The 221,527-nt window shown below is 42.1% G+C and overlaps 3 protein-coding genes and 1 pseudogene across 3 annotated transcripts; all 4 read left to right on the forward strand.

Moving 5' to 3' along the window:
• The first annotated feature begins 34,043 nt into the window (after positions 1-34,043).
• Positions 34,044-34,623, forward strand: LOC117346167 (annotated as a pseudogene).
• A 690-nt stretch (positions 34,624-35,313) lies between these two features.
• LOC117346168 (vomeronasal type-2 receptor 26-like) lies at positions 35,314-124,462 on the forward strand. The gene is made up of 6 exons (XM_033915572.1): positions 35,314-35,441; positions 54,627-54,918; positions 67,294-67,812; positions 96,830-97,057; positions 118,670-118,796; positions 123,558-124,462. The coding sequence occupies exons 1-6, from the start codon at positions 35,314-35,316 to the stop codon at positions 124,460-124,462; spliced, it is 2,199 nt and encodes a 732-aa protein (XP_033771463.1).
• An 8,826-nt stretch (positions 124,463-133,288) lies between these two features.
• Positions 133,289-172,276, forward strand: LOC117346169 (vomeronasal type-2 receptor 26-like). Its single transcript, XM_033915573.1, has 7 exons — positions 133,289-133,306; positions 135,441-135,523; positions 142,879-143,170; positions 147,858-148,664; positions 160,546-160,773; positions 168,340-168,466; positions 171,357-172,276. Exons 1-7 carry the CDS (start codon positions 133,289-133,291, stop codon positions 172,274-172,276), a joined length of 2,475 nt encoding a protein of 824 aa, XP_033771464.1.
• An 11,134-nt stretch (positions 172,277-183,410) lies between these two features.
• LOC117346391 (extracellular calcium-sensing receptor-like) lies at positions 183,411-218,917 on the forward strand. The gene is made up of 3 exons (XM_033915876.1): positions 183,411-183,523; positions 187,038-187,165; positions 218,335-218,917. Exons 2-3 carry the CDS (start codon positions 187,040-187,042, stop codon positions 218,575-218,577), a joined length of 369 nt encoding a protein of 122 aa, XP_033771767.1. The 5' UTR covers positions 183,411-183,523; positions 187,038-187,039; the 3' UTR covers positions 218,578-218,917.
• The last annotated feature ends 2,610 nt before the right edge of the window (positions 218,918-221,527 follow it).

Raw genomic sequence — 221,527 nt, forward strand, 5'->3', positions numbered from 1 at the left:
TATTGTCAGGAATAAAGGTGCAACAAGATAAAGTACTGGGGAGAATATTACAGACACCCCCCAATGTGAGTCAGTAACACATATGTACATGTCTTTAGTTTTAGGAATATCACAGAACCAGTCACACTGCCATGCGGCATCAATTGTTGAGCAGTCCCTAATGTCACAGTAGTCAAAGGAGAAGGTGGCCACGTGCACCCTGCTGGAATTACACCAAAAGGTAGTACGCTGTCTATCTTTCTGGATTCCAATTGAGGGGCAGACCCCTCTTTGGGAGGAAAAGTTCCAACTTGACGTCGCGTTCACAAAAAGATGCCTGGGGTGTCGTATACAGATGGGTAGGGGCAGAAAGTTTCTGTACCCAGGACACATCATCTCTGTAGACAAAGTTGGAGATGATCCATACAGGAAGAAAAACTAGCAGCAACAAGCGACTTGCGTGGATCCAAACAGCAAATTCTTCAGTGAGTACAGTGGTCCTGGTTGCTGCGATCACAGAGGTGGGAGGTCCAAAGGGGAAGTCCATCTGTTTCCTATCCTTGGAAAGCTTCTGGACGATGACCATGTCGCCAGGCTGGAAGGAGTGGGTAGGAATTTGTGGAAACAAAGGAGAGGTGCAAGACACGTTTCTTTCAACATGCCCTAATGTTCCTATGAGCTTTCGGATGTATTCTTCCTATATCAAGAGGAGATCACTACTCTCAACTATTAAGGGGTTATCTACCCATGGGGCGGGGAAAGGTCGTCCTATGAGAATCTCAAAGGGAGAGTAACCAGTGGTGCAGTGCGACTGCATCCTAATTTCAGCTAGAAGAATAGGGAGGAATTTCTTCCAATTTACAAACAAGCCAGCTGTGGCTTTCCTAATTTTGTTCTTGATAGTGCAGTAGCTAAGACTTTGCATACTCTGGCAGTGAAAGCAGGACCATTATCTGAGGTAATATGTGTGGGGCGAGATGCGAAGTAGGATATTCACCACAGTCTGAGCTGTTTCATTTGTGGTGGGAAAAACTTCAAGCCATTGGGAGAAAACATGTCAACAATAACAAGGGCATTATCCTATCAGGTCCTGGTGGCATGAGGGATATGAGCAAAGTCAATCTGTAAGTGTGCAAAAAGGAGAAGTGGGGCAAGTAAGGTTGGCGCTTTATGGGGTATGTTGGGATTAGCGCGGAGCATGTATGTCTGTATCAGGGAATGAAAGTCAAGAATGAAAAAAATCACTGGCAAGAAGTTGAAATGTAAAGGAGAGCTAGCGACTGGTATACAGGGATTCTCCCCTCTTTGCACCAAAGTCCGTCCGAAGGGTGGCTATGGGCACTCGCCAGGTTCCAGGCATCAAGTTCAGAAGGGGAAACAAAGGATTGAAGTTGGGAAAAAATAGAGGAAGGGGGAAAAGCAGGAGGGGAAAGAAGAGGAAGGAGAACAGGGGAGGGAGGGGAGTCCAAAGACCAAGGGTCAGAGGAATGGCCATCTCTACCATCATAGCACATGCAGCCATAGCTCTCAAGCAGGCAGGCATTCCTTGTACTTAAACAGGAGTGACTATTAGAAAAAAAGGCAACAGGGTGTAAATTATCACCATGATTTTGTGCCAGGACTCCCGCCATGGTTTTACAATTGTCTCAAGCAAATAGGTGAAACATTTGATTATAATCAGGAAAACCCCAGCCTGGGCTAAAAACCAAAGCACATTTCAAATATCCAAAAGTATCCAACATTTCTTTAGTCCATCTGATAAGATCAGTCATTTCAGGACCCAGGGTCTGTCTCAGAATCTGATCATAGAAGGAACAATCAGGGATCCATTGGCAGCAGTAACCAATCACACCAAGAAAAGTAAGCAAGTCTTTCTTGGTAGCTGGGCAGGGCAGACCCAGGACAGCAGCAATGCGAGAAGTGCTAATTTTCCTCTGACCATGAGACAGGACAAAACCCAGGTATTCCACCTCAGATTTACATCATTGCAGTTTATTTCATGACACCTTGTGACCACACACAGACAACCATTGTAAAAAGTCCAAACTATCAGCCTGATAGGTCTCCTGAGTTATGGAACATAGAAGGAGGTCATCCACATACTGGATGAGGACAGAACCATGAGGGGTGGTCCATGAGGGGCGGTCGGGCTACTAAGTCTTGCTTACCTTATAAGCAATGGAGAACACCACAGGGGAGTCAACGTAGCCCTGGGGCATTCTATACCAAGTATACTGCTGTTGCGGGAAGATGAAGGCAAAAAGGGGCTGAGTAGCCTCATCAACAGGGACAGAAAAAGAACAAAAACATTCTTGAATGACAGAGAAATAGGTGAAAAATGGTGGCTGCAGGTGGAATGGAGGAGAGGAGGGAATGGGTGCAATGGGAATTCAGCAGAAGCCCAGATCGGGGAGTCTAAGGGGAGGGGCAAAGGCAGGGACGGTGGACAAATGGACATAAGTGACGGGGGAAAAGAAAAAATACATGCAAGCCTCCGGTATCATCTCTGACAGGGCAATGAGGAATTTAGGAGAAAAGAGTGCTGGAATAAAGTAGAGCCTATATCTGGATGGGCTACAGACAGGGGTGTAGTATGATCAGATTTAGTCAGAATCCCATTAATTCCCATAGAAGGTTCCCCAATAGTGTAAGTAAGTTCTAACAGCTGCTGGTTTGACAATCAAAAGTGCTTGTGCTCTATCTAATTCAGACTGCAAACCAGAGGAATGTTGCTTTAAGTCAGAAAGAGTAAACCAAAATCACATTCCTTGAGGTCAGTGACTAGAGTGTCCAGAAAAGCACAGAGAGAATTTACAACTTGCAAATCTTTCTAGCAGACAGCCAGATGGTCAGTGAGAAAAACATTAGCCTTGCTCTGCACAAGAAAGAAAGCCTGTAAAATGGAAGTTTTATTTATATGAGCCAGCACAGCACAAGAAGCAACAAAAGTTTCCTTCAAAGCAGAGGGTAGCAGCCGAAAGAGGGACTCAAAATATGAATCAGGGTCAGACTATTTCACGTTTGAGATGGAGCCAAGAAACAATTCTGTTTACAAGCTACGGTAAGAGGAAAGGAAGATTTAGACTGAAAACAGCTATCGAACTCTGCCAGCAATGCATGCCACATTACAGTATTCACTCCCTCTGTGTTAAGCGCATACGGAGGAGGACTAGTGACACAGAGAGATGTGAGCTGAAGGGAGAGTCACACACATGGGCAACATAAGCTTTACAAGACTCATCTTTCTAGGAGGGGGAGTATCTTTACTACCTGTCTGACCCATTACAAAACACAAAATGGCAATGCACAAGGCTCGCTTATCTTACCTTATAAGCAAGACAGAATAATATACAATACAATACAAACTTATACTCTATAAACCTTATCTCCTACGCAATAGAAAGCAGAAAAAAATTCATGCGCAAAGCTGTTTGTTCCCCACAGAGTAGGACAGGCGTGTCTATGAATAATTTTATTCTTCCCAAAAGAACGTGTGGCCACTCAAAAGTACTTCAGGAGTTCCCATAACTTGCCAAAGGTCTCAATAATCAAATAAGGGATTGGAAGAGGGCAGAGACCCCAGTGAGCATTGAAATTCATACTCACTAGAGTCTTGGCAACGATCCATCCCGGACGAGCCCCCAAATGAAAAAGGTTCTGGTCCCAATACTGCCTCACACACATACTCTGTCATCTCTGGTACAGATGCATCTGGGGGCACCTCCCTAGAAAGAACAGACCACGTCATGTTCCAGGAGATGTCCGTTTATTATGAGTACTTCATTCATTTATATAGCATTATACATGGGTTAGTTTCTTTTAGCATATGACCGTAGGAAAAACCATATTTGGTAACAGGATACATAAAAGTAATACAACTGTAGGAAAGACCATATGTGATAACAGGATACATTAGAAAGAGGTAGCAAACATAAGGGGGGGTTTTAGTGGGAAGTTTACATCTAAGGTCTAGCAATGTTTCTTATCTCTCAAAAGCACAAGATGTAAGACACAGAGAGAAAATGGCCTTATAATTTCTTGGCACATACAACCTGTTTTCAGCAGTTCAATCAGGAACAGAAAACTTCTACAAGGAATATATGCAAGGATTATATGTGCCCCTTCACTTAAGAGCAGTGATTCTGTAAGAAGGTGCTTAATATGTAGCCACGCCCATATCTAACATGCATAGTGCCTATTTCTTTAAAGGCCGCCTAAATTTTTAGAGGTGCCTTGTTACAGAATTGTGCTTTCTTGATAGGCACCTATGTTTCAATCAGTGCTGATTAAAAAGCTTAATTTAGCTTGTTATTCAATTTAGATAGGTATATATCTAGTTGGGCACCCCCAAAATAGGTGCCTAATTTTAGGCACTGGTTACAGAATTTGGAGCTTAGTTTATTTATTAGACATCTGTGTGGAACACTATCAAAGGCTTTGCTAAAATCTAAATACCTAGTGTACAATATCTATCCAATTCTCTGGTTACCCAGTCAAAGAACTTAATCAGATTTGTCTGACAAGACCTACCTCTAGTGAATCCATGTTGTCTCTGGTCCTGTTATCCATAGGATTCCAGAAACTTGACCATTCTCTGTTTTAAAAGTGTTTCCATTAATTTGCTTACCATAGAAGTCAGACTTACCGGCCTCTAATTCCCTACTTCTTCCTTACACTTTGGTGGAGAGGGACCATATCTGCCCTTCTCTAGTCCTCTGGTACCACTCTATAGACTCATTGAAAAGGTCAGTCAGTGGAGCTACCAGAATGTCCCTAAGTTCATTCAACACCCTCAGATGTACACAATCCTGGTGGGATCACAATCTGTCTAATGTACCTGGTGCAATTGAGGATTAAGTGACTTGCCCAGGGTCACAATGAGCAGCACCAGTATCCCCTTCTGTAAAAGTCAACACATGCCACTGGAAGCTAGGGTTCCTCAGCTTGGAAGAGAGATGGTTCAGGGGGGAGATATGATAGAGTTCTATAAAATACTGAGACATGTGGAATGGGTTGACATGAATCATTTGTTTATTCTTTCTAAAAATACTAAGACTAGGAGGCATGCAATGAAGCTACTACCGTATTTTCGCGGATATAACGCGCGCGTTATACGTGTTTTTACGTACCGCGCATACCCCTCGCGCGTTATATGCCTGAGCGCGGTATACAAAAGTTTTAAAACATAGTTCCCACCCCGCCCGACGCCCGATTCACCCCCCCAGCAGGACCGCTCGCACCCCCACCCCGAACGACCGCTCGCACGCGCTCCCACCCGCACCCGCATCCACGATCGGAGCAAGAGGGAGCCCAAGCCCTCTTGCCCGGCCGACTCCCCGACGTCCGATACATCCCCCCCCCCCGGCAGGACCACTCGCACCCCCACCCCGAAGGACCGCCGACTTCCCGACAATATCGGGCCAGAAGGGAGCCCAAACCCTCCTGGCCACGGCGACCCCCTAACCCCACCCCGCACTACATTACGGGCAGGAGGGATCCCAGGCCCTCCTGCCCTCGACGCAAACCCCCCTCCCCCCCAACGACCGCCCCCCCCCAAGAACCTCCGACCGCCCCCCAGCCGACCCGCGATCCCCCTGGCGACCCCCACGACCCCCCCCACCCCCATTCCCCGTACCTTTGGTAGTTGGCCGGACAGACGGGAGCCAAACCCGCCTGTCCGGCAGGCAGCCAACGAAGGAATGAGGCCGGATTGGCCCATCCGTCCTAAAGCTCCGCCTACTGGTGGGGCCTAAGGCGCGTGGGCCAATCAGAATAGGCCCTGGAGCCTTAGGTCCCACCTGGGGGCGCGGCCTGAGGCACATGGGCCCAACCCGACCATGTGCCTCAGGCCGCGCCCCCAGGTGGGACCTAAGGCTCCAGGGCCTATTCTGATTGGCCCACGCGCCTTAGGCCCCACCAGTAGGCGGAGCTTTAGGATGGATGGGCCAATCCGGCCTCATTCCTTCGTTGGCTGCCTGCCGGACAGGCGGGTTCGGCTCCCATCTGTCCGGCCAACTATCAAAGGTACGGGGAAGGGGGGTGGGGGGGTCGTGGGTGTCGCCAGGGGGGTCGCGGGTCGGCTGGGGGGGCGGTCGGAGGTTCTTGGGGGGGGCGGTCGTTGGGGGGGAGGGGGGTTTGCGTCGAGGGCAGGAGGGCCTGGGATCCCTCCTGCCCGTAATGTAGTGCGGGGTGGGGTTAGGGGGTCACCGTGGCCAGGAGGGTTTGGGCTCCCTTCTGGCCCAACTACCAAAGGTACGGGGTGGGGGGGTCGTGGGGGTCGCCAGGGGGGTCACGGGTCGGCTGGGGGGGCGGTCGGAGGTTCTTGGGGGGGCGGTCGTTGGGGGGAGGGGGGTTTGCGTCGAGGGCAGGAGGGCCTGGGATCCCTCCTGCCCGTAATGTAGTGCGGGGTGGGGTTAGGGGGTCGCCGTGGCCAGGAGGATTTGGGCTCCCTCCTGGCCCGATATTGTTGGGGAGTCGGCGGTCCTTCGGGGGGAGGGATGTATCGGACGTCGGGGGGGGGCATCAGGCTTTCAGGATGGGGACAGACCTTCAAGGGGGGACAGTGCACGGAAGTCAGGGGGGGTAAACGGAGAGTCGGGACAGCGCACAGAAAGTCAGGGCGGGCGAAAGGAGCGTCGGGCAGCATGCGCGGTATACCCGTGAGCGCGGTATACCAAAGTTTTTGTACATATCATCGTGATTTCTGCGCGCTATACCCGTGTGCGCGTTTTACACGGGTGCGCGTTATATCCGCGAAAATACGGTAAATAGTAAATTAAAAACAAACTGAGCAGGAGTGGAAATAAACCATTCCTCCCCATTCCTCTAGAGTGCTAAAGATTACCTTTGCATAACTCCTAAGGTGGGTAGCAGAACTGAGATATAGAGATGGACTGGGGAATCAGAATTGGGGGTCAGGGAAGGGATTTGGGGTAGGATATAGGAAGAGATCAGACCAAAGGGGAGATTTGAGGGAGGATAAGATCCAGGGAGTGATTAAATGTAATTAAAAATCTGCACTGTCTATCCAGTCTACCAGTCTCAGCAGATTGAACACTGTCACCACAACCAGGGATGCTGGCAATTTGTTACCATACCTATCACATATAGGCAGTTCTAGATAGTTCACAATATCACATTACCAGATCAGCAGACAAACATAACATCCACACTTGGGTTGTCCAGGAAAACCTAAAGTGTGAATTGAAGCCTGCAATGGTGTTCAACTCCTTGCAATTAGGCATCACGCTGTACTGGATCTGCAATCAGTTTAACACCTTGTTCATCTGTATCATTAACCACCTTCACTGTGTTGGCAAACTATTCAGACATATGAAAATTTGGATCTTTAGACCACCTGCCTACTGACTTTGCCAAACATTCATTTGTAATGCCAAGAATGTGAAACAGGAAATGTGATTCAGGTCCAACCAAGTCTCACAGTGACACGCTTTGGTTTGCTTTCTTGAAAAATGGCTTGTCCCAATGAAACTGTTGGTAGATGACAACACACCAAAGTGCATTTGTTTAGCTATTAGTGAAGTACGTTAAATTTATCTTATTTTGCACAATAAAGTACAGATATTGAAGTTTCATTTAATAAAATAGTGACAGATTTTTTGCATAAAATGTATTTTTAGCAATTGTATCATTGCTGAGTATAAAAAAATGAGATACAGCAATGATACCAAATAATTTGCTCCATTAAGCAAAAATAATAGCATATTATAAGAAAAACAAAGCTCTATGTAATCAGTGATTTTGAGCAACCCCAAGATGGACTTTTAAAAAAATATTTTCTGATCAAGCACTATCAAATTCATGTAAAAACTTCAATTCACACAGTTTTTTTCCAACTTTAGGTTTTTCTGGACAACCCTACACCCACTCTTATAATGGATGATATCAATGTCATATAAAATATGCATATTTAATCTTGACCTGTCTTTGCCAATTTTGGAACAGCATGGCAAGTTCCTGGAGGAAAAGTCCTAACCCTACCCATGTGCCTAAGGCCCCACCCACAGGAGGAGCCTAAGACTCCCAGGCCTATTCTGGTTGGCCCATGCACCTTAGGCCCTACCTGTGGGCGGGGTTTCAGACACCTGGGCCAATCTGGCCCCATTCTGCAGCCGGCTGGCCTGCCGGACAGGCGGGTTTGGCACCTGTCTGTCTAGCCAACATTTTACAGGTATGGAGGGTGGGATTGGGGGTGGGGGAGTCATGGGTCAGCAGGGGGCCGATCGGGGGTTGGTGGGGGGTGGTCGTTGGGTTGTGTCAAGGGAAGGAGGGCCTGGGATCCCTCCTGCCCATATTGTAGTGGGGGGTGAGGGGTAGAGGGTCTGCCTGGGCAGGAGGGGTTGGGCTTCCTCCTGCCCGATTGTGTAGGGGGGTGGGGGGGCGAGATGCCAGGAGGGCTTGGGCTCCCTCCTGGCCTGATCCTAATCGGGGTACCATGGGTGCCACTGGGCAAGAGGGCTTGGGCTCCCTCTTGCCCCAATGCTGTCGGGGAGTTGGCGGGGCAAGAGGGTTTGGGCTCCCTTTTGCCCCGATGCTGTCGTGGAGTCGGGGAGTCAACGGGGCTTGGGCTCCCTCTTACCCCGATGTTGTTGTGGGGGGGTGATGTATCGCGGCAGGAGAGTTGCCTCATCTCCCCTACCATGATGCCATCACTCCTCTACCCGAACTGCTGTGACCCGCAGCAGGAGAGATAGGGCATCTCTCCTGCCACGGGTCACAGCAGTTCAGGTAGAGGAGTGATGGCATCGCGGTAGGGAATATGAGGCATTCTCCTGCCACAATCATTGCTGTAGGGGGTAGGCAGGTTGCTGGGGCCGCTGAGCTGATTGCAGCAGCCACCATCAGCTCAGCGGCCCCTTTTTCAGCACTTAGACCTGTTTTGACTTCATCTAAGTCAAAAACGTATAAGTGCCGACTAGGAAACCTGCCTAAGGTTTTGGTTATACCTGCTGCACGCCTAGGTGTAGGTCAGCCCACCTCCCGCCACCGCCCGCCCGTTCCCCTCCTCTAAACACGCTTCTTTTCTTTCTGTGCGTTTAGTGGCAGGGGAAAGGCCTAATCTGGTTTAGATACGTCTAAAACCAGCTTTGATTATGGGTACTTGGACGATCAGGCTTTTTGATCATCCAAGTAGCCATTTAGGACAGTTTTTAGACTTTTTTTAAAATTATGAACCCCATAGTGTGGAAAGCATCATCCAAGTACATATTTCCTATGGGTTCTGCTCTATAGGACTTGGGTGCACACCCATTGTTATAAAACAGCTCATTGCAAGATGTGGATGAAAATTAAAATTGGTGTAAATCAGTGCCAGTTAGCATCCAATTATAAGCACTAATTTGCTTGTTAGCTGATTTATTTTGGTGCATATTTTAGATCGACACTATACATGTGGAGGGGCATAATCAATAGGTCGTATAAAAGTTCAATGTGTCGGCGGCGTAAGACGTCCAGGGAAGTGTGTCGATAATGGAAAGATGTCCAAGTCATTCGATTATCGGCACGAAATATGTCCTACAGAAACATGTCCACATGCGCTATACTGAAACATGCAAGTTTACCTACTAAAATGTCAATCGTCCAAACAAGACGTACAACTATTTTTGCCGTGATCCGCTGGACGACTTGCTAGTCGTATAGTGCTCTTTATCTATTAGTTGTCCTGGCACATGTCCTACTGATATCACACTGTCCCCAATAATGTCCTGCTTGCCCATATATAAACCACCACGTGGAAGTGCAACCCTTGTGGGTGTAGTAGGCGTTGTGTGAGGCGTTAGGAGATAGTTAGGAGTTAGTTGGTGGAGAGGTTAGATAGATTGATTACTGAGTGGGATTGAGTGTTTGGAGAATGATTCTGTGAGTGTGTATGTGAGAGCAAGTGAGAGAGAGTGTAAGGGTGACAGACAGGAGAGACAGTGTGAGTGATTGTGGGAGTGAGAGATCGTATAGTGAGGAAGGGCATGCTAGAAAGAGTGTGTGGCCACCAGGGTGAGGGTGTGTGAGTGTGTGTGTGAGAGCTTGTGTGGGAGCTTGCGGGTATGATGATGGAAAGAAGGGAACCTAATTACTCCCTAGGGGAGACGGAGTCCCTGGTGAAGCGATGCCTCCAGTATGAGGCCAGGGTGTTTGGCCACAATGGCAGAAGACCACCCCACAATGTTTCCATGAGGGCCTGGTCACGAATATGTGACACCCTGCATAGGTGAGAACCCCCCAGTACCTATCACTATGTAGCCAGTGTGTCCTAGTCTCTAAACCTGTCACCTATTGCTCCCACCCCTATCTTTCAAGGAACAGTTTGCTTATTGTGTGTTCTAAAAAAAAAAAAAAAAAAAAAAAAAAAATATATATATATATATATATATATATATATATATAGGAAGGATAGATAGATAGATAGATAGATAGATAGATAGATAGATAGATAGATAGATAGATAGATAGATAGAGAAGGATAACAACATCTTGGCAGGCAGAAATTTCATTTCCCTCATCAGAATATACATAACAGATGTGCTCAGTGCCCTCATAACTCTGCATATGTTTGAAAAGGGGGATGCAAAGGACCTGACCCTATTCTCCACCATATCTTTTTTGCAGGCATTATGGTGTGTACCGGCACCTCGAGTCCGTGAGGTGCAGGTAGCGCAGGGTCCACCGGGACAATCCAGCTCTCATCTGGCGTACCAGACACTGCCTCAGAGCTGGACATAAGTGGCAGTCTCCCCCAACACAGTCAGTAGCACAGGTATGGCAGCTGCCATGTAAGACATACCAGAAACCCTGAAACGTGTAGGTGACTATCAGATGCTAAAAAGCTATAATGGAGGAACGGGAGTTAATTGTCACATCAATGAATATCTCTGCAATTGATATCAGCGCTGGTAGCATACTGAGTGCTCATTCTCTGAACCCCTTCTCTGCAATGAACTGCATTGTTAAGGAGGCATAACTGAACAAGGGATATATGCCTCAGAAGCTGCCGGCCACATGCTGGAGGTCACCTTCATAGCTCCAGACCAATGTCAGGCCTGCTGTTGTGGAGGCATATATCCCTTGTTCAGTTATGCTTTCTTGACAATGCAGTTCATTGCAGAGCAGGGGTACAGAAAGACACTATCCGATTCTAAGCATAATGTGTGATTCATAGTTGCACCTGTCACCCTCTATCCTATGTCATATCATGTCTGCTACCTCTCAAAGCTCACCTTTTTGTGAATGTGCTCTTCCTTGGCAGTTGTTCTGATATGCAACCTATTGCCACCCAAAATGTGGGTGATGAGATACTGGTCAGTCCACTGTGTCAACAAATACATCAAGGCCATTCAGTGTAACCCGCATATGCCGGCCACCTTTTGTTTAGATGTATACCGGTGTAACTGTACACAGAAAGTAGTTTACATAAGTGTTCACACACTGGCCTGACCTATCTCCCACTCAGTCTCACTGGGTTGGGTGGGGGGGTTGATAGGTAATTGTGTATGTAGTATGCAACCAATGCATGCTATGGTAACCCTAACTTCATATTCTTACAGGTCGCGCACAGCATGCTGCTGAGGGCATAGCCCAGGAGGTGGTGCAGGACATGTGCCTACAGGCAGCCAGGGAGGCAGTGGCAGAGGCAGAACAAGAGGTGGAAGGCTACTCTGCCTACGAGGAAAGTCTGCCACCTGAAGATGTCGTGGAGGTGTCAGATGTGGAGGACGAGGCCCAGGTGGTAGAGGCAGAGGTGGAGGCACAGGTGGTGGCGGAGGTGGACCAGCAGCATGTGGTTGAGGAGCAGGGAGCATGGGAGGTCCCTGATCTCTATGAAGACATGCCCCCTCTTGAAGGGGATGAGGAGGTGGTGATGGAGGCATCAGCCCCGACCCCACGCCATGATGTGCAGCCAGCAGCCCTAATAGTTGTCCCCCCTCCTGAGGCATATGGAGAGCAGCTGAACATTGTGGGCCAAATGCGCAGTGAACTGCAGGAGGGGAGGCGCAAAACAATGCAGACCCTGCAGGAGATTGTCAGCCTTCTGCGGCAGCTGGTTGGCATATTTCAGGAGTCAGTATAGGGGGTGATGGGGCTAAACTGAAGGCCAAGCTGCCAATGGGCCATTGAGGTCCCAATCATGTTACCAATAGTGTCCCTGACAGCTCACAAGTAGCTGCCAGAAAGCCAATGACTGAAAGGACATCACACGGCCTCTCCATCACATATTCAGGAGACTTTACCTACTGTATCTCATTGAGACATACTTGGATGTTAACTTACTTGATGTTACTGTCATGTACAATGCTGTCAACATATTCTCTGCCAATGATTGCAAGTGTTGAGATGTGATGTACAGATGCAAACTGTACAGTGATGGTTAAGGTGTGCAATAGTTGCACTAAAGGTGTGATCCAATCCCGTGACTAGGCTAGGAAGACATGTATATGCTGGGACATTGTTATGCGCAATAAAGGGTACCTTCCCCATATCAGTAGAAAAGAGGTATGCAGTGAAATGAAAAGACCCTACTATCAGATGGATGTGGTGAGGAGGCCATAAAGATTGACACTGCAAAAGTGGGAATGCTAGGCTGCATTTCTGAGGTCACAAATAGCTTCTATAATCTATGGGCCAATGGATGATGATGTAACCAGGCCAGGGGTACAGGGAGCATCATTGAGATTAGAAGCCACAACCTCTGGAGACAGAGGCTGCTGCAGCAGGACAGCCCTCACAGATATTTACTGACCCTTACAAATGAAAATGTATGTGAGGCTCAGAACTGCTCGCTTACTTTGCACAGGTCGGAACAGTGTTAGGCATGTTGGGGCAATTGGACAGGTATGTGCCTTATTGTTACCATAAGTATGATATTATATGTTCTCATAATGCATACATATTTGTATGGCGATTGTTCTATGACAGTCTTTTGTGTCCAGGTGTTTTACCATTCATGTCTACCTCAGCAAAGGTGTATGCATTTATATTTGAATCCTGAGTACAAAAACAGACCAAAATAAATACCAAATATCTACCTCTAAACTGGGTGTCATGTGTGATCCCTTGATATCATATCACTGACCTGCACCTAACAAAAGGGCAGGCAGGCAGCCAACTGAAAGTGGGAATATGGTCATCTTGAAAGTAAGATCTGGATGAGACCAGGACCATGTCACATGCAGGACCTGAGACAGAGGTTGTGTTAGTAACAGTTCAAGAAAAAGGGGAGAGATGTAGACTTGGGATTTCCATGATTTGTAATGGATGTAACACCTGACTGTCTGAATAGCTCTCCCCTCTTTCTAGAGGCCTCTGCTAACCCTAGACTGAAGGGACATATTATGCTTGAGGACTCATGTAAAAGAGAGCTGGTGACTGCTGTGCAATGCTGCCGGTCATATGCAATCAGTTAGATCCCATAAGAGCTACACATGTGCGAAGTGAGGCACTAGGAAGCAGACCAGTGTCAACTGAGAGGGTATTTCCCCCCCTCCCAATGACACCAAAAAGCTGTAACAGCTGAGCCACCAACAAGGCCACACATACACCTGTGGCCAGGATCAAGGGTGTGTAAGGAACGAATCCCAGGGGAGGGGGAGGGGAGGTAAGGTGAAGCAATCATTGGAGGAAGGAGGTGGCACTGTGGGATAAGGAGTTCCCCCCTAGGCAGGGATGGAGGATGGGGAGAGTGAAGAGGTGTGTTCCAAAAAGCTCACCCAGTCTTTGTCCTTACCCTGTTATGGCCCCTATACAGATTGCTCCCTCCCTGTTCTTCTAAACGCTGTTTCAAGCAGGCTTTCTAGAGGGTAACCAGCAACGTGAGGCTCAGACATTCCTATAAGCACGTAAAACATCATAGATGAAGCAGGAATACTTGCTTACCTGAATACAGCCACAGGCTTGAAAAGGCAAACCATGTAATCTGTAACATCCAGCAAATGAGTTAGGATTGCATCAGTGGATAGGAAGGTGTCTCGAAACAGATAGGAGACAGACGTTCGTGCTGATGTAGACGTGTCCCGGTCCCCTGGATTTAAATGTTCCAATAAACTTGGTCTTTCGGATTTGTCCATAACCGACCAGATGAATGTATTACGTAAAGTCTTCCAACTGACGGCTTGTTGGACGTACTTAATTGTCAATAAATACGTCTAACCTCATATTATCAAAAGTGTGGGTACTTTGACACCATGCCTCCCAAACCAGTCAAAGCTCTGTCCCGAAAGCCTAACTTCTCCCAGGCTGAGGCCGAAATGCTGGTGCAGGAGGTGCACACACACTACCAGCAGCTCTTCTCACCCCAAGGAGAAAGACTCGATGCATACTCAAAGAGCAAAGTCTGGACAGCAATAGCTCAGTGCCTGAATGCAGTCCACCGCCATAAGCGAAATGTGGAAGACTGCAAGAAAAAATGGAGAGCCATCAAAAGGGAGGTCCGAGCTAAGGTGGGCAACCAGCCTCCAGATGCTGACATGGCAGACCTCAGCCCCATGGACCTTTGTGTCAGCAACCTCTACCTATGGTGTGGGCACACAGGACACATCAGCTGCCCCACCTGCACAGCATTCTGGTATGTACTTGTATTTCCTGCCTGTTGGTGATTGGCCCTTTTGATGTGTGACGTCACTGATGCCGGTTTTTTAGCACGGCTTGTGCCCCGCTCCTTTAGCTCCTCCCTATCCAGCTGACTTGTATCATGCCATTGATTTTCTGAATGAGGGGTTCCTGGGGAAGGGACGTGTTCCCGAAACCAGGCTGGTTGGACCTGGTATTCTGTGTCGTTTCATCTCCCTTGCCCTTTGTACACCTGGATGACAGATGAAGATTTACTGAAGCTAAGTCTCCTTTTTCATTTTTCATTCAAGGACTGGGAGTGAGGAGTGTGTGGCGCAGTGGTTGGAGCTACAGCCTCAGCACCCTGGGGTTGTGGGTTCAAACCCTTCACTGCTCCTTGTGACCCTGGGCAAGTCACTCAGTCCTCCTTAGCCGCAGGTATGTTAGATAGATTGGGAGCCCACCGGGACAGAGAGGGAAAATGCTTGAGTACCTGATTGTAAAACTGCTTAGATAACCTTGATAGGCGGTATATAAAAACCTAATAAACTTGAAACTTGAGTTAGCTGGGGGGGTTCCCAGAGTGGTAGCTGTGATTGAATTCACTTGTGTTCACTGTTCACGGTTGTGTTATTTTGATTTAAAGCACACTTAGGTACCTGATGATGGTGTGCAGGTGGGGGCTTGGTTGCCTCTACCTTGTTGTGTGAAGCGTTGGAGGATTGCTCCCGTCACACTGAGGGTACCTTACTTCACTAAATTTATAAAGCAATTTACTAATGTTACTATCACAGAGTTGTCTTCGTCACTGCTAAACAACTCTGGGAACCCTTGGACCATTTTTGCCTTATTGTTGAAGCTTCTATATCTACAACATCACCAAAATTTGCCCCTTCCTCCCTTAGCACACTATCCAGACTCTTGTCCACACTCTCATCACCTAACACTTTACTGCAATCTACTTCTTTCTGGTCTCCTGTAGTGCACCTCTCCCCCTGCAAACTGTGTACAACTTTGCTGCAAAACTCAACTTCTACCAACCTCACTACACTCATGTCACCCCTCCTTAAATCACTTCATTGGCTCCCTATCTGCCTTCACATACAGTTCAATCTGGATGTATAATTGAAAAGACAATGCTTGTGGATATACACAATCTTCTATTCTTTGCTCTATAATTCAGTATACTGTACATTCACTTGATAGCTATAACAACCACAAAAAAGTAGAGTAGAGCAGTGGGTAATAGTCACAAAGGGAAATTATCCACATATACTTACTGCAATGTGTGCCACTATCTGTAGAGTAGCTGACAGGTGGATTCAATTGGAACAGGTAGATCTGCAGTAGAATGGCTGGCTTAAGCTTTAAGCAGATTTTTTTTTCTAAAGAGAGCATAGAGAGAGCCATCATGAGGTCTGAAAAGAGAGAGGTATGCACCTGGTGAATTTCTTTAATAAGTCAGTAATAAATAAATATGTGCATACATTCCAGTACTCTAGCAATTTCTGTACTTATATGATACTCAAATATAGTCACTTTCTTTATAAAACTATTTAATTTGTTTACTGATATTTAATATTCCAGTATTTCTAGATGCATCAGGGTGATGTTCCAAACTAGGTGATTGTCAGACATGTAATAATTATATATCATTGACTACTTAACTAAAACAATGTGGTATAGATAAAATCATAAGAAAGGATTAGCATAGTACAGGAAAAAAAATACATTATACATTTTAATTAACTGTACACATCAGATAATTACAAGGAGGGAACAGAGAGTATAAGGCAAAACCCTGCTGATGTATATTGAGAAAAGGAACTAACAAGTGGAGCTATTGGTAAAACTTTTTTTTATAACTGTTTATTAGTTTTATACAAACAATTTATACAAAATGCAAACAAAACAAAAAGCAAATTTATACTGTATGTGTTGAGGAGCTATGCTTATATCTGTTAAATTTAAATCAGTATAATTAACTCTTATGTTAAGGAAAAAAGAGTTACAAATCAGGTTTCTCTCCTTTTTCTCTCCATGTCTTTAGTATTTTCTTTCTTCTCCTCATAAATATTGGCCTGAGTACTACTGCTGCACACCTCGTATACCACCAGGGTCATTATATGCACATTACTCCTTTTCTAAGGTTGAATCACTAGCTCCCTGTCCGTCTCCACATACGATTCAAACTCCTCTTACTGATGTTCAAGTGTACTTGCTCTGCAACTCCTCAGTATCTCTCCTTTCTTATTTCCTATTTTCCCACCGGGACCTCTGTTCAGCAGACAAGTCACTCCTGTTAATACCCTTCTCTACTGCCAACTCCAATCTCTGTTCCTTCTATCTTGCTATGCCGCATGCCTGGAACGACCTGCCTGGCTTATTATGTTAGGCTCCATCTCTGTTGGTATTCAAATCCAGACTGAAAGCCCACTTATTTGAAGCTGCGTTTAAATTCTAACCCTACCAACATATCTGTCTTTCATCCCCTAAATGGTCCCTCACCACCTCTTCATTCTCCTCCAATTCCTTTCTTGAGCACTAAGTTCAGACTCCCCTTTGTCCTATGTGATTCCACCTCATCAACTCCCCTCTAATTCCCTACATGAGCTCTTGCTCTGACTCCCTTTTTTTCTGTGTGTCTGTCATAATTAGATTGTAAACTGTTCTGAGCAGGGACCATCTCTTACATGTACAAAGTGCAGCACTGTGTGTGCCTGGTAGCACTATAAAATAATAAATTGTTGTACAGGCTCTTTTCCCTGGAGAAGCGGAGGCTTAGAGGGGATATGATAGAGATGTACAAGATCATGAAGGGCACAGAGAAAGTAGAGAGGGACAGATTCTTCAAACTCTCGATAACTGCAAGAATGAGAGGGCATTCAGAAAAATTGAGAGGGGACAGATTTAGAATCAATGCTAGGAAGTACTTCTTCACCCAAAGGGTGGTGGACACCTGGAATGCTCTTCCAGAGGGTGTGATAGGACAGAGTATGCTACTGGGTTTCAAGAAGGGATTAGATGATTCCCTGAAGGAAAAGGGGATTGAAGGGTATAGATAGAGAATTACTATACAGGTCCTGGACCTGATGGGCCGCTGCATGAGCGGATTGCTGGGCATGATGGACTGCTTATGTTCTTATGTTAAAACATCTTAAGAAAATCAACAAACAGCACTTAATACTACAGTATAATCTCGTTATAATGGACTCGCTTATAATGGAACCTCATCTATAGTGGACATAGTCCACTGTTTCCAGCCATGCGCCTTTATAAACATGCAGAAAATCATCATATATAGCGGACTCACATATATCAGACTTTCAGATATGACTGACAACCAATTTGGTCTCCAGAGCTGTAGTTTTGCTCAGCTATAACAGATATGCAGGCTCTACCTATAAGGCGCATGGCGTGCCAGTGATATAGTATCAAAATATAGCCCAGAAGAAAATGACAGATTATCTTTCTTTCCAGTACAGTACAACATAATGCCCATTCCTCAAGCCTGATTATATCACATTGCAGATCTTCACAATTCCCCTGCGTATTCACTACGCTGAATAACTTTGTATCATCTTTGTATCAATTTAATCACCTCGCTCATCGTACCTATGTCCAAATCATTTATAAAGATGTTAAAGAGCACGGGTCCAAGCACCAAGCCCTGCGGCATCCCACTGGTGATGCTCTTCCAGTCCAAGTATTGTCCATTTACCCCCACATCATTGATCACCTTGACAGACACAACCTGATGAGGACCAATCAGCATGGCTTCAGGAAAGATGATCTTGCTTGATGAACTGCCTGCACTTCTTCGAGGGAGTAAACAGGCAGAAAAACAAGGGTGACCCGGTCAGCATTGTATATCTGGATTTTCAGAAGGCATTCGACAAGGTTCCGCATGAACGACTACTTCGGAAAATTGAGAGCCATGGAATAGAGGGTGAAATACTCGTGTGGATTAAAAACTAATGAACGACTACTTTAGAAAATTGAGAGCCATGGAATAGAGGGTGAAATACTCATATGGATTAAAAACTGGCTAGCGGATAGGAAACAGAGAGTGGGAGTAAATGGACAATACTTAGTGAGGTGCCGCCGGGCTCAGTGTTTGGACCCGTGCTCTTCAACATATTCTTAAATGATCTGGAAATGGGTACAACGAGTGAGGTGATCATATTTGCAGATGATACAAAGATATTTAGAATAGTGAAGACGCAGGGGGATTGTGAAGATCTGCAACGTGACATAACCACACTCGAGAAATTGGCAACGACATGACAAATGAGGTTCAACATGGATAAGTGTAAGGTAATGCATGTCAGTATCAAAAATTCCATACACGTATACAAGATGTCCGGGGCGGTACTTGGAGAGACCCCCCTAGGAAAGAGACTTGGGAGTATTGGTCGACAAGTTAATGATGCAATCTGCGCAGTGCGTGGCAGTGGTGAAAAGGGTGTACAGAATGCTAGGAATGATTAAGAAGGAGATCACAAACAGATCGGAGAAGGTTATCATGCCACTGTACTGGGCCATGATACGCCCTCACCTGGAATACTGCGTCCAGCATTGGTCGCCGTACATGAAGAAGGACACGGTACTACTTGAAAGGGTCCAGAGAAGAGCGACTAAAATGGTTAAAGGTTTGGAGGAGTTGCTGTACAGTGAGAGATTAGAGAAGCTGGGCCTATTCTCCCTTGAAAAGAAGAGACTGAGAGGGGACATGATTGAAACATTCAAGATAATGAAGGGAATAGACTTAGTAGATAAAGACAGGTTGTTCACCCTCTCCAAGGTAGAGAGAATGAGAGGGCACTCTCTAAAGTTAAAAGGGGATAGATTCTGTACAAACATAAGGAAGTTCTTCTTCACCCAGAGAGTGGTAGAGAACTGGAATGCTCTTCTGGAGTTTGTTATAAGGGAAAACACCCTCCAGGAATTCAAGACAAGGTTGGACGAGTTCCTGCTGAACCAGAATGAATGCAGGTAGGGAAGATCTGTTAGGACACTGGTTTTTGACCTGGGGGCTGCCACATGAGTGGACTGCTGGGCACGATGGACCACTGTCTGACCCAGCAGTGGCAATTCTTATGTTCTTCTGAATTTTTTAACTTTAAATGGTTTCTGTTAAGATGAATACTTCTCCATTTGATTTTCATGCTCCAAAAGATGTTGTTGATATACATCGTCTGCTTCTTTATACCTCATTTGCTCCAGCTTACTTTGTACTTCATTTTGAGTTTCTTGAATAATGGGATCCAAGGCATCAATGGTTAGTAGCATTAAATCCAGTGAATATTTAGTAAGCGTTTCATTCCAGTTCCATATGTATGTGTTATTATCTAAAAATCTTAGTTCTTTTCTGATCCTTACACCATGAGGCACACACCGTATGTGTCAATATTCAACCACAAAAGCTGAATGTATTTGAGCCTTAATTAGTGCTTTATGTAATGATTCAATTTCTTCTCATGTATCGGCAGATAAATAGTGGAAGTGTGTTCCAGAGTTTTGGTTTCTTAACAGTGAAAATCATGTGTCAAATGTGTTCAAGGATAAATCCTCAATGGGTGAGAATAGTAAGTTGATTTTAACTCCTAGATTATGAGACTGGGAAGGTGTGATTCAATAGAAATAAAGGTAACCAGTGTGCTTTTTTCTAAAACAGGGTAATGTGATCAAACTTCTTTGCATTATGAATCAAGAGAATGGCTGTGTTTTGTAATAATTGTAAAACTGCTCTTTACTGCAAGGTATAATCATATCTGGTAAAGTCTGATCATACAAATGATTATAGACAGCACAAATGAAACTGATGATTAGTATTATTACATCTATCACCAAGCATCAATAAAAATAATATTTGTCCATTTAATGAAGGCAGGGCATCTGAAAGGTTTTATTTTTTATTATTATTTAAAATGACCTATATTTAATATTACATAAACAGACCAGAAATATGTATCCCTTTGAGTACCAGAAATCTATAAGGACCACATGTCCCTTAAGTATTATTTGTGTTTATGCAGAAATCTATTATCCCATAACTGAAAGATATAAAAGAGTGTGTTCACCAAAAACTGTTCACGAGTAGTTGAAGAGCAAGTATTTCATAGGATAAGCTATTTTAGGTCTTGAAAGATGGGAGATTACCTGGTTCCAATTGTTTTGATGCTTTTAAGTATTCCATGGAAGACTGTTAACTGTAAATGTCCATTTGACCAATGGTACTGCAAAGATGGGGACATCATAATTGGAGGAATCATAACTTTTGAGAGTTTCCAATTAAAAAAACCTCTGTCCTTTACATCTGTTTCTAAATTGGATGCTAGGTATAGGTAAGTAGCTCAGCTCATATTCAAGACATAATTGTGAATTTAATTTTCAATGGTTACAAATTAGAAAAACATGTATAAGATGACTCCCTGAAAAGGATCTGTATATGACATTTAAAGAGATTTGAAGGTATGGTAGGTGAATTCTGAACACTTTTCTTCATAGAGTTTATTAATTAGAAAGCTTATACTTTTTGGATCAAAGAAACATACCCCCTCTTTTACTAAGGTGCGTTATGTTTTTTTTTAGCATGCGCTAAATATTAGCGTGTGATAAGCATGTGCTAAATGCTAACATGTGCATGTTATCCTATGGACATGTTAGCGGTTAGTGCACATGTTGATTTAGTGCTCACTAAACATGCGCTAAAATGCTTAGCACACCTTAATAAAAGAGGACCATAGTTTATATTGGCAGATAAAGAACATTAACCCCCTATTTTACTAAGGTGCGCTATGCTTTTTAGAATGCTAAATATTAGCATGTGCTAATCATGCTCTAAATGCTAACGCATGCATGTTATCTACGTTAGCAGTTAGTGCATGTGTTGATTTAGCACGTGCTAAAATGCTTTGTAAAAAAGGGCCTAAGTTCATTCATATCTGTTTTTAGTGTAATTAGGGGTCATAGTCTTCCCAACTCTCTGAAATTAAAGTCATGTTGAACTTATTTAAAATATGTCTGAATTCTGCAGTATTTTAATTCTTATAACTTAGGGGTCTATCCCAAGGGGAAAAAAAAACATTTTATGTATCTTTAGTGTCTCCACCTTTCTTCTTCATCTCATAAATCCTTTACTGTCTCATTTTCATACTATGGAAATGCTATTTGGGTCATGTTGAAACTTGCTGCATAATTGAAAGTTGTATCAAATTATCCTTTTAATGTTCTTTCTTCTTGAAAGTTCAGTCCTTATTAAGATGTTTCATAGTGTGTGTTGTACTGACATTGGTAGTAGCATATTTATAAAATGATATACCCACTGCCAGATGTTAAAATAGTCTTATAAAGGAAAGATATTACCGTATTTGCCGGCGTATAAGACGACTTTTCAGTACCTTAAAATCCTCCCCAAAGTCGGGGGTCGTCTTATACGCCGGGTACTGTTTACATGCCCTTACTTTACATGCCCTAACACACAGTTCTTCAACCGCCGGTCTGCAGAAATTTCTGCCGGTCCACGCAGGACCGGCGAGATCAAGTCGGCAGTTAAATTTCTTGCCGACTGCGGTTCCTGTTGATTAATGTTCCTCCCAGCCTCAGGCGATCAAGATAGGCTGCCAACGTCGGGGCCTTCCCTCTCTGAGTCTCGCCTGTTCGGAAACAGGAAGTTGAAACAAGTTGCTGAAGAGGGCCGCGGGGAAGTTGCGATTAGACCGGAGAGAGCTGCAGATTCAGGTGCAGGTGGAGGGAGATGGTCAGCGTGTGCGAACAAGATCCTGGGGAGCCTTCACAGTGGCTGTCTCCCCTCCCACCAGCTCTCCAATTTGCCAGGGCAGTGATTTACCGGCAACTTCCTGCAGGCAAGTACGGAGAGCTGCTGGAAGGGGAGGAAGCCACTGTAGGAGGCAGGGAAGGTGCTGGAAAAGGGAGATCTGTTACTGGACTTGAAGGGAGTTAGAAGGAGAGGTGTGCGGAAGAAGGGGTAGTCTTATACGGCGAGTTATAACAAACTCTATATTTTAACTGTAAAAGTTGGGGGGTCGTCTTATACGCCCAGTCGTCTTATACGCCGGCAAATACGGTAATTCCCTGCAAACAACCAATAAGACTACATTCTTGCCTACCGATCTCTTTCCTGTAGGCTAATGCATGATCTTTCTCTAATAAGAGATCTAATTGAACTTCATCAATCAGATTTTATTGTTATAACCGAATCCTGTTTTTTAATTCATGAAGATTTAGTTATTAGACATTTATATTGCATGGGTTACACAATTTTGTATTTTCCTTGGTTAGATGCAGAAGTTTGGCAATTATATTTTTAATTGCTTTTTTAAAATTAAACATTTAGAATTCATAAATAGCAATGTCTTTCTATGGTCACTGATGATACCTTGGAAGACCTCTATTGTTTGTTACTTTTATTTTATTACTTATATACCAAGCATTTTTCCTTCTGGTGGGCTCACATTCTATCCAATGTTAACTGGGGAAATGGGGGATTAAGTGGCTTGCCCAGGGTCACAAGAAGCAGAAAGGGATTGGAACCAGCAACCTCAGGGTGATGAGGCTATAGCTCTAACTACTATGCCACACATCTAAAATGTAATCTGAAGCCAAGGGGATCTTCTATGCAATGACATTGAAATATATTTGGGCATTATTATCTTATTGGGGATATAAGTTTACTTCTGGATGATTCTTTCAATCAGAATGTATAAGATATTTTGGATTACATGGGGTCCTTAGAATTAATTTGGACCAAGTTTTCCTCTTCTCATGAAAAAGGACATCATCAAGACTTACCCCCCCCCCCCCCTCTTTTACTAAGGTGTGCTATGCTTTTTACTGTGCACTAAACACGTACTAAATGCTAATGCGTGCAAGTTATCCTATGGATGCATTAGCGGTTAGTACACATGTTGATTTAGCGTGCACTAAACGCACGCTAAAACACTTATCGCATCTTGGTGAAAGAGGGCCTTAATGATGTTAGGAGTGGCCTAGTGGTAGAGCTGCTGGCTCAACACCTTGAGGTTGTGGGATCAATCTCATTGTTGTTCCTTGTGACCATGGGCAAGTCACTTCATCATCCAATGCCCACTACTTTGAATGTGAGACCACAAAAAGGTATACAAGTCCCATCCCCTTTCCCTTCTTGGCATTTTCGGGTTCAAGAGGTGAGAATAGTATTATGGTATCTCATTGAATCTGTTAGTCTGGTTTTATATTTTACCATCAATTGGAAAGAAAAGTAAAATAAGAAACCACTGAATACTTCACAGATGAGTACTAGAGGTAAAATTGAACATTTAGCATTTTGGTCTATGATAGAACAGATGGATGGGTTAGGTAATTTTGATGATATTATTGAGAAATGGGATGTTTTATCTGAAGAATCAAGTACTAAAGCATCTAAAAAGGTGAGACAGTTTAGGAAAAATATATATAATTCATGATTTGATACTGAATTAGACACATGTTTAAAAGGTCCTGAAATGAATGTTTTGCTAAACCTTACAGACACTGAACAGAAGTATTAATCAATCCCTTCAGTTCAGATGTTAGTTGATTATTTTAGGAGCAAAATAAATAGATTAAGCATTATACAAATATATAGAATGTAATAAACCACAAAGCTAGGTTTTAGGATTGATATTTAAAAAACAATTATTCGGCTCCTATTGACAGATATTGGCTGGACTTTAAATCAATTTTTGATGAAGACATCCTGTCCATGCTTAACTACTAGCCCCCCTCTCTTACTAAGGCCCTCTTTTACAAAGGCGCACTAAGCATTTTAGCGTGGATTTAGCGCACACTAAATAAATACATGCACTAACCGCTAACATGTCCATAGGATAACATGCACAAGTTAGCATTTAGCCAGTGTTTAGTGCACCTTTATAAAAGAGGAGGTAAGGTACGATAACCTATTAGCGTGCTCTAAATGCTAATGCACGTGTTGGCATTTATCACATGCTAAATCGATAAGTGCGTGCTAATTGGTTAGCACACCTTAGTAATAGAAGGCCTTAGTTAATTAACAAATACAGTAGTTCAAAACAAAAAGATGAGAAAGGCAAAAACTATCCCATTCTCAGCTAGTTGTACCATGAACATAGTCTACATTCTGAGAGAAGAACCAAACTCAGTCAAGGAAAGTTGAAATTAAGAATTATACAACTAAGAAATACAGAGATCTTTTAAATTAATTAATTAGCCTGATTAGCAGGTGTCATGGGTGATTCTGGAGTTCTTATGGCTGGCTTGCCCTCCAGAAAATATTGTAATTGATCTGGTTCATAGAAAATGTATCTATTTGCCTGATAAGTAATGCAACATTTGCAAGGAAAATGGAGCTGGAAGGTAGCTCCCAAACTTAAAACTGATTGATGATAAGTCAGAAATTTCTTCCGCCTTGACTGCATCCACTTTGAGACATCAGGAAAAATGGCAATCTTGTGACCATGAAATTCAACATTCTCGGTACTAAAAAGATGAAGAATAGCTTCTTTGTCTTGCATGAAGACAAAAGTCACTAACAAAGTAGCCCTTGAGGAAATTTCAATTTGCAAAGATTCTAACATCCCAGTAAAATCCAAGTCTTTGGAATATGGTGCTAATTTATCTTTTTCTTCTTTTAATGAATTCAGGTAATATAATTTCTGTAATGGAGGCATGTTGGACTCAGAATACCTTAAAACCAAATAAAGACTGAAAAAGTTCCTTAGGAGATTGCATTCTGGAAACTGGAAAATTAAGCAATCTTAAATTCAAATTTCTGTTTGCATTCCTAATCAATAAATTTTTTATCTTTTAGTTGAGAATTAGAAGAAACTTTTAAATCTGAGACCAAACTTTCAACATCTCTAATCTAGTACAGTGTTCTTCAACCACTGGTCTGTGAACTGGTGCCGGTCCACAGGATTCACTTCAGTGGCCTTGGGGCTTTTGCTGAGTCACGGCCCACCTCTGATGATGCAACTTCCTCTTTCCTCAGAGGCCAGCGTGACCCATCAAAGGCTTCTATTTTGTGATTAGAATATATCAGATTTAGAAAGCGCTCGTCTTGGGGGTTACTATGGAGATGCATTCCTATGTCTCCAAGAAGAAGGTTTGGGGTTTTTTTTTCAGTTCAATCATTTTTATTGATATTTCCATATTTATAACAAACAACCAGTAACTGACCAGTAAGCTAACAATTGTATAATAAACAGTGTTACATATTGTTAATTACTACAACTAAGTGTAACTTAAGTAGGAAACATCCTACTTAAAATTTAACTAAAAGAAGAACTGTACAGACGTGTAAAATAAAATAAAAGAGAAATTGAGAATAGCGTTTTCATGTTACATCACAAATTGTTGGGATACATAGAAAATCTAAAGGGCGATCTTTGCTTGTATTGATATTTTCATGTAGATCATAGATTAATGTAACATATAACATCAAGCTGATTCACAGGAGTCTGCAGTAGTACATGTCAATTTAATATCAATTAGTAATGGTGCCCACATTCTTTCATATCTGTTAAGTGAACCATTTCATTCAGCTACAATTCTTTCATATTTAGCAAAAAAGGCAAACTGTATTCCACCATTCATTATGCGAAACATTAGTGAAATCTTTCCAGTTTGCAAGGATAATGTGCAAAGCCACCAATATTAATAATTGGATCAGTGGCACATACTCTGGAAGTAGTGATACATGTGATGTGGTTAAACTAACAAGTAATAGAGCATAAAATAGTGGAATGGAAAGATCTAGTAAGGATTGCATGTGGTTCCATATACTCGTCCAATAATGTTGCAATAAAGGACATTCGTATATCATATGTTTCAATGTACCTGGTGACAGTTTGCAGGACCAACATAAATCATTATGGTGATCTTTCTGTAATTTTGAAAGTTTACTAGGGGTCCAGTAGACTCTATGTACCAGAAAGAAAAAGGATTGATAAAGCGTAGCAGAATTAGTGATTTTATATAATAATGACCACATATGTCTCCATAAAGGAGTATCCAAGGGGATGCCCATATCCTCTTGTCATTTGTTCATCACATTAAAATGAGGAGAATTTTTTAGTGATTGAAAAGTTTTATACCAATTAGAAGCCTCTTTTTTTTAAAGCAAATGTATGGCATAGACTCAGTAGATCAGGTTCTTCCCACTTTCCTATTTTCCTATGTACAAAGTCATGGAATGCATGTTTGAGTTGTAACCATTGGAAGAATGCCAAGGGAGGTAGATGATATAATGACCTGATCTTATCATATGGTATCCAATTACTGCCATCATATAACTGGTTTAGTTTCCAGATACCCAAAGCTTTCTATTTCTTCCAGTTAACAGTGTGATGTTGAATTTTTATCTCCAGATTGCACCTTAATGATACATGTAGTGAAGTATTCCATTTAGCAGCTAATAGTTTATCAATTTCTTTAACTGTAATTATTGCATTATCTAGTATATGATCCTTGTGATTTAAGAACCATGAAGAGGATACAAATGGAAGAAGGTCTAGCGTTATCCATCCATATTTTTCCTGATCTGATTTTATCCATGAGGAAATATGATCTGCACAATTTCTATATAATATACATCGAGAGCACTGTCTGAGTATAAAGGCATAATGATGTTCTAGAAAGTTTGGGAAAGTTAAGGCCACCATTCTGTCTAGATTGTTTCAATTTTTGTAGAGCTATTTTAGGAACCTTATTATTCCATAAATACTTGGTTAGGATTTGAACCACTTTTTTATAGAAGGTATTTGATAACACAGGTAACATACTAAGGGGATATAGGATCTTCGGAGCAATTACCATCTTGATAGATTCCAATCTACTCCACCAAGTTAAGTTTAAGAGATTCCAACTCTTACTAATTGTGGTAATCATTTGAATTATGTTCAATGTTGCAAAATTCACTGTATTTTCTATCGCAGGTCCAAAATGAATGCCTAAATACTTTAGTTTGCCATGTGACCAGTGGAAGCTATAATCCGTTAAGGAATGCTTCATAAGAACATAAGAACATAAGAAATGGCTTCGCCGGATCAGACCCTAGGTCCATCCAGTCCGGCGACCCGCACCCGCGAGGCCAAGCCAGGTGTTCCCTGTTGAGAAACCTTGTTTACTCGTATCCCTCAATGTGATTTGTGAGAAGGTGTGCATCCAACTTGCCCTTGAATCCCGGAATGGTGGTCTCAATCACGACCTCCTCTGGGAGTGCGTTCCAAGTGTCCACCACTCGTTGTGCGAAGCATAATTTCCTGATATTTGTCCTGGGCCTGGTGCCCCTCAGCTTCAACCTCTTGTCTGAGTCACATTGGACAATGTGAATAACGATGTTTCTTGCTCTATTTTGTCGAATCATAAGCACATAAGCATTGCCTCTGCTGAGTCAGACCATAGGTCCATCACGCCCAGCAGTCCGCTCCCGCGGTGGCCCCCCAGGTCAATGACCTGTAGTGATATTACTCTACTATTCTATTACTTTACAGTCTTTTGTACTGTATATTAACCCTCTAATTGTACCCATGGATCCCCTTTTCCTTCATGAATTCGTCCAATCCCCTTTTGAACCCCAAAGTCGTACTCTGCTCTACCACCTCCTATGGAAGCGTATTCCAGGTGTTCACCACCCTCTGCGTGAAGAAGAACTTCCTAGCATTTGTTCTGAACCTATCTCCCTTCAATTTTTTTGAGTGCCCTCTAGTTTTTGCTGCCCCTGCTAGTCTGAAGAATCTGTCCCTCTCTACCTTCACTATACCCTTCATGATCTTATGAGTTTCTATCATATCCCCTCTAAGTCTCTATCATGTCCCCTCGCAGTCTTCTCTTCTCGAGGGTGAACAATCCCAGTTTTCCGAGGCGTTCTTTGTAGCTCAAGTTCTTGATACCTGTAACTAGCTTCGTGGCTCGTCTTTGCACCCTCTCCAACAGGGTTATATCCTTCTTTAGGTAGGGAGACCAGTGTTGGACACAGTATTCCAAGTGTGGTCTGACTATTGCTCTGTAAAGCGGCATTATGATGTCCTCCGATCTACTCATAACATGTTCATTAAGTGCCATTAGTTCGGTTTTGGATGTAAGTTTATATCCAGAAAATTGAGAATATATGTTAATGAGTGCTAATAATTGAGGAAGAGAATGTGGATTTGTATAAATCAAAACATCATCTGCATATGCAGACATTTTGATTTCCATTGATCCACAAGTGATCCCAGCAATCTAAGGGCACTGTCTAATGTACAGTAATAAAGATTCAAGGGCTATATTAAACAGTAAAGGCAATAAGGACAACCTTGTCTTGGGCCCCGAGTGGGTTGGAAAGTTTCTCAAGTTATATCATTAAGTTTGATTGATGTGGTCGGCATAGTATGTAATACCTTAAGCATTGATATAAAACTATCCGGAAAGCCAAACCAGGCCATGGACTGAAACATAAACTGCCATTCCACCCGATCAAATGCTTTTTCAGCATCTAGAGTGAGAGACAAGAATGGTTGAGTAGACTGTTGTGCTATTTGTATGAGAGATGTAAATACTCTAGTATTATCACTGGTTAACCTCCCCACCATAAAGCCATTTTGTTCTGGTCCAATCAGTTTGGGGAGTACTTTTTGTATTCTTTTGGCTAGTATGTTGGCATATATTTTTGCATCTACATTGATGAGAGACAGGTCTGTAATTTTGAATTTTTAGTGGATCTTTACCTGGTTTGGGTAAAAAACTATGATACTTGTCTCTGTAAAAGTTCCTGTTACTTTTCCAGTTAAGATAAAGTGATTATAAAGCTGGAGCAATTGAGGCACAAGAGTATCCTGGAAGGCAGTATAAAATTCAATTGTAGTCATAAGAATAAGGGGATACCAATCAAATTAATGTTTGTAGTAGTTGAAAAGGTCAGCTTCATCCACAAACATACGCAGGAGCGGTGCATTTTTCTTTCCTGTGAGATAGACAATTCGCACCAAGCAACAAGTGGCACCGAACGGCCTATTCAGCCAAATCTTCATCGGAGCTAATCAGAGATCAATCAAAATAATGTCCATAGTAGATGAGAAGATCTGTTTCATCTACAGACATATGCAGGAGCGGATCATTCTTCTCTCCTGTGAGACAGACAATTCGCACCATGTACCACGTGGCACCGAACGGCCTAGTCAGCCAAATCTCCATAAGATCTAACCAGAGATCTTGATTGTAATGGCAAGTAGGGATAAAAGTCAAATGAAATATGTAATGATCCTTTTCTGTAGTGATGTGCCGATTAACTTCAGAAGTAATAATATGAAATAGATAAATTGGACACCCGCTGAAGACTGTGAAAAAGGCAATACTGTTTTTCCAGATTGAAAGTAATACAGCGTAGATAATCTAGTTTCCTCTCGTGTTTCCATTTATTCCATGTAGTATGCTGTCGATATAAAACACCAGAAACTATTGATGTTGTAACTGTGCACTAAGTATATCTCTTCTCTGTGAGCCAGGTACTTGTAAGAATAAGAGTGACACATTGGATAAGCTATACAGTGGAATCAATTTCTGATCAGGATATAAAACCAAGAAATTTAAACTTCATCTATGTTGGACAGTCACATATCGTCGATGTAGTCAGCTAATGCAGCCAGATTGGTTAAATCTTTAGTACTGTTGTTGAAAGTCACACGCATTCTTGCTGGGTACAACATGCCATACTTAGCATTAAGCTCCTTTAATTTTGGTCGTTAAGCTAACATTTGTTTTCAGAGTTGCGCCATGCATTTACTCAAATCCGGTACAAAAAGGATATTAAATCTATCAGATTTTAAGGGGGACCTAGCTTTTGCTCTGGCCATAATCTCCAGTATTTGGCTTAATCGGAGCAGTCTGAGCACTATTGGTCATGGATAGCGGACATTTGCAATCATGTGAGATGAAACTCTGTGTGCTCTATCTATCTCTAATGCTTTATTTAATTGCATATCTAAGATCTTGGGAATAAAGGACTCCATGAATTTGACCATATCCGATCCTTCCCTCCCTTCTGGTACCCCCAGAACTCATATTATTTTGATGAGACCTTAAATTAGCCTCTTCCAACTCGCGTTCAAGCTGACTTATTTTCTTTACTTGCGCTTGCAAGGATTTAATGTTTTCTTGATGTGTGATCTTTTTCTCCTCTACTGCTTCCATCTGGTGTTGAAATTGGGTAATACCTTCCCTCATATCAGCCAGTTCCGATTTGATTTCGGTCATGTCTACTTTTAGAGAATGACACGGTGGCGGTTTACCCGTGGCTACTGCGTTTAGCCGCAGGTAACCTGCCAAAAACGGGGAATGAAAATTAGCAGCCTCTGCGGGGACGGGGACAAGGCCATCACCGCCCCATGGAGTGGTGAATGGTCTTGTCACTGCAGTGAGGCATAAAGGATCGTGCCCCCACCCGCCCACCCACACGCCGGCTCGATCGTTTAACCAGCTTCCTCTCTCCACCTCACCTTAGTTTGCCGGCTTTCTTTTTCGGCGACCGGAACGCTTTCAAAAGAGCCGCGCACGTGCGGCTGCTCAGTATTCAATCTTCTGCTCTGACCCAACCGGAAACAGGAAATTGCAGCAGAGCACAAGATTGAACTTTGAGCAGCTGCGCATGCGCGGCTCTTTGAAAGCGTGCCAGTCGCCGAAAAAGAAAACCGGCAAACTAAGGAGAGCTGGAGAGCTGGAGAGCAGTAGCGTACCAAGGGGGGGGCGGGAGAGGAGAAAAAGGTAATGGCGCCAGGCCTTAGAGCACCGAGGCAGACCGCTTCTCCCCCCTCCCAGCCGAACCCCTGCTGACCCTCCTATCTCTCCCCCCCCAGTGAACCTTTCCGACACTCCCAGCGAAAGCAGCAAACCTCCCTCCAGTAGCGTCGGCTTTCTCCTCCCTTTGCCGCATCACTGATGACGTCATCAGTGACGCGGCAGAGGGAGGAGAAAGCCGCGAAGGAGGTTTGCTGCTCTCGCTGGGAGGATCGGAAAGGTTCAGGGGGGGAGATAGGAGGGTCAACAGGGGTTCGGCTGGGAGGGGGGAGAAGCGGTCTGCCTCGGTGCTCCATTACCTTCTTCGGGCAGCAGCAGCGTTTACAATTCGCTGCTGTTGCCGGCTTCAGGCCTTGTTCTCTGCCGGGTCCTGCCTACTTCTTGTTTTCATGAAGACAGGACCCAACAGAGAGGAAGGCCTGAAGCGGGCAACAGCAGTGAATTGTGAATGCTGCTGCTGCCCGATGAAGTTCAGGACATCAGGACATCGGGGAAGGAGCAGGGAGAAATCGGCTGCTGGCTTGGGGGTGAGGGTAGGGAAAGAATCGTGGAAGTGGAGAAATTTGCACGATGGCTTTGTGGGGGCTAGGGGGAGAGAGAAAGAAAGGCAGAAATAAAGAGGGGTCAGGGGGAGAGAGAAAGAAAGGCAGAAAGAAAGAGGAGGACCAAGGGGAGAGAGAAAGAAAGGCAGAAATAAAGAGGGGGGCCAGAGAGAGAGAGAGAAAGAAAGGCAGAAATAAAGAGGGGGGTCAAGGGGGAGAGAAAGAAAGGCAGAAAGAAAGAGGAGGGCCTGGGGGAGAGAGAAATAAAGAAGGAGGCCAGGGGAAGAGAGAAAGAAAGGCAGAAATAAAGAGGGGGGCCAGGGGGAGAGAGAAAGAAAGGCAGAAATAAAGAGGGGAGCCAGGAGGAGAGAAAAAGAAAGAGAGGGGAGGCAGGAGAAGAAAGAAGGATCAGAAGAAGGACCAGAGACTCATGAAATCACCAGACAAAAAGGTAGGAAAAATGATTTTATTTTCAACTTAGTGATCAAAATGTGTCCGTTTTGAGAATTTATATCTGCTGTCTATATTTTGAACTATGGCCCCTGTTACTAAAATGCAATAGCGGTTTTTAGCGCAGGGAGCCTATGAGCGTCGAGAGCAGCGTGGAACATTCAGGGCAGCTCCCTGTGCTAAAAACCGCTATCGCAGTTTAGTAAAAAGGGAGGGGGAATATTTGTCTATTTTTGTATAGTTGTTACTGAGGTGACATTGCATAAAGTCATCTGCCTTGACCTCTTTGAAAACCCACAGAATATAAATGATAATTAACATTTTATCTGCGTACAGCGTGCTTTGTGTTTTTAAAATTTTATTGTTGGTAGATCATTTTGACTTGGCCACAAAGGTAAGGGGGAGGGAGGGAGGGGAGCTGCTGAAAGACATCTAGTAATCCTTGCAGGCTTGACTGTGCAGGGAATTATTTTTGTAAAATCATGTTTTGTTATGTGACTGGCATTATCTAGACTTTAATTTCTATGAATGAATAGAATGAAAATGATATAAAATTACTTGCTTGCGGGGACCGCGTGTTCCGGCTCACACAAGGAAGGAGGGAGTGAAAGGGAAAAAGTTTCTCTTCCTTGGAAATAGATTCTGAAGTGACCTCATCAAAGAAGACCAGCACCAAATGTACAAGAAATCCCTTAAACAATGTCAAAAGAGCCCAAAATAGAAAACTGCTACTGCCTTGAGACTCCATTATTGAAGGAATCAACTTGAAATCACAGAAGAGACAGGAAAAGGTTAAATGCCTCATGGAATCCTCAGGTACAAAACACAAACCAAATTGTGAATGAAATCAGAGCAGACAGTAAGAATTATAAAATTGATGTCATTATCCATCTGGAAAAAAAGGCGTACTAGAATAATGCCTCAGCAATACAATTTTCAGAAGTTCTATTTGCTCATGGTAAGGGAGAAGAGAGACTGCTAGTGATGGTGGGGGGACTGATAGAAGATATGAAAGAAGGGTGGTAAAAAGGAACAGATGGTAAAGGAGGGAGGGAAGGATGGTGGTGGAAAGGAATAGAACAGACATTGAAAGAGGGTAGAGAGGAACAGACCCTGAAAGGAAATGTGGAAGGCAGAGTGGGGAGAAGATGCTGGAAGGGAAGAAGACAGATGCCAGACTATGGGGGAGCGGAGGGAAGAAGATGGGTGCTAGACGGGGACTGTGACAGGGCGGTGAATGGGATGGCAGTGGCGGTGACAGAGCGGTGAAAGGGATGGTGGTGACGGTGACGGGGCGGTGAAGGGAATGGGGGGCGGTGCAGAGGATGGTGGGCCGGGGACGGTGCAGTGAAGGGGACAGTTTTTTTCCCCGTGTCATTCTCTATCTACTTTCATATCAGTTAGAATGGAGTGGAGGGCCCGAAGTTCAGCCTTGATGTTTTGAGGACTGTTGTTGTCTTTGGATTCATCTGTAGCTTTTTTTCGGGGAAGGTGGGTCTGTTTTATGTCTTTTACCAACTTTTGTTATTGCCATGATCTTATAGATGATGTTGGTATCCTTTTTAAAGTTGAAAAATGAGTTTGAACGGTGATTTTATTGATTATTCTAATAAGCCTGCTGGAGCTGTGCAGTTATGCTGCTATTTCTTATCCTGCTCATTAGTGCTTCCCCCTCCCCCCACCCCACCCCAAGGTTTGGGGTTTTAATTTAGAGGATTTGAGATGGAAGAACTTGATGCTCTGGAACAAGAACTAGAGGCTGCTCTGGATGCTGATGAGAAGTACCAAAGAGAAAATGATGCCAAATTCCATGCAGTCCACCAAAAGGTGGCATCCTATAAGGAATTCAGGGATATTGTATTGGCATCACACATGAAACCTTTGAAAAATAAGTACAAGCTAGGGGGAAGAGGAATCAGACATAAAATTCCTGTGTTACACCTGATAGTTATCAACAGGTTTGGAAATAGCACAGAGTTCTTCTCCAGAAACCTAAGCAGAATTTAACAGAGGCTGGTGTAGATATATGAGGAATGGTACAGAAAAATATGAGTTCTTGCTGCAGCTTGGGGGTGAGAACCTGCATAGAATCTTTCAGGTGGATATTGGTTTTGGACTTCATGGTGAATTCATTCTTGTACTTGCTGAGAATTTTCAGAGCAAACATTATGACACTGTGCTTCAGATCTTACAGAACTTTTCTCAGACTTGTCGTTTCAGCCTAAACTTGGATTTGCTTAGTAAGGCTGAGAAGGAGAGCTGCAGAGATTTGTTTAAAAAAAACTACAGAATACAGATATAGCTCATTGCACGAGTGACCTTTCGAGCATGAGGATGCAGTAGAGACAGTTACAGAACTGGAAAACATATGAGAAGAGAGATTTTCTTTTCTTTTCTTTTTTTTTAATTTACTTTTACTTTTTACTTTATTATCTTTATTCATTTTTATACTCTCAACAAGACAGGAAAGGATAAAGAAGCTGCAGGCTCCCGGGACAAGAAAGAGGCCCAAGGGAGGATAACAGACCCACCAAGACAAAAAACAGCAGAAGAAGTAGACAGGAAAGAGCCAAGCACAGGAGAGAGCACAGCGCCCGCCCACATAAAGACATAAGACAGGGGAGAGACCATCTAGTGGACTACGAAGAAAGAGAAATGAAAGCAGCAGGAACCCGGAGGAGCTTCCCAGTGTACTGCACGGAGTCTCATATGTATGACTACCTTCCCTCAGGAAGGCAGGCATATGTATGCGGTCGGTGTCAGGAACTGGAAAGTCTGAAGAAGGAAGTTGGTCGACTGCAGTGCAGGGTTCAAGAGCTGGAGGGGCTCCACATCTCGGAAGCACCATTCAAGACAACTGAAGACCCCACAAGAGAGAGCCACATCGAGGAGCAAGTAAGGGAGCTCGAGAGATTCATCGAGGAGGCCTACGGGCAGGTAGAAGAGCAGAATCATCAGTAGCGCTGGAGTGAGGAAGCTACATCTACACAAGATGGAGGACAGGGGCCAACAGATGGAAGACAGGAACCAACAGACATCAAGGATGAAGACAGGATGGAAGACAGGAACCAACAGACATCATGAAAGATTCGAGCAAGCAGAGAGGGCAAAGACTGCCTGGTACCCCGAAAGAGATGTACTGAACCACACCGAGGATACAGACTTGAGACCAGCGAGAAAGCTGAAGAAGGGGAAATCTGCAGTCGTCGTGGGAGACTCAATCCTGAGAGAAGTGGACAGTCACGTAGCAGGAGGGAGAGAAGATTGGCTAGTGACCTGTCTCCCAGGAGCAAGAATGAAGGACATCACCGACAGAATCGAGAGGATCCTGGACAGTGCAGAAACAGAAGAGACAGTAGTGATAATCCACGTGGGAACAAATGATGTCAACAGGAGAAATTACAGCAGGACTATGCTAACTGAACAGTTCAAGATCCTAGGAAGCTGAGGACACAGAAGATAGCATTCTCAGAGATTCTGCCAGTACCGAGGGCAGAAGTGAAGAGGCAGACTGAGCTAGAAGCAATAAACGCATGGTTGAGGAGATGGTGCGAAGAAGAAGGATTCCTTTTTGTGAGGAACTGGATAACTTTTTTGGGGAAGAACAAGCTCTTCAGGAGGGACGGACTACACCTGAGCACAGCAGGAATGAGAGGAATTGAGCAGGTTTTAAACTGAGAAGAAGGGGAAAGCCGACAGTTGACCTGATGTCGACGTTTCGGACAAGAGTATCCAAAGAAGATACTGAGTGGGAAAAATGCTGGGAACAAGCAAGAGACGAACAACAAAAACTGTTGACCAACAAGAGGAGCAAACAGATAAAATTAGAGGAACAGGAGAAATCGGAAAATCAGGTTGCGGATGAAAAAGATGCACCAAAAAATGAGGAAGAAAGGAGCAGAAATCAGGGACTGGCAGTCCAAATAAGGGATGGCAAGAGGAGCAAAACACATGAAAAACCAGCAGGGAAAAGAAAAGACCGGGAATTAAATTGCTTGTACGCAAATGCAAGGAGCCTAAAGACCAAAATGGGAGAATTAGAAGTCAAAACCAAAAAAGGGGACCTAGACATCATTGGAATCACGGAAACATGGTGGAATGAGGATAACCAATGGGACGTAGTGCTGCCAGGGTACAAACTCTATAGAAGAGACAGGACCCACAAAAAGAGTGGAGGTATAGCACAATACATAAAAGACACCATTCCCTCATCCAGAGTGGATATAGAAGCAAAGGCGGAAGGATTGGAGTCAATATGGGTTAAATTACCGGGAAAAAATAGCTTTGGCATAAGATTGGGTCTGTACTATCGTCCGCCTGGACAAACGGAAGCAAACGACAAAGATCTGGCAGCAAAATTGAGGCGGGAAGGCAACAACAGAAATGTGACAGTAATGGGAGATTTTAATTACCCCAGGATAAACTGGAGTATTGGAAACTCGAACTGTGTGAGGGAAACAGAATTCTTAAAGGCTGTGAGGGACTGCTTTATGGATCAGCTTGTCAAGGAACCAACGAGAGGGAATGCCACTCTTGACCTAATCCTCAACGGACTAGGGTGACCTGCAAAAGAAGTGGAAGTAGTAGGACCACTAGGAAACAGCGATCACAACATGATCTAGTACAAATTAGAAGTAGGTATAGCAAAAGGGAAGAGAACCACAGTGACAAAGTTCAACTTCAAGAAAGGGAACTATGATGCTATGAGAGCAATGGTAAGGAAAAAACTCAGAAACAGCTCAAGGAAAACAGAAACTGTAGAGCAAGCCTGGTCTCTATTCAAGGGCACAGTGCAAGAAGCACAACATATGTACATCCCCAGATTTAGAAAAGGGTGCAAAAAAAACCGAACCAAAGACCCCGCATGGATAAACAATGAAGTGAAGAAAGCGATAGGAGACAAGAAAAAATCATTCCGGAAATGGAAAAAGGACCAAACTGGGGAGAACTGGAAGGAATACAGGAAACGCCAAAGAGAATGTCATCAAGTTGTTAGGAGAACGAAAAGGGAATACGAAGAGAGGCTAGCCAGGGAGGCAAAAAACTTCAAATTGTTCTTCAGATATGTTAAAGGGAAGCAACCGGCGAGGGAGGAAGTAGGACCGTTGGATGATGGAGACAGAAAGGGAGTGATAAAGGAGGAAAAAGAGGTAGCTGACAGGTTAAAAAAATTCTTCTCGTCAGTCTTCACAAGCGAGGACACATCCAGTGTACCAGAACCCGACGTGATCTTCCATGGAGACCAGGAAGAAAAACTGTCAACAATAGAGGTGAGCCATGATGATGTCCTCCAACATATAGATAGATTGAAAAGCGACAAATCACCAGGCCCGGACGGAATCCACCCTAGGATACTAAAATAATTAAGAAATGAGATAGTGGGAATACTCCAGCTAGTTTGCAACCTATCCTTGAAAACTGGAGAGATCCCGGAGGACTGGAAGATAGCAAATGTTACACCTATCTTTAAAAAGGGGTCAAGAGGAGACCCGGGAAACTACAGGCCGGTAAGTTTGACATCGGTTCCGGGCACGATGGTGGAAGCACTGATAAAGGACAGCATCTGTGAGCACATCGAAAAAAATGGGCTGATGAAAGCGAGCCAACATGGCTTCTGCAAGGGAAGATCGTGCCAAACAAACTTACTGCACTTCTTTGAGGGGCTAAACAGCCAGTTAGACAAAGGGGAACCTGTAGACATCATTTACTTCGACTTCCAAAAGGCCTTTGACAAGGTACCCCATGAGCGGTTACTTAGGAAACTGTGGAACCATGGGGTGGAAGGGGATGTACACAGATGGGTCAAACACTGGTTGGCAGACAGAAGGCAGAGGGTTAGTTTGAAGGGTCACTACTCGGGCTGGAGGAGTGTCATGAGTGGAGTTCCGCAGGGGTCGGTACTCGGACCGCTGCTGTTCAATATATTTATTAATGACCTGGAAATGGGGACGAAGTGTGAAGTTATAAAATTTGCGGATGACACTAAACTCTGTAGAAGGGTTAGAACTGTGGAAGAGTGTGAGGACCTACAAAGGGACCTAAACAAACTGGAGGAGTGGGCAAATAAATGGCAGATGAACTTCAATGTAGGGAAATGCAAAGTTATGTATATAGGGGAAAAGAACCCAATGTTCAGCTACCAAATGGGGGGATTAGTATTAGAGGGAAGTAACCTTGAAAGAGATTTTGGTGTACTGGTGGACACAACAACGAAGTCAACAGCACAATGTGCAGCAGCCACGAAGAAGGCAAACAGAATGTTGGATATTATTAAGAAGGGTATTACGACCAGAACGAAAGAAGTCATCCTGCCGTTGTATAGGGAAATGGTGCACCCGCACCTGGAGTACTGTGTTCAGTATTGGTCACCGTACCTTAAGAAGGATATGGCAATACTTGAGAGGGTCCAGAGGAGAGCAACACGAATGATTAAGGGCATGGAAAACCTTTCATACACTGAAAGATTGGAGAGACTGGGGCTCTTCTCCCTGGAAAAGCGGAGACTCAGAGGAGACATGATAGAAACCTACAAGTTCATGAAGGGCATAGAGAGAGTAGAGAGGGACAGATTCTTCAAACTTTCAAAACATAAAAAAACATGAGGGCATTCGGAAAAGTTGAAAGGGGACAGATTCAAAATGAATGCTAGGAAGTTTTTCTTTACCCAGCATGTGGTGGACACCTGGAATGCGCTTCCAGAAGGCGTAATAGGACAGAGTACTGTACTGTCTATCTGTACGATAATATAAACATTAGTGTAGTGGATTGCTAAGAAAGCATTCATATCACCAAGAGAACGTAGCAACGGGAATTCAGATCTTGACCTCAGAGTTTAAAGTGCTCATTCGGTCTGTCATTCGTCATTAATCCCTGCTAATATTCTCATATTCTTATATACTTTTTATATTCTTATATACTTTTTATAATCTTTTTGTTGTATAATTTATCATTTGAGTTATCAATAAACTAGTATTATCAATAATATGTTTTGATCACTTAGCTTCTTTTGCGTATATGCATTCTGTGATCTACTGGTTCACCAGTGCTGTCCCAGCATTAGATTAAATATTCCCCCATGCCAACGCGTTTCGCTTAGCTTTGTCAAGGCTGGGGATTCATAGTTTTAACTTTCATACTACCGGCGTGTTAGTATGAAAGTTAAAACTATGACTCCCCAGCCTTGACAAAGCTAAGCGAAACGCGTTGGCATGGGGGAATATTTAATCTAATGCTGGGACAGCACTGGTGAACCAGTAGATCACAGAATGCATATACGCAAAAGAAGCTAAGTGATCAAAACATATTATTGATAATACTAGTTTATTGATAACTCAAATGATAAATTATACAACAAAAAGATTATAAAAAGTATATAAGAATATGAGAATATTAACAGGGATTAATGACGAATGACAGACCGAATGAGCACTTTAAACTCTGAGGTCAAGATCTGAATTCCCGTTGCTACGTTCTCTTGGTGATATGAATGCTTTCTTAGCAACCCACTACACTAATGTTTATATTGATGTTTAAAACTATCTGTACGATAGACAGATGCTGCAAAATGCAGTCCCAAATCAACAAGACAACCCAGAAAGCTTTTCTAACTATGAGAAATCTACGTAAAATCAGAAAATTTTTCAATCCAGCACAATTCAGACTAATTGCCCAATCCCTAGTCTTAGGTTTGCTGGACTATTGCAACTCCCTCTATTTACCTTGTCCTGCCATGATGATAAAACAACTTCAGACCATACAAAACACCGCCCTCAGACTGATCTACTCCCTGAGAAAATATGATCACATTACAACTGCCTTCTTAGACTGTCACTGGCTACCCATACAAGCACAAATTCAACTCAAATTCTACTGCCTATTATTCAAAGCGTTAAATTGCTCTTCCCCCTCCTACCTAAACAACCACTTAAACCAGATCTTCACCTCAAGACATAGAAGAACCCCGAACCCTTTTGCCTTCCCCCCACTCAAAGGCACACAGCGCAAGAAAATGTTTGACAACCTTCTGGCAACACAAGCAGCAAAACTCAACCATTCCATCTCCAACCTGCTGATGACAACGGGCGACCTCAAAACATTCCGAAAAGAAATCAAAACCCTGCTTTTCAAAAAATTCATCCAAATATCTTAACCCCTCTTCACCTACCTCCAGATAATTCTCCCCTATAAAATCCTCCCCAAATCACCTACCAAGTAAACAGATCCCTGAAATGTATTGTAATCTTACCTACTCTAAATGTAATCTATTATTTATATCACACAGTTCTACACTGTCAATTTGCTATCCAACTTGTAAATCCCCTCGGAATCTTTCCAGCTATATCTCCTCTGTTGTAAAAAAAAATAATTGTATTTTCACTGGAAAATGTCCAGTCAAATCTTTTGTAATCCGCCTTGAACTGCAAGGTATAGGCGGAATAGAAATCCGTAATGTAATGTAATGTACTGGGGTTCAAGAAAGGATTGGATAATTTCCTGCTTGAAAAAGGGATAGAGGGCTATAGATAGAGAATTACTGCACAGGTCCTGGACCTGTAGGGCCATCATGTGAGCGGACTGCTGGGCACGATGGACCTCAGGTCTGACCTAGTGGAGGCATTGCTTATATTCTTTATGTTCTAACCTTCATTCTAACCGCTGTGCTAGACAATGAGCCATAAAATAATAGCAATTCAGATTTTATTATACTGTTCCATATAGGCATCTTTATGGCTATAGCTACGGTGTGCTTGAGGCTCCATAGCAAAGCACCCAAAGCATGCCAAAATGGCTGCAGTTAAGCTTATCTTAAGCTATCTGGGTAGGAAACTTCTCCCCTAACTGAAAGAAGCCATTTCTGGCTCACCAAGTTAAGGCACCTTGTTGCACCTTGTTCATCCTCTCCAGCTCTCATATAATGCCATTTTCTCAAATATTATGCTGTTTGCAGGCTATGAGGCAGGAGGCATGCCAGCCCATGCCCCCCCTGAAACATAGCACAGCTACCCTGTTTGCCACACTCCAAGGGCCACCCCACTTCTCTCCTTTGCAGGCTGGGCCTCATGGAACACTAGATAAGATAAAGATCAATATGACGAAGTAGCTGAAGTGGTGCTTATTAAGGAAACACTAATGCCCAGTTGCTACTCAGTGTATCTGAATGGGCCCTGTCTTTCCTATTGTAAATAAGCACAAGGCCAAAAATGGTTTGATTTTTATTGTTGAACATCTAGAATCATTGCACAGTCCAGGTATGCAGAATAAGCCACGCCTAGGTTCAACTGTGGTTGAATTGTTAAGGTCTAAACAAACAGAAAAACCCTGAGAGAAAAAATATATAAATCATATAGATTCACAACTAATCAAGTACATTAAAACAAGAGAATCCATTGTTCAAAATTACAATATAAATTAATTTAAATAATCCAATAATATAATATTTTAATTTAATAATAACAAAACAAAAACATTAAAATATATTCCAGAACTCAGAGGAAGGAATATGAATTATCATCACATTTGCATATCTCCAGAAAGGACAATAGTGGACATAGACAATGAACGATACAAACATATACTGAAATAGCTCACTTAACTTGAATTCATTCAGACTCAAACTAAAGTCCAAGGAGACATCAATAGGCCAATGGATATTCTTAACCATCCGAGGAAAGTCAATGTTCACAATCCATAATTCATAAGTCCATGTGCAATCAAATCCCTAAGTGTGTCATCAAAGATAAAGTGCAGGTGCAGCAATCATGTAATTGTGTCATCAGATCATGTTCAAAAATATCAGTGATAAAGCTATCCAATAAAATGCATTGGATGTTGAATACAAAAACATTTCAACTGATATGAGACAAATTAAGATTATATTGGTGACTTTTAGGCTCTCTTTTACAAAGGTGCGCTAAATCAACGTATGTGTTAACCGCTAACTCATCCATAGGATAACATGCATGTATTAACATTTAGCACACACTAACAGCACCCTAAATGGCACTGCTTTAAGTGTGTGGTAAATCTTAATTTGTGCATGTTATCATATAGATGTGTTAGTGTGGCATGCATTGATTTAGCACACCCTTGTAAAAGAGAGCCTAAAACTCACCAATTTACTGTTCTCTCAGAAAATCATCAAGAAGTACACCCCTGTGAAGTAAAAAAAGTGTGAAACATGTTAGCATTGTGAAACTGTATTTAATTCATCACAAGGGCTATTCAGGGAAGAGGTATATTTATTACAGTGCAGATAATAAGCAAACTTTGCAGTCAAGTAAAGGATATCTAATGTAAGCAAAGGTTGTAATACATCATTCTCACCTATTCTTTCTGTTTTGGTATTTGAGCTGCTGGAAATAACTCTGTCCAGGTGCAAGCTGGAGTGCTAACCCCAGTTTTAACAGACTTGCTCTGGCATCTGGGAAACACAAGGGGAGTCATTAGGCACTCTGGGGACCTGAAATCAGGAGAAAAGAGGGAAAATGTTAGAAAGACATCTGTGGCAAAAGTAAAAAAGCAGAAGTTGTGGGAAAATATGTCACAGTCTCAAAATAACACCTGTGGAATGGAGAGTTGTGGCAGATATCAGGGGGACAAAAAGTTAAAGGAGAATCACCATAAGTAATAACACAGAATGGGAGACCAAAAGAAGAAATAAGTTCTGCCTGAGCTTTTTTGTAATAAAGACACCTAAATAGCTAGCAATATATCATTCTCACCTGGATTTGGTATCTGAGCTGCTAGCAAGGAGTTCCTTGCATAGGTGCAGCAGATTCACCTGGAAAGATGAAAAATGTTATAAAGACATCAATTGCAAATTACTATAGCTGCTAATGGTCCTGTGGAATGGAGAGAGTTGTGGCAGATAGAGGAAAGAAAAAGTTAAAAGATAATCAGAAAAAGTAAGGTCTCAGAAATCAGCTTAAGCAATAACAAAGAATGGGAGTCCTAAAAGAGAAAACTCTGCTCTGATTGACCTTCTTATACTAAGCACGCCTAAGTGGCATCTGACATCATAGGCAGTTAGGACTTCTCACCAGAAAATGTTCAAACTGATTGGGCGTGCTTTGGGTATTGTTTGGCAAAACAAATCTGTACTGACTTTTAATAATTTCCTTCACTTCTCAAAGCTTTGACAAGAAGCCATTCATCATCTGCTTAGTCTGTAGATGCTCCTGTTACCAAATTACCAAATTCTAAAAGCAATTCCCTCTATAGTTCTATGTTTCACAGCACTGCTTTTGTCTTCCAAACATAATGGGTTCAAGTTTTGAGTGCAGTTAGCAAATATTTTATATTCATTTTCTACCAGAAAACCATCAAACTCTCTGGCCATTCCTTTGCTTAAACATATTTGGGTTCAGCTTTAAAATGATCTGCAGCAATTCTCAGATGTCTAAATCAGATGTTCTCTCATTCTAAACCCTCTCCCCCACTCCAACACACACTCTTTAGATATGAAACCACACCCACAATTCTAAATCCAAGCTGAATTTACCAATAGTAATGTCTCTAGGATACATCTCAAAACATGTACCTTCCTTCAACACCTGTCCAAGACCTCTGAAGTTTTAGTAAACTTATACCTGTTGCCCTGGGCGCATATTGCATAAAAAGTAATACATTCCTACCACAATGGCTTGTAGTTGAGAGCAAATGAATGTTTCTGTTGCACAATGTTGACCTCATTGTAAGATCATCAAGATGCACCTAGATGGTAGATTGTCAACAAGAACTTGAACATGTTTAGGGGTATCCAAACATTTGGATTTGACTTTCAGAGGATGAGAAAGGTGCCATTAACTGTTGAGCCACAGACACTTCCTTTGAGTTAGGGGTTTCTTACCATGAGAGCTTATGATATCCTAGCCATGGCAAGATCAAAATAAGTGTGCCTGAAAACTATACAATGCTGATGAAAAACAGCAAAGCCAACCATGTATACTCCTATGAGAACTAATAGCAAGTTGTTAGGAAGCTGTTAAAATGAGTGAAGGTCAGAGTGGGATTTGAACCGGTGAGCTTGAGAAAATGGACAAGGTGCAACAAGGTGCCTTAACTTGGTGAGCCACAAAAGGCTTTTTTCTGTCAGGGGAGAAGTTTCCTTCCATGACAACTTAGGATGTCCTAGCCATGTGAAGGTGAAAATAAGTTTGCCTGCAAAAGGAAATGTGCTGATGAAAAATGACAAAGTCCACCATCTAGACCAGGGTGGGCAACTCCGGTCATTGAGTGCTGGAATCCAGTCAGGTTTTCAGGATTTCTGCAATGAATATGCATGAAATCTATTTGCATGAACTTCTTCAATGCATATTCATTGGGGAAATCCAGAAAATCAGACTGGATTCTGGCCCTTTAGGACCATAGTTGCTCACCCCTGATCTGGGCTCTCTTATGAGAGCTAATAGGAAGCTGTTAGGAAGTTGTTAAAATGAGTGAAGGTGATATTTGAACCAGTGAGCTGGAGAGAATAGGGGAGGTGTATAAACTTGGTGAGCTAGAAATGTTTTCTTTGTGACAACTGTGATATCATTCCTAAGCAGATGATACATAGGCAGGCCAGTAAGCTATGACATGACAAGGCAGTGAGATCCACCTGGTTAAAAGTCTTGTGCTGATCTTGCAGAGCTTGTGAGTTCAACACCCAGCACATCTTTTAGGGCTCTTTTTATGAAGGCACGTTAGGTCCTTAACGCACGGAATAGTGTGTGCTAGTCACTACTGCCTCCTCTTGAGCAGGCGGTAGTTTTCTGGCTAGCGCACGCTAATCCAGTGCATGCGCTAAAAATGCTAGCCTACCTTCATAAAAGGAGCCCTTAATTGTGGCATTGTATCTTGCAGGTGCACCTTGATGATCTCACAATGAGGTCAGCATTGTGCAGCTGCACACATCCATTTTCAATGAAGAAAAATGCATTTTAAGGTCTGTATCTGGTTTTTCTATTTTTAAGCTTTGAGAAATGAAGTAATGTGTGCAATATTTATATATTTTTCATGTTCTTTCTTTGCTCTCCAGAAAGAGCTGATTGCAGCACTGTTTGGTGAGAAAAAATGGGTTCATTTTAAGCAGGAAATCCAAAGGTGCTTTAATTAGTAAATCATATTGCTGTTTGGGCAGAAAAGTACTATGTTTGCATGCAATATGTTTGTATTGATGTGCCCTATTGATATGGTGGCTTATTAAATCTATTAGGAGGGGAAAAAAGAGGAAAAACATATTCCTGAACTCTATGTAGAAAATATCATTTCAGAAGCCCAAAGCATGCCTATGTTTCACCCATAGAAAGTCACATTCAGCCCAAGCAGAATCCACACTTAGACCAGCTTTTCATTTGCCTACAATTTCTGTGGTTTAGATGTGGCCTGCCACCCAAGTGGCATCTATCTGGAGTCTAAACCTAACCACGTCCATGTTACGCCCCATGTACATAGTTAGGTGTGAGTTTTCTTGAGAATGCCTACAAATATGGAGATACATCTGAAAACTTGCATCTACCTCGTGTCTATATTCTAAGGATGCTTAGCTAGCACCTATCTCCATCTAAGTCCCAATTAATGCTTGTTAAGATCCTTAAATCATTCAATCACTTAAATCGGATGCTTAAATGGCGGGTGCCACTTAGGCACCGTTAGGCGCACTTTGCAGAATTGGGGCATTAGTGCGCACTAAATCAATGTGTGCACTAACCGCTAACACATCCATAGGATAACATGGATGCATTAGCGTGTAGCGTGTGATCAGTGTACGCTAAAAAGCATAGCACACCTTAATAAAAGAGGGGGTAAGATTTTATTATCAGTTACAAAAATAAATTATGGAATGCTAATATTCCACATGTTGCTCAGTTCCCTTTCATTGGAATCCCAATTATGTGTTTTGATTAGGAAATTATTACCTTTGAAGAAAGTTTTATGGAAAATTTGATTGCGCAAAGCATGCTTCTTTCCACTTTTGATTATTATAATATCAAATATGGAGGTTACCTAAAGAATCTTTTAAAGAAGATTCAAATAATCCATAATACTGCAGTCAGATTGATTTTTTTTTCATCTGATAGGGTTGATAGTTGTTACAGTCCTTGACATCACCTTTCATCAGAACAGGATCTTCTCCAATCAGTTGACCATGTTTTCTCCTTCCAAATCTGTTGATACAGTTGAGTGAGGGCCATTATAGCACCTTCTGAGTCTTTAATTAATTCAATTGGAGCATTGTCGATAGCAGGAGACTTGATTTTCAATAAAGCTTTAATCGCTGCTATGATTTCTTTTAAAATATATGGTTCTTCTTTGGCTTCAGTTTGTATAATTTTTCCATATATTTTTTCCATCACTTTTTAATGTTTCTGAATCATTCAATATTAATCCATTGACATCTATAAGTATCCCTAGTCGAGGTTGGAATTTCTGTCACAATCTCTTAATCTGTTGAAAAGCTAAGATGGTTTTTTCCATTTACAAGTTCTGATTCAATTTTCTGACAAATATTCTTAAGATATTCTTTTTTAAAAATCTTTATTAAATTTCCAAACTACAATTATGCATACAAATAATTCATGTACATATAATATTACAACTTATAGCTATTAATAAGCAATTATTTTTCCCCACCCTCCCACCTAGTAATCAAGAAAATAAATATCCACAAGAAATTACCTAAAAAAATCCCCGAATCAATTCCAATGCAAACCCCTCACCTTCCCTCCCATCCTGGATGTGTATGTTTAAAGATCAGTAAAATAAAATTAGTAATCATTCCTTACAAAATTTAGCCAATGGCTCCCAAACATCCAGAAATTTCCTATAACTTCCCTGCTGTATAGCCATTAAACGTTCCATTTAAAAAGTATAACAGATTCCCACCAGAAAGTATAATTTAACCTATCCCAGTTCTTCCAATTCTTCAATATAAGTTGTATGGCAACCCCTGTCATTATAAAGAGAAGTTTGTTATTCCTAGCAGATATTTGGCTTTTAGCTCTCATTAATGTACCAAATGGGATGGTATCTTATGTCAATGCCACTGGATTTTCAGAAAATGCATATTCATGATTGACGATTTGTTTTGCCAGCTTCATTTCTTTCTCCTATGCCATGCTTTCCAACCACTGCATCTTCAGATGCACTTTCTACTTGCTGGAAATAATAAAATGGAAGCTGCAATCATACATTGAGCAAGAACTACCTGAAGTTCAGGCTGGTTTCAGAAAAGGTCAAGGAACAAGATACATTATTGCCAATATTAGATGGATATTGGAGAAGAACAAAGAATACCAAAAGACCCTATATTTTTGCTTCATTGACTAAAGCAAAGCTTTGGACTGTGTAGCTCATAATAAACTATGGAGAACTCTAGTGCAAATGGGAATACACAAACATATAATTCAGTTGATAGAGAGCCTATATGAAAATCAAGAAGCTGCAGAGAGAATTGAATACAGCAACACTGGCTTCCAAATAAACATGATGTCAGGCAAGGATGCATCTTGTCACCTTACCTGTTCAATCTGTACAGTGAAACCATCTTCAAAAAAGCAAATTTGGAAGAAGAGAGTGTTGGTTTAAAAGTTAGTAGCTGAAATATAACCAAACTGTGCTATGCAGATTATACAATTCTCATCACCAGCAGCAAAGAAGACATGCAGTATCTACTGAGAAAAGTGAAAGCCAAAAAACATGGGATTAGAACTAAACACAACCAAAATGAATATCATAAACACTGAAAATGATGAAGATTTAGAGTTGAAGGCAATAGAGTAGAAGTTGTAAAGGATTCAATCTCCTGGGCTCTTTTGTAAATAAAGAAGCAACTAGCAGGGAGGAAACACTCTGCAGAATAGCACTTGTACACTCTTTAGTGCATGCTAATCTGTGCAAAAACACTTAGGGCTCCTTTTATCAAGGTGCACTACGAGGGTTAGTGCGTCAGAAATTTTATCACGTGCTAACCTCCGCGGCAAGCCAAAATACTAACGCCTCATCAATGGAGGCATTAGCGGCTAGCGCGGCAGGTGGTTTAACACCCATAGTGCACCTTTGTAAAAGATGTCCTAAGTCATCCTGCAGCGATAATCAAAACTTTGATGAAACTTCCAGGATGGAACTTATACATTGTGGCCCAAATTCTATAAAGTGTATCCCAATTGTCGGCGGCCAACTGCTGCCTAACCGGGATGCACATTTTGTAAAAAAAATTAAAAAAAGCTCCCCAGGCAGGCAGCCTACATTGTAGGCACCTCCGGGAGCCTAAGAAGGCACATTGGCTTGCCTAAGCTTGCCTAAAGGTAGGTGTGGGCATGCCTTGACACAGAAGTAGCCTTAGGTGAGCTTTGGATGCCCTACATGCCTCCCTAGCCTGCGGTAGATGTCTGCAAAATGCTGACCTACATTTTAAGCAGACACAGCCATTGAGCTTATCGCGACAAGGGATCTCCCTGCCGCAATAAGTTTAGCGGCCATGGCCACCCATCCCCCCATTTATTGCCGGCAGGAAGAATGCTCAATCCCTCCTACCAGAACCCCTCACCCCTGAATGATCACAGCAGGAGTGATGCCTTGTCCCTCCTGCCTGGCACCCCCAAACTATTCTGGAATGCACTGAGAGGAGAAGGCCTGATAGGAATGGGAATGGCCTAAGTGATCTAGCCAAATTGAATCTTAGGCCACTCCCAGTGCATCCCAGAATGTACTAGGAGATGGGCATAAGATTCCGGTGGCTCAGGCACCTAAGGCCCCTCCTACAGGGGCAGTGGAGAATTGTTTCTTTTTCAGGGTCACAAGAGAGTGCAGGGTTTGAACCCATAAACTAAGAATGTTATAATGCCTCTGTATCAATCAATGGTGTGACCTCACCATGAGTTTTGCATTCAATTCTGGTCTCCTTATCTCAAAAAAGATATTGTGACACTAGACAAGGTTCAAAGAAGAGCAATCAAGATGATAAAGGGAATGGAACTCCTCTCATATGAGGAAATACTAAAGAGTATAGGGCTCTTCAGCTTGGATAAGAGATGGCTGAGGGGAGATATGATTGATGTCTACAAAATCCTGAGTGGTGTAGAATTGGTATAAGTGGATCAATTTTTTACTGCTTCAAGATTTACAAAGACTAGGGGATACTCTATGAAGTTACAGAGTAATGCTTTTAAAACCAATAGGAGGAAACATTGTTTCACTCAGAGAATAGTTAAGAGCAGATAATATAGCTGGTTTCAAAAAAAATGTTTGGACAGACATTGGGAAGCCACTGCTTGCCCTGGATCAGTGGCATGGAGTTCTGTTACTATATGGGTTTTTGTAAGGTACTTGTGATTTAGACTGGCCTTCATGAAAATAAGATACTGGGCAAGATGGACCATTGGTCTGACTCAGTAAGTATGTTCTTATGTAGCTCAAAGCAAAATTATCTAATTTCACTGATAATGGTAAATATATCTAAGATTACTAGACACACTCTTTCTATCCACTATTTTCTAAGTGACATAAGATCAGCAGTGTGGGCCACTCTGAGTGGCTCTCTGCACTAAAACTGCTAGCACAGTTTAATAGAAGAGGGGGGTTTATTGAATTGACCAAGATCACAAGAAGTAGCAATAAGATTTGAAGCAGTCTTCTCTAGTTTTCATCCCAGACTTCCAACCACTAGTCTACACCTCTACTCCATATACTTGTTGAACACCAACTTGGAAAAAAATCTATTTTTAAAGGTAGACAATAAACCCCAGTAAATAACTAACCCACATTGTACTAAGCCACAGAAAAGGTTTCTACCAAAGCCCAGATTTCTAAATGCTCTGACGCTGCCTCAATGCTAATGAAATGCCTATTCATGTAAGAGCAGCATCAGAACATTTAACACCCCAGGGTGCAGTAGAAACCTCTACCACAGCTTAGTAAAAGGGGGAGTAAATATGACTTATAGTTTAGGCTATTTATCTCATTGGGGATCCTCCTTAAACTGTTTCCACCTTTCCAATGGCCATTTAGATGTTGTCTCCAGGAGGACATGACAGATTCAGTAAAGTATCTCACAAGAGAAAGGCATACATTGTACTGTTCCTGATTTTAAGGTGCTTCTTCTTTTTTGGTCAGTGGAGCTACTTTCACACATCTTTTTACTAGAAGCATTTTAGTGTGCTCTAAACTGATTTATGGTATTTTCTCACAATAAAAATTATAAATCGTAAAAAAATAATACACAAATCTTGCAATAACTGTTACCAGCCAGAGGTGGGCTGGCCCTAGGAGGTATGCATTAACCATTAAATATGGAGAACAGCCTCAAATACCAATATATATCAACAGAAGTCCAACATGATTTCAAGCTGCCACTTTGCTTGTCATGACCCACTTAAGAATGCTTGATATAGTCAGCATTCATTCTGCTCCTTATTATATATATCCCAGATCCTCAGCAGGACCACCACATACTCAAATATATCTCATAGTATGTGTCTTTATGCTCCAACTCGTCACTGGATCAATTTAATGTTGCTTATTAACTATTTACTTATTTATTTAATGCTTATGTACTAAAAAGTACTTAGCTGTATGGTCTCACCTCACACAGGGATAGATACACTGACATGTTTCACCCATTGAGTTTTACATAGATTTTTTCAAGGCTACTATTCCCTACAACAGAAAAGATAAAATACTCTCAATCTCTAAGCTTCCCATGACCCAGCTACTTAATAAATACTGAGCATGGGGCATTGACGCCATTTGTGAAAGCTTCAGGTTTGAAAATAATTCTACATGCAAAATGACACCAGCGCAAGGTTTTAAAATTATAACCAGGATTTATTGAATTATTGGTTCTATTTTCCCATTATTAGATCAAAAGAACAGCATAATTGCTTACGTTGCGCTCATGGGAGATCATCATCGTGGCCAAAGACCTGGCCTTCTCACAATGGTCTCTCTTTTCTATCTCATTACAGTCTATTATATAACTTTTGGTTTAGTGACATCATCAAGTTTGACGACCAATAACATTTCTATGGGTGGTCTCAAAGTTTAGACAAAGAAACATTCCTCCATGTTTAAAAGTTATACAAAGTTTTCAGAAAATTACTTTTGATTTTTGAATTAACATTATAACATTCAAGAGAATCTATAATTATTAACATGGTGCTGATAAATTCTCAGCCCTTCCATGCTGACAAATTCTGAGTCTTAAAGGAAAAAAACTCCTAAGCTGACAGATTCAAATTGCACAGCCTTACACAGAAATCTTACTCAGGAGAAAAAGGGGGGGTTAAATCCCCCTCTCCTCTTCCTGAAGCGTGGGCTTCCAATGCCCCCCTTCTCCCTATTCTTGAGACTGACTCTAATCACTTCCAGATGTTGTGCTCAAGATTTTTTCTTAGTGTTTCTGCTTATAAACCATTTATATTACCACATATCACATCCATGGGCCCCAAACATTCATAATTTCATTCATATCTTGGCCATTCATACTTCATACATTTTATATTTCAGTTTGGAATATGGAATCTAATATGCTTTTCCTACTGGCCTGAGCACATCTGTTAACAATTAGAACCACGAGGCTAAAGGCGGGAAGCTGAACAAAGAACAGAAACTATTCACTGGCACAAGATGCTGACCTAAGACAGGACAGTTATAGCACATACAAAAGAACCTAAACTGGACTCCATGTAATCATGTAATCATGATTTCCACCATGATTTAGCTCAACAGCAAAGTACACAAGAAAACACCATTCTTTTCCTTATATTAATCTTTAGTGTGTTTTTTCTTCTGGCCTTAGCTACATTATATTTAAATGTTTTATTCACCTATTTTTCGTACGCTTCTATTTGGGCGCGGTCCTTAACTAACACAGATGTTTGTCTAACTAGAATTACCCAGAATCATACGAAAAACTGGCGCTACAAAAATACTGCACTATCATGCTTCTGACATCCATTTCATCGTACCATAAACACGAGCCACGAGTCAATACCTAAATAACATTTGAAATCAATCGTAAAAGTTCTAACCCACCATTCTTCTTACCTCTATAACTTTAAGCTATTCAAATAGACCATGGCGTCTAGTGAGAATGGAGGCCATTTCTTTCTCTTGCATATTTAAGCACGCCCTAAACCCATCAGCTGACGTTTATGTCAAAGCTTCAAGCGCCAGTGTCAGATGTCCGGGCTAGCATCCAATGCAGGATCTCTTTTACTGGCCTTATTTACCAGATGAAATATCAAAGGACACTCCCTCAGAAGAGTCTCCCCTAGATATGAGTGGCCCATTACAACTCATTGTTTAATCCATTAGGGGTAACAGTATTTAATCAGTAAATCCACCGCTGTTCTATATAATTTAATCTCTCTTCCCAGTTTCCTTCCACCCTCCCTTCATCCAGACAGTCTATAACCCTCCATCATAATTGTTCCACTGTGTGGTGCTTTTGAAGCCAATGCTGCACTATAGGGGCTTGAATTGACTCTGTAACAATGCAGGACTTATGTTTATTAAGGCATACCTGAATCAAATGTTTTGTACATCCTACATAAACTAAATTACAGGGACACATTATTTTGTATATAACCCTAGTGGATCTACAATTGGCTTTCCCATGTGCCCTAATGGTATACCCCGTTTGTGGATCTTGCCACTTCTGGCCCTCTATAGTGCTATCACACCATTGACAGTGATGGCAACTCTCATGTACCCCCACATCAGGTTCATTGCCCTTCTCCCCATCTGGGTGCTGCAAAATTGCCCTTTTGTTTTGCCTCTTAAAAAGGCAAACATGGGAAGTTCTTCAAAACCTTTATGGAGATGTAAGATATGCCAGTATTTTTTAATAAGTGAAATCACTATCTTCGTGGCTGCTGAATATGGCAACACACAAATTAATTTCCTATCTTCAGATGTCATGGATTCCTCCTTTAGTAGTAAATTCCTCTGGGCATATATGACCCTCAGATAGGCTTGACGGACAAACTTTTTAGGGTATCCTTTCCTAAGGAACCGTTCCTCTAGATCTTTAGCCACCACTTTATATTCCTGTACAATGGAGCAGATTATTCTTACTCATACGAATTGGCTGATAGGGAGGTTATATTTTAGACGGTAGGGGTAGAAGCTACCAAAATATAGCAAAGTATTTCGAGCCACTAGTTTCCTATAGAGTGTAGTTGTTAACTGAGATTCCTCCTTCCCAATTAACATATCCTAAAATTCTATCCGATTTTTACTATATGTTGCTATAAACTGTAAATTCGGATTTCTCATGTTAATCCACTGGATAAATTCTTCCACCTCTTGCTCAGTCCCTTCCCATAGGAAAAATATAATATCCAAAAAATGTTTTCATAGGGGTATCTTGCTAAGTAGCCTGAGGGGTAGCTCTCATCTATCTCAAATCTCCCAACATATAGGGCTCGCTTAGTACACGCTACACACTAACGCTTCCATAAAGCTGGGGTTAGTATTTTTTGTATACCGTGGGGTTAGCAAACGTTAATCTTTAGCATGCGCTAAAACCACTAGCGCAGCTTAGTAAAAGGTGTCCATAATGTTGTATACATGTTGGACATTTATAAATAAAAATAAATAATAAATGAGAAGATATGAAAAAAATATGAAGGAAACAGTCTCAGATATATGTTTGAGCACTGATTTGTAAATTTCAAAGGGAATTTTTTTTGTAATTCTTTATTCTTTTTATAACTTACATCAAGTACATCAATATTGATATTAACATTGTAACATAGATAATTTACTTGAGATTTTACAATTGATCTTTATCAAATTAAATTTATTTCCCACCCTCCCTTCATTTTATATTTCATAAAATCATTTTCTTCAATAATAAAATCCCCCCTCCCCCCACCCTATTTTCCATTTGTACTAAACAGGGAAGAAAAATATATACTTATTCTTTACAATATTCTGATAATGGCCTCCACACATCCTGAAATTTATTAAAATTCCCTTTTTGAGTGGCTATTGTTCTTTCCATTTTATAAATATGGCATGCTGAATTCCACCAAAAACTAAAGTTCAGTCTATTCCAACTTTTCCAATTATGTGTTATTTGTTGTATGGCAACTCCTGTCAAAATGAGCAATAGTTTATTATTATTAGAGGATATTTGGTTCTTGGCCCTCATCGTCAAGCCAAATAATACTGTGTCATATTTTAATGCCATATGTCATATGTCAAAGGGAAATTAACATGTCTTGAGCTGGATGTCTCAATCCTAGTAAAAAAGGTGAGAACAAAATCTAAAATAATATTAATAATAATAATAAAATTAACTCTTTGATGTCTTTACAGTGTTTATCTAACAAACTACTATGACTTCTTGGCATTTGTGTCTACAGTGGAAGAAATTAACAATAGTTCAGAGCTCTTACCCAATCTCACTCTGGGCTTTCACATTTATGACTCTTACAACAATCCCTTAATTGTATTTAAAGCTGCCATTAGTATTTTTTCAAGACTAGATGCCTTGCTCCCTAATTACAGATGCCAAACTTCTGGTACCCTTGCTGCTATAATTGAAGGTCTCCAAGCTGAGGAATCAATTCATCTATCCAATGTTTTCAGGATATACCACTACCCACAGGTAAGGGGATTCTCTATTTTACTTTCTGCTTTACCACCTTATTAATCCCTGCAGAAAATAGTTTAAATTTGAGAGCAAATTATCCAATGACATTGAAAATTAAGAAACTGTGGAACCCAAAGTATTGGGGGTTTTTTTTCCCCAATAATGTGAACTAATGGATATAGCACCTAGAAAAATGTTGGCAAGCATGAAATTCTGTGAAGAACCTAATTTTAAAATGAGATTAGTTGGGTTTGATCACACTATTAAAAAAACATGAAATAAAATTATAATTAAAATTATTTTTTTAGTTAGGCCTGGGTAGCATCTACCCATGGTTGGCAGTACCTATTTAAAAAGTAGGTATGATTATGGGTGGAATGAAGGTGTGGAAAAGCTTAAACACCACTAGGCACCTATATTGAGCATCCAAAGATGCCTAAAATTCAGGCCGGCATCTATAATGATTGCACCTACCGGTATGTGCAATTTTACAAACAGTATCTACATTTGATTAACATGTGATAGACACTAAGGCCTGGATTCTGTATAGGACACCTAACCCTTCTCTAGCCGATATCCATGTTACAGGCACTGATTAGAAAATCAGGTTACTGCTGAGCTTATCATAGGAAGGAATCTCTCTGCCACGATAAGTTTTGTGGCAACCTATTTCCACTCCCCATGAATACTACCAGCAGGAGAGATACCCAATCCTTCCTGCTGGAGTTCATTTAATAAACCAGATTGGGAAGATTTTAGAAAATTGTATATGAAGTATGCAAAGTTATTTTGTATTTTGTGTTCCTGCCCTCCAACAATCATGAAAGTAGCTCCAACAAATTTCCAGCAAGTTTTACTAGACTGTTTGATTGGTATATTAGAATCAGGTATATTTCCTCTAACAGAAGGACATATTATAATTACCCCTATACCTAAAAACTCTAAAGAATCCATAACAACAGTTACAAATTATAGACCAATTGTATCCATTCCTTTTTTTTCGTAAAGATGCTGGAAGGTCTCATTACTACCAGTTACTGGAATTTTTGGAGCATCACTCTCTTTTGCATGAAATGCAATCAGGTTTTAGGCCTTTACATAGCACTGCTATTCTAGATAATTTGCACAAAGTGTGTAGTAAGGGTATTAATGCCCTCATAATGCAGTTTGATCTGAGCTCCACTTTTGATTTAATTGATCATAAAAAACTATTGGAGTGTTTGGAGGTGATAGGCATTTGTTACAACATTTTGGAATGGTTTTGTGGTTTTTTTATATTGCGTTCTTATCAGGATCATATTAAGGAAGTTTATTCCAGTATCTGGCATTTTACAAGGTTCTCTGTTCTCCCCTTTACTTGTTAATGTTGACTTGGCCTCACTGGATAATAGATTATCACATATAGGGCTTAAGATGTTTAGCTTTGCTGATGATATAACCATTTTGAGTCCCACTTTGAGTGTCTTAGATCACTTATTTGGTTGCTGAAGTATCCTTAATTATTGAACAGTGGATGAATGAATTTAATTTGAAACTCAATTTGAAAAAAAAAAAATTTTTCTTTGCATCCCCATGCCAAAATTGTTCTGAAACATCATTGTTTCTAAATTTAATAATTTATCCAATCTAACAGTCATTAAGATCTTAGGAAATTTTTGGATCACACTTTAACTATGAAGAACTAAGTGGATGCTCTGGTATGAAAAGGTTTTAATACATTATGAAAACTTCATACTATTAGAGTGTATTTCAATGCCTCCTCATTTAGACTGTTAGTTCAATCTTTAGTTTTAACTCATATGGATTACTGTAATATTGTCTACTTGACTTGCACACACACAAAAAAACTGCAGATTATGTATTGTTCAGAACATAACATATCTTTGTATGGGACCTGACTCAGGGACTTCAAGGTAAAACTGCATTATTTGCCGATGACGCTAAACTGTGCAACGTAGTGGGCAAAGGCACTGTGCCCGACGCTATGATGCAGGACCTACTTTTACTGGAATAATGGTCCACAATTTGGCAACTGAGTTTTTGCCCTTCTTATCTGTATACTAATTTTTTCTCTCTTTTTCTTGGTTGTTTATATACATTAACTGAGTTTTAATGCCCAAAAGTGTAAGATTATGTACCTTGGCAGTGGAAACCCATGCAAAACTTACACCCTAAATGGTGAGACCTTAAAAAGAACTGTGGCAGAATGGGACCTAGGAGTAATCATTAGTGAAGATATGAAGACTGCCAATCAGGTGGAGAAAGCTTCATCCAAGGCTAGACAAATGCTGGGTTGCATCCGAAGAAGTTTTGTCAGCTGAAAGCCTGAAGTTGTGATGCCGTTATACAGGTCCATGGTGAGACCTCATTTGGAATATTGTGTTCAGTTTTGGAGGCCACATTATCAAAAGGATAAGCTGAGAATAGAGTCAGTTCAGAGAATGGCCACTAGGATGGTCTCAGGGCTCAAGGATCTCTCCTATGAAGAAAGTCTAGGTAAGTTGCAGCTATACTCTCTCAAGGAACGCAGAAAGAGGGGAGACATAATAGAGACGTTCAAATATGTTACTGGCCGTATTGAGGTGGAAGAAGACATCGTTTTCCTTACAGGACCTATGGTAACAAGAGGGAATCCATTAAAAATCAAGGGTGGGAGATTTCATGGTGATATTAGGAAGTATTTCTTCACTGAAAGGATGGTTGATCATTGGAATGATCTTCCACTTCAGGTAGAAAAGACCAGCAATGTCACTTCGAGGACGTGCTTAAGGGAGAAGGTTCTTGAGTGGACAGATTTGTTAGGCCGACGGCCCTTTTCTGCCATCATATTCTATGTTTCTATGTCCGCCTTCTTTTCAATTTAAAAAAGTATGATCATGTTATTCCTTTTTTCCATTAACTCTACTGGTTGCCAATAGAGTCTTGGGTCAGATTTAAGTTTGGCTGTATTTGTTATAAGGTTTTAATTGGTCTGATACCCAACTACCTTATAGACTCATTTATAAATGTACCTGTTCACTAGTTACTTAGGTAATTAAAATTTCCTATTCATCTGTAATATTAATCTTTTGTAAATCACAATGAACTTAATGGCAATTGCGATATAAAAGTAAATTTTTGCTATGTTGTGTTATGTTATATTGAGTCATCTAAAACAAATTAAAAAGTCATTACAAAGATGGCACTCATAGGTGTCTACAAAAATGGATGTCATACTTGCATCTACAGAGGTGCCTAATAGCGCCTACATTCAAAGTAGGTGTGGTTTATATTAGAAATGTCCGTAGGCTCTTGGTACTCCTGTAGATGTAATTCCTATCCAATAGAGGCACCAATAATGTAGGCTGAGAATGACACATGAGCAAATTTGTTCCCATTCCCACAGGAACTCTTATTTCCCTGTTCTGCCCCTATGAGTTTTTTTCCTGACTCTATCCTTGACCCATCCATGAAAGCTCTGCCTTAACCACACAAGCCTCAATCACTTGGAGGGGCATAATCAAAAGGGACATCTTAGTCCGTTTGCGTCTAAGCCGCAAGTCGTCCAAAGTAAAAAACAGCCTAGGACACATTTTCGAAAATTACGTCCAAAATTTTTTTTGTTTCAAAAATCGTCTAATTATACGTCCTGCCGATCTAATCATCCAAGCTGCTAAATCGTCCATCTTTATACCAAGTTTCCATCCAACTTTTCGCCAAGTCAAAAATGCCTAGAACAAGCCCTGTTGGACATGGGAGGGGTCTATAAAGTGATGGACTGAACACCCAGACATGCCACCTAAATAGTGGGGTACCTTACAGAGCACTGCTGTGAACTTCACAAAAAGGGTGCCATGGCTTCTCCTCACTACAGCTCCCTTATAGGTCATGGTGAGCCCCCCAAACCACCTCCAGAATCTCCTAGACCCACTTATATAATAATAATAATAATAATAATTTTATTTCTTATATACTGCTGTACCGTGAGGTTCTAAGCGGTTTACAGTAGAAACAGAAGAAATCAATAAGTAAGATTAATTAAGATGAAGAGAAAGTACTTAGAGTTCCCTGACTGTCCCAAAGGCTCACATTCTTGCTAAAGTACTTGAGAAAAATAAATTAGTTAGGTTATAAACATAGAGTAGAAGAAGGTAGGAAAACAGTTCATAGGAAAATTAATTTCAAATACATTATACATTATATATTGTTCAAGGCGGAATACAAATTATAGGAATTACCAAAAGAATTGTGTAATAAAGATTATCTAGATAAATTACATAACAGTGATTCGTGTACATTACATGGTGTGGTAGAGGATTCAATTTTGAGAAATACATATCAAGGGAATCAAGTGATAACAGAATATAGTGGAGATTATCAGTATATACGGTTTACAGATTGGAAGTTACCTAATAATGAAGTAAGAAATTTATTGGATAGTGTGGAAAATGTTTATATAGGAATCAGAGTATGTATGATAGGAAAGGTTCTAAGAATTGAATTAATGTGTTATTCTATCGAGGGAGAGCTTGTGCATAAAGGGAGGATATTAGTTGGTAATGACGTGTTTTCTGAATAGAAATGTTTTGATTTCTTTTCGAAACACTTTGATGTCTGTTGTATTGATCATTAGTTTGGTGATTGTGGGGTCAATTTTTGCTGCCTGTGTCGCTAGAAGGCTGTCGTATAGTTTCTTAAGACGGATTCCATTATTAGGTGGGAAGGTGAATAGGTTTTGAGTTCTTCTTGATCTGGATGAGCGGTAATGGTTTAGGCGGTTGTTTAGGTAACAGGGGGCAGTTCCATGGGTTATCTTAAACAGCAGACAATAGAACTTGTATACCACCCCAATAGTCCTTATGGCTGCAGGAGCCACTTATATGCCAGTAAAAAAGGGTTGGGGAGTGTATAGGGCAGTGCACATGTTTCAATATCAATGCAGTGATTACAGGGGCTTATGGGCATGGGTCCTCCTCTCTAACCCATTCCCAAGATGACTTAAGCTGCCTCTGTGCTGGACAACTAGGCTTTCCTATGTCAGGTGGCCAGGTGATGATGGTCTGGAGACTGAATTTTAAAGGTGTGTTAATACTTTTATGGGGGTGGGGTGGGCTGGTGATCACTGGGGTAGTGTGTGGGGGGTCTGTGTTATGTGTTTTCAGTTCTTATCTGGTGACTTTAGGTGGATTTTTGTGACTTAGACCATGTTTTACATGGTCTAAGTCATAACGTCCAAGTTCCGTCAATCGTGGGCTGTATAACTTTTTGGTTATACATGCTGTACAACTAAGTCTAAGCCAGCCCACCTCCCACCCAACTCCCGCCCTCGACATTCCTCCCGAAATGCCTCATTTAGCTTTGGTCATTCAGCGGCACTATGAAGGCCTAGATCATTTAGAAATACGTCCAAAACCTGTTTTTATTATTGGCACTTGGACGTATTTGGGAAATGTTCATCCAAGTGCTGACAGGCCAGTTTTGGGATGTTTTTTTCTTTCAATTATGAGCACCTTAAGATTTTAAAATGCTTGAGGCTTGTGCAGATGAAGACAGAGCTTGCAGGATCTTGCAAGGATGGGATGAAAAATTGAGTTGCCACAGGGATGGGGAAAAATTTGCCCCCATGTCATTTGGTGGTGGCATGCCTATGTGTGATTGACAAGTAATCAGCACGATTTTTGGAGGAGCCTGCCAATGTAGGCACTGTTTTGTCCCATTTCATGCGTGCAATTTCTTATATAAAACAGGTATATTGATTGTTTGTTCTAAGACTCAATCTCCCAGAGTGCTCAGCTATTCCAAGAGAGTGTGACTGCAGTTTTTACTGGAGCTCTTCTTCTTCTATCTGTGAAAAAAACAGTATCCATTTTGTGATGCCAAATGGTTGCATTGAAACGTGGATCTAACATTGTCCTCTCATCAGGTTTTCATCTTTTATTTCTGCTAGCCTAATAAAGCTTTGGCTCAGTATCCAAGTCTGGAACACAGTGCTATTCCCCACAAGATGTGTGGATATACTCTCAGCTTCTGCTTGGATAGGACTTGATGGTTGAGTAAGAAAGTTATGTAAACAAAGTTGAACTGCCTTGAAATCATCAAACTGTAATTGTTTATTATTTACTTCAGGTTATTTAAAGAAAGCTTTTCAAAGAACTACAGAATCTGGTGACATAGTAACATAGTAGATAACGGCAGATAAAAACCCTTATGGACCATCCAGTCTGCCCAACCTGATTCAATTTAAATTTTTTAAATTTTTTCTTCTTAGCTATTTCTGGGAAAGAATCCAAAGCTCTACCCAGTACTGTGCTTGGGTTAGTTCTAAGGATACAGAAGTAGGGGTTAACTGAATTGTAGCATCAGTCAAATGCCAACCTAACTCAATGAGTTTAGCAATGCCTGTGCATTTTGAGGAGTCCCAGCTTTACAATGAAAATCTATAGAAGTTTCAATGACAGTCTGTGGCAAAGACTTTTAAGGCTCCATTACTAAAATCAAGCCCTCAATAACAGCACAATAATAACTGCATAATAAGTAAATAAATAAAGTAAATAAAACATGCTTAAGTGCTGGAGATACCCCCAAAACAAACAAAACATCACACAGTGCCATATTGATTCCAGTGTCTCTGAGAGGTATAGATCCAGTAAAGCTCTGCGATCAGTGGGTAGTATGAAGTTAATATTTCAATCAACTAGAATTTAGAAAATGTTTGAAAACTAACTTATTCTCTAGAATTTTGGGTAATTAACTCCCTCTTTTACAAAGGTACGCTAGCTGATTTAGTGTGCGCTAATTGATTTAGCACGCTAAACGCTAATGTGTGCTAATATTTAGCATGCTCTAAATTAGCACGCACTGAATCAGCTAGCATACCTTAGTAAAAGAACCCCTAGATTCCATGATGATTGCTCGGTTGTAAGTAGATGTAATCTTTTTAAACCACCTAGATCTGCAAGATTATGTTGTCTAAAAGTCGATTTTTATGTTATGTTATATTATATGCTTCTACAAAAATGAAAATGTTTACGATTGCTGGAATGTTTTTGTGGAATAACTTATCTGGTCAAATTGTGAAACATTCTATTTTTAAAAAATCTTTAATCATATTTATTAATTTTCAAATGTAAATACTGCATCAATACATCTTTGTTTCATTACTATATAATCATTTTATAACTGCTAAAATAAATAAATAAATAATTATCTATCTATCAAAACACGACTTCTTACTGTAGGAGATAATGTGTTTAAAAAGGGCTGCAAAATCGTGAGCAATTCATTTTTTTAAGAACTGATTAAAACTAAGCTATTCATTCTTATCTATGATTCAGCACAATAATTATTCTTCTGAATTAGTCTACTTTTCCTTCACTGTAGTTGATGAGTAATCGTTGAAAGTATTTTAAGGGTATTTATCTTATGTTAGCTATATATATGATGGTTTTGGATTACTGTGTTGCAGTGTATGTGCATCTTAGAAGAACACCAGATTCATCTGGGGTACAGATAAGGATTAAGGATAGGGGTAGGAGTAGGAGTAGAGTAGGTTATAAAAATAGTCAAGGACCACTGCTCAGGCAGTGGGCCTGATGGGCCACCGCGGGAGCGGACCGCTGGGCGCGATGAACCTCTGGTCTGACTCAGCGGAGGCAACTTCTTATGTTCTTATAACATTAACTGAGCTGATGACACCTGCTGGTAATATTTATTGGATGGTGGTGTGTATGAAATGGGGGGGGGGGAGGCAGAGGGTGAGGGGAATATATGAGGTGATGTCAAGGGTCTGTAGAATAAGAATTGACAATTTTATAAGAGGAGGTAAGAAAGGATTAATAGAGCTTGTAAGAAAGAAAAAGGATTAGGGAGGTTTCTATGGTGATGGCAGTGGAGCAGTCATGGGATTGGTTGGATGTTGTGGCAGGTAGGAGTGAGTTCTGTGAGGAAAGGGGGAAGAGTAGAGTAGTCTCTTTAGGAAAAAAAAATATCCCTCTCTCCCTCCCATGTGTGCTGGTGTTGTTTTGTGTCAGTGTTGGGAGATGGGGGTTATAGATTATATGTGGATTTGGGTGGGTTTGGTTAAGCTTATGGGGGGTTGGGGGAGGTGGTCACAGATTTGGTTGGGACAGAAAATGGAGTTTGGCCCAGTTGGAACTGGGGGATGAGTAGTTAATAAATAAATAAATGAAACACTTATAGGTGACACTGCTGCGAGGGGAAGCATAGCCTGGCATCACTGTGGGTCATGTTTGAGGAGAGGGGAAGCATTGCCTGGCATTCTACCTGGGTCATGTTTGGGGGGATGTTATATGTTTAAAGACTTAACGGAAGCTAGTTTCAACACCAAATAGCTCCCTGGGGGTGGGTGAAATATGCATTGGGGGTTTGTTGGTTTTTGACATGGATTGTATTGTAAGTAGAGATAATATTCAGATAGATAATAAAAGCTTTGGCCAAATATTTATTCCAATAAAATTGAGTTGTGTGATTATTGATTGATGGTGATTAGCTTTCAGTTGCAGGTGACCGGGAATGCTACTGTTATATGTTTTATGCATGTTATTTTGGAAACCGCTGAGATGTTTGGTGGTATAATTTTTTAAAGAAAATAAATAAAATACAAAACAAAAAACAGCAAGCCAAATGCAAGATCCAATATGGAAGATTAACAGAAAGCAAGTCAGTGAGAAGGTTAAAAGTAGACTTTATTCATATGTCCTGATGGCCATGTTTCACACAGAGTGACTTCAAGGGCTTAAAATCCAGTTTAACCAACCAGTAAAATCTGCTTATTCCACAGAATTGTTTCAAATGAGCACTGGAGCAGGACATGTGAATAAAGTCTACCATTACTCTTCTCGCTGTCTTGGTTTCTGTTTGTCTGCAATAAGTGTTGGAGATATGCATATATCTTACACAGACTTGTAGTTTATCACTCCAAGATACTGCAGAATTTCATCCAATTATTTTTATTTTTTTTTTCTCAAATGCATCAAAAGCCTCAGATATACTACCCCACTGCCCATATATATTTTTCTTAATGGGGAGATTATTTTGTGTTAGTTCCTCAAAGGCCTGGGCATTTTTCATAATTATATTTTTGAATAAATAGCTTAATTTAAATAATTTATATAGTTTTTGAAAATGTTTTTTTTTTTTACTTATCTGAATCATGTAGTTCAAGCAGCTGGACCCGACAAGTTTCATAATAGTTTTGTCAGGGATAAGCTCACTGCTGCTGTCATCTGACTCTCATATACAAGTTTTGAGGCAAAATGGCAACGATAGTGAGCGGATCCCTGGTGAAGCTATTGCGAAACATGTCGAGGCCAGTCGCTTGAACTGCATAAATTTATTATAAGATCTACAATGATTCAGATAAGTAAAAAAAATGTTTTAAAAAATCTATATAAAATTACTTAAATTAAGTTATTTATTAAAAAATTAATTATGAAAAAATGCCCAGGCCTATGAGGAACTAACACCAAAAATTTCCCCATAAGTGCTCCTTTTACAAAGATGCGTTAGGGCCTTAATGTGCGGAATAGCACGTGCTAAAATGCCGCATGCGCTAGCCGCTACTGCCTCCTCTTGAGCAGGTAGTAGTTTTTCAACTAGCGTGTCCTATAGACAGTTCTTCAACCGCCGGTCCACGGACTGGTGTCGGTCCGCAGAAAATTCCTGCCAGTCCGCACAGGATCGGCGAGATGGACGCCGTTAAATTTCCTGCCCCGGTGGTGTTCGCGGAAATCTTCTGTTCTTCCCAGCCTCGGGCGATCAAGACAGGCTGCCGATGTCGGCCATTCCCTCTGTGAGTCTTGCCTATGCGGAAACAGGAAGTTGAAACAACATAGACGAGACTCAGAGAGGGAAGGTCCCGACTTTGGCAGCCTGTCTTGATCGCTGCCCCTGCTGAGTCGCCGAAGAGGGCCGCGGGTAAAGTGCAGGCAGAGAGGAGATGGTCAGCGTGCGCGGGGAGGTCAGTGTGTCGATTGGGGCCATCAGCAGCGTTTGTGCTGAGAGTCTGCCCATGTGCAGGATGCGGCAGGTAGGGGCCTCCAGCTCGTCTTTGGCGGCAGGGCCTGCGGTGCAAAGCTGGTTTTGCCGGCTTGGGGGGGGGGGTCGCGAATGTGCAGGGCACAGCAGGAGTAAGATCATGGGGAGCCTTCAACAGTGGCTGTCTCCTCTCCTAGCAGCTCTGTACTTACCAGGGCAGTGATTCACTTTGGCAACTTCCACGTTCCTCAGAGGCGCAACGGACCCAAGGCTGCCTAAGTAAATCACTGCTGCAGGCAAGTACTGAGAGCTGCTGGAAGGAGAGGAAGCCACTGTTGGAGGCTGGGAAGCTGATGGATAAAGGGAGAGCTGCTACTGCACCTGGAGAGAGGTAGAAAGAGAGATTCTGCTGGGAGGGGAAGAGGGAAAGGGATGGGAAGAGAGCTACTGTTGGATAGGGGGAAGGAGGGAAGGGAGAAGGAAAAAAGGAAGGAAACAGCTGGCAGGGAGATTAGAGGAGGGAAAGGAGAGAGACAGGAATGAGAAAGTAGAGAGAGATTGATGCTGGAAAGGGGGTCAGCAGAGAAATGAGAGAGGGATAAAGATGCTAGATCTGGTGTAGGAGAGATAAAAATGAAGAAAGCAGTGAAGCTGGAATGAATGATGTAAAAAGGAGAGAGGAGGCACAGGCTGGATGGAAAGGGGAGAGGGGCATAGAAAGAAGTCAGATACATATGGAAGGGTGAGAGGCCAGACAGTGAATGGAACGGGCAGACGCTGGAAGGAAGAGTGGAAAGAAGATGAAAGCAGAGACCACAAAAGGTAGAAAAAAATCATTTTATTTCTATTTTGTCATTACAATATATCAGATTTGAAATATATATCCTGCTAGAGACATAACTGGGGACTGCAAAGCCTAACACTATTCCTATCATATGTGACTGCAGTATGCTGTTAGCATGATATTTCTGTGTAGCATTCTGTAATAATTTGACTTGTTCAGTTTTCTTGATAGTAGAGGGGATATATGTGAAGGGGAGGGGAGACAGGGGTTTTGTTGGTCCTTGCTCTGAATATTTATATTTATAAAATGACAATTGTACAGAATATTGTTTCTTTTTATACTTTAATAAAATATGTTCAATATAAAATCATAACTGAGGCTTGTGCAGATGGGATCAGATGGTTGTGGAGACCGAGCTTGTGGAGACGGGACGAAAATGTGTTTTTTTATTTTGGTCTTAGTAGTTTGCCGGTCCACAAAATAATTATTTTATTTCTGCCGGTCCACAGGTGTAAAAAGGTTGAAGAACACTGCTATAGAGCATGCTAATCTGGTGCATGCGTTAAAAACACTAGCACACCTTTGTATAAGGAGCCCTATGAAAAATATATACTGGGCGGTAGAGTGGTGTATCTGAGGCTTTTGATGCATTTGAGAAAAAAAGAAAAAAGAATTGGATGAAATTTTGCAGTATCTTAGAGTAAAAATCTACAAGACTAAAATCATTGCTCTAAGTATAAAGAGTAATTGTGACCATTTGTGATAATAACTATATCTTACACAGGGGCATGTTGAAAAGGTGTTCAAAGCAGATTTGGGAAGTCCTGCTCATAACACCTAAAAAACTGATCCCCTGGAGCTTGATTTCAATTATACCACACACCCTTTTGTCTTTTCTCTCCCCATTAATGTTTTTATTTTAAGAAACAATGTAACCCCGACCATTTTCCTTTTGTATCTATGATCTCCCTTACTGTTTCTATCAAATTTAAATTATGTCATACCCCCTGTTTTACATCGCTTTTAACTTTGTATTATGTAAACCACCTGGGATGTTTTTAAGCAGCATATCAAGCCTAAATAAACTTGAATCTATTTTCTAACAAGAAAATAAGATTGGAATTTCCTACTTAAAAATACATGAAAATTACATTCTTGCAGTGAAAACATTCAAAATGAACAGCCATTTTCCACCAAAAAGGCAGACATAAAAATATATCTCTAGCATCATTTGTACAAAAATAGCCACACAGATGCCCCTGCAGAGCTGAGGGACAGCTTAGTGGTCACTACAGTGGACTTCACCAGTTTTGCATTAGCCAACTTTGGAATCCTGGAAATTCAATGCCGGTGCCTGGACATGGTCTGGTTTTGAATGTCCAGTTTTATTTCCTGTAGTGGTCAGCTGATTGATGATTAATGCTGGCTGAATATAGGGCCCTTAAAAACATAATATGGACATAAATAGCAACAGTCCATTTGACATTTATGCTTCATTTTGGACATTTTTCTTTTTTTGAAAATGAGCCCCTCAGTCTACTAAAGTTCTGGTTAAAATTTCATTTTGCATATGTACAGTAATATATTTATTTAAAACAGCAGAAATGGTAATGAAACTATTTTCTCCACAGCTCAGTTACAAATCACAGAGTCTTTTCATGAGTGATGCTCATAAGTTTCCTTACTTCTATCGGACTGTTCCCAGTGAGCTCCACCTCTGTGCTGGGATCCTTAGCTTACTTAAGCATTTCAACTGGACATGGGTTGGTATTGTTGCATCCGATGATGACAGCACTGTAAGGGCTGTCCAGATTCTGAAAGAAGGTATTGAACAGAACAATGGTTGCATTGAATTCATAGAAACCTACCCTCATGAAGGTGTTACACCACCAGACGAGATGAATAAAATTAATGATAGCATTCATTCATCATCAGCTAGTGTGATAATTTTATATTCCAAAAAAGAATATTTCCAGAATATATATAAAATCATTGCAAGTATGAGGCAGATACCTGGCAAAATATTAATCACCACAGTTGAATGGGATTTTCGTTCAACCTATTCATTGGATTTTAGCTTAAAAAACAATATATTGGCATTCACAGCAGTAAAGAGGAATATTCCAAGCACTTTAAAATTTATTCAGGAGGTAAATACTACCCTGTTTCCAAGTGATTATACAACCCGACTATTTTGGAGGCAACTGTGTGGCAGCCTATGCCCCCAAAGTATCAGAAGATCCTGCAACTTTAAGGAAGCACCAGACTCAAAAGCACACTGTACCTTCAAATATTTTAGTAGCAGTTATAGCGTTTACAATGCTGTGTATGCTGTGGCACATGCTTTGCATGGTCTGGTCATGTCAGACTCTGGAAAAAAAATCACATGGAGTAAAGAAAGTCAGGAAGTTTCAGATTATTTGCCATGGAAGGTAAAATAATTTTACAGAGATTATAAACTTAATTTGGAACAAAATATTTGGAGAAAAATTTGAAGTGTCTATTAATTAATAATGTATGCAATATTACTGTATGTATAGTGAGTGCTATTGAACTCACAGGGATAACCATATATGCAGGTCCAAATATTCAGTGATTTAAGTAGCACAGAATAGTTTTTGGATGTTTAATTTGCTTGTTTGGGGGTAACCATAAATATTCAGCTGCACTTAAGTGGTTAATGATGCTGACGTTCCACAGTTAGAGCTTTTGTTTCAACCAGCTATTCTAGGGCAGAATCAGCAGTTAAGCAATATCCAGCCCTTAATTGTATAAACTGGGCCTCCTAAAAAGCAGTCTTATCATTTTACATTTACAGGCTAAATATTGCATTTAGCCTCTTACAATTTATCTGACCATAATCAAAAGACATAGACCTCCAAAATGCATCCTAAATCAGCATTTGGATGTCATAATCACCAGGATGTCCAGGTTCTAATAATCAAAACCATATTTCTGTATGTCTAGTGAGATGTTCCAGCCTCTGAATGTTCAAGGCAAAAGATAGGCATTGTACAAGCATGTTATGGGTAGGCTTTGGGTAGTCTCAAGGATGGGTTAGACATGGATATCTTACTGTGAAAAACGTTTTGCAAGACATCCTGGACAGAACTTATACTTTTGGAACTACACATTTTTTGAAGAGTCTAAGGCCCTCTTTACAAAGACGCACTAAGCGTAGTGCAGATTTAGCACATGCTAAATCAACATGTGCGCTAACTGCTAATACATCCATAGGATAACATGCATACATTAGTTTCAAGTTTCAAGTTTTATTCAATATTTGATTAATCGCTTATCGTAACTACTAAGCGATTTACATTTACAGAAAATACATAATAAAAATTAACAATAATATAATAAAATCTAAAAATCAATTTAAAAACAAACTAGACAAATTTGGACAGGAAACATTGGGAAAGAGGGGAAAGAAATACAATTTGTAATAGGAAAGGAGGGATAAATAAGGGTCAATACACAGAATGGATGGGAAAACAAAATTATATATATATATATATATATATAGCTGACTGAAGTGAAAGGGAGTTGTAAAGAGTAATTGGCAATTCAATTAAGGATTAAAAGCGTCTATAAAAAGAAAGCTCTTGAGTTGGCTTTTAAATTTGTCGAGGTTTTTCTCCTCCCTTAAATAAAGTGGTAGAGAATTCCATGTTTGCGGTGCTGTGACTGAGAAAATATACTGTCTTCTGGTATTTATGATTTTGAGAGAGTGGATAACTAATAAACGTTGCTGATTGGATCGTAAAGTTTTTTGAGAAGTGTATGGAATTAGAACTTTATAAATGAATGATGGATTTTTGGATGATAAAGATTTAAAGGTGAGTAAAGATAGCTTGTATAAAATTCGATGTCCCACTGGGAGCCAATGTGCTTTTTGTAATAAAGGGGTTACATGGTCAAATTTTTTGGCCCCAGTAATTAATTTAATAGATGTATTTTGTATGATCTGTAGTCTTCTGATTTCTTTTTGGGCCATTCCTTTGAATAAAGCATTACAATAATCGATTTTTGCAATAATTAATGAATGAATTAATATGTTTAAAGATTTGGCACAGAGAAATTTCGAAATAGAACGAATTTGACGTAATCTGTAAAAAGAGGCTTTGACTACATAACTAATGTGGTCATGATAAGTTAGGTTTTCGTCAAGGATGACACCTAAGATCCGAATTTTGTTAATTTGTTTAAGCGTTACTCCTTGGATTTTAATAGGAACAGATATTTTATGATTTTCTTTCCAAGGAAAAAGTAACGTGTTGGTTTTATTAATGTTTAGGGACAGTCTATTGTTGTCCAACCATAAATGAATCTGTTTGAGTTTGTCATTAATATTGACGATTTCGGATTGATTATTGGGGTCGATGGGATGTAAAAGCTGGACATCGTCAGCATATGCGAATACTGTAAAACCGATAGATTGACAAAGAGTCAAAAGGGGTGAGAGAAAAATATTGAAGAGAAGAGGGGATAAAATTGAACCTTGGGGAATACCGTAAGGATTAGAAAAACTTAGTGTGTGCTAATATTTAGTGCACTTTTGTAATAGAGGGGGTAAGTGCCACAAAGGTGCCCATACTGATTAGATGACCACTGCATGCATCAAGGACCCCCTCATATCCACAAAGACTAGAATATAAATGTGCACACTTGTCTCCAGAACATCAGAACCTGGTATAGGATAGCCTAGTAGAGCGCCACACAGATGTCTGAAGTAGCCTAGTGGGTGGGCTAGTGAACCAAAGAGAGGAGTAGCAAGTCCCATAAGCTACTCTATCCACTACATACATGATAGAAAATGTGAGCCTACAAAAAATACACACCTTATTTTACTGCCATATTGATGCCATTTGCAGGTATAAGGTCTATAGGGGTTATAGTCAGATAGATATAAGGGGTTTGGGGGCTCAATATAACCTATAAGAGAGTTCTGGCAACTTTTATTTGTAGTTCACAGCATTGTACTCTAAGGTGCATCACTGCTCTGTTGCCATGTCTGGGTGGCCAGTCCATTACATGACTGGTACCTCCCACATCCAAATGTTGGTCAAAAATATAGTATAAAGATATATATCCTGGCAGTCTGGGCATCCCAATTGCCTGGACATCTAGATAGATGAATTTAAATATATATATATATATATATATATATATATACATATATTTTTTTTCCTAGTAGGTATGGTAGTTTACCTTTCAAATATACCTTTCAAAAATAGGTATATTTTTACTGCCAAATTTAGATGTCTAGTGTCATATGTCCAAATCAGACTTAGAAATATGTTTTGAAAATGTCCCTCCATGAGTTAACTTATTCAAACATTCTTTATAGTTCACCACAGAGGGTTTCTGAAACAGAATGCTGTGAGGTTTATTTAATCTAATTTCAATTCACTGGATTTAAGAAATGCAACTAGGGCAACAACTCCCTGGTCAGAGAGAGCCTTAAGCCAGATGGAAGCTAAAGAAGCGCAGCCTGAGCTATGCAGTCCCCAGTTATGTCTAACACTAGTTCTAGTAGGATATATATTTCAAATCTGATATAGTCTAATCAAAAAATGGAAAATAAAATTATTTTTCTACCTTTTATTATCTCATTGTTTTATTCTTCAAATCATGTGGGTCTCAGGTGCTTCATCTCTGTTTTCTTTTGTTTTCTCTTAACTCACTTGCCAGGGTCTCCTGACCATTTGACTAGTCTTGTTTCTCCATGCGGTGACCATTCAGGCTCCATGCCTGCTTTGATCCTCTTAAAAAACCCCAAGAATGGCAGTGCTGGAGTTAGGAAAAACATCCCAAAAGTCCAGGTTATACTCTTCTTCTGATTTACGCATGCTCTTTTTGTTTACCCTTCAGTTAAGGGATGTAGATTTAAAAAATATCATGAATGCACATTGTCCTATCGGGCTGCCCTCTGTGATGAAGACTTTAAACAACTATTTTTTCTATCTACATCTTATCCAGACTTTAGAAAACAAGTGAAGACTTACTTATTCTTCAGATTTTGGCTAATTCCCTCAGATTCTTATTGTGACCTAGATTAATTTTTTTAAATCGCATAGATCTTCACGGATATGCGGTCTATAAATTTATTTTTATGTTATGTTATTTTGCTGCCTATCCTGAGTAAGACCTTTCTGAGAATCAACCCTGTCAGGATGTATTCAGCAACAGTGATATGGAAATCCTGCCCAGTGGAAAAACAATGGTATGCAAGTCAGAACGTTTAAGCATGGCACTGTATTTAGGAAACTTAGCAGCCTATTTACAGAGCAGGCACACCCAGATTTGGTCAGGGATCTCAGAGAGAAAAGCAGGCACCTTTCTTTCCATGAGAGCAGAAGACAGGAAAGAGAGAGAATCCAGAGAGTGTAGCAAGGTAATGACCAGGAGATAATGGAAGCTGAAGAAGCTTTTCCACATTCAGGGGGGGAAGCTACAATCCTGGAGCCCATGGAATTTGCTGAACAGGTGGTTACAGCATCTGAAGCTATGGAAGTAAGTTAGTGGGACATACTGAGCCCGCAAAAGGTATGCTTTTAAAAGCTTTAAAATTAACATATGTTTTTCTGCTCTTTTTATGCCTGGAAAGTTTTTACTGAGTTGTGAGAGATTTTATTTTTGCCTTCACTGAGAGTAGGACATTTGACTTGCAGAAAGAGAGAAACATTTACCTCAGTGTTTGCTACCCTTAGTAGGGAAAGGGCACCTTCTATTGCTGAAGTAATGGACTGTTTGCAATACTAAAAGGCTTAGTTTATTTTGTTTTTGATTTTTGGTTTTAGACTCATTTAGGAGGAACTCATTTGGTAGGAGTTTTCTAATTCTTCATGGGTACATAAAAACATAAGAACATAAGAATTGCCACTGCTGGGTCAGACCAGTGGTCCATCATGCCTAGAAGAACGCTCACGCAGCAGCCCCCAGATCAAAGACCAGTGCTCTAAATGAGTCCAGCCTCACCTACGTTCATTCCATTTTAGCAGGAATTGTCCAGCTTTGTCTTGAATCCCTGAAGGGTGTTTTCCCCTTTAACAGACTCCGGAAGAGTGCTCCAGTTTTCTACCACTCTCTGGTACTGGAACCCTCTGGAATTCTCGATTCCATGGCTCACAATTATCCAAAGTAGTCGTTCATGTGGAACCTTGTTGAATGCCTTTGTAAATCCAGATATATAATGTCGATCAGGTTGCCCTTGTCTATCTGCCTGTTTACTCCCTCAAAGAAGTGCAGCAATTTCGTCAAAGAAGCTCTGCCTTTGCTGAAACTGTGCTGGCTGGTCCTCATCACACCGTGTCCATCAAGGTGATCAATGATGCAGTCCTTTATCAGTGCCTCTACCATCTTTCCCAGTACTGAGGTCAGACTCACCAGTCTGTAGTTTCCCTGATCTCCCCTCAAACCTTTTTTGAAGATTGGCCTAACTTTCACCACCTTCCAGTCTTCTGGAATCTTTCCCGATTTGATTGACAGATTAGCTATTAGTTGAAGCAGTTCAGCTATAGTCCCTTTTAGTTCCTTGATGACCCTCAGATGGATGCCATCTGGTCTCTGGGATTTATCGCTCTTAAGCCTATCAATCTGCCTGCATACCTCTTCTAGACTGACCATGAACCCTGTCAGTTTCCCGTCTTCATTTCCAGCAAATAGCCTGATGGGTTCCGGTATGCTGTGCATATCCTCTTCGGTAAATACAGACGGAAAAAATGTGTTCAGTTTGTCTGTGATTGCTTTGTCCTCTTTTAGCACTCCCTTTATTCCATGGTCATCCAACGGTCCCACCGCTTCCTTTGCGGGTCATTTCCCTTTAATATATCGAAAGAACAGCTTGAATTTTTTTCATCTCCTTGGCTATTTTTTCCTCATAGTGTCTTTTGGCCCCTTTTACTGCCTTATGGCACCTGTGTTGATGTTGTTTGTGCTTATTCCAATTTTCATCCGTTCTTGACCTTTTCCGTTCCTTAAACAAAGTTTTCTTGTCTCTGATTGCTTCCTTCACCTCTACAGTGAGCCACGCCAGTTTCTTGTTCTTTTTCCTCTTGGATCCCTTGTTGATATGCAGTATATATAGATTTTGCACTTCGATGACTGTGTCCTTAAAAAGGGTCCAAGCTTGCTCTAGCGTTTTTACAGTGCTTATCCTCTTCTTAATCTTCTTCCCCACCATGAGTCTCATCTCTTCGTAATTCCCTTTTCAGAAGTTCAGTGCCGTGGCCATTGTTCTGGACTGATGTTTTGCCCCTGCATCCAGGTCGAAGCAGATCATATTGTGATCGCTGTTTCCCAGCATCCCTTCTACTTCTACATCTTGTGCTGGTCCTTGGAGTCCATTTAGAATTAAGTCCAGAATTGCTTTTCCTCTTGTATTTTCCTTGACAAGTTGTTTCAGGAAACAATTGCCTACAGTATCCAGGAACTTGGTCTCCCTAGCACATCCGGAGGTGCCTAGGTTCTAGTCTATCCCTGGATAGTTGAAGTCACCCATAATAACTGGGTAGGGATTGTGAAAGCTGTGTGTAGCCATAAAGTAAAGCAAACTCAACAATCTACCTGGCCTAGCTCTGGAGAGCTAGAGGATCCTTTTGTTTAATATCAGAGCTAGCTGTATGAATGTTGTGGGATAAGATCAGTGAACTTTGTTGCTAAAACTGTTGTGCATTGCAAGGTGTAAACCAGGACATGTCTATTGTTTTGTTGGAAAATACCAGGCCTAGGAGTAAGCTGGGGTGTGCCTTGCATCTGAATACTTTGTCTTGGAGGATTGCTATACCAATTAATTTTTTTTTTTTTGCCTTACTGCAGTGCCATTAATGCCTATTTGTTTGGTAAGATAAAACATTATTGTATTTGAACTGCAAGGCTGTTTAATTGTGGAATAATCTTTTTCTTTGTCTGGGTTTAATTTTGGCATTTGATAAAGCTACATGTAGAGCTTTGTACCTTTTAGAAAGTGTACCAGTCTTCTGTTTTGCCATCAGTCAAGGTCCCTGCCACACAGTCTTTGGCCTCCTGCAGTGTAATTGCTCACCATACATCTTCTTATCTCTGTGTATGTATTGTTCTCCAAGTTCAGCATCTCCCTTCTCTATGTCTCCTATGCATCTATTTCTCCTATGCATCTATGTCTCCTATGCATCTCCCTGCCTTCATCATCTTTGCATTCTATGAGTATCACTCTTCTATATATGTCCTGTCCAGTATATTCCTTCTGCATTCTTAATTCCACCCATATCTAGCCATCTTCTTTCTGTGCTCATTTACCCTCCCATGTCTAGCATTACCCCTCTGTGTCCATACACCACCCTCATGCAGCATTCCCTTTTTTGTGTTTGTTCCAAAACTCCCATCCATGTCCACCATCTCCCACTTTTTGTATATCCCCCTGTGTCTAGGTTCTCCCCTTACAGCAATGTGTTCCTCACTCTCTCTTTCATCCATCCCTCCACTATGTTCAATATTTAACTCACTCATCCTTTATCCTCTTGGTTCAGCTTTTCTCTTCCTCCCTGCAGGTTCTGTATCTCTCTCCATTTCCTCTAGTCTCCTTTCTATCCATCACCTCTATATCACCTCCCTTAAGCATCCAGGTATGGGTCTGGCACATCTCCCTTCTCTCCAGCTCCACTCCACCCACCACATGGGCCCAGCACTTGTTTCCCTTCTCTCCCAATCCCCAGATCAGATCCAGTAACTGTCTCCCTTCAGCTCCATGTGGTCCCCTCCCTCCTTCATAGGTGCAGGAACATCTCTCCCTTTGTGAGTCCATCAGTCTTTGCACCCTCCCTGGCTCCTGAGCACAAGCAGCAAATAAAAACAACAAGTCAACAAACCTGTGTCAGACCCTTTGTACCCTGGGGTAGGCCTATCAGCCAGTTGGAAACTTCCTGAATGTAGCGCTGCTCTGGGAAACTTCTTTTCACCAAGTCCCTCCTTCCAATGTAACTTCTGGCTCAGAGCAAGTGGACATGTTTGAGCCACAGTCATTGTGTGTCTATTAAACAGCTGTTTATGTGTGTATGATCTGATACATTGTATGTTGTCACAAATTTCTTAGGTCAGGGTGTGTTCCCCGGGAATTGAGGTAACTATTCATGTGGGTACAAGCTAGGAAATGGCCTAGTGCTACTGAGCAAAGTGATGTAGTTCATACAAATGACTCCAAAGAAAAATAACATTCAAGTAGCAGTTAATAGTTTTATTTCTACCTTCAACTGGTCAGAGTTCAGGATAATCAATCTTCATAAAGCAAAACAAAACAAAACACAAACACTTCCTTCCTGATTGTTTACAGCAAAAAGGAAAATATATAAACTATTTCACCAGTGCCTGGACTTTTAGACTCAGTAGCATAAGTCCTCTTTACCAAGGCTCAGTCTCAGGTGTTTCTTAGTTCATAAACACAAAAAAGTATCCACAAGATAAAGCCAAAAGCAAAACTCTCCCTGCTTTGGGTATGTGTGTCAACTGCAGGTGGTTGTGAGCTCCACTGAGCTCCTAGATGGAGAAATCCCCAGAACCTGTCCAATATCTTTTGATTAGAAAGCAAAACCTTCAAAGATATAACTCCCACTCTGTGTCACATAATACAGGGTATTTCCCCAAAAGGAAAACTCCAAACTAAGGCAGATATGCCACTTTCACAGGTGTGGAAACCCCCCTCCCTGTTCAGACTCAATAGAGAAAAATAAACCCCAAACTGTATTAAAACAATGTCCCAAATGCTGCCAACAACAGCCAAGCTTTTCCAACCCAGCACTCCTGGGTGGTTCCCTGATGACCAGTTCCCAACACTGCTTGATAACAGCAAGCAATAAGTAAAAAGAAAAAAATTCCAAACACAGCTCATGCCTTCCTTATGAAGCTGTTAGTTAAACTGGACCACATTTCAGAAAAGCAATGTAGTTCTTCAGAGGGGGGGAAACCCTTAAAAGTAATCCTCTAACATTGGCTTAATTAGGTCAACTGCCCTTTCCAGCTCAGCAAAAATAAATAAAACTTCTTCACACAAACAATCAAGGTAAATGCTTTCATATAATCATGGTCCCATCTCCATGAACTGTTGTGGTACTGCTGGTTTCACTGGCAGCTCTGGTGCATCCATGGATTCACATATTTCACACATTTTGGGACTTTCAGAGACTTGTAGAAACTCCTGTTCCTCTTCCTCAGACATCTCTATCTCCTTGCACCACTGTGGCTCAGGAGATATGTTCCACTTCTTATGTGCTTGTCTGATTTCCTCATCTGAGCTCGCTCCTACTTATTCAAGCCATGCCTCCTAAGCAGGGGATGGGACTCCATTAAAGGAGCAGGATTCCTTTTGGCAAGTTTCAAGTTTATTAAAATATTTAATATACCGCCTAGGCACAGTTCAAGGCAGTGTACAATTAAAGTAAAAATATATAAAAATATGACAAATGAATACATAATCCATGAAAACACACAAATAAATATATTACCCATAAAAGTAATAATTAGGGTAGGCAAGGATAAAGTTACAATAATATTAAACAAAACAGGGGAAGTAGGAAAAACAAGAGGGAAGGGGGAACAAAAGGGGTCATAGTCCATAAGCCTCTTTGAACAAGAAAGATTTAAGCTGGGACTTAAAAGTGTCTTGAGATATGATTTCAGAAAGTTTGGAATGGAATTTCATAACAGTGGAGCAATCACTGAGAAAATGTTCAAACGGTGAGTATTGATGTGCTTTAAGACGGGAACGAAAAGCAGATGTTAGGAAAGTAAATGAAGGGATCGCTGGGAAGTGTATGGAATTAAAAGCCTATTGATAAATTCTGGCTGACCAGAGGCTCTAGTTTTAAAGATCCGATACTTCACTGGTAACCAATGAGCATTAATCAGCAGGAGAGTAATGTGATCAAATTTTCTTGTGTTAGTCATAATTTTTATTTCTGGGTTTTGCATGATTTGAAACCTTCTAATTTATTTTTTTGTGTATTCCTTTATATGAGGCATTGCAATAGTCAAGGGAAGAAATCATGACAGAGTGAATGAGAATATTTAGTGAAGAAGCATCTAGAATTTTAGCAATTAAGCTTTATAACAGCTTTATTCTAATACCTAGCTTCATAGCTTTGTTCCTATGCCAGTCCCTATCCTGCTATATCTTAAATCTGAGAGGTAGTCAGCTGTCTCAAGGACTTTGGCACTAATCTGATCAGCTGTTGTGATCAGGGACCTGGTGTTTTTTCTATCTCTGGGACAAAGCCAGGTTTAGCAGTGGGTTTGTCACAATGTGCCTTACCTTGATTTCCACTCATCTAGTTGGCTTGTGTGCTTTTTCTGGGTTATTTGTAACTTCTAGTGCACTATTGGCTGGAACTAGGACCATGCAGTGGCATACCAAGGAGGGAACGGGGGGGGGCACTCTGCCCCGGGAGCATACCCCAAGGGGGTACATAGCTGGCCAGGGCCAGATTAAAGGGTAGTCCCTGTAGGCACGTGCCTCGGGCCCAAGGAGTTCAGGGGGACCCAATGCGTAGGGGTTACCATATGTCCGGATGACTCAGGACGTCAGAGCAGATTTTGAATTTGTCCTCAGGTCTCATTTGTCTGGGTTTTAGCATTGTGGGGGAGCAGCAGGAGAGCAAAAATTAAAAATCAGCACTGTTCTGCTCTGGAGGACCCAGCTATAGCAGTCATTGTGCAGACACACAGCCTTGTCAGTACATGCCGGCTGGTCACCTGATGCTGCGCTGGAACCTCCTCTCTCCTCTTCGCCCTCTCACTATGCGTACACAGTGCAGTGCATGCCGGACAGCCAAAGACAGAAGTTCTGAGATCGGTGAAGATTCTCTTCCCCTCCTCCCTTCCGGGCCAGCATTAGGGGAAGGCAAACTGGACAGCTTTCCTGGGCCCTCCATTTTTCTCTCCTTTTTCCTCTTGAGCGAGATGCTAATTTCATGCCTTTCAATCTCAGTAGTTGTGCTTTATTCTCTTGGTGCAGCTGTTTCCCCCAGGAACGGACAAAACAGGCTGAGGGTTCGGCCTTACCACCGGGTTCTTCAGAGCAAAAGTAAGGGGTGGCAGGCAAGAGAGGTGAGGCAAAGAAAACAAATAAAAGGAATGGGAAAAGCAAGATGGAGAATTAAGTACAGTTTTATCAGACAGTCCAGTTTTATTGCCCACGAAGTCAGTGTAAGCACAGGTTTGAGCTACCCGTGATGGGGTAGTTTCACAGTGGTAAGCAGAAATTTTTGTTTCCTGTAATTACTGCTACTCCTGCTCTCCAATTTTTTTACTGATGGGAGTTGACATCAACGCAGGTGCATATTTACATTCTAATGTATAAAACAATACCAATTCACTTCCCCAGTGGATGAAGAGAGGAGGAGAAATGGGTTGGGCTGTGGAGGTAAGGGGGAGAGGGAAATTAAGGTAGCAAGCTAGGAAGGAAGAATTGGAGAGCAAACTTCTAATGGGAAGATACATAAATAGAATAAAGAGAATACAGTATAAACAGATAAGAGGAAAAAATTAAGAGGTAGAGTTGAAAGTCTGAGAAAAATAACTTCTATTTGGGCTTATAACTGGTACTTGTGACCTGGATTGGCCACTGTGGAGGCAGGATACTGGGCTAGATGGACCATTGGTCTGACCCTGTATGTCTATTCTTATGTACAGATCCAGGGGGCTCCATAGTCTGAACTTCTTTCCTCTTCTCTCTATCTCTCTCACTTCCCGATCTGTTACTTTTCACTGGGGCCCAGACATGGCAGCCATCTCTCGCAAGATGCCAGTGGCTGCCCTGAAGCTTTCCCTCTGCGGTGATCTGCCCTGATGGAAATGGGAAGTTGCAGCAGAGGGAAAACTTTGGGGCAGCTGAAAAGTAACATTTGGACAGTGGCATACTGGGGGGATGGGAGAAAGAGGAAGAGAAGTAGTCTGCCTCGGGTGCTCCAAGGCCTGGTGTCATTAACTTCTTCCAGCAGCAACAGCGTTTAAAGTTCGCTGCTGTTGCCGGCTTCGGGCCTTCCTCTCTGCTGGGTCCTGCCTACTTTCTGTTTCCATGAAAGCAGGACACAACAGAGAGGAAGGCCTGAAGCCAGCAACAGCAGTGAATTGTGAATGCTGCTGCTGCCCAAGAAAGTTCATGACGTCAGGCCTTGGAGCACCTGCTTAGGTGCTGCACTGCTGACTGGGGATGGGGTGACAGAAAAAGGAAAGGGAGTAGAGGGGCAGAGAATTTCTGCACCCAACTGGAGGGAGAGAGAGAGAAGGAGAAAGAAGATGAGGAAGGAATAAAAGGAGGGAAAGGAAGGATTGAAACGATATGCCAGTACATGGAGGGGAGGGAGGAAGAGATGCCAGGGCATGGAGGGAAAGAGGAAGGTATGTCAGACCAAGGGAAAAGGAAGGAGAAGAGATGCCAGAGCAGGGGTGAAAGGGAGGAGACCGATACCAGACCTGGGAGGAGTAAAGTGGTTCTCAAACTTCCTTCGCTCTCGCTACTACACTGTCAACACAAATGGCACCATGTCCGTACCTTGGACACCATCTTGCGGTGTCTCTCAGGGAACACCCCTATCTCCTATTCTCTTTAACATCTACATGTCCTCCCTGAAGCTCCTCCAACTTTCCCCCCTTGAAACAATCTACACATATGCTAATGACATCCTTGTACTCCTTGAAACAGACCAAAACCTCACCAACCTCCATGAGAACATTACATCTTGCATAATGAGACTCCACTCCTGGTCCCTCTTGGTACAATGAAACTAAATGAATCAAAAAAAAAAAATGACTCTGGCTCGGCCCAATATTAGAACACCTGCCCACCATCTTCGCACTATCCACAGGCACTGCTCTGCACCTTTAGTTCTCAAGCAAGGTCCTTGGCATCACTATTGATTCTTCTCTCTCCCTCAACGACCACCTCAACTCCTTGGCAAAATCATGCTTTTTCAGCCTCCACATGCTAAGGAAAGTAAGATCCTACTTTTGCCAAAAACATTTCACCGTCCTTGTCCAATCCTCTCCAATTTACTTATACCTAAAAAAAAAGTCTTCAAAGACTCCAGCTTATCCAGAATACTGCAGCCAAGTTGATCTTTGCAAAACGCAAATCTGACCATGTCTCCCTACTCCTGTCCAATCTTCACTGGCTCCCAGTGATTTTCAGAATCCATTTCAAATGCTCCTGCCTGGCTTTTAAGATCATTCACAGCATCCTTCCTCCCCTAATCCCACTATCCTTTAACTCCTTGAGTCCTGACTCCACCAGACCCGCCCAAAGATATAAACTATCCTTCCCCTCTCTACGCAGTATTCTCTATGCAGGTAAACTGGGAAAATCTCTTCTCTTCAAAATCACAGGTCTCTGGAATGACCTTACTATCCCATTGCAGAACCTGGGCTCTCTCCAACTATTCCACAAGCAACTGAAAACTTGGCTTTTCTCTAACATGTAATTCTATTTTCCCCCTTACTCTTCCATTCTATATATAAGCTCATGTAAACCTTTTCCTTTCTCTTCTTTACTTTAAATTCTTGTAAACCGTGCCAAGCTCCACTTCCGTGGAGAAGATGTGGTATATAAACTTAAGATTTAGTTTAGTTTAAAGGAGGAAGGAGACAGATATCAGATCTGAGGGGAGGGGAGGAAAGGAAGAGAGAGAAAGAGATGCTAAAATCTGCTAGGAGAGATGGAAGGGAGAGGCAGACAATTTCTGGAAGAAGCATAGAAAGAGAGCAGAGGCCATATGGAAGAGGCAGAGAGAGAGAGAGCAGACAGTGGATGGAAGGAAGAGAATGATAAGAAGATGAGGAAAGCAGAAACCAGACAACCAAGGTAGAAAAAAATGTATATTTGTTTTATTTATTTATTTTTGCTTTAGGATAAAGTATTATTGTAGCTGTGTTGATAATCGTTTATTAATAGAAAATGGAAATAAGGTGATCCTGTTTATTGAACTAATTTTAATACATTTTATTACTAATTCAGAGATCATAATTCCTTTCCTCAGGTCACGACAGGGATACTCTAACAGCAGTATAGTTTACTGACCTGAAGAAAGAGGTTTTAACCTCTGAAAGCTAAGTGAGAAATGTATTAGTCCAATAAAATGGTATTTTCTTATTTCTCATTATTTGTTTTATTTTTATTTGTTAATTTGTAAAGTGGTGATTGTTATGTATCAGTTTTTTCACATTTACATCTACTGTCTTTATATTTTGCACAGTATTAGAGGACATGTGTTACTGTTTTTGTGCTGTTGTGGTGTTGCATTGTATGCAGAGTCTGGTTTCTTGGCAGTTCAGTTTTACTTTTGTCTACATATTTCTATTTTTAGTTTGTGATTGTTCCATAATGGGTGAGTGTGTATCTCTGTTCTGTGTCTATGAAAAGAACATAGTTTTCAGTTGGCATTAACTGCAGGATCAATTGACTGTGCGGGACCTGGCTTGTTTAGTTTTACTATGTATGTGTTGGTGTTCTAGTGCTCACTGCAGTGTTTAAGATGCTGCCTTTTCCTAGGTACACTCTTGTGCGATATGTGGATTGTTAGTAAATATTTTTCATATAGATGGGGGTGTCAAAAAATGATGGGCTCCGGGTATCACATATGCTAGGTACGCCACTGGGACCATGGAAGAGAAAAAATAGGAATGGAAGAGAGAAAGAGAATGAGAAGTAAGGAAGAAATAGACAATTTCAGGCCAGTAAGTCTTACTTCTGTGGTTAGCAAATTAATAGAAATACTTTTAAAATAGAGAATGGTGAAGTTTCTGGAATCTGGTAGATTACAGGACCAGAGGCAACATGGAGGGTAGTGATCAATGGAGATCACTCTGAGGAAAGGTATGTTACCAGTGGTGTGCCTCAAGGTTCTGTTCTTGGGTCTGTTCTTTTTAACATTTTTATAAATGATATTGCTGAAGGGTTGTTGGGTAAGGCTTGCCTCTTTGCAGATGATACTAAAATCTGCAATGGAGTAGACATGCCGAATGGTGTGAATAACATGAAGAAAGACCTAGCAAAGCTTGAAGAATGGTCTGAAATTTGGCAGCTAAAATTTAATGCTAAGAAATGCAAGGTCATGCATTTGGGCTACAAAAACTCGAGGGAAGGGTACAGTTTAGGGGTGAAGAATGACAGAAGAGCAGGACTTGGGTGTGATTGTATGTGATGATCATAAGGTGGTCAAACAGGTTGAAAATGTAACAGTGAAAGCTAGAAGGATGCTAGGGTACATAGGAAGAGGTATGGCCAGTAGGAAAAAGGAGGTATTGATGCCTCTGTATAAGACTCTAGTGATACCTCATTTAGAATATTGTGTACAATTCTGGAGACCACACCTTCAAAAAGATATAAAAAAGATAGTGTTGATCCAGAGGAAGGCTACTAACATGGTGTACTAAAATGGCTACTAAAATCATTAAAAGTCATATGGGGACAGACATAAGGATCTTAATATGTATACTTTAGAGGAAATGCAGGAAAGGGGAGATATGATAGAGATGTTTAAATCCCAAACGATTCCAAAAAATGTCACTCACCAGCAGTGGGTTACCTCTCTAAGATCCAACATTGAAATTCAAAAACAGGTGGAGAAAAAGCCTCAAAAACATTTTAAATATGCAGCAATAATTGATGATTCACAGTTGGCATTCTTTTCTTATCATAGGCAAAAAACTTGCACCCGCAGCACAATGTAAAAAAATCTGAAAGGGATAAAAACCCACTACTGTGCACAGTATATATTTAAAAAAACTTTTAAAACTTTTTATAATTTTTAGACTTTTTATGAATAAATATATGAAATATAAAGTTCTAAATGCATTGCTGCATATTTAAAATGTTTTTGAGGCTTTTTCTCCACCTGTTTTTTAATTTCAACATTGGATCTTAGAGAGGTAGCCCACTGCTGGTGAGTGACATTTTTTGGAATCGTTTGGGTTTTACTGTCACTACTCTTTTTGATCTTGAGGGATGTTTAAATACCTATGTGGCATAAATGTGCATGAGTTGAGGACATAGGATGAAGTTAAGAGGTGATAGGCTCAGGAGTAATCTAAAGAAATACTTTTTTTAAAGAAATGGTGGTATATGCATGGAATAGTCTCTCAGAAGAAGTGGTGGAGACAGAGACTGTGTCTAAATTGAAGAAGGCATGGGATAGGCATGTAGGATCTCTTAGAGAGAGAGAGAAATAGATAATGGTTACTGTAAGTGGGCAGACTACATGTGCCATTTGGCCTTTATCTGCCATCATGTTTCTATGTTTGTATGAAATATGACCAGACAACAAGAGGTAGAAAACTTACAGTATGTCAGATTTGAAATACAGTATGTATCCTGCCAGAGCTGTTGTTAGCGAGCTTGACCTAGGACCTAACAGTGTTTTTTTGTTTTGTTTATACCACAGTACCGGCGTGGGTTCAGAGAGAACAAAAGGGGCTGGATACATGAAGATGCTACAAAAATAAACCTGGCAGGCCATTTAAAAATCAAACAAACCATAAATTGGGCAGGAAAAGTGATCTGAATCAAATTGAAAAATCAATTCAACAGGCTAAATCGCATCAAAAATGTTTTCCCTGAATCAGGCCACACTAAAGGGAATTGAACTGTCATAATCAGCTGATGGCAAGCCCTCAATATTTTGTTTCCCTATCTTTGGATGGTAGGAGGAGGATGGTGACCACTGGGGAGTAAAGGGCGATCATTCCTTAAACCCTCCTGTTGTCATCTGGTCAGTCTGGGCAGCTTTTGGGCACTTAGACACAAATAAAAGAGGTCTAACTGCTGGCATCAAAGTTTCCTCTAGAAAAATTTTGATTATCACTGCAATACAGCTAAGTTTAAGCCTGCTCAGTTCCTGCCAGTAACACACCTCTCAACATGCCTCTTTGAGCTCTTCATGGACAGCAGCTTAGTAGTGCTACTGCACATCCAGAAAGTTGGCTTTGATTATTGGCACTTGAACATCCCTACTATTAGGATATCCAAGTGCTGACTTAGGCTGGTTTTTGTACATTTCAAACGTTCGATTATGTCCCTTTATGTGTTTGTTTTATTTATAACATGCCTTTCCCAAGGCGGCTCACAATATAAACATACATAATAAGAAAACATAAAATACATATACAAAAAACAAAGTAAGCGACCAGCGTTTTTATAAAATACAAATTTCTTAATGCTCATATTTCATCTTTTAAAATAAATGCCTCTTCAGTAATTTCTTAAACGCCTCGAGATTGCTTTGCTGTTTAATGTGCACACACAATATTATTTTGCAGTACTGCTCAAGCATCAGAGCTGAATTCTTTGGATGGAGATCTGCAAGGGAAAGCAGGAAGAAAGTCTGCGACTCTGAAGTAGAGAATGACACGGTGGTTGTTACCCGCGGCTAGCTGTGAGTAGCCACGGGTAACCCGCCGAAATGGGGAAAGAAAAATAGTAGTCGCTGCGGGAACAGGGACAAGGCCATTCACCGCCCCATGGAGCGGTGAATGGTCTTGTCCCTCCAGTGAGGCAATCAAGGTTTGTGCGGTCCAGCAGCCCACACCCGCCCGATCGCAGCATTCAGCCAGCTCCCTCCCTCCACCTCACCTTATATGCAGTTTGACGGCTTTCTTTTTCGCCCAGTTTCCTATTTTGCCGCTGCCCGCGGTCGCCATGAGCTGAAGCAAGGACAGGCGTTTCAGGTTCATTTCACATGGGAGTGAGGTAAAGGGAAATGCCTAATTTGGGGTGGGGGCCGCCGCCTCCGGCAAAGCTCCTGGGCCTGGTCTCATGAGATCAGCGCTGACCTCTGCGGCTTAATCAGCTGTGGTGAAGTGGCTCAGTCCGGGCCTCCGACCTTTGGCCATGTGGGACTTCTTTGCAGATGTGAATGTCATGTTGGGGCAGCAAATTAAAGTTTTTGAGATTTAAACGTGGCTTTTGAATAAATGATTTCCACCCCCACCCACAGTTATAGTCAAGGTTACAGATTTTCCACTCACCTATGGTTTGTTTTTTGTTTTTTTCCTTTTTGTTTTCTGAAGCTTTGTGAATGTTTCTTTGTTGTTTAAAGGTGTTTTCATTACCTGTAGACACTGTGAAAAATATATTGTCAGTTTAAATGGGGCTGATTATGTATTTTTAATTTTGGATTTGATGCTTGTTGATTGCTTTGCTGACTATCTATGGCTGACTTGAATTGCATTTTATTTAGGGGCCTTTTTTACTAAGGTGTGCTAACAGATTTCGCTTACGCTAAATCTGTTAGCACACCTTAGTAAAAAGGCCCCTAAATAAAATGCAATTCAAGTCAGCCATAGATAGTCAACAAGCATCAAATCCTCCTTATACTTATGGGCTTCTCAGCATTTAGCGCAGGGGTGTCAAAGTCCCTCCTCGAGGGCTGCAGTCCAGTCGGGTTTGCAGGATTTCCCCAATGAATGTGCATGAGATCTATTAGCATATTCATTGGAGAAATCCTGAAAACCCAAATGGATTGCGGCCCTCGAGGAGGGACTTTGACACCCCTGCGCTAAATGCTGAGAAGCCCACAAGTATAAAATGGGCTTCTTAGCATTTAGCGTGCAAAGGCCCCAATGAAGCAATATTGAAAATTTTTGGAAAAAGAAACGATCCAGTGACGATTCAGAGCATAAAGCCACACACTATGAAAATTAATTGAGTACGTGGTGGCCCTGATGAGGATCTATTTATTTAATAATGAGGAGCGGAACGAATGCAGACTACATCTAGCATTCTTTAGAACTACTATATTGTATTGCCCTTGTTTGATAAGTCAATTTTAAACTAGTGCCTAGAGAATGACACGGTGGTTGTTACCTGCGGCTATCCACGAGTAGCCATGGGTAACCTGCTGAAATGGGGAAAGAAAAATAGTAGTCGCTGCGGGGACGGGGACAAGGCCATTCATAGCCCCATGGAGCGGTGAATGGTCTTGTCCCCACAGTGAGGCAATCAAGGATTGCGCAGTCCAGCAGCCCCCACCCGCCCGATCGCAGCGTTCAGCCAGCTCCCTCCTTCCACCTCACCTTATATGCAGAGTTTGCCAGCTTTCAAAAAGCCGCGCACACGCGGCTGCTCGAGTTGTTCAATCTTCTCCCCTGCTGCAACTTCCTGTTTCCGGTTGCGTCAGAGCAGAAGACTGAACAACTGAGCAGCCGCGCATGGGCGGCTTTTTGAATGCGTGCGGCTGGGTGAAAAAGAAAGCCGGCAAACTGGAGGGAGGGAGCTGACGAAACGCTGCAGTCGGGCAGGAGAGGACTGCTGAACCGGTCGTGCAAGTTCCCTGCTCACACTAGGAAGGAGGGAATGAAAGGGAAAGAGATTCTGGGCAAAGGGGATGAAGAGGGAGAGAAAGAAACCCACAGCAGGAAAGAAAGGGGAGGATAGGCAGGTGAGCCAGATGCTGGAAACAGGGGGGGAAGAAAGAGGGAAAGAAGCTAGATGGGGTTGAAGAGAAGAGACACATTGGTGTGGAAGAGGAAGATAGGGGAAATCTGGACACAGGAAGGTAACAAAAAGAGAGGAAATTATGTGCATGGGACATAGGGACAGAGACATAAAGGGGACATGCCATGGGGATGGTATATGGACATGGGGGGAGGCAATGTCAGATACATAGGGGAGATAGAAATGGGGAAAATAGGAACACAGAAGTGAGATTGTTTGGGGACTGAGCGCGCAGGCTCCAGCAGCTTGCACAAATTACATTTTAAAGTGCCACGAAAATAAGAGGGAGGGAGGTAGATAGATAGGCCATGCGAGAGGATCTGAAGGGTGGTAGAAAGGAACAAATGGTAAAGGAGGGAGGGAAGTGTGGTGGTGAAAAGGAATAGAACAGACATTGAAGGAGGGTAGAGAGGAACAGACCCTGAAGGGAAATGTGGAAGACAGAGTGGGGAGAAGACACTGGAAGGGAAGAAGACAGATGCCAGACTATAGGGGAGCGGAGGGAAGAAGATGGGTGCTAGACCAATTGGGGGGGTGAAGGGAGAGGCACAGTAACAGCAAATGGAAGACGCAGAGAGAAGACACACAGTGGATAGAAGGAATTGAATGAGAAGATGAGGAAAGCAGAAACCAGACAACAAAGGTAGAAAAAAAATTATATTTATTTATTTTTTTTTGCTTTAGGATAAAGTAGTATATTAGTTGTGTTGATAAAAATTTATAAACAAAGCCCTGCTAGCTGAACATCTCTTTCTCTAGTTCAGCAGCCAGAACTTTGATTTATAAGGAAGGAATATGCTAAATATTGCAGTACTGAGGCTTATATGGATGCTGCGGGGACGGTGACGGGGCAGTGAATGGGATGGCAGTGACGGTGACGGTGCAGTGAAGGGGATGGTGGTGATGGTGATGGGGCGGTGAAGGGAATGGTGGTGACGGGACGGTGAAGGGGACGGTGGGACGGGGACGGGGCAGTGACAGGGACATATTTTTTCCCTGTGTCATTCTCTACTCTGAAGCTATTGCTTCCACCTTCCTCTTCAGCCTACTAGTAAGATCTTCTTTAGTCAGCCAATAAGCTGCAAAGGAGGCAGGACTAGTGACTTAAGAAACAGTATTAGTCAGACAATCCTTAGCCAGCTAATAGGCTGTAGTGGAAAGTTGATGTCTTATAAGCTATTGGTCCTGCCTCTCCATGAAGCCTGTTAATTAGCTAAGGAATGTCTGAGCAATGGGTTAATCAGTGGCTTACCTAGGGTATGTGGCACCCGGGGCCCATCATTTTTTGACACCCCCCCCCCACATGTAAAAAAATATTTTTTGTAATGACCATGAAACGGAATAAATAGTCAGAATAGAAACAGGCAGTGAAAATTTTCTTATATTCCAAACATAACATAAATTATGTCTGAATTGTCATGACATCAGAAGTACATATGGAGTAGTTGCAGGTGATGCTTGGGACAGTTCAGTTTTATGTGTTTTTTGAATAGAAGGGTTATTATTTCTTTCTGAAGGTTTTGCAGTCTGTGGTCGATGTCAATTGGTTGTAGAGTTGGGGGGTCGAGTGTTGCAGCTCGAAAGGCTAGGAGGTTGTCGAACAGTTTTTTTCTTTTGACGTTTTTGTTTGGAGGGTGTGTGAATGGTGCGTGAGTTCTCCTATGTCCTTTTGAAGTGGATTGAATTATTTAGCTGAAGAAATTAGTTACCCCCTCATCCCACACACATTAATTCTCTTCCATTTTTGTTCCCATTATAAAAAACACTGATAAGTTCTCAGAAAAAAAATACATTAAAATAAGAAGTGAAAACAAAGGCCCCTACAGATGAGAACATAACATAAGAATAGCCTAACTGGGTCAGACCAATGGTCCATCATGCCCAGTAGCTCAATTCTCATGGTAGCCAATCCAGGACACTAATACCTGGTCAAAACCCAAAGAGTAGCAACATTCCATGCTACTGATCCAGGGCAAGCAGACACTTCCCCCATGTCTTAATAACAGATTATGGACTTTTCCTCCAGGAATTTGTCCAAATCTTTCTTAAAACCAGCTACACTATCTGCTTTTACCATAACTTCTGGCCACTTCATTTTTAAGTTTAGATCTTTCCTTTCAAACAGAGACCTTGCTAGATGTCAAATACAGCACAAGGTAACTTCACATGGACTTAGCTGTGCAGGAAATGTGAATCTCCTCATACACCCACCATATAGTGCAAAAATGTGCAAAGGTCTGGTTTTTTCTTTCGATCACTACATAGCCTAATGCCACACAAGCAGCGCTGTTACAAACATATTCTGTAGGTCAATGCTAAGGATAACAAAGTTTCCTTCCTTGGACCAGAAGAAGATCCTGATAAACCACTGGAAGAGATCCCAAAACAACACCCAAAGACCCACTCAGTGTGTGAACCAGTTGAGTGGAGTGGACTAACTGGGGGGTGGAAATGGGCCCGGAGTTTGCTCAGCAGAATTTCCCAGACCACCTCTTCCTCTCAACACATTGACACGCTGCCACCATCACCACTAGGAACACCTCTCTAGGTAGGCCAGCTATGCTATAAACTTTATAAAACACATTATTATATTTTCTTATAAAGCACATATTTTAACTGAACCCTCTGACATCCTCAGCCTTTCCATTCACAAAAATAGAAGGAAGAAAAGTTCCCATTTCCTGCTGTCTCATGTCCCCGGCCTATACAATATTTTTTTTCTGCAGACCCTTCAAAAGTCTGACCAAATCCTCGTTTCACTTGCATTATAAAGTACTGAGGATGCCATCTCTCCCCAATACCAGGTCCTAAAGTCTAAGACAGTAGCGCAAACTAATGCTGCCAGATTCAGGAAAAAAAAAATTCAATTCGATTCAGCCTATTGAATTGGTTTTTCAATTCGATTTTCCTGCCCAGTTGGGTGATTTTTTTCAAAACTCCTGGTGGGTTTTATAGCTTTTTCACCCCCTTTGGCTTCTCCTAACTACACTGGCGCTGTGGTGTAAATAAAATAAAGAACAAAAAGGACTTTTCCTCTCTCTGTTAAATCCTAGCTCACGTTTGCAGTCCAACACCAGCTCTGGCAGGATACACATTTCAAATCTGACATAATCACAAAACAGAAAATAAAATTAATTTTTCTACCTTTTGTTGTCTGGTTATATTTCAAATATTGTTGGTCCAAAGCTCTGGTTTTCTTCTGATAACTTGCTTGCCAGGGTCTCCTTCTTTCTGCATGCTAACCATCCATCTGCCAACTCTGTCCTCCCTTTCCATTTCCCTTCCCTTCCCAGGAAGTCTGGTATCTTTCCTTTTTTTCATCTCCCTCCACAGATCCAACTTTTCTTAACTACCCTTTCATCCGGCATCTCTCCCTCCTTCCCCACCACCCCAGAGTCCACCATCTCTCCCTTTCTTTTCCTATTTACCCTCCTATCCAGTATCTCTATCTCTCCTCCACACCATCCCTTGTGTCCAATTTCTCTCCCTTTCTGTTCCTTCCCTCCCTAAATCCCATGGTCCATCATCTCTCTCCCTCTCCTCTATTTTCAGACCCATTATTTCTTCCCCTCCCCCCAAAGTTTGGCATATGCACGTCTCTTTGAACACCCCCGTCCCTCCGTGTACTTCTAAACCAGGGTCCCCCCCAAAGGCCTGTCCCCTCTTAAAGGTCTGCCTGTCCCCCCTTGAAGGCCTGTCCCCCCCTTGTTGGCCTGTCCCCCCCTTTAAGGCCTGCCTGACTGTCCCCCCTTGAAGGCCTGAACCCCCCGAAGGCCTGCACCCCCCCGAAGGCCTGTCTCCCCTTGAATGCCTGTCCCACCCCCTTGTAGCTTGTCCCCCCCTTGTAGGCCTCTCCCCCCTTGAAGGCCTGCCTGCCTGTCCCCCCTTGAAGGCTGGTCCCTGCCTTGAAGGCCTGCACCCCCCGAAGGCCTGCACCCCCCCGAAGGCCTGCACCCCCCTTGAAGGCCTGCACCCCCTTGAAGGTCTGCACCCCCCCGAAGGCCTGCACCCCCCGAAGGCCTGTCCCCCCCTTGAAGGCCTGTCCCACCCCCTTGTAGGCCTGTCCCCCTCTTGAAGGCCTGTCCCCCCCTTGAAGGCCTACCCCCCCCCGAATGCCTGCCCCCCCCGGAAGGCCTGCACCCCCCTGAAGGCCTTTCCCCCCCCTTGAAGGCCTGTCCCACCCCCTTGTAGGCCTGAGCCACCCCCTTGTAGGCCTGTCCCCCCCTTGAAGGCCTGCCTGCCCCCCCTTGAAGGCCTGTCCCTCCCCCTTGAAGGCCTGCACCCCTTGAAGGTCTGCACCCCCCCGAAGGCCTGCACCCCCCGAAGGCCTGTCCCCCCCTTGAAGGCCTGTCCCACCCCCTTGTAGGCCTGTCCCCCCCTTGAAGGCCTGTCCCCCCCTTGAAGGCCTACACCCCCCCGAATGCCTGCACCCCCCGGAAGGCCTGCACCCCCCTGAAGGCCTTTCCCCCCCCTTGAAGGCCTGTCCCACCCCCTTGTAGGCCTGAGCCACCCCCTTGTAGGCCTGTTCCCCCCTTGAAGGCCTGCCTGCCCCCCCTTGAAGGCCTGTCCCTCCCCCTTGAAGGCCTGCACCCCTTGAAGGTCTGCACACCCCCCCTGAAGGCCTGTCCCCCCCTGAAATCCTGTCCCCCCTTGAGAGCCTGCCTGCCTGCCTGTCACCCCCCTCCCCCTTGAAAGCCTGCCTGCCTGCCCGCCCACCCCACCCTGATGCCCCGACCCACCCGAAGGACCGCTTGCCCCCCTGGCCTCCCCGCACCACCTATGAAGCAGCCGCAGCAGGATTGTGACGTCAGCGATCCCTGTGCTGCTTAGGCGCTGCTTCCTGCGCCACGGTCCCGCCCCTCCTCTGACGTCAGAGGAGGGGCGGGACCGTGGCGCAGGAAGCAGCGCCCAAGCAGCTCAGGAATCGCTGACGTTGCGATCCTGCTGCGGGCTGCTTCACAGGTGGTGCAGGAAGCTAAGTTTAAGCCTGGTCAGTGGGGCGAGCGGTCCTTCGGGGGTGGGGGGGGACTGAACGGCAAGGCCGGGAGCACCCCCTCAGGGCTGGCACCCGGGGCGCACCGCCCCCCCGCCCCCCCTTGGTACGCCACTGGGGTTAATAGCAGGGAGCTGAAAGGATCAGCATTATAGGTCAGACCAATTCACTGTCCTTGATCTACTCTGGAAAGGAGGAAGTGCTGAGGGAGGCACTGGGAAAGGAATGAGGAGTTGACAGACAAATAGAGAAAGAAAAGAGTTGTACAGTCACTGAAAGGTTGTGAGAGAAAAAATGTTGAAGGAAGAGATATACGTAGACTGTAAAAGGGGGAGCAGAGCTGGATTAAATGTAAACTAGGGAAGGGGCATGAGTTGTGATAGGAGAAGTAGATAAGGCAGGGGTACAAAGTCCCTTCTCAAGGGCTGCAATCCAGAATACTTGAATACCTACTAAAAATACCCTGAAATACAATGAAAGCAGTGCATGCAAATAGATCTCATGCATATTCATTGGGGAAATCCTGAAAACCTGACTGGATTGCGGCCCTCAAGGAGGGACTTTGACACCCCTGGGATAAGGGATGGACTGTAGAAATAGAAACAGAGATGATGATTGGAAGAGGAACTGTGTGGAATCCAGAGATGATGATTGGAAGAGGAACTGTGTGGAATCCAAAGAGGAAGGGCTGATGGGGAGAAGGGCTGAGAAAATGGTTCTGAGAAGATAGAAGGTCAGATTGGAGGGAAGAAGTACTAAGGGGTAAAGAAAGGTATGGAAGTGGTGAACGGGGTGAGACTAGGTAGAAAAAGCAACAAAAATATATTTTTTTAGTTTTTGTGTTCACGGTTCAAATTTATAAGCTACATGGACTGAACTGTGGGTGAATGGAGAACAGCACTGTTCCCATTCCTCACAAAAATTAAAAAAATATAATTCCCCATTACATGCCACAAGAGATAGAAATTGTGAGGATACTGGGTTATGTGAGCCTAAAGAACTAGTACAGTAGCTGCAACAGGGAGAGTTGCAGTAGAACATTGGCAGTATTGAGGATGGGGAGAAGGGGCATGCTGTCTCACACACTGTATGTTTCCTGTTTTGACATCATGGCCCTCTTCTTGCTTAATTGCTGAATCCTTGATTCCCTCTTTTCTGTTGGCAAAATTATTCAACCACATCCCAGGTCTCAACTTGTCTCTTTGGGATGGATGCTTGTTCCTTGGCTACTAGAGTAAAATCCTGCAGGCATCCCAGAATAAAGTGGCTTAGTATGAATGCATGCTCATATACCCTCAATGAATTTGTATATGAGGCTTGAGTGTGAAAGTGTTTTATAGAAGACCATATACTGCAACACCGTTAGGGGTATGGTGTAATATAAACCTCCCCTACATATCCTCTATATTACAAGTGCTTATATGCTGGATTTTCCAGGCCCTCAGAGGTGCCACCAGAAGTTCAATATACTTTCATAGCAACTGGCTTTATGCCCCCAATCGTCATCGGGACACTGGTATATTTTATATAAGATGTACTATGCTTATCTTAATAAATTTTTATGTTTTCAATAAATAGTAATAAATAGTAATAAATATAGTAATAAATAGTAATAAATATATATATATATATATATATATATATATATATAAATATATATATATATAAATATATATATAAATATAGTAATAAATAGTAATAAATATAGTGCTTAACTTAACGTGGGTGGTTTAGCCAAGAGGGACAGAGTACGCCAACATGTTTCACCCTGTTCAGGTTTCCTCAGGGCACAATCCCTACAACAAGACATTAGCTTTAATATTTGATATTATATGAAATCGCATAACATCAACCTGCATTGACACACATCAATAGCTTACCTCAGACTGTAATACTCTTCGCGACGTGATCTAAGATGGCCGCAGCGTGTACTGTAGCTCATTAAATATTCTAAATCCCAGCTGAGACTTTTAAGGGTATCCTGAAGCAACAGTTCACGATGGGCATAGCGTGCCCGGAGATACACCTTGTGGATGGCCTTTTCTGGGTAGCCCCGTGCTCGAGCATGGGGCTACCCAGAAAAGGCCATCCACAAGGCGTATCTCCGGGCACGCTATGCCCATCGTGAACTGTTGCTTCAGGATACTCTTAAAAACAGGGCTCAGGTTACAGAAGCCAATAGACTGGTGTGTGTGCTTCCTTTCTCAGATGCAGTTAAGAGTGTAGTAGGATCTATTAGATTACACTGGCCTATCCTTAGGGCCCTTAGGGGTTTGGAAGAATTCCCCTTGATAGCGTACACTAAGGGCACCACGATAGGACAGTTGTTAAATCGCAAAGTACATCCATTTGTAGATCAGGCAGCTCACTCTAAATGCTCCCATTGCCAGTGGTGTGATACAACCTTGGATGGCTGCACTTGGCAAGATCCTCACACTAGACGTACCATCCAAGCTAGAATACACACCACTTGCAAATCTAGTTGGGTGGTGTACATAATCATTTGCCCGTGCCCTCTGGCCTATGTGGGACGTACCAAACGGACAGATCATTTAAGATTAAATGAACACAAGTCCCGGATATCTACAGGGACTCTATCAGCACCTTTAGTACCACACTGGCTGGCCAAGAAGCACACCACCGATCAAATCAGGTGGCGCATTATAGACACTATTGACAGCCAGGAAGCTGAGGGTAATTTGGAAGCGGTTAAATTTCCTAGAACAGAGGTGGATTTATCAACTTAATACAGTAGTGCCTCACGGGCTCAACTTGGAACTCAAATGGCAATCTCTCTGGTGAGGTCTCACTGTATCCCCATGTCTTTAATACACTGTTTTAAACCATCAAGATCTATAGGAGTGTTTATACTAACATAAAGTCCTTCCAGCTCGGTGCTTTCTCGGGACTGCGGTTATTCCCGCACTTCCGGGTTGGCCCGATGACATCAGTCTCAGCTGGGATTTAGAATATTTAATGAGCTACAGTACACGCCGCGGCCATCTTATATCACATTTCGGGTGGCCACGTCGCGAAGAGTATTACAGTCTGAGGTAAGCTATTGACGTGTGTCAATGCAGGTTGATGTTATGCGATTTCATATAATATCAAATATTAAAGCTAATGTCTTGTTGTAGGGATTGTGCCCTGAGGAAACCTGAACAGGGTGAAACATGTTGGCGTACTCTGTCCCTCTTGGCTTAACCACCCACGTTAAGTTAAGCACTATATTTATTACTATTTAAAATTATTTATTGAAAACATAAAAATTTATTAAGATAAGCATAGTACATCTTATATAAAATATACCAGTGTCCCGATGACGATTGGGGGCATAAAGCCAGTTGCTATGAAAGTATATTGAGCATCTGGTGGCACCTCTGAGGGCCTGGAAAATCCAGCATATAAGCACTTGTAATATAGACGATACGTAGGGGAGGTTTATACTATACCATACCCCTAACAGTGTTGCTCATATACCTTCAGCATATAATATTTGAGGTTTCAACCTATGTTCCTAGCTTGACTTCTAAAGCTTAGAGTGAGCTAATGAAGGTAGAAAGGTGGCCATTGGTCTGGAATCTGTGAGTGCCAGGGTATATGCTTCAGTGTAAAAGGGGATGAGGAACCAGTCCCAGAAATCAAGTGTGCCTGGAGCCAGGAAGAGCAGAGCAAGGAAATAATCCAAGCCTGAGGTCAATGGGAAGTCATAAACTGAAGATGAGTTAAATCTACAAACAAAAGGAAGTCTCACCTATAGAAGAGAGTGAAAATTAGGAATCATTAAAGGGATGGGTGAGCCAAACATACACGTCATGGCAAATAGCTAGGGAAAAGTGCATTGGACCTTGCTGGTGTGTGTAGGGGAAATAGAATGTGAAAAGGAAAGAAGATTTAGGGAGTAGAGCAAACTAAGAGCAATTAATTACCTGCACTAAAATAAAAAAAATCAAATTATGCCAATTCTGAAGGAGTAAAATTAAAAAGTAGAGAGGGAGTATGGTGTGGGAGATGAAATTATGGAAAATAAAAACAAAATTGGGGGACTAGAGCATGGTGTAAATGGGTTGAGAGAAGTACAGGGCTGATTGGAAAAAAATGTTATAAATAGCTTGAATGGAGAGACAGTGAGAGAGAGAGTGTGTGTGTGTGTGTGTGAGAGAGAGTGAGCAAGAGAATGAGAGAATGTGAGAGAGAGAGTGTGTGTGTGAGAGAGTGAGAGAGTGTGAGTGAGACAGTAAGAGTGAGAGACAGAGAGTAAAAGATTTTGAGAAGAGTGAGAGAGAGTGAGACTGTGTATGAGAGAGAGAGTGAGAGAGAGTGTGAGTGAGAGAAAATGCGAGAGAGTATGAGTGAGAGAAAATGTGAGAAAGAGAGAGTGAGAGTGTGCGTGTGTAAGAGAGAGAATGATACTGACATGGGAGGGAAAAGAGTGACTGACCCTAGCTTTTGATTTAGCCATATTCCCTGCCCCTGCTCTTAACATTAAACATAAGCTGATCATCACTACAATTCACTTCCAGTTGTATTTTGTTTTCCTTTTTTCTCTCTGCTGATGAGGGGAAATTTGTTGTAAATTATGGGTTAAGCACCCCCATTTTCAAATGTTGGCTCCTGTGCTTTCTACATGTTTCAAAATGTAGGAAAATAAAGAAAAATCATGTTAGATTTGTATGAGTTTGATATCATTGCTAAAAATCCATCTCTCGTTCTTTAGCTTCATCATCATATGAAGAGTGTCCACTTCAAGAACATTATGGGTGAAGAGATCTTTTTTGATGAGAATGGTGATTTCTCCTCTGGTTATGAACTTTTAAATGAAGTCTATCTACCTAATGGGACTGTGAGGAATGAAATTGTTGGAAGTTACAACCCATATGCACTCTCAGGGCAGGATTTCACCATCAATGAGAAGGCAATCATGTGGGGAAATGCATTTACTCAGGTCAGAGATATGTAATGTGAGATCATGATTTAAAATATTAGATCATATCATGTATGTTGACCTTCAGTTGTGAAATTGTATAATGTGATTTACTGCTAGAAATTCAATTTTATACTGATACAACAGAGAGATAAACCTTGAAAATAGGGTTGAATTAATTAACTCCCCTTTTCTAGAGCAATAGCTTCCATCTACTATCCCTCCCAGAGGAATGAAAGGTCTCAGTCTCATCTATGTGGGAAGCAAGTCAGATGAATGGAGTGCCCTTAGCTGCTTTCCTCTCCCTATTCTTCTTTAATGAAGGTTGTATGGAACAAAAAGCTCAAGGGGTATAAGTGACAAAGCAGGACCTCAAACTCTAAACCATCCCCAAGAAGTAAGCAACTGTTACTTTTATTAATCAATTAAATAGATATTGATGGATAGAAAGATTAGTGACAGTACTTCAGAAGTTGGTGAGAGAGGGAGACTGCAAGAAAAGCGACACAGAGTTACTTGAGACAACAAAAAAGAGAATATTAGTGAGCTATCAACCTTTTATCAAAATTCCTTGTGCTAAGCCAATGTAGCACAGCTTACTATGCAGACAGTGGGAAACAAGTATATGGGTGATGGATTGACAGGCCATTCCCCAGTAGCTACATTGATTAAATAAGAGAAAAGCAGAAAATGTATTCCAAATCAGAACCACAATACCTAGCATCTAGACTAGACAACCTTACATGGCTTGAGCCATGAATATCTACTAGAAATACCCTCCTTCAGAGACATCAAATACATAAGTGTCAGGAACAAAATGTTCTCAGTGATGAACGTAATGTGGCAGGACTCTCTACTGAAGAAACAAAACAAGAAAAGGACATCAAAATGTTTAAGAAAGTAATAAAGATGATAATCTTCTCAGAATAATTTAACAAATAAATAAATATTTAGGGTGAATAGCAACATGGTGAAAACATCAGACTAACCCTACTTGGAACACAAAAGGGCAAACTCAAAAATAATACAAAAAGATGAATATATGACAATACAAAAGCAATAATGATAATATATGTATATGTATAGATGGTATAAATAGGTAAGATTCATATATATATGTGGAGGGGCATAATCAAAACATGTCTAAATCTGGTTTGGACATAGGGCCCTAGTCACCCAAAGTGGTCAGAGGGAAAATGTCCATTCTCAAAAAGTACATCTAAAATATGTTTAAAAAAATGTCTACTGGATGGTTACAGGTTTTATGTGGACTTGGTTTGGTTTGGTTTAGCTCTTGGGGGTTGGAGGAGGTGGTTGCAGCTTTGGGTGGGGCATAAAATGGGGTTTGGCCCAGTTGGATCTGAGAGACGAGCAGTTAATAAATTTAAAAATATAACACTTGTAGGCGTCACTGTTGCAAAGGGAAGCATGGCCTGACATAACTGTTGGGTCATGCTTATGGGGCTGGGAAGCATGGTCTAGTACAGATATGGTCAACTCTAGTTTCTCATGCATATTCATTGGGGAAATTCTGAAAACCCAATTGGATTCCAGCTCTCGAGGACCGGAGTTGCTCATGTCTGGTCTAGTGTCACCGTGGGTCATGCTTGGGGGCATGCTATAATTTTAAAGGCTTAACAGGAGCTACTTTTAACAGGAGGTGAAATATGCATTGTGGGTTTGTTGGTTTGGACACGGGTGGAGATAATATTAAGATAGATAATAAAGCTGTGGCCATGTATTTATTCCAATAAAATTGAGTTTTGTGATTGATTGATTGATGGTGTTTAGCTTTCAGTTGCAGGTGCTGGAGTGTGAATGCTAATGTTAAGCATTCAATGTAAAGTAGTCAGGCAGAATGTTCTTTATAGGCACAAAACCAAAGCAGATGGCAAAAAAAAAAACCCTGAAAAGGTATTCTGTTTTAAGCCCAGCAAACACAGCAATCAGTGCAAAGCACAGTTAGACAATATGGGGCTTATTCTATAAATGGCATCCCAATTAAAGATGGCATCAGCCAATTGGGATGCACATTAAAAAAACCACCCAGAAGCAGGTCACCTACAATGTAGACTCTTTAGTGAGCCTAGGGAGGTATGTAGGGCCACTTAAGCTTACCCAAGGCTAGGTGTGGGTGTGGTTTCACCCAGAAGTGGCCTTGGTTGAGCTTAGGTGGCCCTATGCATCTTCCTAGCACTGCAATAGATGCATGAAGTGTAGGCCAGCAGAAAGCATTTCAAATTATGTATGAGGTAGCAGGGAACATGGTGCGATACAAATAGGATATTTTTCCTTATTTCCAATCAGTACCCTCCCACCAGCACTCAATTTGAAATTAAATTGTAGGCCAGAGGAAGTGTGATTTTCTGCAGGTCTCATATTACTTCTAAGTGCCTGTAATAGTTTTAGCCAATGACCCTTGTCACTACTCATTCAGCTGACATATTTGGTGACATATTCAGCTGACATATTCTCTGATAGTGCAAGGATATAATTTGGGATATATAGGGATGGTACTGTGCATGACATGTAGATAGGTTCAGAGGAAGGACCACATGTACAATGTATTGAGAGAAGCTCTTGGTGAGTATGGAGCAATGAACTCCACATGTCCTTATATTGATTTTTCTGCTCTTACCAACAGCCAGGTTATAGATTCTGAAGCAGAACTGAGCTCACAGTCACCTGTACCCACATAGAGAAAGTTCGACAGCCAGGAAAGTATAGTGGAAACAAAGGAGAACCCAGACACACAAAATATAGAGACTAAGAAGGGGAAAAGGAATGGGAACTTGTACAGTATACCGCTTTTCTTGTGACTGGCATTTCAAAGCTGACATTCAAAGTGGTGGGCACTGGAGGATTAAGGGGCTTGCCCAGGGTCATAAGGATCAGCACTAGGATATGATCTCACAAGTAGGTGTGTTTAGAAGCAGTTCATGAGTGTGTTTTTAATGCCATATGTCAAAAGTGGATTAGGTGCCAATAATTAAAAAAAAACCTCTGGCAGACTGGCATGAGATATTGCTCACGCGGCAGCCCTTAGGTCAAAGACCATTGCCCTATTTGAGTCTAGCCTTACTGTATACGTTCAGGTTTAGCAGGAACTTATCTAACCTTTTCTTGAATCCCTAGAGGGTGCTTTCCCCTATAACAACCTCTGGAAGAGTGTTCCAGATTTCTACCACTCTCTGGGTGAAGAAGAACTTCCTTACGTTTGTATGGAATCTGTCCCCTTTTAAGTGTAGAGAGTGCCCCCTCGTTCTCTCCAACTTGGAGAGGGTGAACAATCTCTCTTTCTCTACTAAGTCAATTCCCTTCAATAACTTGAATGTTTTAATCATGTCCCCTCTCAGTCTCCTCATTTCAAGGGAGAGAAGGCCCAGTTTCTCTAGCCTCTCATTGTACGGCAACTCTTCCAGTCCCTTAACCATTTTTGTCGCTCTTCTCTGGACCCTTTTGAGTAGTACTATGTCCTTTTTCATGTACGGCGACCAGTGTTGGATGCAGTATTCCAAGCGGGGTGCACCATGGCCAGTACAGCAGCATCATAACCTTCTCAGATCTGTTTGTGATCCCCTTCTTAATCATTCCTAACATTCCGTTGACCCTTTTTGCTGCTGCCGCGCATTGTGCGGACGGCTTCATTGACTTGTCTACAAGTATTCCCAAGTCTCTCTTGGGGGCTCTCTCCGAGTACAGCACCGGAGATCCTGCATTCATGCATATGATTTTTGTTACCGACATGCATCACCTTGCATGTATCCGTGTTGAACCTCATTTGCCATTTCATGGCCCATTCCTCGAGTATGTTTTTGTCTCGTTGTAGGTCTTCGTTATCCTTCTATGTCCTCACTACTCTGAATAACTTTGTAATGCCAGCAAATTTAATCACCTCACTAGTACCAATTTCCAGGTCATTTATAAATATGTTGAAGAGCACAGGCCCAAATACCAAACCCTGCGGCACTCCACTTGTGACATTTTTCCAGTCTGAGTATGTCCATTTACCCCCACTCTCTGTTTCCTTTCAGTCAACCAGTTTTTAATCCATATGAGTATATTACCCTCAATTCCATGGCTCGCAATGTTTTGAAGTAGACGTTCATGCGGGACCTTGTTGAACACCTTCTGAAAATCTGGATAAACAATGTCGACTGGGTCACCCTTGACTATCTTCTTGTTTACTCCCTTGAAGAAGTGCAGTAAGTTTGTCAAGCAAGATGTTCCTTTGCTGAAGCCATGCTGGCTGGTCCTCATCAGATTGTGTCCGTCAAGGTGATCAATGATGCGGTCCTTTATCAGCGCCTCTACCATCATGTTGGTGTTGGGGCAGGGTGTTAAAAAGATATGGGTGAAGAGCAATTGAAAACTATTATGGTAATTGGTGCATGATAGGTAGAATGCACTGTCTAAACCACTGTTAAAGAAGTTTGAGTGACATTAGGGAACCCAGATTTGACCTTTAATTAGTGATATTAAAGAATTATCTGTACGAAAGCTGTAGGGAATGGTAGAGGCATGTCCTATGATAGGAGCCTTTGAACTTAGATGCATTGATTTTGGCTTCTAATTTGTACAAGAACTAGCATACTTTAATAAACATGTCCCATAGTTGTTTTAGTCATTATTATCTCAACCTACTATTACTATTTATCATTTCTATAGTGCTGAAAGGTGTGCCCAGATCTGTACATTTAACATACAACAGACAGTCCCTGCTCAGAAGAGCTAACAATCTAATTTGACAGACAGACCATCTCAGGTTTGGGGAGATTATGGTAGAGGAAATGATACAGTGGGTAGGAAGGGACATCTCATACACAGGAGGGGACGACCACACAGCAAACAAGGGAGATAACACAGGAGCAGCAAAGGATATCGTAATTGTACCTGTAGGGACAGCCAAGAGTAAAAGGTCCAAAAAGGTAACACGAAGGGAACTTAGATGTATGTATACGAATGCTAGAAGTCTAGGAAACAAAATGGGAGAATTGGAGACATTAGCAAGACATGACATATTGGATATCATTGGCATAACAGAAACATGGTGGAATGAAGAAAACAAATGGGACACAGTACTACAGGGATACAAACTATATAGAAGAGATCGAGTAGGGCAGGAAGGTGGAGGTATTGCCCTATATGTTAAGGAAGGGATAGATCTGTTGAAATAGTTACAACAGAACTGAATGAGAAGCTGGAGTCACTCTGGATCAAAATTCCTGGCAAAAATGGCGCAGATACGAAAGTTGGCCTTTACTATCGTCCCCCAGGACAGGAGGAGGACACTGACTCAGAAATGATGGAGGAAATCAAACAAGAATGCAAGACGGGCAATGTAATTATATTGGGAGACTTCAATTTCCCAGGGATAGACTGGAAGCTAGCAACCTCCAACTGCGGCAAGGAGGCCAAGTTCCTGGAGGCTAGGGGACTGCTTCCTGGAACAAATGGTAAAAGAGCCGACAAGAGGCAACGCCACCTTGGACTTGATCCTAAATGGCCTCACGGGACCAATAACAGAAGTAGAAGTCATGGTTCCACTGGGAACGAGTGATCACAATGTAATCAACTTTAAACTTGACATCGGGAAAGAGAAACATGCCAAAACCTTAACCACCACCTTAAACTTTAAAAAGGGTAAATACGATCGAATGAGAGCCATGGTAGAAAAACGACTCGAGAAGAAGGTGGACAAACTTGAAACGGTAGACCAGGCATGGTCCCTACTGAAAAATACTATCACAGAAGCACAAGATCTCTACATTCCGAGGATTTCCAAAGATCAGAGAACAACGGGCAAAGGAGAACCGGCATGGCTTACCATACAGGTGAAGGAAGCCATAAAAGAAAAGAAGGACTCTTTCAAAAAATGGAACACATACAGACATCCGAAGCCTGGAACAAACATAAAGATGATCAGAAGAAATGTCACAAGGCGGTGAGGGATGCCAAACAGGACTATGAGGAAAAAAATAGCCCAGAAGGCCAAAAACTTCAAACCCTTCTTTAGATACGTGAAAGGGAAAAAACCTGCAAAAGAGGCAGTGGGACCCCCTAGACGACCAGGGAAGGAAGGGGTACATCAAGGAAGATAAACAAATCGCAGACAAACTAAATTCCTTCTTTGCGTCCGTTTTTACGAAGGAAGACACCTCAACAGTACCTGAAGCAGAGAAAGTGTTTGCAGGAGTAATAGAAGACAGCCTCACCACAGTTGAAGTGGACTTAGACCAGATACACTATCAGATCGACAAACTTAAAAGTGACAAATCCCCTGGACCGGATGGAATTCACCCGAGAGTCTTAAATGAATTGAAGGTTGAAATTGGAGAGTTATTGCAAAAACTTGCAAACCTGACAATCAAAACTGGACAGATACCGGACGACTGGAGGATAGCGAACGTCACGCCAATTTTCAAAAAAGGATCGAGAGGGGAACCGGGCAACTATAGACCTGTGAGTCTTACGTCTGTCCCCGGCAAGATGGTTGAAGCACTGATCAAGGATAGCATAGTCCAGCACTTGGACACACACGACTTGATGAAACCCAGTCAACATGGATTCAGGAAAGGGAAATCATGTTTGACAAATTTACTCCAATTTTTTGAGACCGTGAACGAGCAAATTGATAGTGGAAAGCCGGTGGACATAATATACTTAGACTTCCAGAAAGCATTCAACAAAGTTCCACACGAAAGACTTCTCAGGAAACTACAAAGCCATGGCATAGTGGGAGATATACAAAGATGGATAGGCAAATGGCTGGAAAACAGAATGCAGAGAATAGGCATAAATGGGAAGTTCTCCAACTGGGAGAAAGTGACTAGTGGTGTACCCCAGGGCTCGGTACTTGGGCCGATCCTTTTTAATATTTATATCAATGACCTGGAAGTAGGAAATTCCAGTGAGATCATCAAGTTTGCCGACGACACAAAACTATGCAGGGCAATTAGATCGCAGGAGGATAGCGAGGAACTCCAGGGCGACTTATGTCGGCTAGAAAAATGGGCGGAGAAATGGCAGATGAAGTTCAATGTGGAGAAATGCAAGGTAATGCATTTAGGCAGTAAGAATAAGGAATATGACTATAGAATGTCGGGTGCAAATCTGGGGAAAAGTGAACAAGAAAAGGACCTGGGTGTACTGATAGATAGGACCCTGAAGCCATCGGCACAATGCGCGGCGGCAGCAAAGAAAGCGAATAGAATGTTGGGCATGATAAAGAAAGGAATCTCGAGTAGATCGGAGAAAGTTATAATGCCGCTTTATAGGGCAATGGTTAGACCACACTTGGAATACTGCGTCCAACATTGGTCTCCCTACCTAAAGAAGGATATAAAAGTGCTGGAGAGGGTGCAGAGACGAGCAACAAAACTAGTGAAGGGTATGGAGAAACTGGAATACGAGGATCGACTTAAAACACTGGGATTGTTCTCCCTTGAGAAAAGGAGACTGCGTGGGGATATGATCGAGACCTTCAAAATAATGAAAGGAATCGACAAAATAGAGCAGAGAAGACTATTTACATTGTCCAATTTGACACGGACAAGAGGACATATAATGAAGTTAAGGGGGGACAAGTTCAGGACTAATATCAGGAAGTTCTGCTTCACTCAGAGAGTGGTTGACATCTGGAATGCTCTCCCAGAGGAGGTTATTGCGGAATCGACTGTCCTAGGATTCAAAAGCAAACTAGATGCACATCTCCTTAAGAGAGGCATATAAAGATATGGTGGACTAAAAATTATGCCAGGTGTACACCTGGCAGGGCCTCCGCGTGTGCGGATCGCCGGACTTGATGGACCGAAGGTCTGATCCGGAGATGGCGCTTCTTATGTTCTTATGTTCTTATGGGTATAGGTATCTGACAGCAGTGAGTGGAATTAAGAGTTGAAAGCAGTTTTAAAAAGTAGGCTTTTAGCTTGGATTTGAATACTGCTAAGGATGGGCAAGACATTTTGATTCAGATAGCATGTTCCAGGAATATGGTGCAGCAAGAAAGAAAGGACAGAGTCTAGAGTTGATAGTGGAAGAGAAAATTACAGACAAGAGGGGCTTGCTCAATGAACGGAGTTCACGGGGTGGAGCATATGGTGAAGAGAGATATTGGGGTTTCAGAGTGAATGAACTTGTAAGTTAGTAAAAGGAGTTTGAACTGTATTCAGAAATGGATGGGAAGCCAATTAAGTGACTTGAAGAGAGGGGTAATGTGAGAATAGTGGCTCTCGCAGAATATGATCCATGCAGCAGAATTTTGAATGGGTTGAAGAGGTGAGAGATGGGTTTGCGGGAGGCCTGAGAGAAGTATGTAGCAGTAGCCTAAGCATGAGGTGATGAAAGCATGGATAAGGATTTTGGTAGTGTGTTCAGAGAGAAGAGGATAGTTTTTATAATATTATGGAGGAGGAAGTGACAGGTTTTGGTGGTTTGTTGGATCTGAGCAGAGAAGAAGAGAGAGGAGTCAAAGATCACCCCAAGGTTGTGAGCTAAAAAGACAGGGAGGAGGATAGTTATCCTCAGAAATAGAGAGGAGGTGAGTTTAGGTGGAAAGATAAGGAGTTCATTTTTAGTCATATTCAGTTTGAGATGGAGGTGAGACATCCAAGCAGCAATGTCATACAGTCAGGCTGAGATTCAGGCCTGAATTCCTGAAGAGATATCTGGTGTGGAGAGGTAGATCTGGGAGTCATCAGCATACAGGTGATATTGAAAACCATGAAAGGAAATCAGTGTACCAATAGAGCGGGTATATATGAAAAAGAGGAGAGGACCCAGGACAGAGCCTTAGGGAATGCCAATAGACAGTGGGATGGTAGAATATGAGTATCCACAATAACATACACTGAAATTATGATTGGAGAAATAGGAAGAAAACCAGGAGAAAACAGAAATTTGGGATCCCAGTGAGGACAGCATGTCGAGAAGGAGGTAGTGATCAACAGTGTTGAAGGCAGTAGACAGATCGAGAAGAATGAGAATAAAATCCATTGAATTTGGCCAGGAACAGATCATTAGAGACTTTAGCAAGGGCAGTTTCTATAGAATGGAGAGGGTGAAAGCCCGATTGAAGTGGGTCAAGAATAATATGAGAAGAAATAGCGGTGAACAGCACGTTTGCGTAATTTGAATACGAAGGGGAGGAGGGAGATGGGGTGGTAGTTGGAGGGGGATGTGTGATCTAGTGAGGGCTTTATAAGGAGGGGGTTTAACTATGGCATGTTTCAAGACATCAGGAACTATAGCAGTGGAGAGCAAAAAGTTGAAGATGTGACAGATGGGAGGGATTACAGTAAGAGTGATGGATCTGAGTAGGTAGGTAGGAATCAGATAAGAAGAACAGGTGGTGGGTTTGGAGGAGGAGAGAATGCAAGAAATTTCCTCTTCTATGACTTCAGAAAAGGAAGAAAGGAGTTGTTGAAAGGAGGTTGATAGAATGGACAGTTGGAAGGGGTGGTGGGGGAATTGACATGGTTGAGACTTCAAGGTGGGTCTTGTGAATCTTGTGGAAGAACTCTGCCATTGTCTGGGGAAAGTGAAGAGGGGATAGAAGGTGGAGCACTTTGAGTAGAGAGTTGAGTGTGGCAAACAGATGGCAAGGGTTGGCACTAAGAGAGTTAGTTAAATGGTTTGAGAGCGTAGATTGGAAGCACATCAGCATGAATTTGGAATGAATGAAATTGGAATATGTGCAGGATTTAAGTCAAAGACATTCAGCAGCTTGGGCACAGGAGCACAGGTAATGGATTTTGGGGGTCCACCAGGGCTGGGGTTTGGCACATCTTACATAAGAACATAAGACCATAAGATTTGCCACTGCAGGGTCAGACCAGTGATCCATCGTGCCCAGCAGTCCACTCACACGGTAGCCTTAGGTCAAAGACCATTGCTCTATTTTAGTCTAGCCTTCCCTGCGTATGTTCCATTCCAGCAGGAACTTATCCAACTTTTCTTGAATCCCTGAAGGGTGCTTTCCCTTATAACAGCCTCTGGAAGAGCGTTCCAGATTTCTACCACACTCTGGGTGAAGAAGAACTTCCTTACGTTTGTACAGAATCTATTCCCTTTTAACTTTAGCAAGTACCCTCTGGTTCTCTCCACCTCAGAGAGGGTGAACAATCTCTCCTAAGTCAATTCCCTAAGTCAATTCCCTTCAATATCTTTAATGTTTCAATCATGTCCCCTCTCAGTTTCCTCTTTTCAAAGAAGAGGCCCAGTTTCTCTAGCCTCTCATTGTACGGCAACTCTTCCAGTCCTTTAACCATTTTTGTCGCTCTCCTTTGGACCCTTTTGAGTAGTACTATTTCATTATGTATGGCGACCAGTGTTGGATGCAGTTCCAGGTCCATGGCCCGGTACAACGGCATGATAACCTTTTCAGATCTGTTTGTGATCCCCTTATTAATCATTCCTAGCATTATGTTGACTCTTTATGCCACTGCCGCGCATTGCTGCAGACGGTTTCATTTACTTGTCTACAAGTACTCCCAAGTCTCTTTCCTGGGGGTTCTCTCCAGACATCCTGTATTTGAGCATATGATTTTTGTTACCAATATGCATCACCTTTCATCTATTTGCCACTTTCCAGTCTTCTTAAATCTTTCCTGATTTGATTGACAGATTGGCTATTAGTTGAAGCAGTTCAGCTATAACCCCCTTCAGTTCCTTGATTACCCTCGGGTGGATGCCGTCCGGTCCTGGGGATTTGTTTTTAAGCCTTTCAATCTGTCTGCATACCTCTTCTAGACTGACCGTTGACCCTGTCAGTTTCTCTTCTTCACTTCAAGTTTCAAGTTTTTATTAGCATTTGATGAATCACCTATTTGAATTACTAAGCGATGAACAACCTGTCGGCTTCTGGTATATTGGATATATCCTCTTCAGTAAATACAGATGCAAAAAATGTGTTCAGTTTGTTGGCGATAGCTTTGTCCTCCTTTAGTACTCACTTTTTTCCATGGTCATCTAATGACTCCACTGCTTCTTTCATGGGTCATTTCCCCTTCATATACTGGAAGAATGGCTTAATTTTTTTTTTGTCTCTGGCTATATTTTCCATGAAATGGAATGGGCAAGGGTATCGCTAGAGGATGAGAGTTATAGGAGAGGGTAGCTTCATTGGTAGCTTCACTGGTAGACTTGTTTGACATGGTAGTAGAAAGGAGGGATGAGATAGTGGTAGAGAGCTTGTCAAGATCAATAGTCTGAAGGTTCCTAAATGTATGGGTCTGGTTTGGGGGTGGGAGAATGATGAGTTATGAATGTTAACAGCTGATGGTCGTAGATAGTAAGATTTGAGGTGCAGAATTTGGTGATAGAGCAATTGGAGGAGAGGATGAAGTCAAAGCAGTGCCTTTTCTGGTGAGAAGGGGTGGAGGAGCACAGCTGGAGATTATATGAAAACTTTAAAGCAAGAAACCTGGACGTATAGAAGGGTCATAGGCATGTGTGTTGAAGTCATCAAGAATAAGGGAGGGAAATGAGGATTCAAGAAAGAAGGAGAACCAGGAGTCAAAGTCAGTGTGGAAGGAGGAGAAGGATTTATGAGGGGGTCAGTAAATGACTGGTAGTCTGTGAGACAGTTGGCAAATAGATGGATGAAGTGATCTTCAAAGGAAGGATAACAATGAGATTGAGGAAGAAGAAGGGGTTAATATTTACAAGACGGTGAGAGTATGAGTCCAGAACCACCTCCATGACCATCTGGGTAAGATGTTGTGAGAAAAGGTACCCTCCATGACGCAGGGCAGCAACTGAAGCAGATTCTTCAGGGCAGATCCACGTTTTAATTAATGCTAGCAGGTGGAGCTTTCTAGAGATAAAGAGATCATAGATGAAGGTAAATTTGTTGGAGATGGAGTGGGCATTCCACAGGGCACATGAGAATGGCATGGAGGAATGGGGGAGGAGAGGAACAGAAATAAAATTGGTTAGATTGCAGTGTGATCCCCATGAGTTGGCTGAGGGATGATTGTGAGGACCAGATTAGGATTGATGTCCCCAGCAGAGAGCAAGAGAAGGAATAGGAGAATATGATGAGTGTGGGATAGGCATGGGGGCTATGCCATGGTCAAGATGCATATAAGTAGAGTGGGGATCTCTGAATAAAAGGGAGAGAGTGTAAGTTCATGTAAACCTTTTTTCCCTTCTCTTCCTATATTTTAAGTTCTTGTAAACCGTGCCGAGCTCCACAACATCCGTGGAGATGATGCGGTATATAAACTTAAGGTTTAGTTTAGTTTAGTTTAGTAGCTGTAGGTTTGAGAAAAGGGTGGGGGAAGAGAGGGGTGGTAAAGCTGAAAAGTGATTTGTGTGGTGGTGGGAGGTTAAGTGGCTTGTGATGGGGAAGGTCAGTAGGAGTAAGAGGAATTGGTAAACAGGAGTTATAGGTTAGCAGAGCAAGTGAGAAGTGCCTGTCTCCTAATTGAACAGTAAGAATTGTCCTGGATATGATGGTGGAAGATAGATGAGTGGTGCCAAGTCTCATAAGATGAAAGGAGGATACATTTTGTAAAGTAAACTCACCATGGAGAGTCCACATGTGAAACCAAGGCCATGTAAGTGCCATAGAAATATAAGAGTACAAAACATAAGAACATAAGAACATAAGAAGTTGCCTCAGACCAGAGGTCCATCCCACCCAGCGGTCCGCTCCCGCGGTGGCCCATCAGGTCCGCGACCTGTGAAGTGGTTTCTGACCACTTTTATAACCTACCTCAAGTTCTATCTGTACCCCTCTATCCCCTTATCCTCCAGGAACCTATCCAAACCTTCCTTGAACCCCTGTACTGAGTTCTGGCCTATCACATCCTCCAGAAGCGCGTTCTATGTGTCTACCACCCTCTGGGTAAAAAAGAACTTCCTAGCATTTGTTCTAAAACTGTCCCCTTTCAATTTCTCTGAGTGACCCCTAGTGCTTGTGGTTCCCCACAGTTTGAAGAATCTGTCCTTATTTACTTTCTCTATGCCCTTTAGGATTTTGAAGGTTTCTATCATGTCCCCTCTAAGTCTCCTCTTCTCCAGGGAGAACAGCCCCAGCATTTTTAACCTGTCGGCGTATGAAAAATTTTCCATACCTCTTATCAGTTTAGTCGCTCTCCTCTGCACTCCCTCAAGTACCGCCATGTCCTTCTTGAGGTATGGCGACCAGTATTGAACACAGTACTCCAGGTGCGGGCGCACCATTGCACGATACAGCGGCATGATGACCTCCTTCGTCCTGGTCGTGATACCCTTTTTGATGATGCCCAGCATTCTGTTTGCTTTCTTTGAGGCTGTCGCACACTGCGCCGATGGTTTCAGTGATGTGTCAACCATCACCCCCAGGTCCCTTTCAAGGTTACTTACCCCTAGCAGTGTTCCTCCCATTTTGTAGCTGAACATCGGGTTCTTTTTCCCTACATGAATGACCTTGCATTTCTCTATGTTAAAATTCATTTGCCACTTTTTTGCCCAGTCTTCCAGTCTCGTTAGGTCCCTTTGCAGGTCTTCACAGTCTTCCGTGTTTCTAACCCTGCTGTAGAGTTTGGTGTCATCAGCAAATTTGATAACCTCACATTTTGACCCCGTCTCCAGATCGTTAATGAATATATTGAACAGTAGAGGTCCCAGCACCGACCCCTGTGGAACTCCACTCGTGACCCATTGCCAGTCTGAGTATTGGCCCTTTACTCCAACCCTCTGTTTCCTGCCTGCCAACCAGTGTTTGATCCAGATATCCCCTTGCACCCCGTGGTTCCACAGCTTTTTAAGTAGCCGCTCGTGAGGTACCTTGTCAAAGGCTTTTTGGAAGTCAAGGTAAATGATGTCTATGGATTCCCCCTTATCCACCTGGCTGTTTATTCCCTCAAAGAAGGCACGACCTTCCCTTGCAGAAGCCATGCTGGCTTGCCTTCAGTTGTCCATTGTTTTCTATGTGTTCGCAGATTGTGTCCTTAACCAGTGCTTCCATCATTTTTCCCGGAACAGAGGTCAAGCTCACAGGCCTGTAGTTTCCCGGGTCACCCCTTGATCCCTTCTTAAAGATGGGCGTGACATTTGCTATTTTCCAGTCCTCTGGGATCTCCCCAGTTTTTAAGGAGAGGTTACATATTTGGCGAAGTGTCTCTGCTATTTCGTTTCTCAGTTCTTTTAGCACCCTTGGGTGGATGCCGTCCAGACCCGGTGATTTGTCGCTCTTCAGTCTATCTATCTGTCTGAGGACATCCTCTTTGCTTACCTCTAGTTGTACCAGCCTTTCGTCGTGTTCTCCGTTTATAATCACCTCGGGTTCTGGGATATTGGATGTATCCTCTCTGGTGAAGACTGACGAGAAGAATTTGTTTAACCTGTCAGCTATCTCTTTTTCCTCCTTTATCGCTCCTTTCCTGTCTCCGTCGTCCAGTGGTCCCACTTCCTCTCTGGCTGGTTGTTTCCCTTTCACATACCTGAAGAAGGGTTTGAAGTTTCTTGCTTCTCCTGCCAGTCTTTCCTCATAATCACTCTTTGCTTTCCTGACCTCTTGATGGCATTCTTTCTGGTGTCTTTTGTGCTCTTCCTGGTTTTCCTTTGTTGGTTCCTTTTTCCATTTCTTGAAGGATGATTTCTTGTCGCTTATCGCTTTTTTAACTGCAGGTGTTATCCATGCTGGGTTTCTAGTTCGATTTTTTGTGCACCCTTTCCTAAACCTTGGGACGTACAGGTCTTGTGCCTCGAGCACTGTGCCTTTAAGCAGTGTCCAAGCTTCCTTTACGGTCTTCACCTTCCCAGAGCTGTTGCTGAGCTTTTTTCCTACCATTTTCCTCATGTCCTTGTAGTTTCCTTTTCTGAAATTGAGTGCTGTCGTTGTGGTTCTTTTTACTTTTGCTGTTCCCATGTTTAATTTGTACTGGATCATGTTGTGATCACTGTTCCCTAATGGTGCTAGTACCACCACTTCCTTTGTGGGTCCCTCTATCCCATTGAGGATTAGGTCCAGAGTGGCATCCCCTCGCATTGGTTCCGTGACCAGCTGCTCCATGAAACAGTCCCTTATCGCCTCTAGGAATTTGGTTTCTCTCGTGCAATTAGAGTGCCCAATGTCCCAGTCTATTCCCGGATAGTTGAAATACCCCATAACCACCACCCTTCCACTTTTGCACACCTGCCTCAGTTCGGCCTCCAGGTCCAGGTCATTTGCTTCTGGCTGTCCTGGTGGGCGATAGTACAGCCCCAACTTGATGTCAGCTCCTTCCCCTCCTGTCAGCTTAACCCATAGTGACTCCAGACTGTCTGTCCTTATTGGTATTTCTGTTCTGGATGAAGGAAAGGGTAAAATATTTTCTGCTCACGCCACTGAAACAGAATGAGTGAATGGAGATTTATAAACCTTTAAAAGTACTGCTCCATTGTGCCTGGAGGAGGAATTTTGGCAGGGAATGAGTTGATCGCAGCGATGTGTAAAGCCTGGTTGGGTGAAAATCCTGTCAGTCAATGAATCAAAAGAGACAAGATGTGTATATTAGATGAAATGAAAGCCCTCATATTCCAAATAGAAACTAATTTCAGAATTCTTTTTTTAAAAGTAGATTTCTTAGAAACATAATGACAGATAAAGGCCAAATGGTCCATCTAGTCTGCCCATCCACAATAACCATTATCTCTTTCTCTCTCTCTAAGATATCCTACGTGCCTATCCCATGCCTTATTAAATTCAGACAGTCTCTGTCTCCACCACTTCTTCTGGGAGACTGTTCCATTCATCTACCACCATTTCTGTAAAAAAGTATTTCGTTAGATTATTCCTGAGCCTTTTACCTCTTAACTTCATCCTGTCATCTCATTCCAGCGCTTCCTTTCAAATGAAAGAGACTCAGCTCATGCAGATTTACGCCACATAGGTATTTAAACATCTCTATCATATCTCCCTTCTCCCACCTTTCCTCTAATATACATATTGTGATCTTTAAGTCTGTCCCCATATGCCTTATGATGAAGACCACACACCATTTTAGTAGCCTTCCTCCTAACTGACTACATCCTTTCTATATATTTGAAGTTACAGTCTCCAGAATTCTATACAATATTCCAAATGAGGTCTCACCAGAGTCTTATACAAGGGACATAAGGACATAAGCAGTGCCTCTGCTGGGTCAGACCAGAGGTCCATCCTGCCCAGCAGTATACTTGCGCGACGGCCCATCAGGTCAAGGACCCACATAGTAATTCTCTATTAGTACCCCTCAATCCCCTTTTCCTTCAGGAAATTATCTAATCCTCTATCTATACCCTTCAATCCCCTTATCCTTCAGGAATTAATCTAAACCCTTCTTGAAACCCTGTGGCGTACTCTGTCATATCACACCCTCTGGAAGTGCATTCCAGGTGTCCACCACCCTCTGGGTGAAGAAGAACTTCCTAGTATTGGTTCTGAATCTGTCCCCTCTTAACTTTTCTGAATACCTCCTCGTTCTTGTATTTTTTGAAATTTTGAAAAAACTGTCCCTCTCTACTTTCTCCATGCCCTTCATGATCTTGTAAGTCTCTATCATGTCCCCTCTAAGCCTCCTCTTCTCCAAGGAAAAGAGGCCCAGTTTCTCCAATCTTTTGGCATATGTAAGGTTTTCCATACCCTTTATCAGTCACGTCACTCTCCTCTGAACCCTCTCGAGTATCGCCATATCCTTTTTAAGCTACGGCGACAAGAATTGGACTCCAGATGCGGGCGCACCATTGCCCGATATAGTGGCAGGATAACTTCTGCTGTTCTGGTTGTAATACCCTTCTTGATTATAACTAGCATTCTGTTCGCCTTTTTTGAGACCGCTGCGCACTGCGCTGACGGCTTCATTGATCTGTCTACCATTACCCCTAAGTCTTTCTCAAGGTACTCTCACCCATTATCAGCCCCTCCATTGCATAGCTGTATATCGGGTTTCTGTGTCCTACATGCAAGACTTTGTATTTCTCTACATTAAAACTTCAACTTCCATTTATTCGCCCACTCTCCCAGTTTGTTCAGGTCCCTTTGTAAATCTTCACAGTCCTCTTTGCTCCTAACCCCACTAAATAGTTTTGTGTCATCTGCAAATTTTATAACTTCGCACTTCAGACATGTTTCTATGTCATTTATGAAAACATTGAACAGCAGTGGTCCGAGTACCGATCCCTATGGGACACCACTCGTGACCCCTCTCCAGTCCGAGTAGTGGTCCTTCACTCCTACCCTTTGCTTCCTACCCACCAACCAGTTTTTGATCCATCTATGTATATCCCCTTCCACCCCATGGCTCTTTAGTTTCCATAGAAGGTGTTCATGTGGTACCTTGTCGAAGGCTTTTTAGAAATCCAAGTATACAATGTCTATGGGGCTCCTTCGTCCATTCGCTTGTTTACTCCTTCGAAGAAGTGTAATAAGTTCGTTAGGCACAATCTTCCTTTGCTGAAGTCATGTTGGGTTGTGTTCATCAGTTTATTCTTTTCTAGATGCTCATCGATTCTGACTTTTATCAGTGCTTCCAACATCTTCCCTGGGACTGATGTCAGACTTACCAGTCTGTAGTTCCCTGGGTCTCCTCTTGAACCTTTTTTAAAGATGGGTGTAACATTTGCTATCTTCCAATCCTCTAGGATCACCCCTGTTTTCAGGGATAGGTTACAAACCTGCTGCAGTAACTCCGCTATTCCACTTTTAGCGCTTTCAATACCCTAGGGTGGATTCCGTCCAGGCCCGGAGATTTGTCAGCTTTTAATCTGTCTATCTGCTTGAGCACGTCCTCGAGGCTTACCTCCATGGATCTTAACTTTTCTGCCTGATCACCTTTAAAGATCCTTTCAGGTTCTGGCACCCTGGATGTGTCCTCTTTGTAAAAACTGATGAAAAGAACATGTTTAATCTATCCGCCACTTCTTTTTCCTCCTTCACTACTCCTTTCCTATTTCCGTCATCCAGCGGTCCCACCTCCTCTCATGCCGGCTGCTTCCCTTTAACATATCTGAAGAATGGTTTGAAATTTTATGCCTCCTTGGCTAGCCTCTCTTTATATTCTCTTTTTGCTCTTCTAACCACGCTCTTCTAACCATGTTCTTCTAACCATTCTTTTTGAAGCTTCCTGTGCTCTTTCCAGTTTTCCCCAGTTTTGTCCTTTTTCCACTTCTGGAATGACTTTTTCTTATCTCCTATTGCTTTCTTCACTTCCTTAGTTATCCATGCCAGCTCATTTGTTCAGTCCTTTTTGCATCCTTTTCTAAATCTGGGGATATACAGATTTTGCGCAGTGTTCACTGTGTCTTTAAATAAAGACTAGGCTTTCTCCACAGTCTGTGATTTCTTTAAGCTGTTCCTTAGTTTCTTTCCTACCATTGCCCTCATCGCTTCGTAGTTTCCTTTCTTGAAGTTAAAAGTTGTTGTGGTTCTCTTCCCCTTCGAAATCCCTGCATCGAATTTGAATTGGATCATATTGTGATCACTGTTTCCTAATGGTCCCACTACTTTCACTTCCTTTGCAGGTCCATTGAGCCCATTTAGGATCAGTTCCAGAGTTGCATTCCCTCTTGTCGGTTCTCTGACCAACTGCTCCATTAAGCAGTCCTGGCTTGCCTCCAGGAATCCGATTTCCCTAGCGCATCTGGAGTTTACAAGATTCCAGTCTATCCCGGGATAATTGAAGTCTCCCATGACAATGGTGTTACCATTTTTGCATTCCCTTCTCATTTCGGGTTCCATTTCTTCATCATTTTCTTTGGTCTGCCCAGTTGGACGATAGTACAGGCCCATTCTTAACTCAGGTGCATTCCTTCCTGGTTTTTTAACCCATAGTGATTCCAGTTTGTCGTTTGCTGCCACTGCATCCACTCTGTTCGAGTGTATGCTATCCTTGATGTATAGGGCTATTCCTCCTCCTTTCTGATCTGACCTATCTTTGTGATAGAATTTGTACCCCGGCAGTACTGTGTCCCATTTGTTTTCCTCATTCCACCATGTTTCAGAGACCCCAGTGATGTCTAGGTTCTCTTTTATGGCCATGACTTCCAATTCCCCCATTTTGTTCCTTAGGCTCCTCGCATTTGTATACATGCAATTTAAGCCCTAGTATTTTCTTGTCTTCATTTCCTTGTCCTGTGCTACATCCTTCTTATCATCCTTTTCTTGCCGTGTCAACTCTTGGTATTTGTCCACTTTATCTTCCCCCTGAGTTTTGTCCACTTTATCATCCCCCGGGTTATGTTCTTCTTATCATCTTCTTGGTCCGTCAACTCTTGTTGTTTGCCTGAAGTGTCTTCCCTGGATTTTTCTCATTTGGTATCTTCTCAGGATACCTTCTTCCGAACCATCAACTCCTGGTAGACTGTCAGCTTTCCCCTTCTTTTTAATTTAAAGCCTGGTCTATGCCTCTCTTGAAGTTGTTTGCTAGAAGTCTTGTCCCAGTTGTGCTCAGGTGTAGTCCGTCCCTCCTGAAGAGCTTGTTCTTGCCCCAAAATGTAGTTCAGTTCCTCATTAAGTGAAATCCTTCCTCCTCACACCATCTCCGCATCCAGGCATTTATTGATTGTAGGTCCGTCTTTCTCTTCACGTCTGACCTTGGTACTGGTAGGATCTCCGAAAATGCTATCCTCTGAATCCTCAACTTCAACTTCCTTCCCAGCATCTTGAACTGATCGATTAGTGTGTTCCTGCTGTAGTCCCTCCTACCGACATTGTTTGTTCCGATGTGGATCATCACTGCAGTCTCTTATGTCTCTGCCCCTTCTAGGATCCTTTCAATTCTGTCAACTACATCTTTCGTTCTTGCTCCTGGAAGGCAGGTCACCAGCTGATCATCGCTCCCTCCTGCGATGTGGCTGTCTACTTGCCTTAGGATTGAGTCAACCACTAGGATTGCAGACCTTCCCTTTTTCAGACTTCGCTCTGAATGCAGGTCTGTGTCCTTGGTGTGCTTTACTGCTTCCCCTTCTGGGCCCCAGCAAGACCTTGTATCCCCTTCCTGTGGAGTTCTTCCATGGGCTTCTTCTTCCTTGGGGTCCGATTTCTCTTGTCCTCCATTCTTTGTGGGTGTATTTTAGTCCTTCCTAAGGTGTTCTTGTTCTCATTCTTCCACCCTCCTGTAGGCCTCTTCAATGAACTCCTCTAGCTCCCTGACTTGTTCCTCGAGCCTCTCTCTCTACGCATCTTCATTTATCCTGAGCGGGTCTTCTGTCCTGAATGGGTCTTCCACGATGTAGAGTCCCTCCAGTTTGTGAATCCTGTACTTCAGTCGACTAACTTTTCAGCTCCTGACACCGACTGCATACCTATGACAGCCTCCCTGAGGGGAGGTAATCGTACATATGGCAGTCCATGCAGTACACTGAGAATTTCATCCTCTGGATTCCCTCTGCTTCTATTGCTGTCCGCCTATTTGAAGTATTCTTTATTAGTGTACTGGTGTGGTCTCTTCTGTACCCACTTCTTCCTTGTGTGTGTGTGTTCCTTCTGTGTCTGCCTCCCCCTTACCTTCTGTGCCAATGTGTGTGTATTCCTTCTGTGTCTGCTTCCCCCTTACCTTCTGTGCCTGCCACTTCTTTGCCTTGCTGCCTTTTGCTTGTGTGTGCTGTCTTTGCTCTACCTTACCTTACTTTTGCTTGTGTGTGTTTGTTTCTTCTGTGCCTGCTTCTTCCTTCCTTCTTTGCTTGCTACTTCTTTACCTTTCTGTCCTTCCCTGGTGTTCTTGGATGAAGTGACTTGGCCCTTTTTGGTTGTAGTGACTTGGCCCTTCTTGAGGCCCTTCACAAAGGCGCTCTTGTTAAGGCGAGCACCTTTGCCACTCGCCTTCGTCGCTCGCTGAATGGCTTTGCGCCGTTGGCTCCTCCCCTTTTAAGGGGGAGCTTGGTGCTGCCCCTGACGCGGTGGGGTGAGCGGAGTGAACTCTTGCCTCTGCCCCAAGCTGTCGGTTCTTGTCTGATCCTTTCTGCCTCCTTCTCAGCGCTTCCTGCCAATGCTTTTCCTCCCTTCCTCTTTCAGCACGCTGCTCCTCTTCTCTTTGTGCATCAATACCTCCTTTTTCCTACTGGCTATACCTCTTCCTATGTATCCTAGCATCCTTCTAGCTTTTTCCATCAACTTTTCAACCTGTTTGGCTATCTTAAGATCATCACACCCAAGTCCCACTCTTCTGTCATGCACATAAATTTTTCACCCCCTAAACTGTACTGTTCCTTATGGGTTTTTGCAGCCCAAATACATGAGCTTGCATTTATTAGCATTTAATTTTAGCTGCCAAATTTCAAACCATTCTTCAAGCTTTGCTAGGTCTTTCTCCTTGTTATTCACACCATTCTGGGTGTCTACTCTATTGCAGATTTTGGTATCATCCATAAAGAGACAAATCTTACCCGACAGCCTTTCAGCAATAATGAGTATAAAAATGTTAAAAAGAACATGCCCAAGAACAGAACCTTGAGGCACACCACTGGTAACATCCCTTTCCTCATATCTTCATTGACTACTACTTTCTGTCATCTTCCATTTAACCAGTTCCTATCCTAGCCTGTCACTTTGGGGATGATTCCAAGAGCATTCAGTTTATTTATTAGACATCTGTATCAAAGGTTTTGCTAAAATCTAAATATACCACATCTTCCCAGAATGGCAACTCTTATGTTCTTACGATACTCAAATTGATCTCTTATTATTAGGGTCCTCCACAGTCCAAATGCAGCCTGAGCTGTCCTCCAGGCTTCAGGAAATTGACTAGTAAAGAAAAGCCCATCTGCTGCTATGACTGTATTCCCTGTCCAGATGGAGAGATCTCCAGCCAAAGTGGTGAGTGGTATGTGGCACGTTAATTGCCTGTGGATTGCTACACATTATAAAGATGTTTAATCCAAAGGAAAATGGATAAAGCTAACAAAGGAAGTACACATTATAAACCCATTTATCCCCTGCATTTTGAACGTTAAGTCTTATATTTTCAATTTTAGCCAGGCTTTTGTGTTTAAGTTTAGTTAAATTTTTAATCTTTTTCATTTTCCTGATATTAATATCTATAAATTCATATTGATATTTTAACTATTCTATTTCCCATACAATATAATCATAATACTTCATTTTCTTAGATCTTTTGGGGATTTTGTTACCAATGTTTTAAATTTTCCCTGGGATATTTTATTCTTTCCTTCCTTCTTAATATACTGTATATCTCAGTTATATAAGTGATGTCTTCTCTTGGGTGCTTTAATTAGATTGTGAGCCCATTTGGGACAGAGAGGATAGCTCAAAATACCTATGTATTAGTACGGTAAACTACTTAATACTTATGTTCAAGGGATATATCAAATGCAATACATCCAATTCAAGCCAATCCTTATTGTAAGCCATAAAATTTGTATGCTCACCTCTAAAATATGGAATATGGAAGATACACACATCTTTATAGAATAATGTATTGCTAGATTTTTGCCCTTTATATACATTGAACATAAGAACATAAGAAGTGCCTCTGCTGGATCAGACCAGAGGCCATCATGCCCAGCAGTCTACTCGCGTGGCGGCCCAACAGGTCCAGGACCTGTGTAGTAGTCCTCTATCTATACTCCTCTATACCCTTTTCCTCCAGAAAATTGTCAAATCCCTTCTTGAACCCTAATACCGTACTCTGTCCTATCACGCTCTCTGATAGCGCATTCCAGGTGTCCACCACCCGTGAAGAAAAACTTGGATTAGATTGAGTAGTTAAGGGCACTGAAAACCCACAAAAAAATTCATGCACTGAGCTATTATATAAATGGCACTTTGAGTTCTTTGCTGTCTATACATAGAATAGTGCTTAGAGTCAATTTCCTCACCAAACTTTGGTATGAGGAACCACACCAACTGAAAGCTGGTGTAAATCTTGGTGTGTAAATTAGATGTGTATCCCTGGTGCTCAGTAATACTGCATGCATTCTTTGTGAACACCCTTGATCTGCCTATGCCCCTCCCATAGTCACTCCCCCTTTTGAGCTGCACCCTATAAGATTTGCACTTAGCAAGATGTATGTGCAAATCTAAATTGTTGCCAATTAAAGCTACCCAAAACTGATTGTACCCACCTGTACACCACAACAATAGCCCTTATGCTTCCCATGCAGAACACTCCTGTTTATATTCCCCTCCCCCAAAGGATGCTGATTCAAAAGATTCTTCAACAGGACTCTTGCCTTACAAGCAGGGATATGGAACAACACCCTAAGTGACCTAATCCAGAATTCACTAACAAAGCACATATTCAGAAAATCACTAAAAACACACTTATTCAACAAATTTGTCTGGCCCTCCAAAATAGCTCAACACCTACCACTTCTTACACGTTTCCCCTCCCACCTCCAATGCTGTCCAACAACATAACCTTAACTCACTTTTATCAGCACCTTATTGTACATTGTCTTGAACTGAAAGGTATGACGGGATATAAATAAAGCTATTATTATTATAATAGGAGTCACCATTATGTAGATACAATTGATTTTGGGTGGTTTTTTTAGAGGACTCACCATATAATATTAGTGAGTTATGGTAAGATGTGTACCTGAATCATTTTATGTGCAGTACCTCTCTGCTCTGCTGAGATGTCAGTGCGGCCATCTGAAGCTGTCATACAGACTGGTATATAATGTTTCTTTTACATCTTTGGATGGTAGAAGAGGGTCAGTGAACCCTGGTAGACTAAGGGGTAATGCTTTAATTCCTCTAGTGGGCATTCGGTCAGTTTGGATACCCTTTGTCCCTTATTAATTTTTAAAATAGGTCTAGCCCCAAACATCTAAATGGTGCCCTGGATGTTTTGTTAAATGTTTCATCATCACTACCAAGACATTCAAATCCTAAACCAATACAAAATATGCCTTCAAATTTAAATGAATAGGAGATGAAGCTTAGAAAAATGTCTAAAATATGTTTTTTGAAAATAGTGATTTGGGCATTTTTAGTGAGAAAAACATTCACATGATACTTTATACATTTATTTTATGGTTTTTTTTTTATGACCCCCATAGTGATATAGATGTGATTCATACTCATAGGGGATTGGAATCCTGATGTAGGCAGTATCATTGAAGCACTGTCATTTCAAATCAAGCCTCAAGTTCTACTATATCAACATCACATTATAATAAAGATATTAGATCAGATATTCAGCACTATTTAACCTACTGGGAATGGCTCAGGGCCAACAAAACAACACAACAGCTATTTCACAATATTCGATATTCAGTAGCTATCTCCAACTAAACATGCCATTTAGCATATAGCCCTGTGACCTGTTATGTCAGTGACATAGCCGTTAACTGACAACATTCAGAGGCTTGACACCTAAGGGCTAGATTCACTAAGGACACTGATCATGTCCTGACCTCTTTTCAACCACGACCCGATTCACTATCCTTACTCCCGATCCAATCTGTGCCTGATCCAATCCGTACATGCAAATAAGGAAAAATGCATGTATAAGTAGGAAGGCAGCGATTCATTAAAACAACGAAGGAACACCGATTGGGCTGTCCAATCCTAACTTGAGTGACTGCTGAGGACCAGTTGCTCACATCACTGCCGACTGTCCTGCCATGAAATCCCAACATCAAAAATTAAAAAACAATCAAAAGCGCCATGCTTTGTTGCCATGCTCTCAGTTCTCTGCTGCCCTGCTCCATTAGCCCAGTGCAAAGCTAGTAGCATATCAAGGAAACCAATGCTAGCTGCATGGTCATGGAGGAAGGTCATGGAGGTAAGGAGGAATAATGGAAGAAAAGAATTCCCTCTGGCGACCAAACTCCATTACCTGCTCTGAAGCCCCTTTTAAAAACTCTGCGAGCCCATGCTTTTCACTCATGCTTTTAATCTGTGCTTTTAACCCACTGGTTAAAAGTGGGGGCTGCACTATGGTGAAGGGGGATGGAGAAAGCGAGCGGCAGAAAAGGGGAAAGGGAAGGGGGAGAGTGGTGATTAATGATAATAATAACTTTATTTTTCAATATCACCAACACCCAAAAAGTTCTAGGCAGTTCACAGAATAAAGAGGGCTGGACAAAGCACACAGAAAAGCAGCACAATCTTTCAATAGTGAAAAATACAATAGGAAACTATGAAATAGTCATCAATCAAGTAACAAATTTTTTGAACAAATAGGTCTTAACCAATTTTCTAAAGGCGCAATAAGGTGCAGATAGTTGAATCAGGTCATCTAACCATACTTGAACTTTACCTGCTTGATAAGCCAAAGATCGATCAAAATATTTTTTTATAATGGCAATTTTAGGGATTAGGAAAAGTAAATATACCAGTATGCCGAGTAGGCCTAATTGAACGGTACAATTCAAAATGAGAGAGGAGATATAGCAGAACTAATCCAAATAACATCTTATAGCAAATACAAGCAAATTTGAAAAGTACTCTTGCTTCCATTGGCAACCAGTGCAGCTGCAAAAGTCTCAGAAAAACTCATCGATCCTCAGAATGAAGCACCTTAAAAGTACAGTTCCACAAAACTGGATGAATTCTGTGCAACTCAGAGTAAAATTAAATTCCTAAAGAGGGAAGTCAGGAAAGCAAGTACATGTGCAGACCATCTATAGGCAAAGAAAACGGTCTGTGCATGCGTCAGGACTATTCTTCAGTGATCCGTGTGGTCAGTTTGGGGTGTGCCTCCGTTCTGCATCATTTGCATGAGGATCCATGAGGTTAGTGAATCTAGCCCTAAGTTCTACAGCCAGGTAAACCCACCTGGATATTGGCTTAGCTGAGTAATCCTCGGTTGATTAAATCTAAACTGAAAATTCAATGCTAGTCACTGGATACAGTGCCAGCATTGAATTTCCTGTTTTGCCATGGACTGTTGGGAGACAGCCAGTGATGTCCTGTGTTCTGAATATTGGACAAATTTAATTTATGAACTTATCAATGATTATGGTGCTGGCATTGAATTTTATATTTCATCACAGGCCATGAGAGACAGATAGTCACCTCCTGCAGTATGAATATCAGGCAGATTGAATTTATAGACTCATTCCATGGGACATTGTTGCACCTCACTGTTTTACTTGCTATTTCATAATCATGGGGTTTGTTTCTCCTTTTTTACTTTTACCCAGATTTAGGTACCAGGAAGTTCTGCTTTATAGAATACTATCATAGTGTGGATGTAGTGCCTAATTGTGGGTGCCAGCACTTACATATGCTGAAACCTGATATAAATGGCAATGAACAATTAATGACAATTGGGCATGTAAATGAACCTGATTTGACAATGCACCTAACTTCTAGGAATATACCTTGATCCACCCATTTCCTCCCATGGCCACACCCATTTTGAGTTGTGTGCTATAAAATTAAGTAGTCCTTGTTATACAACAGGACATAACATATATTCATATCAACCCAAATGAGTTATAAATAATGCCATGTATTGATTGCTAACAGCTCATTAACTAATCTGTTTATGCATGGAATTGCATCAAAATACGGGTGGCCTAGTTAGGATCTGATGGTCACTGTTTAAATATTGATGCAGTTTTGGAAACACGGGTACATTATTCTTTTTATTTTTTTCAGATATGGAAAACTGTATAAAATGCCCAGAGAACCAATGGTCCAATCAGAACAGAGATGCCTGCATCCCAAAAATGATCACATTTTTGTCTTATGAGGAGCCTTTGGGAATATCTTTGACTGTTGTCAGTATGGTCTTCTGTTTAATCAGTGCTTTCATTTTCAGAATCTTCATTAAATATCGGCATACTCCCATAGTGAAAGCAAACAACTGTAGTCTGAGCTATGTTCTCCTCATTTCCCTCATGTTCTGCTTCAGCTGTTCCTTAATATTCATTGGTCATCCTGATAAGCTGACCTGCATTCTTCGACATATTGCATTTGGTATCATATTCACCATTGCCTTATCCTCAGTACTTGCAAAAACCATCACTGTGGTCATTGCCTTCCAAGCCACCAAGCCCAAAAGTAAGCTCCGGAACTGGATGGGTCCCATTTTGTCAAATTCTATAGTCCTTTGCTGTTCTCTTCTTCAAGTCCTTCTATGCCTTATCTGGATATGTACTTCTCCCCCATTCCCATATCATAACATTAAATCTGTAATTGGAACAATAGTAATTGAATGTAATGAAGGGTCAATAATTGCATTTTATTGTGTTATGGGTTATTTGGGTTTGCTTTCTGGTATCAGCTTTCTTTTTGCTTTCTTTGCAAGAAATTTACCAGATACGTTCAATGAGGCCAAACACATTACCTTCAGTATGATGGTTTTCTGCAGTGTCTGGGTTGCTTTTATTCCAACATACCTGAGTACCCGAGGCAAATACATGGTAGCAGTAGAGATATTTGCTATCTTGGCCTCCAGTGCAGGACTGCTTGGCTGCATTTTTACCCCCAAATGCTACATGATCCTTATGAGGCCTGAGAAGAACAATAAGAAGTACCTAACAAGACATATAAAGTCTTAAAAAGTCTGAAAATGATGATATTTTCATTAAAAAAAAACCTAAAGAATACAATTCTAAATAAAGCAATTTGTGTTTGGTTGTTCTGTAATTGCATTCATCTTCAAAAACAGTAGACACATATTTGAATATGTTTAAAGTTCATATGTATAATCTGTAATTGCAAAAAAAAAAAAAAAATGGGGGGAGAAAAATTCAGCCTTTAATATAGATAAAGACTCTGGCATGATGGCATAGGAAACCCTGTAGGTTTGGTGATCATTGCACTGTCCCAAACAAAAGGAAATATTAAGCTTTATCAAAATTTAACTCCATCTAATAAAGAAGGTCTCCAATATACATGATCAGTTGTATATTTTCTCTGAGAAAAGAAGTGAGGTGACACTTTTAACATTTGATAAAATAATATCCATACCATATTTTATTAAATAATATTTTATACTTTCTTTTAATATTATACTTCATTGTAAAGCAGAGAGATGCATTTCTAAGTGCATACCTTTAGAGGTTAATGATTAGACAAGATACAAACTATTACTGACTGTTTCATTCTAGAAAAAGAGATAATTCCAGTTAACATTACTGGTGATCTCCTCCATGCACATAGAAATTGTGCTCTTAATAGAGGTTATTAGAGTTACCTGAAATAAATAGAGATTATTAGAGTTACCTAATAGATGCTGGCACTGTCATCTAGACCAGTGTTTTTCAACCTTTATACACCCGTGGACCGGCAGAAATAAAAGAATTATTTTGTGGACCAGCAAACTACTAGGACTAAAATTTGAAAAACCCCGTTTCCGCTCCATCTCTGAGAGCTCGGTCACCTCAGTAACTATAGAAAAATAGACAAATATAGTGCAAAATATAGACAGCAGATATAAATTCTCAAAACTGACACGTTTTGATCACTAAATTGAAAATAAAATCATTTTTCCTACTTTTGCTGTCTGGTGATTTCACGAGTCTCTGGTTGTGATTCCTTCTGTCTGTGTATCCTTTCTTTCATTTCTTTCTTTCTGCACTCAGGCCCTAGAATTGTCCCTTTCTATTCCCTCTCTCTTTCATTCCTATGTCCTTAGTGCCCCCAGTGCCTCCTTCCCAAGTCCTTAGTGCCCCTTCCTATGTATTTAGTGCCCCCAGTGCCTCCTTCCCATGTCTTTAGTGCCCCCAGTGCCTCCTTCCTATGTCCTTAGTGCCCCCAGTGCCTCATTCCCATGTCCTTAGTGCCCCCAGTGCTTCCTTCCCATGTCTTTAGTGCCCCCAGTGCCTCCTTACCATGTCTTTAGTGCCCCCAGTGCCTCCTTTCTATGTCCCTCTTACTGCCTTCCACACTTTGTCCCACCCCCACCCCCGAAGCCAGCCTGCCTGCCTGTCTACCTCTCTCCCTCCCTCCCTAGCTAAAGCCAGCCTGCTTGTCTGCCTAACTCCTTCCTTCCTTCCCTGCTGCACAAAAAAAACCTCCCTCCTTCCTTTCCCCTGCTCTTATTGCCCTGCTGCTGCAGCTAAAGCCGACAGGAAGTCTTCTTTCCGACGTCAATTCTGACGTCGGAGAGGACATTCTGTGTCAGCCAGGCAGCGATTGGCTGGCCCAGAACATCCTCTCCAACATCAGAATTGACGTTGGAAAGAAGACTTCCTGTCGGCTTTAGCAGTAGCAGCAGCAGGGCGGTAAGAGCAAGGGAAAGGAAGCAGGGAGGCTTTTTTTTGCATGATAGGTAAGGACAGGAAATGATCGCCAGTCACGTTGTCCCGAAGCTGTGTGTGGGGACAATGGGACAGGAGGTCTGAAAACGGTCACCTTCATCTTGCTGGCTCTGCGCGGACCGGCAGAAATTTCCTGCAGACCGGCAATGGTCTGCGGACTGGCGGTTGAAGAACAGTGATCTAGACATTGGGACACTGGATCATCTGTTGTTCTATTGTCCTTTGATACTCAACTTTTGGAAGTCAATATGGGGAAAGATTAATAACATATTGGAAGCATCAATTCCACTGACATATGAGGTGGTCATATATGGAACACTATTACATATTAAGCCCCCATGGGCCAATATAAATACCATCTTTTCCTAATTATGACCAGGATAGCTATGCAGATGATAACCCATAATTGGAAAAATTACGATCGCCTGAATTTTCCTTTCTGGTGTGCAAATTGCCCCCCAGACTCCCCGACACGATCGGGGCAAGAGGGAGCCCAAGCCCTCTTGCCCTGCCGACTCCTCAACTCCCTGACAATATCGGGCCCCAAGAACCTCCGACCGCCCCCCAGCCGACCTGCGACCCCCCTGGCAGACCCCCACGATACCCCACCTCCCTTCCTCGTACCTTTGTTTAGTTGGCCGGACAGACGGGAGCCAAACCCGCCTGTCCAGCAGGCAGCCAACGACGGAATGAGGCCGGATTGGCCCATCCGTCCCAAAGTTCCGCCTATCAGAATAGGCCCGGGAGCCTTAGGCCTCTCCTGGGGGTGGGGCCTTGGGCACATGGTTGGGTTGGGCCCATGTGCCCCAAGCCCCACCCCCAGGAGGGGCCTAAGGCTTCCGGGCCTATTCTGATTGGCCCAGGCGCCTTAAGCCCCACCAGTAGGAGGGGCTTTGGGACGGATGGGTCAATCCAGCCTCATTCCATCATTGGCTGCCTGCTGGACAGGCGGGTTTGGCTCCCGTCTGTCTGGCCAACTAAACAAAGGTATGGGGAAGGGGGGTGGGGATGTCGTGGGGGTCGGCCAGGGGGGTCACGGGTCGGCTGGGGGGCAGTCGGAGGTTCTTGGGGGGTGGTCATTGGGGGCAGGGGGTTTGCGTTGAGGGCAGTAGGGCCTGGGATCCCTCCTGCCCGTAATGTAGTGCGGGGTGGGGGTAGGGTCGCCGTGGCCAGGAGGGTTTGGGCTCCCTCCTGGCCCAAACAACTAGCGGGGGGGTTCGCCAGGGCCAGGAGGACTTGGGCTCCCTCCTGGCCTGAACAACTAGCGGGGCGGGTCGCCAGGGCCAGGAGGACTTGGGCTCCCTCCTTGCCCGAACAACTAGCGGGGAGGGGGGTCGCCAGGGCCAGGAGGGCTTGGGCACCCTCCTGCCTGGATCGTTGTTGGGGGGGGATTCTGTAACAGGTGTTGTTTTTGACAGACACCGGTTACAGAATCCAGCTTTTAGGCGAAGGACTGGCTCCTCCTTCGCCTAAAAGCCCTTCTGTTGGACGTATATGGCCTAGGCGTGTTTTTGTTTCATTATGGCTAAAAAGTGTAGACGTGCTGTGGGGGTACTTGTAGACGTAGTGGGGATTGGGCGTTTAGGCAGAGGAAGGCCATAATCAAAACATGGACGTTTGTTTTGGTTATGGACACTTTCCCTGTTTCTGGGTTGAACGTTTAGGGACTTAGGCCAAAAGGGGACTTAGACACTTTTTTTGATTATGCCCCTCCACGTTTTTATGTTTTGATTAATTTTTATTGATTAATCATTGGGTGGGTGAGTGGGAAAATGGTTGTTCATGTATATTTGTACATATTTGTATTTTGCACTTTTGATGTGTGGAAAATCAATAAAGAATTTAGAATTACCTGAAATAAAGGGGTGCTTTTATTAAAGCATGCTAACCAATTTAGCATGTGCTAAAGATTAGCATGTACTAAATCCTTTATATTCCTTTATATTCCTATGGGCATCTTAGCATTTAGCGTGTGGTAATCTTTAGTGCACGATAAATCAGTTTGTGTGCCTTAATAAAAGGACCCCAAAATGAAGAAAAACATGATGTCATATATAGTTAAATTATTTAATAAAGTAGATATTTACATGGTAGACATACATGTTGTATAACCTATATGCTTCAGAATAAGAAACAAAAGTTACTGTTTCATTTTAATGCACTATTCCTCAATATAGTATGACCCTTCTGCATTCCACCTTCCTCAAAGTTTAAGCCCTTCCTCCAAGTCCAAGTCACAGAAGGACAAAGTGCTTTGCTATAAATGATTCTATTCATAATATTGGAAAACTCATCATAAGGATCATAGGTGAAGAGCAATTATATAACTAGAGACCAATATTTATATGTGTTACACAAGTAGATGTCTAGAATTCAAGATCTTATGTTTGTACTGTATGTGCAAACATTTCCATAAAAAGGCTATTGACAGCCCAGCCTTACATTGCTAGCTGTCAGCATTTTCTGTTTGCCTAACCAATATCAGCAAAAGCCTATGGGAGATTATCTGATCTTGGGGGATGTCAGTGCAGATACACCATCAGCCTCAGAATGCCTAAATTACATCTAAATTATCAGTGCTAAAGTCTGGTGCTTAAGATGGACAGTAGCTCCAGCTGCATGTTCTGGCACAGATAGTTATAGTTAATCAGAAGCCATTGTCAAGAGTGATACTGGAAATTAACAGTAACTCCAGTCTATGAGGGACAGTTTCTCTCTCTTTTCTTTTCCAGTTTCTCACGCCCTACACACCTTATTTACCATTGTTTCCAACAGTTTACAAAAGATAGGGGTACTTAACAACAATAGATTCTATTTTTAGAACAAGTCTCAAACTTAATCTTAATCTCTCCCTGGACCCATTAAGAACATAAGAACATAAGAATTGCCACTGCTGGGTCAGACCAGTGGTCCATCATGCCCAGCAGTCCGCTCACACGGTGGCCCTCTGGTCAAAGACCAGCGCCCTAACTGAGACTAGCCCTACCTGCTTACATTCTGGTTCAGCAGGAACTTGTCTAATTTTGTCTTGAATCCCTGGAGGGTGTTTTCCCGTATGACAGACTCCAGAAGAGTGTTCCAGTTTTCTACCATTCTCTGGGTGAAGAAGAACTTCCTTATGTTCGTATGAAATCTATTCTCTTCCAGTTTTAGAGAGTGCCCTCTCGTTCTCATTACCTTGGAGAGGATGAACAACCTGTCCTTATCTACTAAGTCTATTCCCTTCATTACCTTGAATGTTTCAATCATGTCCCCTCTCAATCTCCTGTGTTCGAGGGAGAAGAGGCCCAGTTTCTCTAATCTTTCACTGTACAGCAAATCCTCCAGCCCCTTAAACATCTTAATCACTCTTTTCTGGACCCTTTCAAGTAGTACTTTGTCCTTCTTCATGTAAGGTGATCAGTGCTGGATGCAGTACTCCAGATGAGGGTGCACCATAGCCTGGTACAGCGGCATGATATCCTTCTCTGATCTGTTCATGATCCCCTTCTTTATCATTCCTTTCATTCTGTTCGCCCTTTTCGCCGATGGCTTCATCAGCTTTTCGATCAGAACTCCCTTTCCTGGGATGTCTCTCCAAGTACCGCCCCCGACATCCTGTATTTGTGCATGAGATTTTTGTTACCTACATGCATCACTTTACACTTATCCACGTTGAACCTCATCTGCCAAGTTGATGCCCATTCCTCGAGCCTGATTATGTCACGTTGCAGATCTTCACAATCCCCCTGCTTCTTCACTACTCTGAATAACTTCATATCGTCCACAAATTTAATCACCTCACTTGTCGAACCAATGTCCAGATCATTTATAAAGATGTTGAAGAACACGGGTCCAAGCACCAAGCCCTGTGACACCCCACTGGTGACGCTCTTCCAGTCCGAGTATTTTCCATTTACCCTGGTGTAACAAGGGGGAATGGTTCGCCCCGAGTGCAGCCTTAGGGGGGTGCACAGCCGGCCTGGACCCTGTTGCGCTCCCACCCTCCCAGTGAGAGCAGCAAACCTCCCTCCAGTAGCATCAGCTGCTTCGCGGCTTTCTCCTCCCTGTACCGTATCACTGATAACATCATCAGTGACGCTGAACCGACAGGAGAAAGCCGTGAAGCAGCCGATGCTACTGGAGGGAGGTTTGCTGCTCTCGTTGGGAAGGTCGGAAAGATTCACTTGGGGGGGAGAGATAGGAGGGTCAGCGGAGGTTCGACTGGGAAGGGAGAGAAGCAGTCTGCCTCGGTGCTCCATTACCTTCTTCAGGCAGCAGCAGCGTTTACAATTCGCTGCTGTTGCCAGCTTCAGGCCTTCCTCTCTACTGGATCCTGCCTACTTCCTGTTTTCATGAAGACAGGACCCGACAGAGAGGAAGGCCTGAAGCCGGCAACAGCAGTGAATTGAGAATGCTGCTGCTGCCCAAAGAAGTTCAGGACACCAGGCCTTGGGTGACAGAAGGAGGAAAGGGAGCAGAGGGGGAGAGAATTGGGGAGAGTGTTGCTCTACCCAACTGGAGGGAATGAAAGGAGATGCCAGGGCTTGGAAGGAAGAAGAAATGCCAGGGCATGGAGGGAAGGAGGAAGGTATGCCAGATCAAGGGAAAAGGAAGGGGGAAAGGAAGGAGGAGATGTCAGAGCATGGAGGGGGAGGGAAAGATGGAAGAAAAGGAAAGGAGAGAGATGCAGGGAATCAGGGAAGGGATGATGCCAGAACATGAGGTGGGAAGGAAAGAAAGGAGAAGAGAGAGATGCCAGAGCATAGGGGAGGGGGTGGTGACAGAGAGAGAAAAATGGAGAGGTGACAGAGTTGAAATCAATCATGTACAAAGGAGAGAAGGGGGCATGGGATAGATAGTTTATGGAAGGAGCATAGAAAGAGGGAAGATGCCATATGGAAGAGAGAGAGAGAGGGTGCACACTGGATAGAAAGAGCAGAGAGGGAAGTGAATGGAAGGGGCGAGATAGAGGGTGAACAGTAGATGGAAGGGGTAGAGAGAGGGAAACAGACACTGAAAGGAAGTGTGGGGGAGAGGAAGGACAGCTGCTGAATGGAAGTGTGAAGGAAAGGGGGAGCAGATGCTGGAAGGAAGTGGGGAGGAGAAAGAAAAAAGGGCACATGCAGGATTGAGGGAAGAGGATAGAGTTAGTTTACTGGAAGAGGTGGCAAGCTATAGGTAGACACAGTGAAAGAGGGAAATTTAGGACTGAATAGTAAAAAAGAATTTAGACAAAGGCAGAAAATAAATTGAGAAGGAAGACCAGGGAAGAGCAGGAGGAAGGGAGCGGAGAGAGAGATGGCAGAGCAGGGGGGAATGAGAGGAGACAGATACCAGACCAATGGGGATGAAAGGAGAGATGGGAGTGGAAGGCATATAGTTTCTGGAAGGGGCATAGAAGGAGAGAAGATGTCATATAGGGGCAGAGAGATGGCAGACAGTGGATGGAAGGAAGAGACTACCAAGAAGATGAGGAAAGCAGAAACCAGAGAAGACAAAGGTAGAACAAAAATTTTCTATTTATTTATTGCTTTAGAAGACGTGTGTCACTGTTTCTGTGGTATTGCATTGTATGCAGAGTCCAGCTTCTTGTTGGTTCAATTTAACTTTTGTCTATGTATTTCTATTTTATCCCCCCTTTTACAAAACTGTGGAGCGTTTTTTAGCACCAGCCGTGGTGGTAGCAGCTCTGATGCTCAGAATTCTATGAGCATCAGAGCTGTTACCACTGTGGCTAAAATCCACACTACAGTTTTGTAAAAGGGGGAGGGGTAAGTTTCTGATGACATTCCATATTAGGCGAAGATGTTTTCTGTGTTCTGTGTGTTCGAAAGACATGGTTTTCTGTTAGGATTGACTGCAGGATTGATCTGTACTAGTCTGGCTTGTTTAGTTTTACAATGGGTGTATTGCTGTTGTACTTCTCACTGCAGTATGTAACATGCTGCCTTTTCCTAGGTACTCATGTGTGACGTGTGGCTTGTTACTAAAAATCATGTTTTTCGTACAGATGGGGGGGTCACACATGCTAGGTACGCCACTGTTTACCCCCACTCTGTTTCCTATGCTCCAGCCAATTTTTAATCCACATGAGTATATCCTCTCTCTCTCTGCCCTCACAGCACCTATGCAGGTAAATTGTCATTTCTCTCTCATATACAGAAGCAGTCTCTAAATCCACTTTGTATTTTTAAAGCTTATTTCTATCTCTTTCTGTACATTTGTAACCAGCATATGCTTGATATATCTTTCTAAACAGTGCCTTTCTGTAATATCTCTGCACAATATATTTAATATATTAAATATGGCTGTAATTTTGTCATTAATTTCACTTCCTACTGAACCTTTCCAATTATTAATGTATTAATAACAGAAATAATATTAATACTGTATTAATAACAGTATTAATAATATACTGTATTAATAATTGTATTAATAATATACTGTATTAATACTGTATTAATAACAGAAATATTGTGAACTCTTTAACTCGTATAGCAAAATCAACAGTTACAGTAGATCACCCCATATTTGTGATAATAGAGAATAACTGATAGATCAAATACTATGATTAAAAATAATATTTTATATGTAGTAAAACTGCTCTGTCCTGCAAGGTATTTTCAAATCTGGTAAATTCCAATCACACAAATTATTAAAGAAGTAATGCTGGTGATTAGTATTATTACACATATCACCTAGATTATATTTAAAAACCTTATATTTAATATTACAGTATATAATATAGATCAGAAGAATATATCCTTTGAGATTAAACCCTGGAGTACTATAGCTCTATGAGGACACATGTCCCTTCAGTATTCTTGATATTCATGCAAACATCTATTTGCCTACAACTGTAAGATATAAAAAGTGGGTTTGTAAAGATGTGTATATTATCCCTCATAAAAAATTAAGTTCAGCCACAGAACAAGAAGAGCAAGTCTTCTATAGGATAAGCTATTTTAGATCTTGAAAGATGGGAGGCTATCTTGTTCCAATTTTGTTATTATTATTGATGGTTAATTATTGGTGGTTAAATCAAGGCTACCATAGAGATGGGGACATCATAATTGGAGGGCTCATAACTTTTAAGATTTTGAAAATAACTAAACCTCTGTCCTTTAAAGTTTTTCCAAGATGGGCTGTAAATTCGAAGTAAGTAGCCAAGACATAATTTTGAATTTCATTTTTGATGATTACAGTTGAGAAAAAGAGGTCTAAACTGACTATGTGATAAAGATCTGTACATACAGTCAAAGAGATTTGAAAGTAGTATACAGTGGTCAACTTTTGACACTTTTCTAAACAGAGTTTATTCATTAGAAAGCATTTAATTTTCTGGACCATAGAAACATAGTTGATTTCAGCAAATAAAGACCACTTAGTTCATTCTTATTTTTATTTAATTCTTTATTCATTTTCAAAATTACATTAAGTGGTAAATATATTCATTCACATTAACAAAAAGTACATCACTTATAAATAATCATTGGTACATTACATAAATTCTTATCCCTACCCCTTTCCCATCCCTCCCATCTACATATTCCATTATTATATAAAAAGCACTTAGTTCATTCTGTATTCTCATTCATGTCTGTTTTCAGTGTAATTTGGGGTCATATCCTTCCCAACCATTTGGAAATAAGGGCATGTTGGATTTGTTTGAATAATGCTTCAATTCTGTAGTATTTTAATTCCTATAAACTCAGGTGTTTATCCCAAAAAAAAAACATCTCATATTGTGACTCCTTTGCTCTTCATCTGATAAATCCTTAACTTTTTGATTGTCATTCTATTAAAAATACTATCTTTTTGGGTCTTGTGGAAGCTTGCATCATATATGAAAGTTGTATCAAGTTTTCCTTTCAACGTTCTTTCTTCTTGAAAGTTCAGTTGCTTATTAAGATGTTTCTTTGCATTGGAATGACATAGGGCTCTTTTATCAAAACAATGGTAGTACATTCTGCTGCAGTAATTGCTCTGACACCCATTAAGGTTTAATAAGCATCAGAGCATTTGCCAAATGTCAGTTGCTACTGCACCTTTGTAAAAGTGAAGTAAAGAATAGCACAGTGACAAAATTTGTCACTGTTCCTGTCCCCATGGATAACCATGGGAAACCATACCCATGTCATTCTTTAAGAAGAGAGGGCCACTAATTCTCAAGCCTTGCATTGAAGAAATCTGGTGTAGAAGGACTGAGGTTGACATAGACACTAAAGAATGACAGTCTCTAGTATCCAGAGCAGATATGTCATAATGCTGCATTCCACCAATGTCTAAGGGCCAACCTTATCAGTGATGTCACAATGGCTTCATTATCCCATACATGTCTCACATAAGAATCAGAGTATGAATGGGCCCATGCACTGACCCTTAAACTTTGCATTGAAGAATGATGGTGTAGAAGGACTGAGGTTGAGATGGACATTAAAGAATGACATGGGATGGCTTCCCATGGTTATCCATGGGGATGGGAACACATTCTGTCCCTGTATCATTCTCCAAAGATCCATCAAGCCCATGATCCTGTTTCCAGCAGTGGCCAACCCAGTTCTCAAGTACCCAACAGAAACCCAGAGTATCAAAATTCCAGAGCTAATGTTGCGATGTCATAATGCCTCATTCTACCAGTGCCTAAGAGCCAAACTTATCAGGGATGTCACAATGGCTTAGTTTCTCTATACTTGGCTTACATAAGAACATAATAAATGCCATAGATATTTGCATGGGGACAGTTGTCCCCATCACCATGGTTAACTGCAGGAAACCATCCTCTTGTCATTCTTTAAGGAGAGAAAGAATAATCAGAGTGACTGGGTAAATCATGCTGACCCTCAAACCTTGCACTGAAGAATGGTGGTGAAGAAGGACTGAGGTTGCAATAGACACTAAAGAATGATACAGGATTGTTTCCCATGGTTATCTGTGGGGACATGAACAGTGATGGATTTTATCACAGTGTCATTTGCAACATGACCTACCTATTGCCAGAAGTTAATACATTCTTGTAGAGAGAAGATATTAGTTCCCTATGAAAGACAACCAGTAGGACTGCATTCTTGCCTACTAACCCCCTTTCTGTATGTTAGCACATGTTATTTCTATAATAAGAAATCTAATAGAACTTTATTAAGCAGGTTTTATTGTTATCACTGAAACCTAGCTTTAAATTCAGGAAGATTCAATTTCATATTTATATACCACAAGTTGCAAAATTTTATATTTTCCTAGGTTAGATGCGTTGGTATGATAATAATTTGTAAATCTTTTCTTTTTAATTAAGCATTTAGAATCAGTAAATAGAAATGACTTAGAAGTGATGCTCTGTGATGCTACTGATGCTACTTTTGATGGCGCTTATTCTTGGTTCATATTCTATTGTGCATGTCAAAAATTGTCTGAAACCAATCAATTAGACTGTACAGTAGAACTATTGGATTATATACAATACTTTGAATTAAGTTGTCCTAAATTTCCCTCTTCTTAAGATAAAAGACATTCTATAGAGTTATTGGCATTCTCATGTTCTAGAGATAGGAATAATACGGGTGTCTCATGGAATTTGTTAGTCTGGCCAGATCATTGTCTTTTAAAGTTTACCATCAATTGTAAAGAAAAATAAAATAAGAGATCATCAGTTACATATGATTACTAGAAGCAAAATTGATCGATCAGAATTTTAGTCTATGATAAAATAGAAGGGTGGATTGCATAATTTATACAGTATGATATTAATTTTATTGAGAAATGAAATGTTTTATATGAAGAAGCATTAGATGTTATATCACCTAAAAAGGAGAGACAGGTTAAAACCAAATATAATCCATGGTTTGATTCTGAATTAAAGACACAGTGAATCAATCTCTTCAGATCTTAGCTGATTATTTTAGGACTAAACTAAAGAGGCTAAGCAAAGAGATAGAACGAAATAAACTACAAAGTCAGATTTTATGATTGGTTCAAGAATCAAGTTATTTTACACCTGTTGACAGATATTGGTTGGATTTTAAATCAATTTATTATGAAGACCCTGCTTAAGCAATCTATAATAATAATATGCTAAGCACGCATGCGCACTCTAATCCTATGTCCCCTGAGTCCTGATCTGTCAGGGTGTGGCCGGCAGAGTGTGCATGCGTGCTTAATATGTCACCAGGACTCCAGCCGGGACCGCAGCCAGCTGCCGATCACCTCCACAAGCCTGCTCCGCTCCTCCGGTCTCCCCGGGCCCTTTTTCCCCATCTACCCGCATGCAATCGGAAGCAGAGACACCCTTCGCCCCCGCAGACCTCCCCCCCCTTTCATCTTACCTGCTATGCCCCGGCCGCGGCCGAAGTTCACCGCTAGTCAGGCGATTGCAGCCCCAGTGCAGCGCTTCTGCGGCCCCGATGGCGACCAGCCGCTCATTGGCAGCCCCAAAATTTCCCGGAGTCACATTGCCGTGCGCGTGGGTTGACGTCATCCAGGCGGCTGCAGAGCGGACCCTCTTGCCCAAAGCCCGGAGGTTGACCAGAAAAAATATCTCTGGGCATGTGCGAATTTAGCAGTTCACGCCCCTCCTCCTCAGTTCATTTTATCTCCAGGCGAGGCAGCGGCCGATCTCTCTCTTTGCTTTCGTTTTCATTTTTAGTTTTGGATTTTGGTTGCCATGGGCATAGCCAGCAGCCCATTTTGGCAAGGCCTCAGGATGAAATAGGGAAGGCCACTCATTTCTCTCTGCTGCGCCCCACCCCCCCCCCCAACACATACAAATTTAAAATGCTAGAGATTCTTGCAGGAATTCCCAAGCCCCTATAGCCAAAGAACTCCACAACCTGACTGTCCTCCTCCTCCTCCCTTACCCCCAACCATAAGTTAGCATGCTTTCCAGCCAACATTTGGTACTCCATGTACATGCTCAGTTCATGCGCAAAGAATGCCAGGGTTGGCATCTGGAAAGCATGCTGCCGACTTCCTCACACCATGGGATGTTTTGGCCATGGAGCTTTTCAGTCCGTGAAGCTAGGGCTTCCCTGCCAGCTGTTGGGTACTCCCTAGGGCTCGGTTACAGTCCCCACTCAAATTTTGCTTGGCTACTGCATAGAGAAGTGGGGGGATAGAAATGCTGCTGCATAGGGGGCAGGGAGAGACACAGATAGAAAGACAGACAGCGGGAGGGAGAGAGAAAGAAAGAAAGAAAGAAAGACAGACAGACAGACATATTCTAGAACCCGTTAATGTAATGGGCTTAAAGACTAGTATTCTCATAATTCTTCCTATAATATGTTACATGTTTGCCCTTTGGTTAAAAAAGTAGATAAATAACTGTTATTGAGTAGAGTTCCTATTCAGGAAGGTAATATAATATTCAGTTATAATCACTTGTTTCTTCTCACAGTATTTCAATTAAGCTGGTTAGTGGACTTCAGTGGCTAATTACAGATTGATATTACAAATCTGAAAGTTCTTTAGCCAAATCTTATCATCAGTCCAACCAGATATTGCTGTTGAAACTATTCTTTAGGCATTCATAAATAACTTATCAAATTATCACTGCTTAGAAGATGACCCGGGCAAAATATAAGAGAACAAACCTTGAAACATCCTTCTGGCAAAAAAATGATGTCATCTTGGGAGTTCCCTTTTGAAACATATTTAATTGCTAAGTTATTTATGAATGACTAAAAAGTGTTAAGAAATTGAAGGCCAGTATCTCAAATGTCACTGATTGTAGACCAGCAGTCTCAGTCCCTCACTTTTAGATTATTTTACTAAGGTATGCTAGCTGTTTTAGTGCATGCAATATATTGGCACACGCTAAACGCTAATGCATCCATTATAGTCTATGGATGCATTAGCGTTTAGCGTGCACTAATATTTAGTGCACAATGAAACGGCAAGTGTGCCTTAGTAAAAGGACCCTTTTGTGAATTTAACTAAGGGTTTAGTCATTAAACAGCTGAATAAATGCCTGGACCAGTTACTTCATGATTCTCTATCTGGGTTTTGTAGGTCCTTTAGCACAGAAACAGTGTTTAGTGTACTACCTTTGAGTTGGTGAACTTCCAGGTGCTGCTAAGAATCTTAGATAGGTTTGGCATTGGGAAAGCAGATTTTTATAACATCAAGAATGTTTAGAGTTAAATTTAAATGTATTTTTTATTGGAATCATTGCAAATTAATAATAATAATAATAATAATAACAGTTTATATACCGCAGGACCTTGAAGTTCTATGCGGTACAATGATTAAAAGGTAGCTAATTGTGGTATACCTCAGGGATCTCCCTTGTCACCAGCTTTATATAATGTACCAGTGTCTTCCCTTGGTTCTGCTGGTTACAAGGTTATTTGGTAAACTGATGATGTTACCATTTTATTCCCAATTTCTTATACAACAGTTATCATTGTTATGATATGGGATTCCCTTCCAACTCCTTGAGACATGGATTCAAATCCCCCAATTAAAACTTGATATAGATAAAACAGTTTTTATTACTAGGACTAGCAATGGGGATCATTTTTTAAGCTCCTGGGAATAATGTTATCCAGTTTCTTTTCATTAGAATTCCAAGTGCATGTTTTGACTAAGAAATTGTTTATTTTGATAAAAATGTTAAGGAGAATTTGATATGTATTATTTATTTATGTAAAATAGTTGTTAATCGCTGAAGACCTAAGTGGTTTACATATATACATGCATAATCAATTAAAGCAATAAATTTTAAACAAGCCTCCCCTTATACTAGGGCTCCTTATACTAAGGTATGCTAAGCATTTTAGCGTGCACTAATCACATGCTAAATGCAAATGCGTGCATGTTAGTCTATGGACATGTTAGCGTGTAGTGCACTTGTAGATTTATCATGCGCTAAATACGCACTAAAATGCTTAGCACACCTTAGTAAAAACAGGGGGCTACATTCAGTAAAACACCTGAACAAAGAAATGTGTTTTTAACAATTTTCTAAACCTCAAAACAGATTTTTTTGTTTTAATTTAGTTGTGCAAAGCTCACTTCTTTCTACTCTTGATTATTGTAGTATCATATATGCAGGTTACCAATGGAAGTTTGTATCTAGTTTAAAGTTTGTAAAATGATTTTTAAAAATCTTGAATGGATCAATCCCTACATTTTTGTTAAACTGGGTTCAGACTGCATCTAAAGAAATTCATCTTCATGAACACTGTATATTACTTTGTTCATCCCTAAGTGATTAAAATGCAAGACTGCTTTTAATGCAAGCTTTGCTTACCAAACTTCTGTAATCTGTAACTCTTTGTCAGTCCATCTTAGATAGATGCCACATTATTTACAATTTAGAAAGGCTTTAAAAGCATACTTTTCCACAAAACCTCTGATTGAGAATAAGACAATTGTTCTTAATCTAGTAGATTATTTGGGAATTTGATCTTTCTGGTTATATTTTTAATTCCTAGGATTTGTCTGGAAGTTTTCTCTTTATTGTGATATGAACTGAGGTCTGGATTCAGTATAGGGTGCCCGTTCTCAGAAGCCACCTAAGCGGCTTTTGAGAATTGCACATGGGGCCTGATTCTGTATAGGATGTCCAGTCTCAGCAGCCACTTAAGTGGCTTTTGAGAACCACACATGGGCATCCTATATAGAATCACATCTGTCCTGATGGACAAATGCCTAACTACTTATAACCACCTCAATTCTTTAACCAATGTCCATGTCACAGGTGCCAATTAGAGAATCATGTTGCCACTCAGATAATAAGGGCAAGGGAAATCTCCCTTCAATGATCAGTTGAGCAATCACATTAGGGAACCCGCCTCTCCCAGTGAAGTCAGCCAGCAGGAGGGATACCAACTCCCTCCTGCCAGAAGCCCCCTAACTGTCTGCAGCAGGAAGAGTTCCCAATTCTTCCTGCTGCAATGGTGAACCCTCCCAACACAGTCCAAGGCAGGAGGAATGCTCACTCCCTACTGCTGCCACCCCTAAGGCATCCCCCAGAATGATGGATGCACACTCTCTCTTGCCACTGTCCCCATCATACCCTGAACCCAACCAAACATTCTCCAACTCCATTCTGACACTCCCTGACTCCATCCCTGCCAATCCCCAACACCACAACATCCCCCTGACACTCATCAACTCCACCCCAACACCCCTAAGATCCCCATGATACTCTCTGACCCAGCTTCAACAACTGCCCAGCACTCAAACCTCCTGAACCCCCATACCTTTACCTGATGGCCAGAAAGAGGGATAGCTACTCCTTCCTGCTGGTAGACCTGCCACTGCAAAATGGCAGACCTTCCAGTACCCAGTGCACTATGGGATGCACCATGGAGGGGCCTAAGGTCCTGATTGGCCCAGATGCCTAATGTCCCTCCTATAGGAGGGGCCTTAGGCACCTTGTCCAAATGTAGTCTTAGGCCTCCTTCCCAATGTATCCTAAGTCTGCAATTTTCCATCTCAAGGAGGGATTAGGGGTAGCAGGGGATCTTTGAGGTAATGGGGAGTTGTTGTGGTAGATTTGGGGAGTGTTAGGGGATCTTAGGGGGTATTGTAGTGGAGTAGGTGAGTATCAGGGGGATGTTGGGGTATTGGATAGTGTCAGGGGATCTTGTGGATATTGGGGTGGACTCAGGGATTATCAGGGGAATGTTGGGAAGTGTCAGGGGTGAAGACAGGGAGTATTAGGGTGGAGTCAGGGAGTGTTTGGTTGGATTCAGGGAATAGTGGAGCCAGCAGCAGAAGGCCGTGGGCATCTCTCCTGCCTTGGACTGTGTTGGGAGGGTTCACTGTTATGGCACTCCTTCTGCTGCAGGCAGTTGGGGGCCTCAAGGGTTCTGGCATGAGGGACTGGACATCCCTACTGCCTTGGATTGTGTTGAGACTGTCTATCATTATGGCAGGAACAATTGGGCACTCTCCTGCTGCAGACATTTTGTGGGGGCTTTAGGGGTTCTGGCAGGAGGGAGTAAGCATACCTCCTGCCAGCCAACTTTCTGGGGGGATGGGTTCCCTGCTATGGCTGCTAAACTGATCATGGCAGGGAGATTCCCTTGCCATGACTGGCTCAGTGGCTGTGTCTTTTTTGAAATGTAGACCACCATTTTGCTGGCCTACATTCAGGTACATATCATGGCCCTGGGGAGATGCTTAGGGATGCCTAAGCTCACCTAAGACCACTTCCAGGTGAAACCATGCCCATGCCTAACCTTGGACAAGCTTAAGCATCCCTACACATCTCCTTCAACAGTGACAGTTGCCTACAATATAGGCAGCTTGCTTAAGGGTGTTTTTTTAGATGTGTGTCCCGATTGGCTGGGTAGACAGTGGTAGGATTCCTACTGCCCCCTACAATTGGGAGACTGTTTATAGAATTTGGTCCACAATGTCTGTGTCTGTGTTTTATAAGATGAATTTTAAGTTGCTGAGAAGTCTGTCCAACGTATAGAAGGTTGCAGGGACAGATAAACATATAGAACACATTGCCATGGATGCAGGTAGTATCAGAATATAAATCAAAAGTTTGTAATGTTTTAAGAACTTTGAAACCTCCAGCATCATAGCAATTACCACATTTGTGATGTTCTGTGGTATCCACTTTCCTCTTCCCTTCACAACCCTAAATTCATATTGGTTGTGGCCCTAGGGAGATGCCAAAGCTGCTTAAGCTCACCTAAGGTCACTTCAGTTGAAACCAAGCCAACGCCCAGCCTTTGGCAAGTTTTAGTGTCCCTAGGCATCGCCCTACACTTGTGACAAATGCCTACAATATAGGCAGCCAACCTCGGAGTTTTAAAAAAAAATAAAAACATATGTCCCGATTGGTTGCCAGGTGGCAGTAGAACACCTACCACCACCTACAATTGGGACGCCCATTTATAGAATCTTCCCATAAGTTCATACAAAAGACCTAAAATATACAAATGTGCTTATGCTAAACAGGATATGATTCCCTCTGTTTAAGATAAGCACATTTCAGCCAAGAATTGTCATGAGTGATTAAGAGAATAATCTTCTTTAATTATTCATTATTTATTTCTTCCTTCTCCCTCTATCCATTTGTGCCATTTAAAAAAAAGAAAAAAGCTCTAACAGTTGAGTGGCAGGAGGCTGTTTTAGGGCTTCCCCAAACTAGTTCTGCGCATGTGTCAAAGTCACTCTCATAGCGACTGATCAGATGGGATTACAGTGAACCTCTGTGTAAAACATTTGCATGCAAACTTGTTGCAACATCAATCACTCTTCCAGAGTTGGCCAAAAACTTAGCCAACAGTAACTCATGTGGTCTTAATGACCGTGTTTTGTGCATCTAGCTCTTGGTGACATTTACGCATATAGTTTTGAGACTTCAACATGGAAATTGCAAAATTTCCTCTTCCACATATACATTTTACAGTCGAGCTAGAAAATGCTTCAGCAAGTGGGATATCTACACTCTCAAAGCAGTACATGCCACTTTCTACTACAACTTAGTAAAATGGATCCAGAATCTGCTGAGTTCATGTCATTTTTTTTTTTTTGTACACATGTGTATTATTTAAATGGCTGCTTCTGATGAACATACTGGTAAACTCGTACATGTGTATCCCTGTATCTCATAAATCATATTTTTGAAAAAAAGCTCTTCGAAAGATCATTTTGCAAACTTCAGGGAGAAATGTACATGTCGTGAGCTGGATCTCTCAGCACTAGTGAAAAAGGTAAGAGCAAAACCCCAAATAATAATAATAATAAAAAACACTTTAATGTCATTGCAGTGTTCAGTTAAGAAACTACTATGACTTCCTGGCCTTTGTGTCTTCAGTGGAAGAAATTAACAATAGCTCAGAGCTTTTACCCAACCTCACCCTGGGTTTCTACATTTATGATACTTATAACAATCCTTTCTTTGTATTTTATGCTGCCATGAATATATTTTCAGGAATGGATATAAATACCCCTAATTACAGATGCAAAACATCTGGCACCCTTGCTGCTATAATTGAAGGTCTTTCATCTGAGGAATCAAGTCAGATATCCAATGTGTTTCGGACCTACCACTACCCACAAGTAAGGGGTTTCTCTATTTTACTTTGTATATTACCACCTTATCAATTTATAGAGAACACAGTTTCTAATATGAGACTAAATCAGGGGTGTCCAACCTATGGCCCGAGGGCCGTGAAGTATTCTGTGCAGCCCAGTCGAGGGCGATGCAGTGTTTTCCTCTGCTGCCCCTGGGTGTTTACCATCTTGCTCTGCTCCCTCCTCTGTTTTGCTGCAGCGTTTACACGTTTGTGCGGCCCCAGAAACATTTTTTTCGGCCAATGCGGCCCATGGAAGCCAAAAGGTTGGACACCCCTGGACTAAATTATCCAGTGAAACTGGAAATTAATAAACTGGGAAGCCCAAATATTGAGGTCCTGTCACTAAGGAGCTTTAATGGATATAGGGCTCCTTTTACTAAGGTGCGCTAGCGGGTTTAGTGCATGCTACAATGCCGTGCACACTAGATGCTAACGCCTCCACAGAGCTTGCATTAGTAATTTTTGTTTAGAGCGGGGTAAGCACGCACTAATCTTCAATGTACGCTAAAAACACTAGTACACCTTGGGAAAAGGAGCCCATAGTGTATGCTAATAAATAGTGGGAATTAAATGGCCATGCTGCACACTCCGTTAGTGTGCCTTAACAAAAAGGACCACTTTGTTGTTTGTGTTTGTTCATTTGCTTATTAAGAGACAAATTATATATTTGAAAAATGAAATACATGGAATAAATAAATCATAAAGAGAAAAAGTATCCACTTTCCAAGATAGAGTGAAATTTGATTCTGAAAGTCAATATCTTTTTTGGTTCAGCTGTCCATCTTAAATCCTGTGAAATTTCAGAGAGGATAGAATTAAAACTAAATAAAGGAGCCTATTTATTATCCATGCTAGGCAGCTGTCTAGTTGTCATGACACAATGGATGTCTCATGTCCCATTAAAAAATGTACAACATGGTTATCTCAATCTGCCCCACTTCCTGATGAACACCTGCACCAACCAGAGCCTCCAACTCCCAATTAAGCCAATGAACTAAATGCACACTAACAAATGCAGATTTTTATGGGCTGTATTATCAAGCCATTATTAGTGTTCATGTTCTGCAGAACCCTTCATACACTTCATCTGTTTAATACATTTAGTTTTGTTGATCATTATGTAACCCAGAAAAAAAATGTTTATAGCTATTTGAGAGGAGATTAACCTGTCACTGTAGCTTTAAGAATTCAGAGCTGCATGTGTTACCCTTTGGAATTCTGGATAGTACAGCTCTCGCTGGGAGAGTTCCTAACTGCCAAGTGAGTTAGTCAAGTTGGATGAATTACCGTTGAAATGAAAGGTTGACTAACCAGCCAATCGGGATGCACATTTTTTAAAAAAAGCTCCCGAGGCAGGCCATCTACATTGAAGGTGCCTCCAGGAGACAAGGAAGGCATGCAAGCCCACCTAAGTTCGCCTAAGGCTAGGTGCGGGTGTGATTTGGCCCAGAGGTAGCCTTAGGCAGACTTAGATGGCTGTACACATCTCCCTAGGCCAACGGGAGATGCGTACAATGTAGGTCAGCAAAATGCTGGCCTATATTGTATGTAGACACAGCCACTGAGCTTATCACAGCTGCTGCAATAAGTTTAACGGCCACAACTGTGGCCACCCATCCCCCCTGAACAAATGTGGCAGGAGGGATGCCCAGTCCCTCCTGCCCAGAATACCCTCTGAACGAAAGTGACAGGATGGATGTCCAGTCCCTCCTGCCTGAAACATCCCCTGTAGATGGAATAGCTTACCCTCGAACCCCACTCCACCCCCACTCAGACCCCTCCACCCCCACCTGAACCCCTCCTAACCCTTCCGGACTCCCTTCTGTCCCCCCTCTAACCTTATTTGTTGGCCAGACAGATGGGTCCTCCCTCCATCTGACAGGCCCGCTTCTGTCAGAATGACAGGCCTGCCCCTTCCTAGTGCATTTTGGGATGCACTGGGGAGGGGGCCAAAGGGCCTGATTGGCCCAGGCACCTAATTCCCCACCCATAGGAGAGGCTTTAGCTCCTTGGCCAACCAGAATCTTAGGCTGGTCCTGCCCATAGGCACATGGGCCTATGTAAGATCTCGGTTGACTCAGGTGCCTAAGTTCCCTTCTATAGGTGGGTTCTTAGGTATCTGGGCCAATCAGGCCCTTAGGCCCCTCCCCGGTACTGATAATACACCAGGAAGGGGCAGGCCTTCCATTCTGATAGAGGTGGACCTGCCAGATGGATGGAGGGAGGACCCATCTGGCTGGCGAACAAACAGGTTAGAGGGGGTTGGAGAGGGGTTGGTGGGGTCTGGGTGGGTGATTAGGTGAGGTTAGGAGGAGTTTGAGTGGGATTGTGAGGGTCTGGTGGGGGTCCATGGGGTCCAGGGGGGCTACTCCATCTATCGGGGGGGTGTTCTGTTAGGAGGGACTGGGCATCCCTCCTGCCGCTTTCATTTGGGGGGTATTTTGGACAGGAGAGACTGTGCATCTTTCCTGCTGTGTTCATTCAGGAGGGTTTCTGGCAGGAGAGATTGGGCATTCCTCCTACTGGTAGTCTTCAAGGGGATGGGGATGGGTTGCCACTAAACATATCACAGCAGGGAGATCCCTTGCTGTAATAAGCTCAGCTGAAACCTGATTCTCTAACCTGCATCAGTTAGAGAATCAGGTTCATTTTAGGCGGGCTTAGGCATGATTCTGTATAGGATGCCTGTCAGCTTCTGAGACCGGGCGTCCTATACAGAATCCGGCCCTTAGTGTCTGGGTCTTATAAAAGGAATTTTTGTTGAGAGTAAGGTCCTAAAGAAAATTCTAATAGTTAATTTTAGTTCGATTCATGAGCTAAATTGATTTGAAAAGAGAAGCTGTGTTTGATTTAGTGGTACAGTAAAATCTTTGTATATTACTTCTGTGTTGAGCTATTTAGCCTGTGTGCTTTGACAAGTGGAAGTATACTGTATACTGTACAGTACATATATATTCTTAAATATATGTTCTACTATTAAGGTTACATATATAAAACTAGTACTGAGTAATTCTGTTTTTTATTGCTTTTTTATTCAATTTTACAAAATTTTAAACAAGCACATTAATATTTGAGTACAGATTTGTAATAAGAATCCAATAAAATTAATAAACCTAACACCACTCACAGCAGTAATATAAGGGAAATAAATAAATAAATTATTTAGTGAACAAAATTAAGAAATAGGGATCCAAGTATTAGAATAAGTGTAAATAAACATATATCAATTATAAGAACAGCCCGGAAGACAATGATATAAAACCCCCAGCAGCCTGTACTTTAAAATGCTGGAAGAGCTATTGGACCAATCATCACTCCCCCTCCCCTTCCTTGGCCAAAATAAATTCCAACAATTGCTTTGTTTTGAAAAAATAGAAATTTTTTTCCTTGAAGTGAAACACAAAATTTGGCTGGACATTTCAATATAAAGGATGCACCCAGGGCCAAAGCAGAAATTCTTTTCACCTCTTTTATGTCACTTGAGCAATATCTGGGAAAATCCGAATTGCCGAGCCAAAGAACTTATTGTTGTCAGGAAATTGTATTAAATTAATAGGTATAATTCGGCTGATTACTGACAGTTAATTATGGAGCCCTTAATGCATAATGTGGATGTAAATGGCAAAAGTCCATTTACACCTTTATGCCACTTTTTTAAAAATTAGTCCCTTAATCCACTAAATTTCTTGTTAAAATTTAATTTTACAGTAACATATTTATTTACAATGTAACACTAATCAGTATAAAATGGTGGAAGCGGGTAAATAAATAACAATAAATATAATTGCTCCACTTGTTGGGCTGAGAGCATTATCCTAACAGAAGAAAAAGCCTCAGGTTTGTTCTAGCAGCTTAAATGTTATGTGCTTGATCACGTAGAGCAGGATATCCATGGGGGTAATAGGCTGTTATATCTCCAGCAATGAGAACAACGCTGGATTTACAACGCTGGTAACTCCTAAAGGTACTGTAACTCCTAAAGGTACTGTTTCTATTAATCAAAAAATGTTTCATTACTTTATCTTGGAAAATTGAAATTGCTACAGTCCTGTAGAACCAATCCTGGATCACTATGGCTGAGTTGGTCTGCCAATGAGGAGAAATCAACACTCCCCATTGCAGTGACATGGAGGTGAGTGATTGGTAAGTCTTCCTTTAAGAAACTCTGCGACGCTGCTATGAAGACAGGATGCTGGTGAGATCGTGCAAGCAAACATTTCAGTAAGTAATATGGTTCGATTTATTTTAAGGATACTACTATATACTATTTAAAGAAAGATGAGTAAGATCTTTTCATATAATTATTTCTACAGAACTGTGTGAAGAGAGTGGGAGTCTGGGAGCCCTAAAGAAATGGTCTAACACCATGAAACATTGGCTATTAATTAAGACACCACTTAAAATCCTATAATGCAGTTCTCAGTGTCGCTTTTCAACATCTCAGCCCCACATTAAGATTAGCATAGTGGCAATTGTATATTCTTTATGGAAGTTTTTTGCTGATGATGTGGGTGGAGGAGGTTTGAGAATTTATGCTCTGCCAGAACAAACCTGAGGCTTTTTCTTTCTTTGGGATAATAATCCCAGTCCAACAAGTGGAGCAATTCTATTTATTGTTATTTAAAATGTAACAGCAACAGAAATGGTGATGGAATTATTTTTCTCCACAGATTAGTTATAAATCACAAAATCTTTTGATGAGCGATACTCTTAAGTTTCCTTATTTCTACCGCACTGTCCCCAGTGAGCTCCACCTCTGTACAGGGATCCTTAGGTTATTAAAACATTTCAGCTGGACCTGGGTTAGTATTATTGCATCTGATGATGACAGCAGTGCAAGGGCTATTCAGATTCTGAAAGAAGGTATTGAAAAGAATGAAGGTTGCATTGAATCTATAGAAACCTTATCTTATATCACTGATATGACACCTGAAAAAATGAATAAAATTAAAGACACTATTCATTCATCATCAGCTAAAGTGATCATTGTCTACTGTAATAGAGAACATTTTTTGAATTTATATTCAATTGAAGGTATTATGGATATACCTGGAAAAATATGGATCACCACAAATGAAATGGATTTTCATTCAATCTATTCACTGGACACTATCAAGGCTAATAACAGCTTGGCATTCACAATGGTAAAGAGAAATATTCCAAGCATGTCAACATTTATTCAGGAGGTGAATCCTACCCTTTTTCCTAGTGATAAAACTATCCATATGTGGTGGATGCAACTGTGTGATAGCCGCTGCTCCCATAGCATCAGAAGATCCTGCAGCACTAATGAAACTAAGAAAACTCCAGCTTTGACTACACACTGTGCCACCAAGTACTTTGGAAGCAGCTATAGCATATACAATGCAGTGTACACCCTGGCACATGCTTTGCATGACATGGCCATGTCAGACTATGGAAAAAATATTGCATGGAGTAAAGGAAGTCAGGAAGTTTCAGATTACTTTCCATGGAAGGTAACATCATTTTTAGACACATTCTAAGCTTATTTTGAACAAAATATTTGGAGAAAAAATTAAAGTGTATTCAGTATTGATATATACAGTACTGTGCCAAATATTTAAAGTGATTTAAATAGCTCAGAGAGGTTTCTGGCTGTTTAAATTGCTTGTCTAGGACTAACCACAAATATTCAGCTGATCTTAACTTGTTAGTGAAACTGACTATACTGTACACAGAACATCTACTGCAACCAGATAACTGTGGCACTTATACAGATAAGAGTTGGCACTTATGCAATATTCATCCCTTGATCACATAAACTGGACCTCTTTAAAAACAGTTCTATCATCTTATGCAGATAAGGGCTGAATAATGCACTAAACCACATAAGTTTTAGCTTGCAGCATATGAAGGGGTGCTGAAAAGTTCTAAGTCCAGCCAATAAGAAAATGATATGGCTGTGGATCAATCAATGATCTGAATCAATGTCAAAACCATATTATTTTGTTTCTGAAAATTGGCACTTTAAAAAAAAAAAAAAAAAGATAAGCACTCTTTTCAACTACAGTGGGAAAATAATATTCAGAATTTAGAAAGTTGGCTGGTTGGGCTGAGAACTTTTCAGCATCCCCTTATACAAATGGATATTCAAAATAACATACTAAATGACAGCAAACATAGACTTGAATGGTCTGTCAAGTCTGCCTTGTAATTACATGCAATACAATTTCTTAATTAAATTAAAATATTGATTTTCTTTGTTATTTTTAGGTCATAGACCTTAGAAATCCACCCAGTACTGTCCTTAAATTCTGACACCTTGAGATGTCACTGAAGCTCACTCCAACCTATCCAAATCATATAATTTGTGGGATTTAGACCATGAAAATTTCCCCATTCATATTCTAGAGATCCTCTGTGGTTCATCCCACACTTTAAATTATGTCAGTTTTCCTTTCCACCACCTTCCTCAGGAAGATATTCCATATATCCACCACCCTCTCTGTGAAAATATTTTTGTAACATCACCCTTAAATCTACCACACTTCAATCTCAATTTATGTCCTCTAGTTTTACCATTTTCCTTTGTATGGAAAATATTTGGTCCTATATTAATACCTTTAAAATATTTAAAAGTCTGTATCATATCACCCCTGTTCCTCCTCACCTCAAGAGTATATATCATTGCCATATATGGCCTCCAAAATGGAACACAATACTCCAAGTCGAGTCTCACCAATGATCTATATATAGGCATCATCACCTCCATTCTTCTGTTGGTTATACCTTTCTCTGTACAGGCTAGCATCCTTCTGGCTAGAGCCACCACCTTGTCACACTGCTTAATCACCTTCAGATCCTAGACACTATCACCCCAAGGTCTCTCTCCCCATCCATGCATATCAGCCTCTCACCTCCCAGCACATACATCTCCCTTGGATTTATATGTCCCAAATTCATAACTCTGTACTTCTTTGCATTGGATTATAATTGCCCGACATTAACCATTCTTCCATTTGCAGATTTTTTTCTATATTGTCCACAACCTCTAGGGTGTCCACTCTGTTACAAACCTTGGTATCATCTGAAAAAAAGGCAAACCTTTCCTTCTAACCCTTCAGAAATATTACTCACAAACATATTGAACAAACTTAGTCCCAACACCACTCCTTGAGGCAATCCTCTACTCACCATTCCTTCATCGAAGCAAATTCCATTAATTACCACTCTCTGACATCTGTCCATCAAGCAGTTTCTAATCCTGTTCACCACTTTGGGTCTCAACTAGAGAGCTGCACGGGAACGGGGATGACGGGAATCCCGCGGGACCCGCGGGGATCCCGCGGGTTCCCCCTTTGGGTCACGGGGATCCCGTGGGGACGCCCCCTAGGGTCGCGGGGATCCCGTGGGGACGCCCCCTAGGGTCGCGGGGATCCCGTGGGGACGCCTCCGAGGGTAGCGGGGTTCCTGCGGGGTTAGATCGCAGCGGGGTTGGTCGAGCCGCGAGGGTAGTCTCCTTCTCCTTACCTGCCCTGTCGCAGCACACATCCGAACGGAAATCTTCCCGATGTCAGCGCTGACGTCGGAGGGAGGGCTTAAGCAAAGCCCTCCCTTCCTCCGACGTCAGCGCTGACATCAGGAAGACTTCCGGTCGGCTGTGTGCGGCTGCGGCAGGGCAGGTAGGAAGAAGGCAATGGCGAACGAAAGAGGGGGGAGGGGGCGGTCCGCCCCGAAGAATGTGCACAGCCGGTCAGGTCCCCCGATCGACCGACAACAGGCCCGGCCGACAAACCTCCCTGCCCTGTAGCCGCGAATCTAAATTACCTCTTACAGCAGCTTCACTACTCCAGCTGCTGTAAGAAGGTAATTTAGATCGCGGCTACAGGACAGGGAGATTTGTCCGACCGGGCCTGTTCTGTTGTCGGTCGGGTGCAAAAGCGCCACAAAGGTGGAGGCAGGGAGGGAGGAAAGGTGGAGTTGTCGGTCGGGTGCAAAAGCGCCACAAAGGTGGAGGCAGGGAGGGAGGAAAGGTGGAGTGGAAAAGAAAAGACGCTTAAGGGGGGAGAAGGCCGCTGAAAGTACTGGGGAAGACAAAGGGGTGGAAAAGAACGCTGAAAGGACATGGGGTAAACGGGAGGAAGGGGGGGGGAAGGACCCTGAAAGCACTGGGGAAGACAAAGGGGTGGAGAATGCCACTGAAAGGACATGGGGAAGACAGAGGGGGGAGAAGGCCGCTGAAAGGACATGGGGAAGGCAGAGAGGGGAGAAGGATGCTGCCTGACAGGACATGGGAAAGATGGTGGGGGAGAAGGACACTGAAAGGAAATGGGGAAGAGGGAATGGGAAGAAGACGCTGGCAGGGAAGAAGACAGAGGTGCCAGACTATGGGGGGAGCGGAGGGAAAAAGATGGGTGCCAGACCAATTTGGGAGGGGGGAGAAAGGGAGAGGCACAGTAACAGAGCAAATGGAAGACGCAGAAGGAAGAGAGACAGTGGATGGAAGGAACTGAATGAGAACATGAGGAAAGCAGAAACCAGGCAATAAAGGTAGGAAAAAAAATTTTTTTTTTTTTTTTTTTTGCTTAAGGATAAAGTAGTATATTAGTTGTGTTGATAAAAATTTATAAACATTAGAGGCTCTGGTAGAAACCCGTTTACAAAGTATGTATTCTTCCCAATTAATATTTCCAAATTAATAAAGTCTTTTTGCTTATTTTTAAATGGGTTTCTACCAGAGCCTTTAATTCAGTAGCATAATTAAATGAAATAACTATTTCTGTAGTTTATAGTGACGGGCGGAGACGTAGGGGATTCCTCGCGGGGACATAGGGGATTCCTCGCGGGGACGGGCGGGGACGGAGGGGATTCCTCGCGGGGACGGGTGGGGACGGAGGGGATTCCTCGCGGGGACGGGTGGGGACGGAGGGATTCCTCGCGGGGACGGGTGGGGACGGAGGGATTCCTCACGGGGACGGGTGGGGACGGGTGGGACTTTGGCGGGGACGGGTGGGGACGGGTGGGATTTCTGTCCCCGCGCAACTCTCTAGTCTCAACGTCAGCTGGTCAAGTTTGTTCAAGAGCCTCCTATGAGAAACTGTGTCAAAGGCTTTGCTTAAATCTTAGTAAATTATTTCTAACACACTTTCTTGATCTAATTCTCTTGTTACCCAAAAGTTTATTCAGATTTGTCTAATATGATTTACCTTTTGTAAAGATATCTTCGCCACAGTACAATATGTTCAAAGTATGTAGATTTATATACATTTGAGATTCCTTTACCTTTAGTAAAGTCATATTTACTTAGATCTTGTAACTTATTAGATTCTAAAAATTTCACTATCCTATCCTTCAGCAATGCTTTAATTATTTTTTCCAATAATTTTCTGCTTCATCTCTGACCACTTTTGTGGTCATCTCTGACCACTTTTACTCTTTTCAATCGCATGAAGCCACTCCTGTCTCCAGGGATTTATTGAACAAATCTTTAAGTGGAGCCCCCAGAACCTTTCTGAGCTCCCTCATTATGGTTTATTTATTTAGATCTTGCCCTTACCCAAGGTGGGTTACAAACTAACATACAAAAATACATTCAAAACCAACAATAAATACACCCACAAAACAGAGCAAAAATACAAACAATAAAAACATAGGTGACTAGCTCCTCACTGTCATCAACTCTTCATTAACCACACAGTCTCATACCCTATATTTCATCTGACAAAAAAGATACCTTTTCAGCAGTTTTTTTAAATTCTGTATGTTCTGTTGTCAACGAATGTACTCAGGAAGATTGTTCCATTCCCTAGGCCCCATGCAACAGAATATACTATCCCTCAACGTTGTTAGCCTCATCTCTTTTACAGATGGAATTTTCAGCTCTAATTGTTCAATAGATTGAAGTGGATGAGATGGGACATGTGGCAGAATGCTCTCAACATGAAGTGTAGAAGCCAAGTTGTTCAAGCACATATAAACGGTTAGTAATAGCTTAAAGTGAACCCTATCCATCAACTTCAACCAATACAAACTTCACATAATATTCTGTCACATGTTCCCATTGCCCCAACCTAAACAGAGTTCTGATCACTGAATTTTGAGCTACCTGGAGCGCACACATCAACATCTGTACACCCAGGAGTACCAAACTACAGTAATCAAGAATCAAAAAAAACAATTGTCTGCATGACTATTTTAAACAAATGGGCTGACAAATAAGGTCTAAGTTCATTTACCAGATAAAGTTGAAAGAACACCTTTCATACTACTGCCTACACCTGCCCCTTAAATGTGAGCCCTGAGTCCAGAACACCTAGATATTTCACCTATTTCACTAATGGCACAGTTTCACCCAGTAAATCATGAGCAACTGGGACATCAACATCTAATGACCTCCCGATGCACATCACCTTAATTTTCTAGATGCTTAATTTAAGCTTGTTGTAGTCCATCCACTTCTTAATTACAGCTACAACTGACTGAATTCACGATGATGCTGCATTGAAATCTCCCTCCACCAGGAAAAAGAACTGAATGTCATCGGCGTAGAATCGGTATGAAACACTGAGGTTCAACAACAATTTGAAAAGAGGTACAAGATACAGATTAAACAGTGCAGCAGACAAGGTGGACCCTTGGGAAAACCCTGTCCTGAACTCTCTACAATATGACAGACTTCCTCAGACCAAGACTTCTTGTTGCCTCCCACTCAGAAAATATTCAAACCAGGCCAATACTGTCCCGTGAATCCCAGTTCCATGTCATCCAGTCCAATGTCTTTGCACACATTCAATTTTTTTCTAGTTGTTTATAAACACTTTCTTCCATGAATGGCATGGTATCCATGCCATTCTCACATGTAATTTTTCCAGCCAATTATGATCCTCCTCCAGTATTTTATTCCATGAACACAGAACAGAAGTATTTGTTTAGTGTGCTTGCTTTTTTTCCTCATCACTCTCCACATAGTGCTTCACAGCTTATTTGTCTTGCAATTCTATTGTTTTTGTCTTCCTTCTTTCACTGAAACAAATTTATCTCTCCTTTTTATATTTCTTTCCATTTGCTCTTTTGCCTGCACTTTCACTAGACATATCTCCCTCTTGGCTTCTTTCATTTTCATCTGGTATTCCTTTTTGTGCACCTCAGCTTCAGTATTTTTATATTACATCAATGCCAACTCTTTTGCCTCTATTTTCTCCACCACTAGTTTGGAGAACCATATCAGTTTCATTTTTCTCTTGATTTTATTTATTTTCCTCACATAAAGGTTGGTAGTCATTTTTATTACTCCTTTCAGTTTGGAACAATGTTTTTTTTCCCACTTTCCTTTTGTCTTCCCATCCTATTAGCTCTTTCTTCAGATATTCTTCCATTTTACTAAAATCCACATATTTGAAATCCAGGTCTTGACTTCTGTGTGGCTGCCCTCAATTTTAGTTGTTAAATCAAAACAAACCATTTGATAATCATTTCTTCCCAGGTGGACACCCACTCAGACATTAGAGACACTTCCCCAATTTATGAGCACAGATCCAGTATCACCTTTTCTCTCATTGGTTCCATTATTTATTGCCTGAGCAGAGCCCACTGAATGGCATCCACTATCTCCCTAATTTCCAATTCCACAGATGGAACTTTACAATCCATATTTGACAGTTTGAAATCAAGCGTTCAAAGAAGCGTGGGATGAACACAGAAGATTTAGAATCAGAAAATAATATTAAATATTGAACTAGGCCAGTTACTGGGCAGACTTGCACGGTCTGTGTCTGTGTATGGCCGTTTGGTGGAGGATGGGCAGGAGAGGGCTTCAATGGCTGGGAGGGTGTAGATGGGCTGGAGTAAGTCTTAACAGAGATTTCGGCAGTTGGAACCCAAGCATAGTACCGGGTAAAGCTTTGGATTCTTGCCCAGAAATAGCTAAGAAGAAAAAAAAAAAAAAATTTAAATTGAATCAGGTTGGGCAGACTGGATGGACCATTCGGGTCTTTATCTGCCGTCATCTACTATGTTACTATGTATGTTACTATGTTACCCCAAAACAGCAGCTCTCCTTTCTTCCTCAGCTGTTAGATATCTGTAACATGATCTTTATCAAATTGTTGCATTTGAGTTGGAGGTCTATAGACAACACCATGTAGAGAGAAGTTCCATCTTCTCTTTTCAAAGCTATCTATATTGTTTCTTCTTTTCCCCAGGATCTTTGCATTTCAGTCTCTTGGATATTGGTCTTTAACATAGAGAGATACTGTTTCACCTTTTGAACATCCCTATCCTCCCTTCATTCATAGGAATATTTGAACAATTTCTCTGTGATTGCTATAATATATGAGTCTGCCTCTAACATCAGGACCTGTAGAACAAGATTTTTGTGTTTGTGGTTATTGCTTTCCAGCTACTTTCCAGTGGCAATTTTATTTTTATCTAGATTTTTTTGTTTAGTTTCACTTCCTCTTGTCTTGCTAAGAGGTGTATTGCTAATATTGTTATTTGCAATGCTATCATTCCCATCTCCCTCACAATCATAATCCTGGGCATATACCTAGAGAGACAACTTACCAAGGCTGCCCAAGTGAACCATGTCCCATGCAAAGTCTTCAACATGCTCTGGAAATGCATATCAATAAGAAAATACTTTGAACAAATGCAATTCAAAGTTCTAGTTGAAGCACTAGTCTTAAGCATCCTAGACTACTGTATCATCTATTTAGCAGGACTACACAAGAATTTCTGAAGACACAGCATCGTCCAAAACACTGCAGTGAGGCTATTACACAATTCTACCAAAAATGACATTGGTTGACAATAGAGAGCTGAGTGCTTTTCAAATTTGCTTGTATCTTTAACAAAGCACTACATGGTCTGCTGCCTAAATATCTTATAAATCAGTTCATATTCACTGGACTTGGATTATCTACATGTCATCAATCATTCTTCACCTTCCCTTTAGTCAAATGATGCATTCAATAAAGATTCATCAACAGACTCCTGCCCTACCAGGCTGCCAACAAAGACTCTGAATGGAACCCACTGGTCAGAGCATCTACTTCCTACATGTACTTCAAAAAGCTCCTAAAATGCACCTCTTCTCCAAACTCAGCAATCCACACTAAAACCCCCAGGATAAGTCTTCCACCATATTGCTCCTTCAATCCCATGTTGTAAGCTCACAAATGACCATCTTTTCTCTTTGTTTACCTCTCTCTTGAAAATATTATTTTTTATACCTCACTATGAAACTTTTTCATCTGTCTGCACACTCATGTAAATTACTGACGCTACTCAGCCTGCTTCTTTTGTAAACTGCCATGAACCAAAAGGCTTTTGCAGTACATAAATTGGTATGATTCTGTAGAGTGATGGAAGCTGCTTTAATTGCATCCAATTCCTGCTTGTTTACAGAATTACTAATTTATACTAGAAAGCTGGCAGATAACACTGCTTCTTTTTTAGAACAATTTCAAATATCTCTATTCTCCTAGGTTTTCAAACACAAATGCTTGCAGTATAACTGTTCTGTATTTTATTGCCAATGACAGTAATATCAGTTTAAGCTCTAATGGAATGTATATTACTTTTTAAATTAATTTTGTTATATATTTTTATTGCTATTTTATTGCATTTATTATGTGTGTGTTTTATGTTCCCATCTGGAGCTGTGATAAATAAATTATATGGACTGGCGTACTGAACAGACCATATGTTTGTAACATATAACATTCACATTGCTTCATCTTATTGCACAGTATTTTCAGCCTCACATCTTCTTGCAGCGGTGATGTACACAAGTATTTCACACCTCATAATTCCTATAAAATGATTGAAACTAAATAGCCACCTGGAATAACATCACATTTCTGACACTACAACCCCCATTATCCATCCCCACCCTGCTAACCCCAATCATAGCCACCCACCAAACATCTTGTATACTCCTCATATGATGAACATACCCCCAAACCTAGGGTTACCAGATTTTCTGTCTGGAAAATCTGTACCCCTAAACCAATCCCAGGCCTGCCCAGTTCCACCCATCCATTGCACCCATCCATCATGTCCCAGTCATGCTCCCAATCCCACCCTGGTCCTGCCCCAGCTCCACCTCCAATCCTGCCCCAGCCCTGCCCCCAGCTGCCTGATCTCATTGGGCAGGACATTCGCACGTGCACAAATATGATGCAATGACATCACATGTGTGTGTGTGATATCATCGCATTGTATCTGCACATGCACGGATGCCCTCCTGCCCAAAAGAAACTTGGACAAAGTGTGGGGTTTTGAAAAACCGTCTGGAACCCCGGACATGTCCTCAAAAGGAGGACATGTGCAGGGAAACCTGGACATCTGGTAACTCTACCCAAACCCAAACATACAATAAGAGGGGAGGGCAGGGTGTGTAGAAAGATTTATGGTGCACTAATCAGTTACATAAACAAATGCATGCCTGTTAGTTTTCTAGGGAAGACCATAATATCTCATCCAGGTTCAGCTATCTTTGCTTACTTACACGACACCAGACCCAGGCTAATGAGAAATACTTTTATTATGAAAATATAAAAATGTAATTTATAAGCCAGCAGCAATAACTAATTATTGTTCACAAAATATACGATTACATATATGAAACTCAGTACATAATTATCACACAATACTTGTTAAATAAATGAGATAAACTAATTCTTACACTCTAAATAATTCCTTATAATAATAATTCCTGATTAGCAGCAACTAAATATATCACTTATCACCACAGGTGCTTTACGAATCCTTATCCTAAAGACAATAGGATTCTCTCAAACCCAGCTGAAAAGACATATCCTCACCATCCAATTAGGCTGTAGCACAGAATCAGGTGGAATGGAAGACGTCTTCCTTCAGCTTAGCAGATATAGAAATTCTTCTGTTTAGGAACAGTCCGTAAGCAACTGGAGAAGCTGTAACTTAGGTTGGCAGCAAAGGTTTCCTTGATGTGATGGAATCCAGAGGTATAAAAGTCTGGTTCTTTCTCTCAGGCAGAGAGTCACAAGAGGTAACTTTTCAGGTCTTAATTATTATCAGATGTGCTGGAAACACCTATGATAGGATATGAGCTTCCTCATATCCTGGCACAGACTAAATTATAATTAGCACGTTTTACTTGGATCTCGTCAGATGACCTCCCCGGACCAATCCAGAAACATAACTTAGATGAATAGCCTTTCTGTATAGAGTCTTGTACAGGCTGAGACAGAGGTGCCTTCATTAGATAAGACCAGCACAGGAGTAATTCCTCCCCCAAGATTCACACAGGCTGAGCATGGAGGCATAACTGGATGTCCTTGACTAGAAAACAGTTCTGGTACATACCCAGAATGCATCAGGCAGAAACAGCAAAGATGTGTTCTTCTTTCTCTTCTGGCTAGGTTTAGGCTGGAATGATTTCTTGCAACAATGGTTCAGGCTTGATAATGTCAGAGAGGCCTAACCTTCAGGTGCAAATAAGGAAACACCCCTACAGGTGGGTAAATCAGACTAACTCCCAAACATTTCTTTCTAGCCCACAAACCATCCAAACCAATCATACCAGTCACTATACCTTACCACAATAAACCTATTCTTGCCTCATGATCCACCTTTCCACCTAGCCCATTAACCAAATCCTCACTAACATCCACCAACTTGGTCTCTCATTCCTCAGCAAACTCCACTAAATCCACAAATCCCAGTGCAGTGTGTATTATAACTGGACTGGCACTAACCCCTTCTTTTTTTATTATTTATTTATAGATTTCAAATAACAAATCAAGATACACTTGTACAGAAAGTGATTACAGCAACAGAAAGCAAAAAAATCTCACTAATTTTATATAAGAACAAAATATTGCATAATCTCTCAAGATGTAATATAAATGGAATAACAAGAAAATATTAACTAAAGATACGTGGACCATGGTTAACTGATATTCAGGCGTCTAATATTTTAAAGCCCTCATTTCTTTCCCTTCTCCAGGGGGGACAAAGAAAGAAAGGCCGTCAGCTGGTTTGGCTCAAAGAAAACATATTTCTGAGAATTATATTGTACTATACATTTGCAGGGATGACGAAGATAAAAAGTTCCCCCAAGAGTCAGAACGCCAGGTTTTAATAATAGAAACTCTTTTCTACGCCTATGTGTATCTTTTGCCAGATCTGAGAACATCTGTATCTTAAAGTCAAACAACTTTTTCTCTTTATCTTTGAAGAATAATCTCAGAAGCCAATTTTAATCCAGTGTGATAGCCAAGGTCACAATCAATGTTGCAGGTATTGCATTTTCTTTAGCTGACAATTCAAGTAAAGCGGATACATCAATTGGTCCTTGGTTTCTTTCCTGGTAATTCTTCTTTTACTAAGGTGTGCTAACTAATTAGTGCATGCTAATAGAATTAGCACATGTGCGCTAATCGGTTAGCGCACCTTAATAAAAGAGGGCCTAAGTATACTCACCTTATCATAACCTTTCTCTTTCTAGGTTCCTTCTTTAAACCCTGCCCCACCCCCAATCCACTTGTAATACTCCTATCAATACCAACTCAGCAGCTTAGCTATAGTTATTAGTCCACTACTTAAATTAGTGGACTTCTTGTTTATATTTATTTATTACACATTTTACTATTACATTGCATACAAAGAGGCCTTACTGTCTCTAATTGGCTCATAATTGTCTTGTTCTTGGGTCAATGAAGATGTAATGGGAATTGAACCTAGTTCCCTAGGTTTTAAGACCACTGTACTAACTATTAGGCTACTTCTGTATTCCTTTTTTATTTATTTACTCAATTCTCTATACCGTTCTCCCAGGAGAGCTCAGAACGGTTTATATGCATTTATTCAGGTACTCAAACAGTTTTCCCTCTCTGTCCCGGCAGGTTCACAATCTATCTAACGTTCCTGGGGTAACGGGGGGATTAAGTAACTTGCTCAGGGTCACAAGGAGCAGCGTGGGTTTGAACCCACAACCTCAGGGTGCTGAGGCTGTAGCTTTAACCACTGCGCCACACTCTCCCCATTACCTTTGTCAAATCTGTGCATGATGGTTGAATATATGTATAAGCAGTACACTTCTTCATAATGTACTACTTGTATGTGCATGCCACATTGCAAGTATTACATTCTGCATTTGTAAATCTGGAATTGCCTCCTTTAGTTTTTTCTTTGATCTCTTCCTATATTTCTTTGTTATTTTCTCTCTTTTTCTCAGACTATGTAATCTCTGTATTTAGATTTGTTTGTAGGTAAGTTATATTGTTATTATTATAGAGTCCTTTGTACATATTTCATAACATAGAAAGAAAATCTAGTTGATTTTCCATGAACTTGATATGAATAAAGTGGCATTTAGAGACACTGCTGAAAAATCCATCCCTCATTCTTTAGCTCCATCATCACATGAAGAGTGTTCGCTTTAAGAACAGATTGGGTGAAGAGGTCTTTTTTGATGAGAATGGTGATTTCTCCATTGGTTATGAAATTACAAATTTAGTCTATCTACCCAATTGGACAGTGAGGAATGAAATTGTTGGAAGTTATAACCCATATGCTCTCTCAGGGCAGGATTTCACCATCAGTGAGAAAGCAATCACGTGGGACAGTGCATTTACTAAGGTCAGAGATAAGTAATATGATGGAAAAAAATCAAACTATATCATGCATGTTGTCCTTCAGTTGTAAAAAATGTTGTAATGTGATTTACTGGTATAAATTCTACTTTGTACCAGTACAACAAAACAGTAAACCTTGCAAATATGGTTAATTCAAGAACTCCCCTGTTCCATAGCAATACTAAGCTACATCCAAAACCATCAATCCTGAAAAAGGGTAACTCAATCTACTATCCCTTCCAGAAGCTGGGATGGTCTCAGCTTCCTTTCCAAGGTAAGCAAAGCAGGACAATGAGATGCCCTCAGTTGCCCTTCTCCCCTGTTCCTCTTATTTAGTATAGGTTGTACAGAGAAGGAAAGCTCCAGGGTTGCATGTGTCAAATCACAACAAAGACCTCTTCCAACTTTAAACCATCCCCATGTTAAACCTGCAAACCATTCTGAGATTTTTGGGTACAATGGAATATAAAATGAATTAATTAAATAAATAAAATGAAGCAAGCAACTATTACTGTTAGTGGTTAATGAGCTAGATAGTGGTAGATAAAGAGGTCAACGGCACTGCTCCTGATTAATCTTTTTAGACACTGACCAGAGAATCGGATATAATGAGTGCACTAGTTGTATTCATTGTTTAGATGTTAGCAAAGCCTTTGACAGTGTTCTACACAGACATTTAATAAATTTGAGTGCCCTTAGCATGTGCCACACAGTAACAAACTGAGCCAAGAACTGGTTGAGTGAAAAGAAACAGTGGGTAGTAGTTAATGGAGATTGCTCTAAGTAAAAATATGTTACCAGTGGTTTACCTCAAGGTTTGCTTCTTGGGCCTGTTCTTTTTAACGTTTTTATAAGTAATATTGCTGAAAAGCTGTCAGGTAAAATTTGCCTCTTTGTGGATGATACAAAAATTTGCAATAGACACTCCTGATGGTGTAAATAACATGAGGAAGGACTGAACATGAAGAATGGACTGAAATTTGGCAGCTGAGATTTAATGCTAAGAAATGCAAGGTCATGCAATTAGAGGGGCATAATAAAAAAAAATGCCTAAGTCCCAAATGTTGAAAGTAGAAGCAGGGAAAATGTCCATTCTCAAAACAAATATCCAAAATGCTGGATTGTGTAACCAGTATCTGTCAAAAAGAACACCATTACAGAATCCACACACACATACACCCCGCAGCAACAATCGCGGAAGGAGAGATGGTTCATCTTCCCTGCCGCAATGGCGATCGGCCCACCTCCAAACTGCTGTGACCCGCAGCAGGAGAAATGGCCAATCTCTCCTGCCATGGTTTGTGGCAGTTTGGGTAGAGGGGTGATCGCTATCACAGCAGGAGAGATAGCCAATCTCTCCTGCCGCGATCCACCCCCCTGAACCAATATGGACCAAGACCCTAAGGCCCCTCCTATAGCGGGAGGGGCCTTAGGCACCTGTACTAATCAGGCCCTAGGATCATGTGGGTTGGGCAGGGGAGGGGCAGGCCCACCTCATTTGGACAGAGGCGGGCCTGCTGGCAGGACGTGCGAGGATCCGTCTGGTCCAACTTGATAGTAAGACCAAGGGGGGGTTTCCGGGGTGAGGGGTTCATTGGAGGGTCCGGCAGGAAGGGTTGGCCACCCTCCTGCCACGATCTTAGGGGGGCATTGGGGGATCCAGCAGGAGGGGTTGGGCACCCTCCTGCTGGCAATCTTAGGGGGGGCATTGGGCAGGCCGGCAGGAGGGGTTGGGTACCCTCCTGCCATGATTGTCGGGAGGGCCATTGGGGGGTCGGCAGGAGGGTATAAGTGCAATGGTGCAATGGTGATCGCCCACCTCAAAGTGCCACGGTTCAGAGGGGGGTGGGCGATCACTATCACGGCAGAAGAGATGAGCCATCTCTCCTGCAATGATAGGCAGGTTGCTGGGGCCGCTGAGCTGCAGCGATCAGCTCAGCGGCCCCTTTTTCAGCACTTATACCTGTTTTGACTTGGTCTAAGTCAAAACGTATAAGTGCAGACTAGGCAACCTGCCTAAAGTTTTGGTTCTATCTGCTGTACGCCTAGGTCTAGATCGGCCCACCTCCCGCTCACCGCCCACCTTTTTCCCTCTTCTAAAAATGCCCCTTTTTGCTCTATGCATTTAGAAGCAGGGGAAAGGCCTAAGCTGGTTTTAGATACATCTAAAACCAGCTATGATTATGGGTACATGGACTATCAGGCTTTTTGATCGTCCAAGTACCCATTTAGGCCACTTTTTAGACGTTTTTTTTATTATGAGCCCCTTAGCGCACCTTAATAAAAGAGGGCCTTAAACTTTTACAGCTGCTGGTGATTTCAGAAAAATCCATGTCTTGATTATCAGCATTTCTAGGCACCTAAAAATCTTTCTAACAACTATTTAAATGTGTATGTTGCCATATTACAATCTGTGGGATTTTGTCATAAGGACCATTTTCTTGACCCTGAAGCAACAGCTCTTGACTCCCAATGGGGATTTCTTTCCCTCAAAGAAGTTGGAGAAGTTGGTCTGTGAGGTCATTAATCACTGAAGGAATCAATTTGCTGTAGTAGGAAAACAGTTCAGAACTCATATCAAACAGAAAACAGGTGTCACCAGCTGAAATCTGTTTTTCATAAGAGCAGAGATGTGGAGGAGCTGAAGTACATTAGCTGAAAATTCACAAGAAAACAAATGCAAAGGCTGGTGGCAGCTCCTAACTTGGCCCTGAAGTGTAGAGTTCAATAGATATACAGGTTTTCCATATCCTTTTGAAGAAGCAGTGTAGGTATAGGTAACCTCAAAACTTCTTACCAGCCAGAGTCAAGTGTAAATGTCAGTTTTCATACCTTGCTGCACAGACATCTGTCCCACTCTTCCTGTCCAAATTATAAATGTGGTTGTACTGTACACAGTTCCATACTAATAGGATCATTTTCCTTCATTTTAGTACTTCTTTGAAATGGAGTAAAGGTGCAGAATAACAGTGTCATCTTATAGGGAAGATATGCCAATCACCCAAGTGTGATTTGCTAAAAGCCTCATTCTATGATGGAAGTGCCTGTAATAATGCCAGCCAATGGTCCTTGTTAACGCTTATTCAGCTGCCATATTTAGTATAGCACTTATACTGAGAAAGGACAAGAAGGGAATGTGGCAAGATAGTGATGATACTGATGACTTATAAATAAACAGGTTCAGGAGAAGGACCACATCCACAATGTGCTGAGACAGTGTATATTATGTCCATTGGTGATTATGGTGCAATGAATCCCACATGTCCCTTATGTTACATTTTTTGCTCTTCTCAACATCTCATGGCAAAGTTACAGATTCTTAAGCAGAACTGAGCTCACATCCATCTGGGTTCACACAGACAAATGTCAACAGCCAGGAAAGTATAGTAGAGACAGGGGAGAAACCAGACACACAAAATACAGAAACTATGGAACCCATTGTGGTCAGTGCAGAGAAGGTAGAGGATATCATTTTGCCTGTGCACATGAGTCAAGTTTCTTTCATTTGAAAGGAAGCTCTGGAATGAGAGGGCAATGGATGAAGTTAAGAGGTGATAGGCTCAGGAGTAATCTAAGGAAATAATTTTTTTACAGAAAGGGTGGTAGATGCATGGAACAGTCTCCCAGAAGAGGTGGTAGAGACAGAGACTGTGTCTGAATTCAAAAAAGCCTGGGATAGGCAAGTGGGATCTATTGGAGAGAGGAAGAGATAATGATTATTGAGGTTGGGCAGACTGGATGGGCCATTTGGCCTTTATCTGCCATCATGTTTCTATGTTTCTGTGCTATCTCCCTTTCTGGATTCAAGACTGGATACCAAGGCATCAGCAGATGCTTCTGGTAGGGAGAGGGCAATGTCCTGTAAGATGCCAACAAGAACTGAGGAACTGTGCCAGGTTTCCTTGCTTAAAATTGAAACAAGGATCAGAGGGCATGGAAAATGATCCTACAAGAGTGCATGCTTGTCTTGATGGAGCAACAGATGATTCAAGTAGGGAGAAGGAGGTGTTATTGTGTGATGATGAAGGGCAAACAGTGCATTGTTGGAAGTATGTGCTAACTAAAGTACAGAAAAATAAGTTCAGATGATTTTAGATGAAACTGGATTTATTCCAACCTGAAATTGAAATATATGAAGACAATTGTCTGTGTGGAAACTGCAAAGGGAATGCTGAACATACCCTATGCACTTAGGTGCATTGATTTGGGCTTCTAACCTGTGTTATGCACAAACATCTGGAATACTTTAATAAACATCCCACGGTTGTTAAGTGAGTTCTATCTCAACTTACATTTCATTTTCCAAATAGTAACTAATTTCAGAATTATTTTTTTATATTGTTCTTAAATCATATTTTAATAGATTGCCAATGACATAGTAACATAGTAGATGACGGCAGATAAAGACCCGAATAGTCCATCCAGTCTGCCCAACCTGATTCAATTTAATTTTTTTTTTTTTTTTTCTTCTTAGCTATTTCTGGACGAGAATCTAAAGCTTTACCCGGTACTGTGCTTGGGTTCCAACTGCCGAAATCTCTGTTAAGACTTACTCCAGCCCATCTACACCCTCCCAGCCATTGAAGCCCTCCCCTGCCCATCCTCCTCCAAACGGCCATACATAGACGCAGACCGTATAAGTCTGCACAGTAACTGGCCTACTTCAATCTTTAATATTATTTTCTGATTCTAAATCTTCTGTGTTCATCCCACGATTCTTTGAACTCTTTTGAACTCTCCACCACCTCTCTCGGGAACGCATTCCAGGCATCCACCACCCTCTCCGTAAAATAGAATTTCCTAACATTGCCTCTGAATCTACCACCCCTCAACCTCAAATTATGTCCTCTGGTTTTACCATTTTGTAATGTAATGTAATTTATTTCTTATATACCGCTAAATCCGTTAAGTTCTAAGCGGTTTACAGAAAATATACATTAAGATTAGAAATAAGAAAGGTACTTGAAAAATTCCCTTACTGTCCCGAAGGCTCACAATCTAACTAAAGTACCTGGAGGGTAATAGAGAAGTGAAAAGATTTTGTTCTACATTAATACCCTTTAAGTATTTGAACGTCTGAATCATATCTCCCCTGTCTCTCCTTTCCTCTAGGGTATACATATTCAGGGCTTCCAGTCTCTCCTCATACGTCTTCTGGCGCAAGCCTCCTATCATTTTCGTCGCCCTCCTCTGGACCGCCTCAAGTCTTCTTACGTCTTTCGCCAGATACGGTCTCCAAAACTGAACACAATACTCCAAGTGGGGCCTCACCAATGACCTGTACAGGGGCATCAACACCTTCTTCCTTCTACTGACTACGCCTCTCTTTATACAGCCCAGAATCCTTCTGGCAGCAGCCACTGCCTTGTCACACTGTTTTTTCACCTTTAGATCTTCGGACACTATCACCCCAAGGTCCCTCTCCCCGTCCGTGCATATCAGCTTCTCTCCTCCCAGCATATACGGTTCCTTCCTATTATTAATCCCCAAATGTATTACTCTGCATTTCTTTGCATTGAATTTTAGTTGCCAGGCATTAGACCATTCCTCTAACTTTTGCAGATCCTTTTTCATATTCTCCACTCCCTCTTTGGTGTCTACTCTGTTACAAATCTTGGTATCATCTGCAAAAAGGCACACTTTTCTTTCTAACCCTTCAGCAATGTCACTTACATACATATTGAACAGGATTGGCCCCAGCACCGAACCCTGAGGGACTCCACTAGTCACCTTTCCTTCCTTCGAGCGACTTCCATTAACCACCACCCTCTGGCGTCTGTCCGACAGCCAGTTTCTGACCCAGATCACCACTTTGGGTCCTAACTTCAGCCCTTCAAGTTTGTTCAACAGCCTCCTATGAGGAACTGTATCAAAGGCTTTGCTGAAATCCAAGTAAATTACATCTAGCATATGTCCTCGATCCAGCTCTCTGGTCACCCAATCAAAAAATTCAATCAGGTTCGTTTGGCACGATTTACCTTTTGTAAAGGCATGTTGCCTCGGATCCTGTAACCCATTAGATTCAAGGAAATACACTATCCTTTCTTTCAGCAACACTTCCATTATTTTTCCAACAACTGAAGTGAGGCTCACCGGTGCCTGTAGTTTCCTGTGACCACTTTTATGAATAGTGACCACATCCGCTCTCCTCCAATTCCCAGGAATCACTCCCGTCTCCAGAGATTTGTTGAACAAGTCTTTAATAGGACTCGCCAGAACCTCTCTGAGCTCCCTTAGTATCCTGGGATGGATCCCGTCTGGTCCCATCGCTTTGTCCACCTTCAGTTTTTCAAGTTGCTCATAAACACCCTCCTCCGTGGACGGCGCAGAATCTACTCCATTACTACTACTCGTGTAACTTTGCCAGACAATCTCGGTCCTTCTCCAGGATTTTCTTCTATGAACACAGAACAGAAGTATTTGTTTAGCACATTTGCTTTCTCCTCATCACTGTCCACAAATTTGTTCCCAGCATCTTTTAGCCTAGCAATTCCATTTTTTATCTTCCTCCTTTCACTAATATATCTGAAAAAATTTTTATCTCCCTTTTTTACATTTTTAGCCATTTGTTCTTCCGCCTGTGCCTTCGCCAAACGTATCTCTCTCTTGGCTTCTTTCAGTTTCACCCTGTAGTCCTTTCTGCTCTCCTCTTCTTGGGTTTTTTTTATATTTCATGAACGCCAACTCTTTCGCCTTTATTTTCTCAGCCACTAGGTTGGAGAACCATATCGGCTTCCTTTTTCTCTTGTTTTTATTGATTTTCTTCACATAAAGGTCCGTAGCCATTTTTATCGCTCCTTTCAGCTTAGACCACTGTCTTTCCACTTCTCTTATGTCCTCCTATCCTAACAGCTCTTTCTTCAGGTACTTTCCCATTGCATTAAAGTCCGTACGTTTTAAATCTAGGACTTTAAGTATCGTGCGGCCGCTCTCCACTTTAGCCGTTATATCAAACCAAACCGTTTGATGATCGCTACTACCCAGGTGAGCACCCACTCGAACATTAGAGATACTCTCTCCATTTGTGAGGACCAGATCCAATATCGCTTTTTCCCTTGTGGGTTCCGTCACCATTTGTCTGAGCAGAGCCTCTTGAAAGGCATCCACAATCTCCCTACTTCTTTCCGATTCCGCAGACGGAACATTCCAGTCTGCATCTGGCAGGTTGAAATCTCTCAACAGCAGAACCTCTTCTTTCCTTCCAAACTTTTGGATATCCACAATCAGATCCTTATCAATTTGCTGCGATTGAGTCGGAGGTCTGTAGACTACACCCACGTAGATAGAAGTTCCATCTTCTCTTTTCAGAGCAATCCATATCGCTTCTTCCTCTCCCCAGGTCCCTTGCATTTCGGTCGCTTGGATATTGATCTTTACATAGAGAGCTACTCCTTGAAGATAAAAATATCCAAACTGGTCTATAAGTATATAGAACTTTTGAGATCTTACCAGTTGTGACCTGGCTAGGCCACTGTTGGAAATAGGATACTGGGCATGATGGATCTTTGGTCTGTCCCAGAATGACAACTTTTATGTATTTATGATATTCAAATTTATTTCTCATTGTTAGGTTCCTCCACAGTCCAAATGCAGTCAGAGCTGTCCTCCTGGCTTCAGGAAATTGGCAAGAAAAGAAGAGCCCATCTGCTGCTATGACTGTATTCCCTGTCCAGATGGAGAGATCTCCAGCCACAGTGGTGAGTAATACATGGCACGTCAACTGCTTATGGATAGATACACATTATGAAAGAAACACCGTCCCCAAAATATCTCCCAGCACTATTCTCTCATTGGCAGTGGACAAGTGATTGAGATGGAGGCACAATAACATAGAGCAAATGGAATTCTGAGTACCAATCTTCCCACATTCACTACCAAAAGTTTTTTTAACTTCAATTCAATTCTTCAGTGGCAAAACCTTGTCCACAGCTTTATTATAACAAATATATTCTTTACAACAGAAACATAAACTATCCAAATGTAGCATTACAACATTTTGCATCTTCCACAGCTAAGCGGTACTGCACTAGCTGATCTTTGATCACAAATAGTCTTTCATTTTCAAACCCTAAATGCATGACCTGTGGTACCACAGTGTGGTAGTGCCACACATGAGCCAAATTATTCACTGAACCCCACATCATACAATTAATTTGTTCTTTGTCTCCTCCCTACCCTCTCTTTTCTGCAAGCTGAAACTGTTCAACTCCCGGCCCTCCAAGCCATTTGGTCCTAGAAAGCTGGATGGTTTGTTTAGATCTAAATGGTTGTTTCCAGAACCATTGCTAGTGTTCATTTACATAGTGATATTGTCTTTTAAAATATTGGCCGATTTTCATTGCACCATTCTCCTCAACAGTTTAGCTTATGGTGAGTCCATATTTTCTATCAAAGCTCAATCAACCATTAAACGCCTTATGTATTTATTTCCCCCCTCCAACCTCATAAAAATTGTAATCACACCTTTAAAATTCAGCCTCCAGACCATCATCACCTGGCAGCCTGGCATAGGAAAGCCTAGTCATCCAGCACAGAGGCGGCTTAAACCATCTTGGGGATGGGTTAGGGACCCACGCCCATAAGCCCCTGTAACCACTGCATTGATAATGAAACAAAATCTTTTTCTACTGGCATATAAGGGCTATTAGGGTGGTAGATAAGTGGGTCTAGGAGATTCTGGAGGTGGTTTGGGGAGCTCAACATGACCTATAAGGGAGCTGTAGTGAGGAGAAGACATGGCACCCTTTTTGTGAAGTTCACAGCAGTGCCATGTAAGGTACCCCACTATTTAGGTGCCATGTCCATTACTTTGCAGACCCCTCTCACGTCCAATAGAGCTTATTCTAGGCGTTTTTGACTTGGATGAAAAGTTGGATGAAAATGTGGTATAAAGATGGACGATTAAGCAATTTGGACGATCAGATCGGCAGGATGTATAGTTAGACGATTTTCGAAACAAAAAATTTTTGGACGCATTTTTTGAAAATGTGTCCTAGGCTTTTTTACTTTGGATGACTTGCGACTTAGACAAAAATGGACTTAGACGTTCCTTTCGATTATGCCCCTCCACGTGTTTACTTGATATTAACCTGTGGAGCTGTTTCATTTTACTGAGCCACACACAGCAAGGTATCTTTATATTAATTAACCCCCCTCTTTTACAAAGGTGTGCTAAGCTTTTCAGCCCATGCTAAATATTAGCATTCGCTAAACATGTGCTAAATGCTAACGTGTGCATGTTATCCTATGGGCGTGTTAGAAGTTAGCGCACGCATTGATTTAGTGCATGCTAAATCCATGCTAAAATGCTTAGCGTGCCTTTGTAAAAGAGGCCCTAAATGTATCTCCAAACCCCTGTTTTACCAAGGTGTGCTAAGCATTTTAGCGCGTGTTTAGAGCGCAATAAATCTACGTGCACGCTAACTGCTAAGGTGTCCATAGACTAACATGCATGCCCTAGCATTTAGTGCATGGTTAGCGCACGCTAAAAAGCATAGTGCACCTGAGTAAAAGGAGCCCCAAGTGTTTTAGCTGATATCCAGTGATATTCTGTGGGAGATCTGTTGAAAATTCTGTCAGCTAGCTTTGTTTTCAAATATACTATTGTGCAACATAGCCAGTCAATTTTGCTGGCTATGTTGCATTAAATTAAATTAAATTAAATTAAATTAAATAATTTTTCCTTATGTTTCACTATAAACTATTTAAATTACCTTTAAATGTAATGTAATATGTGTTATTTGTATTTTAGATAATTGTTTGTTTAATTTAATAATTGCAAGTGTGTTACCAACTATTTTATTTGTACATCGCCTTGAATTTTGAATAGGCGATAAATCAAAAATACCTAATAAACTTGGAGAACTTGGAAACTTGGCTAATTTTTAGCCAGATAGCCACACCTAAAAAAAGCAGGACTATCTTTGCTAGGACTTAGTCCACCAGCCTATGAATATATGATTGACTGAATATGTTTCAGCTAATCAAATCTAAACCAGAAATTCAATGCTGGTCAACTGATATGGTGCTGGCATTGAATTTTCTGTTTTATCACAAAGCATGAGAGACAGACAGTTCCTTGGAACATGGTTGCACCTCACTTGTTTACTTGCTGATTCATAACCATGGTACATATTTCTCCTTTTTTTGACTTTCGCCAAAATTAAGTACCAGGAATATCTGTTTTATAGAATGCTAACATAATGTGGATATAGTGCCTAATTGTTGGTGCCTCCACTTACACCTGCTGAAACCTGTTATAAATGCTGGTGAGCAACTAATGGCATCTAACTTCTAGGAATGCACCTTGATTCAGCCATGCCCCTCCCATGGACATGTCCTTTTTGAGTTGTATGCTATAAAATGTAGGTGTCTATATTACAGAATAAGATATGGCAGATATTCATGAAACCCAACTGAGTGCCTATTAATATCAATTACTGATTGTTATCAGCTCATTAACTAGTTTATTCATAGATCTGGATCTGCGCCCAAACCTGAGTGGCCTATTTAGGATCCAGGCCTCACTGTCCAAAAATTTATGTAGTTTTGGAAAAATGGGCACATTATTCTTTTTATTTTTTTCAGATATGGAAAACTGTATAAAGTGCCCAGAGATCCAATGGTCCAATCAGAACAGAGATGCCTGCATCCCAAAAATGATCATCTTTCTGTCCTATGAGGAACCTTTGGGGATATCTTTGACAGTTATTAGTATGTTCTTCTGTTTAATCACTGCTCTCATTTTGGGAATCTTCATTAAATACCAGCATACTCCCATAGTGAAAGCAAACAATTGTAGCTTGAGCTATGTTCTCCTTATCTCCCTCATGATCAGCTTCCTCTATTCCTTATTATTCATTGGTTATCCTAATAAGTTGACCTGCATTCTTCGACAGATTTCCTTTGGTATCACATTCTCTATTGCCCTATCCTCAGTGCTTGCAAAAACCATCACTGTGGTCATTGCCTTCCAAGCAACCAAGCCCAAAAGTAAGCTCCGAAAGTGGATGGGTTCCAGTTTGTCAAATTCTATAGTCCTTTGCTGTTTTCTTCTTCAAATCCTTATATGCTTTGTCTGGATGTGTACTGCTCCCCCATTCCCATATCAGAACAGTGAATTAGAAATTGGAACAATAGTAATTGAATGTAATGAAGGGTCAATAATTGCATTTTATTGTGTTATGGGTTACTTGGGATTGCTTGCTGGTGTCAGCTTTGTTGTTGCTTTCCTTGCAAAAAATCTACCTGACAGTTTCAATGAGGCCAAGAACATTACCTTCAGCATGTTAGTGTTCTGCAGTGTCTGGTTGTCTTTCATACCAACATACATGAGTACCACAGGCAAGTATACAGTGGCAGTGGAGATATTTGCTATCTTGGCCTCCAGTGCAGGACTGCTTGGTTGTATTTTTGTCCCTAAATGCTATATGATCCTTCTGAGGCCTGAAAAGAACAACAAAAAGTACCTAACAAGATATGTAAAGACTTTAAATGTCAGAAATTAAATTATTTTCATAAACTAAAAATAAAAAAATCTCATTTTAAATGGTTGTTCTGCAATTACATTCATCTTCAAACACAGTAGGTACATATTTGAAGGTGTTTATATTTGTATGTATATTCTGTAAGTGCAAAAATAAAAATGATTTGGAGGGAGAATAATCCAGACTTTAATCTAGATGAAGGCTCTAAGTAAACCTTGTGAATTGGTGATCACTATCATTAAAGAACAGCTTAAATCCACCTAATCAAGAAGGTCTCCAGCATATATGGCCAGATGCTAGCGATCTTTGTAAGCTTCCATAGGCCCTCTGCTGTGGTTCCATACCTCCTCTGATGTCAGAGGCAGGATTGCGGCAGAGGAAACAGCTCTGAAGGCCTATGGCAGCTTGCAAAGATCACTAGCACCAGTGATCTTCTCTGCAGGCTGCTCCACTAATGAAATTAGGTAAATGGATGCATGTGAGGTAAGGGGGAACATGCAGGCCTTCCGGAGAGGTATGTGTGTGTGCAGTTCTTCGGGGGGGTACAGTCCTTCAGGGTGCATGCACAGTTCTTCAGGGGGTATAGACTTTTGGGGAGGTGTAGTCCAGGGGGGTGCAGGCCTTAAGGGGGGGACAGACCTTCAGGGGAGGGGGGCCCTGGTGTAGAAGTACACAGAGGTAACATAAGAACATAAAAATTGCCACCAGTGGTCCATCATGCCCAGCAGTCCGCTCACGTGGCGGCCCTCTGGTCAAAGACAGATGCCCTAACTGAGACTAGCCCTACCTGTGTATACTCTTGTTCACCAGGAACTTGTCTAACTTTGTCTTGAATCCCTGGAGGGTGTTTTCCCCTATGACATTACATTACATTAGAGATTTCTATTCCGCCATTACCTTGCGGTTCAAGGCTGATTACAAAAGATTTATGAAAAGGGGTTACAATGGAAGAACATTTGTCATTACTAAAGTTGTAAGGGTAGATCATTTGTCATTTCAAGAGTCATAAAGAGTAGAACATTTGTCAGTATATGAATGGTAAAAAGTGGAGAGGAGTAGGTAGAAATTTAGGAAGAAAGGGAAACTAAGGAAGATCATTTGTATTTTTCAGGTTGTACGATGGAAGAACATTTGTCCTTTCTAGAATTGTAAAGAGTAGATCATTTGTCATATCAGGAGTTGTAAAGAGAGGATCATGTCAGGATTGTTTCAGGAATTTCTTGAAGAGTATGGTTTTTAATTCTTTTCTAAATATCTTGTAGTCTGGGGTGGTTATCAGTAGGTTAGAAATCTGGTTATCTAGTTTTGCAGCTTGAGTGGCTAGAAGGCCATCGTGTAGTTTTTTCCATTTTACTTCTTTGATCGGGTGGGGGTTATGAATGGGGAGTGCGTTTTTCTGTGTCTGGTTGAGGTTGCTTGGATGAGGTGGTTGTTTAGGTAGGATGGGCTGTCTCCGTATAGGGTTTTAAATAACATGTAGTAGAATTTAAATGGTATTCTTTCTTGGATTGGTAGCCAGTGTGAGTTGATGTAGGCTTCTGTGATATGGTCATGTTTCCTCAGTGAGTAGATGAGTCTCAGAGCTGTATTTTGGATTGTTTGTAGTTGCTTGGTCATGGTAGTGGGGCGGGGGAGGTAAAGGATGTTGCAGTAATCTAGCAGTCCCAGGACTAGGGATTATACTATAAGCTGGAACTGTGTTCTTTCAAAGAATTTCCGGACTTGTCTCAGGTTTCTCATGACTGCGAAGGATTTCTGTATTGTTTTATTTATTTGCAGTTCCATGGTGCAGCATCTGTCTATTGTCATTCCTAGTAACTTTATAGTGGTTTGGATGGGATAGTTGATTGAGATGAATTCTATATTGGTTATGGTTGGGATTTTGTCATTTTCAAGGAGGATAAATTTAGTTTTGTCAGGGTTGAGTTTTAGTTTGTGATCTTTCATCCAAGTCGTAACAGTTTCTAGTGTTTGGTGTAGTATATTTGTCATGGTGCTCTTTGGCTCTTTGGCTGATCAAATGGTAAGAGAATGGCATCACTTATCTAAAGTTGCTTGTTGGTAGATCAAAAGTGAGTTCCAGAGTTTAGGTCCCTGAACAGCAAAAATCATCTGTCAAATGTGCTCAGTGATAAGCTCTTGGTAGGTTGGAATAGTAAGTTGATTCTGACTGATAGATCTAAGAGAATGGGAAAGTGTGTAGGGTGTCAACAAATGCAAGAAGAAAGCAGGTTCAATGAAGTTTAGTACATTGTGGCCCTCTTTTACAAAGGCGCGCTAAGCATTTTAGCATGGATTTAGTGGATAAATAAGTTCTGGCCACAGCGTTCAGCATGTGTTTAGTGCATGCTAATATTTAATGCACGTTTAAAAGCGTGGTGTACCCCTTTGTACCATTGGCATTCACATTACTTTCATCGCTCAAACCAAATTAACTCCATAACTAAATACTCTTTACACTTTGCTTAGTAGATAAATAAGTTCTGGATGCAGCTTTATTTAATAAATAATGCCATAACATTAAAACATGAAAATACAATACATTCAACTTTCCCAGAGTGGTCTTCAGCAAACCCAAACCCATGTCAGCTAGTCGGTAACATCCTAGCTGACAGCCCCACAAATTCATCTAGTGTTTTTTCTCATTGATCCAACCCTTGCTCCCCTCTTCCATGAGACCTGCGGTACCGCCTGGCCTCACCAATACCTGTGGCGGTGTCACATACAAGTATCTGCCCTTCCATCAATCCCTGTAAACAATCCATAACCAATCATTGACCGCCTGGAACACTCAAATTGGGTAGGATTGGGTATGGTGATGCAAATGTCACAGTTTCCACTAGCTGCAGCCAGCCTGAGTCCCAAAAATAGACTCTAAAAGGTCTTGAATGAAACTCGAAAGGATATCCAAGCCAATATCTGATATGATGCAGCATGGGACAGTCTACCATAATTAACTCATGCTGCAAAACTAAACCTCCCAAAGAGCTAACAAACTTAGCAACCTCCACATTCACTCGCTTGCTCAAATGCTCAATCCTTTTGCTTCTCCTTGCCTCCTGCCAAACCAATCTAGGAATAATTTGAGATCAGACTATACAAGTGAGAAGCATACAGCAAGACAAAATCATAAAAACATGCCACATACAGCGTATAAGATGAATCCCCTTCACAGAACACAAATCATTCCCTCCCAAATGTAATAAAATCAAGTCACGATAAGAATAGTGTTGAGCTTCCAATAATGCTGGCATTAACTGCTCCCAAAGCATCCCACGAAGTCCCAGCCATCGAATCTTAATTCCCAAGGCTGACAGGCCCAAATTGGACCCCCAACGGGACTCTGCTGCATGCCTCCCAACCCAATAGATGTAAGAATGCCCACAAAGCCATATACAGCAGTCAACAGCAGATTGCGCCACCCTGAAACTAAAGAAAACAAGGTTAATCAAACATCACAAACATAGCTCGTATATGCATTAGACTTCCACTGACCTATGCGGTAGATAAACTCAAGGGACCCTCCCCTCCCCGTAGTAAAGGAAGCAGCTCCAATTCTAAAAGAATGAGTACCAAACAAGGCAGGATTTAACCCTACCCTTGTTAGCACTTTCTTCAGCATAGCTGCAAATTGGAAGCAAGTCAGAGGTACCCCATCTGCATGCACCAACCAATATAAACCACCAGAAGGACGCCCCTACATATAAGACTGAGACAGAGAAACAGGGCATAAAGATAAGTGTGAAGAGATATGCAAGTGAATCCATATCCCCTTAACCAGCTGATTAGTCTTGGAGTGCCTAATGCATAAATATAAATCCCGAGAGCCCACCTGCACATCAGACAATAATAAACCAGTGTCTTAAAATGATGTCTTGGAAGGTGCCACCAATTCACTCACTCGCAGAGCCCCAAAGAAAGCCACCACAAATGCAACCCTGAAAAGAGCAACTTCAAAAGAAGAAAAACAAACTGGCCCCAAAGCATCCAACAAATGTTGTAAAAGCTCAGGGAAAATTGGCAGCCGCACCATATGAAACTGGAAAACCACCCCAATCCGCATGTACCTTGCCATCATCTTTTTTATCAGAAAAGAAGTGGTCGGGTCACTCCAACCACCCAACTTAAAAATAAATGACACTGCCACCAATGCTTGATGAACCACCCCACTTGACCAACCTTGCTCATTAGAATACAGAAAAAAGGCAGTACACATAACTAATCAACTGCGCATGCAAGGGTCAGTCCTAAATCCTTGCAGAAATGACTGAAAATGGGACCAACCCGTATTATAACCCCTCTAAGTACTCGCTGCCAAATAATTCCTCAGCAATTTTGCAAAGATGTCCGGACCTGCCTCCAAAAATCCTCTGGCAGAGCTTCATGGGCCTGGTCTGCTGCCAGAGCCAACACTCGAAAATGTACCCACTGGAAACAAAGAAGAGCATCGGCTAAATCGTTACAAACCCCAGGTTCATATCTAGCCCCCAGCAATAAATTAAGTCGCAAGCATAACAAGACTATCAAACGCAACAGCTCCACCAACAAAGGACAATGGGCAGTTTGCTTATTAATGGCTTCTACCACAGCTACATTGTCGGAATGCAAAATCACTCTCCTATTCTGCAACTGCCCACCCCACAACATTACAGCCACTCAAACAGGAAAAGGTTCCAGGAATGCCAAACTGGAACACCAACCTTGGCCCGCCACCAGTCCAGCCAAGGCTGCGCACACTAAGCACCCTGAAAAAAAAGATCCCAAATCCATGACTGCCTGCAGCATCTGTAAATAACTGCAAATCCAATGCCGAGACTGGTGGCTTCTGTCACACACAAGTCCCATTGAAGCTCGATAAAAAAGTCCGCCACAAACAAAGATCCTCTTTCACCCACTTTTTCAAAACCCCTTTTGTCAGCAAAGCCAACACTGGAAAAAAAACCCTTCCCATCACAATCACTCTAGAAGCAAAATTAAAACTACCCACAAGAGATTGAATTTCTCGCAACGTTAGCTTGCTCTTCTGCAACGCTCCATCAATAGCTGCCTGTAGTGCTAACACTTTTTCCCTTGGCATCCTAGACACCATTCGCATGGAACCCAATTCAATGCCCAGATAAACCAGAAAAGAGCAGGGACCTTCTGACTTTTCCACAGTCAGAGGCACCCCCAACTCCCCCATCACATTCTGAAAAACAGCCACTAGGTGTTCACATTGCCCAACGAGGCAGCACCTTCAAATAAAAAATCATCCAAATAATGTACTATGGAAGTATACCCCAACCGCTGTTGCACCACCCAAAGTAAAAACAATAGCAAATGCCTCAAAATAGGCACAGGAAACTGAACAACCCAAAGGCATACACTTATTGACATTTATTGGGTTTTCATTGACATTGCAGACAGGGGGGCGGATTGGAGGAGGGCCGAAGTCTTTGGGTAAGACCCAAAATGAAAACCCAACAAATAAAAAGATTTAGGATGTACAGGCAGCAAACAAAACACAGACTCGATATCCACTTTAGCCATTAATGCCCCAGAGAATGCAATATGTCAAAAGCGGAGTCATAAGAAGCATATTGTACCGAACAATAACTGGGATCAATAAATGCATTCACACTATTACCCAAAGGGAAAGACAAATTGTGTATGAGAAGGAACTTACCAGCTTCTTTCTTGGGTATCACCCCCAAAGGAGACAGCACCAAATTATCTAAGGGATGATCCTGGAACGAACCTGCAATTCTCCCTAAATTAATATCCTTAGCCAACTTATCTCGAACCACCCCAGCATGCATCCGCATAGACTTAGCATTATTACAATGATGTACCAAAGAAGGCCTACTAAACGGTATCACAAAACCAGCAGAAAACCCACCCAAAGTAAAATGGCATCGAAACTGTTAGGATAAAAGGCCAAAAATTGCTCTAACACCTCCAAATTAATGGGGGAAGGAGCCTTGCCCAACCACCCCAGATGTTCCTGGCCCCCCAGACCTGATGGACTGGCCCGGTCCCCACACCCCCACACACCGACTTGCCAGGTGTGGGCCATTACACTGGCTACATTCGTGGAGGAAGCAACACCCAGGGCAACATCCTGAATTGAACTAAAAGCAAGGTACCTCAAATGAGCCATGCTGGTTACCCTACCAGTCAATGGATCCACCTCTCCCCACTCCTCCCCCTGTCCACCCTTCAAACTGTGATCCAGAGCCACCCAAGGACACCCTCCATCCCTGGAGCCATGTGCCCCTGTAGCCCCTGAAGGGGCTCTACCACAAAAAAAGGTGACCCACCGTCATATCAGATAACCAAAAGTCCATATCACGGAAACCCCAAGCCTCAGACTTATCCTGAGCCAAGCTATGATGAAAATGCTCATCATAATTTAGCCAAACCCAGCCCCATACGTGCGATAGGACCGCAAAATCATATACACATACTGCAGCAAGCCAGGATACAAATGAGGTTTCACTCCCCCAAAAACACTAGAATAAATATTTACCCCAAAAACCAATTAAAAATAGTCTTGGATACTTTCCTCTTTCTCTTTTGCCCTTTATCACCCTTCTTTTATCTTCCTGCGCCACTTCTGGGACAACAAACCATCCAAAGGAGTAATAGCAGATAGCGTATGTCCACTACGAGAAATCTGATCCCCACCCCCACCCCCTGCACCACCCCAGTCTGCCCAACCACTGGCACCACCTCCGAAGAAGAGGAGGAAGATGGGAAATGGGACGAATCCCAGGAGTCAGAGGATTCCTATACCTGTGATCGCTTCAAAAACTTCTTATCTCTTAATGTCTTACCCAAAGACTTCGGCCCTCCTCCAATCCGCCCCCCTGTCTGCAATGCCCACACCCCCTGTCTTATCAGCCCCCACATCCCACAGACCTATCCCATGAAATACCTCAGCACATTGACTCAACTCACCAGCAGTTGGAACCAATTCACCAGCAGACAAGCCAGATGGACCTGGTACCTCACCATCCTCCTGTACCACTTCCTACACAGCAATATGTAGCCACTGAGGAACAGAAGCCACAGCAGCCACCACAGTTGCACAAGATGATTGTCGATGAGAACCTACTCTGGCACGCGACATGGCACGTGAAGATACTCCACCACCACCAGCCGCCCTGCCACGTACCGCAACACTGGGCACCTTCCTCTGACTGGCTGACACCCTCTCCACCTTACAGTCTTTATGTAACTTAGGAGCCATGGTGAGGACCACACTCACCCAGCAAGGCCAAAGCAGGCTCCAATACTCCCCCCAACAAAGTCCTAGCCTAAAGAGCAAACACACAGCAAGGAACAAACACTTTCCCAACTAACACCCCCCAACCCCCCATTATTGCCAACAACAAATAATAGGCAGCCACACTAATATTGCTCAGAAATACACTCCCCCAACTCAGCAGCCCCTGACAGGAACACTCCTCACTGCTACTCTGTGCACCAAATAGGCCAAGCAATGCACAGCCCAATAGCCCAGTCACTCAGTAGCCTAGGCCAGCCCAAATAAATACCACCAAAACTACACAGACAATGCTGCTAAACTGCTACCCCACTCTCCTTACCCCCAAAACAGCTAACTCCCAAGCTGCACTAACACAGCCACGATACCAATCAGCTGGTCCATAATTAAACCAAACCGCCGCTCCAAAGCAGCACCGCGAAGCCGGCAAGCTGCATCTACAGAAAGCAAGCACCCGCCCTCTCCCCTCCACACCGCAATGCCAGAAACTCCCTCTCCAACTGGAAATTAGCAACACTGCCACTCCCAGCCCAGTGCCGCATTTACTGCCACCAACTCATCCCCAGGAGTTTCCCAAAGCGCTTACCGGACAAAAACCATCCAAAAGAGGGGAAGAAAACTGCAGCTGACACTCTACTCCTCTAACCAATGATAAACCCACCAACCACTCCATTAAAGTAAGCCACACTTTTCTTCACTCCCTACCTATCCCTCACTATCCCCCCTTAAACCAACAAGAATATTTTCTCCTCACAAACTTAACTCCCATTCAACCTTCCACCTAACAATATCCAATGCCCATTCTTTCAATTCTATCAAATACCCACCTTCTTTACCTCCTCCATACCCTCCCCCCCATTCAACCCCCCATTGACCTCTGCTATCTATTCACTCTTCTATAGTTCAGCTACTGTTACTGGCCAACTATTTAATTCATGGGCCTTTCAAAAGAGGGGGTGCATGTTAATAGGAAACAGGTAACTAATGTGCTTTTTTCAAAATTGGAGTGATGTGATCAAACTTATTTGCATTATGTATCAAGTGAATGTGTTTTGTAATAATTATAAAACTGCTCTGTCCTTCAAAATATGATAATATCTGGTAAATTCTGATCATGCAAATGGCTGTAGACAAAATGAATGATGATGATAATTAGTATTATTATACCTATCACTAAGCATTCAATAAAAAGAATATCTGTCCTTCATTTAATGAGGCAGGGTTTCTGTAAGGTCATTAAAAAAACAAAAAACAAACCTATATGCAATATTACATACACATATCAGAAAGATAAACACCTTTGTAAACCAGATCTCTATAAGGACCATATGTCCCTTTAGTATTCTTTGTGTTCATGTAGAAATATGTTTTCTCATAGCAGAAAAGTATAAAAGAGTGGATTTACCAAGACCTGTACAATATCCTTCATCAGAAATAAGTGCAGTTGAAGAGCAAGTATATTATAGGATAAGTTATTTTAGATCTTGAAAGATGGGAGGTTACCTGGGTCTGATTTTTTTAAATGTTTTTCAGTATCTCATGGAATACTGTTAACTTTAAATGCACAGAAAAAAATGGTGGGTTGTTAAACCAATGGTACTGCAGAGATGGGGGACATCTTAATTGGAGAAATCATAAATTATAAGAATTTTCAAATAACTAACCCTATATCCTTTAGCCCTGTTCCTAAATTGATTGGAGATATTACGTAAGTATCTCAGCTCCTATTCAAAGCATAATTGTGAATTTCTTTTTTGTTTCAAGTTTATTAAAAGTTTGTTGTACACACAATATCAAATACTTCAATGTTATGACAATTTAAAATTAGGAGACAAAAATAAAACAATTTATACAAATAAACATACAATGTATGTACACAAGTAATTAGTGATACAAAAGGGAAGTGGGGTGAACTATAATCTTTGAAGAAAGTAAGAGTACATTTAGGGAAAAAACAACATCAGGAGGGTGATGAAGAATGTTTTAAAAATATGGCTAAGCCTAAAAAAGAGGATAGGGGAGATTGTGACCTATACATAAGGTCTGGTTAAAATTAGGTATTTTGAGCCTGGGATTAATGATAGATGAATTATCCTATCTAAATGTGTCTTTGTACAGGTGGCATTTTAATGTGCTTTTAAATTTTTCTAATGAGGTTTCTCCACATAGATAAATTGATAAATTGTTCCAAAGCTGGGGTTCTATGACTGAGAAAATTGAAGATCTTTTGGTACCTAGCTGGAGAATATGGTATCAAAAAATGACCAGAAATATTGGTGCATTGGTTTGTTGGATTTTGAAGGTTATCAGTGCAATTTTATAGATTATTCTGTGTGAAATTTGTAACCAATGTGCTTTTTGTAGAAGAGGTATGATATGATCATATTTTTTTGAGTTAGTAATAATTTTTATTGCTGTATTTTGTATAATTTGTAGCCTTCTTATTTCTTTCTGGGTTATGCCATGATACAATGTGTTGCAGTAATCTAGCCTAGAAATGACCAAAGAATGTGTGAGAATGTTAAGAGTTTCTAGTTTTAAAACTTTGGATAAAGATCTAATAAGACGTAACTTATAGAAACAGTTTTTAACTACTGAACTAATCTGATCATGAAAAGAAAGTTATTGGTCTAGTAAGACTCCTAATATTTTTGTTGTTACTTTTTGGAGTGGGAAATTATCTAAGAGTATTTGTGATGAGAATATAAGATCCTTTTTCCAAGGAAAAAAACATTGAAGATTTGGTTGCATTCAGGGCCAACATGTTATCTTTAACTTATTATTTATATTTATTATCTCATTGGAATCAGCTATATTTAATGGATACGAAAGCTGGATGTCATCTGCATAGGCAAAAGAGGATTGACTTAGAGTGAGTAGTGGCAAAAAAAATTTATATTCATTCTTTATTTCTTCCTTCTACCCCTGACCCTCTATAAAAGAAGTTGCAGCCTCAATACTTACTTGATGGCATTTATGCATATACCCCCTCTTTTACTAAGGTGTGCTATGCTTTTTAGCGTGCGCTAAATATTAGTGCATCCTAAACATGCATTAAATGCTGACATGTGCATGTTATCCTATGGATTCGTTAGCATTTAGCATGCAATAAACGTGCGCTAAAACACTTAGTGCACCTTAATAAAAGAGGGCCATACCCCCTCTTCTTCAAAGGAGCGCTATGCTTTTTAGCGCGCGTTAAATATTAGCACACGCTAAACACATGCAAAATGCTAATGCGTGTATGTTATCCTATGGACACATTAGCAGTTAGTGCACATGCTGTTTTAGTGCACACCAAATGCGTGCTAAAACACGTGGAGGGGCATAATAAAAAAAAACGTCTAAGTCCCCTTTTGGCCTAAGACCTTAAACGTTGAAAGTAGAAGCAGGGAAAATGTCCATAATCAAAAAAAACGTTCAAATGTAGTTTTTTTAAAATAATGGCCTGCCTCTACATTCAGCTGTTTAAACGCCCAGACCACCACTACGTCTACACTTTGTGACAATCCTGCAACCCCGAGGCTTGTCACAGAGATATTTGGTAAGAGTTACAAGCCCAGATGCAGGAGGGCGAACCAAATCAGAGCCGGGGGGAGTAAGGCAGCTGACTATTCAGTGGACTCAGAGGGAGAAAGGGAAGAAGGTCCAGACAGCTGGGACTTCCCTGATAATGTACTGAGATCAGACAGTAATGATTGTCCTTATTGTTTTACAGAGTCCGTGAAGCAGAAGGCAGCACAGCAGGGTGCCTTAAGAACAGTTCAAGTCAAGGAAAGAAAACATTCTCCCCTGTAGCAAAAGGGGAGCGACTTCTTCCCTCAGTTTAAAGGGAGACTCTGTAATGAGCTATAAGGAGAGCAGGAGAAGCAGGCAGAGGCACAGAAACCAGATCGGGGAGGAGTCCCAGGACGGAGGAAGAAGCCCTGTGGGAATCTGTGCTGACTGGGAAGCAGTCAGAATCACTGTCAGGAAATGACTGGATCATGGAAGAGGACCAGGTTAGAAACCTTCCTATAGATCTGTGTATGCCTGAACCTATGGTGATAGAGGACAGTTATAATCTCCCTGAATTCCAACCTGAAGGAATGGAGATTTCCTAGCCTCGAGGAGTGTGATGAGAAGGTATCTTTCCAACTTACCTTTTCTACCTTATGTTAGGAACTGTGAAGGTTGAGGTAGAAGTTAATCCCTGGAGATATGCCTGTGTGAATCATAACAGTTTATGCATGTTGCTTCAGCCGTAGGTCAGCCCTTTCAAGTCCCAGAGAGAAAGCAGCTGAAAGCCTCTGGTTTCATATTACAAACCTCTGTGCCTGCTTGTATCTGTTAACCAATTACCCTAAGCAATCTGTGAAGCACAACTAACTCCATAAGCTTTGGGGAGCTGGGTAAAGTTAACTAAAGGACTGCTCGGTTTGCCATGCTGATTATTTGCAAGGCTAGCGTAAATAATTATGTCATATGATTTTCCCTTTTGTTTTCAAGTCTGTTTTGAATTGAAACTTGTGACTAGGAGAGCAAATTGCCTGTTGAAACACAAGCTCTGGTGAAGAGGAACGCATGGACTGTGTGGCATGGAGTGAAGTCCAGAGATATGGGATTTATGTTTTGATTTATGAAGAATCTTGGTTTTGTGAAAGTTTTTTTCACCATTGAAACAGTATTAATTTGTGTGGCTGAGGCTGTGTGCCTAAATAAAGTTCTCAGCTTCTATTTAAGCCATTCTGACTACTGGACTGTTTTTGTATGAAACACACTTCAGCTGTTCCAAAGGTATCCTGCTTGCAAGGTAACCCTACTTTAAAGGGGCTCACGCCAGGTGTTGGAAGTGTGTCACTGCCTAGCGTTGGAAAACCGCTCGGCCAGAGACTAGGTGGTGACAACTTATACCTCCACGACATCTACACTTATACCCCATAATGAACCAAAAAAACACCTAAGCCCCAAATGCCCAACACAAGGGCTTTTAGGTGAAGGAGAAGCCAGTCCTTCGCCTAAAAGCTGGATTCTATAACCGGTGTCTGTCAAAAACAACACCGGTTACAGAATCCACACCAACCCCCCCCCATGACATTGGGGCAGGAGGGAGCCCAAGCCCTCCTACCCCGTGGCACCGACCCCCCCATTACGTTCGGGGCAAGAGGGAGCCCAAGCCCTCTTGCCCTGTGGCACCCCATGTTCCCCAATGACATCGGGGCAAGAGGGAGCCCAAGCCCTTGTGCCCCGGGCACCCACGGTACCCCTCGATTACGATCAGGCCAGGAGGGAGCCCAAGCCCTCCTGGCCTCTCACCCCCCACCCCCCTACACGATAGGGCAGGAGGGAGCCCAACCCTTCCTGCTCAGTGGACCTCCTACCCCCACCCCCCACTATAATACGGGCAGGAGGGATCCCAGGCCCTCCTGCCCTTGACACAATCTCCCCCAACAACCGCCCCCCCAAACCCCCAAACAGCTCTCTCCGCCAACCCGTAACCCACTGCCAACCCCACGACCCCCCCACCCCCAATCCCACCCCCCATACCTGTAAAATGTTGGCCGGATGGACGGGTGCCAAACCTGCCCATCCGGCAGGCCAGACGGCTGCAGAATGGGGCCGGATTGGCCCAGGCATCTGAAACCGTACCCACAGGTGGGGCACCTTGGCCAACCAGAATAGGCCCGGGAGTTTGTCCGACCAACATTTTATAGGTATGGGGGTGGGGGGCTCATGGGGTCAGCAGGGGGTCACGGGTCGGCGGGGGACCGATCGGGGGTTTTGGGGGGCAATCATTGGGGGGGTTGTGTCAAGGGCAGGAGGGCCTGGGATCCCTCCTGCCCATATTGTAGTGGGGGGTGGGGGGTCCACCTGGGCAGGAGGGGTTGGGCTCCCTCCTGCCCGATCGTTTAGGGGGGTGGGGGGCGAGAGGCCAGGAGGGCTTGGGCTCCCTCTTGCCCTGAATGTAATGGGGGGTCTGTGCCACAGGTCAAGAGGTCTTGGGATCCCTCTTGCCCCGATGTTGTGTGTGGGGGGTGATGTATCGTGGCAGGAGAGATGCCTCATCTCCCCTACCGCGATGCCATCATTCCTCTACCTGAACTGCCGTGACCCGCGGCAGGAGAGATAGGGCATCTCTCCTGCCGTGGGTCGCAGCAGTTCGGGTAGAGGAGTGATGGCATCGCGGTAGGGGAGATGAGGCATCTCTCCTGCTGCGATCATTGCTGTAGGGGGTAGGCAGGTTGCTGGGGCCGCTAAGCTGATCGCAGCAGCTCAGCTGCCCCTTTTTCGGCACTTATACTTGTTTTGACTTCGTCTAAGTGAAAACATATAAGTGCCGACTAGGCAACCTGCCTAAGGTTTTGGTTATACCTGCTGCACACCTAGGTGTAGGTCGGCCCACCTCCCGCCCACCGCCCGCCCTTTCCCCTCCTCTAAACACGCCTCTTTTCTCTCTGTGCGTTTAGTGGCAGGGGAAAGGCCTAAGCTGGTTTTAGATACGTCTAAAACCAGTTTTGATTATGGGTACTTGGACGATCAGGCTTTTTGATCGTCCAAGTAGCCATTTAGGCCACTTTTTAGATGTTATGTTTTTTTTTTATTATGAACCCCTTAGTGTACCTTTGTAAAAGAGGGCCATAGTTTTGGGACTTCCACATAGAAATTGCAGAATTGCCTTTTCTTCAAATACATTTTACAGCTAGCTGGAAATACCCTCAGAAAACTGGAAAAACACATACTCAAAATAGTGCAAGCCACTTTCTACTGCAGATTAGTAAAAGGGCCATGAAATCTGCCGGGTTGATGCCAATCATTTTGTGCACATGTAAATTAGATAAACTGGGAATCTTTGTCAGTCCTATATTTTCAAGTTGGTAGGGATTTAGAATGGACTTTCTGGTGTTATTAGAATAATAGATCAATTGCAATTATTTCGGAAAACCTTAAAAACCCTGCTATTCTCACAATATCTAATTAGCTTACCTGCAGAACTTATTAATTGTTAACATTGCAAGATTTCCTTCTATGATAGACTAATTTATATTATATTTTATTGCTCCTTATTTTATGTATGTTCTAGTCTCTTGACTTCTTGTAAACCGAGTTGACCTCCAACGATAGATGACCCGGTATATAAACTGAAGACTAGATTAGATTAGATTACATAAATGACTGCTTCATACTGGTAAATACATGGGTATCCTTGCATGTCATTAAATATATTATATAAAAAAGCTCTTTGTTTGCCAGATCCTTTTGTAGTATTCAGTAGGAAATGAACATGTCTTGAGCTGGATGTCTCAGTGCGAGCAAAAAGGGTGCGAGTAAAATCCAAAATAATAACAAAATGAACACTTTAATGTCATTACAGAACTATTCTAACAAACTACTATGACTTCCTGGCTTTTGTGTCTTCAGTGGAGGAAATTAACAATAGCTCAGAGCTCTTACCCAACCTCACTCTGGGCTTTCACATTTACGACTCTTACAACAATCCCTTATTTGTAATGCATACTGCCATGACTCTGTTTTCAGGAATGAGTTTCAGAAACCCTAACTACAGATGCAAAACATCTGGTACCCTTGCTGCTTTAATTGAAGGTCTTTTGGCTGAGGATTCAAGTCAGGTATCCGATGTATTCAGGATATACCACTACCCACAGGTAAGGAGCTTCTCTATTTTACTTTGTACCATAGGCAGCGGTACGATGCTTTGTTGTGGGCCCAGGAGTTCCGCCTTGGTGCTTGACCTCTAAACAGCTCCCAAGTCCCCCACCCACCTCCTCCCAGCACTATAGGCCCTCTTTTACTAAGGTGCGCTAACTGATTAGCGCACTCTAATCGATTTAGTGCACGCTAAATGCTAATGCATGCATGTTAGTCTATGGACTCTTTAGCGTTTAGCATGCGCTAATTTGATTAACGTGCACTAATCGATTAGCACACCTTAGTAAAAGAGGAGGTAAGAGGCACTAATGGATATAGCAAGTGCTAATGATTAGTGTATGCTGAATGCATTGCCATCCACTGTATTCCTATGTGCTGCTTGGCATTCAGGTCCATCTATATACAGATGTATCTATGTATGTGTGTGTATGCATGTTCCAGCATAACTCTGAAATGCATGGAGAGAATTCAACCAAACTTATACTTATCAATTAGACCAGGGGTGCCCACACTTTTTGGGCTTGCGAGCTACTTTTAAAATGACCAAGTCAAAATGATCTACCAACAATAAAATTTAAAAAAAAACACAAAGCACACTATACGCATAGAAAATGTTAATTATCATTCCTATTCCAGGGTTTTTCAAAGAGGTCAAAGCAGATGACTCTATGCACTATCACCTCAGTAACAACCATACAAAAATAGACAAATATACCCCCCTCCCTTTTTACTAAACCACGATAGCAGTTTTTAGCGCAGGGAGCTGCGCTGAATGCCCAGCGCTGCTCTCGATGCTCATAGGCTCCCTGCGCTAAAAAAACCTCTATTGTGGTTTAGTAAAAGGGGACCTTAGTGTAAAATATAGACAGCAGATATAAATTCAGACACATTTTGATCACTAAATTTAAAATAAAATCATTTTTCCTACCTTGTCTGGTGATTTCATGAGTCTCTGGTTGCACTTTCTTCTTTTGACTGTGCATCCAATCTTTCTTCCCTTCTTTTAGCCTGTATGCTTCCTCTCCTCCAGACCTCGTTCCCTCCCCCAACTTTTCCTCCCTCTCTCCCTGCCCTTTCTTTCTCTCTGCCTCCCTTTATTTTTTTTCTGTTTCTCTTCTTTCCTTCTGTCTCCCTACCTGCCCTTTTTCTTTCTTTCTCCCTGCCCTCCCCCAAGCCACTGCCATCGGGGACCGGGACCCAAACCGCCACCAATAACAGGCCCGAAAGCCAACGCCGCCCCAACCTTTCCCTGCTTCGGCCGACCAGCATCGCGATCGAGCTGTTGGGGGAAATGCTGCCGGGTCCTGCCTTCGCGGAAACAGAAAGTAGGCAGGACCCGGCAGCAAGAAGAGGAAATGCTTCACTAACCTGTCTCCCGCCTTAGCCCATAGCGAACGCTTGCTTCAGGGCTCTCAACATGTGCGTGCCGGCTTCCCTTCTCCCCCCCCTCGACATAACTTCCGGTTTCGGAGGGAAGAGAAGGGAAGCCGGCACGCACACGTTAGAGCCACGGAGCATAAGTTCGCTATGGGCTGAAATTTCCAAGACGGTTTTTTTTTGTTTTTTTTTTTAATGTTCAGCAGCGACGGCAGCAGCAGATGACAGCTGGGCGAACCGCCCAGCTAAAAGGCCCTAGAGAGAACACTGGAGAGGAAGGCTGATCGGCTTGGTAGATCAGGACGGCAACACGAGTCTATCACGGAGCCCGGGATGGGCTCCGCGATCGACTCGCGTTGCCTTCCTGAGCTACTGGTCGATCGCGATCGACGTGTTGGGCACCCCTGAATTAGACCCTCTTTTACAAAGGTGCACTAAGCATTATAGTGCACGTTTAGCACGTGTAAATTAATGCATGCGCTAACCACTAATGTGTCCATAGGATAACATGCACACAGGGCAGGATTAACCAATAGGCCAAGTAGGCACGTGCCTAGGGCCCGAAACGGTCAGGAGGGCCCAATGAAGGAAGACATCAACATTGTTTTTTTCCAAATGGCGATGGGCTCCTCCAGCATCGATCGGCAATGTGGGCCCCCAATCGGCAACACGGGCCCCCCATCAACAGAAAGTAAGACAAGCAAGCAACGTGGATAAGAAAGGCAATGGGAATTGTGCAAGCGGTGCTGCTTGCCCAAAGCTTCCCTCTGATGCAGCTTCCTGTTTCTGCCTGGGTGAATGGTGGGGTGGGGCGGGGCAGGGAGCCCAGTGTACTTGTGTGCCTAGGGGCCCTCGATGAATTAATCCTGCCCTACATGCACGCATTATGCAGGAAGGCATTATGGTACAAGTCCCAGGCAGGAAAGCTATCAGATTATGCTCCTTGATATCTTGTGAAACCAGAGGAGTGGTGTAGGGGATGACATGCCCCTGTGAGTTACCATACATTGGCCATACATCTAAGAGTTTGAAAACGAGGCTGTTTGAAAATCAGTCTAACATAACCCATAAAAAAGAAATTGATATTTTAACCCGCCATTGTATCAAAGAGCAGCACAACTTTAATGATTTTTTATGTTTTGTATTAGAGCACATCCCTTTAACACTGCGGAGGGGTGATGTGAAGTGAACATTGTACCAGCATGAACAGCACTGGATATTTTTTCTTGACACACTTTTCCTAAGGGGTTGAACCAGCGGGTGGAATGGGTAGCGTTCTACAGATGATGACAGCTGATGTGATGTCATGACCTGGAAATGCTCCCAGAAATGGATCTTGAGCTTCTTTTTAAGTAGTGCGTCATTTTTCTGCCGGTGTGCATGGGAGGGTAGTGGAGTTTTCAGCAATTTTCAATCTCTGAAGAAGCTTTATTTAAGCGAAACAAGGTACTTGTTGGATTTGGACATGGTTTCTGGAATTACTATCTGGTAGCTGCCACAATTTTCAACAGTTGGGCCACTGTGTTTTCAACGGCTGTGACGGCGACTTTCCGGACCATGTTTTCAAGCTAAGTAAAACGTTTTGTTCTTTTCCCTGTGCCCAATTGATAATTACATTTTGGCGGTGGTGAGGTTTTTTACCAATGAAAAAAAATATATGCAGCTTTGAATTGTTTATGATTGATGATAATTTATACAATTTGAGGCTTTTCCTCCACCTTTTTGTATTAAATGGTTATCGTAGGACCACAGCCCATCCCTGGTGAGTAATATTTTTTTATTACGGGTGTTATTTAAACATCTCTATCATATCTCCCCTCTCTCACCTTTCCTTCAAAGTATACAGATTGAGATCTTTAAGTCTGCCCCCATACGCCATATCACGAAGGCTACAAACCATTTTAGTAGCCTTCCACTGGACCTACTCCATCCTTTTTATATCTTTTTGAAGGTGTGGCCTCCAGAATTGTACACAGTATTCTAAATGAGGTTTCACCAGAGTCTTGTACATAAGCATCAATACCTCCTTTTTCCTATTGGCCATACCTCTTCCTAGGCAGCCTATCATCCTTCTAGTCCAGAATCTTCACAGAAGCCAATCCAAGTCACAAGTACCTGGTAGAAACCCAAATAGTAGCAGCATTCCATGCTACTGACCCATGTCTGTCTTAATAACAGAGTATGGATGTTTCCTCCAGGAACTCATCCAAATCTTTTTTTAAAAAAAACAGCTACATTAACTGCTTTTACCACATCCTTTAGCAATGTGTTCCAGAGCTTAACTATTCTCTGACTGAAAAAAATTTCCTATTAGTTTTAAAAGTAGTTCCCTGTAACTTCATCAAGTGTCCCCTAGTCTTTGTAATTTTTGACAGAATGAAAAATCGATCCACTTGTACCTGTTCTACTCCACTCAGGATTTTGTAGACTTCAATCATATCTCCCTTCAGCCGTCTCGTTTCCAAGCTGAAGATCCCTAACCTTTTTAGTATTTCCTCATACAAGAGGAGTTTCATCCCCTTTATCATCTCGGTCACTCTTCTTTTAATTTTTTTCTAGTATCGCTATATCTTTATTGAGATAAAGAGACCAGAACTTAATGCAGTACTCAAGGTGAGGTCACATCATTACTCCTCAGAAAAAAAATAAACATCAAAAAACAACAAAATTTTGAGAGGCAGCATTGAGCTTTGAAAGCAGTACGGAGACATAGAAGATTGGTTTTAGGTTAAAACTTGGATCTTGAATAATGGAAAACAAAAAATCTTAACGACCAATATAAAAATAATTTATCAGGTTAATGGTAGTGGCACATAGATTTAAAAAAGCATAAGAACATAAGAATTGTGGCTGCCAGTGCCGCCAGCAGCACTTTTCATTTTATCAGAGGCAGGCAGCTCCCGCAGCAGTCCTGGCATCCAGCGCAATGAGAGGGGTCCTTTGAAGCTCTTTAAAAATCAAGGGAAGCTGTGAGGAGGGAGCCACCAATGCTGCCAACAGCACTTTTCATTTAACCAGAGGCAGGCAGCCCCCGCAGCAATCCTGGCATCCAATGCAATGAGAGGGGTCCTTTGAGACTCTTTAAAAATCAAGGGAAGCCATGGTATGCGGCCCTTGATCATGTGTCTGAAGGGGCATGGCCAAAGGGGCAGGACACGCTCTTTTTGTACCTCTTCGAAGCCCATGAGGAATCGGGAGTGGACTGTTATCAATGCCTTCCACCACGGGCAAAAGAAAGGTGAAAATCCATCTATTAGCCTCAGGTGTGGGCCCAATGGATCGGCACCTTATGGTTTCCTTATTGTCTCAGTTGGAAGAGCAGGTATCTTTAGGTATTCAGTCTGCTTCCCTTTCCTCAGGAGAGCCATCACCACCTCCCATTAAGCTTTGTTGGAAGAGTAGAGACACCCTCCAAGGATGAGGATTTAACCTCCTCCTTACAACTGTCTTATATAACTGGACTTAGTGTTTCAGATCAATCTGGTATGGTGGGAACAAAAGATTTGAATCCTGTACAAATGGTTGTGGAGCCAAGCCTGAATGTTCTTCTTAAAGAAAAAGTAGTCACTTTAAATGATGTATGGTTAACTGTCAATAGAATTGAGTCTTCATTGCAAAATACAGTTTTGAAATTGTGCCAGTTCTCCTCTGATACAGTAGTTAAAATAAATGAGCATGAAACTTGAATAACAAAGCTAGGAAATAAATTAGATAAATCAGTCAATAATTTACAGAGTTCTGCCTCTGCTAATATTAAAGATAGTATAACGGTTCATGCCAAGATGGAAAAAATGGAGAATTATATGAGAGCTAAAAAAAACTTTGTTTTTTAAATTTTCCCATCACTCATTACCTATCTCCATTGGAGCTATTAAGAATGGATATGAGGGAGATTTTTCAGTACTCTAATGTGGAAACCTTTGAGCCTGATAACCTCTTTTACATACCGAGGGCTTCTAGGGAGGTGGTAAATGAGAGGGTAATAGATAAATTAGTATCACCAGACAGTTTGGATCTGTCTCATTTTCTTGAGTCCTCTAAGGACACAATTACAAAACATGCTACACTCTTGGTAGCTTTCAAAACAGAACTAGAGAAACAGGTTATTTTGAAGTTGTACTTTACTAAGAAACAAGCTCTGTGTTGTGGCTGAGTGTTAATATTTCCTGATGTTTCTAAGCAGACTCAGATAAAGAGGAAGTAGTTTCTATTGCTTAGGCCCAAGGCCTTAGCGGTGGGCATGACCAGGGCAGGATTAATTCGTCGAGGGCCCCTAGGCACACAAGTATACTGGGCCCCCTGCCACGCCCCACCCCACCATGTGCCCAGGCGGAAACATAATAATAATAATTTATTTTTATATACCGCCTAACCAGCAGTTCATAGCGGTTTACACAATAGGTACTCAGCATACAATATAATAATAACATCATACATAATAAAATTCTAAGTAACTAATACAAGCATTAAAACTAATGAATAAGGAAAACACAATATAAACTAAAATAAGTATGAACTCGTGATATAATTTGATATGCTAAAACTCATCAGATCCTATTGATCCTTCTATCAGCACTGAAAAGCATTAGGGTAGGATTTCATGCTGCATGTTTTGACCCAAATTTTAAAAATTGGATCTCTGTCTTGTACTTCTCCCCCACAGCAAGAATCTGTGAGAATGAAAATAATCAACTCTAAATGAAGCTGCATCAGAGGGAAGCTTTGGGCAAGCAGCACCGCTTGCACAATTACAGTTCCCGTTGCCTTTCTTATCCGCATTGCTTGCTTGTATTACTTTCTGTCGATGGGGAGCCACGTTGCCAATCGGGATGGGGCCTGCATTGCTGATTGGGGGGGTTCTGCATTGCTAATTGATGCTGGAGGGGTCCATCGCCATTTGGAAAAAACAATGTTGATGCCTCCTTCATCGGGCCCCCCTGACCATTTTGGGCCCTAGGCAAGTGCCTACTTGGCCTATTGGTTAATCCTGCCCTGGGCGCGACCTTAAAATTCCCTTGTAAGTGCCTTATTTCATTTGCAAGTGACAAATATGTGTTTCTGGATCCAGTTCAGTTAGAAGATTTTCTTAGAAATAAACCTTTGCAGGCAGTTTCTTAAATTATTATTTGTTTGTTGGAGAGTATAATTGATGATTTAAAGAATGTGCCACATCTTTTAGCCTATCAAGATGTTAAAATTTGTTACTTTAACTTTTTTCTTTTAAGCTTTGGCACTCTCAGCCATTTAATGTGGATTTGATCATTGATAAACTATTGCTTTAGAAATTATTTGATGAGCATTTATATGCTATGTTTGAACTGGATATACTTGTGTTTTTGTAAATGTAACAAATAAATCAATAAATAAAATAATAATAAAAAAAGAACATAAGAATTGCCACTGCTGGGTCAGACCAGTGGTCCGTCGTGCCCAGCAGTCTGCTTATGCGGTAGCCCTTAGGTCAAAGACCAGTGCCCCGAGTCTAGCCTCACATGCATATGTTCTGGTTCAGCAGGAACTTATCCAACTTTGTCTTCAATCCCTGGAGGGTGTTTTCTATTATAACAGATTCCGGAAGAACATTCCAGTTCTCAATCACTCTCTGGGTAAAGAAGAACTTCCTTACGTTTGTACGGAATCTATCCACTTAACTTTAGAGAGTGCCCTCTTGTTCTTTCTACCTTGGAGAAGGTGAACAACCTGTCTTTATCCACTAAGTCTATTCCCTTCATTATCTTGAATGTTTCGATCATATCCCCTCTGTCTCCTCTTTTCAAGGGAGAAGAGGCCCAGTTTCTCTAATCTCTTACTGTACAGCAACTCCTCCAGCCCCTTAACCATTTTAGCCACTCTTCTCTAGACCCTCTTGAGGAGTACCATGTCCTTCTTCACGAATAGTGACTAGTGATGGACACAGCATTCCAGGTGGGGGCATACTATGGCCCGATACAGTGGCATGATAACCTTCTCCGATCTGTTTGTTATCCCCCCTGAAACCAGTACATGCCATTTAAATTCAGGCTCCTTGCGGCGCACATCGAAGGCGTGCACCAAAGGATCGTGCTTAAGGAGCAGTTGATGCTCCTTAATGCGCTCCTTTGTGCGTAACTGCTGTGTGCCAAGGAAAATTTGGTGATTCTATCATGTAAGTCCTTTAAAAGCTGCTTTTTATTCATGGTCTCATTTTTATTTCTTCTTTTAATCCTTTTCCCAGTTCATTTTAGTTTGGGACACGCCTCATTTTGTATGTTTAACTCAAATATCTCTTCCAAAATGGATAGTTCTTCCTCTATTATCCCAGTTATTTGTGGGCACCTGCCAATGAAGTCAGCTAAAAGTTCTGCCTCTCTTTGCCCTACAGAGCATCTAGATATTCCGCTGATACCTCATCAGATAGTCTCCCCTAGTATAAACATGGCTTCACTAGACCCAGGGGTCAAACAAATTAATATAGGTTTAATCAATACCCGTTCCATTAAAACCAAATATCATCTACTCAAAGACCTAATTGTCCAGTGTTCCTTTGATGTATTATGTCTAACTGAAACATGGCTTACTGAAGGTGAAGAAGCCTATCTTTCTTACACCTGTCCTTCAGGATTTTACTTTCTTTATAACCATTACCGCCAAAAGCGTGGAGGAAGGTTAGCAATCATTTTTAATGATTCTTTATCAATAGGGGGAGGTGTAGCATTATATACTAAAGATGACATTATGGTCACAAGAATCTCAGATGTCCAGTACACTGGGGAATCCCTTTGGGTTAATTTGGCCAGAGAGAAGGACAAATGCTTGTATCTTGGCATAATTTACAGACCCCCAAGACAACATGATGACCTGGATATGGAAATAATCAGTGATATAGAAAATATCACCTTGCGTGGGGACACAGTAGTGTTAGGTGACTTCAACATGCCTGATGTGGATTGGGATAAACTTACCTCTGCTTCCGGCAGCAGCAGGAGGCTATTAAATGCTATGAAGGGAGCTGGTCTCAAGCAACTGGTGTTGGACCCAACAAGGGATCAGGCAATACTGGACCTATTACTTACCAATGGAGAAAGTGTCACAGAGGTCTCGGTGGGCGACACATTGGCCTCCAGTGACCACAACATGGTATGGTTCAATCTTAGGAAAGGTTTCACTAAATCTACCACACTGACCAAGATCCTCAAATTCAAGGACACAAACTTCAAAGAAATGGGAGACTTCGTTCACCAGGCGCTACAAGAACAAGCAGAAACCGATAGCGTGGAAGAAATGTGGTCGACTTTGAAAACCACCATACAGGAAGCGACAAACCGCTATGTTAAATTAGTAAGTAAACAACGAAGGAACAATAAGCCGAAGTGGTTCACTACAGAGATCTCGGCCCTTATCAAGGAGAAGAAAAAAGCATTCATCTCTTACAAACAATCAGAGAAACAGGTCTCTAGAGCAGACTACTTGACCAAATCAAAAGCCGTCAAAACGGCAGTCAGGGAGGCTAAGTTTCACATGGAGGAGTCTCTGGCAAAAAACATCAAGAAGGGAGATAAATCCTTCTTTAGGTATATCAGTGACAGAAGTAAAAACTCAGGCGGGATTGTACGTCTTAGGAAACCAGACAGAGACTATGTGGAAAAGGATTCAGAAAAAGCCCAACTATTAAATGAATACTTCAGCTCAGTCTTCACCCGAGAAGCGCCGGGGCTTGGCCCTCAGCTACAGATAAGGGTTGACTCAGTTGATCTGTTCAGTAACTTCGAGTTTACGCCCAGCAGTGTCTACAGTGAGCTATCAAGGCTCAAGGTTAACAAGGCAATGGGGCCTGACAACCTACACCCCAGGGTGCTAAGGGAGCTGTGTGATGTCCTGGCGGAGCCACTGTCCAAGCTCTTCAACCTCTCCCTTAGCAAAGGCAGCGTTCCGTCGGACTGGAGGACGGCTAACGTCATTCCACTCCACAAGAAAGGCTCCAAGAAGGAGACAGCAAACAACAGACCAGTAAGTCTAACATCGATAGTAAGCAAACTAATGGAAACTCTAATAAAACACCAATTGGATAAGAACCTGGATGAGGAGAATCTACGGGATCCCCGTCAACATGGATTTACAAAAGGGAGATCGTGCCAATCCAACTTGATCAGCTTCTTTGACTGGGTGACGGGGAAGCTAGATATTGGGGAGTCCCTGGACATCGTGTACCTGGACTTTAGCAAAGCATTTGATAGCGTACCACACCGCAGGTTGCTGAGCAAGATGAGTTCTATAGGATTAGGTGGCACATTGACGAAATGGGTTGGGAACTGGCTTGGAGGTAGGCTTCAAAGGGTGGTGGTGAATGGCACACCCTCTGAAATGATGGAGGTGATCAGTGGAGTGCCACAGGGCTCGGTCTTGGGCCCAATCCTATTCAACATCTTTATAAGGGACTTGGCAGAAGGGCTTCGGGGTAAAATAACATTATTCGCCGATGACGCCAAACTAAGTAATGTAGTGGGCAAATGCACAATAGATGATGTTTCAATGCCCGACAACATGATGCACGATCTACTCCTACTGGAGCGCTGGTCTAGGTCCTGGCAACTCAGCTTCAATGCCAAAAAATGCAAAGTTATGCACCTGGGCAGCCAAAATCCATGCAAGACTTACACCCTAAATGGCGAGATCCTAACAAGAACTGAAGCAGAACGTGACCTAGGGGTGATCGTCAGTGAGGACATGAAGGCTGCCAATCAAGTGGAGCAAGCTTCATCCAAAGCAAAACAAGTCATAGGTTGCATACGCAGAGGCTTCATCAGCCGAAAGCCGGAAGTCATTATGCCATTGTATAGATCCATGGTGAGGCCCCACCTGGAATACTGTGTGCAATTCTGGAGAACGCATTATCGCAAGGATGTGCTGAGACTGGAGTTGGTTCAGAGAATGGCCACCCAGATGGTCTCAGGACTCAAGGATCTCCCATACGAGGAACGGTTAAACAAATTGCAGCTATACTCACTCGAGGAGCGCAGAGAGAGGGGGGACATGATCGAGATGTTCAAGTATCTCTCGGGCCGCATAGAGACGGAGGAAGATATCTTCCTCTTCAAGGGTCCCACGACAACAAGAGGGCATCCGTGGAAAATTAGGGGAGGGAAACTACGAGCTGACACCAGGAAATTCTTTTTCACAGAAAGGGTGGTTGATCGCTGGAATAGTCTTCCACTACATGTGATCGAGGCCAGCAGCGTGCCTGATTTTAAGGCCAGATGGGATCGTCAGTGGGATCTATTCACAGGGCAAAGGAAGAGGAGGGATCTATTCACAGGGCAAAGGTAGGGGAGGGACATTAGGGAGGGCAGACTGGATGGGCCTTGGCCCTTATCTGCCGTCTATTTCTATGTTTCTATGTTTCTAGGCACTGAATATTCCCCAGCAAGCTCTTCAATTGAATTCCTGCAATTCACTTTACAGACTAGACCAAAAATAGATACCCTTCTTCTTTATTTGCCCCCACCAATCAATCATGAAAATCTTACCCTATTACAATCACTTCTTTTAGATTTTGGTTCCTCTATTACAAATCCCCTGATCCTTGGAGATTTTAACATCCATTTTTACGATCTTTGCAATAATTACACTAAAGAAATTATTTCTCACATTAACCACCTTGATTTATGTCCACTATTAACAGTTCCAACACATCAAGCAGGACATACAATAGATATGGCTCTAATTCCCTCCTCTGCAACTGTTAATTATCTGACAGGTCCCTGCTTGCCAGTCCCCTGGTCAGATCATTACTCAGTCTCTCTAACCTATACAACTTCCCATATTAAAGGTCATGCAATGCATCAGACTATTAAGTTTAGAGATTTTAGTAATCTCTCTTTAGATCTGATTACCGCAGTCTTTAAATTAGACCTCTCAGACTTAAAGACCAGTTTTTTGGGTGATTTCCTATCCCAATGGAATGTATCTACAAAACTGCTATTAGATGAACTAGTGCCAACACAACTCAAATCCATTTCAGCACGAAAATTTTCAAATCCCTGGTTTACGGCAGAACTTGCTCTTATCAAAAAACAGCTTCGGTCTTTAGAACGTAGGTGGAGAAAGGATAAAACCCAGACCAATATCGAAAAATTCAAAGAACACTCAAGACTGTATAAATTAAAAATAAATCAGGCAAAAATGAAATATTACTCAAGCCAAATATTGAAAGCCAAAAACTCCTCTGCACTTTACTCTATATTAAAATTGGTTACTTCTACAACCAAAAGGCAAATTCAAATAACCAATATCTTGCCCACTGCCCAGGAATTTGTAACTCATTTTACAGACAAAGTTAATAACATCAGGAAAAATCTTACCTTTAATCTATATTCAATATTAGATCAAGGGTCACTATCCTCAAAATGCTCACAATTCAACCTACCAAATCTTATGGAGATTGAATCCCTCATTAAGACCATTAATATTAAGGGTTCCCAAGCAGAATCAATCCCCCCTTCATTCTTAAATGTTATTTTGTAATTTTTGGTCCTTTTATCCTTGCCCTAATTAATGAGAGTCTTCAACAAAGCATTATGCCCAAAGCCTGGAAGGAAACAGTTATTTGCCCCATTATTAAGGATCAAAAAACTAGTCCCAAGGAATCAAACTACAGACCAATTGCAAATATCCCCTTCCTAGCAAAGCTGACTGAGAAGGTGATATTCAATCAAATATCAAAGTTCATAGAAAAAAAACAACATTTTACATCCAAATCAAACAGGCTTTAGACAGCATCACTCTGCAGAGCATTCTTTGATTGGCATGTCTACCTCCATACTTTACTTTCTGGTTCATCATAAATCTGTTCTCCTGATTTCTATTATCTTTCATATGCTTTTGATACAATTGACCACAACCTTCTTATAGATAGACTACAGTCTACTGGCATCACGGATCAGGTCCTCTCGGTTTAAATCTTACTTTGCAAACTGTTCCCCGATTGTGTCCTTTAAAAATATAACTTCTGAAAGTTTTTCAGCAACACATGGTATTCCACAAGGGTCCATTCTTTCGCCCCTTTTGTTCAATATTTTTCTTGCACCCTTGATGACTCTCTTCCAATCCATTGGTTTTAACGTATTCGCTTACACAGATGATAGTCAGCTTTTACATCTGTGAGATTCCAATAACCCTCTTGAAACAATAGCAATCAATAAGAAACTCGAACAGATTCACCAGTGGCTTGATGCTAACAGATTAGCTCTTAATGTTAATAAATCAAATGTTATGCTCTTTCCCTGGAAAGATGGTTCTAAGCTCATTTTTCCAATCACCATCAAGGGTACCACTTTACAGTCGATAAGTAGCATTAAGATCCTAGGGGTTATCTTTAATTATAAATTAACTATCATGATCACATTAGTAGTATTGTTAAATCAATTTTTTTCAGACTTCGTCAAATTCGTTCAGTTTCAAAATTTCTATGTCCAAAGTCACTTAACATATTAATTCATTCCTTGGTAGTTTCTAAAATTGATTATTGCAATGCTCTATTCAAGGGAATAGCCCAAAATGAAATCAGATGTTTAGAGATTATCCAAAATGCTTCTGTTATTGGTATATAATATCAACAAAATCAAACAGAAAAAAGAACTTGAACAAAGGAAGTATCAACAGCGATATTATATACCAATAGAATTTTTGAACACAAAATGCTTCTGTTAAACTTATAATGAAAGCTATGAAATTCGATCACGTGACACCTCTCCTTAAGAACATGCATTGGCTCCCAGTAGCTCACCGTATAATATATAAACTGTCTGCTTACTTTCAAATCTTTGCTATACAAAACACCTGCTTTTATTCATAAACTACTGATTCCCTACACCTCAACTAGATTATTGAGGTCAAAAGATTGGTCTGGATAAATTGGAAGAGAGCATCCACCAGCGAAGAAACTGTGTCAGAGCAGGAGTGACCTGAATGTGTCGAGTCAGAGGGTCGGAAATCTGCGTCCATCGAGATGCCAGGGTCCACTGAGGAATTCTGAGGTGAAGTGTGGCAAAAGGAGTCACGTGTACTGTGGAAGCCATGTGACCCAGAAGAACCATCATGTGTCTCGCCGAGATGGATAGGCAAGAGGACACTGAATGACAAAGATGGAGAAGAGCTTCCAGACGTTGTTGAGGAAGGAATGCTCTGAGTTGGACTGTGTCCAGAACAGCTCCGATGAATTGAAGAGTCTGAGATGGCTGTAGATGGGATTTGAGAAAGCTGATTTTGAATCCCAGACTTTGCAGGAACCAGATAGTCCGTTGGGTCGCTGCGACGACGCCTTGAGACGTGGAGTCTTTGATGAGCCAGGCGTTGAGGTATGGAATACTTGAAGACCATGGTTCCTGAAAGCAGCGGCCACCACAACCAGGCACTTGGTGAAGACTCTGGGTGAGGAGGCCAGACCGAAAGGAAGTATATGTATTGAAAATTTAGAGTCCCCCACACAAAATCTGAGGTACTGACGGGAGGCCGGATGGATGGGAATGTGTGTGTAGGCCTGTTTGAGATCCAAGAGCATAACCAGTCGTTCTGCTCGAGGAGGGGATAAAGAGATGCCAGGGTTAACATACAACATTTTTCTTTGACTAGGAATTTGTTGAGCACCCTGAGATCCAAAATAGGCCGCAGATCGCCCCTCTTCTTTGGAACAAGGAAGTACCGGGAGTAAAAATCCTTGTTTTGCTGAGCCAGAAGAACTGGCTCGATAGCTCGAAGCTGAAGGAGAGCTTGAGCTTCCTGAAGAAGAGCAGTCTGGGAGGGATTGGAAGGATACTCTCTTGGAGGATGTTCCGGAGGAACTTGATGGCATTGAAGAGAGTATCCATCTCTGATGATGGAAAGGACCCAGAGGTCGGTAGTAACCGTCATCCATCGGTGGTAAAAATGATGGAGACGACCTCCGATAGGGGGAAAAACGGGAAATGGCAGAACGACTGAGGTTATGCTCCATTCTAGACAGTCAAAAAGGCTGAGGAGCCTTAGGTACAGCAGGTGGCTGAGGCTTTTGCTGCTTCTGGGGATGCTGCCTCTTGACAAGCTGACGAGTAGAAGGAGCCTGCTTTGGAGGGAAACTCCTCTGATAAATCTGTTCCCTTTCAGCTCGAGCCCCCTTTTCTCACCAGCAGCATTTCCCTCCTCACTCCACTTCCCTGTCCAGCAGCACCTCTTCCCTGCCCCCCTGTCCCTCTTCATTACTACCCTGGCCCAGTAGCATCTCTTCCTTGCTCCCCCTGTCCCTCTTACCTGCTCCCCCGGTCCAGTAGCACCTCTTCCCTGCTCCCCCATCCCTCTTCATGCTCCCCAGGTCCAGTAGCACCTCTTCCCTGCTCCCCCTGTCCCTCTTCCCTGCTCCCCCAGTCCAGTAGCACCTCTTCCCTGCTCCTGCAGTCCAGTAGCACCTCTTCCCTGCTCCCCCTCTGTCCCTCTTTCCTGCTCCCCTGCTCCCCCGGTCCAGTAACAACTCTTCCCTGCTCCAGCAGCACCCCTTACCTGTTTTCCCGATCCAGTATGCAGCATTGTGAGCATCGCAGCTGGCTTTTGTGAACCTCATAGGCCCCTCGGAAGTACGTTCCCTCTGACGCGATCACATATGTCAGAGGAAACGTTCTACTGAGGTGCTGTATGGCATGTGAAGTTTGGTACAACTGGCCTCGATCCTCATGGGAGCATCGCTTAACCCTCAATGGCTCGAAGCCCTCCTCCTGGCAGTCACCACCAGTGCTGCTCCGTGAAGCCCTCATCCCGGCAGCCGGGGTGGCGAGGACACGGGCAGGGAGAGAGCTTGCCTGCGCTTCCTCCAGCAGTTGGTGAGTGAGGATGGGAGGGGGAGTAGCCAGAGTGTTTCCTGCCACCGCGTTCTAAATATAATTTGGCCAGGGAACAGAAAACATGGCAGCAGGGAACACGAAACCCTAAGTGCGCATGCGCACTTAGACTTTTATTATATAGGATTCGGCACATATTAGGAAATAATTTAAATGGAATTTTCTAATTTAGAGTGAAATGTTAAGGATTTGGAGTCAAAATTGGCTGTGGAATGGGAACAAAGTACTTTGTAGGCCCTCTTAAAAGCTAGATATAAATATAATGAGATTTCATAACTGGCCAGGAAAGATTTGTTTTCTCAACAGGCTCTGTATTATGGAAACTCGAATAAAGTGGGAAGAGTATTAGCTAATTATCCCAGGACAAGCAGGCAGGTATTCTCACAAGTGGGTGACGTCATCCGACAGAGCCCCGATGCGGACGCCTCACAAGCAGACTTGTTTGAAGAAACTCGAAGTTTTGAGTCGCCCGCACCACACATGCGCGAGTGCCTTCCCGCCCAGCGCAGGGCACGTCTCCTCAGTTCTTACTTTTCCGCGGAGCCGAGAAGTCCGTCTTTGACTCTCTGCGTGAAGTGTTTTCACTTGTGCCTTCTTCAGTCCGTGGTTTTGTGTTCTTTTTCTACAGAATCGCCGTTTTATCCTTTGTTTTATTCTTTTCTTTACAAAAAAAAAAAAGAAGGGGGCTGGGGGAGGGTAAAAATGGGTTTGGAGCTGGGTCTGAAAATAGGGGACATGTGAGGGAAGGAGGCTTTACTAGTACCCGTTAATGTAATTGACTTAAACACTAGTATGATATAATTTGTTCCCTCATGGTAGCTTTGAAAGCATCCCACAATGTTTCTAATGAGATTTCCTCTGAGGCATTGATTTGGAAATATTCATTCATTTTTAATTGAAATTCATCTAGAAAGTTTGAGTCAGCAAGCAATGTATTATTAAATCTCCACACAGGTCTACCACAATCTTGCTCAGCAAACTTAAATTTAATCCAAACTCCACCATGATTTGACAAAACAATGGAATCTATGATGACTTCTGTTACCTGTTGTACTAATTGATCTGAAACAGAAAACATAATCTATTCGTGAAAATGATTTATAAACATGGGAGCAGAAAGAAAATTCCCGAGCATCAAAATGAAGGACCTGCCATATATCTTTCAATCCACAGGAACATAAGAACATAAGAACATAAGAAGTTGCCTCCACTGGGTCAGACCAGAGGTCCATCCTGCCCAGCGGTCCGCTCCCGCGGCGGCCCATCAGGTCCGCGACCTGTGAAGTGGTTACTGACCAATTCAATAACCTACCTCAAGTTCTATTGTATCAAGTTATCTAAGTGTATTGACTTTATTAACTTGTTGGGTTGTTTGTCCAACAATTGGTCCATGACAGCATTAAAGTCTCTAGCTACTACTAGATTAGAAGAAGCCAGTGGTAGAATCAACTATTGAAGAATTTTGAAAAATTCAGCCTGATTTGAATTAAGTTAATAATCAGTGTTTCAAAATACTTGTAAGAGGTGTACCGTATTTTCACGTAGATAACGCACACCCGTGTAAAACGCGCACACGGGTATAGTATGCGGGGAACACAAATCTATGTAAAAAAAATATTATATACCGCGCACACGGGTATACCGCGCATGCCGCCCCAACTCTCAGTTCGCCGCCCCGATCTCCGTTCGCCTGCCCCGATTCTCCTTTCACCCACCCCGACTTTCCGTTCGCTGTCCTGACTCTCCTCTGGCTGCCCCGACTCTCCTTTCACCCGCCCCGACTCTCCTCTGGCTGCCCTGACTCTCCTTTGGCTGCCCCAACTCTCCTTTCACCCGCCCCGACTTTCCGTTCACTGCCCCGATTCTCCGTTCGCTGCCCCGACTCTCCTCTGGCTGCCCCGACTCTCCTTTCACCTGCCCCGACTTTCCGTTTGCTGCCCCAACTCTCCTCTGGCTGCCCCGACTCTCCTCTGGCTGCCCCAACTCTCCTTTCACCCTCCCCAACTCTTCGTTCGCTGCCCCAATTCTCCGTTCACTGCCCCGACTCTCCTCTGGCTGCCCCGACTCTCCTTTCACTCGCCCCGACTCTCCGTTCGCTGCCCCGACTCTCCTTTCGCCCGCCCTGCCCTGCTCCCAGCTCTGTAAACATGAGCAATGGTCTGAGCATGCTTGCCGCTCAGTTTTCTGCGCCGGGTTGTGGGGGCGCGCTTTTGACCTGTCACCAAGGCGGTTTTTCTGGCGGTGTGCTTTTCACCACGTGGCTGTGGCCCCCCTCTATCTGGCCTTGTAATTTGCCCAGTGAATACTATTTTGACTATACAACAGCATCTCAGCCTTTGGGTAAGCCTATAAAAGATTAATGCTGCATGTAGAGCCCACATTTTAATTTGATCTCTTCAGATTGGTATTCTGCATTTATCTACCCAGTAGTAGAGTTTATCAATTAAATTTAAATTTACCGCCATAATGGCAGGAATGAGACGAAAGTCATATACAGCGGACTTTAAGCTTAAAGTTGTTGTGAAAGATGAGGAAATAGGCAACCGGGCCGCAGTGAGAGAGTTCGATGTTGGAGAAACATCGGTGCGTGAATGGAGAAAAGATAAGAAGGAACTGGAGAAATGCAATCCGCGCAAACGGGCATGTCGTGGGGCCAAACCAAAATGGCCTCAGCTGGAGGATGACTTGAAGCAGTGGATTCTGGCGAGAAGGGAGCAAAATCAATCAGTCTCTACTGTTGCGATTCAGATGAAGGCAAAACTACTTGCCAATGGAAGAGGAATACCCGACTTCAAAGCTGGCTTCACATGGATCTCAAAATTTATGAAAAGGAATGGACTATCAGTTCGAATGAGAACAACTGTTGGCCAGCGACTTCCGGATGACTGGCAGCAAAAATTGATTGATTTCCGTGACTTTATCGCCAAAGAAATATCTGAACTTGCCATCACTGCAAAGGACGTCATCAACATGGATGAAATTCCAATGGCATTCGACATTCCAGCGACAAGAACCGTAGCCCCCACAGGTACTAAATCTGTTGCCATCACCACAACTGGGCATGAAAGAACGTGTTTTACAGTTGTTCTTGGTTGCTCAGCTAGCGGGGTTAAGTTAAAGCCCATGCTCATTTTCAAAAGGGTCACTATGCCCCGTGAAAAGCTGCCCACCAGTGTGGTTGTGCACTGCAACAAGAAGGGATGGATAGACTGCGACGTAATGAGATTGTGGGTAGATAAATGCTTTAGGGCAAGACAGGGTGGATTCTTTGCAAAAAAATCTTTGTTAATTTTTGATGCCATGGCTGCCCACAAAGAAAAAAATGTTCAGGCCTACATTAATTCTACTGGTGCCCACATCGCTGTGATACCTGGAAGCCTGACGTGTAAGCTGCAGCCACTTGACATCGCAATGAATCATCCATTCAAGACTTTTATTAGAAAGGAGTGGGAGGAGTGGATGCAGAGCGGCACGCACGAGTACACACCTGCGGGGCAGCTGAAGCGGGCAACTTTCACAGAAGTCTGCAAGTGGGTGGCTTCAGCATGGGACAAAATAACACCAGATACTATTGTAAACGGATTTAGAAAAATGGGCATTGTTTATGAAACCAATGACACTACGGCTACTACCAGTGCAGCGGAAGGAGGCAACAACACGGATATCAGCGATGATGATGACGACGATTATGATATCACTTCGGAAATAAACGAGGATCGTCTGCAGGCCGTGCTCACTTTATTTAATGACGATGATGACAATTCAGATTTTGATGGATTCAAGGATTCAGATGACTGTGATGATGATGACTGAATAAACCTGTAAACTTTGTTTATTTACAACTTTACCGTAACTACGGTAACTGTATTTAGATTATTTTGTCCTCGATACTTCGTTTGATCTACCGGTTAATGTTATAATTTATAAGAATGAACATGTGATTTCTGTTCTTGTTGCTGAATTCGTACTCACTACGGTAACTCTAGATTAAAAGTTATACGGTTGTTTATAAGAATGAACAGTTTTTTTCTTTTGACGTGTTTGGTTGGAGGGTGTGTGAATGGTGCATGAGGTCACCTATGTCTGGTTGAGGTGGATTGAATTACCGGTATTTAGCTGAAGAAATTGTGGTAGTTAAACCCCCCTCTTACATTTTTGTTCCCATTATAAAACACACTGATAAGTTCCCAGAAAAAAAATACATTAAAATAAGAAGTGAAAACAAAGGCCCCTATAGATGAGAACATAACATAAGAATAGCCTAACTGGGTCAGTCCAATGGTCCATCATGCCCAGTAGCCCAATTTCATGGTAGCCAATCCAGGTCACTAATACCTGGTCAAAACCCAAAGAATAGCAAACATTCCATGCTACGGATCCAGGGCACGTAGACGCTTCCCCCATGTCTTAATAACAGACTATGGACTTTTCCTCCAGGAATTTGTCCAAACCTTTTTAAAACCAGCAACGCTATCTGCTTTTACCATAACTTAAATCTTTCCTTCCAGAGACCTTGCTAGATGTCAAATACAGAAAGAACAAGGTAACTTCACAAGGACTTAGCTGTGCAGGAAATGTGAATCTCCTCATACACCCACCATATACCTAGTGCAAAAATGTGCAAAGGTCTGTTTTTTTTCTTTCGATCACTACATAGCCTAATGCCACACAAATATATTCTGAAGGTCAATGCTAAGGTTGACAAAGTTTCCTTCCTTGGACCACAAGGAGATACTGACAAACCACTAGAAGAGATCCCAAAACAACTACGCAGGCACAACACCACTCAGTGTGTGAACCAGTTCAGTGGAGTGTACTACGGTAACTGGGGGGTGGAAATGGACCCTGAGTTTTCTCAGCAGAATTTCCCAGAACATCTCTTCCTCTCAACACATTGACACGCTGGTGGGTTTATTTTATAGCTTTTTCACCCCCTTCGGTCTGCCTGCCCCCCCTTGAAGTCCTGTCCCCCCTTGAAGTCCTGTCCCCCCTTGAAGTCCTATCCCCCCTTGAAGTCCTGTCCCCCCCTGAAGTCCTGTCCCCCCTTGAAGGTCTGCCTGTCCCCCCTTGAAGTCCTGTCCCCCCTTGAAGTCTGTCCCCCCTTGAAGTCCTGTCCCCCCTTGAAGTCCTGTCCCCCCTTGAAGGTCTGCCTGTCCCCCCTTGAAGTCCTGTCCCCCCTTGAAGGTCTGCCTGTCCCCCCTTGAAGTCCTATCCCCCCTTGAAATCCTGTTCCCCCCTTGAAGGTCTGCCTGTCCCCCCTTGAAGTCCTGTCCCTCCTTGAAGGTCTGCCTGTCCCCCCTTGAAGTCCTGTCCCCATCTTGAAAGCCTGATGCCCCCCTCCCCGACACCCGATTCATCATCCGGAAGGACCGCTCACACCCCCACCCCGAAGGACCGCTCGCACTCCCACCCCGAAGGACCGCTCACACTCCCACCTGAAGGACCGCTCGCACCACCACAGACTCCCCCCTCCCCCATGGAGAAGCTGTCTACCTTGTTTCTCTGACATCAGAGAAAGGGCGGGACCGCCGGAAGAGGAAGCAGCGCAGCAGGGCTCAGAGAAGGGGCAGGACCGCCGGCAGAGGAAGCAGCTGGGCTCACTGGCATCCGGAAACAAGGTAGACAGCTTCTCCATGGGGGAGGGGGGAGGCTGTGGGGGTGCGAGCGGTTCTTCAGGTGGGAGTGCGAGCGGTCCATCGGGCTGGGAGTGCGAGCGGTGGGGGTGCGAGCGGTCCTTCCGGATGATGAATCAGGCGTCGGGGGGGTGGGAACTATGTAAAAAAAAATTTATATAGCGCGCTCACGTGTATAACGCGCAAGGTTATGCACGGTTTGTAAAATCGTGTATAACGCGCGCATTATATGCGTGAAAATACAGTATATATCCACCAATACTTGGAGAATGGTCCAATTTTGACCACCTCTTAATCACCCTCACCTATATCATAAATCTTCAGACCCTCAGAAATGCCACAAGGATACTCAAGTACATTTCATAGTATCTGGCTTTATGCATTTTATCTTCACCGGGTCACTTGAATCAAATTTTCATATTGTAAATTGAATGTAGTGAACATTTTAGGAATTCATAATTATTTAGTAAAACTTAATAAATAATTTATAATTTATACTTAACTTAGGTGGTCAATTCTAAGAGATAAATGCACCAAAATGTTTCACCCTGGGGGGGTTTCTTCAAGGCTACAATCCCTAGATAAAACCCATATTATTAATAAAATTAGTTTAACGTTAAGAATCACCATATCCAAAACATTCTAATTTATGTTCAATAACGTTCCAAAAAGTTTTCACCTGTTACCAAGAGGGCCATGGCATGTTCTTCTTCTTCCTAAGTACCTCCCCGGTCAGCTGTTAGTGATGCCACAGGGGCGGAGCCAACAACTTGGCTGTCAGCGATGTCACGGGGGCGGCACCAACAACCGACCGGGGGAATTCAACTTACTATTCAATATCGAAAAGATAATCTAATGTACAAGCACTTCCTATCCTTACTGAATTTATTTCTTAATAGGTACAGATGGGGGACCCCTCCACAGAGACACCTCATATTACAGACAACCATTCTAATTCTAAATTAAGCCCAAAAGGAATAACTGTTTTGAAGCGGTAAATCCATCTCTGTTCTAAGAAATTTAGTTTTTCCTCCATATTGCCCTCTGCCCCCTGAACTGTCAACCTGTCGATGACTCTCCATTTGATCTGGTCCACTGAATGTTTCTTCGAGATCCAATGTTGGATAAGTGGGGCTGAAAGTTTCTGTGGTAATATGAGATTTGTGCTAATTCAATTGTAACTGAACAGGGCGTTTTGTACGGCCTACATATACAAGAGGGCAGGGATATACTATGATGTAAATCATCCAGTCCGTCTTGCAGTTTGTATTCTCGCGGGCATGGATGGTTAAACTGGTCTGGGGGTCCTGCCACCACCTCCCTTCCATGGTTTTATCACACCATTGACAGTGTGAACATTTAGTGTATGAGCCATGTTTCTGGGTTGGGTCCCCCCGTTTCTCCAACAGCTGGCCTATCATCCTGCCTTTGGTATAGGCTATCATAGGGACTTCATACAAACCTCTTAAAATATTCAGAATGGGCCAATGCTGTCTAATGTAACCCTATTACTACAAGATAAGTGTAGAGCTAACCAACTAGATGTTGAGAAATCGAAATTAGTGTGTGCTTTACCCTATTCAGATGCAGTAAAAGCCATGGTGGGTTACATTAGACGATAGGCCAGCTGTTCGAGAAATGGGGGGACCCAACCCAGAAACATGGCTCCCATACTAAATGTTCACACTGTCAGTGGTGTGATAAAACCATGGAAGGGAGGCGGTGGCAGGACCCCAGACCAGTTTAACCATCCATGCCCGCGAGAATACAAACTGCAAGACGGACTGGGTGATTTACATTATAGTATAGTGTGTCCTATATCTCAATTAATAATATCTAATATATATTAAGTTTATTAATAACTAACCTAATGGCGCCAGGCCTTGGAGCACCAAGGCAGACCGCTTCTCCCCTCTCCCAGCCGAAACCCTGCTGACCATCCTATCTCTCTCCCCCCCCAAGTGAACCTTTCTGACCCTCCCAGCGAAAGCAGCAAACCTCCCTCCAGTAGCGTCGGCTTTATCCTCCCTCTGCCGCATCACTGATGACGTCATCAGTAACGCGGCAGAGGGAGGAGAAAGCCGCGAAGGAGGTTTGCTGCTCTCGCTGGGAAGGTCGGAAAGGTTCACGGGGGGGGGGAGAGATAGGAGGGTCAGCGGGGGTTCGGCTGGGAGGGGGGAGAAGCGGACTGCCTCGGTGCTCCATTACCTTCTTCGGGCAGCAGCAGCGTTTACAATTCGCTGCTGTTGCCGGCTTCAGGCCTTGTTCTCTGCCGGGTCCTGCCTACTTCCAGTTTTCATGAAGACAGGACCCGACAGAGAGGAAGGCCTGAAGCGGGCAACATCAGTGAATTGTGAATGCTGCTGCTGCCCGATGAAGTTCAGGACATCAGGACATCGGGGAAGGAGCAGGGAGAAATCGGCTGCTGGCTTGGGGGTGAGGGTAGGGAAAGAATCGTGGAAGTGGAGAAATCGGCACGATGGCTTTGTGCAGGCTAGGGGGAGAGAGAAAGAAAGGAAAAAATAAAGAGGGGGGGCCAGGGGGAGAGAGAAAGAAAGGCAGAAAGAAAGAGGGGGACCAAGGGGAGAGAAAGAAAGGCAGAAATAAAGAGGGGGACCAAGGGGAGAGAAAGAAAGGCAGAAATAAAGAGGGGGGCAAGGGGGAGAGAAAGAAAGGCAGAAAGAAAGAGGGGGGCCAGGGGGAGAGAGAAAGAAAGGCAGAAAGAAAGAGGGGGACCAAGGGGAGAGAAAGAAAGGCAGAAATAAAGAGGGGGGTCAAGGGGGAGAGAAAGAAAGGCAGAAAGAAAGAGGGGGGCCAGGAGGAGAGAGAAAGAAAGGCAGAAATAAAGAGGGGGAGCCAGGGGGAGAGAGAAAGAAGAAGGATCAGAAGAAGGACCAGAGACTCATGAAATCACCAGACAAAAAAGTAGGAAAAATGATTTTATTTTCAACTTAGTGATCAAAATGTGTCCGTTTTGAAAATTTATATCTGCTGTCTATATTTTGCACTATGGCCCCCTTTTACTAAACCGCAATAGAGTTTTTTAGCGCAGGGAGCCTATGAGCGTCGAGAGCAGCGTGGGGCATTCAGCGCAGCTCCCTACGCTAAAAACCGCTATCGCAGTTTAGTAAAAAGGGAGGGGGAATATTTGTCTATTTTTGTATAGTTGTTACTGAGGTGACATTGCATAAAGTCATCTGCCTTGACCTCTTTGAAAACCCGCAGAATATAAATGATAATTAACATTTTCTCTGCGTACAGCGTGCTTTGTGTTTTTAAAATTTTATTGTTGGTAGATCATTTTGACTTGGCCACAAAGGTAAGGGGGAGGGAGGGAGGGGAACTGCTGAAAGACATCTAATAATCCTTGCAGGCTTGACTGCAGGGAATTATTTTTGTAAAATCATGTTTTGTTATGTGACTGGCATTATCTAGACTTTAATTTCTATGAATGAATAGAATGAAAATGATATAAAATTACTTGCTTGTTTTTATGTGCGTGCGCTGAAGGAAAGTGGAGAGAGAGTGGGCTGAGGATGCTGAAGGGAAATGGGAAGAGAGTGGGTAGAAGACGCTGATTTATAAATTGACAATTGTACAGAATATTGTTTCTTTTTATACTTTAATATAAACAATTCAAGGCTTGTGTGGATGGAATCAGGTGGTTTGCGGGGATGGGGACCGAGCTTACGGGGATTAGTCCAATAAAATTGTATTTTTTTATATCTCATTATTTGTTTTATTTTTATTTGTTAATTTATAAAGTGGTGATTGTTATGTATCAGTTTTTTCAAATTTACATCTACTGTCTTTATATTTTGCACTGTATTAGAGGACATGTGTTACTGTTTTTTGTGGTGTTGCATTGTATCCAGGGTCTGGTTTCTTGGCGGATCAGTTTAACTTTTGTCTACATATTTCTATTTTTAGTTTGTGATTATTCCATTTTGGGCGAGGGTGTATCTCTGTTCTGTGTGTATGAAAAAGACATAGTTTTCAGTTGGCATTGACTACAGGACCAATTGACTGTGCGGGATCTGGCTTGTTTAGTTTTACAATGTATGTGTTGGTGTTCTAGTGCTCACTGCAGTGTTTAAGATGCAGCCTTTTCCTAGGTACACTCTTGTGGTGCGATATGTAGATTGGTACTAAAAATCATATTTTTCATATAGATGGGGGGGGTGTCAAAAAATGATGGGCCCTGGGTGCCACATACCCTAAGTACGCCACTGCCTGCAACTACTCCATATGTACTTCTAATGTCATGACAATTTAGACATAATTTATGTTTTGTTATGTTTGGAATAATGGTTACATATATGAGGTTCAATAAAAGAAAATTTTCACTGCCTGTTTCTATTCTGACCATTTCTATACAGCACTACCTTGATGGGTAATATTTCCATATTTCCTTCCCCCCCCTTTTACCCTATTCCTTTTATTCTCTTTCCTCAAATAATGTGATATATCTTCCCAATTGTGTCTAATAAACCAATTGATATAAATCAAAACAACAAGAAGATCATAGACCACATAGTAATAAATAATATGAATCACTTAAAAACCCAAGGCCCTCTATACCATTTAAAACATACCAATACTTTCTCTATAAGAAAGTCTTTTAAGTAATAAATAAACATTCTCTAGGTATGCCTCCTTTACTTCACTCACACTATATTTGTTATTCTTAATGTTATAAATATTACCTATAGTATAATATTTTATCATCTGCTCTATACTTTATTAATATAATTGACATGGTATATTTGGATATATGAAAAACCATTCTCTATATTCTTTAAGAAGATGTAAGCTTCATATAACTACTGTAACACAAGTAAAGCATAATACCATCTTGTATTAAAAGGTTAGACTTAAACTGTAATGACTAAATATTAACCCTGTAATATGTTGCCTTTTTTAACCTTTACATTCTAAGGAAGTCTGACTTACTAACATCGTGCCAGTCTCAACCTTCTTTCCAGAACTGATTGACCAAGTTAATTGTGTATTCATTTCCATTAAACTGTGTAGCTCAAAGAAACAATGAAAACAAAAACAAACTAAGCAAAGCCAAAGATGACATTCCTCAAAACTGTTCTGACATAGGCTCTCCCTCAAACATGTAGTGAATGCTTCCCCCTGTTGCGCCTCCCATCTATACAATCATCATCCACAGGGGAGGGAGTGTCAGCACCAAACAACTATTGGTCATAAATAACCCGAAGATCGGCCTTCCACCAATCACGCAGCTTCAATTGAAGAAGAGCAATGACAGTTGAAGAGTAAAACATTCACCTTGTGATCAGTTAATAGTGCTGAAATCACAATAACGGATATAACAGCTAAAGTGGAGAGCGGCCACACGATACTTAAAGTCCTAGATTTCAAACGTACGAACTTTAATGCAATGGGAAAGTACCTGAAGAAAGAGCTGTTAGGATGGGAGGACATAAGAGAAGTGGAAAGACAGTGGTCTAAGCTGAAAGGAGCGATAAAAATGGCTACGGATCTTTATGTGAAGAAAATCAATAAAAACAAGAGAAAAAGGAAGCCGATATGGTTCTCCAACCTAGTGGCTGAGAAAATAAAGGCGAAAGAGTTGGCGTTCATGAAATATAAAAAAACCCAAGAAGAGGAGAGCAGAAAGGACTACAGGGTGAAACTGAAAGAAGCCAAGAGAGAGATACGTTTGGCGAAGGCACAGGAGGAAGAACAAATGGCTAAAAATGTAAAAAAGGGAGATAAAAATTTTTTCAGATATATTAGTGAAAGGAGGAAGATAAAAAATGGAATTGCTAGGCTAAAAGATGCTGGGAACCAATATGTGGAGAGTGATGAGGAGAAAGCAAATGTGCTAAACAAATACTTCTGTTCTGTATTCACAGAAGAAAATCCTGGAGAAGGACCGAGATTGTCTGGCAAAGTTACACGAGAAAATGGAGTAGATTCTGCGCCGTTCACGGAGGAGAGTGTTTATGAGCAACTTGAAAAACTGAAGGTGGACAAAGCGATGGGACCAGACGGGATCCATCCCAGGATACTAAGGGAGCTCAGAGAGGTTCTGGCGAGTCCTATTAAAGACTTGTTCAACAAATTTCAAGTTTCAAGTTTATTAGGATTTTATATACCGCCTATCAAGGTTATCTAGGCGGTTTTACAATCAGGTACTCAAGGATTTTCCCTATCTGTCCCGGTGGGCTCACAATCTAGCTAACATACCTGGGGCTATGGAGGACTGAGTGACTTTCCCAGGATCACAAGGAGCAGCGCGGGGTTTAAACCCACAACCCCAGGGTGCTGAGGCTGTAGATCCAACCACTGCGCCACACACTCCTCTGGAGACGGGAGTGATTCCTGGGGATTGGAGGAGAGCGGATGTGGTCCCTATTCATAAAAGTGGTCACAGGGATGAAGCAGGAAACTACAGGCCGGTGAGCCTCACTTCAGTTGTTGGAAAAATAATGGAAGTGTTACTGAAAGAAAGGATAGTGTACTTCCTTGAATCTAATGGGTTACAGGATCCGAGGCAACATGGCTTTACAAAAGGTAAATCGTGCCAAACGAACCTGATTGAATTTTTTGATTGGGTGACCAGAGAGCTGGATCGAGGACATATGCTAGATGTAATTTACTTGAATTTCAGCAAAGCCTTTGATACAGTTCTTCATTGGAGGCTGTTGAACAAACTCGAAGGGCTGAAGTTAGGACCCAAAGTGGTGAACTGGGTCAGAAACTGGCTGTCGGACAGACGCCAGAGGGTGGTGGTTAATGGAAGTCGCTCGAAGGAAGGAAAGGTGAGTAGTGGAGTCCCTCAGGGATCGGTGCTGGGGCCAATCCTGTTCAATATGTTTGTGAGTGACATTGCTGAAGGGTTAGAAGGAAAAGTATGCCTTTTTGCAGATGATACCAAGATTTGTAGACACCGAAGAGGGAGTGGAAAATATGAAAAAGGATCTGCAAAAGTTAGAGGAATGGTCTAATGCCTGGCAACTAAAATTCAATGCAAAGAAATGCAGAGTAATGCATTTGGGGATTAATAATAGGAAGGAACCGTATATGCTGGGAGGAGAGAAGCTGATATGCACGGACGGGAAAAGGGACCTTGGGGTTATAGTGTCCGAAGATCTAAAGGTGAAAAAACAGTGTGACAAGGCAGTGGCTGCTGCCAGAAGGATGCTGGGCTATATAAAGAGAGGCGTAGTCAGTAAAAGGAAGAAGGTGTTGATGCCCCTGTACAGGTTATTGGTGAGGCCCCATTTGGAGTATTGTATTCAGTTTTGGAACTGTATCTGGCGAAAGACGTAAGAAGACTTGAGGCGATCCAGAGAAGGGCGACGAAAATGATAGGAGGCTTGCGCCAGAAGACGTATGAGGAGAGACTGGAAGCCCTGAATATGTATACCCTAGAGGAAAGGAGAGACAGGGGAGATATGATTCAGACTTTCAAATACTTGAAGGGTATTAACGTAGAACAAAATCTTTTCCAGAGTAAGGAAAATGGTAAAACCAGAGGACATAATTTGAGGTTGAGAGGTGGTAGATTCAGGGGCAATGTTAGGAAATTCTACTTTATGGAGAGGGTAGTGGATGCCTGGAATGCGCTCCCGAGAGAGGTGGTGGAGAGTAAAACTGTGACTGAGTTCAAAGAAGTGTGGGATGAACACAGAAGATTTAGAATCAGTAAATAATATTAAATATTGAACTAGGCCAGTACTGGGCAGACTTGCAGATCTGTGTCTGTGTATGGCTGTTTGGTGGAGGATGGGCAGGGGAGGGCTTCAATGGCTGGGAGGTTGTAGATGGGCTAGAGTAAGTCTTAACAGAGATTTCAGCAGCTGGAACCCAAGCACAGTACCGGGTAAAGCTTTGGATTCTTGCCCAGAAATAGCTAAGAAAAAAATTTAAAAAAAAAATTTAAATTGAATCAGGTTGGGTAGACTGGATGGACCATTCGGGTCTTTATCTGCCGTCATCTACTATATTACTATGTAATAAAAGAGAAGTGCCTGGCTTTTCCAAACCATTAGAGCAACATCAAGTCCCATGCAAATCAAATATTACATTCACTATATACAGGCTTTAGTTACCAATATCACACCACTGTTTCGTTAGTTCATGCCCCCATAAACCAGGAATTAACCCGTAGCTTGAAGTAATAATCAATTAGAAGTGTCAAAATAGTATGATATTAGGGGGGTTTTATAGTCAAACCTCCCCTTCATCACCTTCTATATAAGGAGTAATTCATATAATTATTTCCGGCCCTCAGAAGTGCCACCAAATGTTCAATAACTTTCATAACATTTGGCTTTATGCACCCAATCATCACCGGGTCGTTTTTTCATGAAGATTTGTGCATATTTTATGAATAATTTAGTTATAAGAGTGGTACTTAGCTTGGGTAGTGAATCTGAAGGTATGGAAACGCCAACATGTTTCACCCATAGCGGGTTTCCTCAGGGCAGTAATCCCTATAATACAAGTCTAAGGTTATTCTCTTATAAAAAATATATTGTTTCACTAACATTTCATAAAATAATTTAAAACAAAACATTTGCTCACCTCATTTACACCTGTTTCCACGACGCAGCCACCCAAAAGTAAGGTCTAAAGATGGCCGCGGCGTGTTACTAAAGCCTTTAAATACTAACCAGCTGGGAACGGCTACCCCGAACGATCACGTGTTCGTCACGGAAGCAGCGTCAGAGCTGGGAAATAAGAAATACTTAAAGTGAACTCTTCTGTAAGATGAAAAATAGAAATGACAAGTGTCATTGAATACACAAGGATAATCATACATGCAGGGCTAAATATTCAAAGTGATCTAAAGTAGCTCAGAGAAGTTCCAGGCAGCTTAATTTGCTTGTCTATGACTAACCACAAATATTACACTGCAATTAACTGGTTAGTGAGGTTTTCTATCCCAAGTTAGAGCTTATGCTGTGACCAGTTAACTTGTAAGTGGCTTAATATCAGCACTTATATGTGTAAGTAAAAACACAGATGCCACAGATTGTTTTACATTCAGTCCAAAAAATGAAAGCATTATGTATAGAGGTCAATTATGGGCAAAGATAACACTTAAGTTCACCCAAGGCTGGGTGAGGGTGTGGTTTCACCTAGAAGTGGCCTTAGGCAAGCTTAAGCTAACCTAGGCATTTCCTTAGGGCTACAACAGACACCTGAAATGTCTACTTTTAGGTTTTGAAATGTAGGCCATCATTTTGCTGGCTTATATTTCAAAACCTAAAAGTAGACATGGCCAGCTCAGTTGATCTCAGCAAGGAAATTCACAATCAGCTGAGCCAGCAGGCCTGGCTTTGGGGAGTTCTGCAGGCTCAGATTATCAGGGGAAAATACCTCTGCTGTGTCAGGGGACCCCCAGCACCTACACCCCCCCCCCCAAATCAGCAGGAAGAATGCCCACTCCCCTCCTGCCCCTGGCCTATGATCTCCAATACCCTCGTGAAGAACCATCAGCAGGATAGATGTCCACTCCCTCCTCCTGCCACCCCTCAAACCCCTGCCACCCTTCAAAGTAGCCCAGCCCAGCTTCTGCTTTTCAAACCAAGGGTAAAAGATCATGTTTTTCTGTAGGTACAACCAAAACAGTTTACATATTTTATGTGCAGGTACTTTTTCTGTTCCTTAAAGGCTCATAATATGAGTCTTGTTCTTTGGGCAATGGACATAGCCTGAGTTACATGGAGCTACAGTGACAAATGATCCCAGCTAGCCAGGTTTTGAGTCTACTGCACTAACCATTATACTACTTACTCCACTACTCTTTTAACCCTATATCCTATTCAAACTTTTGCATATTGACTGAATATACCTATCAACAGTACAAAACTCACTAATTATATGTGTATTAAATATGTATTTTACACTTGTAAAATCTTCTAGTATTGTCTCCTTTAGTTATTTTCTTCATTCTCTTCCTATATATCTTTTTATTTACCATTTTTCTTGTACCAATGGTTCTTAAACCAGTCCTGTGGGATGCCAAGCCAGTCAGGTTTTTAAAGTCTCACTAATAAATATGCTTCTCACCTTGATTATATGCAAATCTTCCTCGTACATATTCATTAGGAATATCTTGCAAGTGAACTGGTTAGGGGATCCCAAGGCAGGGTTAAGAACCATTTCCTTAAGACTATATAATCTCTGTATTTAGAATTGTTTGTGTTATATTATTATTATTAGTACTTTGTACATATTTCTTAATTTAAGGAAAGAAAGAAAAAATAAGGTTGTTTTTATATGAGCTTGATATGAATAACCTGAAAAAATCTATCCCTCATTCTTTAGCTTCATCATCATATGAAGAGTGTCCACTTCAAGAACATGTTGGGTGAAGAGGTCTTTTTTGATGAGAATAGTGATTTCTCCATTGGTTATGAAATTATAAATGAAGTCTATCTACCCAATGGGACTATGAGGAATGAAATTGTTGGAAGATATAACCCATATGCTCTCGCAGGGCAGGATTTTACCATCAATGAGAAGGCAATTTTGTGGGATAATACATTTACTCAGGTCAGAGATAAATAATGTGAAATCATAATGGAAGACATCATACCATATCATGTCTTCTGTCCTTTAGTTTTGATAAATTTTATAATGTGATTTACTGCTGAAAATTCTACTTTATAGTAATATAACTTAGCTGTAAACCTTGAAAATAGGGCTGAATTAAATAAATCCCCTTTTCCAGAGCATTGATACAATCAAATTAAAAATCTTTAATTCTGAGTGGAGGTATGGCCTAGTAGTTGGAAATTCCGTCTAAACATCCTGAGGTTAGGGATTTGATCCCAGCCTGCTCCTTGTGACTCTGGACAAGTCACTTATTTTTCCATTGACATAGGTACCAGTTAGATTGTGAGCCTACTGGGACAGATAGGAAAAATATTTAAGAACTTGCCTTGGATTGGTAGTATGAAATATTGCTACTCCTTGGGTTTTGGCCAGGTACTAGAGACCTGGATTGGCCACTGTGAGAACTGGTTACTGGGCTTGATGGACCATTGGTCTGATCCTATAAGGCTATTTGTATATTTTTATGTTCTTATGAGTGCCTGATTACTATTCAGTGTATTATAAACCACTTTGGTTGAATCTTTTCATGAAAAAGGTAGTTAATAAATCCCAATAAATAGATACTATTCCTCCGAGAAGTATGGAAAGTCTCAACCATCAAAGGTCTCATCAGAACCATGATTAGGACCTCCTAACAGGACATCAAGAGTATTCCTTTTTGGGTTTTATTTCCTGTATTTATTGGGCTTCATTTATATACCCCTGAGGAAGGCTTTTATAGCCAAAACATGTATTGGGGTCCATCACAAAAAGGATTGAAAGTCTTTTGTTAGGCCTGCATATTTTTGTGTATATGTAGTATATGTATCAGTTCTTTGTATATTTTTAATAAATTGATTGTCCCTAAAGTTTGTTGTGTCCCCTTCCCCATTCATTTTTTGTTTTACATTTTCACTCATGGTGTTATGTTTTCTCTGTATTGTGAGATGCAGGATCTCTATCTCTACATCTTCCCTTGGTAGTAAGCAACTGTTACTATTGGTGGTCTAAGAGCTTGATACTGGTGGATAGAGGGGAAGGTCAGAGGCAGTGATCCAGGGGTTAGTGAGAGAGGGAAAGTGATAAATGATTGCACAGAATTATTTGAGGTCAACAATAAGAGAACACCAGTGTCCCTGATTTCACGTCTACTCTTGCCAAGTTTAACAAGAAATTTAGGCCCTGATTCTGTAAACTGGGTTCTACAGCTGTCTAATCAGCCAATCGGGACACATGTTTGTTTATTTTTAATGCTCCACAGGCAGACCACATATATTGAAGGCATCTTCGGTAACCCAGGGAGGCCCCCAAGCCCATATAAGCTCACCTAAGGCTAGGCAGTAGCTTTAGGTGAACCTAGGTGGCCCTACGCATCTCCCTAGTAGAGCAGGAGATGCTTACAACATTGTAAGTAGACACGGCTGCTATACTAATCACAGCAGGGAGATCCCTTGCCACCAGTCTCCCCAAGGTAGGAGGGATGCCCAATCTCTCCTGCCAGAAGACTCACCACCCACCACCAACAATCACTGGCAGGAGGGTGCCCAACCCCTCCTACCAGTAGGCCCCCCATCCCTGACAATCACCAGCAGGAGGGTGCCCAACCCCTCCTGCCAATAGGCCCCCACCCCAATGATCACTGGTAGGAGGGTGCCCAACCCCTTCTGCTGGTAGGCCCCCACCCATGCTAATACTCCCCTCCAGATCCCCTCCCACTAACCTTAAAAAGTTGGCTGGATGGACAGGTCTTCACACTGGCTGGCTGGCAGCCCCACCTCCATCAATATGAGGCAGGCCCGCCCCTCTCTGGCCCATCCCACAGGATCCTATGGCCCAGGCACCTAAGGCAATTCTTATGTTCTTATGGGACTCAAATTCAATTTTCTTTGTTAGGTTCCTCCATCATCCAAATGCAGCAAGAGCTGTCCTCCTGGCTTCTGAAAATTGACTAGTAAAGAAAAGCCATCTGCTGCTATGACTGTATCACCTGTCCAGATGGAGAGATCTCCAGCCAAAGTAGTGAGTTTTATCTGGCATAACTGCCTGTAGATAACTATACATGACAAAGATGATGTATTAAAAGGAAAATAAGTTCAGAGTAGAGGTACAAGTTATACACCTGTTTCTCCTTTGCATCTTGAATTTAAAGTTTCCAAGTTTATTCTATATTTGATATACTGACCATCAACAAGTATCTGGTCGGTTTACAATACTAAAATTAAGGAACAACTTTAAAAGAAAAGGGGTCATTTTATAAATATGACATAAATGACTGATGAGATATAGACAAAGTTGAGACGAGTGGTAGTGGGGTTGGGGCAATGAAAAATGCATCGAAGTAAAAATAAAATTTAAGAGGAAGGTAAGAGGAGGAGGGGAAAAACAAGGGAGGTGGCATAAATGTGGATCTCTTTCATCAATGATCTTAGGTGAAGTTGGCTTCGGTGTATAGAAATAAAGAATCCCTTATTGTAAACTACTCTACTGTGTTATTTTTCAACAAAGGGAGGTATTTAAAACAAAATAAACTATAATGATGACATGTTATTTATTTTCTGCACAATTGAAAAATGGAGTGAACTTGGATGGCAACTTCAATAGTACCTAGGATAATACCAGGTGGGCCTTTATTGTATGGCCCAGAAATATCAAAGAAGAGACAAGTTAATTTAATCATATATTTTTAATTAGAATAACTAAAGGGCAGACTGAATGGACTGTTCAGGTCTTTATCTGCTGTCATTTACTATCCCTTTCTTTTACTAAAATTCATTAACCATTTTTGTGAGCGCTAATTGATTTAGTGCACGCTAAATGCTAATGCATCCATAGACTGTAACGGACACATTAGTGTTTAGCACGCACTAAATCAATTAGCGCATGCTAAAATGGTTATCACACCTTACTAAAAGGAACTGAATGT

The sequence above is a fragment of the Geotrypetes seraphini genome, chromosome 12 (genome assembly GCF_902459505.1).
Source record: "Geotrypetes seraphini chromosome 12, aGeoSer1.1, whole genome shotgun sequence".
Taxonomy (NCBI): domain Eukaryota; kingdom Metazoa; phylum Chordata; class Amphibia; order Gymnophiona; family Dermophiidae; genus Geotrypetes; species Geotrypetes seraphini.

Bases quoted from the DNA above. Each gene is read 5' to 3' on its own strand.
- LOC117346168 (XM_033915572.1), top strand. From the start codon at position 35,314: ATGGAGGACAGGGGCCAACAGATGGAAGACAGGAACCAACAGACATCA. The intron at 54,919-67,293 runs GTAAGGGGATTC...TTTTCTCCACAG, and splicing joins GGATATACCACTACCCACAG to CTCAGTTACAAATCACAGAG. The intron at 118,797-123,557 runs GTGAGTGGTATG...TATTTTTTTCAG, and splicing joins AGAGATCTCCAGCCAAAGTG to ATATGGAAAACTGTATAAAA.
- LOC117346169 (XM_033915573.1), top strand. The intron at 160,774-168,339 runs GTCAGAGATAAG...TCTCATTGTTAG, and splicing joins GGGACAGTGCATTTACTAAG to GTTCCTCCACAGTCCAAATG. The intron at 168,467-171,356 runs GTGAGTAATACA...TATTTTTTTCAG, and splicing joins AGAGATCTCCAGCCACAGTG to ATATGGAAAACTGTATAAAG.
- LOC117346391 (XM_033915876.1), top strand. From the start codon at position 187,040: ATGAGTTTCAGAAACCCTAACTACAGATGCAAAACATCTGGTACCCTT. The intron at 187,166-218,334 runs GTAAGGAGCTTC...CTCATTCTTTAG, and splicing joins GGATATACCACTACCCACAG to CTTCATCATCATATGAAGAG.